The 288,358-nt window shown below is 35.5% G+C and overlaps 1 protein-coding gene and 1 pseudogene across 1 annotated transcript; both read right to left on the minus strand.

Moving 5' to 3' along the window:
* Positions 1 to 24,257: 24,257 nt before the first annotated feature.
* On the minus strand, positions 24,258 to 221,890 carry SGCZ (sarcoglycan zeta). Its single transcript, XM_045587786.1, has 7 exons — positions 221,798 to 221,890; positions 221,334 to 221,528; positions 142,637 to 142,738; positions 99,133 to 99,220; positions 44,868 to 44,940; positions 35,535 to 35,658; positions 24,258 to 30,665 (listed from the first exon to the last, which is right to left on the minus strand). Exons 1-7 carry the CDS (start codon positions 221,888 to 221,890, stop codon positions 30,474 to 30,476), a joined length of 867 nt encoding a protein of 288 aa, XP_045443742.1. The 3' UTR covers positions 24,258 to 30,473.
* LOC118728545 lies at positions 39,592 to 42,311 on the minus strand (annotated as a pseudogene).
* Positions 221,891 to 288,358: the final 66,468 nt, after the last annotated feature.

Below are 288,358 nucleotides of genomic sequence, written 5' to 3' on the forward strand. Positions count from 1 at the left end.
GTTGGATAAAAAACACAAAATTCAAACATCTATACTAATAATAGAGGAATATGCAAATTGTCACAGTAACAGTAATGACCAGCAGGCTGCATGGGATGACAAGACCAGTGGGGGGGGGTTAGTGAGGGACAACCAGATGACTGAACAGCAGGCTGCATGGGGCAACCGGGCTGGCAGGGAGGTTAATGAAGGATGGCCAAACAACTGAATAGGAGGCTGCATGGGGCAACCAGGCTGGTGGGGGTGGGGGAAAGTAAGGGGTGGCTAGGCCAACAAGGTGGGGGCATTTAGGGGCAATCAGACAAGCAGGCAGGTGAGCAGTTAAGAGCCAGCTGTCCTGGATTGTTGGAGGGATGTCTGATTGCCAGTTTAGGCTCAATCAGGCCTAAACCGGCAGTCGGACATCCCTGAAGGGGAGCGGGTGCAGGCCAGGCTCAGGCCTCTAATATATTGTATATATATCAGTAGACTGAGTGACCATTCGACAAATTGCTATGATGAGCATTGAATTGAACACCAGGGGGCAGATGCTCAATGTAGTAGCTGCTTTCTGGTGGTCAGTGCACTACCACGGCGGGAGTGCACAATGTCCCCCACTTTCTACTGTATTTCCTTAGGGCAACTAACGCCTTGTCTGAAATTTATCTTTTGCCAACTACAGCCAAATATTTCATTACAGAATTGATTTTATTTTCTCCTCCGTGGACACATACCATAGATAGTACCCACCCAGCATGACACCTGTTAAATAGTCCTATAAATCATTCTCCTGCTCCGTTGGCTTGCCACCATTCAAGAGAAACCTGGGGTAATTGATCCTGATGCAGTCTTTCCACAAGATCTATTTCACCAACTGAAAGGGACTTTCCAACTGTCCCTCTAAACTCTCTTAACACTTCTCAAGTGATGTATGGTAACATATGCTTTTCCAAGGGGAAAGAGATTGCTGACAGTTTTAACTTCCGAAGAAAGGAATCTGTGACAGCTTAGCCATGGCCTCTTCCATGCTCTTCACATCACTGATTTCTCAATAAGGGCTTTGAAGAGCTTTTCCTATCCCCTGGCTTATTGTAAACCAATCACTGATGATCAGCAGTGCTTTATTAGGCCACTAACTGATTTCCCTTAGGTCTGACTTCCTGAACCTACCCACAGGGGCAAGAACTTTATTTCATGCTTGTCTTAAAAATAATGTTAGGTACATCATCCGCTTTTTGTTTTATTAACTTGGAAGCAAAATTGGTACCATTGACCCAGTCTTTGAGCCTTTTGGAATTCTCAGTAAGCTCTTACAGAGATAACAGCCAGAGTGAAGACAAAGATTATTATTGAAAGATGCTAGGAAAAAAAGTGGGAAAGAGTTTATCAATTCTATCGTCACATCATCTTCTCAGACACTTTGTTGGAAAATCGTAAAGGCACTTAAGATCCAGACCCCCAGAAAAGGTAAATCCTTGTTATTCCACAAACAGCAGCATGACAGGGATGTTTAGTCATCCAGTTTTCCAATGTATTCATTTTTACCTCATTAATTGTGACTGAAACCTAAAATTATTAAGTATTCTTAAAAAAAAAAAATAGCACCACCTACCCCTCTCAGCATGCTATAAGAGAAGCAAATCAGTCAGGTCCTGGGGTTAGGAAAATAGTGTTAAAAGGCTTGTTAAGAATCTCTAATTGCATCGTCGACATCACACTGCTCTTTGAAAACAATCAGTGGAAATTAAGAATAATAAATCTGAAATGTGGGGCATACATTGCATTTTCCCAATAAGAAATATATTTTTAAAAGTAAAGGAAAAGGCTCTGTTAAGAATAGATCTCAAATAGAATGTAATTAAAATTTTCTATGAATGGAATGTAACATCTATTTGGGATTTAAACCCAGTAATCTGAATTGCATAACCTTAAGATTATATGATAATATTATTAGCAATGTATCACTTTGGGGGAATCAAAACTTCTAGATCTTCATAATGGAAAACTGATTAAAGGATTTGAAATGAAGAAACTTTTTGCTTTAGATTATTTCTCTAGGTTAGATTATTTCTCTAGGTCCAGTTCAGCAAATATTTGAGTTATCCTCAGCTTTGAGAGGATTTTCTTCAATCAGCAGCTTATATGTAATTAGATGTCTTTAAATTTTCTTTAAGTTTTTTTTGGAATATTTTACACATTAATAAAAGACTCTTTGCTTTGAGTGCCAGTTTATGGCTCACATGTTTAAATTTTGTGTAACCAATAATGCAGGGGCTTTAAGACATATCTAGCAAATACCATGAAATTATGATTTGACCTCCAAAGTATAGTTCTCTGTGTGTTGAGTAGATGACAGGGCAGAATCAATTGTAAGGAAAGTGTGAACTACACCAAGAAATAGTCCTCTGTGTACAACTGTTAGAAAAATCATAGTGCATTGTAATTTGAAAAACAAAACAAAACAACAACAAGCAAAAACCTGGTCCCCAGCTCCCTTGAGTGCAAATGATTACAAAGCAAACTGCAGCCCATGAGACGAATCAGCGGCTGCCTGTTTCTGTAAGGCGCAGAATGCTTTTTACAGATAAACACTTATAATGGATCTGATGATAAGGAACACTAACTTCAAGCCTTAATTAAATAAAAGTTTATCCTCCTGTGAGAAATGAATTCCATTCTTCTCATAAGAAGACCTGTATTTCCCCAAAAGTTCTCAATTACAGCAATTATATTAAAATTTTTATCAATACCAATGTCTAAAAATTACACAGTTTTTAATCTCTTTTTGTATAAATACTTATACAAGTTTTGATTTTGCCTGTAGGTACCAAGCTTCAAATATTTACTCTCTAGCTTTTCACAGAAACAGTGGGCCCACAAGCTATGTGAGAACATATGAAAATCTACAGAGACGGTAAAGAAAAGTTTGCAAAGTGGTTAAGAACAGCAACTTTACTAGTATATTAAACAGGCTCGATTGAGTTCATGAACTGCCATTTGATGGAATCTATGAGCCTGGAGAAGTCACTTGCACAATTCAGTTAAGTTATATGTGTACGTTAGTTATGACGTTATAATGGGGTTAATGATAATGATAATGATGCTTATTTCATAGGTCCCTACAAAGATTCAGTTGCCAGGCTCATGCAAAGATCGAATTAATTATCTATTGCAGCAAATGAGCATTCAGGTGCTCAATCTGTTTTTTGTTTGTTTGTTTTTATGGAAAACCAATTCTTAGCAACCCTCAGAAACACACAAGCAAAATCCTAATCATTGGAGGCAAGTTTACTTCTAAAATATTTCAAGGAAGAGTTTGAAGAGTGAGGCTTCCCTGTTCAGAGCTTTTGTTTGTTAATTTGATTGTTTTTTGGTAATGACTAGGGCTGAGGTAGAACAGTTTGGTCAGTTATTTTCTGTGATAAGTTGCAAGTCTGTATAGCTGAGAACCTACCAACTAAGAGTTCTTGGAAGGGAGCTTTTGGATCCAGTTCAGAGCACTGGTTCTAGAATATTGTTCTCTTCATGCCCTCACACCTAGGAGGTGACAGGTGGGTTTAACCACTAGAAGAGGGCCAACTTTCCAGTTGCCCTGTGGAATGGATCTATGTCCTTGCTAGAATCCACTAGCTTTTAAGTGCCAAGACTGAGTTCCCCCTCACCTGCAGTCTGGGCGAATCTCCTGTTGATCTCTCAATGTGCAGGAGAAAGGGAAGTTATCCTGCCCCAGCGGACTGCCTAAAGCAGGGTAGCAGGCCCTGTGCTAAGAAGGAATACTAATACCATTAGCAAAACCCTGGTGAGGAATCTTACCCAAAATGCCAAAGGACACTTTTATGCCCAAAGAGGGCTGCTGTTTATGTGAGGGTTGATAAGAAGAAATCCAGTGTTGCTGCCTGGTGTGGGAAGTACCAAATTAAGCTGTTGTAATTTCTGGAACACTTCCTTCTTTGTTCAAAAAGACAAGAGGGAGGATACATAAGTGCTTTCTCTCTGTGTCACATTGTGTATTCTGTAGCCCGGAGAAAGGCTATCAAATCGGCACATGCTTAGTCACAGCATAAAAATGGCATATAAAACACTGGTAAAAGGAAGCATCTTACCTAATAAAAGAGCAATATGCAAATTAACCATCACTCTACTACAAGCCACACCCACCAGCCATGCTCAGCAGTCAATCAGAAAGAGTATGCAAATTAACCCAAACTAAGATGGCTGCAGCCACAGAGAGCAGGAGAGAGAGACAGAGAGAGAGAGAGAGAGAGAGAGAGAGGCTTGGGTTTCCATGGCAACAGAGGAAGTCAAGCATCTGCAGCCCTGGCTGGCCTAGGCCTCCATTCCAGGCTACAAAGTTTTAATTATAGAAAGTTTACAAATCCAAATAGAAATGGTGGCAGCCATGGAGCCAGAAGGGGGCTTGGCTCTGCTCCAAGCTACAAAGTTTTAATTTTAGAAGATAAATAAATTCCAGATACCAGGGCCTCTGCTTGGGTCACCAGGGGGCGTGGCTGGCCTGCAAATCACACAGGTCACCCCACGCCCCAAGCAAACTCCCACCCTGATCCGGGACACCCCTCAGGGCAAACCAGTTGGCCCCCACCTGTGTACCAGGCCTCTATCCTAAGTAATAAAAGAGTAATATACAGATTGATCATCACTCCAATACATAAGATGGCTGCACCCATGTGATAAAGATCCTGCCCCTATTTGGACACAAGAGGGCCACCACAAGATGGCCAGCAGGGGAGGGCAGTTGGGATGGACCAGGCCTGCAAAGGAGGGCAGTTGAGAGAGTCCAGGTCTGCAAGAGAGGGTAGTTGGAGGCAATCAACCCTACAGGGGAGGGCAGTTAGGGGTGACCAGGCCAGCAGAGGAGGGAAATAGGGGGCAAACAGGCTGGCAGGGGAGTGGTTAGGGGGTGATCAGGCTGGCAGGCAAAAGTGTTAGGGTCAATCAGGAAGGCAGGCAGGCAAGCAATTGGGAGCCAGCAGTCCTGGATTGTGAGAGGGATGTCTGATTGCCCATTTAGACCTGACCCACTGGGATCGGGTCTAAATGGGCAGTCAGACATTCCTTGAGGGGTCCCAGATTGGAGAGGGTGCAGGCTGGGTTGAGGGACAACCCACCTACCCCATGCATAAATTTTGTACACTGGGCCTCCAGTTTAAATTACAAATGCTTTAACCATCTGATTTGTCAGCAACTGGGAATTCTTAGTATTCACATGTATTGGGAAAAGGTGTCCATTTGTAATTGACCAAATTTTTGTCTGTGGAAAATGCACCAAGCAGCATAAATGACCCAAAATATTCCACACTGGCATTCCCTACCACCACCAGACACTGTGTCTTCTCAAAGGAAAAAAGATTGATGATATTTGGTGTGCTGCATGGGGCCTGTGCTTTCCTTAGATGAGTAACTTGCTTTTTATGACTGTTCTAAAGGCAAATGAGAGGTCTATTTGCATACCTCATTAATATCCATTTTTAAAGCAAGAGCATGATCCTGAGCCAAAACCAGTTTGGCTCAGTGGATAGAGGATCAGCCTATGAACTGAGGGGTTCCAGGTTCGATTCCATTCAAGGGCATGTACCTTGGTTGTGGACACATCCCCAGTGGGGGGTGTGCAGGAGGCAGCTGATTGATGTTTGTCTTTCATCAGTGTTTCTAACTTTCTGTCCTTTCTCTGTAAAAAAAAAATAAAAATATATATATATATATATATATATATATATATATATATATATATATATATATATTGTTTTTTCAAAAGAGTATTCTCCTGATTTTATATATCCATAAGCATTATCTGAATAAAAAATAATATATTTCCTGCCAGAATTTGTACTCAGGTACCGATGTTAGAAAACATACATTATGCTAAAATTTAGGTGTTTGAGAAGAATAATTACAATAGGGATATTACCTGCAGTGTGTTCATAGAATATTGAATTTGGGTTTTCTTGTCTTGGTCCTCATATTTTCATCTTTTTGATCATTATCCTCTTTTTAGCTTTGCTTTTTATGCATTCTTATGTGAATATGGAAGAAATGAGATGCTAAGAAATAATGTTTACTTTCCAGAGATTTGATAAAACCTATTTATAAATAAAATAATTTATATTCATGGACAAATGTTTGTGCCTATGTATACTTTTTTATGATATAACCTCACAATTGAGGAAAACCAAAATATACTAATTTAATGTCTGAGCTACTAGTTTCAACTCACATACTTCCACTTAGAAAGATTAGACAGTAAATGCAAATATTAGTAAACTTACATGAAATGTATTTTTTTTTCCCAAATAAGACAATATAAATTGCATGAAGGGAATCGATCTGATGTCACTTTTCTCCATACATTCGTTCACAGCATATTCATTGACTGGTTACTGTGTATTAGGAATTCTATGAGGCACGATAAGATATAGAAATGAATAAGGCAGCTAAGCCTTTATGAATTCAAACAAGGTAAGCGCAATAAATGGAGGCATGGTATGTGTCATGAAGGTTTGTATATTGGTGTATGGGAGCAATAAGAGGAGATAATTTTATGATCAAGGAAGAGGTATCATAGGAACTGAGCTTTAACACTAAGTAGGAATTAGCTAGAAGAGAAGTGTCATAGCTTGAGCAGCAGGTGTGGAAATCGACATCACAGGACTATTTTTAAGACGTGAAAAAGGTGAAGAGTTAGTCCCTTCACCTATTTCACCCGCTCATCAAACTGCACACCTCAGGTAACCACAAGTTTGTTTCCTGTATCTGAGTTTGTTTCTGCTTTGCTTTGTTTGCTTGCTTTTTTGTTTTGTTCTTATTGCACATATATATGAGGTTATATGGTATTTGTCTTTCTTTGTCTGATTTGTTTCACTTTGCATAATCTCCTATAATCTCCTCCAGGTCTGCCTATGTTGTAAAAAAGTGGCAAGATTTATGGCTGATAATAATAATAATAATAATAATAATAATAATAATAATTTTATATATATATGTGTGTGTGTGTGTGTGTGTATATATATATATATACATATACAGTATATGTGTATATATCTATTTGTATACATATGCATATATGTATATATACATATATATCACCTTCTTTATCTGTTTATATACAAATAGACACCTGAATTACTTTCATATCTTAGCTATTATAAATGGTGCTCCAAGGAACACAGAGAATATATATTATTGAAAATTCATGTTTGTTTGTTTATTTATTTATTTATTTATTTGTATTGAATAGCCATAGTGGAATTGCTGGAATTTAGGGTAATGTAAATAAGTCATGGGATGTAATGTATAGCATGGAGGATATATTCAATAATATTATAATAACTTTGCATGGGACATATACTAACCAGATTTAATGTGATGATCATTTCATATACATAAATATGGAATCACTTGATGTATACATAAAACAATAGGGTATTAGATGCCAATTATATTTTTTAAACACACCAACTTAATGTATTGAAAGTGAACAATGAGTCTGAAGGTGTACGCTGGAAACCTTCAGTTTTAATTTATCTTGGAATTCTGGATAATTTTAAAGAAGTTTAACCAGAGGATGGCTATAGTGAGACTGGCTTTGGTTTCACATCCTTGGTATTTGTTTATTCATTCTGTGTATGTTTATAGAATTTAACATGTACACATTTGTTTATTCTTGTCTTTTCAAATAAGAGTAACTGGGCATACAGAGTCCTGTGAGTAATCTATAGATTACCATTTTAGGTGGCTAAACAATACTAGAAGCCAGGATTTTTCATTTTTTAGGACAATTTTTCCCTGGAATACCTTTCTTTTCCAATAATAGGTAGTTTAATAAGGTACTTCAATCAACTATCACAGTTTCAAAATGTACAGGTCCAAGTTGGAATGATATTTGGAGTTAATGTGTCTATGCCAAAAGAACATACTATGTTTCAGCTGCTCAGATAAAGCCTGTGACTCATTACAGGTGACCATCAATCAGATGATATGTCTGCTCTAAGCAGCAGCTATTCTTGTCTGTAGTGCAAGAAAATCACCACGAAATTGCTCTAGCTTTCTCATTTGACTGTGCTATTAGGAGACACAGGTGAATTTACTTTATAATCTGTAACTTTTAGATGCTGCTCCATAGTGATACCTTTTTCATCATTACAAATTTAAAAAAATTTTAAGTCAGAGAAATACAATATCATTGAAGGAAAGGATCCTGTATCAATTCAGTTAATTCTAATACACAAAAATGCGTAGGTCCATATTTATTTAGTAACAATTTGTGAAGTGAAATATTAAGCTGATTCTAAAACAGCCCTAGACAGAAGTCTTAGCCCTATATAGAATCCTATATAATGAAAGTCTAATATGCTAAGTGTCTGGCCAACTGGTTGGCTGTTCAACCCATCAAAGCGTAATATGCTAATGATATGCTAAGACTGGTCAACCACTCACTAAGACATGCACTGACCACCAGTGAGCAGACAGTTGGCCAGTCGACCAGTTGCTATGACATACACTGACCACCAGGGGGCAGACACGCCGACCAGTATGTGAGTTTGCTGCTGGGGTCTGGCTGATTGGGACTGAGTGAGACAGGTTAGGCATGCACTGGAGTCCTCCTGCAGTCCCTCCCTAGCTTCCTTCCAGGCCCTGATTGTGCACCAGTGGGGTCTCTCAGCCTAGCCTGTACCTTCTTGCAATCTGGGATCCCTCGGGGCATGTCAGAAAGGTCCTGATCTCACAGATTAGGCTGAAGGACCCCATTGCTGCACAAATTCGTGCACTGAGCCTCTAGTATATTATATTACTTTGAAGAACAGTCCAGAAAAAAATCATACTACTTGACTACTGAGAGGTATTTCAGGGGGATAAATGCAAGCAATATAAATTATACAGTTACTCTTAATGAGAAATTTAGTGACATTGAAGGTAAGAGAAATGAGATTCATCTTCTCATCCTTTCAAAAATGATTCACTTCCATCAAACAATATTTTCCCTTTCCTCCACTCTCTTTATCTCTCACCGTTTCTTTGTGCATTAGACTTTTGCAAACTGAAATGATCTCCCGGACCCCCTATGGCTTTTCCTTCTCTCTCATTACCCACCCCACCATCCTGAAGATGGTGTGTGTTTGTCATGAACTACTAATGTTTAGTGTTATACGCACTGGCACATGTCCCAAATGCCATGTGCATGCACTAATCCCAATACATGTTATTATTGCTATGAATGTTTAAGTTCATTAATGGCATTATACTCTTCCACATTTTTCTCCATTTTTAAAAATTGTTATTGACAATTTTATTTATATGTATACCTACATATAAATATTAGGGGAAACTGCACTTAATCATCCTTTTCCTTACTGATAGACAGTGTGCAGCCTACAATTTTTTGCTATTAGCCATACTGGTACAGTGGCTGGATTGTTGTATATGCCTTCTTATGCACACACATGATGCTTACTCCGGGGAGAGCTGGGGCGAGCTCATGAGACACTTTTGTGGAAATTAATAAGCACCTGTGTAGGGGGTGTGAGCCCCACTTCAGGGTGTGTAATTTGGCATGCACAGCAGGAGATGAGTCTGGCTCTCCAAGGTACCCTTGGCCTTATAAACCCTCTTATTCAGGACACAATTTGTTGGTTTTAGTAGATCCTAGAAATAAGATCACTCGGTACTCGGTCATAGGGAATCAACTCTGCAACTTGGCATTACTAAATTTCTCTTAAGCATGTTTGTCTAAATCACACACTCCTCATTAGGGTTTAGTATCTTGCAATTTCCCATGTCCTTTTGAAACCTTTATATCATCAGAGATGTCCTTTCTTGTCTACTTGATGGATGTGAAGTGGTATATTTTTGTTGCCATGACATATCTGCCCCTAGACTCTGTCCATGTATAAGCCTAAATTTTGCCTTATCTTTCTCTTTTCATTACTCCCCCACCAGCCCCCGCAAAAAAAAAAGTTTTACATTTAAACATACTTGTAAGGCCTTTCATATATGGTTTATCCTTATCCTATAGACTACCTGCCTAGTCACTAGCTGCCTAGAGAATGTAACAATTCTGGAAACTTACTAGGAGAGATGTCCACCTTGGAGTTTCTGACCATGCTATACACCAATTTCCATGCCAATTTTTCATTCCAATTTTATTCAGGTCAAAGGAGCTTTTTAGTGATGATAATACATATGGTGATTTTAGTTCAAGAAAATAGCCTCAGTAGTGATTAAATATCTAGCCAGCTACCTATGGGAAAATAAAACATGCCAGACCAAAGATAAATAATAAATGGATCAAATATTAAATGTCAAGTTTCAATCATAAAGATGGTGGAGGAAAATATAGGTAAATATTTTCACAATCTTTCAGTTTCTGAAATTTTTATCAAGTTTTATAAGTAACTTGGAGGTTATAAATAAATCATGTTTAGATTCAAATTCATAAGCAAAATCTTTCATATGACACAGAACTATAAAAGTGAAAATAAAAACAAATAAAACTAGAAAGAGAATGACAAATTTTTCTGAGATAAATATGCCATACAATGAATTAATGTTTTCATTACCTAAAAATATTTACAAATAGAAAGTTATTATATATTGAAAGAAAATTAATAAAGCATATGAATAAGCTGTTATTAAATAAAATACAAGTTATTAATATTTAATCGCTTAGTGTCTGGAAATTACAAGTAAAAAATTGAAGTATTAATGTGTTGTTTTTTTACCATATTAGAAAAAAAATAAGAACTAACAAGATTAATTATAAGGTATGACAATAAGTTGGTTTTATAAAGCTCTTAATACAATATGTATTATATAGTTAACATTCAATTAATATTAGTCTGTTAATAATGCTGGTTGAGGATAGGGAGAAAAGAGTACTCATATCCAATACTGCTAGAGATGTAAATTGGTATAATTTATGTTTTTGAAAATGTACTCTGACTGCAATATAGAATGGATTGTTAGAATTGAATGCAAGGTTGTGTGTATTAAGGACTTTCATCAAACCAATGTTTATGTTAGCACCAAACTAGAAGGAAATAGCTATGATTAGAGAATGTGGATAAATTAATTGTGTATCAAGACATAGGATACTATGAGTCATTATAAATGACTAGAGGCCTGGTGCATGAAATTTATGCAGTGTAGGGTCCCTAGGCTGGCCTGTGATCAGGGCTGATCTTCTCTGGGTGACAGCAGCCGACCCCACCCCCTACTACCACCGCTGCCAGTAGCCATCTTTGTGTGGGCAACCAGTGGGGCAATCGGGGGCCCAGGCAACACCCACATTCACCGCCACCCATCCCCAGTTCCCTTTTTCCCATTGGGCAACCAGAGCCTGCCAGCCAGGGGGGAGGGACTGAAAGGTTGGCCGCAGGCCCTCATCTGCTGAATGAGGCCTGCAGGCTGGGGGAAGCTCCTGCGTTGACTATCTGCCCCCTGGTGGTCAGTGCACATCATAGCCAACCAGTTATTCAACCATCTGGTCAATTTACATATATATATACTGAATATCAAAGATCTCCCTGATACGTTTTTATTGGGAAACACTGTTCACAAAAGAGTGTGGGTTATAATATACTATTTATAAAATAATGTATTATACTTAAGTAATAATTAAGTATAATGCATTATACTTAAGTAATAAAATGAACATATATTCTGTGTCATATAAAGTGTACATAATTTTAAGCATATGTATTAATTTAAATTATATATATATATATATATATATATATATATATATATATATATATATAATAAAAAGTCTTTATCATCGAACTAGCTTGACATAGTAAAGTGCCAAAAGCAAACTGTTTTGTTTTCATCAGGCCACTATTTCAATCACATTCCCTCACGTAGGTGACGTTTTTGACAGCTCCCATATGCATTCGTCTGGGTCACGTCAGGAAACAGATGGCACACGCAACATTGAAGTAAAGAGGGATTTAACAAGGCCGTGTTACAGACATAATAATCAGAGCCAGGAAACCCAGCAGAAATGGTGACGTGCACAGAGATGCCCTGCAGTGGGTGCCAGTACCTGCTAAATGCCCTCAGAGCTGCAGTGAGGGAACTGGCACCAGAGCCCTTGAAACAGAAAGCCGAACCATAGCCATGGAACTCACAGCATTGTCACCATGGAAAAGTAACCCAGACCTTACCCAGCCAATCCCGGGACAGAAGGTATAAGTGAAATGAATATCTCAAATTCTCTTTCTTCCTCTCTCTGATGTCCCACTGGCACCCTAATTAGATGAACATTATCAGGAGCCAAAGGACATGCGGGCCAGGAAAATGCCAGGGACAGCCTTCTGTGAAGGAACAGGGAAGAAAACAGCAAAGAATGGATCGGAAGGTGCAAGCATAGAGTAACCACCATAATTCAGCTTTTTGGCAAACAATAGGCAATATGATATTCTTCGTCTCCAGTTAAAAAGCCCATCCAGTCTGAATCTCACATTTAGTTGAGGACTATTCCTCTCCAACCCGGGTGCCATCAGTTGATTTTCAGCCTTTTTCTTTTCTCCTTCCCTACCTGTTGTGTTGCCTCTGCTTCATTTTGGGTTGGAGTAGGCCCCAGGGGATATGAATGAAAGAAAAGAAACCCCCCCCCCCCAATTTTTTTTAATCAATTTTATTTCTTGCCCTGGGATTAATGTTCTCTGTCAAGGCAAACATCCAGACTGATCATTGATGGGCTATTTGTGGGATGGGTGGGAACCTTCACATCATGAACTGTGCCCTTTGACATGGCCATGAATTCTTCTGCTGCTGTTCTGAGCTATCCTTCAGCTTTTTGTCCCTTGGTGATACCAGATTATCAGTGGCTTTCCAAGTAGATCAGTCAGCTATCTGAGTTATCGTTTCCTCTATTTTACAACTGTAACAATAGGAAATGGATAGAAATGCAAATGGTTCATGGTCATAGAAATATAAGCTGTTTCTAGTACAACACAATTGATTATTGTCCTGTGGATTGTTACCCATTTTGCATCTATTAAGCAAATAAATTTCATAATATGTCAATTCCTGATGGGCATATGCATCTATTCTTTGGATTCTCTCATTAGCAAGATTAAATCTTTCACTGAAACCGGTTTGGCTCAGTGGATATAGCATCGGTCTGCAGACCGAAAGTTCCCAGGTTTGATAGATTCCTGTCAAGAGCATGTACATTGGTTATGGGCACATCCTGGTAGGAGGTGTGTAGGAGGTAACTGGTTGATATTTCTCTCTCATCGATATTTCTAACTCTCTATCTCCCTTCTCTCTGTAAAAAAATCAATAAAATATATATTTTGTGAAAAGATAAAACCCTTCATATATATTTATATTATGATTTTACCTTCTTTCTTTTTTTAAATAAACATATTTTATTGATTTTTTACAGAGAGGAAGGGAGAGAGATAGAGAGCCAGAAACATCGATGAGAGAGAAACATCGACCAGTTGCCTCTTGCATACCCCCTACCGGGGATGGGGATGTGCCATCAACCAAGGTACATGCCCTTGACCGGAATCGAACCTGGGACCTTTCAGTCCGCAGACCGACGCTCTACCACTCAAATCAAACCGGTTTCAGCATGATTTTACCTTCTTTCTTTAATGTATGTCTATAACATTACTTCCGTGGCATCTATGTGCACCATCAGGAAGCCCTTTGTGTTGAGGTCCTTTGAGATGGCAGACTCAGCCATCTCTGACATCTTTCTTGTGGCCCATGGGAGTTAGACACCCTTGAGCCACCATCAGGCAAATGACACCAGGCCGTTAGTCTGACTGGCTCTTCTCATTCTGCTGTTCAGAACAGCTCCAGACAGGCATGGGCCAGGGAGGAAGCTTTAGCCCCTAAGCTTTTCTTGAAGGCACACACCATTTCCCAGGCTCTGTTTTATATTATTAGAGGCCTGGTGCACAGATTTGTGAGGGGTGGGGGGTGGTCCCTCAGCCTGGCCTGTGCCCTCTCACAATTTGGAACCCCTCGGGGGATGTAGCAGTGCACCAAGTGGCATGTGGCCAGGGAGGAGCCCAAGCCGGGGCCGGGTGCCATGCTGCTGTGCTCATCCAGGCCCACTGTGCCTATCGCTGCCACCCAGTAGCGCTACCGCGGAGTTGGGAGAGGCTCCTGCATCCAGCACCAGGGGGCAGCTCCTCCATTGAGCGTCTGCCCCCTGATGGTCAGTGTGCATCATAGCTACTGGTCGACTGGTCATTCCGATTGTTGGTCATAACAGTAGCTTAGGCTTTTATATATATAGCTCTTTTTATACAAGTTCCTTATCATAGGCCCTTCTTGAAAGGCTTAAAGATATTAGAAAAACAATGCTCTGCCTTCTTTCACAAAGACAAAAACAGACACACTGCAACACTGTTTATAGTTTTGATATTACAACAGTGACCAACCCCTTTCCCCTGCCCCAATTACTGAGTCTTCCCTTTGGTTTTCAGGAATGGTTTGCTAATTGTTGCAGATTGAATTCCCTGAATATCAGGTTTTGGTAGCAAGAGCAGCACCCGTGGATTGTTAGACTTTCCAACATGTGTGGTAAAGGAGGCAGAGAGGGGTTTCACTGTGAAGGCCATTTATAGTTGTTTCAATGTGACACAAGTAAGCTGGCCATTTTATTTTATTTTATTTTATTTTATTATTTTATTTTATTTTATATTTTATTTTATTTTATTTTATTATTTTATTTTATTTTATATTTTATTTTATTTTATTTTATTTTATTTTATTTTTTATTTTGTTAATATTTACCCTAGGCTATTTTTTCCATTGATTTTTAGAGGGAGTGGAATGGAGGTGGAGAGACAGAGAAGCGTTAATGTGTGAGAGAGATACATCCATTGGTTGCCTCCCATACACCTCAACAGGGCCAGGGATCAAGACTTCAACCAAGGTATGTGCACAGAAATCAAATCAGGGACCTTTCAGTCTGCAGGCCAATGCTCTATCCACTGAGCCAAATCAGTTAGGGCAAGGCTGGCCCTTTTAAATCCTTCAACAACCAGTAAAACTTTTTTGTATTATTGGATTGATGTTTCCTCTTTTCTAAATGTAATTTGAGGGAGCATATATTTATAAAACTGTACAGATTACTAAAACGAGGAATATAATTTTATTTATTGCTTTATCAGTGTGTTGGGCTTTTCATAGTCTTTGGAATTATAGCTTTTCTTCTGTATCTTTTGCTTGAAGTAGCACTTGGATATCATAATAATGTAAATAAATGTTGTTTTTTTAAATTAGGAACATTTTTCTAAAATAAAACTTATGTATGTATCCTTTTGCAAGGGCATCAGGCATTCTGATTCATTAGGTATGGTATAGAAGCAATAGAATCGTGTTATTCATGCTTATAAATAATGAAACAGACAGAGATTTGGATCAGTGACTAACAGATTATCTGGCTACTGGCTTTCCTTATCTTCAAAGTTGAGTTTATCTTCATTTACCTTTTAACAGGAGAATATTTTTATCAAAGACTACATTTTTACTCTCATAATTCTTTAACAAAAACCTTTCGAGATCTAAATTAAAGGAAAATAAACTAAAAGATGCTCTGGGAAAGCTAATCCTTTAAATATATAATGTAAGGAACGTATTATGAAATAAGAATGGAATAGTAGCATTGCTAGTTGTATATGTTCTTACTAACTGTAAAAATGTCACACTTTCACCAGATTCTCAAGCCTTAGCCCAGATGCAGTCTGAACCTTTATAATGGGGAAACGATGATCAGTTTTAAAACAATTTTTATGTAATATATCACGTCACAGTGTATACCTGTCATAAATACCATCTGTCAAACACTTATAGGCAGACATAGGAGGCTTGGTAAATGTCAAAAAGGCAGTAAGATGAGGGAATCAGAATTCAAACTGGCAGGGTGGCTACACCACATGGAACATTTTTAGGGTACATTGGGAAGTCTTTTATTTTTTTAAAAATAGGAAGTTATCTGAGTATGCTCCTGACCGGTGGCTTGGGAGCATTTCTTTGCACAATGATGTGGATGATTTATGAGAGCAAAGTCTCCGTAGCATTATACTCTGCTGGAAATCTGCAGCAGCATTTCCCGAGATATTCTTCAGGGTGGTGTTTTCTCCAAGGAGGCGTTTTCCTGGATAAATAACTGAGCATTGCTGCACATGTATCTCGGTTTTGAAGTTATTTAGTATATAGTAAAGGCTTTAGCAAATAAAGAAATGTATATGCCTTTTCTTATATGGTTCTTTCTGTGATTTTGTTATTATTGTTGTGCGGTGTTGTTTTGGTTTTTGTCCGTATGCCCCCCTTTTTTTTTTCACACTCTTGTTTATATTTTGTGGGAATAGTGTTCAAGGAAACATACATTTGGACACATAGATTCACTGTGATATAAATTTGCATTAAGGAACTTATATATCAATCTGGTTACAACAGACACAATTTTATCTTCTTCTGCAGGCTGGTTCCTTACAGAAAATTAACTGAAGAAAATGCATATTTACAGAACACTCTCACTTATGAAAAGCAAAAGGCATATTGTTATGGAAGAAATAAGGATCAGTTCACCTTCTGAGTGACCATTTCAATTTGGCATTCACTTTGGTAGATGTTTTGATGCTTTAAAATATAATTTATTTACCTCTATTTTACCAGGGAATATTTTTCTTTCTATAATAAATTATGTTATTACAATGGCAAAATACTTCTATATGTGACACAAAGTTACCATGTTTGACTATAATTTGTACTAAATATTTTTATTTATTAAAAAATGTCAATTTAATATACATTTTAAAACTTTACAATATTATTACATGCATTTATTTTTCTAATAAATCCAACAAAACATATTTCTAAAAGAATACCATAACACTGTATAGAAACATTAATAGGATAAAATATTTTATTATAACAATAATTTAACTAAAGCGATATTTTAAATTAAACTGTACAATATTATATTTTTGGAACAAATGCTTACACAGCTTAAAATTATATAAGGACATTAACTAAACAGATAAAAATTATAGTCTCAGAAAATGGAATTATGTGGTCAAAATTTATTTTTTCTTGTTATCCAAAATATATGGCAATTAATAAATTTTTATTTATATATAAAACTTCATTTTATACAAGGTACTATGTATGCTGAGAAAGTAAAAATGCATCATGATTAAAGAATTTGTAAGGTTTTGAAATAGGATGTTAAAAACAAAACATAATAAAACTCAATAACCAAGAAAAAATATGGCATGATTCCAGTACACAATATATATATATATATACATATATATATATATATATATATATATGTATATATATATATATATATATATAGGCAATGTGTTTTTCTTCAGACAAGGCTTATAATCATGAAATCCAAAGACTTTCATTCATCTTTGTGAAAGTTAGCATAATGTTTCAAAATTTTCCAAAGCAAACTAAGGGTGTGTGTGTATTAGTTAGCTCACATGTTAATTTTGGGTAAGCATAAATATATTTTCTAGTCACAAAGTAATTTCTGTGAAAAACCATATATTTGAGTACATTTGAGTGGTCCAATTTTCAAATAAAAATAGAGCATGCCTTTATTACCAAAGGATAAAAATAAGATGCAACTAATTGTATTATCTATACTTAAGCAATTACTAAGGGAATTCGACTTAAAATGTATTCCTATAACTATTAAAAAAAAACACACCCAATCTTTTATTTTAGAAAGCATTTTTTGTTTTGTTGCATTTGTTAGTGCTTGCAAGTAGGAAATTTGGGTGTTTTAGGTTAGGACCTTTGTGTTGGATTTCCCTGGGTAAAGAAAGGCATCCTGATAATACTTTAATTTATTTGATAAATGTATTTGAGGACAAGTGCAGAGAATTAAATGAAAACTTCTAGGTACCAGATTATTAGCTTAAATACATCTTCCGATTCAGAAGTGCCAACCCATTTAAACAGCGAGTGATTAAACTCTCAACTACCTTCTTTTCTGTTTATTGATTTTAGAGATGATTCTTCTTTTCTGAGGTTATGAAAAAGCAGATTAATCCAGATACTATGAAACGAGAAGGTAAGCCTGTGGAAATTGTATTACTTTGAAGGATGCCATCTGCCTTTTATATATTATTCAACTTGTGCTTTTTAAATATTAGGCCACATGATTTATTTAGTAGTTTTTAGTTCCCAAATTATAATTTATCTCTACTCGCGAGTCTACAAAAAATTTACAATTGATGTCTCCTCGTAAATCTTCAATTTGTTGAAGACCTTGCATTTACAAATAAAGGCTTTGAATTGAAAGCAAATTATGCATTTTAGTGGAAATGATCACCTTTAATCTTTCATTTCCTTTGAGTTTTCAAAATATAATACTATTTTGTTCCTGTAACTTATTCTAATTTTTAACACAGACTGTTTTATGGACAATGACTGATCGCTTTTCTGAAATCAGTAGTCATTTGTGCTCTCTCTGACTACCCATTTGCACATCATTGAAGAAGTTAAAGGTTCAGTAGGACAAAAGCCAAACCCATTGCCCTGCAATTCAGATCAAGTCTTTGCCAGTGCACAGAATGAATAAAATATATTTCCCCACCCTGGCAAATCAATTTAACATAATGTGGAAGATAAAATGCTGATTTTCTTTACATTTTCATTGCATTTCCTACATTTGAAAGAATGTGGCTAGACTATATAAGAAGAACCATACATTTTAGACAATGTACCCACCACATTCAAATTTTGCAAAGGATAAAAACTTATCTTGCATATCATTTTTCAGAGTTTATTCCAATTACTGTTAAATGCTAGAAAAAAATTTTAATAGATTTTTTTTATAATCACATTATCACTTTAATACAATTAGATCAATTTTCAACTTTTAAGAGTGTGAAAATAGAACACAACCATATATAGTCACCTACTAAATGAAATTAACATTTTGACTATAAATATCACAAAATGAAAACAGAGAAAGATAAAGAGGGGAAGACATGTTAAATTAGTTTTATTTCCATTTCCTGATTTTCAAGTGGATTTTCAACCCTTGTGACCATGAATATGGACAGGTGATTATTTTGGGACCTATTAACAAAATAATTTCTAAAAAAAATTATCAAATAACACTTAAGTATCAGTTCTCAGAAGTAATGTGAATGTTTTTTAGAAGTCTAGAGGATACCTGGTTTTTTGGTTGTACCCATTCAGGTTGTGGTAAAAATACAGTAGGCCAATTTTCCTTAAAGAGGGTGGGAAGTTCTTGGATCAGTCTATTACTGAGGCTTGGAATCTATTTTAAGAATCACCATTGACAGTAAGTATAGCTCTAAGCTGAACTGACCCATCTTGCAAAACCATAGTTCCTGTACCACAAATGGTGGTTATCTCTAAGTTGCTACTATTGAAAACAGGTCTGATTCAATTGTTTCTCTGTTTTAATTGTTTTTATCAATAGGTATCTCCATGCATTTTTGTATGATAGCTATGATAAGGTAATGATGCAACATTATAACAAGATGTAATCAAGGAAATGAGGTGGCTGTGAAAAATTCATAAAATCTAAAGTTCCTGAGTTGGAAAATTTTCTGGCCAAAAATCTCTAATTTTTTGTATGCATGTAAAATTGAATATTGGAACTTGCAAATATTATACCATCTTTAGGGCCAATCAATATGTTTTACCATGAAGATTTGTCATACTATACTCTGAGGGCTTCCAAAAAGAAAATATTAGGATGCTCAATTTTAAAAGAATACTTTATCCAAACTCTTACCCTACTTATATGATTCTACTTTTTCTTAGGGGCACATGCCCAAGGTATAGTCTCATAATTTAGTATGTTCAGTAATAAATGATTTTAAAATGCCTCAGAACAATTCAAGATATTAAGATTGATAATTTTAGTCAATCATTATAGATTTGCCTGATGGAAATAATCTAGTTTAACTAACCAGGACAACCTAGCAAATTTATGTTGAAACTATAAATATAATATTTCAGAGTAATGTAAGTACACTGACAACAAATTTATTCCAGAGAGAAATAACCTGCTTTACTTTTTTGTTTTTTAGATTTTATAAATCCATCATGTAATAATACTTAGGTTGACTTTATAGCAAACTTACTCTAATAGACACATCAAGAGGTAAAGCAACTTACATCATTGGACATAACATGAACAACACTGAGGTCACAAGCATTTTGTAAGGGTAAAAATCCAGAGTAAATATGGCTTCCTGATAGGATATGATTGCACAATGAATTAACAATCTTTTTGCTTTTCATAATATCAAGGCTTATACTTCTTATTAAAATACCATTTGGAGATTTATCTTTAGGAGGGACTCATTCATAGGAAATACATTTTTTTTTTTTAGATGCCGAGTAATGCATCTTATTCACACCCAAAACAACATAATTTCCCACATGCACCCAGGAGGAAAAATCAATAGGAATAAAGGACTGCATTAAAAGAGAGTGTGTCTGAGGCCAAACATGGACCCTTACATGTGGTTATGATTAAAATTGTGATCTCAATTTATGACTTAGAATGCAACTGTAGATTGAATTGCAATGAATGTTTGTTTATTCTTGCTTTACATATCTTCAGGTACACAATTGTTTATATTATTGAAACTCAAGATAATGTTCCTAGTCATTGTTCCCAGGGATATTTTCCTGATTGACTCCTGGTATTCAAGTGGTTGGGTTGACATTCTACCACACCACCTAGAAAATGTAATCATTTTCATGACTTGAAATGGTAAGATTCTCTTCTTAAAGTGCTTATCATAGTGAGGCAGACAAACCCTGTCACTATCTCCTTGCGTATTTTCTTCAGAGAACTTTTCACATTATGTCATTATCTTATTAATGTCTACATTGTCAGTGGTCTGGTCTGCATCCCCCAGCAAGCCCGGAAGTTCTACAAGAGTCCCAGCCTTCTCTGTCTCTCTTTAGCTGATCACTGTTTGTTTACCAGTGGATAGAGTAGTAGAACAGTAGCTGACAGACACAGATACTTGTTACCATTTATTAAATAAATGAGCAAATGAATGCATTAAATTTTAATAAAAAATTATAATAGGTTGATGTGGAACCTATTATAACCTCTCCAAAACACAGCTTTCTGATCTATAAAACAGGGACTAATTAAATGTATCCAAGATAGCTGAGTTTATAATTAAAAAGAATATAAATTAATTATTCTTAATTCAGTATAGAATAAATAATATATAATTCATTTATGTTAGTTCATTTGCTCCTACCTTTGAAAAGTAGATATCACCCAGATAATCCCACTGTGTTTTTTAATTATATAATGGGCCATAATTATTAAATGCACCTCTATTCCTTATTTCCTCATTTCAGTCCATTGCTCTATATGTACTGAGCTGAAAACTCTTGAGGTCAAATCACTGCTAACATGGACCTCATGCATTTCAAGGACTCCGGATCCTTTGCTATTGTTGATGACATGCCACTCTTCCTGAGAGAATGGATTTAGTTCTAGAATCAGACTCAATACAATGTTTTATATTAGTAGCCTTTTCAATTGGCTAGAGTTGGCTTGCAAGGTGAAACCCAGGTACAATCACAGATGAAGTTTCAACCTTTCACATTCAAAGCAACTCAGAAATTAGAATCCGATTTGTTGACTTCTAGTTTGCTGATGCCCCTTTTAAAAAATCAAATCCATTTTACTTATGGGAATTTTATTACTTCAAGATGGATAATGGATCACAGTAAAAATAATTAAAGAGGTCAAATAATGAGATGCAAAAGGAAATGTATATTAATTCTTTTAATATTTTACTTTGAAGTTTCAATTACTATTTAATGAATCTACATTGTTATATTAGTGCTGTTCTTTGAGACTATACCTAAAGTTTATTTTTTCTGGACTGTCAGACTTCCTTTAAACAGTGTCTTCATATAATGTGCCACTCGTTCAAACCATAGTGGAATGCCATTGTCAGTTATAAATTCATGATAGCCCATAATATCTAATTGGGTAATGAGATTGACCCAATTAAAATAATATTATATATTTCTAGATTTTTGGCTAGGTCTTTCTTTGGCTTTATAATTCTTTAGTTAACTTTTAGAACAATAGGTAACTTTCCTCATGATATTGCAAAGCTCTTCATTCTGGAGGCCAGTGAATTCAGAATCTTCTACCAAGTTGTAAACAGAAGGAAAACACGGAGTTCATCATGCTATTAAAATGTCAATGGTGGAGAATTTTGCCAAGATGTTTCATCTACAATACTTTCCCAATGTTTACTCTTCAACATTTCTTGCTGAATTCATCAATAGATACTATTTACTAAAAGGCTAATGTGCAAATCGACCAAACCGAAAAATGACTGCCCATTATGCTGTGCACTGACCACCAGAGGGAAGATGCTCAATGCAGGAGCTGCCCCCTTGTGGTCAGTGCACTCCCACAAGGGGAGCATCACTCAGGCAGAGCCAGGCTCGCTGCTAGGGAGCCTGGTGGCGGCGGTTGGAGCCTCTCCTGCTGCAGCCTAAGGTTGTCCGACTGATGGCTTAGGCCCGCTGCCCCTAGGGAACAGGCCTGAGCCATCACTCGGACATCCCCGAGGGCTCCAAAACTGCAACAGGGTGCAGGCGAGGCTGAAGGACCACCTCCGAGTGCATGAATTTCATAACTGGGCCTCTAGTAGTTATATAAAAGACAGAAGTATTATATAATAAGATAAACTGTATAATTTATATACTAAGTGCACTATATATTTGGAAAATATCTGTCAAAATATCAAATGCTTTAGGTCTATGCCATTTATGTTTGATGTTTTAAACATCTGGCAAAGTTTATAGACATTTGAGTTAATTTATGTATATTTTAATGGTTTATAATTATGGATCAATTGCAATTCTCATATATTGCAACATAGTAAGCAATTCCAACATCTTATATTATATAATTAATAAGTGAATAGAAAAAAAGCATTTTTAAATAAAATAATTCTTTAAGGCACTGTATTTTCTTTACTGATCCATAAATATTTAAGCAACAAATAATTTAGATTTAACATAAAAATATATTCTGAAGTAGTATATATTTTTCCCTATAATAATAATAGCTTATGCCACTTCCCTTTAAATATCTGGCTTTCAGAAAACATAAATGTTTCTTAACATTCAACATATTAACTAGTTTTTGCTTTAGTGACAAAACTTTTGGTCTTTTTTCTTTTCTAAAAAACTTCCTTTAATTTCTTTTTTCTGTTTTAAGGATTACTCTATGCTGTAAAAAATTAATATTCTTTCTGAAAACAGGTGAAATATTAAAAAAAATAAATGATTAGTACATAGAAACACATTAAATCAGCTAAAATCATATCTGCAATGCAATTTAATCTTATATTTAACTATATACAATATAAGATACTAAACATTCTTTTTGAACAAAGTGAATATATTCATTTTATTTTAAAAATTTATATCCACTACTGGAATAAAATGAGTAGATTGTCTGGTTCTGATAAAAAGTTTAGTATATATTTGTAAGGTGCAATTAAATCTTTCCTTTATTGCATAGTGTTTCTTTTTTTTAGTATCAATGGGATTACTTTGACTGGTAAAGAAATCAGGGTCACAATTTATACTTTCAGTAATTTCAAGTGATTCCCTTTTTGAGTTAGAATAATTTTTTACTAGCAGAATACATTTGACTTTTAAAATAACTAGTGAATACTGGAAAGCAAGATTTTTTCATTACTATAAACCTTATTTTTATGGCAAGAATTATTCTTTATTGAGAGAGATAAAAATGTTAGAAAAATGTGACTTCCCTTTAAAATTTGTCATGTGACACAAAGAGGGCAATCTTCTACCTGATAATTAGAAGAAGCTACAGCAACATTTAGAGTTCCCAGAAATGCTATTTTCTGTTCTATCAGCGATAAGCCAAAGTTCTGAAAACACGAAGATAAAGTTACATTGGAATTATCTGACATATCCACCCCAACCTTCACTCTCCAATACCCCACTTCACAAGATAAAAAAGTTTACTAAAAGAAGTCATTATATGGATGGTAAATGGTCTGAGTATCTGCTGGAAATAAGCATGCATGTGTCTGGTTGCTTATTAGAACCATCCCAGACTTTGCTGGAGAATATATAGGGTGTTCCCCAAAATGTGTACACATACTTTGATTCATCATAAAGGCAGTCTTTCTTAAAATATATTTAATTTTCAAAATTGAGCTATCAGCTGTTGAAGTGTATATACATTTTTTGGGGGGGACACCCTGTATATGATTTCTCAAAATAATGCTCTCATTTATTTTCCTCTTAGAATTAAATTTGAAAGATTTTTGTGAGGAGTGTAAATGATTCTGATTTTGTTCCCTCCACCCCCTAATATCTGGACTACAGTATATAGATATTTGGGCTGTAGAGAAAAAAAACAATGATCATGACATAAAAACACACACAACATCTTCCAATGGATACTTTTGCTCTTTTGGAACCTCTGAGAAATAATGTCACTCTCAAAGCATGGAACATATTGGACTGGGAATTCTCTCTCTAAAAGGTAAAGGTGTGCTGGTTCTTGATATTTTGAATGTAACAAAGAAATGAAGAAATACAACATTATCCAAGTAAATTTACAATTAGTATGTGTTTATATTCACTGTTGAATGTGAATGTGTATTTATGTGTGATGATATACATCTATGTGGAGAGGTGTGAATGAGCAAATGGCATCTACCTAGTATTATCCCCAAAAGTCACAAACTATTAGCTAATCATCTCGTTAAGTGTAGTCACTGTTACTTTTAAATCGATTTCAATTCTTTAGATTCATTGATCATACTATGTTTAAGAGGAACATATGTTCAGATTTTCATGAGAAGCATCTTTATCAAGTATAAATTTATAAATTAAATTAAAATTGTTAAAGTATGTATCCTAATCAAATTGATATTTTAAAACACATCATTGAAAAGGTCTCTGTTCCCTACAAATACTCATTTCCCTTCTTTATGAACTTTTCTCAACAAAATAAATGAAATGATAGCATATGAGTATTGATCCTCTTTGTTGACTATCACATTTAATCATGGTTACACAGTAGCACCAAAATTAGGACAAAAATACAAGAATTACAGGAGAGATCTTAAATGATATGAGCTCATTGCATGCATCTAAGGTCTCATTTTCTGAGGAAAAGAAGTTTCCAACTCTCAGACTTTGTGCATTTTCTCCCAAAAGAAATAGAGCCCACTCTGCCCAGAACTAAACAAAAGATACAATAGACTGATTTTTGAATAGATATGTTATCTACAGTTTATGGAACTGATAGTCCATTTAAATAGAAAAAGATAGATTTTTTACATAAAGCAAGATCGAGTACAAAAGCACAGCTTTTGTAATTTTGGTAATATTGCAATTTTACAAACATATTGCATAGTGTGTGTAAGAAAATAGTTCCATTTGTCATATGTACACGAGAAAACATTTACATGAAAATTACAAAACAAAATAAATGAATAGTGGACCTGGTTTAAAGAATCGTATAAAACGAGACACCGAAACACAAAATTACACATCTCCATTGTTAGCGAATGTCCTTGCACATTGTTAACCCTGTTTGGCTCTCATTTATAAATATTCAAACAAATGAGATATTAAGAACGCAAAAACAAAAAGAATCACGGTTCATTATACCTCATTTCCTTTAGTGTTTTTCATTGACTTTCTCAAAGATTGGAATCTCTTCCATCAACATAAAAAATAGCCCTGTGGTTCTGAAAGTATTTCAAATTAATTATATTCTCCAAGGAATTTTTAGCAAGCAAGGAAAGTGTAAACTCAGCTCAGTAAATCCATCTTGGGCCCATGTGGGGATATAGTCTTTACATACTGGTTTTGTGGATAACAAGGATTTTATTACGCATGTATAAAAGATAAGTGGACTACACTAAGAAACACTTCCTTCTAAAACAAAAGCATTAATTTATCATCAACAGCTCCGAATCTGGCAAGGAGAATGTTTACTACCTCACATTCTAATTATAAGCCCTGCTATTAATTTGAATAAATTAGTAGAAGCAGCAGTGTTTTAGAGTTCAATATAATAGAAATCTCAATCTTTGGTCTTTGAGATTGAAACAACTAATGAACTGCAATATTAAACAATATGAATAACAATGTTCAGGGAGGACATTTATTTGTTTATGATTGTTTTAAAAGAATAAAAGGACAATGTTATTTTACTTATGATATTTTGCAATATTCATTACTATAATGTATAAGAGGATAGAAAATAAGTATCTCTAAAAAGGCTCACATGAGCAGTTTTAACTAGACCAAAGCTACTGAAAGAAGGTGACAAGACCTCACTAATATACAACTGAACTGTGCGTTTGCTTTGCTGGCTATATAGAATTTGGCCATTAAATAGCATTAACTACAACAGTTTAGTATTATGATGTTGACATGACCTGCTATAAAATTTAGCCACGTAAATGCATTAAACACTCAAAAAAAGCCCTCTACCTATTGCTGCCTCATTCAGAGATATCATTTTTGCTATGGCATAATTCATTAAAGTTTTATTGTATCAAATGCCAATTTTACAAAATGATTCAGATGTTAGAATTACATAGGAATTTTGAATGGCATATTATAAAAAATTTAGCAATTGACCTTTTTGATCAAATTACCTTTAGAAACACACAATGGTTTTTGGTTTGATTTAATAAATAATAATAGAATGACCGACAGGGTATTAACATTTGGTAAATGTTTCCATTATTTCCCTAAATAGTCATTTTCATAAGATCCAAATACATTCTTTTCCTTTTGAAGGTCAGCCAAATTACTGAAACCTGTCAAAAAAGCATTATTTTTTAAAAGATACATTAATGTTCCAATGGTAAGAGCAAAAAAGAGAGCATAGAAAACAAAGGAATAGGGAGCAGCATGCTGGAAGATTTGCATTTCAACATTTATAAGCAACATGTTAAGTAAGGTACAGAGGAGATGAATGATGCCAGTTTAGACTGTGCTACTGAATTCAAGATTACTGAGTCTCAAGTGAACCAATTAAATTTAGAGTTGAAAATAACAACAACAAAAAATCCTCCTAGTTTGATATACCCCTTTCACAGACAAGTAAGCTCTGGCCAAGATAATTAATTATATTTCTTTAGGTCACATGAGTAGGGGAGCAGAACTAGAATTAGAACTTGTGGCTATATTTTCAAAGGTTTGGGATACCAACTCTAAGATTTTCAGGTTAATGTAAATTTTGGAGCATTTTTAAAAATTCTTTGATAAATACTTTTGTACCAGATTATAAAGCTTATGATTCATAACCTAAAACAAACAAACAAAAACAGGATAAAGCAGTATAGGATAGACATCTTAGTGATATAGAGCAAAAGAAACATGAAATTTGAAAGTGTATTTTTTTTGGAAGTATCTTACTGAAATATTCTGGGGGGGGAAAAGTGTTTGTCGTCTTGCTTCTTTTCCTTTAAATTACTTGAGTTTAGGATGTAAATGCCAAGAGTAGTCCCTTTCCTTCCCTTCTCCTTCCTATTTTACCTGCCTGCCTTCTTCCCTCTCCCTTCCTGCTGTCCATAGCTAAGCTAAATGTAAAATTTAGGGTTCATGTACTATATTTAATCATTGTTTTTCTGAGTTTGATTGAGAAAAGATTAAATTTGCAACAAAATAAACTTGACTCTATTTCCATATGTTGTGATGTAAAAATGGTACTGGAAACAAAGACAATGAATCTGCCTGGGTGGTCTGCAATGGAGGGAGTGCTTTATATTAGGAAGGAATCAAATCTTTGTAAGAAAGTGAAGGACTTTTAAGAGCAGTCTTCCATGTCTTCAACAGAAGCTCGAACTCTGCACCTGAGTCTATACATAGAAACTAAGGAATGTAAAGCAGCCAGTCACCGATTATTTGGTATTGGAGAGGAAAGCCATCTGTATCAACATTTTTTCCTACTACATTGAACAGATATGTTTACATCATCTAGACATATGATGTAAATCTCAATCTCTTAGCTTATATATTTCTTTTTAATTATTTCTATAACATTTTAGAACATATTTGAATTCAAACATTAATAGCCCCTCACTAGATTGGTTTTTTACAGGGTTTTATCTCCTCACTCTTTTCATCTGTTCTCCTCTTATGACATAATCTAACATTTCTGTGGCCCCTTCTACCTCCTGTAATATTTGCTCTTGAAATCAGAACATGTTTGAGGTGGAAGGAATCTCAAGAGACCATGTGATTCAATACTTTTGTTGCAAAGTTGAGTAAACAGAAGCTTGGAGATTTCCCCAGATGCCTAAATCAGCTCATGATCGGTAAAATTCAGTAGAAGACAGAGCTGAGATTTGAAACACAGCTAATTACTAATAAAAGAAAACCTGTTACCTTCTGATTAAGAACCCTTCTAGTTGTTTAATTTAAGGTGTTTTCAACTTAAATATGATTCAAATGAATAAGTAGTGTTTTCTGAAAAAGTCTGTAACAGTAATTAGCATTCATAATTTCTCAAAATTTCTTGTGTTGTACTTTGTATTAGTTTATTGCAGAAAACATAGGAGAATGTCTCATGTTGAATTCTAATATTTTAACTTATATAAATTGAAGTCTTATGTTCTGATATGACTTTTAAACAATAGCAGTAATAGCATATCTTAATCCTTCCTCCAATGTTGACTTAAAGCTTTACTTAAGAAATCCCAAACACAAGTTAAATTCTCTTTTAAAAGTAATAAGACTGCTTCTGCTGAGTATAGAATGTATTGAATGAAATGGAGCTCTCTCAGTTATTTGATATGATGGATCATGCAAAGAAAATGATTCTGGCTAAATCATTCACTCTGTTGCTTACATTACCTGTTTTCCTGCTTCCTCTACCACAATAACCTCAACAAGTCTCACTGTCCCACTTGTCTCTGTGCTGTGGAGGCCTGAACTCCAGTGTCTACAGTCAGGGTTCCTCAGAATGAAGCTCCCATGCACCTGGATCCATGTTCATGGGACAGCCTGGGAAGGTTGGTTGATATATGAAAATTAAGGACTTACCTTATAGTAATCAAGTCATTGTCCCCATAATACAAAATGTTTAATACAATTTGACATTCTTGGATTCTGTAAGGTTCAAAAAATTTGAATTACGGGGTGTTGCGATAAATGAACCTACAGTGTTCCAGTGTGTTTCAGAGGCTAATTTACAAAAAGAAGCAGTGAAGAATGGAAGAAACTATGATTTCTGGTAGGAGGGCAGCGTAAGTGTCTGACAAAAGTCAACGTTAAGGGCGAAAGAACAAATTCCTTAAAATATGGATCTAATGATGCAAACACATTTTCAACATTAGTTAACATTTGTATTTCTTTTACTATTTGAGCAGGGATTTTAAATTTAGTTTCTACTGTCCTTAAATATTGATCTCCAGTGGGAAAAAAAATACATAGATCTACCTCTGAAGATGATATTCCAGTGGAAAGTGAATCCATTCTCAGCACTATGCAGCACATTAGTTTCATTTATTTAGAGGATGTTTGAATTTATCAGTCAGAGTCAAGTGTAAAGTGAATGGTGCAAACAAAAATTGTACCATTAGAACCTCCATGTGACAAATAGTCTGTGGACCCACACCACCTGTATGGCCCTCTTAATCCTACCTTATATCGCAATAAATTAGATGTTTTGCTAAAAGTAAATATGTCACATGCAATAGCCAAGTAAATACTACATAAGGACATTGAGACCTGACAAGTGGCAGCATGGTGACCTATGGTTCATTCTGTAAAATATATTGCTGAGTGCTTTTAAAATGAGCTCATGTACAAAATCCTTGACATAGTAGACAAAGAGTACCAACACATTGAATTGAAAGAAACAAAACTCAGGGTGGGATTCTGTCTTGTTTTGTTAAAAAAACAACAACTATGTATCGAATTTTTAGTTTTTAGTAAAGCAACCATTACATAATGCTTTAACATTTTAAAATTCTTGGGGGGGGGGAGGTGGTAGAGGGGAGCATGTACATCTAAAAAGATGAATGGAAAATTGTGCTTTCAGACCGCAGCGTTAGTTTTCTCACAGGGTTAACCGTTCCCTCTTGCCATCGGACACTGGGCATTGCATCCGTGTAGCGGTCCTATGTGCCGTGGGTATCCAGGTCCTGCAAAAAAAAAATCTAAAACCGTGTGCTTCACTTCATGTAGCAAAGGCACCTATGTTATTCTCCCTTTGAGCCGAAGGTGTGTGATCCAGGTTTCCTGCTGGGGAGTTTCAGCTGTCCTGCCACTCACCCTCCGTGCTGAGCGGTGCAGTCCCTCACAGGAGCAGGTGGCAGCTGGCCTGTGGACCACTCGCAGCAGCTCTGGACCGATCACAAGGGAAACCGAGCAGAACCGTGAAGCAGACAGACGGGAACAAAAGGCTATTCTGGTGTGAGGAGGAGGCATCGGTCCCTTCAGCTCCACAGGCAGACGCTGCTGCTGAACTGGCAGGTGGAGCCCAGGCCGGCCGGGGACAGGTACAGTTTGCCGTTGGGGCAGACGCACAGTTCGTACACGGTCTGCCGGGTGCTGGAAGAGCTGGGGGATGAGGAGAAGGAACCGGTGGGCAGGTTTCCCAGCCGAATGGTGTCCGCGTTCAAAAATATCTATGGGGGAGGAAATTGCATTTTAATTCAGGGTCGCATTCTCCAGTGCTCAGAGCTTTGCAACACGGCCTGGTGAGAAAGACCTGACAACAAGCAACACTTACTGGTCCAGCTGCCCTTGAGAGGGAGGCAACTGTCTATGGAGATCAGGGGACGTGGCCAGCTGTGGGTGGTGCCAGGCCACCAGCCAAGGCAGGTGCCAGCAGGGGCCCCAGATCACTCTGCCCGTTGGTTGCCCCACAGATCAGCCCTGATTGCCAGCCAGGTCTAGAAACCCTACCCTATATTTTGGGAAGTGTCTCTTAGATTAAAAAATTAAAACCTGGCAAGGCTACTCTAACGCTGAAAAAAACAGGATGATGCAGGGATGACATGCATGGACTCTGGCTTGCACATTCTGTGGTCAGCCCTGATTCGGACACTTATAACTGTGTGACAAAGCCAATTATTTAACTTCTCTCTGCTTTAGTTTTCCCACCCATAAGATGGGGAAAATGGTACTACTGCCTCAGAGGGATCATGTTATATGCACTACTTTTTATAACCAGGGCAAAAAATGCAGCTGCCCATACAACAGCAAGATGCCTTTCACTGTATGAAAAATATGATCACTGGTGCATGTAACATCCTGGATTGTGAGAAGGATGTCCAACTGCTGATTTAGGCCTGATACCCCCTGAGAAGTCCCAGAATTTTAGAGAACACAGGCCAGGCTGAGGGACTCCTACAACCCCCATGCATGAATTTTGAGCACTGGGCCTCTAGTTTATTATATTATTTTGTAGTCATATTTATATCTTAAATTCCCTACTAAATTTTGTCCTTGAAGGAAGGACCACATCTGAATATTTTTATAATTCCATCGTGTTTGATCCTGTACCTACAATGTCCACATAATATAGTTGTTGACTAAATGGATTATGAAACAAATGAATGACTGTATTTAACAACATTATTCAAATTAAAAAACAAACAAAAAAACAAACAAAACATCTTTACTCCTAGGTAAAGTGAGAAGAAAGTAGAGAGGGGGAAAAAAGGCCTCTTTTAAATTATTTCCAGATTTGTTTTTACTGATGTAAATGTTAGAAATATAAACCAGCAAAAAAATGCCAATACATTATTAGGTGCAGATGCTGGGCTTCATTTCTTCTTGCTTTTGTTTCCTCCTTGAGGGACATGAATGATGGCAACACATTGTTACACAAGCTGGGCTCTTTCCTGCATTTCTCCACGGGGGAGGAGGCAAAACTGCTCTTCCTGGTTGAGTCTGAGAGAAGAACCGGGATTGCAGAGCTCAACCCACTTCCCTCACATTTACTTTAGGAGCTAGCACACATGCAGACATTCTTAAGTTATTATAGGGGCACGTTCTGGGACGGTGGGGTTTGGGTCTGTATATTTGGAGTTGAGATCTCAGAAGATCTGGTAGGACTGGTGTTTTGCCCAAGAAAACTTGAGACATAGGTGACAAACAGTGGAACATGGGAAGCTAAAGAACATGTGGATAAGGAGGTCATATGGGATCGATCACATGACTATAGATATTGTGAATGGTCCACTTATGAATAAGCACAGACATACTTGTCACTGGTTAGCCCTGGTGATTTGCATTGCCCTTTGACTCTGTGCTGCTACATTGGCTTTCACAGCTGGGAGCTAATTGTCTTTCCACTGGTGCAGCCTGAGGGAATGAATGCAGAGAGTAGCTGCTTTTATATATGAAGGGTACACAGGTGGCAGCCTTCGAAGCAAGAACAGAGGTAGAGACCTCATCAGTGGCCTTAGCCTTGAACCTTATGGTTTGTGGCCCACTTCAGCTTTATAGCACTCCCCGCCAGCTCTCCTATCCATTTAGGGGCTGTTCTCCACAATATTTAGCTCTATGACAATATTTAATTCCATAAACTTCTGAGATCCAAACTCTATCTTCACCCCCATAAGGGAGGTATATCTTATTCATAGATAAATTAAAACGAATAGGGCCTTAAAGAAAAAAAATTATATTTTATTGGCTTAGATAGAAAATAAGTCAAGAGTTAAAAGGGACAATATATATTGATTTTTTCAACTCAACATTTCTCAGCTTCTGCAGGCTCCTGCAGCATGGATGGGCTTGGTCATGGGCTTGCTTGTATCTCTTTCTGTCTGCTGTTCGCTTTCCAACTTCTTAAATTGATATTTCTATTCTATATTGTCCTATAAACCATGGAACCCATTTGTTTGGAAACTCCTTCTGGTACTCAAAATTACACCCCTGAGGTTTTAACTCATGGCCCATTCATTGTGTTCTCGCCACTAAGAATTCATTTGTCCCACCCTTACCTGTTGAAATAAGACCTATCTTGGAGGAAAAACCTTAATCAGTTTGCAAAATAAAAATTGTTTTCTTCTTCCTCTGTGATCTGGTAACATGTAAATACCCCAATTGCTTTGCATATACTATCGATATTATAACATGCCTAGTGTCCTTACAGCTGTGACTCACAGTGTCCTCAGAGCTGAATCTGAAATTCCTTGTAACACTGTGAGAAATAATTGCATCTTTTACAGTGCTGATTTTGTGTATAATTTCATTTTTACACATTTTGTCAATTGTTTTGGAAACCTCAATGCTATGCCTATTCTGATTTTAACTAGTTCAAAAACTATCTAAAGATAGATTTGACATCATTTTATATTGTTTAATAAATGATCAGTCTGCCTTTCTGTGGCATAGTCAGTGAAGCAAAGAGAAAGATTTTTATATCATTTCACATTTCTTTGTAGGAAAATTACATGGTATTTATTCTAATATAAAGTGCTATACCTTTCTACATCTTTGTTTTATTAGTATAAAAATGACTACAACTGAATACCTCTGCCTATGATTTATTTAGAGCATTTTACAAATACCAACCTGTAATTGATTTGAGGAATCTGCTGATATTTTGAATAAAAGAACATCAGTAAAGTGGTGCGTAAGTAAGGAAAGAACAAAGATTAATAACCACCAATATTTCTTATGAATAATTTGAATGAACTATTAACATGATAAAAGCAACTTTTTAAAAAGAATGTGAGATATTTAGAAAGATTTCTGTCTTGCTGTGGACGACAAAGTATTGTAGTATGTAATAGTAGTGGAAGAGCCCTAAAAGGTAATATGAATATGTTTTTAAATATCATAAAGCATATTTTTAGAACACATAAGTAGTAACAAGATGCTAATGTGGTTCTGACAATGACTTTGTTCATAAAAATGAAGCAAAATATATAATTAAAATGTATCTTGAATCAACAACTGAGATAATGGCATAAAAGTAAAAAAAAAAGATTGCCTCCCTTTGAGTCTATTCATTTATGCTCTCATCTTTACATCTGAAGAGGTATAAAATGCTCCAGAACAGCTCTTAAATTAGCCTTCCATTCTTTTTCTTCTCAATTTAAACTTTCTAAACTCATAATACAAAGTAAATAAGCACACAAAGGAAGAAAATATTAAGGGAATTGATTGGCATAAACAACAATACAACAGCTTTAGCCCTTCCAGGGCTTTGGGAGGCACAGGAGAAATGTACAGAATAGAATATGTTTTATATATAAGGCTTTGAAAGAATTAAGGTAGAATTAAAAACAAACAGGCAAACAAAAGAGAAACTACAAAAATGCCCATGCAGATTTGAAAGAACAACAGATGAGAATCCTAGAATTGAATGACATAATTACTAAAATTAAAAGCTCAATGTAGGGATTAAGTATGCGATAAGATACTAAAGAGGAACCCGGGCATGTAGACCTGAATAAATAAACAGAGTGAGGCACAGGGAGACAAAGAAATAGAAAGCAGGAAGGAGAGACTAAGGGATCTTAGAACAAAACAGTGAAAAGTCTTAGCATTTCTTCAGAGTTCCAGAAAAAGTCCACAGAGAAAATGAGGAGAAGTAATATGTGAAGACATTCGGCTGATTAACTTGCAGAATTGACAAAATGTGACTCTACAGACACAGCAATCACAATGTTTAGAGCAAGTAAGGGAAAGGGAATAAATGGTGACTATTGCATTAGAGTGCAAGAGTGGAAGACCTAAGACAAAAGGTTCTTTAGAGCAGACAGTGAAAAAAAGCAGATGGTCTTTAAAGAAAAGACAATAGACTTAAAGGAGATTCTTGGGGTAAAGTGGACAGAAAAAACTATTAAAGAGTATCTCCTTACCCAGGAAATAACAGTATGGTTAAAGAGTAAATTAAACTTTCATTTTGTTTTCCTTTAAAAAAAAAAGTAGGTACTATTTTTTAAAATATATATTTTTACATTGATGTAAGAGAGGACAAGAGAGAGATAGACACATCAATGATGAGAGGGAATCATTGATCGACAGCCTCCTGCTCACCCCCAATCAGGGGTCAGCCAGCAACCTGGGCATCTGCCCTGACCAGAAATTGATGACTTCCTGGTTCATAGGTCCATGCTCAACCACAGTGACATGCCAGCTAGGCTAGGCATTATTTCCACAGAAACAAACATTCAAGATTCTTTTTACAAAAATGTTTTTAAGACCAAAATATAATTTTAAAAAATATTAATCTATTCTTGATAGTATCTTGACATTTATGATGTGTATCTGACAATTTTGAAACTATAAGAATTCAGATGCCCCATTCTTTCTTGGCATATGAATGAATATCTTTCAATATAAAATAAATAGAGCCTTGACTTAAGAAAATAACATTACATTTACCAAATTTCATATTCAAGAAGTATTAATATGGTCATCATTATCACTATCTTATGAAGCAGCTTTCTATATCTCAGCAGGAACCATATGCATATACTTTGGGCAGAAGGACTCTCACCAGCAAAGCGCCACCTGCTACCCTGGGAACTCACCTCGCCTTCTGTAGACTGCAAGTGCAGCTCCTTTCTGCAGGTGGCTTTGAAGTCTCCTGCAGCAGCTCGCACCTGGACCCCTCGAGGAGCCTCCATTATCAAGGATCTGGTTGGTGACTCAAGCCTAAGGGAAAAACAAAAGAATCCTTCAGAGTAAAAATAAAAAAAATTATTATGATGGACTAAAAGATAACATTAGTCAACTAAAAACAGAGAAGGGGGTAGGAATAAATAAAAATATATGCCATTAAAAAAACAAGTGACATTTATAATAATTTTTGATTGCCTTATTTATTTTTTGGCTTTTTATGAAATTATTTGTTGGCTTCAATGATTTACTCTCACTTGTAAACTGATTTGCTTGGTCTCTTATGTTGTTGCCCTTCACAAAAAAGTAGGTTATACATTTACTTGTTTAAATCTTTTATACATTTTTCAATATTAATGATGGAGTTTTAATAAAAACATTTCTACAAACTGAGCATATAAATATCCCTCTATAAAGAGTCCCTATTTTGTGGAGATGAGAGAGCTTTAATGAAAATCATGAATATTGTAAACTGCCAAACACACACAGTAAACATTTGTAAACTTGAACATTTTAAAAATACTCTTTACACTTCAAAGAAATTAATCAAAATGAGGAAATAAGACATTCCCTCCATCGACTGCCTTGTACTGGTCAAGGAAAATGTCCACAGAATAAAAGACATTAATCTAAAGAAAGGAAAATTAAGTAAGGGATGATATACAAGTACAAGATTGACTACATGCATTTTGAGATTGTAGTCATTCAAGATTGACTACATACATTTTGAGAGAAGAAGTGTTTAAGATTGTTGTGTCTGCAGAAGAAAGGTAGCTGGGAGGCAATTTCAAAATTATCTTCAAATATAAAACTAGAGAAAAGAGCCAAAGGAAGGCAGAATACAGAAAATAGGATACAGTTGTAAAAAGCAGCAGTATGAGAAGACACTGACCCCCTGAACTGGCCTTTGGATAAGTGCTCTGCTCTGGGCTGCAGTGGCCTGTGTGCCCTGGGCCATAGGAATTCAGGTCAAGAGTCCCCTCAAGGCTCACATGCACCATCACTCTGAGCAGCTGGTTTAGAGTGAGGCCATAGATCCAGAGCTGTCTGTAGAGAGAACCACATTAAACAGTTTGATCAGCTCTCTCTTCCTAAGTAGTGAAGTTGCAAGTGATATTGAGGGACTCTTGCCAGCACTTATAAAGTGATTAGGGCATGTTCAAGTGGCTTTCCTTCTTTTTTTCCACTAAAAAAACAACTTTGAAACTTTCATCCCCATGGACCTCTTGAACATCTTCATAAAATCCCTGGCAGAGCCCGGCCAGTGTGACTTGGTGATTGAGAATCCACACAGGACCCAAGAGGTCAAAGTCTGATTCTGGTCAGGGCACAGGCCCTGGTTGTGGGCTGGATCCCCAGTGGGGGGTGTGCAGGAGGCAGCCAATAGACGATGATGTTTCTCTCTCACGGATGTGTCTCTCTCTCTATCAGTCTCCCTTCCTCTCTTTCTAAAAAGCAATTAAAGCCTGTGGTTAAAAAAAAAAAAGAAAATCCCTGGCAGGAGTGAGGAGTGATATCAGGTTCTGAATAAGGTAATTTAAAGAAATTTCTGTATGTTGTCTTTTTTTTTTTTTTTTTTTTTTTTTTTTTTTTTAACAAAATCACACATTTTACAGAATAGTTGTAAACTTGAAAAGGAAAAAAAATCACTTGTCATTTTCTATTAATAATTCTTATATTTTGGCACATTATTTAATTTCAAAATCTGAATGTTAAAATGTGTATTTTTAATTAATTTTCCCAGATACACCTCCAAATTTACATCACCTTATACAGTGTATCTGTGACCTCTGCTACAATATTTCCATTTGTTAATGATTTATAATATAAAATGTTATTCTTTTTTAATATCTCCAGAAGAATGATTTTAAGTATTATGTTACATCTAATAAGCACCAATTATTCAAGGAAAAATGATCTTACATATAATATTACATGCAATAACATTCATATTTCATGAGTAAAAGGATTTTAAGTACAATATTACCAAAACTGTACTATCATAGTAGGATATCACAAAAGTTGTAGGAAATATTAAAAATCTGCAAATAAAAGGATTACTTTTATTATATTCTAGAATACTTTTCCCCTCTGGCTCTATTTTTGTTCATCAGTTTATGTTGTTCATTGTATTTAACAAATGAATGAGATCATTATATCCCACAAATGCGTGAGATCATATGTAGAGGGCCCCCTGGGAAGGCACATGGGCATTCTTTAATTATTGTCAGCTGCACACAGTGGCCTCAGCAAAGCCACACCCTGGGAACACGCCTTGCCAAAAAGGCAAGGGTGCTGTCAGCTTGACCTTCATTTCAGCCCACCGTGTGGGGTGGTGGGTTTTGATATCTAAATCCAGCCTACCACTAGGAATGCTCAGGGCCTCCATAAAATGAAAATAATCTCCTTTTGTCTTGACCTTTTGGGGAAACTTCCTGGTATTTGGGGGTATAAAATAAAGACGCTGCATTGGCTCTGGGTCACTGTCTCTCCTTCAGAAGCAGTCCACCGGGTCCCAGCTTTTCTTTCTATCTCTGTGTCTGGGTCTGGTCTCTTTCTTTTATTTCTCAATCCCCAGCTGCCTCGAATCAGGAATTGGACCTGCTCTCTAGCTATGCTGAATGAGGAAAAGAGAGAAAATAGTTACAATCATATGATATTTATCTTTCTCTGGCTGTCTTACTTCCATTAGCATGATGCTAATAATTGGGGGAGAAAAGTATGTGTAATAATTACCAGATTTTAAAAATAAAATAAAGTGGAAGATTTTTTTTAAATTAGAACTTAATTTAAAATTATTTTAATTAAAATGATATTGGAACTAGAAATAGAAATTGGATCATTAGAACATAAGTCGATCTAAAGTAGAAAGTATGAGAAATATCTGATAAATGTGCAATCATCTTGTGTTGGGAAATACTAGGTTGTTTAATAAATGTTAATAAGTGATGCTTAATAAACTGACTAACAAAACTGAAGAAAATAACATTGGATCCTTAACACACTCTGCAGGAATGATTTCCTGTTTCATCTATTCAAAATATAAAAAGTAATAAAGAAATCACAGACTATAAAATTCAACAGAAACTTAGAAGAAAATTCATAACCTAATTTTCCACTTAATGCATTGAAAGGAAAAAACTATAAAATATAAAAGTGTTCATTGTGAAAGTATTAAATTCACAGCAATGAATTTCTGACTATTTTTCAGAGTCTGTACCCAAAGGTTATATAGCAGAGAAGCATTACTGTTGAACTCTAGTCTACCTGTTTTTCCAAGAGATTCTGCTTTTCATGGTTTTTACATGGCAAAAATGCAACAAGATTTTGCTTTGAAGGTTGTGCAGGTCTCAGATTGAAAATGAAAGGCCTAGCTCTTAGGTGAAATCTCTACATTCTGAGAAAAGAATTCAGAATTCTTTTAAAGTTAATCCCAGGATGCAATTACTAAATAGAAACTTAAGTAGGACTTAAGCATCATGTATTTTGGTTTTGCTAAATATTTACAAAGTGCCAAAGAAATAGTAGGCACTCAAGAATTATTTGAGGTTTCGATGATGGCATGAATGGAGAATTGAACAAAAAATTGTTTTAAGAAAAGAATTTAAAAAAAAAATGCCAAAATCGGTTTGGCTCAGTGGATAGAGCTTCAGCCTGCAGACCGAAAGTTTCCAGGTTCGATTCTGGTCAAGGGCATGTACTTTGGTTGCAGACACAACCCCAGTAGGGGGTGTGCAGGAGGCAGCTGGTTGATGTTTCTCTCTCATTGATGTTTCTAGCTCTCTGTCCCTCTCCCTTCCTCTCTATAGAAAATATAAATTAAATGTATAAAAAAATAAAAAAAATTAACGCTAGCTGTGACTTGAATATATAAGAAATTTTACTGTCTGATTATTTCAGGCTACAATGAGCTTTCTTCAGATGCAAATCACATTCTTTTTTTCTTCTCCTCTTTCCCCTTCCCCCCCCTCCAGTCAACAAAAGAGAAACTTTTTGAGGCCTCAGTGTCGCAAGGTTCAGGTAGAAGGCTGCCCTGGGGACCCAAGAAATTGGTGGAGGGGCCTTATTTAACCTTCTTTTTGGGGTGCAGGTTGGTGTGGCCGTGCTTCTTCTTGTGCAGTTGACAGCACCCGAGTGCAGGCTGGCGTAACACTTGGGGCAGATCATCTTGTCTCACTGGTACTTTTGCCAGAGCTGGCGGAGGGAGGGTTCGATGATGTCAGTCCTCAGAGGAAGCACCAAATGCAGGGTGGACTCTTTCTGAATACTGTAGTCTGAGAGAGTGAGACCATCCTCTAGCTATTTGTCCGCAAAAATAAAATACTGCTGGTCAGGCAGGATGCCCTCCTTGCCTTGGATTTTAGCTTTGACATTCTCGGTGGTGTCACTGGGCTCAAACCCAAGGGTGATGGGCTTGCCAGTCAGGGTCTTCACGAAGATCTGTGTCTCTGCATCTGCTGGGGAGGCTGCTCTGCCTCCTGGTTGGCTAGAAAGAGTGCAAATCCCATTCTTTTTGTTTTCTCCTTTTTTCTTGTTTTCTGCTCACTAGCACATGCCATTATGGATTCCTCTTTCACATTATCTCAAGCTCAGTTATCTTTGTTTCCCCATGTTTGCAAACTAAAACAAGCTTCTCATAATGCTCATTTGTTACTAACTCTAGATAAATATATAAATGCAAATGAAAGAATAGAATGAATGAATGAATAAAAGGAAAGAATCAAGAAAGATGGGGGGAAGAAAAGAAGGAAAGGATGGGGAGGAGAGGATAAAAATACTACTCTTTCTTCTTCTCTAATTAATATAACAATACCAGCAAAGTATTTTACCCCTTTATTGACAAAAAAGTCTCAGAGAAAAATACTCATCTACTTAATAAACGGTGGCTTTTCCTTGAACTTAAAAATGATGTAAATTAGAACAATGTGTTTCCAGAGAGTAATATAAAACCTCAATATTTCAGTTTTAAATTATATTCATGCAGGAATAAAAAGGATGAAAAGATGCCTATTACATCATAAAATATTAAACTCATTTACTGATTCCAAGTCAAGATTCTTTTCTTATTTTTGGAACAGTTAATGGAACTTGGATTCAAACAATCTTCGGGCAGTGGGCATTACATAATGGATTTCATCACTTCTCACTGTAGAGTGCAGAAACCCCATTGAACTGTAATGTTTTTCTTATAAATTAGCTTAGAAATGTAAAAGGAAGAGCATTTATACATGAGTTATTCCAGACAAATATGGCATTATCTCCTTACTCACCATTCAGCAAGTTTTTATTTTTTTAGCCTTTTAAAACGCAGGCTCTATTAAAAAACAACTTTACCTGATATAAAAAAAAAAAAAAATCCAACATGTGTAGGTTTAAAATGAACATGGAAACTTAGCACAGAATTTGGCACATATTAAGCATACATCAAACATCTGTTGAATACATAAATTATAGAAATCTACTACATGTCCATACCAAATATTACATATACTCTATAACAAATGTTTTGGGATATTCCTTTCTAAAGCCTTTTATTTTTGACAAAAGCAAAATCAAAGGCAATATGTCTACTTACTCTCCAAATTACCATTTTAATTACCTGCCCAACCATCCCACCTTGTTACTTAAAATTAGGTGTCAACTAGGAGTGCTTCTATTGCCCTGAAAGGAAAATTGTCAGCAAAACTTGTAAAGATCTCAGACACTCTAATTTTAATCTTCAGTACACACATAAATAATTGAATAACCCCATCACTACTTTGCTTTATTTATGTTTCAGTTGTGGAATTTAGATCAGTATCACTCATCTTGGGGGGTGCCAATCTGCTTTTGAAGCAGCAGATAAGCCTAGCTTAAGTCAATCTTTAAATCACTGACGAATAATTAAAAACCAGGCACACTATATACTAATATCATTTCATCCACTTTTCCCCTTGTGGATTTTGAGGCACACCAACAAGGTAATTAAAATACCAGTTGGTTCTTATTCCTCTTTGGGCAACATACATTTCCTAACCACAAAGCATAAACTGAGTACACAATTCCTAAAATGTTAGAAGTAAAATATGTTTCTTTTAGAACTTAGTACTTTAAAATTTCTTTATTGAATGAATCATCAAACTCTGATATTTGGTTTAAAACAGTTCAAAAGCAACTGAAATCAGTGTTTGTTAAATGTGCCTTAGCAATAAGACAACAAATGCTGACACATTCCTTATATGCGTGCATTAAGTAGTCCTCATTATTCAGTTTTGCTAAATTTCAGTGATCCAAGTGAACAAATACTTATCAGACACTATAATGTATGAGATACAGGGCTGGGTGCTACAGAACTAAAGATAAAAAGCAAAGAGGGTGCAGATCTGTTCTAATGGAGCCAGCAATCTTGTTAGGTGGAGAGGGATAACGTTAATAATTACACAAAAATGTTAAATTCCTGAGAAAAGAGTCATATTAATCAAGACTATAATACACTATGAGACACTATTTACACATATTCTTCAATCCTTCTAAAGTCTTGGGGTTTTGGCCTAGCGTAAATAATTATTGTGGTCATCTTATAAACAAACCAGAGGCCTAATGTGTGAAATTCTTATTAGAGCAGACCCTCGCCACCTTGGCTGCTGCCTAGGCCCTTGCAGCCTCCACTTCATTTGGAAGGTCATCTGGACACTTTCCAGTTTGACCATTTGGTCGATTTGCATATTACGCTTTTATTATTATAGATACCTTGATCACAGTAAGAAGGCACCTTCTGTTATTGTTAATTAGTTGTTGTTGTTTTTTTTTCTCACCTGGGTTACTCTACTAGGGAGAAGCTCAGTTCTTCAGGAAATTTTATCATAGAACTATAAGGTCTGCAACTGTTATACTTTTAAAAGCATGTCTATTTTGGCATTAACATTTTTCTACTTTATTTTTCTATTTCCACTTGAGCAGTTTTCCCCACTCATCAAAATGGGAAGGACTAAAACTGATATTTATGAAATAAATATTTTTTCTTACTATTTTCATAGCATTTTTAAGACAAAGACTCCTAGGTAGATACTTTGATTTAGCTTTAAATATGATTATAATATTTGATTTATTTTTGAAATATCAATGTTGTCCTTTTCAAATTAATTAGTTGAGCTGACAGTGGTTACTAGGTTCATATAGATTTCAAGTGTACATTTCTATGATGATGCATGATCTGTATATTACATTGTCTGCCCACCACCCAAAGTCAAATCATCTTCCCTCACCATATATTTGATCCCTTTTAACCTTTTCTAAACCCTCCACCTTCCCTCTAAAAACCACCATAAATTAATCTATATCTATCGATATGAGTTTCAGTTTTATATCCCACACTAGAGGCCTGGTGCACAAATTTGTGCACCCAGTGGGGTCCCTCGTTCTGGCCTGCAGAATCAGGCTGAAACCTGCCCTCCAACATCCCCCTAGGGGTCCTGTATGGTGAGAGGGCACAGGCCAGGCCGATGGACCCCACCAGTGCATGATTGGGGTCAAGGAGGGATGTGCGAGCTTGGCCAACCAGGGAGGGATGTGGGAGGGCTCCAGGACATGTCCGACCTGTCTTGCTCAGTTCCAATTGGCTGCACTCCAGCAGCAAGCTTACTACTGGTTGGAGTGTCTGCCCCCTGGTGGTCAGTGCACAACATAGTGAGTGGTTTAGCAGCTTTAGCATATCATTAACATATCATGCTTTGATTTGTTGAACAGTAGACCAGACACTTAGCATATTATGCTTTTATTATATAGGGTATCAGTAAAATCATATGGTTCTTAGCTTTTCCTGACTTACTTATTTTGCTTAACATGATATTCTCAAGGTCCATCTATATTGTCCCAAATGGCAGTATTTCATGTTGATATTTTATAAAAATACCTTAGCAAATGCATTTTAGAATGTAATTTATTCATCCAAAATTAATTATTTTTTTAAACAACACATAGTATTGTATTAGTGTAAGGTGTGTAATATGATATATTATATGTATACTAGAGGCCTGATGCATGAAAATTCATGCATTGGAGGGGTTCCCTCAGCCCAGCCTGCCTCCTCTCACAGTCCGGGAGCCCTCAGGGGTGGGATGTGACTAGTTATCAGGGGAAGGCAATGGCCCATCACACCTCTGCTGCTGCCACTGCCAGCAGTGAAAGCCGTGGCCAGCCCTGGATACCTGAGCCTTGGGTAGTCCTGGGCAGCCGTACAGCCACTATCTGAGGCTTGCCTGCATCTCAGGCCCACCTTAGGCAGCTGGGAGGCTGAGGGCAGGTCTGGCCGCACTGTGCACCTGCCTCCCTCCCACCCCCTGGCAGGGCTGAAAGGACTGGGGGAGTCTAGCAGGGCAGAGGGGACTGGGCACCACCACCTTGTGGCTGTGGGCACTGCCATCTTTGTGATGATGTGATGGACAATTTGCATAGTCCCTCTTTATTAGATAGGACAGTGTAAAATGATCACCACAATAACTTACATAAAATATATTTTATTCCTAAAGCTTAACTCACTTATTAAATTGAGAGCATCCATGGATCCATTACTGTTTTTTACCATTTTAACTTTAATAAACAGTTGCCATGATTAACCCCAGGGAGAATTTCCTATAATACTGTCTTCTCACAATCTTTTTGGTAGAGAGAGCTTTTACATGTAACTGTACCTTTTAAAAACAGCAGCTTATTCTACTGAAAATATTAGATTGATGAGTCCATCATAGGGCAATTATGTTCTGCCCTTCCCTAATTATTATCCATATTTGTTTTTGTTGTTTCCTTTATATAGCATTCCCTGACCTTTAATAGCTTTCTCCTAATCTCTGCTTCCCTATTCTTTAATTCTATGCACCATAGTATATTTCATCGTCTATCACAGATTTTCCAGCAAGAAAAATCTTTGTCCTCCTCCTAACTATGCTAAAACTGCATTTTCTTTCTTTTTCAAACTCATAATATACATACATATATATATATGTGTGTATATATATATATATATATATATATATATATATATATATATTATTCATTGTATATTTATTTGGAAACACTATACAGATGGTTATTTTTCGAATAAAAGACATATTTTCTTGTCCTTCATCCAATACTTGACTATTTACCATGTAGCAGCACATGTCAATTCTTCATACAAGTATGTAGGATATTTTCTGTTTTAGTTCTTTATATCGAGGATGATCAACAGTGGCGAAAACAATGATACAAGTGTAAGAGCCAGGACTTACCTGAGATCTTGGGAAGGTTCTGCTCTGATGTGAGGTGTCTCGACTGAGTGCCCAAATACTGCTCCTTCGGTGCCTAAGGGCAACATGAATCCCGTGTCAGTACTACAAGCAAGTGGAAAGATGCACTGTTCTTAAGTTCTATTGTAATGGGTCGAATATGCTTCCACACATGGGACGACAGGAAATAGGAATACAGAAATTAAGAGAAAAACTGGAAAAAGAATTCAAGGTAGCACAGGGCTGGGGGACAAAGCTAAATGTGCCAGTATTGACCACTTTTAAGATGATCTTACTTATTTTTAAAGTTCAGTCAGAGTTAGAATTATTACCCTTTGCCAAAGAACAAAGACCCATCTTCTCCTCTTTTATTTCCCAGGTAAGGGAATTTGAAGGAAGAATAAGTCCATAATGAAACCAAAATGTGGAGTTTGAGTCTGAGTTCCTTGTTTTGTGAAATCCAATGAAGTTGAGGGATTCCAAGAGCAGGCTAGTGACCAGAGCTTCCTTTCTATGTTATAGTCAGGAGTATTTTAACATCCAAACTAATTCAAGTCTATTAGTCCATGTGTTGAGGTTCACATGGCCTTAAGCCACCTGTGCCCAGGAATGTGCTTCCCCCACCAGAATTCATTGAGCGTAAGCATGCCCTTTAATTTCAGGGTAGATAGCTATGCTAGCTCCGCATTGGTCTTTTCAAAGAATTTTGCCTTAGCAATATGCCTTGCCTTACTACCTGTGATTGGTTATCTGCAAGTTGTCTGTCTTAGCAACATTCATACATTCATGCCTCTCAGTGTTCCGTGCCCTTCCTTCTCCACCCAGTTGGAGTGCCTCCTTGGGTTCCCAGTCTCACATCCTCCTCCCCTGGTTCTACTCTATCTATCTAACTTCCTTTTGTCTCAATAATATACAGAGCATGGATGAAAATGGGAAGAGCTCCAGTATAGTATATTATTAAATATTTAAAGGTATAGCTAGGACTTATTGGGCCTTGAGCATTTCTCCCACCTTTGATGAGAGTGATCATCAAACTGCAAAGAACTGGCATCTTCCTTTGCCCTTTCTGGAAGCAAGGCTCCATCTAAGACCATGAATTGTCTGAATTTGCTTTATTCAAGTTGACTTTTTGTGGGGTCATATTTATCAATTGAAGCTTTCATTTATTGACTCCACTTGATTTTCCGTGTTCTCAAGAGCTTTTCCATAATTTAACTGAGTTAAATAGAATGGTTTTCCTTTTCAGAAATTAAATGCAGAACACATTTTTAAAAGAAAATGATGAAAAAGAAACCTCTTTTTTTTCTTTTGTAGTTTCACATAAATGTTTTATATAAATTCTTGCTGAATAAAGGTTATCTTCTTTTAGTCTAATATTCTTTATATATCTTGCTGTAAGAATACTATGGCTGCTCCATCAATGGCATCAACACTAGCTTAATAATACAATGCCATTGAAAAATGAAAATTTTAAACCTACAAAATGAAGCTGCTTCTGCTTATTATGAAGAACAATATAAATGTATTGCTTTAATAACCAAAGAAGAAGCTGCCACTAGGAAATTACAGCTAATGTTTAGGTGCCTTGAATGTAAGTGGTTTTATAAGGAACTATACAAAAATCAACAGATGACTCCTTCACATAAAACAGCAATGCAGACCTTGATCTTGAATCACAAAAGGAGAGGAAAGTTTTTTCAAAGACTGAACTATGGTTTTATTATATTATGGTTCTAAGGGTAAATGAATAAGGGTCTACTGTTGTAGATTTCTAAGATTATAGTTTTTCATTTATGTGCTAAAAATCTATTGGCATTTTTTACTTCTTACTGCTTTCAGTGTGCTTTCCCCCCCCCCCCCCAAAAAAAAAGAGGCTCTGTAGGGTGTATACTGTTATATGGGCAACTATTAAAAAATTATTTAAGGAGTTTGCTCTTTTGATATTTTGTAAGATATTTATTTCTGTGAGTGAAAAATTCTTACAGATGGGTCTTTGAAAATAAAGTGAAAATTGTAGATAAAACTTTAATTTTGTGATTGTGGTGGGGGGCGGCATTTAAAACAATATTCCAAGATATACATTTGCATATCTCAAGGGGAGGCTCCTTTGGAATTTAAAAAAATAAAATATAACTTCCAAAAGGATGCAGGAGTAAAGTTCAAATGTTATAAACTTCCAAGATGAGATAGCAGAACTATAACTAAAGAGCAGTAGCCATATTGCTTTTCAGATACAGAATGACACATGTAGTCAGTTGTACAGAATATATCAATGGAAGGGAGAGTACAATGCTACCAAAAGTGTAACTTACAAAGGAGGGTATAAAATGATAGAAGTTTCAATTCCAAGTATCAATATAGAACATTATTAATGATTTTAAAATAATTCTTGAGGAAATAAATGTATAATCATACCACCTACAGGGCTAAATTGAAAAGAGAATAAATTGAAAAATAATTAGGTAAGTTCAGGCCTCCAGATACTGAGGAAATTACTCTCATCTTTTTCATTTTTGTCCCAGAAGGAGCCAAAGGGACCCCAATTAATAAGCAATAATGATAGTCTTACAAGGAAATCAGTGAAGGAGGATAAAAGCCATCTGATCCAGGCACACTACAAACTCAAAAGTAAAAGGATATATATATATATATATATATATATATATATATATATATATATATCACGGATTGGGAAGTGTCTGACTATAAATAAGACACAGGCTTAGAAATGAAAAATATAGGCCACTCAATTAAATTTTAATTTTAGGTAAGCTTTAAATCATTTTTAGAATAAATACACAATCTTTGAAGGGAATATACTTATAGACTGAAATAATTTGTTGCTTATATAAAATTCAAAATTAACTCAATCATTAGTCAACATTCGTTTGGTACAAAGAGTACAGATCTGACTTATTCTCACTTTAGAAAAAGAAAGAAGGTGCGATGAATCCCACATTGTAAACTATAGAAACCATGAAAACAAAGGAAGAGAGAAAGGACAAAAAGAAAAGAGTATAGACATTTACTATTATGTATTTAAACTTATTGACTAATTAAACATTAGATGCTAAAGGATATTTCCATACCTTAAAGTGAAAGTGAGACTTAGGGAAACCCTAGACTTTTAACTGTTGTAATAACAACAGTTAAAAAAAACAAGCTCAGCAAACTTCAGGGTCAAAAAGTCCTGGATCTCATTCATATGAAAATTTTTGGTTTAAACATAAAAGAATAAAGATGGCATAGAATGTTTTGCTAGAAAGGAGAAAGAGTATAAAATGGAATGTGCTTCTACTTTATATTTAAAGACAGTTTAAGGCATAAGCTAGGATGTTACAAGTGCTCATCATAAAATATCACTCCACAGAAAATGAAAACAAATTATTAAAATTAAATGATCCCCCGCGTGATCTCCATCTCCATCCTTTGCAGAAGCTTCCTTATGTGGCTATGTACACTGTAAATGCTATCCTCTAAGCTACTCATTATGAACTTGTTGTCATCCATATATCCTTAGGGAAGTTATTTGCCTCAAAACAGGCAGCATAAGAAATGGGAAATTAAAAAAACACACAAAAACCCATTTGATATTCCCAGGTTCTTCCTTAACTTTACAGTAACTGAAAAAAGTTATGTGAAATGCAGCATCTCTCCATGAATTCTAATGCAATATATTTCAGACACAATTTTATGACATTGGGCTTGTGTGGGAGACTTAGGATCAGTAATACACATAGAAGCCAAGCAAGGATAGCTATATGCTCTTAAATATTAGTTTTATATAAATCATCCCATTTTCTTTTCTCACAGAACTTGTTAATATAAGTAGATAACATGTCTACACCGGAATAATGAGAGAGATCTTGTCAGAGAAATAAAATACCTCATTGACAAGGCTAGAATCCTGGCCTTTATGTTTTCTTTCTTTCTTTCTTTTAAAAAAATATATTTTATTGATTTTTTTTACAGAGAGGAAAAGAGAGGGACAGAGAGTCAGAAACATGGATGAGAGAGAAACATTGATCAGCTAGTCTCCTGCACACCCCCTACTGGAGATGTGCCCACAACCCAAGGTACATGCCCTTGACTGGAATCGAACCTGGGACCCTTCAGTCCACAGGCCAACGCTATATCCACTGAGTCAAACCAGTTTCGGCCTTCATGTTTTCTTATGTGTACTCTGCTCACTTTGACATTAGCAGATGTAGTAAGCAACCCTCGTTTCTTTGTTCCTACTTAAGTGACCTTGAGAAGTTATTTAATATCTCCAAACCTCCATTTCTTCAGAAAAAAATTACAATAGTAATGCCAACCTACAGTTTAAGTTAGATTTTTCTTAAATAGGATATAAATGTACCCCAGTTCATTGTAAGGATGTGGTATTTCTTTATTCCTCCCCCTCCCCCCCCTTTATAAAAGTCAGCCACAGAAAGTCTACACATTGTGTGTGCAGAGGTAATGGCCCAATGTGGGTCACTCTAGTCCCAAAATGTCATAGCCTCATGCTGAATTTTGAAATCTGAAATTTAGGCACTGTAAAGAGATTCTTAAATGTCAAATAGGGAAATGCATTTTATTAAACAAAATGCTCTTCAGTAAATTGAGGCATTCCCTGATGCAGCTGCTCAGGCATTAGATAAGATCAGTCAATGCTCAAATAAGCTCTGAGCACTCAGGGAGGCTTCTTCTAAATAAAATGCAGTATTTGGCACAACCTCACTTCTAATTGAGCTCTACCCTAATGTTGAAAATATTGAGAAAATATGCTCTGACTTTTCTGTGTGTTAGGCTGATTTCATTCTCTGTGTAGATATAATAGAAATGCATCATATCAATAGCTGAAGTAAGTGAAACAGTCCTGAACTCTGCCAAGGTTTTACTTTCCTTTGAAAAAATAAAAGCAAGAGTTAAGGGAAGAGTTGAACAGGACACAATTCCTTGAACTATTTCTCTTTTCAATGTGAAATCTTGATTGAATTGGTAAAAATTCAAACATAGCAATTAGCTCTAAGAACTTAAGGGGAGAAATTTGAGTAATTATTAGTCACACTGCCTCCCACATCCAATCTATAAGATTGTTAGAAGACTTTAAATAATCAAAATTCAATTAACCTCAGATAGCATTTTAAATCCCTACCCTGGAATAGGGCTGAGTCTAGAGCAAATACATCTAGATTGAAGGAGCAAAAAAATTGTTTTTTCTATTTATTCATTCTCTTCAAGTTTGATCCTGTGTTATTGAATGCATACAAATTCTTTAGTACATTAAATTGAAGGTCGCTAAATAAATTATAAATCATTTTTATTATTCTTTTTGATATAAGGGGCCTTTTTCACTCTGCCGTTGCATTTCCTAGGATTTTATCTGGCATAATATAGACATTCATTAATATGTCTATCTGATGTTGCTGAATAAGTGACTGTTTTCATTGTGTATAAGTTAGATGAAGAATACAGTGGTATTATAGAATACTGCCTGGGAAGGGAGCATCTTCAGCCTTCACTAGGGCCTCAGATATGCTGTCACAAAGGGCTTGAAAGGAGAGGTGGAGGCTTGGCACAGAATGCTTGCTGTTCCAGAGTGCTAGAATGAAGAAGAAAAAAGAGACAATCCTAAAAGGCAGGGGACTAAAGAAACCAAGAAAGCCTGGGGTACCTTCCCCTGTGAGAAAGAAAGCTGGAGAGGAGTAGAATTGACACTGCCAGCATACTTCAGTGGTTGAATCTTGACCTATGAACCAGGAGGTTACAGTTCAATTCTTGATCAGGGCACATGCCAGGGTTGCTGGCTGGATCCCCACTAGGAGGCATGCAAAGGCAGCTGAGCAATAATTCTCTCTCTTCATTGATGTTCTTCTCTTTCCCTTTCCTTCCCTCTCTGAAATCAGCTAAATAAAAATCCTATATAATAAAAGGCTAATGTGCAAATCAACTGAACTAATGGCGGAATGACAGAACACTATGATGTGCACTGGCCACGAGGGGAAGACGCTTGATGCAAGAGCTGCCCCCTGGTGGTCAGTGCATTCCCACAGTGGGAGCACCACTGAACCAGAAGCTGGGATCAAGGCCGGTGAGAGCAGCAGCAGCAGTGGCAGGAGTGCTAAAATGTCAGACTGATGGCTCCCAAAGAGGAGCGGGCCTAAGCCATCAGTGGGACATCCCCCAAGGGATCCTGGACTGCAAGAGGGCACAGGCAAGGCTGAGAGAGCCCCGCCCCTCCCCCCCGAATGTACAAATTTCATGCACCAGGCCTTTCATATATTAAAAAAGAGAAATATCTAAATTCTATTTTTAAGTTTTGTGTTTTGATGTTTGCCAAATGAGAACCCCTCCTGACTTCAGGTTTTCAATAAAATCTCCTGTGATCAATTACATTTTTTAGGTGTTTTTATTTGTTTGAAGGGGGACAAAGAAGGGAATAAGCTTTACACACAGATCAATACAGAACAGAAAAGACAACAGGAGAGGAATCCAAAACCAGGAGGTTAAGAGGGTTAACAGGACATGAGTCTTTATGTCCACTGCCCTCTGGCCATGACAGTGGAGTCTTAGGAAGCATTTTAAATTCCTGCTCTAGAGTACATATTAGGTTCAAGGGTAAATCCATCTAGTTCTCAAGGGCCAGGCAGATTCCTATTTATTCCCTATTTTCAAATTTGAACCTTTGTTATTGAGTATTTCAAATGCTTTGGAAGATTTCACACTCTTGTTTTCTTTTTCCTTAATTTGAAATTTCCTTAATTTGCCCCAAATTTAAATTGGTTAAGTTAAAGATTGGACAGGGAACACTTTCATTCTATTCTCAGATCTGCTTCTAGCTTATTCTTTGATCTTTGACAAGTATTTAAAGCCGTCTGGATGTTATTTGTAAAATTAAGCCGTGAATAATGTGATCTGTAAGGTACTTCAATTTCTAACTCAGAGTTATATGATTTTTTTTTCAAACATGTCAAAGCATGTACACTATAACTCTCTCAATTCTCCTTAAATACAAGTGGAAATGAGATTTTCCTTACATATCTATACAAAATTATTTGGAGGAAGGAATGGAGTAATCATATTGGCAAAAGTAAATTATTAACTGTCATTTCTTTTACTCCATTAAAATGAGTTCCTCTGAATTCTGAAAGCCTCTTTATCTTTTAAAAGAAAAGAAGTCTTCTCCTTGTGTCATTTTAATAATCTAAATGGTTTTCTGGCTTCTAGCTAACTTCGCAAAATACAACCTACACATTGCTAGATTGAGCCTCATCTGGACAAAAAGCTATAATTATACCTGGGTCCTGCTTTTGCTCAGCATTCAAGACTTCTGCAATCTGACCCCATCCATCTACTTAGAGTACTTTTCCTCTACTCATCTATGAACTCTCTTTACTAGGTTTGCCACCTGCTAAGGTAACTGTAATCCATTCATTTTCTGAGCTATTCAGGCTTTACTACCTGTAACACTCATTTGGAACCTAACATATCTGTTCTGAAATTTGCAGTTAAAATTATGTGTTACTCCCTAAAAAAGAAAAAAGAAAAATCAAAGGCATATTCCTTGTATTCCACTGAATTCTTGTGAACAACATGGTATCTTACATAGGTGAGATAATTAATAAATATTGATAATGGTCAATATTTTAAGGCCCTTCTCTTTAAAAGCTGTTTTCTCTTGTTTCTGAATTGAGTGTGTTATTTAAGTAATGTTACATTCATGTCCAACACACTCAATTCAGAAACGAGAAGAATACTGAGATGCTCTTTTTTGTTCAACTTCCTTATTAGTTTACCTCTTTCCCCAAATTCAATATCACTTTTATTTTCTTTTAATTATTTCTCCATACCATTGACAGATAATGTTCCAAAACACACCGCTGACTGTGTAATTCTCACTAGAAATACTTCAAGTATCCAATGGTCTATAGAAGTCAAGAACAAATTCCTTGGGAGGACTTAACCCTTAGCAGCTATATGCATGTTATACTTCAGCAACAATACAACTCTTTCAGATTTTGAAATGTTTAAGGATTGTCATAAGTATTACTTCTTCCAAGCATACTCCTCACCCTTCCTTCCTTTGGATGGTAATCTCTGCTCTTTCTTCAGGATCTGATTCTAGATTATTTCCTCTGTGAAACATATTACGTGCCCTTGCTGTCCTTACTCCCTAAGTCCAGCTTCTCCAGCTCCTTGAAAATTACTGGTACAGCATTTATCACAATGTGACATGAGAAAACTTTGCTATATGCTTTAAACACATACTTGGTAAATACGAGTTCCTTGAACTCGAGGATTTTGTCTTAATCAATGTTGTACACTTAGTGCTATTCCTTGATTCTGATACAGAGCTGAGTGAAATAAAAGAACGAGAGTGAAAATATTAATACAAGAAGAATAATTTAGAATCATTCTATTTTATAATTTATATGCAAAACATGTTTGAGTTTCCTAGGATATTTCTTTGTTTCATACTTGAACACAAATTAACTTATAAATATCCTGGGGGATATTGTGAATATTCCTGGGGGGAAAATGTGAATTTATTGAAACTGTTATTGTAAGCCTATCCAGTGTTAATATTTCTAGCAAAATGAGAAAAACAATGTTGTTAAATTGTTCTCTCTGATGGAAAACAAAAACCCACCGTATTGTTCATTTGAGACTGGAGAATAAGCTGCCAAGATTTCCGAAAAGAAAATATTTCAAAATCTGTTTTTACTTTTCAGTCAACATTTTTCATATTATAAAAAACATCCCCAGGAATTTACCCTCAGATGATGCCAATTCATATTGTCTCCTCCACTTGTGAAGGTTTCAGAAGATTAAAAGAGATAATGGGAAAGATACTATTATACTTGGTGATCACATTGAAAATGCATTAGAATAAATCTATTTTCTCCAGAAATGAAGTATATTTCAAAAGTAAATCATTTGTAACTAATAAAGAAAATTAGACTTAAATTGATCAGTATCAGAAATGAAGCAGAGTCCCTCCTTGCTTATATTTTTTAACTTTCAGGTAGCTTGGAATTTATTAACATTTATGTCTCTAATTTTTAGGATAAAAGAAGCTTTTCATTTGTTAATTATTTTCTTTTTTTTTTAGTTAAGAAAAATAAGTGAAAATAGATTGTTTTCAAATAGAATAAATATATGGTTTAATAGAAACTTTCTCTAGGAAAGATACATAAATAATTCTTCTTTTCAATTCCCACCTCCAAAAATAATTATAATGATTACACAGAGCACTTTCACTCCAAGGATATATATTTTCAGGAAATATTAGGTAAACCTAAGGTTTATAATCACTAAGGTTGTTCTTTTCCCCATGACTTTAGTAATTATTAAAGGAATAAGAAGAAATACACATCTGAGGCCTCTAATAAATCCTAAGTGAAAAAGTGCCACCCAGAACATATCTTAGGCAAACATAATCATACAGTTCTACTGTCACAAATTTATTAAAAGGCAGCTATGTTTGAGTTCATTTATCATTACATTATAAACATCCTAACAGAAACTGAAATATAAAAATAAAATAACTGATAAGTAAACTATACGGTTAATTTTTTTATAGACTTCATAAGAGATTAATGCATGATGACATTTAGGAAATTAATAAGACTGGATCCCTAGATGAATTATCTTTTGACCACATTTAAATAGTCTTTTTAAATTCTGATACACTTAAGCTAGTAGCATATTTTATTCTGAGGTTTGGACGTGGCACCTACCGTGTTTTTCTGAAAATAAGACATCCTCCGAAAATAAGACCTAGTGCATGGAAAGATAAGATATCCCCTGAAAATAAGACCTAGCGCAACTTTGGGAGAAAAAATTAATATAAGACACTGTCTTATTTTCGGAGAAACAGGGTAATACATGGATAGAATAGCAGGCACATCTTCTGTGTAACCCTTTCCTTCATTAACATCATCATCAAATGCAATATCAGCTTTTGTGATCCTTGTGGAAATTCAGTTATCTAAAAATCTGGCAGTTGCACATAAACTCAGATTTATTTGGGAAAATTAATTAGTAACTTGATCCAGCCTTTTTAAAAAAAAATTATTTATTTTTTTCTGCAGTTTTTCACCCTTACATCAATTTCTGAAGAGAAGTAAGATGGGCTTTCTACTACTGTTAATCACGGTGGGAGATTGCATTTCCAAGGGGCACACAGTGCTGATACTGCTCATTACCAAGTGGAACGCACAGGAATAAAGCTCATCTCAGCAGCACTTTTATTTCTTAATGGTTTTTTCCCATTAGGACTTTTGATACACTGCCATCAAAATGACTTCTATGGAAATCAAAGTCAGTAGAGAAGAAGCCCAAAGAACTGGTACCTGATTGTCATCAGTAGCTTCTGATATTACATTTGTTTAGTGATTTATCTGAGACTTTCTACAATATGTTTTTCATTGTGAAAAAATAAAAATATTGTAGGTTAAAAAATACTAATTATGTGAGTAGTTTTATAAGTCTAAGCTATATGATTAATCTATATGCATTGCCATGGGAACACAGCTAAGACTTTTAACATGGTATCTCACTAAACACAATTCAGTGAGACTTTTCTTCTCGTTTCCAGATATATAACTGATTCTAAAAGATTTATGGGGTCATCTGTCATGTTTGGAGTATCTTTGAATATGTGGACTGTCAGAAACTGGAATCTTGGTACATTGAACTTACCCTAATATATATTATTTCACTCATTTAGTAATACACTCAGGTAAAAAAATAAGTCTCCTCTGGTAACAGGATAGTGTGGCATTCATAACAGTATCCAAGTGAGAACAGGCAGGTACACAGACTTCAGAAAGCACACGTGTTAATGCTGAAATAAATTCCCTTCATCCTTTTGCTTCTATGAGATACATTCTTTTTACCTCTTGATGTTCTAGATTGTTCCTGTGAATTCCCTGTGTTCTAATAGATAAACAAAGAGAGCTTCATTTATTAATGATTATTTTCTACCCATAAGAGGGTTGGGAACACGACTTTTAATTAATTGAAATAAGTTGCTGGTTTTTACTAGAACTATCCACTGTTTCCTTCTACAATGAAGTTCACCAAGAACACTCATGGCATTTCCAGCCATGATTGTCATGAAAAGCTTCACGTTATGTTTAGAGCCAATATAATGGCCATTAAAATTTGTACAAGTCCAGGAATCTTAAAAACTCTTGTGCTATTATTTCACCCTGTAATTTACGGATGTGGTTGTTTATGCACCACACCCAACTATCTTTAAAGATGGTGGTCCTCTGAGCTACAAAATAATGTTTAGAGTTTCCCTTAACCTTTTGACATAAATGGTTTTGTGTTGGGAAATCATGGGTAATGTACAACAGAATAATCAAGATTATACTTGCACATTTTTGGAATCCCCTGATATACTCTGCAAATATCTTGCCATGACTGGTTAAGCAGATATGCAGTATTTTCAATGTATATTGTTGACTTATTTCCGAGGAAGCATGAGTTGTGACACAAACTTATATATCTGTATGTGTATGTATGTGTGTGTGTGTGTGTGTGTGTGTGTGTGTGTGTGTGCGCGCGCGCGTGCAGATATGATGGTATTTCACTGGGTAGAACTAAATTCAGATTTTTTTGTAAATATCAACAATATTCTCTCCTCCAAATTCCAATCTAATAGAAACTTATCTAGAGAATTATCAAGATTATTTTCATTGCAAATTAGGCAGGGACTGTATAAGATAAGAGTTTAAAGGCTTACATGTATTCATGGGTATGGTACTAAGTCCTAAAGAAATAGTACTATGATTCAGCCAACAATAATTTAAGAAATATTGGGACTATTTGTTTAGGATTTATTATAGGAACATAAATTTGGTTTAACAGTAGAAAATAAATTATCCATAATAATGTATTACTGGAGAATACTACTTAGTCATATAAAAAGATGTAGACAAGTCATTACAGAACTTCAAGATTGTTTCATGATTAACAATAGCAACAATAATTATCACCTTTTAGAAAAGGAGGAATGCAAATAAATTTCTTCCTACCAATACATATTATCTACAACAAAGTCTATAGTATCCTCAAAGTTACTGATGATGTGTTAAAATGTTTCACTTAACAACAGCAATAGTACAAAAGTTCTGTGTGGTTTATCTTGTGATTGGAATTACTACTTCAGTTCAATTCTCAACTATAGTTGTCTTATTATGTAGGAGAAAGGGAAGGAAAAATGTATAGATATGAAAAATTTATTAGGGAAGTAGTAACAAAATCCTCATGCTTTCCATTTTTATATGGTTTTCTTTATAGAGAACCTAAAAGAACTTACAGATAATTTAATAAAATTAATAAAAAAATTGCTTTGACTTAAAATTAACAAGTTATGTGCCCTTTCTAGATTGATATATTAATTACAATTAAGGACATTAAAGAAAATTTAAATATAATGGGAGCATAATGTGATCCTAAATAAGATCTAACCTAAAATAGCTAATTTTCTGAAAATTTAGATTAATGCAATTTCAGGTAGTCAATAACATTTTCATAGAAACTGAAAAGCAGATTATAAATCTATAAAGAGTACTGGACCAAGAATAATAACACAATTTTAAATCCTTCCAAAATTCCAAATGGGAAGATTTCCCCTACCAGATAACAAAACTTATAAAATTCTAGTGTGGCTATGAACTTCAGTTAGTGAAATAGATCAATAGAGTAAAAAAAGACCCCAGAAACAGACCAACGGTCTTACATCCACATGGAACCAGGATTTATGACAGTCACTACTGCATATAAATGGCAAACAATAAATGATGGGAAAAATCAAATTGTATTTACTACTATACAAATGTCAATTTCAGCTGGCTTAAAACTGTGATGGGTAAAATTATAAATAGATGAAAGACAATATAGAAGAATATCTTGTTGACTTCAAATTAGAGTTCTGATATAGTAAAAAAAAATGACAAATTTTATATACAGAAATCAAGAATTTTTGCTCAACAAAGGACAATATAAGTTAGAAGGCAAAAGTTTGACCTTGGAGAAGATATTTGTAGCACATACAACTGACAAAGATTGAATTCCTAATATATAAAGAACTCTTAAAAGTAATAAGAGAAAGATAAACAAAACAAAAAATAATTAAGAACTTCAACAGACACCTCAAAAAGACTATGAGTAGCCAATAACCATCTAAAAAAAACACCTGAATTTATTAGTAATCAAAATAAAGTAAATTAAAACTCATAATGTGATAACAAGTTAAACACTCTGGTTTTACAGAGACTTTAATATCAGAACCATATTTTTTACGAAAAGGTAAGGATAAATTCTAAAGATAAAAATATACAAAGCTTTGAGAAAACAATTGATACATCTTATTATTAATATAACATTTTTATTAACAATTAAAGGTACCATTAGCAAGGTTAAAATCCAAAATTAAATATGTACACATAGTCTACAGCAAACATAACTGACAAACAAATACCACCCATAAAATATAAGAAACTCCTGCCAAATCGATAAGAAAACCACAAACAACTCATTTTTTAAAAAGACCAAAAAGGTGAATAGGCAGTTCACAGAAAAAAGAGACTTGGATAGCCAATACAATAATTAAAAACAAACAGACAAGACAAACAAAAAACACAAGAGCTCTGCATCAGTACAAATTCTGGCATTACAAATAAACAAAACCAAAGGGAAAAAAAAAACAAACAAAAAACATTTATTTTCATTTGAATCTTTTTTAGAGTCCAGGATGTTAGAAAAGACAGCCTGTCATGCTGGTTTGTATCACATTCATGGCTGAGATAAAGTGCTGTTCACCATTTCCCACTTAAGGTGCCATTAGTGAGCGTTTTGAAAACTACTTCAACTTTAAAGCAGTGTGAAATGTATAAAAAGGTCATTTTTCATTGAACAAAAAAACCATTTTTAGAAGTAGTCAACTGTTTAAGATGGCTGTATTAAAATGACATGTATGTTTTACCAAATTTCCATGCTTATTTCAAAATATAAATATTTTGTTTTTTCACTGTTGTTAAGGTGACTAAAATCCTACATAAATAAGAAAATAGAATCCAGGCTCAAAATATGAATATTTAAAGTTCCCTATTTAAATTATTGTGCAGAAATATTTACTTCTTCAGTTCAGTACACAAAGTATCAGAATGACTAGAGTTTTCCTAGTAGAGTAACAGAGAGGACACATGATATCATAGAAAAATTGAGTTCCAGATCAATTTTTTGTCTTACTAACAATGTGGCAAAGAATAAGTCATTTAGATATTTGAAATCTTAATTTTCTCATATGTAAAATTAAAATCTATGTTCTCTTCTCCTCCTAGGATTGTGTAAGATTTAAAAAAAAAATCATATCTATACCTATCATTTCTATCTATCTATCTGATATGAGTAAAGTCAATTTAAAGGTCTAGTGATTTGTGGTGGTTCAGCAACATGGGAATTTTCATTTACTTCTTATAAGAGGGCAAAATAATGAATTTTTTTCTGGGGTCCTTATACTTGGTACAAGTAATTCAATTTCCAGGAAATTATCCTAACAGGGTTGATATTTTTGTGCACAAAAAAATTTAGTAACTACAAAGAAGTTGATGAAAGCTCTGTTTAGGTTTATTAGATATAAACCAAATGTCCCATAATAGAGAATTAATAAACTATTGTGGTTCAACTATACTTTTAGCCATTTAAATATTACTGGACACTTCTAAATGGCATAAATTAAAAATTATTAATATATGCATAAATATCTATGTTGTTAAAGAGCGTCATAAAATATTAGCTGGTCAAAATGCCATTTGGCAGACTTTTTTGCAATTATAGTCACCTTTATTTTTCTCTCCCCTTGTTTTTAGTCTCTTTTTTTTTCTCTTTCATCCCTATTTGGAGAAAATTATTGCTTGAAACATTATCTCATCTTAAAGTTTTCTATTTTAACACATAAAAGAGCTTTTACTAAAAAGTGAGCCAGGTACCTGAACAAAACATACACAATTCTTCTTCAAATGTTGCAGTATCTCAAAGAGATGTCATCTTAAATAAAATATTTTATTATCTACTTTAGAGATAACGTGACTTATTAAGTTAATCTTATCTAAAGATAAAATCAGATTGTCTTTTGAGGTTATGAGATTTCGGTTACTAAGAGTTGAAAGAGAGAATGACTGACCATATTACAAAAATAAAATAAAGATGATGCAAACGTGGTTGAAAAGTGGAGTAATTAACACTGAAGATAGTTTGAAAGCTGAGATTCCAAGATAACTATTTTACCTGTTAAAATAGTAGGGAAAAGTAGGCTTACAGTTTTAATACAAATAAATAGAATAATTCACAAATAATAATACAAGAATAATGTACTCACAACTATAAACCTCCTTTTATTCCATCCCTGAACAGTGAAGGAGTGATGAGTAAGTAGATTGGTTACTGAAAGCTTATTTGTTTTAAGGACCAAACAACCAGAATAATTATCAACAATCACCAAATAATAATTCACTTGATTCTCAATTATAAAATTGTAAAGAGGCCATGCAGTGAAACATAAGTGATTTGCAAAGTTCATATGGGCTTTGTAGTGGTATATGGGGAAAGTAGTGATGTTAAAGGCTTATTGGTTAAATAAGAAACTGATCCTATAAATGAGTATTATGGCTGATATTGAAGTATTGGCACAATTTATCTAAATATATGAAATGCTAAAATACTAAGTGTCCATGCAACTGTCTGACTGGTGACTATGACACACATTGACCACCAGGGGGCATACGCTCAATGCAGGAGCTGCTGTGGTGTGCACTGACCATTTACAAATAAATGGCACTGCAGACCTGGAGCCAATAAAGCAACACTTGGCTTCCCACAAGTGGGACACAGGCCCTGCTACAACCCCAGAGTGACACCCCACCAAATCACAGCCAACACTGCCAAGAGTCCATGGTGCAAAATGCAGCCCACAAGCCAGCCCAGTCTGGAAGCGGTTCACTGTGGGCGCCATGAAATGATGTCACATAGCAATGCCCAGTTTCTTCTCCCTAGTGACTAGCCTTTTTAGAGTTTCTTCAGCCCTGGAACATGACTTGCTTCATAGCCAGGTGCAAACATTTTGCACTTTAACCAAATGTCTGTGAAGCATTTCATGTGCCTCATCTCATTTGATCTTCACAGAAGTCCTGGAGTAAGTAGATAAGAGACTGGGGAGAATCCTATTTTCTTTTCATTAGCAGGAAAATGGAGATTTAGAAAGTTTAGAAACGACCTGATTGAAAAGAAGTAAGAAATGGTGGAACTTGAAAATGATTTCTGGTTTTCTCAACTGTGCAGAATATAGTGAAGCACTGCTGCAGTTAAATATTTTATCCTTTGTTCTCCCTGCGTGATCTACAATAATAATCTGCTTCGCGTTAATATTTACTGCTGTGTTGCCGACAATTACCTGAAAGAGAAGTTAGGGTGCTTCAGTGGGCTGTAAAAAGTTTAGCTAAATCAGAAAGGAGGTGTAATAAAGCAAGTTTATTCTATATCTATAAGAGGCTAAGTTGATTCGCACATGCACAATACATACAAAGCTCTCGGTGCTAATCGCATGCCTGTGTTTCAATCTGTCATTGTTGATCGTGAATTGGGTTGACACTTCTATTATAGAGAAAGAGCAAATAGTGATATTAAAATATTTCTTCTAATTAATTTCCTTACAATGTGCATGAATCTGTGCACTGGGCCTCTAGTATTACAATAACATAATCCTTAAACATCTTTCTTCCCATGTCATTGGATTCATAGCTCATGTCCAGAGCCATGATCAAAATGAATATATTTTATTTTCTTAATAAAATGGGCAAATTTCCTTGCCTCATATCTGGTTTCAGACACAGATGTGGACACCTCAGACTCATATGCACAACATTCCATTTCAAGCATGTGTTGAGCCTTTCTCTGCTTCTCAGAGCCCCAGAAAGCATGCTTAGCACAAGGAGCACCCAAGAATCACCCCCAAAATGCCTTGTCAGGGAGTTGGCACCACTGAGAAAACCTTCAAGCAATGAGGCAGCGAACTAATGAATAAATGCACCAGCCTCATGACTTTCAGTTGGACAATTATGAGAGGCAGTTGGGAAATTCTTTGTGTTGTCCACATTTTGAAAAGGAAAATACTTGGCCCTAATTTCAAGTCATTTGTATAGCCTTATCTCACATATAATATGACTGATTCTTAGATTAAGTTTGTGAGGAGGTCAGAAAACTAACCAAGGAAGAGAGGTATAGCACTATACTTTCTACTCTCCCCTCTTCCTAGAGATAATGATAATCATGGCTGGCATTTTTTGAACAGTTACACTAATTTCAGTATTAAGTACTGAAAAATCATTTCAGAAAGCATAATTTTCACGATAAAACTCTGAAACCAATTTAAAAAATAATGTCCCCATTTTACAGTTGATGAAATGAAAGCACACAGGGCATTGCTAACTTGTCCAAAAGTATTTAGCATTTAGATGACCCAGAGTTAAAAAAAAAAAATGTATAAGCTAATTATGCACTTAGTACAAATGTGCTTATGTCTAGTTTTGTGTGTTTTTTTCTCACTGCCAATTCTGAATTCAAGAAATTAGGAAACCTTTGTTTACTTTTCCAATCTTCCAGGAACTCTCAACTTACTGAGTAAAAAATGTTTGATGAAATTGATCAATCATACTTAGTGTGGCAGCAGAATGATTCTCTTCCTATCCTGGCCCCACCCCAAATTCCACATCCTAATCTCTGGAATCCATGACTATGTTTCCTTAAAAGCAAAGGCAGATTTCCATGACAAATGGAAGATTGCTACTTCCATTACTTTAAAGTAGGGAAATCGTCCTAAGTAATCCAGGAGGGCCCAAAAAATCACAAGGATCATTGGAAATAAAAGAGGGAGGTGAAAATGGAGAATTAGCCACAGGAAAGCATGAAGAAGACTTGGCCTGCTATGGCTGGCTCAAAGCAGAACTCAGCGCCTGGAGCCAAGGAATGCAAAGGGCCTCAAGGAAGGGGAAAGGCAGGACAGTGGATTCTCCTAGGAAAGAGCACAGCCCAGCAGACACTTGCTTTCAGCCCAGTGATAACTTTTTCAGACTTCTAACCTCCAGAACTGAGGATAATAAATTTTTGTTGACTCTAAGCCACTAAGATTATGGTGATTATTATCATAGCAGCAATAAAAATTAATGCAATTAATTAGTAATTAGAAAATGTAGGCAACCCATTCAAACTTGCAATATCTTTTGCCTTTCTTCTTTCCTATCTCTCTTCTTCCCTCTCTACCTTTATAGTGAAACTAGAGGTCTGGTGCACGGAATTCTTGCAAAGGGCTCAGCCCTCACAGCTGTGGAGGTTTGCCTCAGCCCTTGCAGCCCCCGGAAAGGTTGCTCAGCTGTCCAGCCTAATTAGCATATTAGGCTTTTATTATTATAGATTAAAGATTATCATGGTTTTAATTTATATCAAAGGTGGGGAGCATTCAGCCCTCAGACCATAGAAGGCCTGCAAAATCAGTTGGTCTGGTTCATAAGGTGAGTTAATTAAATATCTGACCAAATATAGCAGGCTGATTTTTAAGTTGATAATATTGTACAGCCTGCAAATGTTGTTATAAATATTCAAATGGCCTTTGGCAGTAAAAAGGTTCCCCACCCCTAATTTATAGGAACACAGAATTTATCCACTTATGTAAAGCACACACAGAAAACTCCACAGTGAAATTAGAAATAAAATTCATTTTGACATACTTTAGACAATCCTTTTGAAGATAAAGGTCAGCCTGATGAATGAATACACAGTGGATTGAAAGCTAAAATTTGTTCTTCCTCAAATTTCAATAGGCCTTTAAAATTACAGACCAAGATTATATTACTGTTTCTCCAAAGTGATTATAACATCAATTATTCATCTCAATCTTTTCCCTTGACATTGTTAGGCATATCTTAAGCTTTCAATTTACATAGCTACATGAAGACAGGGAGGTTATTCCGGGAGCTCTCTATGATTTAGTGGAGAAAGTCAGAAAGATAGCATTTAAGTATGCTTGTGCCTCTTCACCTCGAACTTTTCCCAGACTACTAAATAAATCTGCTTGAAATAATGACCTTGATACTAAATAAATCAGATCCCAGGAGCTCCACTTCTTGTTAGAGAAGTTCTTATTCGGGACCTGAATGTATTATAGACACATGCATGTATCAACACAGATAAAGCAGAAATGAGACTTGGCTATTCAGAGCTGGCATTCTGTGCAAAATCACTTAACCTTGAGACTCAGTTTGCAAAATGAAGACAATCGTACACATCCCCTTGAGTCGTGAGGAGTAAACAAATTAATGTAAATGACTGTGGTTTGTCTATATGTTATTAATGTTCCTCTTTTGATAGTTGTGATGTTTTACTTTATTGCTCTAAAATTTAATATATAATAGATTTTCTACATTTAGTTTTAGTTTTAATTTCCCTTCATGTGACCGTTTATCATTTTTTCACTTAAATACCTCTGAGAGACCTACACTGGATTGAATACTATTCAGTATTACATAAAATGTTCCGTATTATATTGTATATTATTATGTGTGTATGCCAGATAAATGATAAACAATTAAATTTAGAAGGACTTTACAGTAAGTGCTACAAGAGGAAGAATGCTGTTTTATTAAAACATAACATTAAAGTCTTTATAATGATTATAATAACAATAATTATTTCCTACATTTATTGACCACTTACTATGTGTCAGATATCAGCTTTTACATGATTCAGTTCAAATTAAAAAAAATTAAATGATATTTCTTATATCCTTGTTTTCTAGATGCACATAATTACTCATCTAGAAAGCAGAATAGTTACAAAGTCAGAGGCAATGCTTACAATCACTACCTCTTGAAGCCCTTCAGTAATTAGTGTCTAGCCTGTTTCTCTTCAAACCATCCTCCTCCTTTCCCATCTGACCCTTCAAAACAGTTAGATTGTGCCCTGGCCAGTGAACTTCAGTGGTGAGAGCATTGGCTGTGTACTGAAGGGCTGCAGGATCAATTCTTGGTCAAGGGCATGTACCTGGGTTGCAGATTGCATCCTCTGCCCTTGTAGGGGCACGTGGGGGAAGCAAACAGTAAATGGGTCTCTCACACAACAATGTTTCTTTCTCTCACTCCTCTCTTCCCCTCCCTCTCTCCCTGCCACTCTCTAAAAATCACTGGAAATTATCCTTGGGTGAGAAAATAACAACAAAACAATAAAAACACACAGATAGATTGTCATAAAACTGAATATATTTATATCTGTATTTATATTCAGTGACAGGTTAACATGGTCCAGAACTTACTATGTTGAATAAATCTCTTATAGCTAGTTTTAGTGGGCCAAAATTAAAAATTTTTTCTTAGCATCTTTCATCATAACAGTCACAAAATATAATCACTAATTAGTCATTACTTTACAAATTGGGGATTGAATCTATAATAAAGTAAAAGTATTGATGTGTATATATATATATATATATATATATATATATATATATATATGTTTGTATATATAATATACCAATACACACACACACACACACAAACACACACACACACACACACATATACACAATTTATTTATTTATTTAGCTTATAACTTCACTCTGTAAATTTTTCTATTATTTTTCAACAATTTTGATGGACACTTGTTATTTAAAGAGTGCCACTTTTATCATGACCTCTGAAATGTGAAACTATTTATGTAACTTTGAAGTGCTAATTAGTACTTTTCCTTGATTGAATTTTTATTTGATTTATGTGCAATATAAAAGTTATTATAGATTCCATATGTTCTGTGGCATGTTCATGGCTTTTGATGGCTTTTATATGTTTATTCCATCACAAAACACATATAAGTAATGCTAAATATCTTTTACAAGAAAACAATGTAAACAATCCTTAATCTTGGTATAGAATGACTAGAACCTCAGAAGATCTGAGCATCTTAGTTTTTTTTTTTAAAATATTTGCTTGAAAAATATCTCTTTTCTCCATTTCACTATTTGTATTCAAATAGTATTGGAATCTGTAGCCACTATCAGAAGGCTTAAAAATATCATCCATCTCTATTTGCATATGACATGATTATTTACATAAGGAATCCCCTATATCTGCACAATTTTCTATAAATATTGAGTTCAATAAAGTCAGATGATATAAGAATATAAGATCAATACATCAAAAAGATCAATCAAATGTTATATGTTAACAATGAACATAGCGAAAATAAAGGAAAAACAAGTATACTAATTACTTGGAAGGAAGTGAAAAGTTATCAAAATATGTACAGAATATGTAAGTTGAAAATGACAAAAATGTTCAGGAAAGAATTTAAAACCAAAAAAAAAAAATTGAGACACATAAAATTTTCATAATTGGAAGACTCAATTATAGAAAAGATGTTAATTCTCCTAAAATTATGTATGGGTTTAATGCAATTGCTATCAAAATCCAATCAAGAACTTATACATAAAAATATACATTATGAAATTTATATGTAAAAGCAAAGACTTTAGAATAGAAATACCAATGTTAAAAATGAGTAAGTTTAAAGCATTCTCTTTACCCAATATTACAACCTACTTTATAGCTGCACTAATTAAGATATTATCTTATTGTCTGACAGTCATCCCAGACAATGTAAAAGAATAGAGAATTTAGAAAGAAACACAGATATGTCTAATTGATTTTTTTTTTTTTACCAAGGTGTAACAGGAATTCAGTCAAGAAAGGGAATAAATGCATTGGAGCAATAAAATATTTATAGGCAACACACATATACACACATACAGAAAAGAAAATTAACCTAAATTTACATCTTACACAAAAATTAATTCAGATGCATCATAGGTTTTAATGTACAATGCAAAATTATAAAACTTTTCAAGAGAAATTAAATAAAATATGTGATATGTAGGGCTTTGTAAAAATATTCTTATATTTGATAACAATAGCATGATTCACAAAACAAAAACAAATGGTACCTCATGAAAATTTAAAATTTGGGGCTAGAAGGGATTAATGGTGGGGAGAAAAGAAGGGGGCATATGTAATATTTTCAGCAGTAAAGATTAAAATAATTAAAAAATTTGCTCGATTAGAGACCATGTTAAGACGATAAAAAGACAAGCTATAGATATGGATTACATATTTGCAAACCATATATCCAACAAATGAATAATTTTTGGAATATATAAAGAACTCTCAAAACAATAGTAAATAAAAAATACACACATTCTAATTGGAAAATGTATAGGTATTCTGTTGAAGTAGGTGAATGGATGGAAAAATAGACCCATGAAATGATTATGTTCAACATCATTAGGCATCAGGCAAGTGCAAATTAACATATAATGAGCCCTGGCCAGTTTGGCTCAGTGGATAGAGCTCAGCCTTTGGACTGAAGGGTCCCAGGTTCAATTCCAGTCCAGGCACATGCCCAGTTTGCAGGCTTGATCCCCAGTGATTGGTGGGGGTGTGTGTGCTTGTGTGTGTAGGAGGTAGCCAATCAATGATTCTCTCTCATCATTGATGTTTTTATCTCTCTCTCCCTCTTCTTTCCTTTCTGAAATCAATAAAAATATATTTAAAAAATGTAAAATGAAATATAACTTCACAGCAATCACCATACTGATACACAGATTTTAGATAAAAACATAATGACAACACCAAAGCAGGAGAGGATCCAGAGAAACTGAGTAACTCACACATTATTAGGAAAATTATAAAATGTCACACTCACTCCAAAAAAACAGTTTGGTAGTTTCTTGTGAAACAAAACATATATATGCCATATCAACCAGTAATTGAACTGTTTGGACACTTATCCTAGATAAGTGAAACTTACATAACACAAAAACTTGTGCACAGATTTTCATAGTAACTTTATTCATAATACCCTAAAATGTAAACAACCCAGATGCTGTTCAATGGGTGGATTATTAAATAAATTGTGGTATATTCACTCTGTGGAATACTACTCAGTAATTAAAAGGATATATATATATCATATATATATATATATATATATATATATATATATATATATATTTTAAGTGAATCTCCAAGGAATTACTCTGAGTGAAAAAAAAAATCTCAGAGGGTCACGAGTAAGTGGTTCTCTAAATAACATTCTTAACACAAGAGATTAAAGTGAGAGAGGGTGTGATTTCAAAATGGCAAGAAGGGACACCTGTGGTGATGAAAGTGTTCTGTATTTTGACTATATCATTGTCAATATCCTGTTTATGGCATTGTTTCGCACACTGTTATCCTTGTGGAGAACCGGCTAAATGTTGCATGTAACCTTTCTGTGTTTGCTCAATCCCGCACATGTAACCCCTGTTACCAACCTGATCCACCTCCACTGCCCCTCTCTGATGCCCTCCTCACTTGAGCCCTCGTCCCTGCCATGCTCCTTTCCCAAGCTCAAGTGCCATTCCCCTATCTTTTCATCTTTCACTTACTTGTTCTTGCTTCCACTGGTCTGTCTTTGCTCTTAACTGTCTTTCAAAGTCAGGAAGAAAGGGAGAGAGAGAGGGAGGGAAGGAGGGAGGGCGGGCAAAATAAGCTATCTGTTTATCTGCAATGAGCTTCTACATCTGTATTATAGGCCTTTGTCTGATAAATGGAGATGTAAATACTCAAGCCTGGTTTCTACCCTCAATACAACACAGCACAATTATCTGTTTTTAACTTAGTTTCACACAAACTGTTATCTATCCATCTCTGAAATATTGTCTCAATCTCCAAATTCACCTCAACCATTAATCTTCTGGGTTTGCAGTTTGCTTGCTATTTCCTGGGTATTTCAATGTCAGAATTCCTCTATTGATTTTGACTTGACTCTTTTCATTCAGCTCTAGACATTCTGAGTTGCCTAAAAGTAATTTTCTACTTTAACTTAAACTCTCTAAAACTCAGTTCTTGATGTCAACCATTTAGAGTTGCAAAGGGATGGAAAAATGAGTTGACTGATCTACCTAGACAGTATAGGTTGAGAGAGATTTTTAAAAAGTGCCATAATAATTTTTTTTATCCTGATACTAGTAGTAAGATTTCAGTTTGATGAAGATGACAATAGGGACTGAATATATTTTCTTGATTTCTTTTTTATTTAAATGTATTGGGGTGACACTGGTTAATAGGATCATGTAAGTTTCAATATACATTTCTATGATACATGATCTGTATGTTGCATTGTGTGCCTACCACCCAAAGTCATGCCATCTTCCATCACCATGTATTTGGCTCCTTTTCCATTGCTTGTATATCATGATAGCAATGGCTTTCAGAAAACAGATATGTCAAAATTAACTGTGTAGGCAAGGTCTGCAATAGGTAAGATAAGGGATATTGCTGTGGATTGAAGAAGAGCACACATTTTAAAGGCTGATATTGTCTAAATGGTAATATAATAAAATGATGCTTTTTTTTTTCTTTCCCTTCAAAGTCATGATTAGGTTTCTATATTATTAAATCACTTCCGGTTGCAGAAGTGGTTCCTTTTCTCAGTTAACCCACTCTTCCTTTGCTAACAGAAGTTCCCATCCCAAGCTTTAGCAAAGAACATAACCTCCAGTTGGCACTAGCCCTTCCAGTTACACATAAGCACACGACTAAATTTTGACCAATATGTGATAGCATCAAGCTGATGGAAAGGGTTGCAGACATGGAAGTTTTAAGGAACTTATCACTAGATGTTGAAGTATCTGCCAATGTCTGAACTCTGATAGGAGAGAAAAATAAAATGTGTACTGTTTGAGTTCCTGTATTTTGGGACAATAACTTGTATTACTTATCCATATTTCATCCTTCCGTTGACATTTTTTCAAGCCCTCTAGTAAAGTGTATAGTTTTCCATTTCTAATACGGAATATACAATTTCCATGCCATGTATTTTCAACTCTCTTATTTTATTTTCTTTCTTCATCTGTTGTGCAAAGTATTTTAATTTCCTTTTCAACTACCTTAAAAACATTAAACAAATCAGGAGAACATTAATGGTATTTAAAAAAATTACGATATGGTGGCTGTTATCAAATAGCAAATTTGTGCTAGGGTTTTTCCTAAGTGATTTTCAATATATCTTTTACCTCCACCCAAATCCTATGTGGTGTTTCCTCCAAATTCTCCCTTAAAGAAGAAAAACAGAGGCTTAGAGAGATTCAGTGATTGGTACAGTACAGAAGACAGACAAACAGCCCCCTCTCCAAAGATGTCCACTCCCCTAAATCCTGCATCGGGTGAATATGCTACGTGACAAAAGGGGTTCACAGATGTAATGACCTTGAAAGAGGGGATCCTCCTGGATTATTCAGGCACCTGGACAATGGAATAGGCAATGTAATCACATGAGCTATTAAAAGCAGCTAACCTTTTTCCAGCGTTGGCAGAAGAGGATATTGGAGGGTTTGAGTCAGGAGAGGAACTCAACCGAGTGCTCCTGGAGGCAGGAGACTCGGAAAACCTGCAAAGGAAGATGTGTGGCCTCCAGGAGGGAACTCCAGCTCCTGGCTGACAGCCAGCAAGCAAGCAGAGAAACAGCACACCATTCCAGGACACCACATTCTAGAAGTATGCATTTTTTAAACTTCATCGTGACATGTAAGAAATCAGACAATTCACTTACGTGGTGGAAGGATACATTATATCTTTGACATATTTGGGGATTTAAGGCCCGTAGCTATAAGACAAATTTTAAACATCACTGGAAAATTTTAAAACCACTACAAAAACATGTTAATTCAACACACCCCAATTATTTTTTAAAGTGACTGTCTTCTTTTTTGAGACGTTTTCCACATTTTTTATTATAAAAGCATATTTTCAAGTTTTGCTTTAACAAAAATAGGAAAGATTCAAATGATAGCTTGGAAAAATAAGTCATGGAGAGGATTGCGAATAAGGCCTAGTTTATTATTTATAAACTTCAAAACCTTCCAAAAGTTTTCCCTGGAGAGTTGGGCATAAGGTAGAGTGGTACTAATCACTAGTGTCTCCAAAACCTTTCTCCTTAGGAGGTTTAAAAGGCAACTGGAAAACTAGGTGAGTGAGTTGGGTGATTTACCCTAGTCTGTGAACCTGAAATGCCACACTGGAGTAAATGAATGCCTGCACAGTGCTTTCCTCAGAACCTGATCTAATCACATTTCTTCAAGTACTATGTGAACCAAGGTGCTCCATCCATCCTGCCGGCTGAGTGGTACACATTCTTGGCATTTGGACAGGTGGGGGGGAGGGGGGGAGAGGGTCCTGCATAACGGCGCGCTTGGTTCCAGAAGTGCCAATTTAACAGACAAGAACAAGGATGTATAATAGCAGACTAACTAATAAAAACAACCCAGAAAATATTGATTTCAACCCAGAAACATGGTGTTTAATTAAAAGACAGCTCTTCAGAAAATCCTTTCTTCAATTGTCACACGGGCATTAGAACATGCCTGTCTCCCCAGGCACTCAGCTAGAACAGAGACAAAGGAGTGGAACTCTTGCTTCTCAAGTCAACACAAGGGCACTGGGTACATGCGTGCTGGGTTTCCTGATTCTTTCAGATTGCCAGTTTTAATTTCTACTCTCTGAAAATAACAGACATACTCTTTCTCCTCAGGTATTTAGCTTCTTGTGTCTCCCCCCCTCCCCTTTTTCATTCAAATAGAAAAAAAGAGATGTCTAAGTCCAACCGACAGCATTTAATTGAATATTAAGGTATTCTATAGGACTAAAAGTCTTTCCCTTTATAAAGCCAGATGAACTTGGTTTCCAAGTGAATATATGGCATGGCATACAAATGAAAGTACAAATTGAAGGTGATAGATTCTGCCTGAAAGCACTAAATTTGAGTCTTCTTAGTGGAAAGGCTTCTATCTTCTATTTATTTATTTGCTCTCAAAAGATAATTGCATTAAGTGATATCATTGGTCAATATTAGGGGAGAAAAAATGCAAATAAGGTTTGCATTCAAGCATGCTTATGTGAGCTAACGTGAAACTGCCAAATATCCAATGACACAGAGAGGGCATGTAAAGGTTAAATAAGTGTATTCAAACTAAGGTTTAAGAAAGATTAATCAAGGAACTTATATGTATATATGCATAACCCATGGGTACAGTCAATAGAGTGGCGTAGGCCTGGGTGGGGACGGGTGCAGGGTGGATGAGGGACAATGGGGAAAAAGAAACACCCAAGGGGCATTTATAATACTTTAAACAATAAGGATATTTTTTAAATGAAAAAAGAAACACAAATTAAGATTTAAGTAAATAATTACTGAGCAAGTCAAGTAATATCAAGAATAAAGTGTTATACATTTCAAGCGTATGATTGCTAATCATGGTGATAGGCGTCTTGAGGGGTGGTTGTGTTCAGGTAACCATTTGCCATTTTCCTTCTTTCCTCCTACACACTAGTGCAGCGTTTTTCAACCGCTGTTCCGTGGCACACTAGTGTGCCGCAAGATGTTGCCTGGTGTGCCGTAGGTGCAGACAAGACAAGAATTTTATATTTTTTCACTATTTTGTTTACTTAATATTTCATAATAAAGTAATTATAAAATACTTTCTTTGTGTTTATTTGATTCCTATTCAAGAGAATTACTTTATATATAGTCAATATAGGCACAGAGTTAAATTTTTTTAACATTTTCTAATGGTGGTGTGCCTCGTGATTTTTTTCATGAAACAAGTGTGCCTTTGCCCAAAAAAGGTTGAAAAACACTGCACTAGTGTATGAGGTAAATTCCTGCTATATTGTAGGAAGGGTAAATGTAAATATCCTGAGCAATACTAGATCAATGAATAACTTTAGTCAGGAATGATTTTGCCTCAGGTGTATAGACACACTAAATAAATGCATATACTTCTGTTGCCCTGAAAGAGAAATATTTGTACAAAATGCGGTTGTTTGCAAAGGATAAAGTTAGGAAGGGCTTCAATTCCTAGGAATCTTCCTTAAGTAGAACATTTTTGTGTCACAAAGTTAAAATTCTAGAATAAACTCCACACAGATCTCTCTTGTCACTTCAACTATGAAGTCTTGTCAGCGCAGCTAACTAATTATATGAAGCGCCCGGGAGCCAGCGTTTCTTTGCAGTGCTGTGTGTTACATGATTCAAGCACTGCTTTAAAGTATATGTGGGCTCGCTAATCAAGTCTCGCTCCCCTAAATTGCATGCTACGCTATGCACGATTTTCTCCTCCAAGCATGTAAAATTCTAAATTATATTTGCCTTTGGTGTATTCCCCCTCTTTATTTGAGAACTTTCACAGGAAGGAACACAGTACTATAAAATTAATATGCAATGATCTATTGTAGTAAAGGAGTATGGACCTTGCAGGGCATGGAGAGGGCACGTGTATGCTTGTGTCTGTGAGAAACAGAAATGTGCCTGGAGACTTGGGGAGGTGGTGGTAGTTCTCTCCATGCATCTGCTAACAATGTGGAGAGGCACGCTCATTCTTTCAGCCAAAGTGCTCTTCTTCAAACCCTTACAAAATTATATTGTGCTCAAAAATGATGGTCTCAGGATTACATTATTTTGTTGTTTGGGATCTTTTAAAATCATATAGTATATAAATCTATTATAAAACTGATTCGTTTTCTGAGATAATTGGGAAATACAAATCAATCAAGGATATATAAAGAATAAACTCAGTTATGTGTATAATTTTGAGATAGAGAAAGAAATAGAAAAAGAGAGCCAGAGTGAGATAAAATTAGTTATCCATTTATACATACATATATATATATATACTATTCACATATACTATATATACATATTTACACATTCACTCGGACACATGGGGGAGAGAGAAAGAATAAAATGACAGGTTAGCAGAGATGACTGCCACAAGGAAGTTAATTAAAAAGCAGAAAAACTTAGATTTCTCACTGGGCACATTCTCACCTGACTTAACGGCTCAAATTATAGTCTGATGATACCGAGAAAAAGAGGAAAATAAAATTGACTATCAAAGAAAAAAGAATTCAAAAACTACTGAATGTGTCTAATTTTGTAAAGAGAGCACTCCACTGCAATTGTTAGGAGACATGTCAAGGTAACATAAAGATCAGAGAAAGTTACAATTCCATGAATCCTAAAAGCTATCAAGAGCTCTAGAACTTTCCTTCATTTATGAATGCAACGTACTCCCTGGGAATATATGAATACTGATTAAATAATTTTGGGGTAATTGGTAATATCCTAAATGCTATCTCAGAATTATGCTGCCATCAAAGCTGATAACCAGTAGGCACTACCAAGGTTGAAAGATTGTTAAATATTGAAATCATATGAGCCCAGTCTTCCTGAGTGCATTTTTAAGCACATCCCCAACTTTTCTACCAACCAGCAACTCACATGTTAGCACAAAGGGCCCTAAAGTCAATGCCCTTAGTGATTTGTCTGTGTTCTACACAAACCATATCTTCATGCTTTTTTAAGCCTCCTTTGCCCCTATCAGAGGACTTAGAAAGGTCAATCTGCTTAATTTTTGCCTCGCATGCATACCTCCTTTCATGACCTTTCCAAGGAATTTTAAGAAAAAATGGAAAATAGGGCAGATGGACAATAATAGGGGCCACAATCAAACACCAACCTGATGTTACAGGCCTCAGCTACTCAGCAGGACACTCTCACAAAAGACAGGAGGGCATGAGGGTGGTAGTGGGTTATGAGCAATCCAAGGGATGCCCAGTGAGGGTCCCCTCCCAACAACCCTTGTTGAATTTCATTGTTATTTAATAGTAGTTCTTTCTTGAAGTCCATGCAGCCATGCCTGGGGCATTGACAGTATTATTTTTCTTCTTATTTGTAAGAGTAAAGAGCTAACTCTTACAATGTCTTTATTATGTGTGGGAAACCTTCTCAACCTACAGATGAACATACAGGCATGCATGTGCACTACATTTAATTGGACACTAAATTTACCATTATCATTTAAGTTAAGAAAAATTGGAGGCATGATAATTTATTTAAAATATTGAATAGTAGAGATAGGATTCAACCCAAAAACTCATGGAGAGCAAAGGTCAATTACTATGCTAACTGCTCTCACACAGCCCAGAGTACTAAACTGGACCTAATTAGATATGATAGATATCCCAGGAGCTGATTCCAAACTCTGATTTGGATAACACTAAGTCAAAGGTATTTCATCATTTTTTTTTCTCCTTAAAACAATGTAGGCCTCTTTGGATAGTTTTAATAAGACATATATTATTGTTGTGAAAGGAAAAATTGAATAGAAATTGTGCTTAAAGTTGTCTTTAAAAATTATTCGCTGTTCCCAATCATCTCTTTAACTTTCTGTTTTTTGGGGTGTGTGTGTGTGTGTGTGTGTGTGTGTGTGTGTGTGTGTGTGTTTGTTTTTGCTTTTTCGATTTCAGTTGTTGATTGACTTATGACCCTAATGTTAGAGCCCTAATTTATTAACTCCTAAATAATATGAGATCAGCACTATTTCTCGGTTTATATACTTTTAAATATAATTATGAGCCCTAAAGAACAATCATTTAGTTTACTTGTACTATAATCTTTCCCCTACTTCATTTTAAAGTTGGTATTTACACTTTAGTTCTCCTTTTACATCTCTTTTATTTTTAAATAATATCTCTAGATTTTATTTGTTTATCACCAATAGAAAGCTTTACTTAATGTTTGACCTACCTTTTATCTCCCACCATTCATACCCACTTTCCTCCACCTATCCCTCCCTGATATTCACGGTTTAATTATACATCAACAAGGCTAATGTTTACATTCCTTTCAGCATCCACAACCAGTTGCCTTCTCTTTGAAGACTGTTAGAAAATCAAACATTGTGATATCATGTGAAACTCAATTTTGGACATGGGGATCACACACCTCATAAAGTAGCTTTTTCCACAGTTATAAATTATAAATTCTTTCAAGAAATAAACAATGTTTCAATACCTTAGTCTACAGTACCTGTAACTTTCAGCTTTTCAGCCCCAATGGTAATCTCATCTTCATCTGCAGAAAACAGCACCCTGCCATCTTCGCTCGCTCTCACTTCAAATCTTTTACACTGCGCTTCCACAGCATCAGCTCCTATAGTTGGAGGGAAGGTTTGCAAATGAAACTGGTAAGCAGGAAATCATCAATATGTACTTTTAGAAAGATAAGAGACAGGCATATATTGTTTAGTTTATCTCTGCAGTATGCTTTACACCCAAATTCCTATTTTTAAGTGTTTACTTTTCAGTAGCCTGTACAATTGGGAAGAATATTGCTGGGCTAGGATGGTGGGGCATACATCTGACATCTAAATGTCTGATGTGATCCTAAAAATGTTTGTGGGGTTAGCTAGTTCAAAACCGTATTATAAACAAGGAGAGACGATGTCTGCTTTGTGCTTGGTTGTAGCCTGGAAATGGGGCATTACACCGGCACCTGCTGCAGGCTCAATAATGCTTATGGACTAAATGACTCATGTTTTCTCTCTACATGCAGAAAATAGTGCCCATAGCTACCACATCACAAGCTACCTATAAAGCATTATTCAGTTGTGAAACTTTAGTTACTTTACACTTCAGAGTCTAATATTAAAATTTGTTCACCCTTTACTATCACTGAATGTAAATCCTTTAATAATCTTGCATACATATACACATTTATGCACTCTCTCTCTGCACAATTTGGTTATCTGTGAGCCAGTCAGAGGCCTCTCACCAGACACTGGATTTGTTGGTACCTTGATGTTGGAATTCCCAGTCTCCAGAACTGTGATGACTTTATTTTTGTTGTTTAAGTCACTCAGCCTGAACTAGGAAAATGTACTGCCATTATTTATTAAATACTGCAGGAATCAGGCCAAAATGGCTCTCCAACATCCCCCAAGGGGTCCGGGATTGAGAGAGGGCATAGGCCAGGCTGAGGGACCACACCGGTGTAATATTGGGGTTGGGGAAGGAGCCTGAGGGAGGGCTCCAGGGTGTGTCCGGCCCTTCTCACCTAGTCCTGATTGGCCAGACCCCAGCAGCAAGCTAACCTACCAGTCAAAGTGTCTACCCTCTGGTGGTCAGTGCACATCATAGCAACTGGTTGAATGGTTGGACACTTAGCATATTAGGCTTTTATTATATAGGATATTACCCTCTGTAATTGAAAATATGAGATCATCTTTGTATTCTAAAATAGCCTCCAATTTTAAAATTGAGTCTGGTTCCTAGTGGATGCTTAGTAGGACAATGTTAGGTAATTAAATTCTACACTTATGCTTACTTTGCTTTCCTTAGTCTTCAGCCCTACACCCAATACTAGCCCACTGGCTTTAATAACTTACACCTCACCATCATCATAGTTTTCTGAGGATTACTGAACAAGAGGAAAAAGTTAATTCCAAACCCTGATAACATGACAGATAACTCTCTGAAAAGAAGATGTATATGTTTTTTACATTCTGTAACTAGGTACTTTTTTTTTTCAGTTCAACACAGAAAATTTGAAAAGCTGCTATGACAACCTCACAGGCTTGTCAAGTTTAAAACAGCATGAATTAGTCAGTTCTTTATCTGTCTTTATAGCCAAGAACTTTCCTTGTGGAATTTAATGACAATATTGAAAAAGCTCTGGAAGACCTATTGTCCTTCATTAGCAGTCATTGTATTTGGTCTTGGGAAAGTTATTTCTGCAGCCTGCATTCAGCTGAGTGTATTTTCTTTTAATTATGGTCTACATTGTTCTTTAAATTTTTGAACGTAATAATAACACTGGGTAATGTTTGAAAAAATGTCTAAGACAGATGTATTGATAAATGTGGATTGTGAATTTTGTGGCCTCTATGTTGTTGCTTTTTTAAAATATATTTTATTGTGTTTTTACAGAAAGGAAGAGAGAGGGATAGAAAGTTAGAAATATAGATGAGAGAGAAACATAGATCAGCTGCCTCTTGCATACCCCTTACTGGGGACATGCCCGCAACCAAGGTACATGCCCTTAACCGGAATCGAACCTGGGACCTTTCAGTCCATAGGCCAATGCTCTATCCACTGAGCCAAACCAGTTTCAGCATGGCCTCTATATTTTAATCTCTCTTCAAAGAACTCAGGCATATATTAAATATTAAATTTCTGAAAGATATTATAGCTCTAATGGACATAAAACCTTAACATATATATTATGTTACTTCCTTCACATATACTTAATTATTGGGTGAATTGGTCTGCACAATGTATCACTGACTTAAATGATATTGAGGTGCATTAGATCACTACACACTACATACTTACATTCATACCTACATATATAAGCAATATATACATATGCTAGCAAAATTTTTCTTGGCATAATAGTTAATGTCATCATATAAGAGATGCTTTAGTAATATAAAAACGAGATATTGTATGTCATAAACTATTAGAACTGTAAGTAAAGTGTCTGGGTATGGCAAAGTGAGTTGAAATCTTAAATCATTAAATTTAAATAAGCAGAGTAACTACACTGTTTCCCCGAAAGTAAGACAGTGTCTTATATTAATTTTTTCTACCAAAGTTGCGCTAGGTCTTATTTTCGGGAAACACGGTAAGTAAATGCACCTGGAATAGAAGAGAAGTATCTAGGTAAAAAATAAATGCATGCAGAATTATTAAAATATATAAATAAATTATTATTGCAGACAACACTTTATTCAACATATTAGTGTAATTACAGAAGACAAAATTGCAAGCAATTAGCAAAGCATTGATAGTAAATAAACATTCACTTCAGAAAATAATTTTTAATATATTGTGCTTCTGTACATTGCTTTTCTCTTCTGCAAATGAAAACCAATAAATATATGTAGTTGATTATAAATTACATTGTTATGAATATTTATGCTTAAATTTAGTATACTAAGCTATATAAAACTAAATTTATTGCATCCTAACATGCATTATGTTGTCTTATTCTGTTTTTTTATTTTTCTGGCATCACAGATTCTCCAGGTTAGGTCCATTTAGGATCTAGTGTACACAGGAGAGGTGATGTCCAGTTCAATTGTATCTCAATCAGTGAGGCCTCCGGTGTTGCCAGAGAGCAATGTGCCTGATGACTCTGGTAAGCAGCTCTGTTTCCTTAAATAAATCATAAGAGGTGGGTTGTTCAGGCAGTTCTATATTTTATTAGTTATCTTAAACCCCAACTTGCTAACTAAATGTTTCCTTGGGTATATCTCTGAGGTAATTTATTCTAGCAACTTCAAAATCAAACAAAAACCAGTCAGGGATAGAAGAAATGAGAATTGTCAAGAAAAAGAGAAAAAGTGTAAGCAAAGAATAGGTTCCATAAGAGGATTGAACAATGCAATCCATCTACATATATAAAAGCCTAAATGACCATAGCAACCAAACTGATGACCAAACAAGCTGTGTGGGGCAACTAGGCCATTAGGGGGGTTAGTGAGGGGTGGCTAAAGGACTGAGCAGCAGGCTGCATGGGGTGACTAGACTGACAGGGAGGTTTGTGAGGGGCAACCAAATGACCGAACAGCATGCTGCATGGGACAACCAGGCCAGCTGAGCAGGACAGTTGGGTGTGACCAGGCCAGCAGGGGCAGAAGTTAGGGGCAATCAGGGAGGCAGGCAGGTGAATAGTTAGAAGTCAGTGGTCTCAGATTTTGAGAGGGATGTCCGACTACTGGTTTAAGCCTGAGCCCCAAGATTGAGCCTAAACTAGCAGTTGGACATCCCCTGAGGGGTCCCAGATTGGAGAGAGTGCAGGCTGGGCTGAGGGGAATCCCCCAACCCCCCATGCATGCATTTCATGCACTGGGCCTCTAGTATTCAAATATTTTCTCTAGTTCATTTAATGTTCTATGTATTCTTCACAAAGAAACAAGCCAAAATAACAACTAAGCTAATTTCTTTGTTACCCTGGGATACTGTCCTGTTGCCTTTTAAAAAATCCACATTTCTTATAGTTGTATTCAGTAGCCAAAGGTATGTTTTGATGGGAAGTAGAGAGGCTCTAATAATTTATCTCTTGTCTTTGAATTTTCTACATTGAATCAGTCAAATACATGAATAGGAAAATTTTCTTCAATAGAAATCTTCAAAGGTGCTAACACAATATATTACCACTAGAGGTCCAGTGCATGGATTCTTGCACCCATGGGGTGCCTCAGCCTGGCCTGTGCCCTGTTGCAATCTGGGACCCTTCAGCGGATGTTGGACTGCTGGTTTCAGCCCTATCCCTGCAGGCCAGGCCAGGCCAAGAGACCCCACTGGGCAGTTTCAGCCAATCCCGCACTGGGCCTCTACTATACATATAAGATCTTTGATTAAGCTCTTCCTGCCCTCTCCCCTCCCTTCTTCCCTCTGAGATTCATCAGTCTGTTCCATGTTTCCATTTATGCATTGATTGCCCCCTGGTGGTCAGTGTGTATCACAGTACTGGTCAAGCTGTCATTTAGGCTTTTATAAATACAGATTGGATCTTATGGTATGATTTAGTACTGATTTAAAGAAAATAAGGCAAAGATCAAAATGAATATGTCTGATCATCTCTACTGTGTTTTCTTCAAGCATATCATAATAAATTTCTTTGTCTATGTAACTGCAATTTTATATGTCTGTCAATACTTTCTAGGTCTTGAAAATGAGTATTATTAAATGATTAGAAATCCCCATAAGAAAAACAAAAACAAGATTCAATATACTCAACTAAATTCAGTGTTCTGAAAGTCCTGATTTAGAATTATCATGGGCCAAACAAAACAAAACAAAGTTGGAAACAAAAAATGAAGCTGCTTTAATGAAATATAGATATAAAGAGGCCCTGTACTTAATTTATTTCACACTATGTGTGTCATTAAAAACTCACATGGGAAATGTACCTGTGTACTTGAGGAGGAGAGGAGAAGCAGAATAAATAACATGTCACCAGGGCAGCCTGGAATCTGCAATTCTCATAGGATCCTGCCAGAGAACAATTTTATCCCACACTCCCCCTGCCTCCCCAACACACACACACACACACACACACACACAGGAACTGTCTTCTGCTTTGGAATCAGAGGAGGAGCCATTCTCCTCCAGGAAGTAAAGTCGCTACAAGAACTCTGAATCCTGCTCGAGACTTCCACTCCATGTCTGGACCACTGCATAACAATTCCTCAATAAAAATTCCTTTTGAACTTTAATGAATTCCAATTCTTCCCATCATTTGTACTTCAGGGCTTTGTTAATCATGGCCTCACCTATCTATACATCCCTACAATCACATATTATTGGTGCCCCTCATCCCTTTTTAAAAGTTATGAAACAATTACACATATAAAGATTATATAAATAGTGTTACAAGTAAATAGTTGTTATTAACAACATAGATAAAATGTTCAATGCAAAATTTCCTTAATCACATGTCCCTTCCTTCCCTGGACAGCTCCAGTGTCAACATTTTGAAATTAGTTTCCATCACTCCCATTTTATAACTGTACTTATGTATGTATTTTTTTAAAAATATATTTTATTGATTTTTTACAGGGAAGAAGAGAGAGGGATAGAGAGTTGGAAATATCAATGAGAGACAAACATCAATCAGCTGCCTCCTGCAAACCCCTCACTGAGGATGTGCCCACAACCAAGGCACATGCCCCTGACTGGAATCAAACCCAGGACCTTTCAGTCTGCAGGCCGACACTCCATCCACTGAGCCAAAAACAGTTTTGGCTATATGTATTCTTAAAACAGTTTTTTAAAATTGACATGTTTTGATTTATATGTGTGTGTGTGTGTGTGTGTGTATTCATACATACCTTTATAGTACTTATATTTTTCAGTGACTAGGTTTTTTGCATACAACATTAAATTTGTTAGATTCATCTATTTCAATACATGTATCTCCAGTTTACTCATATTCACTGTTTTATTCTATTATATGGATAGACCACAGGTCAATGTGATCCATTTTCTACTGATAATCTTTTAGGTTGTTTCTGGGATATCAGAGTTAGTAACAATGATGCTGTAAAACTTTGTACAAGATTGCTTCTATACTCTGGCAAGAATTTTCTAGGGCTTATATTTGGGTGTGAGATAGTAGAAAATGTACTTTAAATTTAGTAGATAACAAATATGAGAGTTCCTGTAGCTCTGCATCTTTGCAAACACTCAGTGTTATCTGACTTCAAAATTTGTGCCAATCTGAGCATGTAAGAGATATGCTACTATGTTTTCCATGTATAATTCCATGGTTACTGTTGAAATAAACATAATTTAAATTACACTTCTCTTCCGTCTTACTGACTATAGATTCCTCACAGTGAATCTGGGGGGCCATTGGAGCTGACTCTCTAGAAGTGGTCCATTTCTTAGAGTGGTATTATTTTGTCTGATCAAAGCAATTAATTCATGCAGAAGCACCTGACTCATACACTCTCCTGATTTTTACACTAATCTTTGAAAGAGGCATATTCTTCTCTTCAGATCACAGACACTGACCATGATATAAACTTAAAGCTTTTAAGTCTAGCTCCCATGTGGAAAAATTCTGCCTGAGAATTCATTCGATCCACAAGAAAGGAACAGAAAGAGAAAGACAAGGACAGAGAGAGACAATCCTGAATAATTGCTTAAACAACTGGGGTTAGTCAGAGACAAACCAAGGTACTGCTGGACTTTCCAATTATATGAATCAATAAATTACTCACCATAACCATGTTGAATAGTGCATACAGCATGATTTGGCTTTCTTTTAGTTGCATTTTTGTTACTCTTTATTTTCTTCTTCTTCCTTTAAATAGAAATCCTTTTGTATTGGGCAAACTAGAGTTCTATTTAGATTTTTCTAAAACCTGACCTTAATGGTATAAGTGTAATCTTTTACACTTGTATTCTTATTGATTTGGTGATTAATAATAATAATAATAATAATACTTATAGACTACCTATCCAACAATTTTCTAAACTACTATTTTTCCTGGGCCTGGTCTCTATGAACTTTGAGCATCAGGTAAAATCTATCTCTTTATTCCACTTCCATTGACCAAGTTGTTTAAGAGACGGGAAAGTGACCTTTTTGATCTATTGTTTTGTTTAAGGGTCCCAATCAAACTACATATGTGCAAAATATTCTGGCTTTTACACAGTATATAAACATAAAATTATAGCATTTCAAAATTGTAGATGGCACAAAGTGTGTGGGTGACTTATTATTCTTCAAAAATTGTTTACATCTTGTATGCATTCATGCTCTTTCAATTCATAAAGGTAAAATGGAAATAAAAAAAGGCATTTACATGCAGTGAATAAATGTTATCTGATAGAATTATTATATCCAAGTGAAATTAATGAAAGCTTAAGTTCATTAAGATTACCTAAAATGGCAATAGAGGAGATAAAATGGGATACTAAAAAACAATCAGCTGATGAGACAGGGCAGGAATAGAAAATACATAAGAGGATCAAAAAATAAAGGAAGAGAAAAGAAACAGCAAGATGGTATATTTAAATGGAAAGATATAAAAAATTACAGTTAAATATAAATGGGTAAGAACTAAACACTACAATAAAAAGTTTACCATCTTGCCCACAGTATATAACAATGTAGATTGCAATCATTAGTAGGAGTGGGGCTCAAAATCATAAGAGAATTGGGAAAACATTTGCCAATGATAGCACTCCTTGGAGAGACCAAGAGGACTGATGTCACCTAATGAAAACCTTATTTAATGTGTTTTTTTTTTCTTTATTGATTAAGGCATTACATATGTGCCATTGTCTCCTCATTGCTCCCCCTCCCTCATGCCCTCACCCCCCTGTTGTCTATATCCATTGGTTAGGCTTATATGCATGCATACAAGTCCTTTGGTTGATCTCTCCCCTATACCCCCTCCCTTCCTACCTTCCCTCTGAGGTTTGATGGTCTGACCGATGCTTCTCTGTCTCTGGATCTGTTTTGCTCATTAGTTAATGTTGTTAATTATATTTCACAAATGAGTGAGATCATGTGGTATTTATCTTTCTCTGACTGGCTTATTTCGCTTAGCATAATGCACTACAGTCCCATCCATGCTGTTGCAAAGGGTAAGAATTCCTTCTTTTTTATAGCAGCATAGTATTCCATTGTGTAAATGTCCCACAGTTTTCTAAACCACTCATCTGCTGATTTGGAAACTTGGGCTGTTTCCAAATCTTAGATATGGTGAATTGTGCTGCTATGAACATAGAGGTACATATATCCTTTCTGATTGGTATTTCTAGTTTCTTGGGATATAATCCTAGAAGTGGGACCACTGGGTCAAATGGGAGTTCCATTTTTTGTTTTTTGAGGAAACTCCATACTGTTCTCCACAGTGGCTGCACCAGTCTGCATTTCCACCAGCAGTGCATGAAGGTTTCTCTCGGATGATTAGTGACTTTGAGCATGTTTTCATATGTCTCTTGGCCTTCCTTCGATTCTCTTTCAAAAAGTATCTATTTAGGTCCGTTGCCCATTTTTTTTTTATTGGGTTGTCTATCTTCCTTTTGTTAAGTTGTATGAGTTCCCTGTAAAGGTTGGAGATTAAACATTGATCGGTGATAACATTGATAAATATGTTCTCCAGTGCAGTGGGCTTTCTTGTTGTTTTGTTGATGGTTTCTTTTGCTGTGCAAAATCTTTTTATTTTGATGTAGTCCCATTTGTTTATTTTCTCTTTAGTTTCCATTGCCCTAGGACCTTTATCGGTGAAGATATTGCTTTGGTATATGTCTGAGATTTTGCTGCCTGTGGATTCCTCTAATATAGACCACCAACTTACACCATACACAAAAATGAACTCAAAGTGGGAAACTTGTTTAGAGAGCGAACTCAAATAAGACGGTAATTTCGTTAATATTTAGATATTAGCATTCTGTTTTGTTTATGGGAGTGTTGATTTTTAGAATTTAAACGTTCATTCATGTAAATCAATTAGTCTTTTCTTTGCAGCCTTTAATGCACAGTATACTCTAGAAGACCTTCTCCACACAAGATCAGATGGCTCTTCTAATATATATATTTTACATTATTTGTTTCCAATGTCAAGTAAAACCATTATGGTTCTCCAAGTTCAACTTATTGTTTCATTGTATAAAGGTGTAGAGATTTAACTCTTGCTGCTAAACTGTTGGACAATTAAGTCAACTTCCTGTGTTTAGTAATTTCCCTTCTTAGGTCCCCAATGAGTTCACAGGATATTTTTAACCTATGTTGAATTACTGATGGTACATGGTAACTTCCTTGGTTTTCCATCTTGTTCTAGTTACTGATTTTGCTCTTTTTAACCCCAAATTGTATTAGTTATTGTGCCTGTAATAGTTGATGTTACACATATTAAAATTATCTTGGCTTTTCATTAAGTTATATTGTTTATAAATATTTTACCAAGTTGTAAAATACCCATTAGTATATTCATCTGAATTGTTTTTCATTTGTCAGTTAACTTTGTGGGAAACTGATAACTTTAATAAAGATTCATATTTTAGAGTTCACTTTTTCATGTATATTTTCAATAACAATGTAAAGTAATATAATTAATATACGGCATTATTCACTACTCATTTTTATGCTCAAATAAAACACTCACATCTAGAATAATTTATTGTTGCCAGAATTAATGAGCTGTTGGAATGTCAGAAAACTAGGAGAGAACAAATATAAAACCTTAATGTCCTGTCAGTGACTGGTTAAAGGGCCAGATGCTATGGGTAATTTAATTGTGCTTATCGCCCAGCAGTAGTCTTGTGAATGTCATGACATGCAAAGGCACCTGCCCATGCCAATAAATCAAGCGATAGCACTCAATAACCTTACGATGCTAGAATTAAATGTTACCTTGAGTGATCATCTTCCAATAAAAATTATGGCACATCTGAATAAATCTTTTCTGGTGGGTCTCTCATTAAGACATACTACTAATACTAGCAGCTAGCACATCAGTAGTACTTAATATGTGCTAAGAATGTCACTTAAATCAACTTATTTAATGACCAAAAAATAACAAGGCAAATATTATCATTATACCTATTATACAGTTAGGAATCTCAGACACAGAGTGGTTAACTTACTTGCCTAAATGGCACAGTTGGTAACTGGATACATGAGAATAAATCCCATAGCCTGTCTCCAGAGTCCCTGCTCTTCCCTCAGACACTGCTTCCTATGGCACTTTGAATTGATGCTGAACTCCCAGCAGCAGTTAAGTCCCTGAGATCCTATTAGTAGGACAAACTGAGGCCTCCATTGCAGGGCATTAAGCTTCAGTTTCTTCCTCTCCACAGTCCTATCCTCATACCTTCTTCATTCTCTTATATGTGTACCTCTCAAAAGCACCCTCCTATGTGCTTTTGCACCCAGCTGGCCATCTTCTCCAGGAATCCCAAAGGAAGATGTGTGAAAGCATCCTTTATCCTCCCAGGGGTCGGCAAACTCACTAGTCAACTGAGCCAAATATCCACAGTACAATGATTGACATTTCTTTTGAGAGCCAAAGTTTTTAAACTTAAACTTCTTCTAACTCCACTTCTTCAAAAAAGACTCGCCCAGGACATGGTATTTTATGGAATAGCCACACTCAAGGGGCCAAAGAGCTGCAGTTTGCAGACCAGGGCTCTAGACTACTTTACCTGCACACATTCATCAGTTTATTTTTAATTTGCATCACAAAGCACATCTTTAATGCCATGGTTACACTCTGAGCTCAAACTTTTAAAGGGACTCTGGATAACAAATAAGGCCCACAGTTTTTGGACCTCTATTGAAAATGATACAACATGGACCCGACTGGTTTTTCAAGTTTAAACCTGTACAAACGACCTATTCTAACAAAGTAGGTAATTTTTAAATCGAATAAATTATATTATTCATTTAATGCATCCAGAAATGTATTTATAAGGGGATAGACATACCAAGAACAAACGAGAACCTTGGTGATAATGCAGCAAATTGCAGAATTCTCCTTATCAGCAGATATCACCAGGGTATCTGATGGGTATAAACCTGGTGGCAGGTGCGAGGGGAAGAGCTCTGGCTATGAAGCTGGGGGAATGTGGAAGTAGTGAAATGGAAAATAATTTAAACTTTCTAAGTGTGCCTTCGATGGCATTGAACCAAAACGCCTGGTCACTATTTAGTATATCACATAGCTTTGTGCTTTTTGACATATACCCCTAAGTGAAAGCTCACTTATGCAAAATAACATCTCTTTATTTTCATTCCTCTAACTGTGTCTGCTCACAGAAAGAAAGAGAAAATAATAAATTCAGATCTATTGATGTTCTGGCATAAAAGAGCTTTTATTATGTTACTATAAAAATTATAAAATGACCCCGGGGGAAAAGAGGCACAATAAAGGAGAGAGTGGAAGGAGGCCAACAAATCCATTTAAGATCATAATCATTATTAAATCATTTCTAATATCACATGACGTTCTTGCTTTGAAACACTTATTAGAATCTCAAAACTGTTTATTCTTGTTACTTACACTGTGAACCTACTAACACTTTCCGTAACCCGTTAAATTTTCTACACGTAAGAAAATTCTTGGTGTTTTTTTGAAAAGGCACTCAGGAGTTCATCATTTTCCAGGCTCAGCCAATGGGCTTGTGCCCTCTGTCTGACAGGAAGCCAGCCTCTCAGCATCTCTTCCTTTTCTTTGAAGCTACTTAATCCTGAGCACCATAAGCTATTCAGTTGAATTTCCTATAGTTTCACATTGTTTGCCTTCATTGCCTTTGTTATCCATGTGATATCAACAAACGAGTTCCAGAGTTTATTTCGACTTTTGCTGAGCTTTGGGGAGGTTATTCAAAAGCAGAGGTGACCTATTTAATGCATTATTGAAACAAGTGCTCTTCTAAGTGATCAGTTGATTATGGGTGAAAACACAGAAACAGGAGCTGTATTTTGAAGGGAAGCTGATTAGCTTCATTGAAATTAACAAACCAACCAACCAACAAACAGAAAGAAAGCCTCAGTTTGACCCTGTTAACTTCACAGGAAACATGCAACCTTGGGCAGAGTGGCCATTGCATTCTGTCCCCAGCAGCAGCAGCTGATGGGACTCATCCCATCCAGCACTTGGTGTTCTCAGTATCATTCATTCTAGTAATTGCAATGACTACAGTTTATGATTTCTCGGGCTTTTAATATAAAAATACATAGAATCGATGTCTTAGTGTATGACATTGAAGGCTTTACTTCTCAGATATAATACTGAAGACTTTATTTCCCACAATTCTCCAGTGCGGCTTTTCTGGATACATTTAATGATTCACTTAAAAGTGAAAATTGAGTGAAAAAGGAGGCCACAGGAGATGAAAAAAGGAGATCCAATCATGAAGACTCAGGAAGACAGACTGTGGGGAAAGTAAGCTTATTTTTTTAGAACCACACACCCCTAATCTCCCAAAATAACTTGTATGGCAACTGGTCTGTAAGTTACTTTCAGTAATCTTTGTGGAATGATACAAAATGTCAAAAGCAATGAAAAATTAGAAATGAGAGATTTCTTTTTCTAAATATTGTGACATGAGAGAAAGGTTTAAAATAGTAGGTGTTAACATGCACTAATTCCTTGGAGGAGTTAAAGGAGGATGTACTAGGAAATTTGCACTGGTCTGATGTGTCTGCCAGCATTTAGAAAAGAAAGGAGCTGACACAGGACCTCAGCTGAAATATTTAAAACTAGCCATGCCACAATTGGACCTATATATGAAAGAAGTATAAGATTTCATATTCTTGATTTTAGGCACATATGTGACAAAATATCTATCGTATATTGTGGGGAAAGGTTGCAAGTAAATTCAGAGCTAGTTAGACACTTTAATTCAGATTAAGGGACCGATAGCAATTTTAAGGCAGTCTTAAGGAGATGTGGTAATACTCTTATGGGGTATATTATGGTAATACTCTTACGGGGCATTATTATCAGGGGTCCAGCAAATACTTGGAAACAAGAATTGCTCTGGTTCATTTTTCCTTTTCCCTATACTCCATTTTCTCTTCCCACTGTGCTTATTTTTCTGATGTATACAGTATCTGACTTGGAATTTCTCTAAAACTACACATAAGAATAGACACATACTACAAAGTGAAATTTGAGAAAAAAAAAAAAAGCTAATGTCCTTAATAGAACTAGACCATCATAAGTAATGGTCCCCGCAGTTTATCTCCCTATATTCCATGGCCAGGCCATTAGCATTGCTTCTTAGTGGTCTGGGATCCACTGCAACCTCATCCAAGCCCCTAAAACTGAGATAAATAATCTTCTGTGTACACATGGACCCCTAAGTATTATTTAGCTTCCTACCACAGATGTTTTCAGATAATTAGTCCCATAACCTTACATTTGTGAACAGTATGCCCCATTAAGCAAATTTCCAAAGACAAGTTTCTTATTGAGGCCAACAAAAATTTGCATGTTCAATAAGTCAATTATATATGAAACTCAAAGCACCTGCAATTCAGAGGTCCCACAAATGGAGCCTCATTAAAAACAAAATTTGGTTCAGTGTATAAACTATAGACTCATTAATTTCAGATAAGTCATACACTTATAGTACTCACTAAACATCTAAATATGAAGAAAACACTCTTGTATTTTGCTTACTTTATTTTATTCATCCTGTAGTAAGCTCTGTAATATATCATTTTTATTTCCTTACAATCTTCTTACTGTTAAAATTTAAACACTGAGCTATAGTTGTGGCACATTTTAAATTATTTAATGTAATCACATAATTAACAAAATAGGTATTCAGCACTTTAGTGCTTTCCTTAGTATTGTGTTATAAATATGTGCTCAATTTTTGCATTACATTTATTGAAAAAACTATATTACTTCCTTTTATCACCACTTAAAGAGATGGACTGGCCTAGGTAGGTAATGCTAAGATAGTGAGTATGACCCTTTCTTTATATTAAGTCCTAATAGAGCCACTTTTCATTTTATTCCATATGTTCATTCCTAAATACTCAAGACTAGACTTATTTGTTTGAGATTTGTTTGACAACTAAAGGCATTATTACCATATTTTGAAATATATATTTTGCTTGAAAAGGAAGACATTCCATGACATTTTCCTATCAGTCAAAACATTAGTATCCCTGATAATTTTAGCGGATTAGCTACCCATGGTCTTGACAAAGAGAGGCCGACACCTTGCAGGGATGGTCTCTAGGACCATAAAAGAGAGTATTATTAAGTGGAACTGGCCTCGAAAAACTACAGTGATGGATCCCAGACTAGGGCATAGGTGCTTGATAAGAGCAGGAATACAGAAGCAGGCAAAGGTTAGAAATGACTGAGCCAAAACATCTATTTCAGAATTCGGTCTAGGTCCTCCAGGAAGAAAATCCTCAGCATTCATCGATCCTGCATGCCTAACTTTACACATATTTAAGAATTTAAACAAGTATTTGAGACAAAGCATTTGTTTTGTCTTTATTGTAATAACAATTTGCAACTAACACCAAAAAGTCAGTGTAATGACTCAGGATGTTATGACAATGACATAAAAATCTCATGTGATATAATTTTTCAAAACATGCACATTATTTTATTTTATTTAAATACTGTAACTTTCATTATAACTGAGTTACACCAAGGGTACTAATTTCTAAGAATGCAATCTTTGTCCTAAAATCATAGGCATCTGCTTCAATATACTACTTTCCCAAACTGATTAATTAATAAACTAATTAATAGTAGTTTAATTAATATGATAGATATTAACAATGAGCCCTTAAAAATCAACAATGTATTTAATAATTTTACATGTATGTGTAAAATTAAACCTAAGTGTTTTGTTGATCTATTCTCCAAGATTTGCAGCCTATTTTACATAAAATATTCATTCTTATTAAGTTGTCCCAGACTACTACAGCATTCTCTAAGTTAAAAAAATGAGTCAATGAAAAAACATAAATTTGGTACATAAGAATAATCTGTAACCTTCTACGTTTTTTATGTTCTACACCATCTGCAGTCAATTAAGCAATTCCCAGGTGTTCACAGTAGTAATTGCTTCAATGCAAGATTACATGTCACTTTAGGGGTCTTTAAATATTTATTATAAAATCCTCATCTACATTTTTCTCCATTTATTTCAGGACAAAACATGCTGATGTTTAGTATTTACAAAAATAAGCTGATTGGGCTTGTTGAATTAATTTGCATATTAAATTTTATTATAAAATTTGCTGAAAGTATACAAACATAATAATGTTGATTTAGTTGTGTCTATTCACATTCTTAATTGTAAATCTAAAATACTTCTAATTTGTGGCTAAGATTTCAAATACTCAAATAGTGTGTCATTTTGCCAGGACTACTGTACAGTGGGGAATTTAATGGATGGAATTACTCATCAACTAATTTCCTTCTCTAAAGGTAAAAAATAGTTTTTCACTTTTAGATGTGGAGCAGGAGAGAAACATGGAGGCAGTGTAACATAATACCCATTTCACAGATGAGCAAAGTAAAATCCAGAGACACCTTAAGTATACAGAATTACTTACACGGAGATCTAACAAAAATTACAATTACTAACATACACATAATGCTTCAGCAAATATTCCCCAAATTTCACATACAATATGTTCATTTATTTAATCCTCACATCTACTTTATGAGATGAATACTGGAGGAGATGTCCAGTGTGACTTGCATAAGGTCACAGAACTAGAGAGTGACAGCTGTTCTAGACCCAATGCTATTAATTATTAAAATGTAATACCTTCCATAAGTTGAATTTTTCGTCCATCCAGTGAGAGATCAACCAAAGGACTTGTATGCATGCATATAAATTTAACCAATGTACACAGACATCAGGGGGAGGGGACATGAGTAGGGAGTGAGGAGGTTTGGGGGGTATAAGGACACATATGTAATTCCTTAATCAATAAAGAAAAAAAAATGCAATACCTTCCAAAAACTAGTTTTCCAGGAAATGATGATTTCTAGGTGAACATGTTTCTTTATATCATTTTGGTGTATAAACCATTATTAAACAAGTCCTCATATCATTTTTTTCCCATACTATGATTATTATTCAAAACCGATATATGCCTATATTTTAAAAACACTTTTCATTGAACTTATGCTCTAATCTTTTGGTTTTCTAGAACAATTCTTAATAATTAGTTATAATCAAACTGCCTCTTTAGCACATGCTTTGTGTCTAATCTTGTAAAATCTTAGGACATAGGGATTAACTTAAATTTGTGGAACATTAAGAAATGTTCAGTGGTTTAAACAACCCAATAAGCATCTTAATTATAACATAGTCACTATTAAAATTTTGTGACTAATGACATGATTGATCCTTAACATTATGTGATTTAATGCACTCCTTGCTTTTCAGAGGTTTTATTTTGTCATGATAGTGGGCTGGTAATTTTTTTTTAAAAAGCTCCTAAGCAAATTAGCTTGGAGCATATTGAACAGAATAAAATGCTTATGTCCTCATCAACCCTGCTGTGTGCAGTGGTAGACTCAGAAATGTCTCTTTGAAGTTGTGCTGCCTTTGCTTTCCTTCTATGGGGATGCCTGTGCGGGGTGTGTGTGTGTGTGTGTGTGTGTGTGTGTGTGTGTGTGTGTGTGTGTATGTGCAAGCGCGTGCGTGAGAGCCATTGACACAGTGCAAAGACATAGGATCTCTAGTTTTTACTCAAATGTATGATTTTATCATCAGGCTACTTGATTTCTGAAATGAAAAGATCCAGCTACAGTCACAGTCACTAAGAATTTTGGGCCCTTTCTTCATCTCATCAACAACAAGTCCAGGTGAAGGTACATATCGCTTAAACAACGGTCTCACACACAATCTCTTGCAGGTAGGTCTAGATCTTTATCCTTGAATTAAGTTGAACCAGTAAACACATTATATTTTGCCACCCACAATTATTGAAATATTTGTATCTAACTGCACTTTGTTGCCTTGTTCTCTGCATTCTTTGAAGCCCTATGACAAAGTATTAGCAGGCCCAATGCTTCTTTGATGTAGAGTTGCTAAAAGCAGTATACACTGTATCATCCAGTTATCTTTTTATTAATCAACTAGAGGCTCAGAGCACGAATTCATGCACTAGTGGGGTCCCTCGACCTGGACTGTAGGATTGGGCCGAAACTGGCCCTCCAACATCCCCTGAGGGGTCCCGGATTGTGAGAGGGCATAGGCCAGGCTAAGGGACCCCACTGGTGCATGATCAGGACCTGGGAGGGATGCAGGAAGTTGGCCAGCCAGGGAGGAGGATTCCAGGGCATGTCTGGCCTGTCTCGCTCAGTCCCAATTAGCTAAACCCCAGCAGCAAGCAAACATACTAGTTGGAAGGTCTGCTCCCTGATGGTCAGTGCATGCCAAAGCAAGCAGTTGAGCAGCCTTAGCACATCATTAGCATATTACATTTTGATTGGTTGAATGAATAACTGGCTGACTAGACACTTAGCATATTAGGCTTTTATATTATATAGGATGTGTATATTTCATTCAGTGTAATTTTTGTTTCCCATAAGAAGCTCATATGTCTTTTCCTTAAATGTAGGGGTAGCACATAATTAGTTACAATTCCCTTGTAACTCTACTACCAGGGAGGTCAATGTAGTTTAGTTAATTACTCTATAGGATACAAATAGCTTATATATAGATAAACTTCACTAACTTCAATGTATTTTTATATATTTATACATTTTTATCTCCTTGTAAACTTACTATATTTTCTGTTTGTTTCACCCTATGAACTGTATTATTTGTGTATATCAACTCAAGGTGAAAAGAAAACAAATCAGAGAAACATATTTTCCTTACACAACTCTAAAAGTGTAATTTTTTTTCTTATCAAGCACATCTACTCTAGTCGTAAATAAAACGAATTTGATGTGTAAGTGTGGAGTGGATTGACAGGCCCTGGAAAAGGCAAAGGGCCAGTGCGGCCACATCTGTTCTGGCCCATCTGCTGCTCACTCATCAACCCAGCTCCCCAAATACCTCCCTCCGATGTCCCTAGGGCAGTGAAGGCAAACAAACCCCTCAGATGCTGAAGAGACCCGGGTACGCTCTCCTGCAGAGCCCTCTGCACTTGTTTGCAGCCTTTTCTGGTGATTAAGCCTGAAAATGTGAAATATTTAAAGGAAACTGGTACTGAATGTAAATGTCAACGTGTTTAGTTTTTTGCCCATGGCATTTTTTACTTACTGCTATATAGCTAGATGTATTTAAGAATTACTTGGAACAAGTTTAAAGCATTGAAGAAATAGAGATTAAAGACAGACAAAAAACAAACAAACAAAATTGAAAACATAAAAGCCCTGGCTGGTGTGGCTCAGTAGGTTGGAGCATTGTCTGCAAAGGTGGCCTGTTGGGTGCATATGGAAAGCAGCCACTCCATGTTATTCTCTCGCTTCAATGTTACTCTCCCCCTCTCTCTCTCTTTGTCTCCACATCCCCTCTCTCCCTCCCTTGCTTCCCTCCTTCTCTAAAACATATACTCTGGTGATTTCTTTAAAAATTTTAAAAAAAGAAAAATGAGGAACTGTAGGTTGTAATTGAGGTTTTTATATAATTTGATATGCCCTGATTCTTGAAAAATTAAAATGACAATGTCAATGATGATTAAATGATTCTGACAATAACAGCTAGCAATTCTAGAAGTTAATTAATTTTCCCAAATTTATTGAGCACTACATAAGAAGAAATATGATGAAATACATGTTCCCATTTGAAGCATAAGATTGTGACTTCAGGACATTTTAAAAGAAAAATTTCAGAACAATGACATTCTAATTATTTAATACCAATTAGTCTTAATGTTTTACTGGGATAACGACATAGATGTGGCAGCATGAAGTTTATTATTTTTTCAACACAGGACCACATAGCAATCATTCTGGGTTTTTAAATCAACATTGTTTGTGACTGCAATTTAAAATAAGGATGCTACTAAACAAAAATAATTAAAACCAAAACTATCTTTTTCTCAGTAATATTATTCCATGTTCAAGTTTTTAATTTACTCTCCTTTTATTTTTATTTTCCTGCTATTGACTGATAACAAGACATATGAAAGTAAAAAAAAAATATATATATATATATTATTTTTTAGCCATTGTTTTATCAAAATTAAATAATACTTTATAATGCAATGTAAGAATAAGCAACATATAATTTAATACCTTACTCAAGTTTGCTAAGAAGTATTGAAGAGCAATTAATTTGGTGAAATTAACATTTATATTTTTAAACTATTTAGAATAGTTTGTCTTTTCTATTATACATCAAAGTACTGTTATTGGGAAATAAAAATAATTATCTCCATGATATTATTGGAAAGGTAATTATATTTTTAGAAAATCCAATTACTATAGAATTAATGATCAGTTTTATGAACAGAGTTTATATCAAAACAACATAATATTACACATGTACGTCCCTAAAAATGATTTATTATTCTGTGTATTACATTAGAGCAGTTTCCTAAGAAAATGTGATGTGTTTCACAAAATGCATACTTTACATTTTACCCATGTTATTTGATGAACATGTCCTGAAATATAGAAACTACTATGTTATAAACATATGTTACATAAAGATATAACATATAAAATCACATACACTTTAAGTTGCATATAAAAGAGGAACACCCTGCTAACATAGACATTTATTGATTAAAAAGTAGAAATTTTGACCTGGTTAATGATTCTGGTACATGTTTAAGGAAATTTCTTTCTTCTTTTTTTTTTTTTGAAGGAATCTGACCTCTTAGGATTTTATATGTTCTTTAATCACTTCTTAAAAACAATTTTAGTCCTCTCTTTCAGCTTTATTCTAAGAAAAATAAATTGTGCAAAGAAATCTTGAATTCACTCATCTCCTTCTATGAAAAACTGAAATCTTACAAGTCATTGGGAGGTGGGAGGCAGTATCCTAGTATTAAAATAAATTTAATACAAAGCCTAGAATTTTATAAGCACACAAAATATATTTCAATTGATTTTTAAACCTCAAATCTAAAAATGTTGACTTATTTAATTTTGACTATGTCTGAGCTGTCATATGTTTAAAATATTTTCTTTGCATCTATTTAGTTAGAAATGATCTGGTTTAATATTCTCAGAAAGAGTCTGGGTTAGAATGAACACAGCAGGTCTGCTCAGGCCTTTTTTCCATTATTCCCGAGCCTAAACTGGCAGTCGGACATCCCTCTCACTATCTGGGTCCGCTGGCTCCTAACTGCTCACCTGCCTGGCTTCCTGATTGCCCATAACTGCCCCCATGCCAGCCTGATCACCCCTAACTTCCTCCCCCACCCCCCGCTGGCCTGGTTGCCCTCAAATGCTTTCCCCACTGGCCTGGTTGCTCCTAATTGCCCCCCTCTGCCAGTCTGGTCACATTTAACTGTCCCTTCTGATGGCCTGATCACCCCTCACTGCCCCTCCTGCCAGCTTGGTTGCCCCAACTGACCCCCTGCTAGCCTGGTTGCCCTCAACTGCTCCCCCACACCACCCGCTCCCCACTGGCCTAGTCGTCCCTAACCATGCCCTCCTACTGGCCTGGTTACTCCCAACTGCCCTTCCCCCATAGCCTGGTTGCCCCCAACTTCCTTCCCTTCTGGTCTGGTCACACCACACAGCCTGCTGTTCAGTCATTTGGTCACTAGACACTACTCCCCACCCCCTGGCCTGGTCGCCCCATGCAGCCTGCTTGTTCAGTCATTTGGTCGTCCCTCATCAATCCCCCTGCCAGCCTGGTCACCCCATGCAGCCTGCTATTCAGCTGTTTGGTAGTACCTTACTAACACCCCTGCTAGCATTATTGTCCCATGCAGCCTATGTGCAGTCATCCATCTGGTTGTTTTGGTTATATATTAGGATTACAATCACCATCATCAAAATAGCTGATTCAAAATTGTCTACCATTTGAGGTACTGAAATTGTCTTGATTCTTATAATAATGATCTTCTTAGTAGGTGTCCTTATCTCTGTTTTAGAGATGAAATAAGTGAGTATCCAAAAGATAAATTATTTTTGGGAGTCTCGATAGTTTGACTTCAAATATGAACACTTAATTCTTTCTATGCTCCCCCTTTTCTACATATTCCTTTGTCCTCTTTAGTTCCATTGAAAAAGACAAAGCAACAAAAAGATGGAGGTCACCAACAGTAGACTCCAATGACCAGGATATTAAACAGTTTTTAGTTTAAGCCTCAATGGATTGAGTATATTTCCATCCACATATATATTAATATCATTAGCTTATTAATTTGCTTCATTTAAAACAAAGCATAACCTTTCTCCCTCCATCCACCCTTTCTCTGCCTTTTCATTCTTCTCTTTTTCCCCTCCACATTGACAAATACTGATACCATAATAAAATCAATTTGAAGCAAAGGTTGAAAATACAATCATGATACTATCTTTCTTTATATTTCCAGTAGGAAAGCATGTAGCAAGTGCAAATGGCATTTGATTTCTCTCTATAATTAAACAGCTGTTTGGCTCTATTAACAATAGTCATATAGCTATTGTATTACAGTGGATACCTGTATATGTCTTTTTATATTTAATACACATTTAGGCATTTCCACCAAGGACCTTTTCTTTTTAAAATCAAGATCAGGACATAAAAGAAAGTTTTATCTATCTAAAGTGTTCTCAACATAAGAAAGTTATGATATGAAAAAATATGCCAGCTTAAGCCTGTTTCTGCAGTTGCAAGATTGTAATAATAATGAGATGAGTTGGCATATCACTTACACTAGTGCCTGGTGCTTTTGGACCAGTTCTGTATCCATAGACATATTTCTTTTATCTAATTTTGAATATATTTACATATGACCCCAATTCCTAATTGATATATTTCTATGTATCACAAAATACTAACCAGTTAGTATTAGTAATTAATAGATACCTACTGACCAATGCTTACACTTTAAAGATCTGTAAAATAATATTTAATTATTATAATCAAAATAAAATTACATATTTTAGAAATATATGTTAAGATATAAGTTCCACTTTTGGTTTCATTAAATAAATAGTGTACCAAGAAGTATTTCATATACCTACAAAGGAACTAGAAGGAATCAAACTCATGTTTATAAATCTCATGTTTAAAATGATATAACTTTGTGTAGTTTAATTAGAAATATTAGAAATATATAAATACAATACATTAAAATGATACTGTACTTATCAAGATAAGAATAACTCAGTCCTCAAAATTGTAATTTACCATTTGTAATATAGTTTCATACATACACACATAACACACACAAAAAATCAATAACTGGTAGGCAATTTTCCCACAGAAAATTGTAATATTCTAAAAAAATATTTTAGCAATTACACATAAATTCAATATTTGTATTATCTTACATAACTATGACTAACTTTTAATTTGCCTTTCCTCTTACAAATTTGACTCAAATAATAATGCCATCCTCTATAATAAAAGGCTAATATGCAAATTATCTCCTTGGGAGTTGGATCCACCATGAGTTCGATGCCCATTATAATGTGTGCTGACCACCAGGGGTGGTGTGGAATGAAGGAAGGCCCTGGCCAACAGCCAGCAGCTGAGGGAAGGAAGGCCTTGATTGGCCCTGATCTCTGTCCAGGCCTAGGGACCCTAGCCATGCACGAATTTTGTGCACCAGCCCTCTCGTGTATTATTAACCTCTATATTAAAATTATGACAATATGATCAAATAGGTATTTTATCATTAATCTATATTACTTCTAAAGCCTACTAGCCTTAAAGTTTAGATGATTCAATATCAAATTTATAAGTAATTCATAAATGTTAGATTTATTACATTCAACTATTATGTCACTTTTAATTTATATAAGTTGATAATAATATTTATTGGAAAATTATTTGCCTAAAATAAAGAATACATAGACCACATAATGTTATATCTTACATGTTTGTTCAAGCCTATACTATAATTGAACACATACTAGGGATATACTTGGTAAGAAAACTGTGCAGTTTATAATTCAAGAGTAATAATAAAAAATATATATAATTCAGCCCCATAATAACACACTGAAAAGAGGAATAACTACCAGACAGAGGAAACCATAGCTAGCTTCATGACAAATCAAATCATGTGCAAGATCATTGGTCTGTATGGGATGTCTAGTAATATATTAGAGAAATAATATACTTTTGCTTTTCCCAATTTCAACAACCACAAAAGTTTTAAATGGAGTAAGATGGTAGAAGCAATTTTACCCCCAAAGACTCACCTACTGTCAGCTGTCCAGTTAACTGCCCCATGTGATTTCTTGCATTCACTGTTACATTCCTGTCAGACTGTAAGACCAGTGGACTATCCTGGGAAACATGTATAAAATAAAGAAATCAAATAAAAAATAGAAATATAGTCATAACTTAATATATAAATTTATACTCTGTTTGGGTATTATCAAAATTCTTTTTTGCTTATATTGGGTAGTAATTTTAACATCCCAAACATTGGTTGAACAATATAAAAAATATGGATGCTTCTTAACTACTGTACAGAATAGGAATGTTTCTACAATGGTATATGGGCACTTAACTATTGGGTGCAAGCATTTTCAACTTTACTGGTTATTGTATGCATCATAGGTATTCTAGTCTCTCTCTTTCTCTCCTCCCAGGGACTTGCTTTTGGAGATATTCTAGATCTTATCCAACTGAGAAAGTCTCTTTTTAAGCTGAATTTACAATTTACAGATCTCAGCTTAAATGTTATCTCCTCTAAATTGCTTTCCCTGAAAACTGTAACTATAGATTCATTCAATTCCCAAACTCCCACTCTTCACTTATTCTGTTCAAAGTACTTATAAGATGAATTTATTTTACTCATTTATGGGTTTACTTGCTTTTTTTTATTTGCTTCTGTCATGAGAGAAACCATCCATGGCACAGAGACCATGGCTACCATGTGTACACAACTATCTCCCCACTACTTAACATACCACTGAAGGAAAGCATTTGCTAAGTGCTTACTGAGTGGATAAATACTTCTTCATGACAAATACTTAACCATCTACCCCATGAACAAATTACTTGTAAATCACAGAATGATTTAAGTAAGGAGGTTTATAGAACATAAGGTGTTTGCCTGTAAATTCTCCTTTAGTATATATAACCTTGGTTGATGTTTCCTTCAATCGCTGGCCTAGTACTTAATAGTAAAATAATTTATGGAAGGACATTATCATTGCCTAAGAAACTATTTAGTATATGAGGCTTTTGCCACCACCTGTCTCAGACAATTAGCTTACAACTGACCACACTATCATTTTTATGATCTAAAATGTAAGTAGGGTGATTACTTACAAACTGTCCATTCATTCATTCAACGAATATTTGCTGTCTCGCTCTGTGTGACAGTGAAAATATCTCTCAACAGATATTTTCTTCACAATCAAGATGGTCTGTCATTCCATGTCAATGTAAATATACACGTACTTTCATACGCAAGCCATATCAAAATTCTTTATAGATTAGGATTTGGAATCTGTGATTTGGATACACATAGGAATACTATAGGCCTTTTTTTCTAAAGCTGTTTTGTGCCCTTTTGGCGAGATACAAAGCACTGAGCAAACACAAGCACACACACAAACTTTTTCTTAAAAGTGTGCTTCGCTAGTATATCTAAACTAAGACTTAATTTTTTAAAATAATTTCCCACATTTTGAAGATAATATGTATTTTGTAAAGTGAGGCATAGTTGTACAAAAACCACCATGATACAATTTCAACCCCCTCCTGTCTCTCATCATAACTTAATTCTTTTTGCAAATCGTGTTATTTTTTGAAATTTAAAAAATCTTATCTTGTTCTAGCCAGTTTGGCCTGTGGACTTAAAGGCCCAGGGTTCCATTCCAGTCAAGATTATGTGCCTTAGTTGCAGAAGGCTTCTCAGGCCCAGGCCCAACCCTAGTCAGGTGTATGCAGGAGGTAACTAATCAATGTGTTTCTTTCACATTGATATTTCTCTCTGTCTTTCCATATGATTTCAGTCTTCTTGAATTTGGGGAGACTTTGCTTGTAACTCAATATGCAGTATATTTTTGAAAATGTCCCATGTGCACTTGAGAAGAATGTATATTCTGTGGCTTTGGGGTGAAATGTTCTGAAGATGTCAATTAAGTCCATTTGATCTAGTGAATCATTTAGGATTGCTATTTCTTTGCTGATTTTTTTGTCTAAAGGGTTTATCCAGTGGTGTATTCAAGTCCCCTACTATGATTGTATGATTGTATTATTGTTGATCTCTTCCTTGATATCTTCCAGGAGGTGTTTTGTGTGTGTGTGTGTGTGTGTGTGTGTGTGTGTGTGTTTTGTGTGTTTTTTTTTTTATGTATTTGGGTGTTCCTGCATTGGGTGCATATATGTTTATCAGTGTTATATTTTCTTGTTGTATCAATCCCTTTAGTATTATGAATATCTGGCCTTCCTTATCTCTTGTTTCCTTATCTCTTCTTATGGCCTTCACTTTGAGGTCTATTTTGTTAGATATAAGTATTGCTAGCCCAGCTTTTTTTTTTTTTTTTTTTTCATTTCCATTTGCCTGAAAGATATTTTTCCATCCCTTCAGTTTCAGTCTGTGTGAGTCTCTTTTAGGCAGCATATATAGGAGTCATGTTTTTATTTATCCATTCAGCCATTCAGTGTCTTTTAATTGGAGCATTTAGTCCATCTATGTTTAAAGTTATTATTGATAGATACTTGTTTATAGCCATTTTTATATTTTGTGCCTATGTTCCTTCTTATTTTTCTATTTCTTCTTTGTACACCAGTTCTTTAGCATTTCTTACATTGCTAGATTGGCAGTGATAAACTCCCATAGCCTATTTTTGTTTCTGAAGCTCCTTATTTCCCCTTCAATTTTGAATGATAGCCCTACTGGATAGATTATTCTTGGATCCAGTTCCTTGCTTTGCATCATTTTGTAAATTTCCTTCCATTCTTTTCTGGCCTGATGTGTTTCTGTTGGGAAATCATTTGACAATCTAATGGGAGATCCCTTGTATGTAACTTTCTGTAACTCTCTTGCAGCCTTTAAAATTCTCTCTTTTCTTGAACATTTGTCATCATAATTATGGTATGTCTTGGTGTGGGTCTTTTTGGTTCATCTTGTTGGATTACCAAAGAGATCAAGGAAGAAATTAAAAACATCCAGGAAACTAATGACAATAAAAATACAACAATCTAAAATCTATGGGACTCAATGAAAGCAGACCTGAGAGGGAAGTTTATAGCTCTACAGGCTTAACTCAAATATAAGAAAAAATATAGTAAATCATCTAACTGTACAATTTAAAGCATTAAAAATAGAGCAATAAGAAAAGCCATAGTGAGCAGAAGGAAGGAGATAATAAAGATCAGAGCAGAAATAAATCACACACACACACACGCACACACACACACATGCAAAAGAACAATGAAACCACAGGCAGCAAAATATCATACATATGCTGAAGCAATTTCTTTCACTGATACTGCTCCTAGGACAATGGAAAATAAACAAATGGGATTACATCAAAATAAAAAGCTTTATCAACAAAACAAGAAAGCCCACCGCATGGGTGAACATATTTGCCAATGTTATCACTGATAAGGGTTTAATCTCAAACATTTACAGGGAACTCATACAAGTTAACAAAAGGAAAATAAACAGTCTAATAAAAAAATGGGCAATGGACCTAATAGATACTTTTCAAAAGAATACAGAAGGAAGGCCAAGAGACATATGAAAACATGCTCAAAGTCACTAATTATCCAAGAGATGCAAATCAAAACAACAATGAGGTACCATCTCACACCTGTCAGAATGGCTATCATCAACAAATCAACAAAGTACAAGTGCTGGGTAGAATGCAGAGAAAAGGGAACCCTCCTGCATTGTTGATGGGAATGCAGACTGGTGCAAACACTGTGGAGAACAGCATGGAGTTTCCTCAAAAAACAAAAAATGGAACTCCCCTTTGACCCAGAGATTCCACTTCTAGGACTATATCACAAGAAACTAGAAAAACAATCAGAAAGGATATACATACCTCTATGTTCATAGCAGCACAATTTACAATAGCTAAGATTTAGAAATAGCCTAATTGCCAATCAGCAGATGAGTGGATTAAAAAACTGTGGTACATCTATGGAATACTATGCTGCTGTAAAAAGGAAGGAACTCCTACCATTTCAATAGCATGGATGGGACTGGAGAGCACTATGCTAAGCGAAATAAGCCAGTCAGAAAAAGATAAATATCACATGATCTCACTCATTTGTGGAATATAATTAACAACATAAACTAATGAACAAAACAGATCCAGAGACAGAGAAGTACCAATCAAACCATCAAACTTCAGAGGAAAGGTAGGGGAGAGTAGGATAAAGGGGAGAGATTAACCAAAGGACTTGCATGCATGCATATAAACCTAACTATGGACACAGGCAACAGGGAGGCGAGGGCATAAGTCGGTGGGGGTGGGGTGGGGGAGAATAAGGACACATATGTAATAGCTTAATTAATAAAAAAATTAAACACACACACACACACACACAGCTATCAGAGGCAATGAACAATCATCTATACTATATTCATGTAGACTTCAATATATTACTGTTACACTGGTATGGTAAAATGTGATTAGGTGAACTGAATCAAAACCAAGTAACTATTTTTGGTAAATGAAATATAAAGCATGTAATAACATCATTTCTTATTGACAAATCACACCATTTCTGCATTATGGATAAGCACAGAAACATTTTTGAGGGGTTAGAACCAAGGCCTATTTATCTTAGGTCCAACTCATAACTTTTTACACAATATTCCCAGTGCCAATTTAAAAATATGTACCGTATTTTTCGGCGTATAAGATGACCTCCTAATTTTTACAGTTAAAACATAGGTTTAGGCCTATATTCACTGTATAAGACTACCCCCAACTTCCAAGGCAACACCAGTTCTTTTTTTAATAGACCGCCTCTCTGACTCTGGCCAATCTGAGCAGGCTTTTTTTTTGTTTCAAAAGTCGTCTTATACGCCGGAAAATACGGTATGTGATACAAATGTTTATGGTAAAAAATAATCTCAACTCTTTCAATCATCTAAAGAAGATATAATTCTAAACTATATATAAATATGATAACAAAGCCATTTTAAGTGAAAATCAGTACAAAGAAACTACCTCTTTCTAAAAAAGATTGACATTTGGGAAGGTTTTATATTGTCTTTGCATTCATTTCTCCCAAGATCTCTACATAGGAAAATCACTTCTACTAACAGATCATATCTTCCCACTCTCTTCTTTATATTCTCTCTTCAAGTTCCTTTATATTGCAATTCTGTGTTCCAACACCTAGAAAGCCAGTCTAGTTTCAGATATTAAAATAGAGATAACAGTACTCCCTTCTAGCTTATTTTTGCTGGGAACATAATGGGGAGAAAATTATTTGGTGGTATTATCTCATGGAGTAGGAATAAACATAGTAAGGATGAACAGGTGACATCTTAGTCTGTACAATACACTAGTATAAATACACTTTCTTTGGAGGAAGAAAATGTCATGCTCTTAGATTCAAGTATCTTTCCATCAAAACTAGGATATCCTCTATTAACAGGTATTTCAGTTCTCTGGAGCTGACCTGCATCTTGGCTATAATTACAGAAAATATATTTATGCTATTTATACTTCTGATGCTACTTTTGAGACAAAGCCCATAGAAGATATAGTATGTCCTTGGATTATGTTGGAGATTCATTCTTATGGCATGACAACATAATTTTTGCAGTAAGTTGAATCATGTACATAAGCACATATGTCACTCACATAGAACACATACACAGCAGTAATGAACTGAAACAGTAAAAAATAAATAAATAAAATAAATAAATAAATAAATAAATAAATAAAAGAAAGATAACAATTCCTGACCTTTACTTGTGGTAAATAAATAATAAAACACATAAAGTACATATGTACATATGCTGAAATGACGAAACTTTTTAAAAATAAACAAATGGGAGATCGCGAAGTACATTGAGTACGATGTATTCCAAGGACTGCCTGTACATGGAGAAAGGCAATGGCACCACTAAATAGGCCTGAGAACCCTGCTTACATTTCCTTCAAGCATGCATTATTTAGCTGAGGATCTGGCTATAATGGTTATCCTATATAATAAAAGCCTAATCCTAAATAATAAAAGCCCAATATGCTAAGTGTCCAGTCGTCTGGTCATCTGTTCAACCACTCAAAGTGTAATATGCTAATGACCAGACAACCGGATAACCGGAAACTTAGCATATGATGTGATCTGACCACCAGGGGGCAGATGCTCTGACTGGTAGTTAGCTTCCTCTGGGGTCTGACCAATCAGGACTGAGTAAGTTGGGCTGGACATGCCCTGGAGCCCTCCTGTAGTCCTTCCCCGGCTGGCCAACCTTCTGTATCCCTCTCTAGCTCCAATTGTGCACCTGTGGGTTCCTTTGGCCTAGCCTGCACCCTCTTGTAATCTGGGACCCCTTAGAGGATGTCAGAGAGCCAGTTTTGGCCTGATCACGCAGGCCAGGCTGAGGGACCCTACTGGTGCAAGAATTCATGCATTAGGCCTCTAGTAGAAAAATAATGCAAAATGTTCTCATTGCAGTGCCTTTGTGACAGTCTGTGCAATTGAGTAAGGGGAAAATGATTATTTTCTTTGTATTTCTATTGAGCTCACCTTTGTTTATCATAAATACTTCCTGAATACCTATGATGTGCTCAGCTCTTGGCTCATCAGTGTGTGTAAAATGGTAACATAAAAAGACACACTTTCTTCTCTTACAGACTTCATAATTTACTAAGGCACACAGTCAATAAGCCAAGTAAATAAAAGGTAGGACAAAACAGAGAATGTTATACTCACAAGCTGCTGTGATAGACATTTCTCTAAAAAAGTATGTTGTGCTGATGAGAAGATATTGTGTATATATGTTTATAAGGTATTGCAGGTATATAGGCACTTCAGATTCCTATATTTATTCTCTCAAGAGTAACTATTAAATTGTAGTAGAAATAGCAGTAGAAATAGCAGCTAGGATGTACTGGTACTTAATCAGTGCTTGATCCTGCTCAAAATACTTTGCATCTATGAGCGTGAAGTAAAATTGCCCATGAAAAAAATTAAGAAAGTGATTGTAAGACAGGCAGTGAACCCTGACTGATTTCAAACAGTGAGTCTACCAAATATTGACTGCTTGACTCAGTAATACACAGAATGTCTCTGTACCATCCTTTCTTTATCTGTAAACAGGGTGATGATACATGATTTGTGGGGTTTCTAAGGAATTAATTATATAATGTACACAAAATGCTCAGATGAGGGCCTCACCTTTGCTAGGGACACTATCAGTGTTTGCTTTAATTATTTATTCCGCACTGCATTCCAGTGCTCTACTAATGACACTGCTAGCTACCATCCGCTGTGTTTTACCATGAAGACACTGTAGCAAAGAGTATGTCAGTTGCTCTAAATCACACAGATAATCAATAACAGAGGCTGTAGTCAAACCCTGTCAAGCACAGTAAGATACTGTCTTACTGGTCAGTGATTAATTTCTAGGCTTTCTAAATGGCAAACCAACTCTGAAAATAAATTCAAAATAATGGGACAAATATAATTTAAATTTGCTTTAAATATCCCATTCTCTGAAATATCTGATACATATCCTGACTGAGAGGTAAGATCTGATCTCCATAGTACCATCATCCAAGATTCAGTAGATCTGGTTCACTGTGTTTGCCCAGGTTGGAGAGGAAGGGGGATACTCCTGGCAATGCTCTCTGCACACACATTTTGGAACACATCACCTATGAGAGCCTCCCTAATTGCTATCCTCAAACATAACTTGAATTAATGATACATATCATTCCATGTAGATGGCATAAATTTGATATGTCATTTCTGGAATTTATCAGATTTTACCTGAGTTTTACCAGATACATTTTCTAATTAATCCTCACTGACAGAAATTACCCAATTTTATAATAACTTACATTATCTCCAAACTTTGTCTCCCTTTTCTCTCAATATCCAATCAGCTATGCCACATATGTTTCTTAAATACACCTTTTCCTGTGACCCCTCCTGTAACAGACTGGTAACTCACATTATGATAACCACTTCTTGCTTAAATTGATTTTTTTCATACCCATTGTTAGATTTAAAAATATCATATCTAATAAAGAGGGAATATGCAAATTGGCCATCACACCATTACAAAGATGGCAGTACTCACAGCCACAAGATGATGGTGCCCATAGCCACATGATGGCAGTGCCTAGTGCCCTTAGCCCTGCTGGAGTCCCCCCGTCCTTTCAGTTCAACTGGGTGGCAGCAGGTGCATGGTGTGGCCAGACCTGCCCTCAGACCCCCATCTGCCCAGGGCCGGCTTGAGGCATAGACAAGCCTCAGATGGTGGCTGCCCAGCTGCGTGGGCTACCTGAGGCTCAGGTAACCAGGGTTGGCCTAAGCTTATGCTGCCAGCAGTGGCAGCAGCAGAGGTGTGATGAAGGAATTTCCTTCCCCTGATTGCCAGGTCACCTCCCACCCCTAAGGACTCCCGGATTGTGAAAGGGGACAGGCCGGGCTGAGGGACCTCTATTCCTGCCCCTGCCCTCCAGTGCATGAATTTTCATGCACTGGGCCACTAGTTTTTAAATAAAACATTGGCATTGTTAAATTAAAGCAAAACAAAATAAAACATGTGTTGATTCCTCATTCCCAGTATGAAAACAATTTTACATTCTTAACATATAAAGTACTTTATGATATGCTCTGATTGTACTTTTGTAGCTCTATTTCATACCCTTCACCATGCAAGAACTACCCACATTTCCATTTTTCTGAAAATATGCCACTACTGTGTATTCTTATCTTCTGTTCCCTATGCCTGAGATTCTCTTATCCACTTCTACAAACTGGCAAAACCGTAGCTATTTTGAAGTCTCAGGTGACAGTTATGTCCTCTGTATGGCTTTCCTGACTCTCCCCAGGTAAAATGCACCTCCCACTCTCCAGCGCCTCAGCTGGAGTTGATGACAGTACTTGTCACAGGACTTTTGGCCTTTGCGTCATGGATCTTTCCTTTCTTTATATCATCCGTTACACTGGAATGTCCCAAAAGCAGACTTTTGAAAGTATAGTTTGCATCATGCTTGGTACCTACTTCCTGTTCAATAAATGCCTGTTGAAGGAATGAACTGGTCCTGACACATTTATGATGCAGTCAGGCTGCATGTCCTCACTTGGGTGTGTGTTCAGATCACACAGACCTTACCTTGCTACTATTTTTTTTTTTAAACCAGAGCAATGTGTGTGTGTGTGTGTGTGTGTGTGTGTGTGTGTGTGTGTGTTTAATATATTTTTATTGATTTTACATAGAGAGGAATTGAGAGGGACAGAGAGTTAGAAACGTCGATGAGAGAGAAACATCGACCAGCTGCCTCTTGCACACCCCCCACTGGGGATGTGCCCGCAACCGAGGTACATGCCCTTGACTGGAATCGAACCCGGGACCTTTCAGTCCGCAGGCCGATGCTCTATCCACTGAGCCAAATTGGTCCCAGCAGCAATGTGTTTTTTTGAAAGACATTTAAGTGGAACAAGTCATATCACATTATGATTTGATTTATATTCATCATCTTTTGCTGCTCAAGGCAGACACCACATTCCTTTCCTTAAGTATTCAAACCACTCAAGAAGGTGCAAAACAGGTAATTTTTAAAATTCTTTGATTAATAAAACAATTAATTGAAACTGTTTCCTACAGAATGCAAATTATTTAATTGCTGAAATACATATGTTAAAGGCATCAGTGTTGATCTTGAAAAGGAATATTATCAATAGCTGTTAGAGTGACTTCCCCAAATTACCGGTGTTCATATGTTAACTGGAATGTGAAGTACTGCAGGAGAAAGAGCATTTATTCATCAGTCAACTTTTCTCTATTTCTATTCCCAACATGTTTTCTGAGAATCTCCTCACTGTGGTTCATTGTCTGTTATGAATTATCTAGTCACGGAAGTCACTGATAGGAAAATATTCTGAGGAGGTTCTGACTCCCGATTCGCCTTTGTCTCTGCCCTGGCTCTTTCAGGCGATGTAGTGAACACAGTGGTCTAGGCACCCTCCTGAGGTCCTCCTCATAGCAATTACTACCCATGAGTGAGCGTGCAGCATAAACCGTAACCAATTCCCTTTCTTTTCCTTTTACTTCCTGAAGTAAAAATTGAAGCAGAAGGATAAAAACCATTTAAGGAGTTTTCTTTCTTTTCTGATTCTGCTCTACTTTTGTTCTAATTTTTTTCAAGTCCAGCCTTCCTTAAGTTATTCTTGCTTATATCTTGCTATATTTTTGTACATTTTTTGTTATTTTAACTATAGTTTCTAGAATAAGTAAAGTGTAAACAGAAACATAATGCATATAAATTAGGCTAATATACATATGCACATATTCAACATGACACAATGATGTTGTGGCCATTTAAAATAACACCAAGAAATGCTGAAAGTCTAAATATCAATACAGATAGATAGTTATAAAGTTATGTAGCTACTCCTACTTAGCAATTTAAGATCAATAAAAGAATAATTTGCTTCAGTATCTTTTAAACAACAAAGTGACAAGAGAATTGGTTAAAATTAGAATTTTACAGACATTTTGGTTGAAGCTATGCTTTTAACTATAAAACAACCAACATAGTAATGTGGTTTTCAAAATTAATACCATCCATTACTTGCACTCTTTAGATTTTTAGAAAGATTATAGCCTACCAGAGAATATAAATATTAAATAATCATTTGCATATCTTAAGATAATTTAAAGAAATATTTTCTCCACATATGAAGATCACAATGGAAATAATTAAAAAGCAGGTGTGTCCTTGTGTGAAAAAAGATATTTTTTTCCCCTTTCAATTCATAGTTTCTCTGGAGACCAAAATTACACTATTAATCACTAGTCTGGAATATTTTATTGAAAATATGGAGCAGTGCATTAGTCCTCTGTACGCATGTCCAATATACCCCTGATCTGGGAATCCTCTGATTATGCATTAGAAAAAAGCAAAAATCACTTATGTCTGAAGAGGTAATTTGGAACCTTAGAGTAACTCTAGAAATTTACTTGACATTTTCAATGAGCCAAGATTGACAGGTTACAGGTTAGCACTAGACTCACAGGTTATGGGTACAGTAAATTAATGGACAGAGTAAACAAATGTAACAGAAGATTTACTTCTCCTAAAAAAATAAGTGCTCACATTATATAAACTAATAAACCTCGTATTCAAAATTCATCTACATGTTGTGATAGTGAGCTCTTAATAGAGTGCACTCAATATAACAGTGATAATCATAAATGTCACTGGGTTAATGTAATAGTCTTAAGATCAGTTTATCTGCAAGTGGGGAAAACAGGCATTAATTACGCAACAGTTTGAATATCTTTAGATATTTTAGAAAAACTTTTATGACCTTCAAGTGTGAGAACTATGTGCAGCTTGGTAGAAATGAATGAGAGGTAGGTCAGTTTATAGAAATCATTGCAACATGGCCTTGCCTTCTTCATGCTATCAACCTAACTTCTAAAAATCAATAGACATCCTAAATAATGTAGCATAATGCAAAGGCAGAGAGCTTTTAGCCTTACAAAATATTCAATAAGCTGCTTAACCATCATCATGACATATACTTGGCTGCCACTTTGTGTTTGATTCCAGAGGATGCTAAAACTACCTCTTATACTTGAGTCATTTATCTTATGAAAATACAATTAACCTATGTAGCTTCCAGGATATGGGTTGGAAATACTATATTTTACAATGCAAATGTAATTATCAATTTGTCATAGCCTGTTATATAAAATATTTACTGGATTTATTAATAAAAAAATTAAAAAAACATGAATAGAAGTGACTCCAGAGAAACATTGAAGAAAAGGGGAAATGATGTTCCTCTTAAAAACAAAAACACATTTTTGCAAGATGAAATTATTTCACTAAATTTTAAGCCATTAGAAATTATGCTCAAGCACAAACTTGCTCCTCTTTAACTTATAGGCAACTGAGGTGTTACCTGAAACTAGCAAAATGAGACAATAATTTTTTTAGAGACAAGCCCTTCTCTAAACACCTAGTTCAATAAAAGCAAATTATTTTTTTATTTTTTAATAAAGATCTATAATAAGTTTACTTTCTTAAGAAGTTTTACGGAACATACTATTTTATTAACCTTTGTAGAACAATGCAAAATTAATTTGCTCATTAGGATCAATGTTAAGTATAAACTGACTAGTTGAGCTAACACAATGTTTGTTATTCTTAAATTTACATGTCAATATATTGACCAAAGTGTAATGCTGAGAATCTACCAATTTATGCTGGAAAAGAAATGATCAAATCATACAATATTAAAGGTGTGTATTCACTTTGGGCTAGAGTAATAGTCTCCAAAAATTGTCTATTAAAATATTGGTTTTTTTGGGGGGGTGTACAAGCTCTCTCTTTAGGGTGAAAAAGAATCTATTAAAAGTCAACTGAAAATTTTAGGAGCATCAGAGGATCTAAACTCAAGAGAAAACTAAAATCAGTATAAAAAATTGCTGATTTTTCAAGATAAAAATATTCCTAAAAGATTTGGTATTGTTAAACATATTTATATATATAAAAGCCTAATATGTAAAGTGTCCCCTTGGGAATTTGACCGACTGGGAGTTCAATATCTTGCTATAATGGGTGCTGACCACCATGGGATGATGCAAAACTAAGGGAGGCCCCAGCCAACATCCAGCAGCGAGGGAAGGGAGGCCCTGGCCAGCAGCTGGCAGCTGCTAGGGACCTTCCCCTTCTGCACAAATTCCATGCACTGGGCCTTTAGTTGAAAAATAATTAGGAATGTGACCTATTTCTGCCCAAAGAAAATTAAACATGACAAATAAGACACTCATAGAAAGGACAGGCTATTGTTTTTGAGATAATTTAATCTGTGACTGCATTAATCCTTGGATGATCATTTGGTTATCAATTAGTAAAAATCTGCACTAAATGCCACCAAATCAACCTTGTATTAAATGAACCTTAATTTTGTTGATAAAATCATTAGTAATTAAAAAAATATAGTGACAGGTTAAAAATTAAAAACATGATGGATAAACTCAAATGTTATAAAATGACATATGATTTAATAGGTAAAGTGTTCTTGGCGTCCTAACTGTTTCTGCTGCCCTACGTCAACAGACCAAGACTGCCCAAGAAAACTATCTGTGATAATGAGAATCACTGGCATTATCCAATAGAGTATCCACCAGTCTCAAGTATCTAATTAGCACCTAAAATTAGAAGCTAATTGTAATTTTTATTTAATATCAATTAATTTAAAATCTAATATCCACATGTGGCTAGTAGATATAGTATTGGAAAATATAAAAATATAGAACTATCCAGTCCCATTAAGTAACCTCTTTAAAGAATTCATTCCATCTAATTTCTGTATTCAATTTTCAGAACATCTATTTTATTTTTTTATATTGCTTAAAGTAATTTATTACATTTAGCCTTTTACTTTTTTTATTGTTTTCAAATTTTAAAGCATCAAAAATGAATAAATAATACATATATCATAGCCATTATCAAAGATACATCATGTTATATGAGGATTAATGTACAATTTTTAAAAACAATGCAAATCTTAAACAAAATAAATTTCAAACAATGCTGCAGAAAAAAATCCGATTTCTAAATTAGAAAGATGAAGATGTGAGAAATAGAATCTGACACCCTTAACTACTCACTATATTACAACAGCTTAATAAACAAAAACAAAATTGAGAAGTCCTTTATCAACTTCTTTTATACCATCACTTATATATTTTTATGTTTTTTAAATGGATTTGTTTTTTTCTTAAATTTTAAAGTAAGTATGCATTTTGTGAAGAATGAGGAGATAATTACTTTGGAATTGCTTCATATTAAAACATGGTTTTTCTTTAGTTTTGATTTCATTGTTTTGTTTTTGTGTGTAATAAAAATAGGGATTTTTCTTAAATACTATTTAGTAAAAAAAAAAAAACAAAAAAAAAAAAACATTTTAAAAACTTTCCTTAAACCAATTGTAGAATGCAAATAAAAGTATAGCAGTTTATGAATGAAAATAACCCAGAAGCGTATGGTACTACCTTTCAAGTCTATGAAAAAACTTAAAAATCATTAAAAATACCATTGTGACGATTTGTATTTTGATAAGTCTGTGTACTATTACTGACATGTTCTTAAGATAAAAAGAGGATCTTCCCTTTTGTGTCAACTTCTAAATGCTAATATTGAAGATAAGTCCAAACAATTCTTTCTTATTTAAAATCATGAAAACTGTCAATTTTAATAATTTAATCTGTATTAAAGAGTCTCATTCCAAATAGCTCTCTTCTTACACAAGACCACTTTCAGCACAGGAAGGGATTCACAGGCCAGCATCAGTCCACTGAGCCTAAATTGGACCAGTATATGTCTATCTAAACCCCAGGCCCCTGCTACCTCAGCTGACTCCTCTTGAGTACCTATCTTGAATACTTAACACAACTCTGAGATCAAAAGGCACTTTATCTAACTCTGAGTATGTTCAGTTCTGACACTCTGTGAGTCATTTGGGTTTATACTATACTTATAGAATTCATAAAGTCAACATTTAATGGATAGAATTCAAGTACCTGCCACATATACTTTTGTAAGGAGGATTAAAAATTAGTTATTTTCTAAAAGTGGCAGAAATCCTAATATGAAATAGTTTTTGTATTTCATGGTCAGTGTTAGTACTATGTCTTTTAAGTTGGTCCAATAATTTTTCTTGGAAGTACTAATAAAAATGCCAAAGTCTGGAATAATACCAGTTCGTGTGAATTAAACCAAGATGTAATGACCCATTAGTATGGAGCAAAGATGAAAGTAATCCTAAACAATAAAAGCCTAATATGCAAAATGACTGAACAGTAGAGCGACCAGTGGAATGACTGGCACTATGATGGACACTGACCACCAGGGGGCAGACGCTCATTGCAGGAGATGCCCCCAGCTGGCAGGCCACAGGCCAGCCAAGGCGGGTGCCAGTGGGGGCTCTCCAATCACCTTGCTGGTCACCCCACAGAGGGAGGTTATTAGCTGTGGCAGGGGGTGGGGGCGGCTGCGGTGGGGGGCTGGGGCTGGCAAGTGGGTGGCATAATGCCAACCAAGGCGGGTACCGGCGGGGGCCTCCTGATCACCCACCAGTTGCCCCACAGATCAGCCCTGATCACTGGCCAGGCCTAGGGACCCTGCCCATGCACAGATGCTGTGCACCAGGCCTCTAGTACAAATGTTATAGGCATGATCCTTGTCTTAAAGTGTCTTCCATTTTGGTGGGTGAGGCATTAATGTAATAGAATGGAAAAATACAATGATATATGTCCTGTAGAGTTCTATAGAAGCACCAAAGGACTCACTGCACAGAGGCATGGTTAGAGGAGGTTTTCTTCAATATTTGAATACTCAATATTGTGTAGCCAGGAGAAGGTAGGGACTCAAAAAGAAATGAAGGGAATGTCTGATAGTGGGAAGAGACCAATCAAACTTGATGGGAAAATGAGGAAAGTAGGGAACTGAATTAAATTTGGCTTCATAGAAATTATTATAAGGGAGATCATGAAACTGTATTAATGCTTCATTTATAATATCAGCCAAAATCATTCATAACCTTTGCTTTGACCTTTATTAGAAGAAGCTACAGTAGAAATCAAATTTACACATGAGTAAGTTATAGGTAACAATTTTTACAACCTAAGGTGATATGTAACAATTTTTGTTACAGAAATCACTTGGATTAGCTCTTAAGTGGAGAGGATGACAACCATCTATTTTCCCTCTCTACATTAGTTTAAATATATGACTGTGAATGACAAATTAAAAATAAATTTTACATTTAAGTAAAATGAGAGTGTTGTAACAAATTCCAATTGTATTTGTGGAATGCTTTTGTTACCTAAGTCTCATAATAAAAAGCTTTCCCCCAGTGACAGTAAATCATTCATGCTGTTATTTTAAATAGGTACAACATATTTGTAAAGAATAAATAATAAAACTAATAGAAAATTTTCTTTTTTCTGTTTTATTCCTCTTAGTTGCTTAGTCCTAGGCTTAGGGTTTATATTTTCATTACAACAACTATACTACACATTGAAAAAAAAGACTTAGTATTTCCTTCCTTTGCATCGCAGTAAATCATCTCTGGTTTTGAAGTGAAGTCCTCTCAATCTTCCTGAAATGATGTGTATATGCTTCACATTTCCTGCACATAGATGCCCTGGGATGGGAATACAATAAAAAACTCCTTGCACTCTCCCAGGGCATTCCAAGAAATCCTAATAAGCCTTCCCAACCCACATAATGACATTTAAATACTGTCAATCATAATGTCCAGCTACACTGCCACACTACTTCCAACCCTTAGGTTTTAAGGTTTAGAATATTGAGAAAAATCTACCTTGAGTCCTCAACCAACGAAATCCAAGGATATGAGCTAACATACATTATAACTTCCCATCATGTATGTTGGTAAACTATTTCAGTATTTGTCCTTAACAAAGAAAAGGAGCACATGCAACCTGAATGCTAAATGTAAGAGCCGATGAGCATTGTAATAACCTCTCAAGGGATAGAGAACAAAACATTATATTTAATATTTTATCTCCGTTCAAAAATGTAGCAAGTTTGTCACCCTCTAATTTAGGAACTTGAAAGTTGTCAAATTCTTTTTGTTATTTTCCAAGGAAGACGGGGTGGTTTTTAACAAACATACCTGCATGTTTGTAACAAGAAAACACTGAGACAGATGGCCTTGCCTCCTGGTACCATTTGTTCTAAGTATGTGTCAAGGGAAGATTCCTCAGAGTCTCTTTCTTTGATCAAATTTCCTTTAAAATATACTCTATTCTTTTCACATTTAGTTGTGTTTTGAGATATATCTGCATACATTGATATAGAATATTAAGCATGCAATTTCTTAAACTATTGTTGTTTTGAATCGTAATAAAGTAAATCTTGTTTCAAAAATTTGACAGGAAAAAGTATTGAAATAAAGTACTGAAAATGACAGAAGTTCACTAGAAATTTTAAGTGAATTCCACACCTTTCGGCATTGTAAAGTTTATGAAAATTCTGCACAAGAGAAACAGTTGGTTCACATAAATACTTTATCTTACCAAATTATGCACAAGATGCTTGTTTTCACTTCTGATGAACTTTAGAAACATTTGATAAGACCAAATAGAATTTGTTTTTAGAGTGCATGTTGAAGTTAACAAAAAAAAAAACCCTAAACCCCATGTACAGTATTCTTCTGTTGTTTTTTTTCTAGTGTTATTACCAAGACTTAATGTAGTCTTCTCTTGGTATCAAAACACACACATATATATAAGCGACCAGCTGACTGACCAACCTGCTGGTAGATATGACTCACACTGACCACCAGCATATGCTCAATGCAGGAGAGGAAACCACAGGCATAGAAATTTGGAATAAACTAATGAATCTCAGAGGGAAGGGAGAAGGGGGGGAGGTTGGGAAGAGATACTAGAGGCTTGGTGCACAGATTCAAGCACAAGTGGGATTGCTCAGCCTGGCCTGCACCCCCCTGTAATCCAGGACCCCTTGGGGGATGTCGGAGAGCCAGTTTCAGCCTGATCCCTACAGGCCAGGCTGAGGGGCTCCATGGGTGCATGAATCCACGCACCAGGACTCTGGTGTTATTATATATGACTCACGCTGACCACCAGGCTGAGGACCTGTCCCTGAGAACCTCCTTAAAATAAGTTCCAAATACACTTATTTTAAATGATGCTCATTTGGAGACCTACTAAAAGTATATTTAAACAACTTCAAAGGTGGCCTTTCTTTATTCCTTTTATTATTTTTTACAAAAATTTACTGTTTGCAGTTTTCTATATATGCTTCTCAGGCAATCACATAAAATATATATTATTGTATAAACTGCAGTGAGGTAACAATAATAATAATAATAATAATAATACTCTGAGCATGTATAAAGTGAAAATTGAGGCCCCAAATTCAATTGCTACCCCACTAGACTTTTGGCAGCTCATTTTCTTATTTCATTAGCATTTTATAAACAAATAAATTATATCAGTCATATTATTCATTTTATGAACTCAAAATTTTAGAACTGAAAGTGAAACATGACAGAGAAAAAAACAGTTTAAATCCTTACTGTACATATGAGAACACAGAGAACATGGGGTGGTGTGATCATGGGCCTACAGTAACTCAGGTCAGAGCTAACCCAGGTCACAGTCAAATTTCAGCAAACTATCCAACATCAGGAGTTTGAACATTTTATTTTTTAAATATATATTTTATTGATTTTTTACAGAGAGGAAGGGAGAGAGATAGAGAGCTAGAAACGTCGATGAGAGAGAAACATCGACCAGCTGCCTCTTGCACACCCCTTACTGGGGATGTACCCGCAACCAATGTACATGCCCTTGACCGGAATCGAACCTAGGACCCCTCAGTCCGCAGACTGACGCTCTACCACTGAGCCAAACCGGCTTTAGCCAGATATTTGAACATTTTAAACTGAAAGGTTTCTAGTCATCATGAATAGCAAGTGCAAACCCACAGAGTAAAATTAGATCTTACCTTGTTTATCCTCATTGTCTATTCTAGCCCATCCCGTTCAACAACCTCTTCCCAGTCCCATTAGATGAAATCTAGTCAAAGTCCAGTGCATTTTCAGGATCCTCTCTGTAATAATTCATGTATTTAACCCACGTACTACCCAAGCCTCAAATCTCCCCTCTAATTCCTCAGCTGGGGCCTGCTGATACTCACTGCCTTCAACTAAAAGGGAAATTAGTTCCTTTCTCTCTCACATCTTAAAACTTCTATTCTTCCTCCTCCTTATTCTCACAAAATGGAGGACAATGACAGGAACAAAGAAAGAGGGGAAAATGTCAATTCGCTAATACTGTTCTGGGCTGGAGTTTGCATGTCAGGCCCATGGCAGGTACTTGGAGGCATCTCCTTGCACTTTTCTGGAATTCTTATTTCTTTGATTTAGTAGTGGGACCTCCAAATGGCTGGGGATCCCTCTCCTGCAGGACCCTTTATGAAGTGGAATGCTTCTTCATCAGCTGGCAATTTGAAAATTTTTTTCTTGCCCTAACCAGTTCGGCTCAGTGGATGGAGCGTGGGCCTGATGACTGAAGGGTCCCAGGTTTGATTCCAGTCAAGGGCATGTACCTTGGTTGAGGGCACATCCCCAGTGGGAGGTGGGCAGGAGGCAACTTATCGATGTTTCTCTCTCATAGATGTTTCTAACTATCCTTCTCTCTTCCTCTGTGTAAAAAAATTGATAAAATATATTTAAGAAAGGAAAAGAAAAGAAAAAAAAAAAACCCCGAAAAGAAACTGTTTTCTTATACCTGGGAATCCTGGGGTCCACCTTGGTACAGGTTACTTTACCCCTATTGATGATATAATGTAACCCTAACCTAGCTCTCATTCACAGAGGATTACCATCTGGCTTAGGGGTGAACCTCAGCATTCTTTGTCTGCCAAACTCTGGGAGTCAAAGCCATTCAAATGTGTCAACCTATCATCTTTAAAATCTCTCAGGCCTGAGTCAAACACTAGTCCTCTATGTGATCCAAGTTCTACAGTCATATATAGCATCCTCCAATGGGAGCAGACCCCTGTGCTAGAGGGACCATGCCTTCCCCTGGGGGAATAGCAGAGGACCTGTCCCTCAGAAGCTCTGTAACTTCTCTTCTTTATACAAAATCCTACGCCTGTGTATCCTCAGTTTGGTGGGTATGGTGAGTAATGTAAATTACTTTCCCATGCTTCTTTGCCAAGTCCTATGGGATAGTCCATTCATTACTTAGGAATGAGTGTGCATTTTCTTGGGGTCTCAACTGAGACTGTGATTAAAACAATTTCATTTAATCATGTTGTCACAGATCCTTAGAAACCATGTAGCATTCATTTGTTTGCATTCCCAGTGCTTATCACAGTGATTGAAACATAGCAGGTATTAAATAACTGTGCTTTAAAAAAATGATCAAAGTGATTGTTAATTTAGATCCTGCACCATGTGTTCTCAGAAAAACAAACATGTAAGCGATTCTTGATTTATTTTCTCCCAATGAGTTCAACAACAAATTTTTCACTGAGTCTTAATTTTGTACCCTTTCTATCACTGAAATATTTGCCTCATTCCACACCTTTTCTTTATCCACCGACTTAGGTTAGGCATTCACCTCTCACTTGGACTGTTGTAACCATTCTTATTTCTTTATAACACTTACTTTTCCTTCTAATCAGTGTTTTATACTGTCTTTAAGGGCATTACTCTAAAAATTAAAATTTGATCCTTTTATTCTATCCCATTACTCTGTTCTCTGTTTAACCCATTTCTGTTTTCCTCTCACCTATTGAAGAGAGTCTGAATTATCCAGAAAGACACTAACAACTTTTACAATGTGAAATCCATCTAAGTCCACATTACTGACTTGTACCATTCACCACTTTTACTCTGTTGAATTTCGATATTATTCAACCACATAAAGATTACAGATTGGACCATGCTCTTTCAGAATTTCTAACTTCTGAAAATATATTTCCTTTTCAAGGAATACCTTCCTTTCTTGTTTATCTGGTCAACTTCAAGTGCCAGTGCAAATGCTATTTTACAACTCCTTTCAGAAATACTCATGTCCTCATTTCTGCTAACTCCAGACCATATGCTATTAATGCACATATTATTCTATATTATTTGTACATATATTTGTCTTTTCAACTTGAGTGAAGAGTAGTTTCTTTATTATAATCAATCAATCAATAAATGATTTAAACAACCAATAAATTAAACATTGTTAAATTGCTAGAGTGTTCGTGGGAGAAAGAAAACATCATAAGCATAGCATCCGGAATATAAATGGAGAGAATGAAATGAGAAGATTAACTGTGTAATTTTTACAATATTTATTAGCTCCATTTATTTTCAAGCAGTTTAATCATCACCAGAATAATACCACATTAAGTGGTCTGATTATCCCTACAGAGACCTGAAAATAGTTTAGTCAAACTAAGGCCACCATGAGCAAAGTGACTTCTATGGTAAAAGTATACACAGAATCAGTATTTTGAATGTGGTAAGAGTCTCCTGATCAACTACTTGTAGTTATTGGGCAATTCGTGTCAAGGTGAAAGGTCTTAAAAGAGAATGAAAGATTGTGAAATAGTGATAACAAACTCATAGAGGTTTCTGTATTTTCTAGATTGCTATTTCCCAAGCAGCACGTATTCTACAAATGAGCTATGCATTTTTTTTTATAAAATCTTCCCAATATGAAGCTAAATCTCCTCCTATAATGTAGGGTTATTAGATTATTAACAGTAGCAAACCCTCAATTAAGGCATCTCAATGAAGAAGCGGGTATTCTCCTGTGATCTCTCTCTACATGAGACTTTGTGTTTGTAACGTACTCAGAATATGCACAAGCCTCCGAGCAATATCCTCAATCAGCCACAAGGTAGTCTTAAATTCTCAGCCCACGAAAATATGGAAATTGCTATCATAAACTCTTAGAATGCATGTCTCTTCCCTGATGAATTGATGTTTTAAGGAAATAGCTCTAATTCTCAGTCTAGACATTTAATGGAGACATGTCTCTTTAAGATGAAATAATAGGAATATATTGCTTCATTTTTGTTCTTGGTGTGCAATTTAATCTTAATTACTTATCTTAGGTTGAATTGCCTAGAAATCAGAGCCTGAATAAAATATTATGTGCTAACGTTTTATTAAGGACTCCAATCAGTCATTGGTGATTAAGAGAGAAGGAGGGAAATGTAGTGAGGCATGGAAAAAGAAAGAACATTTATACTGAGAAGAGAGACCTAGATGGTCACTGATGATCATCCCTCGTCAGAGAAGCCTTATGAATAATGCTATCTGAGGACAGTCATATGCCAGGGGCAGTGCTTATCTGCTTCCCTATCCTTTACCAATCAAAGGCTATGCCATAGTTTATAATTCACCTCTCCTTTTCTGCTCCCTCCCCCACAAGTCTCTCTAGGCAGCTGCTAAGGAAGCCAGAGCTTCAGTGGAACCTGGTCAGTCAAGTTCACAGTGATCTCTGGTCAGTCAATGTCAAGCATGGGGTTTCATTTCAGGATTGGTTGCAGGGGCAGCAGTACAGACTGGGCTGCTTACCTAGAAATGAATTCAACCAGTTGCTAGGGTCTGTCCATCCAGCAAGCAAGGCAATTGCATGGAGCCAAGGTGAAGCTTATACAGAATCCTTTACCTCCTTCTCATGCCTTTTCATGACATCAATATGTAAAGGCAGTGTTGCCTGATATCTAGCTAACTACCTCAGGTAGTTTTCCTACTTACTTATTTACTTACTTATTTATTTTTGTGTACTTGCTTCAGAGGAGACTACAGTATATCATTTTTAGTTGACCACGTAAGAGTAAACAGGAGATTAGCTTCCAGTCTAACAAACAAACGAACCCTCTTGAACTGCTTCAAACAGAGAAAGAAGAAAATCAGTCACTGGAGTGGGAGAGTTTCCGTAAGTGGGTCATCTCATCCTCAGATCCCTGGCCTAGAGTTTTTTTCCTGACTCTGAGTAGGGATGGCCAGGAGACTGTAAACAGTGGGGTGTCAGTAATGGCACAGCTGGAGTGGTGTGAAGGAAGCTGATGGATCCGATGAAGCACTGTTTCCTAACAGCAGAGATTTACGTTCCCTAATGTTTATGGTACTTGTCTGTTATGAGTATTATTTTAGACAAAATCATAATTTTTTTTTTGTTAGTGACAAACGGTTGCTGTCATTGGTAATTGTTCGCTTTGGGGGAAGGGGTCAATGCCAGCATTTGTAGGGTATTGTATTCCATCCTGAGGATTTGGGGGAGAGGATAGTGATGCTGAAGAGCTCACATTAGGGTCACTAATGGAACTGAGACTCCAGTAGAGAAATGTACAGAATTCTGAGGTTTCAGTCTGAAGAGGTGCTTGTCTAGCCCACTAACTAAACAGCAACATAATGTGTTTTTCTTTTAGGTTCTGATCATTTAACCACAGCTACCCAATTCATTTTTAAAAATGCAAATTCAAGAACCTTACTTGGTGTCTGCAGAGACTATAGTTTTAGAGAGAAAAAAAAGAAAGAAAACAGATGTGGGTATGTTTGTTTGTTTCTTTCTTTCTTTCTTTTAAAATGTATTAAAGATAAGTGCTACATTATCCAAACATTTTCTGACTATGTCTAATTTTGAGATGTATTAATTTGAAATTTTATGTTCCACATCCCTTCAAACTCTAAGTACTGTTGAATACTTGTTATACATTAGGAAGAACCTGGTATTCAATGATTTACAGTTCAATGTTTGGCTTCAGATTTAAATGGTCTTCTTTTCCCAATAATACAAAATCTAACATAATAGAAATTTTAGAACAGAGAACAATAGCAAGAAATCTAAAAAGCACCCTAAATAATCCCTTCCCCTGGAAATAAGCACTCACATGATTTTTTTTTATCTCCATATCTCAACATTTTCTAATTCTTCTTTCCTTTTTCAATCATTCCTGATAACTTTTGAAAGACCTTCTTGGTCTGGACTTTTTCCATTTGCCTTGGGGGTCAACCAACTACAGCTCACTTGACAAATTCTGCCAGCTGATTGTTTTACTACATTCACAAGCAAAGAACAGTTTTTACATTTTTAAATAGTTTGTAAAAATCCAGTGAAGAGGACTATTTTATGACACATGAGAAGTAGAGGAAGTTCACGTTTAAGTGTCCTCAGATGAAGTTTTATTGGAACAAAACCATGCTCATTTGATAACTGTATTATCATAGTTTTTCAGTTACAAGATTCATAAACCTGTCTTGACTCTATAATTTCATTTGGTTCAGTTTTCAGATAGAGAATCAATAGCCTGTATTACTTTACCATTGAAATAAAATGTGTACTAAACCTTTAGCTCAAAAATGGCAAATGATTATTGGTACTGACTGAACAAATTCATTGTTTTTGTTAAATTATTCTAGAAACTTTTGAAATTTTTATTATTTAATTATTTATGTATTAAATTGATTGGGGTGACATGGGTCAACATGGACATATAGGTTTCAGGTGTGGTTTTCTATGTGACAAGATCTGTATATTGCACCATGTGCCCATCACCAAATTTTTAAATGTCTACATAAAACCTTAAAGCCATAAAATTAACATCGATGCTTACTATAACAATGTATTTGGAATAAATGGTAAAGTAGCATACCCATGTTAGAAGGGATTTGTAATATTTTAAGTGTAGATATAATAATGACCTAAACTTCACTGAGCATTTGAAAAGGAATTGAAAGACAACTTGGCTTACTTATTAATTCATTAGACTTGTACCTTTTATAAGAATCAAGGTTAATTTATTTGCTTGTCTATCACTATATAATTGTCCCTCAAGTTTAAATAAACTTCATTTTCCAATTCCAGCCCTGGAAATGCACATGTTTGTTATCAAAATAACAGTAACTACTTCTATGGCCACTGCATGGAAATTTCCAGGGCATATTGAGTACAAATGCAAACAAATAATTAAAAAGCTGCAAAGTACAACCTGCTATATTTTGTGGGAATGTTAAAAAACCAGTTAGGTGAGCTCACTTTTGGTTTTCATCAGGAATCCAGAAAAGATCATTATTAAAGCATACGTTAATAAATTTTAAAAAAGCATTAAACAATTTAAGATTCATCTGTATATTGTTATTTTTAAAACCCCTGCTGTAGAAAACAAGCTGTTCAAAAGCTACAGGAAACAACAGTATGTATGAAAATTTTGAAGTATATAATTTTTTTTTTTTAGATTTGAATTCTTTTTTTAACCCATTGTATACTAAAGAGAAAAAAGAGACAACTGGAAGACTCCACCAATCTCTTCAATTTCCTTATAATAAAAATCTGAAACTACTTTATTTACAACAACAAAAAAAGAAATGATACATTAAGAATATTCTTATATATGGCACATGTCATCATACCACAATATTAGAGAATATTATGTTCACTGCATAATTTTTGGCAGGCAAAGTCATATATTATCCAACAAAGAAGACAAAAGGCCACTCTTAGTGTCTGCAGAGGAGATTCACAGCCTAAATAGCATTCGTTGTGATATTTAATAACTGAAATATCAGAAAACTTATTGTTATTTTTAATAGAAATATTCATGCCATATGCAATTTTTTCTATTTTATTCCTCAGAGAAAATAAATAAATAAATAGCAACTAGTCCCATCTGAAAACTCATCCTTTTTTTTTTTAGATATATATTTTAATAATTTCAGAGAGGAAGGGACAGAGATAGATGGAAGTATTAATGATGAGAGAGAATCACTGATTGGCTGTCTCTGTTATAACCCCTTTTGGGAATGAGTCCACAACCTACGCATGTGCTTTGACGGGAGTTGAACAGTGACCTCCTGGTTTATAGGTCAATGCTTTACCACTAAGATACACGAGCTGGGCTGAAAACTCATTCTTTAAATCAATCTAATAAATAAAATATTGAACTTGGTCTAAGTGACCTGAGTCTAAATATAAAAATTAGACAGCTTTGGGGCTTTGCTTAATTCCTTTTACCTTTGCCATGTTTTTTTTTTTTTTTTTTTTTTTTTTTTTAATTATAGAAGTCAGCTTTCTTTCTGTGCCATATTACTTAGGATTTTGTTCAAATGAGATTAAATTTAACTTAGTGAAAGGTCAATCTTATCTACTAGGCAGAAAACTATATACACAAATTTTCCATCATTGTCAATTGTAACTTAACTGGTGTATAAATTCATGCACTGGAGAGGTCCAGTTGGCCCGCCCTGATGGGGGTCAATTAGGGGCTGGGCCAGCCAGGGCAAGAGGCTGCAGTTGTCCTGGTCATTCCAGTCATTCTGCCATTAGGTCACTTAGCTTTTATTATATAGGATGCTATAGATGATAAAAATTTATCAAAAATAAGAATAATTTTACTTGGCTACTTGGCACTAGTTTATTTTATTGAAAATCTGTATCCATTCAATATAGCATCTCTGTCCCCAAATCCATTTTACTACATGTTAGAAAACTAAAACTAAACATTGAGGTAAATAAGTGGAAAGTTTGGGAAAACTTTTGATTTTAATATTTTAAAAAATTTTCATGTTGTACTTTATGCACTGTTTTTAAGTTATACATTTTTTTCATTGTTCATATATATATATATATATATATATTTATTTATATCCTAACTAATAAAAGATTAATATGCAAATTGACTAAACATCTGCTATACTCACAAGCCATGCTCACCAGCCAATCAGGAGCGAGTATGCAAATTAACCCAACCAAGATGGCTGGGGCCACAGAGATAGCAGGAGGCTTGGGTTTCTCTGGCAATGGAGGAAGCCAAGATTTCCACACGCCCTGGCTGGCCCTGGACTCCACTCAAGGTTACAAAGTTTCAATTATATGATAAATAAAGCCCCCCCCCCCCCCAAAAAAAAAAATGGTGGCAATCATGGAGCTGGAGAGAGCAGGAGGCTTGAGTTTTCCCCAGTGATGGAGCAATCCAAGCTTCCACAGCCTTGGCCTGCCTTGGACTCTGCTCAAGGATACAAAGATTCAATGATAGAAGATAAATAGATCTCAACAAAATGGCTGTAGCCAATTATAGGAGATAAATAAATCCCAGATACCAGGGCTTCTGCTTGGGTCACCGGGGGAATGGCCAGCCTGCAAACCACCACAGGCCTCTCACCCAGGCTGCTCCAAGCCCCAAGGGAACCCCCACCTTGATCTTGGACATTCTTCAGGGCAAACCAGCTGGCCCCCACCCATGCACCAGGCCTCTTACTATCTAATAAGAAAGTAATATGCAAACTTACCATCACTACAACATACAAGATGGCTGCCCCTATGTGGACACAAGATGCCCACCACAAGATGGCTAACAGGAAATGGCAGTTGGGAGGGACCAGGTCTGCAAGGGATGGCAGTTGGGGGGTGACCAGGCCTGGAGGGAAGGGAATTTGGGAGGGACTCAGGCCTACAGGGGAGAGCAGTTGTTGTGGGCCAGGCCTGCAGTAGAGGGCAGTTAGGGGCAAACAGGCTGGCAGGGGAGTGGTTAGGAGGTAATCAGGCTGGCAGGCAGAAGCAGTTAGGGGTGTTCAGGAAGGCAGGGAGATGAGCAGATGGGAGCCAGCAGTCCTGGATTGCAAGCAGGATGTCTGACTGTCAGTTTAGGCCTGATCTTACTGGAATCTGGCCTAAATGGGCAGTCAGACATCCCTTGCTGGGAACCCAGATTGAAGAGGGTGCAGGCTGGGCTGAAGGACACACCTTCCCATACATGAATTCTGTGTACCAGGTCTCTAGGATACTAATAATAAAGGAATATACAAATTGTCTGGATGCCATCACAGTAACAGTAACAACCAAACTGCAAGCTGTGTGGGGTGACAAGGCTGGCAGGGGGGTTAGTGAGGGATGGCCAAACAACTGAACAGCAGGCTACATGGATCAACCAGGCTAGCGGGGGGGGGTGGGGGGGAGGGGGCAGCTGGGGGGACCAGGTCAGTGGGGGGGACAGTTAGGGTTGAACGGCTGGCAATGGGGCCAGTGAGGATGATCAGGCCAGCAGGAGGGGCAGTTGGGGATGATCTGGCCAGTGGGGGGGGGGGGCAATAAGGGGAAACCAGGCCAGTGGTGGGGGCAGTTGGGGGTGACCAAGCCAACTGGGGGGTAGTAAGGGGCAACCAGGTTGGCAGGAGGGCAGTTAGTGGTGATCAGTTTGGCAGGCAGAGGCAGTTAGGGGTGATCAGGCTGGCAGGGGGGCATTTAGGGGCGATGAGGCAGGCAGGCAGGTGAGCAGGAGCAGTTAGGATACAGTGGTCCCGGATTGTGAGAGGGGTCCTGTTTTGGAAAGGGTGCAGGCTGGGATGAGGGGACCCCCTCCTTTGCATGAATTTTGTGCACCAGGTCTCTAGAATACACACACACACACACACACACACACACACACACACACACACACATTGCTTCAATGAACAATTAGTCAGTGGATTCATAGAAATGCCAAACTAAACTTATGGGCCACAAATATGCATTTGATTCTAAAAATGATTCTAAAAATTTTTCTAGTGAAGCAAAACACATCAATAATGACATATTGAAACATCAGTGAAAATAATGGACAACTGCTGAAACCGGTTTGGCTCAGTGGTAGAGCATTGGTCTGTGGACTGAAAGGTCCCAAGTTTGATTCCGGTCAAGGGCATGTACATTGGTTGCGGGCACATCCCCAGTGGAGGGTGTGCAAGAGGCAGCTGGTCAATGTTTCTTTCTCATCGACGTTTCTAGATCTCTATCCCTCTCTCCTCCTCTCTGTAAAAAATTAATAAAATATATTTTAAAAAATTAGTGGACAACCCATTAAATAAATATAAGTAGCAATATATTTTTATTCTAAAAATTAAAAAGTATTACATCATGTTCATTTCATTATTGACTCACTCATTTTTAGTAATTATAATGTTAGTGATTTTTAATTACTTTCTCTAGAATAATATTGAAGTTAGAAAGAAATGTTTTCCTCAGTTGGCAAAACAGTTACAGTTTTTCCTGAAATAAAGACATTTCTAAGTCAGCAAAAATCTCATTCTACTATAATTATAATTTTTTTCAATTTATTCTTAGTATTTCTCTGAAACACTATAATGCAACTGAAGATTTATATCGTCAGCTGTAATTGTAAAATGTTTTTACATATTAAAGGAATTATAAAATCATAAGATCACCTAACACTAATGCCATAATCTCATTGTCAAGTGGTACTAATGTAGGTATGTGTATACAAGAAAAAAAAATAAACTGTATATATCGCACATAGCTCTATATTCCATCACTATGGTGATGAATCACCTCTTGTGATTGATTTCACTTCCTGAAAAAATGGCCAAACTATTTAAAGGAATGTTCTCTATGGCAACAATTTTAAACTTTAAGGTTGTTTTAAGTGTGAACACGAACACTATATTTATTCTATTATATTTCTAGAAGAAGCACATCTATTTCACATTAATTATGGATATAACTTTGTTATATTATAGTACTAAAAAATTGCTTGATAGAGAAATTAATAAAAAAAATCTGAGATTTGTAGTATTCCTAAGATTATCAGTTAATAGCAACCTAGAGAAAATAGATCATGGTGATTACATGAAAATCTATAATTCATTTAATCAAATATTGAGACAAAAAGCACTTACAAAGCATTACAGTAATCTAGCTTAAAGTACTTTATTGTATAAAAATTCTAGATAAAGTAGATTGAACACATCTTATTTTCACTGGTATTTCTTTTAAAATAATATAAAGCCAAGCTATAAATCTTCATATGTCAATCAAAATCAACAACTAATCCACCAATATTGCTGTCAGAAGGACAACATAATCACATAAATTCAAAGAGATGAGTAATGTTTAGCATAATAGATGCCTCATAAGTCATAGTAATGCCAAATAAATTACATTTGTTGATTTGGTCACAGCACACAATATTTCTTATATTTACATTGCTTATTTTAAAATTGTGATTCTACAATACTAAAACTTTCAAATAACTCAAAAACCGATCTTTCATATCTTCAAAAAACCATTGTTTTTGAATCACTTAAAACTAAGTTCTGCTATAAACATAAGAGAGCAAAAATCTAGGAATTTTATTTGATTTTAAGTGAAAAAATAATATGGTCTTTCAAGTATAATTAACAAGTATTTACTTTTTTTTTTTTTTTAAACAAAAGCTTTAAATACACAATCTAGGCTTTCATACAAAGTGCTACTGGTAAACTATAAAATAAAAAAGTGCTATAAAATTATTAAGATAAGAAATGATGAAAGCTTTTGTGGTAGGCTGCAAGGTGGCTAAAGATTCTTCCATTGTTCTGGGCCCCTTTGGAAAATGACTTAACTGTTCAGCCATCCCTCCAAAAAAAAGTCCAGCAATGTCTTCAGCAGAGCTAGCTTTAAAGCCACAGCCCAGAATTTCCTCTCCATATTTGCACAGTCCATTCCAATATCAGGCTAAGTTAATTTGTGTTCCCAGACACAGTCAATTGTGTGTGGGGTGTGCATGACTGTGGCTGTGCAGCTTCTAGAGCAACATTGCTATGGAGAGAACATGGGGGAGTACTGCAGGCACTGATCAGCATACCCTGAACAATGAATGAATGATTACTCTGACAAAACATTTGCTGTGAAAGAGAGGGCTAAGGGACTGCCTGGCTAAAGGAACCAGATAGCCTCATTAGGCTTCTGTTGTAACAGCAGTTTGAGATAAAGTTTATCTTTTTGATACAATCAGTGGAATAAGTACTCTTGGAAGGGCACATGTGTTTGCAGTGTCCTTTAAGCAAGGACACTTCAGCAACACAAAGTAAGTTTTAACAGTTCAGAAGATGTATTTGCATATCTTAAAAGCAATGAAAATATCTAAATATAATTTTTTTCTGCTACTACCCACTTTTATAGAATCTGACAAATATCTTTGGTTTTCCCCAGATTTTCTCTCCCTCAGTCCATTCTTTTTCTTATTACTCAAATTATATAGGTCAATCTAAACTTTCTTTGGCAAAAACAAATTTTCCTCTTTGGTATATAAAAAGGAGGACAAAGGGAATTATAAGGTTATCTTGGCCCTGAGGGACAGAGCATTAAAACTAGGGCTCTGAACTGAGTGAAAATTTTTGTCCTCTGACATATACTTGTTGTAATAAAGACACAAAAGTGTCTAAATTAAAACTATCTTCTGTCCTCATGTTTACTTCCATTATCTGAGGTGAATTCTGTTAACAAATTGTTGGGCATTTTTACATTACATTTTCCTCTTTTTATAGAAAAAAAACACAAATGTATATTTTATAATTTTAACTATAACATCAACTTGGCAAGGAAAAAAGAACTTTTTGGTTATTGATATTGAAAAAAAGGGAAAGGGATAAAAGGGAAGAGACAAGAGTGTAAGAATGAGTCCGTGTTGTGATAACATTTCATGACTTTAAAACTTCAGTGGGATATTTACAAAATAAATAAATAAAAAAGCATGCAAGTATATGTGTGCCTTTAAGGGGATAAAAGTGGGAAGTCCAATAAATGATAGATTTCCAAAATTGGGTAGATATCATGAGAAAGAAAACAACTTTTCATATAATGCAGAGGAAAAAGAATCTAACTGTGACAGAAACTTGTGACCAGATGCCCTAAGTCCCTTGGAAATCCATATATATTTTATGGATAAATAGAGTTAAGCATAGGACATGGAATAAGGGTTAAACTATATGTAAAAACTCTTAAAGACTCAACAACAACAAAAATAACTTTTGGAAATTATCAACAAAATCAGTAAAGTTGTAGAATATAAACATCTTAATTTTCTAAAAAGCAGGGTTATAAAAGGCAACCTATGGGTTAATTATATTAAATATATTTTAATTAGCAATAATAAAATTAATACAAACCAAAATTACATCACATTTCTTTCTTAATTATTGGAAATGTCAAGATCTTGATATGTTTTAGTACATTTGTGATACAGATTACTTATTTTGTCACAGATGTGCTCATTTAAAGTAAGTTCTTATTTATAGGAGGCTGATTATTACTTCAAAAGAGATTTCAATAGCTATGAGGATGTAAAGTTAAGAGAAATAAATTATACCTTGTGAAAATGAATAAAGGAAACTTTATTAAAATCAAAGTGGAGCCCTGACAGGTTTGGCTCAGTGGATAGAACATCGTCCTGCAGACTGAAGGGTCAGTCCCAAGTTCGATTCCGGTAAAGGGCATGTACCCTGGTTGCGGGCACATCCCCAGTAGGGGGTGTGCAGGAGGCAGCTGAATCGATGTTTCTCTCTCATTGATATTTCTAACTCCCTATTCCCTCCTTCTCCCTTCCTCTCTGTAAAAAAATCAATAAAATATATATATTTTTAAATCAAAGTGGAGAAGCTCTGAATGTGGAGCTCTCATCACTTCTACCCACTGACACTGCAGACTCCAGCAGGAAGAAGCATACCTTACCCTCCCCACAGCCAAAACCCTACTGGACCACTCCAGCAGGAGGACCATTTTTCTCCTCAGCAGCAACCCAGGCAATGAGAAATTGCTACAAATCAGCCAATGAGAGATTGTCACTACCCTGAATGGTTTACTTTCTTCCAATGGCTTTTCATTAGAAGTCCTCCCTCCCAACGTCCCCTTTTCCTTTATAAAGGAAGTTTTCTTTGTTCTCTGGACATGTCTATGGTTTGCTAGAGTTTGCTCGTGTCCAAAATTGCAATTCCTGTACTGTTTATAAATAAACTATATTTTCCTCCTTAAATAACTAGGTATTTAATTTTTAAGATGGACAACCCTAAAACTCTCAGTTATTTTATTAATGTAAAGGAAAATCACAGAAGCGTGATAGAAATGTATGAAAAGGCAAAATCATGACTACAATATTATGGACCTTTACAGTGAAGAGGAAGATTATGATAAAATATTAATACACATTAGTTATAGTGTTAGTGATTAATTTAATTTTGTACAATTAAAAAAGTTCAGGACAACACTAGAGGTATTGGTCAAAGTCAGTGTTTTTCCACCTATAATGCAAGTATACCAAATGTCCAACAGATTACTGTCATGGATGGGATACATCTTCATGTCCATTTGCTTTACATTGATTTTGTTTTTTACTAAGATTTTATTTGAAGAGCAACTCTCATATCAAAAAGTTATTAATAAACCACCAATAATAATAATTACGAGTAATGCATTTTTTAGTTTTAAGATACTGAATATTTAAAATTTGTCTTTACTTGTTTATTTATTATATCACAATTTTTTACTTTGTAAATGTACTGGGGTGATATTGGTTAATAAAATTATATAGGTTTCAGGTGTACAATTCTATAATACATCATCTGTATATTGTATTGTGTGTTCATTACCTCAAGTTGAGTCTCTTTCCATCAGCATTTATCCCATCATTAGCCTTTTCTACTTTAGCTGTGCTGAGTATAGTGCATTTTACAAAATTTCTATCACTTTATGTCTTAGAAATATTAAAAAGAATGATTATCTAGGACACTAAAATTTAGTTACCAGAAATAATAGGAAAGAATACACAACTTTTTTAGATAATGAAATTTCTGTTTATTATATTTTTAAAAATGCATTTTTATTAACTTGAAATATAATAGACTAGGAATTTTAATATTATAGGTTCTTTAGAGTTTCATTACCTTGAGAACAAATTCTAAGTTCCTTAATATTCTTGCATGTGTGAAGCCCTAAGCTGCTTTTTAAATTAATGTTTCCCTGTTCCTTTATATCTCTGTTCTTTAAGTATATTTGTGCCCACTCATCCCCTAAAATAGTTCTTAGACTATGACTTCTCAAATATTTTAAGCTGATGAATGCAATATTTTGGTTTAAAAAGTTCAATGTTTGTAAGAGATAAAATATCTGATGCTAAATATTGTAAATGTATTTCAAATGTATTATGTGCAACACTATAATATTTTGGAGCTCAAATTGAGCTTAGCCAAATGATAAAACATGTCTGCCATATAACCTAAATCATCAGTACAATGAGCCTTACTTTGCATGGGGAAAATGCCTCAATAAAACCTGAAAAATCTTGGAACATCCTTGGGTTTTAGACACTTGCTTTATAGAATTCCTCAAACCAAACCAAACTGCTCTACTCTATTTTCTAAACAAACAAACAATGGTTTTATAACCTATTTTCTTGCTCATAACTATGATCTAATTTTAAATTCAAATCCCAATCACTCCTCAAAGCCCAGCTGAAATTCTTTCATATGGAGGCATCCTGGGTTTTTTATTTCATGTGGAAGACCCAATCTAAAGTCAAAATACAGTCACTAATATTGTTGCCATGCTCAGTTCCCAGGCCTAACTTCTAAGGACAACAAACATAAATAAGTAAACATAAATTTAAAAAAATGCATTAACTAACAAAAACTACTTTATCAAGCAACATTACAAAGATTAAAAACACACACACACACAAAAACATAAGGTAGACTTTTTGTGGCTCAAGGACCACTCTAGTGTGTCCAGTTTGTGTTACTTTTGGTACGAACTTGGGAACATAGATGATGAATCAGTTATGTTTATATCAGCAAGATCATAATAAATCATAAAGCTCTGATAATTCAAAGATAGACCTTCTGTTCTCTTCAGTTCTTTTTAGGGCATGCAGGTGAGACGTACTATGTCTTTTTGTAAGTATGAAATTAATATGACTACTTTTTCATTATGCAATATAAGCCAATTCTAGGATCTAATATTGGGGAAAAACTGGTGAAACAAATATAAAATATCCGGTGTAATAAGTCACTTATTCTGTTTGTCTAATGTAATAGAGAAACATCTCTTCATGTATTTTAATTTACATTTTTTAATATATCAACCATTCATTCTCTCAATAAAGCAAACACACACTGATATGTATGCAATTATTGATATATTGGATAAAGAGTTTACATTTTTTTTACTGGAAATTTCACTTATCAGGCAGTTATAGGAAATAACATGATTGCTGTTCTCATGAAATTTAAATGTTTCACTCTTTGTTCTTTGAAATTCAAAGAAAGTGTTCCACTGAAAAATCCATTATTTCTATGATACCTGAGAGAAGAGAAAGTATTTGGCCATAAATTTATTGAACATGCTATCTGAGTAATTAATAGCTATTGTTTTTCAAATCAAACATATATTGAGGCCTTTAAATCAATGTAATGGGTTGCAACAATATATACACATAATTTATATACACTATAAATATATAAAACTAGAGGCCTGGTGCACAAAATTCATGCACAGGTGCTGTGCCCTCAGCCTAGCGTGCACCCTCTCCAATCTGGGACCCTGTGAGAGATGTTTGACTGCCCATTTAGGCCCGATCCTACTGGGATCCCTCTTACAGACATCCCTCTTACAATCCAGGACTGCTGGCTCCCAACTGCTTGCCTGACTGCCTTCTGATTCCCCCTAACAACTTCTGCCTTCCAGCCTGATCACCCCCTAACCACTCTCATGCCAGCATGATTGATGTCTAACTGCCCTCCCTTGCAGTCCTAGTCCCTCCCAACCACCCTCCTCTGTTGGCCTGATCCCTCCCAACTGCCCTCCCCTTGTGGCAGCCATCTTTGACCACATGGGGGCAGCCATCTTGCATGTTGGAGTGATGGTCAATTTGTATATTACTCTTTTATTAGATAGGATAGAGGCCTGGTGCACAGATGGGGGCCAGCTGGTTTGCCCTAAAGGGTGTCCTGGATAAAGGTGGGGTTTATCTTGGGGTGAGGGGTGGCCTGGGCAAGGGGAATATGGTGGTTTTCAGGCCAGCTATGTCCCAGCGACCCAAACAGAGGCTCTGGTATCTGGGATTTATTTATCTTCTATAATTGAAACATTGTAGTATTCAGTGGAGTTCAGGCCATCTTTGTTGGGTTAATTTGCATACTCGCCCCTGATTGGCTGGTGGGCAAGGCTTACGTGTGCAGCAGAGGTAGAGTCAATTTGCATATTAATCTTATTAGATAGGATATATATCATATTTTTAACATATATGAAATAAAATAGTACCATCTTACAATAATATATTAGACTAGATAAATCAGAGTGTATCACATGTACAATTTATAATTTGTTTTAGTGTGGTTCATACTAAAAAATGTTGAAAACTCACTGAGCTAATGTATGTGTCACTGCTATATTCACTGTGGTCTGCTCCCAGAGATTTGAATAAAGATGAACCTGTATAGCAATATTAAGTCACAAATTCATGTGGATATGCAAGGGTGGGACAGTGAAGAAATCCACTTTTGGGAGGACAATTTCTTTCAGCTCCATTATAAATAGTGACACTGAAGAATCATTAAAATTCCATTCACTGGAGAAAGATATTCAAAATAATGAGGGCTCATTTTTTTATTTTTATCTCCTACAAGAAAAATTCTTAAAGGGCTTGAGTTCTTATTTAAAAACAAACTCTATAGCATGGCTTTCAAAAAATGTTTTATATAAAGTAAAAATGTTTCATAGAATAAGAATCATAATAGAATCCCCCTTAACCTCTCTGATAAGACTTGGCATATTCCACTCACTGATGTGGAGATTTCATAGAAGCTCAGGGCATGGGTATAAGTCTGACAGACCTGGCTCTCATCCTTGCCCTGTATGCTGATATTTACAGGTAAGTTATATACCTTTTTTGAACCATGATCTTTTCTCATATGTAACATGAATGTGATGATGTCTACTTCATGTAGATTGCTATGAGAATTAGAAGAGCATGCATGCATATTAGGTCCTTAACATAGCAGTTAACATGCAGAAATTACTTAATAATTGGTAGAAAGAGCTATTCAAAATGAATTATAAGGTATTGCAACATGTAATGGTTTGTGATTCTTAAGCATATCATTCTTAAGATTGGATTATATTATTATATCAGGTAATTGTAGGGCATAATATTCTAGCCCTTAAAAATATTAGGGGAAACTATGTACTTGATTTAACAGATGGTAAAGTAAGGCACAGAGAGATTAAACAGGGTAATTAGTAACTGTTAAGTGATAGAGCTAGGATTTAAAAACTATGAATTGGACTCCAGAGATCTAGGGTACAATAAATGTTAGCTAATATTAAATATCATTATTTCTTTGAATAGCCACAAAAATAATTTGAGATATACCAAAACAATAAAACTTCAAGAAAATTGACAGATTACATTTGCAACACCAAAAAAGAACAGCTTTTCTACATAAACACAAATACTGATGAGAAAAATGAATGGAAAACTCATTCTCATAAACAATAAGAATTACAAAATGACTAACAAGAAATATATGATGATTATATGAATAATAATGTTAAAAAATGTTTCTGAACAACACAAAATAAGTTCTCAAAAATATCAAGAGAAGAGCCATGTTCTTGGAATAAATAAATAAATAAATAAATAAATAAATAAATAAATAAATTTATCCTATATAATAAAAGAGTAATATGCAAATTGACCATCACACCAACACACAAGATGGCAGCCCCAATGTGGCCAAAAATGGCTGTCCCCATGAGGACACAAGATGGCCACCACAAGATGACCTGTAGGGAGGGCAGTTGTAGGCTATCAGGCCAGCAAGGGAGGGCAGTTAGGGGTGACTGGGCCAGCAAAGAAGGGCAGTTGGGTGGAACCAGGTCTGCAGGGGAGGAAGTTGGGGGGCAGGCCTTCAGGGGAGGGCAGTTGGGGGGGACCAGGCCGGCAGAGTAAGACAATTATAAGGGATCAGGATATCATAGAAGGGTAGTTTTGGGGGACCAGGCTGGCAGAGCAGAGCAGTTGTAAGTGATCAGGCCAGTAGAATAGGGCAGTTGAGGGAGATCAGGCCTGCGGGAGAGGGCAGTTGGGAGGGACCAGGCCTGCCAGGGAGGGTAGTTGGGGGGACCAGGCCTGCAATAGAGGAAAGTTGGGGGCAACCAGGCCTGCAGAGGAGGGCAGTTAGGGGCAATTGGGCCATCAGGGGAGTAGTTAGGTAACAGTCAGGCTGGTAGGGAAGTGGTTAGAGGGTGATCAGGCTGGCAGGCAGAGGTATTTAGGGGCAATCAGGTAGGCGAGTGGTTGGCAGCTAGCAGCTCTGGATTGTGAGAGGGTTGTCAACTGCCTGTTTAAATGGGTAGTAAGACATCTCTCAAGGGGTCCCAGATTGGATAGGGAGTAGGCTGGGCTGAAGGACACCCTCCACACACACCATGCACAAATTTTGTGCACCAGACCATATATATATATATATATATATATATATATATATATATATACACACACACACACACACACACTAATTCTTCACATCATAAATTAAATATAACTACAATTAACTACTAACAGGAATTTTTATGAAACTTGACATGTGATCATTGTTTATTTATAAAATAAAACACACAATAGGCAAAAGATCTTTAAAAAGAACAATAAAATAATTTGCTCTAAAGGGTATTAAAACCATTCCTTAAAGTTTGTTTTTTTGCCCAAGTATATCAATAGAACAGAGACAGCAGAAATAAATTTATGTACATTTAAGAATGTAGTATACTACAAAAGGTGTATGTCAAACAATTGAGGTAAAAAATGGACTATTCAAATTATGGTATTGTGTACTATTGGCCATAAAAAAGAGGAGTAAATGAAGAAGAGAAGAAGGAAAGGAAGGAAGAAAAGAACAGAAAGAGAGGAGGAGGGAAGGAAGGATGAAGGAAGTGGCCCTATCTGATACTATACTTCAAAATAGAAAAGTTTTCAAAAACTTGTCTCTCTTATTACTTAACAAAGTAAACTACAATGATTTTTATTTAAAAATCGAATTTTTTAGAACAACCCACAATTTCTTGATACAAGTTTATGCTATAAACCTGAAACAGTGGAAGGCAAGAAAAGAGGGTATCTCATACCAGCATGTAACATGTGTCCATATACTACTTCCACCCAAACCTTGGAAAGAAAAACAAAAAAGATTGTTATCATATGATAAACCTAATGCAAATAAACTAACCAAGAGAGAGGAAAGATGATGGTAGACACTGCTAGGAAAATCTACCGAGAATGAAGGACTGTCTATACCACTGGAAATATTCTACAGAGGCAGAAAGGGCCACCAAGACCCATAGACTTAAAATGGCCCATGTCTGCTTGTCAGAAATCACTTTGTAGCACCTCAGCTGGGAAAAAGGTAGTCATAGTCTGTCTTCCCCTTCTCACCAACTATCTTTATAAAATAAACGAAGTGGCTAGCCCTGAATTCCTCTACCTCAAATTGTGACTCATCATGGATAATTCAAGGTAGGTAAGGCAAGTGCTTTAAGTTTTAGAATTAAAATAAGTAAATCAAATAAAAACCATCGCTTAAAATCACCAAATATAAGAAGATTTAAAAGGAGACTGTGGACCTAACGGAAATGCTGAGGATTAAAACAGCATCATTGTGTATAAAAGAGATGAATGAGGGAAAGCAAGGGCAGAATTCATATTTTCAAAATTTTAAGTAAGTGAATGCTTTTGAAGTAAAGACTCTAGATAATGGCAGCTACTGTAATCAGAGGAAAATAACAGAGTTTAAAATAATTGGATACATTATGATAGCTGTGAAGGACAAAGATGATCCAACATACAAATTACTGCTTTCTCAGAAGTGAAGACTCAACAAAAGAATCTGAAAGATATTGAATAACATAATAGAAAAAAGTATCCCTGAGGTGAAAAAGTGAAAGTGCAAAAAATGTATTAGATCAGATAGAATAAAAGCAAAGTATCAGGCTGCCGTCAGAGATTTTATGCCAATGTTCAGTGCTAGAATGTCATAGGTAGTGAGTTAACAGTAAAAGAAGTGACGAGCCCTTACTAATATTCCCAGAAAGAAAAGAAAAAAAGAAAACAGACATATTCAGCATGGAATATTTCAAGGGTTAACAAGCAAACAAGCAAACACACAAACAAAACTAATTAGCAGTAAAATACACGTAAGGAGGATGACTTAAATATTGAACTCAGTTATAGAGAAGCCATAATGGAATACAGGTTTTGAATACTGCAGCCGCCTATATATAGAATTAAGATCAAAGTGCCAAGGCAATTAATGTTGCAGAACAGAATGCAATTACTATGAACTCTGGCAAAGTTAAAATAATATAATTGTCCAGAAAACGGAAAATGAAAAAGGGTGAGGACAAATTGGAGAGGAGCTAATCACCTCAAATTGCACTGCGGGGAGTTAATGAACATTGACACGTGGGGCTGAGGCAGCCAGCTTCTAAATGGTACTCATAAACTTTTATTCTGGACATAAAGACAAGCTTTAAAAAATTCTTGTTGTGGAGAAAAATTAAAGTTCAGTAATTCTTCTTAATTTATTTCAGATTATATTTCTTCTACTAAATGACTGTTAATTGTAAGAAGCATGCCCATGTCTCTCTCTGCAGATTTATCTTTTGTGAAGATGTGTAAACGTATAACTGTGAAGATATTCAATGTATTTTAACAGGGTTGTTTTTTGTTTTGTTTTTTTCTGAGTGTAAAGATTTGGGGATGATTTGTAGTTTTTTTTTTCTTTTAACTGAATGAAGACATTATAGTAAAATAATCACTTTCACCTGAATTATACATCTAAATGCAATATGATAATGACAATGAGGGCATGACTATAGTTGCCTGCCCATGTCTCTTTGCATGAATCGGTTTGTGTGGGAGAAAGAAACCAGCAAAGAGATTTATAGGGGAGCAAAGGTACCTAGAAAAAGACAGGGTCCAGAGATTAGCATGCTACGTAACCAGGATTGAGTTTTGCTGGGCTTGCCTGACCCCATGGCTCTGTGTCTGAACTCTATATAAAAAAGTGTTGATTACCCAAGGTAAGAAACTGGTTGTCACCAAGAACGGAGTTAGCGCCTGAGTGCTGAGGCCAGGTGAAATGAGTGGGCATGGAGCGGGGAGCAGAGCCTCATCCACAGCTCCGCTCACACAGGAACCATAAAGAAAACAAACATGTTTGCTTTGCTGGGTGTTATTGAAAACTGGAATGATCTGGCATGGCGCCCAGCACAAGTATCAATCTCGTATGCAAGTTGCTGGGATCCCAGGGCTGTGGTGAGGAAACAACTTCACTAAAAAAGTAAACAAGAAAGTGTTTAGCTCATTTCAAATGAAGTTGTGTAATGCTTGAAGAAGTCCCTGAGACCTGCATGATGCCAAATTTCTGGGAAGAATCAGTGAAATGCAGTTAGTACTGTGGACTCGTGAAATCTTGGGTAACATGCTTCAGTCACGTGAAATACAAACAGCCTGGTGATTGCATGTCCCGATTTCCTGCTATTGCAAAACTTTTGACCGAATGTTAGAACATGTGCATTGAAGATTGATTCAGAATGTAATCATTTATTTGAGGTGGCCCCAAATTACATATCCTTCACTATTCCTTCTCATTGAAGAAAACTATATATTTAATTTCCCAAATGTTTAACGAGTTCTAACTCTCTAAAAACAATGTGTTAATTTTGAAAGGTTCATTGAATTCTAAGATATTTCAAGCAGATATGATTTTCTGTGCACTGATATAACGGACCATAGAAAAGGTTGATTTCCCCCCCCCCCCAAAGCATAAAGAAGAGAGTAAGCTGTGATAGATAATTATAGAATTCCAAATATCTATAGACATTTAGAGGTGGAAAAAGGAGGCCAGTTAACATGGAGACAGTAGGAACAGCTCTTGGTTTGTAGACTGAGAGACTAGAAGTGTGTGGGGAACAGTATTTTCTGACAAATAGAAACATACATGCTGAGAGGGAATCATTGATCGGCTGCCTCCAGCATGCCCTCTGCTAGGGATGGAGCCCACAACACAGGCATGTGCCCTGATCAGGAATCAAACCTGGACCTTCAGGTTCATGGCTCGTTTCTTAACCACTGAGCCACACCATCTGGCTTTTTCTTTATTAATAAAACAAAAACAAAAAATGGTAGTGTATGTGTAGAGAAATTTTTAGGAAGCAAATGGGTCTCCTTCTTCTGTTCCCAAACCACACCCAGGCCCTGACTGCAGACGGACCTTGCCTCCAGCCTGGGCAGCCCCTTTTACCTGGCAGTCCCCTAGAGGCAGGTTAGGTCTAGAGGACACACAGGAAGGACAAGCAGCAGGAGTGGAGATGGGACGGGCAGCATCTAGATGTCGGTCACCACAGTGGACTTTGGAAATGCTGGTGAGCTGAGGTTGCAAACTTTCCAGGGACAAAGTTCAGGAGGCCTGACTGCCACCAGCTCACACTTTGATATTAGAATCAGTGGGCTATTTCTTATTAGGTCAATAGATGGCGTGAACATTCATCCAACTGTCCTAGAGAATCCATAGCTCTGAAAACTGTTCCAGCTGAGAGGGTAAATTCTGTCTTTCTCTATATTGCTTTCCCAGCAGCCACTATAATTTGGTCTAAAATGGATGAATTTTTAAAGAAGTTCCTGCCTATGATGACTCTCACCTTCTTCCCACATTAAGTAATTTCTTGATTTCCATGTACAAGTTTTCATTTCTTCAAAGATTAAATTGTTTAATCCAAATACAACACTAACTTCCAGTTGGAAGAAAAACACTAATCTGTATAAGCATGATATTGTTCAGTTTTTATGAAAATAAAACATCAATAAGTTTTTAATTTTAATTTTAATTACTTTTATAGTTAATCACATACTAGTAAGGTTAGGTAGTCATACATGTGCCTACTGTGTATGACCAAAATGCAGAAAGTAATCTCAGTATAATTTTTCTAGTACCCAAAGTCAATATAGTATATTAGTGAAACTCTGTAGGTTTACATATAACAAAATAAAATTTAAAGTTAAGCCTGCCTGGTGTTGCTCAGTGGTTGAGCATCAACCTATGAACCAGGAGGTCATATTTCAAAGCCCAGTTAGGGCTCATACCGGGTTGTGGTCTCGATCCCAGAGTGGGGTGTGAAAGAGGCAACTAATCAACGATTCTCTCTCATCATTGATGTTTATAGCTCTCTCTCCTTCTCCCTTCCTCTCCGAAATTAATAAAAAATATTAATAAAATAAAAAACAACAATTATCCTCATTAAAGATTTTATATAAAAGGAATGCTCTCTTCTATTGTCACTGACATTTAAGTGAAAAAATGGCTTTGAAACAAATTATCAAATTATGTCTTACTATGTACCCAATTTCCTAAGATATTATATCAGTAATATTTAAACATAATTCTAGTTTTAAAAATATTTTCATATTTATGAAATAAGTAACAATCTTTCCAAATTTTATGTCACAGGCTTTTAATTTTTTTTCAGTCTTAATAAATGTATTTCCACACCTACATATATATCCCAGGGAATGCCTTTTAGATTGAAAGATTCTAGTTGGATTTTGAGGTAACCAAGAATACTTACTGCCTTTGGAGAAATAACACGCACACCAACATGAACAATGTCTCATTTATAACCCTTTGAGTTTTAACATGCTGCTAGGTGATAAAACACACAGAGCACACACGCAGGTGAAAGGATAGTATCTTTACTTGCTTTAAATAAATTCCAAAATAAATTTAATTTCTATACTAAGATTCTTCGTCATATCTTAGAAAATGCAGCTGCATTAACAAATCTATAATATATTAAAATAAAATCACTTATTCAAGTCAATGCTTCCAGCAAAAATTGCTCAAGATTTACCAAATGCCCCCTTTGGAATTCCTACAAGTGTGTATGTTTAACTTCCATTGAAAATAGTGGGGCATATTATATAGACTAACAGACACAATACTACAGTTTAATTCTAAATGGTTCTCTCATGTGTTACTTTGAAACTACCCTTCACTAGTTTTTCAGCTTTTTAATTGTTTGATTTATTTAAATAAGTCTTTAGCTTAAGGAAACTTAATTACACACTGAAGAGATAAGGGGATTCTAGCTTCTTATTTCAAGCTAAAACATAACCTCTACATTATCTTTCACAGTAAGCCAAAGCCAGTATCACATACCTTTCGGGAATGAATTTCTTTCACATACAATGGAAGTAGAAACTCAGATATACCTTCAAGTCGGATTCCCTTCTTGGTGACTCTCAGATTTCCCATACCATCCTACAAGCAATGAAATATAGTTCACTTTTAGGTTCATGAGAGATTGAATAACTGGCCATAATTTTATTAGGCCTAAATTGAGAAAACAGTAAGCTCAAGTCAGTGATGATTTAAGGAAAATGAGAGATTGAATCTATTTAATGAATGACTGCAGCATTTCGCATGCATATAGAGGGCTCTGTTTGACATAAGCAGGATGACAGGAATATAAAGGACCAGGTATCTTCTCTCAGCTCGATCAGAGACTAGAATGTATCTATGAATGAATCCTGTACTTTCTTCATGCATCAATCAGTTCAACGATTTGTTAGGTATAAAGATACTTGCTACCTGATTATTGGGAAAAACTTTATTTGCAGAAATCTAATAATATTTTCACATTACAGTTATACACATATTTTTATAATATTCAAATAGTCACACTCAAATAATTCCAACAAGTAATTAATAATTGATAGTATAAGTAAGCATAGTGTTTTAGTATTCAAATAATAAATAAAGCATATGTCCTATCCTTTAGAAAATAATATTATAAGAGGAGGCCCAAACAAGTACTCAAATAATGTTTATGGGGTAGAGTAAAATAAATAAGACCAGAACAACGCTACTGGGAATTTAAAAAGAAGATTTCAAACCTGACAAGTGAGTATGCCATATCTCATGGATGAGGTTGACTATGATAAAGGCCTTAAGAATATGGAATTTCTACCTGAGATGTCCTTGGAGAGAGGAGCAAAATGAACATCTGGTGACACACAGGACATAACAATGCCATCCAATCTGGATAGTATATGAAATATATTGAGAGAATACAACCGAGAGTATGCTTTGAGGCCAGAGAAAGGAAAGCCCTGAATATAAAGCTAAGAAGTCTGTGTTTATTTCAGTCTCCAAGAGAAGAAACAGAAGTTTGTGAAGAGCTCAAATGATCAGTGTTTAAGCTTTAAGACAATGCTGGTATACTATATGGGCCTAATTGACAGAGTATCAGTTAATAATGCACAACTTGGCATATGTGTGAGGGGTGTGGTGGAAGAACAACTTATAAGACCTCGTGACTAACTTTATCTGGAGATACTATAAAGGGAACATTTACAATTTATCCAAGATTTCATCTCTATGACTAAATAAGGGAACATAGTGGGCTTTGGACTTTATAAATTTGAGGTAACATTGACAATTTCAGAATTTTATAAACCATTGCATCTGTATAAAGTGGGTTAGGGAATGCCAATCACTTAAGGCATGCTTGAGTCAATCATGGTGGGTGAGCAAATTTTACTCTAAAACTTTTAGATAATGACTTAGGTTTGTGAATTGGAAAACAGTTATTTCATACATTCTGGGAGACTGTGACCAGTGATATTAGAGGAAAGCTAAGACATCCTGATGGCCCAGTCTCTACCCCTTCACCCTCCACAAAGGAAGTCATCGAAGTAGTATAAATACAATTTTGAGTAAGAATGAAAAGACTTTTAAGTTAGACAAGGAAAATGACTATTAAGAGAGAATTTTTTTATGTGGTGAGGTTTAAATCTTCTCAGCAAAGCAGAAAGTAATAGATTTTGGTTGAATTAAACTGGGGATAGGGAAGAAGAAATTCATTTCTTGAGGCCTTGACTTAAGGCAGACACTGGAACTGGCAACAAAACAAAACAAAACAAAACAACAGAGGGAGAGAATTTTAGGACCATTCAAGGCTAATTCCTTTGAGAAAATGGTCTACCTGCTTAGAGATGATGACACACCCTGGTTTCTCTGAGATAGCTGTTTATAGCAGTTTTATAACAGGCACTTCCACTCTCAAAGTGAAACGTGACTCTGATTTAGAAATTAATTATATGGCCACAGATATACTAGCTCAATTAGTATAGTTTCACAACATTCTAGCTATGTAGGAACAGACAGAGGCAGAAGTCAGTTAGAGACTCATAACTGAGGATGTGCCAGGCAGGAATGGCAGAGTCATAAGGATGCGGCATTCTAAAGTAGCAAAACTTATGCCCTTCAAATATCTGGCCATTATCTTTCTTATTGGGTAGGAACAAGTGAAGCCAAATAGCACTGTTGGGTTGTAAAATAGCACAAGGTCAAAGAATGATAATTTATAATGAATTAATGACCAAGATCAATAGGGGTTTAGAAAGATGAGAGAGGGGAAGTCAGATTTATCACCAGAAAATGGAGCTTCTTATATTGATATGTTGACAGTGAGAGAATTTTCAGATATGAAAAGGCCTAAAGAATACTTGGGCAGTGGTGGGAGAAGTGGAGACAGAACTCTCTATAATCCAGAAAGCCAATAATATTAGAACATGTGAAATGACACATGGCTTAAAGTATTACATTTCCTCAGAGGGATTTCCTTTACTAAATCTCACACTGTGACTGTCCATATATATGGTCAAATCCTATCTGAAGGAAATTTTCTGAAGTGTTCCCCATGGAGTTGCTCTGAACACATCTAATGTGGAACTATCTTAGGGAAGTAAAAAAATTCTATCACAAACATAATTCCTGTTTCAATAGTAATCTTTTTATAGTTCTTTTTTAAAGAAACATATTTTTATTGACTTCAGAGAGGAAAGAAGAGGGAGAAAGATAGAAGCATCAATGATGAGAATTATTGATTGGCTGCCTCCTGCAGACTCTCTACTGAGGATCTAGATCACAACCCTGGCTTGTGCCCTTGACCAGACTGGAACCTGGAACCTTTCAGTCCACAGACAGACTCTCTATCCATTGAGCCAAACCAGCTAGGGCATTCTTTATTTTTTAATGTACCTTAAATAAAGGGAAAATATATAATTTCCAACTCTTAAAGAGAACAATATCTTAAAAAAAAAAGTGTGTGTGTGTGTGTGTGTGTGTGTGTATATACACATGTGTGTATATATATATATATATATATATATATATATATATATATATTTTTTTTTTTTAACTCTTTTTAGGCTGTTACTTATAATTTAGTAGAGGCCCAGTGCACAAAACTTTGTGCACTGGGAGGTGGGGGGGTAGGGGTTCCCTCATTCTAGCCTGCGCCCTCTCGCAGTTTGGAATCCCTTGGGGAATGTCCACCTGCCGACTTTGGCCCCTGGGGATCGGGCCTAAGCTGGCAGTCAGACATCCCTTTGGTAGTCCAGAAGACCTCAGGAAATGTCTGACTAACAGCTTAGGCCCCCTCTCTGGGCTTAAGCTGTTATTTGGACATCCTTAGCCCTGCCGCATAGGCGGGAGAGGATCCTGCCATCACTTCTGCATGGCTAGCCATGGGCTGGCTTCTGAATGAGCTGTGCTCCCACTGAGGAAGCACTCTAACCACCAGGGGGCAGCTCCTGCATTGAGTGTCTGCCCACTGGTGGTCAGTGCACATCATAGAGACCAGTCGTTCCAGGTCATTCCAGGTGATTTCACTGTTAGGGTCAATTTGCATATGATGCTTTTATTATATAGTATAATATACTGTTTTTTCTTAAGCATAAGAGGAAGAACAAATAAAAACAAGCCTTGACAGCCTGCTTTAAATGTGTTTTTACTATGTTGTTTGCTGTTAGCCTGTAAGTTATTTTCATTTCAATTGGCCTTCTTTATTCCTGCCTATTATTAGAAAATAAATATTACAGTGATAATAATTGATAGACCTATAAATTTTACTTCTAATTCAACTTTTATAGCAATATCTTTATAGGTTATTGTTAGTATAATATATTTTATCATCTGGAGCATGATATATTGCCTTTGTTCTTAGCCAATATTTAAAGTTTCAAATAATTTATATACCACCAATTGTCAGTGCTATGAAAAGGTTTGAACTGTTTCAATATATTGAATAAGACAATAAACATTGCACTTGGTATGTTTTATTTGTATTAGTATCTTTTTTTAAATAATAATATATTTTATTGATCTTCCACAGAGAGGAAGGGAGAGGGATAGAGAGCTAGAAATGTCGATGAGAGAGAAATACAGACCAACTGCCTCCTGTGCACCCCCTACCAGGGATGTGCCCGCAACCAAGGTACATGCCCTTGACCAGAATCGAACCTGGGACCTTTTAGTCTGCAGACCGACCCTCTATCTACTGAGTCAAACCAGTTTCGGCAGTATTGGCATCCTTTTAACCATATGAATGATTTCTAAAAAGCATAATAAAATAAAATTCAATTTTTCTAAATTTTCTCTTGCTAACATATAATTTCTTGACAAATATTTTCTCCTTTTTCTAACAACCCACATATCATTCACTTCTTGGAACATACGCAAATGCTTAGTAACAAAATAATCAGAATGAAAATGTGCTGAAACAAATTAAACTATAAACAATAGTATACTTAATGACATGGTAGATATGATCATAATCATACAGTAAATGGAGAAAAAGTGGATGCAATCAATAAATCTGATTAGACTATGTATAAGGGATTAGCAAAGATGTAAACCTTATAGTAATGATATTATATATAAGAGACCAGCAAATGTTTATTTTAAGTAGATGGAGAATAGATCATAGCTGTTCAATCCAGTAGGGACATTTGTAATACACATGAATTTTATGTTCAGTACTCTTGAAAACAAATGGTTTCCCTCAGGAATTGCTGCAAGGAAAAAATTATTCCTGTGACCATGCCTACTAATCTAATATTAATTGCATAGCACAACTTTAAATGTGCAGGGAAATCCCTGTAATGTGCAGCTTTAACTTGAAATTCAAGTTCACCTCTTAAGAACGTGATCAGCCGAAACTGGTTTGGCTCAATGGATAGAGTGTCAGCCTGTGGACTCAAGGGTCCCAGGTTCTATTCTGGTCAAGGGCATGTACGTTGGTTGCGGGCACATCCCCAGTGGGGGTTGTGCAGGAGGCAGCTGATCGATGTTCCTCTCTCATTGATGTTTCTAACTTTCTATCCCTCTCCCTTACTCTCTGTAAAAAAAAAAAATCAATAAAATGTAATAAAAAAAAAAAAAAAAGAATGTGATAAAACCTTGGCAGAAGACAGGCTTATGAATCAACAATGCTCTAGAAAAACTGAGAGTGCTATTAAAACACATCACATTTCTTGATGGTAAATGTGACAATTAAAAAAACAAAACAAAAAAACAAACAAAAAAAAACAAAAAAACAACCTCAGGGATTTGACTTAAGAAAAATATTAAATAATTAATTAATAATGCTAGGCACCCTAAAGACTACCATTCATAAGTAGGTGTTTGAGAAACATCCACATTTCAATCTTTGCAACATGAATATAAAGCCTAAATGTTTACTATTAGCACTCCTCTTTTAAACTTCTATATATATAAAAGCTTAAGGGACTGAATGACCAATCACTATAACATACACTGACCACCAGGCAGGGGGAAGACCCTCAATGCAGGAGCTGCTTCCTGGTGGTCAGTGCGCTCCCACAGCCAACCCCCCACAGCCAGGCCAACCTCCCCAGTCCTCCCCCAGGCCAGCTGGGCCTGATTGGCCCGGATCAGGACTGGGTGAGAGAGTCCCTGATTGGCCCCAATTGCTGGCCAGGCTAAGGGACCCCAGATGTGCAAGAATTTGTGCACTTGGCCTCTAGTGTTTAATAGAATACCAGAATTATAATAAACCTAGTGGGGGAAAAATGCTCAGTTTACAAGTAAATTTAGAAAACTATTGCATGCTATATTCCCTTTGAGATTCCTAATGCATCTTAGTATCCTAAATAGTCTAGATGTCTACAATAAAGAAACCTAACTACTTTGTTCAGCACAGAGTTCCCCAAACATTTCCCCCAATGGGTCCCCACCTTACTCACCTATATTTTAGGACAGGTAGAATAATGTCCTCTGAATACTAGTTTAATCACCTGTATTTTACAAACACTGTAGAGATACTTATTGAAAAGGAGGTGCATTGTATAGCAAAGAGGTTAAAAAAGAGTTAAATATTATGTCTCCACAAATATTTTTTTTATAGCCTATAAATAGTGCCACTAAATTCTGTTTATAATTTGATTTCCCAGCTGTCTTTGAATACTGGAGAGAATATGCTGAACACTGCCGGGAACTTGATCTGCTTCATGGATGCAACTTCTTATTGTCTATAAGAAGGGAGAAAGAGAGGTAATGCTGATCATAGCTCTGGTTTTGCACATGATAGTTATCAGTGGTTATGAGCATAATTTAGTTCCTAAAAGAAGGATCCCTTCTTGCCTTGAGCAAATCCAAATTTCTGGATCTGCAAATTAAAGACAAGAACTGAAGGTATGGTCACTCTACATAAGTAGCCTACATGGTAAGGTCTTGTCTAAGAAGTCCTTCCAGACTCTCAAGACAGTATCTTCCATTTCCGCCCTGTTATGAAATTAGGCATACCAGCTTAATTCAGAGAGTGCTTTAGCAAATTATGAGCCAATAGCCTATCAAAACATCCTTGGGAAATAGGCACATTGTTGTCTTTATTTTAATTAAATCACCAAAAGAAAGGGAGTTAAGTAGATTTGATGCAGCTAGGAAGTTAGCCTCAAATCTAGTAAACCTTGGCAACTATGGAAATAGAAAATGTAAGTTAAATTTATTTTCTTAGGTAATCCCAGTAAGAAATCCTAAAATTTTTATGATTATTTCTGAGTTCACTTGTGTCTCTTCTTTATTAAAATCATTGCATTCTTTTGTTTTTAAAATTTTGTTCTCTGACTTCATTTACCAGCATATATTTCTCTTTGGGCTCAGATCTGTATCACAGTATTCTGAAGAAAGTTTTCCAGTGAGATAAAAACTCTAGTTCCAAATGATTATAAAATTCACCTCGGAAATGAAGCCCCCAGGACAAATTATTGATATTTGTATAGTCAAATACCATTTTAAAGAAATCTCACAAGATATTTTGTAAAGAAAAAAAAAATAGCATTTCGCAATCTTTTTATGAATTGTTTTGTAATTAGCCTCATCTTATAACTAAGTTGTGTATGTGTGTGTGTGTGTGTGTGTGTGTGTGTGTGCGCGCGCTTCAATGCATGTGTGCATGCATGCGTGTATTTAGAAGTGGTGAGTTGCACAGGAGGGGTAGGTAAAATGAACTTGAACTTAAAATGGTAAGTATCCTGCTAACTAGAAAGTGAGGGATATGAGGTAAATGTCATTCGTAACAGGACAGACACACCATGAAGACACAGATGAGCAAGCTGATTCTCCCTGTGGAACTAGGCAATGAGACTATAGATAAGAGTTTTCTGACTTTGGGTCATTTTATGGTTCACAGACTTTCTAATCTCCACAGTGTTTTGCCATGTACAGTATTGAGTTTATATAGCTGTAGTATGAGGCCTCTTAAACTATTGTAGTCCCAGAGGCTCTGTTAAAACATCTGAAGATCCTTCTCATCATGAAGGAGAACCTTTCATGTGGAAATGCAATGGCTCATCTCTCAGCCAGATCTTAAGAGATTCTGTAAGTTCCTTGAAGGGTAATATTGATTTCCATCAATTTCATCTTGGAATTTTAATAATAGACTTCTTTTTTCTAAAACATGTAGTCTAGTGTCTCTTCTTTAATATACATTCCATAGTAGGTAGTGGTAACAACCATTAGATGCATATTTAAGATGATGTGCTTTTCTACATTTTAGCTATTATACTTTATGATAGTGCCGAACGGCATCCTTTCTATGCTTTTTCTGTTTGTCATGTTAAACACAGACCTCAGCCCATAATGGAATCCTTCTTGTGGGAATTGCCACCTTGACAACCTCTTCTCAGCAACATGCTTCCCACAGAAAATGACATTAGCTGACAAGAGTTCATCATTACATCTAGGTCAATCAGACACTTTTATGAACATATCTTGAACTCAAAATTAAGTACAACCAATTAAACAATGTCTCTTTGAATGTAGAACTGAAGTTAACTTTGACAATCTTTAAGTTATTTAGAGAAAGCCAAAATAGGCCTAGGACAGGAGAGCAAAGAGGATAAAGGAGGCTACTTCCACATACCACCTGTATCCTTGTTTCTAGTTCTTTCTAAAGCACACATGCTTAGCTATTTCCCCCGAATCATGGCGTGTTATTTCTTTCCAACACATCCTTCAGGGTTATGATCCTGCAAATTATGTCATCCTACTTAAGATAACCATTAAATCAATTTAACAGAGACTCTGCTTTATATTCACACTCCAATTTGGTAACCACATCCACTTCCATGGCTTAATTCTTTAGTTAAGTCAAGCTCCTTGACCCTTCACTATCCTCTCTCTAACCATTCCCACTCCTCCTTCATTTGGTTACCTTTGTCTCATTCTTTGCATAGCAATTAAAGGATATCTTTATGAAGGCATCTTCCCATACAAGTTCAGAATGCTCCTCTTTATGAGGTAGTGTTCTAACACACTGATATTATAATATTTATAGCATGTCACGTACTAAGAAGACATACGCATACTACAGGAGTCAATCAGAGAGGACAAAACATAAATAAGTAAAACACGATAGTATATCATCTATGTAGTATAAAATTCCTAAACATGTGAGTGCCCTTATTAAATATATATAATTTATGTATCTCAATGTATAGCACATAATATACAGGGTAGAGCAAAAGTAGATTTCCAATTATTGCTATGGAAAATAATAAATAATTAATACATAATAATGCAATAATAAACTGCTTCATGTACTTACAACTGTAAACCTGGTTTTGTCCACCCTATATATTCATAAATTGCTTTTTAAAATTTCTAAAAATTTGCAAAGTAATTCTGAAACTAAAGAACCTTGAATTCTCACTTAACTTCTATTTATTATCCAATTCTTAGCAGTTACATATTCAAATATTTTGTAAGGGAAACAACATAAACGTTATATCCAAATGATAAAACTTCTTTTTTTCAAGAGCAGGCCTAATTGAACTGTAAGCATCTGGATTTATTCCCAAGCAATTTTCCATAGTACAACATTAGTAACAAAAATATTTGATGGATATTTTAAAAAATTATAGGTATGTTTCTATTTCAATTGGCAAGCTAACATTCTACTATTACAAATAAGACATTTGTGATAACACTGTCCTTAAATCAAAATATGTTGTTATTATATATATCAATAATTTATTATGTAAATTCCTTCCATTTTTATTGCACATTTTATTCATTCCAACGTGTTTGTGTAATCTGTTGGTGTATAAGGTACAAGCAGATGTTTTGCTATAAACATGTCAGGATGTAGATTATTTATATATTTGATCAGCAGTAAAACAAGAACAAATTTTTACGTGCTACAAAACTCAAAGTCTATATTCTTTGTTTTCTTCATTCCAAATCAATTCATAATTTAATTGCTAAGAATAGTAACTAGTTGCTATCATTATTAGATATAGTAACTAGATTGATTGCCAAAAATAGTAGCTAGCCATTCTATTTATGAAAGTAAAGTTCACAAACCTTACAAGACAGAAATTTATTCTTCAGCAAGAAATTGATATATTTATTTTATTCAGAATCTTTAGTTGCATCATTTTAATATCTTGGTAAAGTCATCTCATGTAAGATTTTAATTTAATAATTTATAAAATGTAATAATCATGTATGTCCATTCTTCTCGATCAATTTGTTAAAAAGATAAAATTGTATATTATTATCAAATATTTTCATAAACTATTGAACACTGTAAAAGCTTATGAAAATAATACAGTCCTTAAAAAGAACTATTAAGTAAATACTCTTTGGAAGTTCTGGGCCAATCAGCCACTATCTTGTATATTTTGCATACTGAGTGGAGCAAGTTGAGGGAGGAGCACAGAAAGATATATATTATATCTAAGAGTAAATTGCCTGATTCCAGTGTCAGATCTTCTCTATTTTGATACTTTAAAAAATCTGAGGGAAGCCATTAATTTATACATGTAACACATATGTAACATGCACAACATATAAAATATTTTAATATATAATATACATGTTAATTGAATTCCTTCACCAGCAATTGCTATTTGTCAATAGAGTAATATATCTTAAAATATGAACAAGCTATCAAAACTTTCTAGGTACTGAAAGAAAATTAACAGAGTAAAGATAAAGAGAAATTGAAATATTGTGTATTAAGAAAAAGGAAATAATATTAGAAAGAGTTAATATTAGAGGGTTAACTTGAATGTATTTGAGAGGAAAAAAAATTCATTTAACAAAATATATAATATAAAAAATCTGGATATTTCTGTTGATGAGATATAATGAAACTATTTAGTTTTTTTGTGTGTGTTTTTCCCACAATAATAAAGATAAACTACAAAGACATATTTGTACACATGAAGCAAATTAACTTATGGCAAGATTTTGAGCATTTGCTAGAGTTTGTGAAAGTAAAACTTCTTTACTTATAATGTTTTAAATACTGCCGCTTTAATGGCAATATTAATAACAGCATTGTTAATGCTACTCAAAAACCACTTGATTTTGAATAAAAATGATCTATATAAGTATAATATTTTCTTCTATATTACACCCGAATTTTTAGATTTGATCTAAAGACAATATTAACAAAATGTAATTGTTATAAATCCTGACAATAAATAATGTAATACTCAACAAAAGTATACAATTTTAAGTTATGAGGGTGAGTCCTAGAATTTAAAAAATAAATGTCTAAAGTAGAAATGTTAGGTAGTAGAGTAAAAGGAGACAGAGGTGGTATTGATAAATTAAATTCCTCATCTTTCACAGTCAATATAGTCAATATACTTCTGATAACCCAGAAAATACTTATGATGATAATTAATCTTAAAAACTAAGAAGAGCCCAAACCGGTTTGGCTTAGTGGATAGAGTGTCAGCCTGAAGACTGAAGGGTCCCGGGTTCGATTCCGGTCAAGGACACGTACATTGGTTGCGGGCACATCTCCAGTGGGAGGTGTGCAGGAGGCAGCTGGTTGATGTTTCTCCCTCAGTGATGTTTCTAGCTCTCTATCCCTCTCCCTTCCTCTCTGTAAAAAAAAAAAATCAATAAAATATATTAAAATAAAAATCACTAAGAATAAAAACACAAGCATTTAAAAGTGGTGAACTCTGGGGCCTGGAACTGGGGCATTGGTGGGAAGGGAAGGGACCATTTTTATTTCACTGATCCTCTAACTGTTATCAGGAGCTCCAGGACACTGGTGGGATGGTTTATGATGTTGGTTTCAATTTTTTTTCATAAATTAAACTTAAGGTGTCTTAAAAACCATCTCTATGCTAAAAAACACACAGAGACAATAGAATTATTTTTGATATATTCACAAAATTGTGCTTGCTTTTGAATTTTATTAAGATACAGTACACGATTTGGAAGAATCCATTATAATCCTAATATTTACCACATATAAAATTAATATGCTCGGTTTTCAGATTTGTTTTAAATTCCATGTACCACTATTTTTGAATTTAAATAGTTATGATTGCTACCACTTACACAGTAGATTAAGGACAAAATAAGAGTTGATGGTTCCTCTACTGAATTTTAGCATTAGTTTGAAATATAACAGTGAAGATAATTCATGTAAATAACCTGTTTTATAATTTACTGATGTCTGTAACATAGCATTCATGCTAGTAATGTCTCTTTTTAAAATAATATATTGTGACTATATTGCCCTTTTTAGTGACCTATGGCCTTCTCACTTGTAAAGAATACAGGAGAAATTTCCAAATGAGGGCCATAATATACATTTATATTAGTTATTATCAGACTGGTAGTCTCAGTAGAGCCTCAGAATGATGATTCAACTTCATTTTAATCCCTATCTTAGTTCTAGAAATTATAGGTCACTGCCTGTACAGATATATTTTTAATTTCTCTGTTCATGTATTAAGTGAGATTATTTCATTTAAGGAAGAAGATATCACTTGAGCTTATTTAATAATTAACCTTCTTCAAATGACATATAGGTTTGTGATATCAGTACTAAAGGAGAAAATACATGTTACTTAAAGCAGCAAACAAATTAATACTTTCCTCGGAGCGTGATTTGAGTTTACAAGAGGATGAAAGTCATTTAAGGTTTACAATGTCCTTCATTATATCTTTGTGTAATCACTGAGATAACGTAACTGACCCAGTTTTCTCAAATCACTGAAGACTGCATTTCTCCCATAAGCACAAACTGTTTTTCAAGTGGCTACGTTAAATTTTAAGACACAGTAAGTGGCTTTTGTTACAAGTGTTACAGTGCTAGACTAGAGAATATATCACTTCCCATACAACACTAATGACTTTGAAAGTAATCTTGGTAACTTTATCGCTTGGCTAAGTTGAGCAGCTATACTAGCAATGACATTTAATACATTTAGTCAAATCATTTCTATACTTTCAAAAATAAATATTCCCAATTAAAATGAACATAACTGCAACAGCATAAGTCTTGATATTAGCAGCTTGATCACTACTTTTTTCCCCCTCCTTATTCTAAGAGGAATTCTACAGAAAATAATAATAATAAAAATAGATGCTTCATTCAATTCAAAGGAATCAAGGCCCTGTTATAAACTGTATTAGTACCGGTATGTACCATACTGTTTAATACTTTAAAGAACATAAAGGTTAAACTCAAAACATGTAAATAATAAAGTTAATCATTACGAATAATATGTGTGTTGAAATATGGTTTAAATCCAAAGTCTGTGCAATTAATTAGATGCTGTATAACAAGAAGAAGATAATAATAACAATAGCACATATTAAATTCACAAGATATGAAACTATTCTTAAATCAAACTAATCAATATCTCACTATTTCTTAAATGTTTTGGGTTAGATCGTCCATAGTAGGCATTTGAGAATTAAAGGAGGAATTTACATACAGACATACTCATAAATGCAGAATTATACACATAAATTGATATTATTTACCTAATATGAAAAGTAACATGAATAAGAAAGAGTTGGATGATAGATGATGGCTTTTGTATCTCTAGGGGATATAATGCTCTGGTGAAACTTCACCACTAAAAACCAATTTCTAACAAATTGACAAAACAGTTCCTTACAAAGGATCACCATGATAGGTATGTTCTGGTACTATACTAATTTGAGCAGCCTAACCCAGGAATCTTCTAGAAACTCGCTGACCGAAATGTATGGTTTTCCAGAGCCTGTAGGTTACACTGCAACAAGAATTCTATCCACTATGCCGAAACCGGTTTGGCTCAGTGGTAGAGTGTCGGTCTGCAGACTGAAAGGTCCCGGGTTCGATTCCAGTCAAGGGCATGTACCTTGGTTTTGGGCACATTCCCGGTAGGGGGTGTGCAAGAGGCAGCTGGTCGATGTTTCTCTCTCATCGACGTTTCTAGCTCTCTATCCCTATCTCCTCCTCTCTGTAAAAAATCAATAAAATATATTAAAAAAAAAAAATTCTATCCACTAGAGGTAACTGGTCCTGAAACATGTAGAGAAGCTGAGGGAGAAGTGGATAAAGAAGGAGAAAAAGGAAGAGAAGAGGAGTAAGGAAGAATAAAGAAGGGGGACAGAAACAATCATTATTGATAAGTCAAAATGTATCTCCCACTAAACCTACTTTAACCCACAAAAAAAAAAAAGACTTAGAACTCTACAATCCTATAAAACCCCACCAAAAATGAGAAGTCATGAAGCGAACATTCACAGATACACAGAAAAAAAAATGACCTATGTACATTAAAAACAAGTTTAGTGTCAGTAGGAATTTCAGACAATTAAATTGAAATGCTATGCCTAAGGTTAAAAGCTTGTTAATAGAAACTAGTTACAAAAATACAGTAATGATAACCTGTTTGGAAAAGTAACCTGTCAAGAAAGCAACAGGGGACCACATAAATTTGTTTTTAAAAATTGTTTCTAACAATATTTGGAAATAGATATAAATTGATCTATAGGAAACGAGCTGGATGAAATCTAATAGAGTTTTTTTTTTTTAATATGTTTTTATTGATTTGAGAGAAGAAGGGAGAGGGAGAGAGAGAATCATTAATCGGCTGCCTCCTGCTCATCCCCTACTGGGGATCAAGCCCACAACCCAGGCATGTAATATTGACTGGAATCAAAGCAGGAACCCTTCAGTCCACAGGCTGACATTCTATCCCTTGTGCCAAACCAGCTAGGGCTAGATGGAATCTATATCTACATGTTATAAAATCTGCTTTTAATTTTTGATTACCTTATTCTCAGAATTTCTGAATTTTAAAAAATTATAATTTTCCAACTATATAAGTGGGAAAAGATAGCACGCCTTTTCTTAAACTCAAAATAGGTGGGTAAAGTACATTCACATTTACTGAGAAGACAAATATGCTTGGTTTCAAATCTGCATTACAATCTGTTTTTAATTAAACTTTTAATTTGAGATGGTTGCAGTCACATGTGATCATTAATTCTTTGTACCCTTTCCCCAGACTATCTCAGTATTAACATCTTACAAAAGTATGGTACAATACTACCACCAGCACATTGACATTTATACAGTCCACTGATATTACTCACATTACCTCAGTTTTACTTGTACTTTTTATTTTACTTTACCCATTCTGATATCTGTATAGTCATAGCTCATTGTGACTCTAATTTACATCAATCTAGTACCTAATGATGTTGAACATTTTCTTCATGTGCTGTTTTCCATTGACATATCTTCTTTGATACAATGTCTCTTCATTTATTATGTCCATTTCCTAACTGAATTATTTAATTGTTTTGAGAATTCTTTATATATCATTTTGACTAGTCTTTAAACAAATGTAACTTGAATACATTTTAAGTCATTCTTTTGATTGTCTTATAACAGGGCAAAAGTTTCTAATTTTGATAAAATTCAATTTAGCCTTTTTTCTTTTCTTTTCTTTCTTTCTTCCTTCCTTCCTTCCTTCCTTCCTTTCTTTCTTTCTTTCTTTCTTTCTTTCTTTCTTTCTTTCTTTCTTTCTTTCTTTATGTATTAAATATATTTTATTGACTTTTTTTTTACAGAGAGGAAGGGTGAGAAAGTTAGAAACATGGATAAGAGAGAAACATCAATCAGCTGCCTCCTGCACACCCCCTAATGGGGATGTGCCCGCAACCAAGGTACATGCCCTTGATCAGAAATGATCCTGGGACCTTTCAGTCCGTAGGTCAACACTCTATCCACTGGGCTAAACAGTTATGGCTACCCTTTTTTTCTTTTATAGATCATGTGTTTAATGCCAAGTCTAGTGCCATAGTCCAAAGGTATTATTTTTTATTCTAATGATTTGTAATTGTACAAATTTAACATCTAAGTTTATGACATATATATACTAGGGGCCCGGAGCATGAAATTTGTGTAGAGGTAGGGTCCTTAAGCCTGACCAGCTAGATCAGGGCTGATTGGAATCTTCCTTCCACTGGCTGCTGAGTGCTGGCCAGGGCCTTCCTTCTGTCTGTGCCACCTCCTGGTGGTCAGCACATGTCATAGTGAGCAGTCAAACTCCCAGTAGGTCAAACTCCCTAGGGGACAATTTGCATATTAGCCTTTTATTAAATAGGATATATATAGACTGAGTGGCCAGATTACTAAGATCACCTGAAGTTTGTAGGCAAATTAATTGTATACATATGAGATATGGAAGCTGAAGGCCTGGTTGAATACATTTGCTGTCTGCAGTTACCAAGATAAAACATCTCCAATTCGCACAGGAACACAAAAATTGGACAGTTGAGCATTGGGAAAAAGTCACATGGTCCTATGAATCATGTTTCCAGTTGCATCATGCAGATGGCAGAGTGAGAATTTGGCAGAAACAGCATAAAAGCATGCACCCAGTATCCATGAGTACATCCCTTCAAGTTTATGGGGGCAGTGTTATGGTTTGAGGCATGTTTTCCTAGAATGATTTGGGCCTTTTAATTCTTGTGGAACAACTCTGAATAGCACAACATACCTAAGTATCGTTGCTGATCAAGTTCATCCTATCATGTTGATGGATACGCCAATGAACATGGCTTCTTCCAACAAGACAACGTGCCATGACACGGTGCTCGTATTGTGCAGGAGTGGTTTCAAGAACATGAGGGAGACTTTACCTTGCTTAGGTGCCCTCCCAATCATCAGATCTCAATCCAACTGAGCATTTGCATTTGTGGGACAAAGTTAAAAGATCCATCAGGCAGCTGGTTCCACACGATCCAATCGCACAGAACTGGACAGTGCTATTCATCAGGGATGGTGTCAGATTCCTCTCATCACCTTTCAACATCTCATGGAGTTAATGCCAAGAAGAATCGCTGCAATATTGAAGGCAAAAGGTGGCCCAACAAATTACTGATAGGGTGGTCATAATAATCTGGCCACTAGTATAATTTGAGACTTAGAAGTTTGTTTCTATTCTTATGAATGTTTAATTGCTCTGGCACAATTATTGAATAGGCTATCCTTTCTCCATTGAATTACTTTTGTAGCTTTGTCAAAATCAGTTGAGTATATTTATGTGGGTCTATGTAGATTTCTCTATTCTGTTCCATTGTTCTCTGCTTCTCTCTGGATTACTGTAGTTAGAATGTAATACTTAGTATATCAAGTAGGGTGTTCTCTCCCACTGTATTCATTAAGACTGCTTTAGCTATTCCAAGGCCCATGCACTTCTATATGAATTTTAGGATAAGCTAGTCTATATCTGCAAAGAATCTTGCTGGGGTTGTGATTGGAAAATATTCATAGACTGTTTTCTGATGTTCCATGGTTGTCAAGGGAGCATCTTTGTTCCTGCAGAGTCTCCATGAGAGCCCTTGTGTTCTGCTACTTCTCAGAGCTGGTTCAAAGGCCAAACAAAAACCTCCAGTCTACATCCTCTAATCTTTGTAACTAAAGAAACAGCATATGGACAGAACTTCATTTCATAAAATCATTCTTTCAGAGTAGGAATGAACTTCTGGGTCTATTGAATTTATTTCCTAGCTTTATTATTTTGAGTATCCTTGTTCTGAGCTTGTACCTCATTTAGCTGAACAAATGTTTATTTTGCTAAATTGTTGTTTTATTTCTTTAGTTTATGTTCCTTTGTAGTTAGTCTTTTAGAAATCAAACTCTGCTCCCACTGACTATTTACAGTTTATTATTTTAAATAAAAACTTAAGAGATATACACAACTCATTACGCATGCAAATTTTATCAATATATGTATACAAATATAGTACTATATATTAAGAAAATGTATTTTTCAAGTATTTTGGTATAATTTATTATAAGTTATTCAACATGATACAATGTGAATTTTTAAAATAATTTTACAGGTTCTCAATTTGTGGATGTCAATTTTGCATGTTATCTTCAAGGCTTCTTTCAAAATGACAGTCTGGAGAAAGTAGGAAATTTGATAAATTGTTCCCAATCTGGAGTTTAAATGGGAAAGTATTTCTTTATTTTCTTTTTAGCTCCGTGAGACTGAAGACATCTGAAGACATCAATGTGACTGTCAGTTGACATGTTTTCCCTTTGAGGTGGAATTATTCTATAATGACAACATGAAGTATAGGAGACCTTGCATCCATACTAGTTTTCTCCCATTCTTTACTTACTGGCAGTCTATACACTGTAAATGGCCAGATCCAGGTATAATACTAAGAGAAACATACTGACTTTCAGGCTGAGACTTAACTCCTATAATTATAATCTAGAGGTTGCACTTTTCATATCAAGAAGCTACAGAAGGCACCTTTTAATTCTGGAGCAGTTGCAAGCAGCACTTGGGCATTTTGCTTTACTATATATCCATAGGTAGCTATCACAGAGGTGCAGTTAGAACAGGAGGGTATTTGTGGTCTGAGAGCATCGTTCTTCGTTCTTTTTCTTCTTGCCCTGTCCCCAAGCAACAATTTACTTTTTAACAATAAAGATCTGATAATTTGGTGCTTTAAGGAATTTTTCCTTACCAACTGGCTAGCAAAAAGTAAAAAGCATTCAGTCATTTACTCATTTCAACTCTTTGGTGGCAGCTGCTGCACCAGGTATTAAGGGTACAGAAAATTCATTTACAAATAGTCCTGCAGGCTTTGCTTCTTCTCCTTTATGAACATCTCCCGTCTGGATTTCATACATTTGTAAACCCAGAAACACTCTGGGGGAGGCAAGTGACAGTTTTCAAAATTTACTGGCTTGATTGAATTAATCTGTTGTTTGTTTATTAAGTTCAGATCTGCATGAGTATGGGCAAAATTTATGATATGAGTAGTCTATTAAACTAAATATTTCTAAATATTTTATAACTTCTACATTATAAGAAAAAAGTTTACTTTCATACTCAGGAATTTCTGATCTGTTCCAAATATGTCATGATATTTGAAATTAATAAAAAAGACAACTAAAAATTAAAAAACAAAACAAAAAACAAAAAAAAAAAGCCAAGTTCAGAAAATGATCTAGGTCAGGTTTCAAACCTAAATTACTGACATAGCTTTGTCTTCATACACAATTAAGGAACATTGCAGAGTAATTCAGGGTAGGGTACAGCTCCCACAGTTTTGGCCAAAAATCCCCATTTCAGAGCTCTGCGGGGAGTTAAAAAGACCTTTAGTTCTAATGAGCTGACAAGTTTGACACAAGAGCTAGCACAAAGGAGGAGAAAGGAGAGTTTTAAATGGCAAAGAGTAAACTGGCATAGAAACACACTTCTCAGTTCTCTGTAAGTCAAAGGATTCTAGAGATGAGTAGATAAGGGCACTCTTGATCAAGTGGTTATGAAGTTGTCAGGTCAGTCATCCCATATTCCTTGATTAAATAGCCTGCAGTATATTGCTTTAACAGGCTTTATTAAATTTTCACAAATATAGTGGCTTTCAAAACTCAGATATTCTGACAAGCACAACCCAAAAAGCCATTAAGCTATGTAAAGTTACTAAAGCAAAATATTTTATATTATTGACAAAATTCTAAATATAAAACATAAACTTCTGAGAATTTATATAATTCAATGAAGATAACAGCGAGTAAACAGATTTACATCTGGATACTTTTACTGGTTTTCTTTTTATTGTTAATGTAAAATATCCTCTATGTGTATATTAAAAATGAGAATTTATTAATTAATACTGATACAATTAATTAACAATGAATATCTTGGAAACTCAATTGGAATAACAGTTATATAAGCAGACTTCTTGATTTTTTTCTGCTTTGAAGTAATAAATTCCTAGCTCAAAGGTTAGCATATATTAGCCACTTAATAAGTATATATATATAACTACTAGAGGCCTAGTGCACAAATTCATGCACTGGTGGGGTCCAGCCAGCCTGGCCCAATCAGGACAGATTGGAGATGACAGGAGGTTGGCCAGCTCGGGGGAGGGACTGCAGGCAATTGGCCAGCTGGCCACAACCATGAATGGGTGGGGGGCAATCAGAGGTCAACAGCTGGGGGAGGGGCCATAGGAGGTTGGCCAGCTTGCCCTGCCCCTGATCAGAGTGGGGGGGACAATTGGGTGTGGAGTTTCAGGCTAATCAGGGTGGAGTGGGCCAAATGGGGGCAGGGCTGACCAGGGGGAAGGGCCTTGGGCTGGTTAGCCAGCTGTCCTGCCCTTGATCAGGGTTGGGGAGTCCAATCAGGGGCACAATGGCCAGAAGAGGGGTGCCAAGGGAGGTTGGCCAGCCAACCCTATGCCCCTGATCCTGTTGGTTCCCTGGCCACAGTGGGCATCATAGCTACCAGTTGTTTTGGTCATTATGGCATTCCAGTCACTGGCTTTTTATATACATAGATATTAATGAATAAAGCTCATATTAATAGATAGATACTTGAAATTTGAAATTATCTAATACAAATATAGTTTGCATTTGTCATACCAGACATGTGATACAAACATCATATGGAAGCCCCATAGAATGAGGCACTGCAGAGTACATGTCTATGCTTTTTCGCTACCCACATCCATTAATACATCCTTCCAAAGAGGTTACAAATGAAACACACAAATAGATAACTTAACATTTAAAAGGAGATGTACTTTTACATTGGGGATCCAATGAATATTCTCTTCTTACTCTTTTGTTCCATATGAAATTGTTTAAAATAGTCAAATAAGTAACAAGATTCCTCCCAGATGGTAGGCGCCTTCAGGAACTCTTTGGCATTTATCAAATTTGAATTAAAAGTTAATTCTCCCTTCAAAGAATCCAGATGTCTACAAAAGAGTATAATTTACTATAACATATTCATGGGACAATTAGCAACCAAGACTCCTGAATAAGAGATCATAAAAATTATCATTAGAATCATTAAGGCTTTTTGTAACTAAGTCACTTCAGTTGAGTGATAAGATATTCTGATTTTAGAAAAGAATTTCTGCTATAAAATCTATTTAAAATCTGTGTTTTATAAATATATTCATTAAAATTAGATATTTAAATTTCTACATTGCCAGCTATCATGATAATGATAATGTAATAGATAAAAATTAGGAAATGCTGTCTTTACCATTATATTATTTTTTGTGCATCTTGTTAATTAAACTTACCTATAAAAATAAATGAAAATCTAAATTTATAAGATAATCTTCATATGGCATGAGTGATATTTTAAAGGGATCAGAGAGAGGGATCAATACGTGCTGAAATAATATGGGGAAAACTCATGGAGGAGACATTGAAAAACCTTGCAGGAATTTTGGGCTACATCACAAGATAGGAAATGAGATCCAAAGAACAGTTTATAGATCCCCAAGAAAATATTTGTAGCATCTCCAAAAGTAAACAGTTCCAGGATGACTATTGAGAATTATAAGAAAACTAAAATTATGCAAAGGGGTTCATAATTAGGTTCAACCTGTGTCCCAGGTTGAAGATTTTATGGGGAATATATATTTCTTATTTTTTTATTTTTAAAGAAATATCAGAAAATTAATTTCTTTATTCATTCTTGAATTTACTGTCTATTCTGTATTAGATCATTTATGTCCTATGAACAGAGGAATAAACAAGAAAGAAAACCTATGGTTCGACAGAGTTTACACTGGGTTAAGGGACAGGAAACTCATAAAACAAGTTGTATATCACATGGGCTGGTGAAAAGTGCTATGGAGAAACATAAAGCATAGACAGAGGATAGGAAGCACAGCTGGTGGGTGCAATTTTCAGCAGGTTGGGAGGAATAGCTTCATTGAATAGGTAGCATTTTGTGCAAGTTCTAACTGAAGGAGATGATGGTATGGATCTTCTAGGGAAATTTTGGAGATAAATGGAGGAAATAAAAACATTAAGGCAGCCTGGCCAGTGTGGCTCAGTGGCTGAGCATGGACCCTTGAACCCAGGGTCACAGTTCCATTCCTGGTCAGGGCATATGTCTAGGTTGCAAGTTTGATCCTCCGTAGGGAACGTGCAGGAGGCAACCGATCAATGATTCTCTCTCATCATGGATGTTTCTATCCCTGTCTCTTCATCTCTCTGATAAAAACATTTGTATATAAAAATAACAATAAACATTAAGGCAGAGAAACAGGGAATACAAAGCCCAGGATGCAGGAGCCTGTTTAGAGTATCAGAGGCACATCCAGGGGCATGTGGGGATTGAATCAAAAACACCGGGGAAATGAGCAGAAAATGAGGCCAGTGAGATAATGAAGTAGGCTGCAGAGGCAGTTCGTAAGAGACCTAATAGTTAATTGCAAACATTGTTACTTCCATTCTAATTAGGCAGAGAGCCACAATAAGATTTTGAGCGGAAGAGTAACAACATGGTACTATCTGATTTACTATAAAATAGAGGGTGGCACTCACTGAAGAGTTGAGAATAACCTTTGGATGGCAAAGAATGGGAACATCAAGATCAGTCAAGAGGCTATTGCAATAATCTAGAGTAGGGGTGTCGAACTCAATCAGAGAAGGGGCCAAAATCTAAAATCCAGCCTAAATCGCGGGCCAAATGGTTTACTGAACAGTCATAAACTGTCATTGTGATGGAAACGCAGCGGAGTGCAGTGATGACAGCTTGGTGCGGGCCACATTGCAAGGCCTGGCGGGACGGATTTGGCCCGCGGGCCTTGTGTTTGACACATGTGATCTAGAGGACAGAAAATGATTGCCTGAAAAAGGATGGTAGTAGTAGTTTGGGTAAGAAATCACATTCTACTATTTAGTATTTGCTGATCTTGTATGAGGTTAAACAAGAAAGGGAGGGATGATATCCAGAATTCAGCTTAAACAAGTGACAGACAGTACTGGCATTTACTGAGATAGTATGTAGTGGAACATGAAAGGAAAATTATGAGTTCTGCCTGGCTGATGTGGCTCAGTGGTTGACCCATGAACCAGGAAGTCCCTGTTTCCATTCCCAGTGAGGGCACAGGCAGGGGTTGTGGGCTTAACCCCCAGTTAGAGTGTGTGCATAAGGCAGCCACGTGATGTTTCTCTCTCTTTGGTGTTTCTATCTCTCTATCCCTCTCCCTGCCTCTCTCTCTAAAAATCAATAAAAACATATTTAAATTAAAAAGACTACGAGTCCCATTTTGCACATGTTAAATCTGAAATTTGTGTATGGCTACTATGTGGTTGAGTATAACTCTGATATACAATTCTAGAATTCCTGCAGGGATTCTGGGTTAGAGATATTAATTTGTGAGCACTAAGCACATTCATAACATTTTGAGCAATGAAACACATGACATTCAGAGAAGATAGAAAAACAGTGAAGCCTCAAGACTCTGCCCCAGGACCAAACATTATTTGGCTGGAGGAGGAAAACCCAGCTATAGAAGTGTCTTATTTTGGAAATCAAAGTAAAAAACACACATTTGGAGCAAGGAATGAGTAAGAAGAATTAAAAGTGACTATTGGATTTTACATAACTCCTTAATTATTTGAAAAGACCAATTTTAGTGGATTTGTGGGGTGGGGGGTATAATAAACAGATTAAGAGAGAATGAGATGAGAGGAATTATAAACTGTAGAAAAAACTTTCAAGGAAAAAAAAGCACGGTTATTTTACAAAAAGACAAAATAAGAGATAAGAAGGAAAAATAACTATTGAAACCACCACAAACTTATAAACCCATTATTTTGAATATGTCTATCTAAACAAGTTTGAAAAGTTATAATTTCCTCAAAAAGTACAGTTTCTGCCAAAACTGGTTTGGCTCAATGAATAGAGCATTGGTCTGCGGACTGAAAGGTTCAGGTCTGATTCTGGTCAAGGCCACATACCTTGGTTGTGGGCACATCCCCAGTAGGGGGTGTGCAGGAGGCAGCTGATTGATGTTTCTCTCTCATCAATGTTTTTAACTCTCTATCCCTCTCCCTTCCTCTCTGTAAAAAAGTCAATGAAATATATTTAATTTAAAAAAGCACAATTTCTAAAAATGAACTCAATTGATTTATAGAAAAACTTAGATCAATTTCCACAGAATAAGGAAAGTTCAAATGGCCCAGGCCCATATTGTTTTACAAGGGAATCTTCCCAGACTTCAAAAACAGATAGTTTGCCCCTGATGATACACACCTTGTTGCAAGCATGGAAACGGAAAGACTATTTCCAAACTCTTTTTAGCAAAACATGTAATATGAGTACCCAACTCAGAAAAAATAAAGAAAACCAGAAACAATATTACCTGTGAACAGCAGGTAAATATTTTAATGACATTTTAGCAAGCAGAATTCAGTATTACATTGAGAAAATTAACAGGCATAAGATTTATTTAAGGAATGCAATGTGGGTTAAATGCATTGACAGAACATATTAATAGATTTAAGAAACACGATTATTTTTATAGATTTTAAAAGCCTGTGACAAACCCATTTATTTAAAATCAGTTAAAAATAAACACTGATGGATGTTTTTATTAAAAGATATAATCTCTTTACCATAATTCTTAGCCCAGCATGTAGTTAATGGACAATAAATCAAGATATCCCATTAATACAAGGGAAAAGGAAAGCATACGCACATTTCCATTACCATTTATAATTCATCTGAAACCATCAACAAATGCAAGCAGAAAAAAATCAACTACAATCATAAGAATTGGAAAATAGATATTGAACCTATTTCTCTTCGCCATCAAAATGATCATATACTTAGGGAATCTTGCAGAATCAATGAAAAAACTTACCATTTTAAGTTCATAATAAAATAATTTGATAAGATAGCACAAGATAAAATTAACTTATAGACATCAATAGTCTTCATAGGTTACATAAACAATAACTAGATATAGGATACAATGGTATAGAAAACCCATTTGCAATAACACCTATCAGATACTTAAAAAGAAACTTAAAAATTGCAAAGCCTACATCATGAAAACTGAAATGTACTCCTTTGAGTTACAAGCATATCTTAAGCACATGGAAAACCATGCTCTGCTTTCAGATAAGATAATAATAATATCAGAAAGATGACAAATGATCTTAAGATAATTTATAAAATTTAAATAAAAATACAGTATTTGGGTCCTAATCAATTTGATGCCACATCTATATGAATAAGTACGCATGCATGATTAGCCAGTCAAATGCTGATAGAGAAAAGCTGTAAGGGGAGAGTTGTCTTGCCCAATCAGATCTTAAAATATTAGAACAACTCCAAAAATATTGAGTATTTCTGCCGAAACCAGTTTGGCTCAATGGTAGAGCATCGGTCTGCGGACTGAAAGGTCCCAGGTTCGATTCTGGTCAGGCACATGTATGTTGGTTGCAGGCACATCCCCTGTAGGGGGTGTGCAGGAGACAGCTGGTCGGTGTTTCTCTCTCATCGACGTTTCTAGCTCTCAATCTCTCTCCCTTCCTCTCTGTAAAAAATCAATAAAATATATTTAAAAAATATATATTGAGTATTTCTAATCTTATCAGCCATTTGTATTTTCTCTTCCATAAGTCTGCCACATTCTATAATTGGCACATGATAATTTTCTCTTATTAATATATGCAATATTTATATATTACATTAACATTGTGTGTGCCAATTTATTGTGAATATTTTCCAGTCTGTGGTTTACAGTTATGATGTCACTGGCACTGTCAAATTGCCTTTGCTTTCTCCCATTCTTTCATGTTTTGTTAAAGGGTTTTCTTTAATCAATACTAGATAATCATGTATATTTTCTACAACATTTGGATGTCATTAATTTAACTTTAATTCATCCAGAATTTATTTTTGAAGTATAATATGATGAACTGTTATCAAAATATATTTTCCAAAAAGCTAGTCAATTTTTCCAATTCAATATATTAAATAATTTATCAAGTCTTTACTGATTTTGTTTGCATTTTTCTTTATTTGGAGAAAAACAGTCATGAAAATCAAACAAAGAACTGTATAATGTAAAATGTAAAACCATCTATCATGCTCTCAATTCCAATTCCAAGAGATTTCTATTTTAAACTTTTAGTGAGTATTCTCAATGATTCTTGACACGTTTTTCTATACATACATTTTTTTATTCTCATAACTAGTCAGTTTCTGAACCACTTTTTTTTTTCATCTGACCTGATGATCCTCAACAGAGGTAAAAATACATCTTGGAACATGTGATAAAACTTGAATCAGATTCATAGGATTTAGATATATGGATGGTTGTGTTAATTATAATGGTTGACTCTGAACTCTAACATTTTTAGCTGAACTCATTGCAAAACTTAGAATATATATATATATATATATATATATATATATATATATATTCTAAGAAGTTTTGTAAGAAAAGGAACTAGAAAGGTTCAATAGAGTAGAGTTAGAAAGAAGTTCTGAGTGTAAAAATAGATAATTTTCTAGAAATTTCTCAGGCCTAGCCACCCTGATAGCTCTGAGAGGGTCACATTATAAATAATAACCTACATTATACCATGTCTTCATCTATTGGTCCTACATGATTCATGACCTCCAACAGACCCCTCCCCCAAACATATTGAAATCGCAGAGTTTACCCACACACACAAACATGGTTTCGCTAGTCTGTATTCCCTGAAAATGCTTCTACCTCTCCACCAAGCATTCCAGTTTCTGCTGATACCTCACTAAGCCTTCTCACTTCTGGGAGAATTGTTCCTTCCTGGTCACATGAGCTCACTGAATAGCTTTACCATTTCCTGGGCTTTCCTGTGAGGACTCCTGGAGAAGTGATCATACAGACTATTGAGTAAAAGTGACAGGAAGGATAAACACTCCCTCCAGCTTTCCTTCCTACACACTGACAAAAGGGACCACAGGCGTGCCTTGTTTGCAAAACAGATTGTGCCTGCCAAACCCAGGCTAGGTTTCTGCTAAATTGACAGTGGATTAGATTTCACTACCTCTTGAGGCCTTGGGTGTAGTAGAAGCAGAAGTATTTAAGAATACTTACTGCCCTGGCAGTGTGGCTCAGCTGGCTGAGCATCTACCCTTACACCAAAAAGTGGCTGTTTCAATTCCAGGTCAGGGAACATGCCTGGGTTGCAGGTTGGATGCAAAAGGAAGTAGGTGGCATGCAAGATGAAGGCCTATCAATGTTTCTCTCCCCCCTCCCCCGCCTCACCCCTTCTTCTCTTTCTAAAAAAATCTTTAAAAAATGAATACTTACAGAACTTATTTACATCCAAGAGTTTTCTGTCTGTATAAATATCAAGTGTTTTGAATGAGGATCAAGACCTATAAAAAAGAACTTAGATCCAAGACACAGAGCTCAGAGACTGCCACCAACAAAAGAAAAATAGAATACGATCACAGTACTTAGACCTTTGTCTGGCATAGAGCAGGTTCATGCTGAATGTGAGATAATCATGTATTAGCTATTCTTCCCTCTGGGACTCCTCTGCACATAAGTTCCTTAAAGTGAAGAGAGATAGGTGCCACAGACATCATTATTAGGGATGTAAAGAACATGTTGGGAGGAGGTTCCAAAAATACATATAAATAAATTTTTTTCTGAATGAAAAGATATGTGCTCAGAGCACTACAATGTAGAAATGTCATAAATTAGTACACACCAGTAGGCAAAGTATCGAAAACATAAGTGAGCTTAATTAAGCAGTTGTGCCCTGTTTACTTATGGCCCTCTCTTTCCTTAGGACACACAGGGATGTCCACTGCTCTTTCCCAGACACCAAACTCAAACAGCTAGAGTCCTGTATTAAGATGGATTACTGTCCTCTATGGACTCAATTTCCGATACTGGCTATAACTCATCATGTCAGGTTCTGTCTTCTCTCAAGATCACTTCCCTCCGAGAAAGCTGTTCCGTATCCTGAAAGAAAAATTATGTGGAATCATCCCGCCATTTCATATACCTGCATACAGCCCAGCAGAGATGCAGCAATGTTTAGTTCCCAGAATTTCCCCCAACTTTAGAAAAATGATATCTGTCGGATCTGGCTCAACCACCCTCCAAATAGAAAGCGGCAGTAGGTGTCAGTAGGCTGTAAATCAAGATGAAATCTCTGTTATGTCTAAGCCATATCAAATTAGCTATAAAATTGATTAATTAAACTGACAAAATAAAAAGCTCTAATTCTGAAGAAAATTGATGTAATATGTATTAAATATCTCCTCTCTGATTTTATCACTGTTGGAAGAAGATTATGATTATGAGAAAGAGACCTGAAGATAAATGATAATATGCCCCAATGTACCCTGAATATTTCCTGGTAATACAGTATGTTCTAACCTCATTTGTTGGAGTACTCCATTTCACTCACAAGTCCCCAATTCTAGATCTTCCCAGATAAAGGACATGTGCACTGATAATATTAGCAATGATAGATGTTAAATACCAAAAAGAAAGTGAGGACCATCTGTTAAGGAAGGTCCTAAGGGAAAAATACTTTTATGGTAACACCTTCTCACTGAAACAAATGTTGAGAGGTAAAATGGGGTAAAAAGCATTACAGGTAAAGTGGCTGGTAAGAACAAGTACTTGATTGGGAAAGAGAAAGGCAAGAAATATTTCCTAATTGTCTGGAAAAGAGAAATGTCTCTACCCATCCAGTAGCTTTAACTTAAAAAATAAATATTCACATACACACATACTGAGGAATAAAAAAACACTAGCCTCGATGATGAATGAGCAAAAGATCTGATTTTCTATAGAAAAAAATATTAAATTGAAAAATGAACATAAAAACTAGTCTAAGAGATTAAAGGCACTCGATTTCAGAAAGCATACACTTCAATTTCAACCTTCCAAACTTGGGGTGTAGGGTAGACTGTGACAAATCTTTACTGAAAATGGACTTATGATAAAGAAGTTACAAACTACACAAGATGAAGGAAAATGAAAGAGAATGGGTTGATGTGACAAATAGAAGATGGTATCCAAAGTATTTCAAATAATAGAAATAATTTTTAAATTATCCAAATGACATTATATATGCTTATTTCATAGGTAAAAATTAATACAAGCATATTAAAATTTTAGAACTATTCAAATAATAATGCAGAATCCAATTTCCAAACCACCAAAAATAAATCAGAAGAATAAAGTTAACACATTCAAATCAGAAGGAAGAAAAGATAGGGGAAACCTGCAATGAATAGTTATGACAAGTATTATAAACTTCTGACCTACTTCCAGATGCACAGAACTAAATAAAATATGTATCTCCATTTCCAATACTACCCAATAACAAATCTTTAGATCTAAGCAACCCAAGTATATATGACTCTACTTGAGGTTCAAGGAATAATTTAGAAATTGATTGATAAAATGCCTAGTTTGCGACTGGAAACAATAAGACTGACCAAGCAAAATAATTTGTCATCATCTTTGAAAACATTTCTTCCCTAATATAGTCAGTCTCAAGAAAGAAAAGTAAAAGAAAAAAAAAATCTAATTTAAAAATTGCTCCCTTTGCATACAACATAGCATATAATTATTGTAGATATTAAAAAAACAAAAAAAGAAAAACCATGCTTAACCCTAAAGTGTAGAAAGTCATTGTCAAGACTTTGAATCATGTCCTACATTATATACTAGGAGATTTCATATGTATCTCAAAATGTCAGATTTGTATGATAGCATATGGGAAACTACTGATGTTGTTCAAGCAAGGAGTACTATGCTCAGTGACAGTACTGAGAAGGGTTCATAGGAAAACAATGAACCCTTCACTGCTGGGAACCAGTCAGGAGACCACTCCAGTACCGCAAAGAGGTGGTGTGAAGAATTGATCCTCAACTCTAGTAAGATTCTCTACAGACCAACTAGTCATTCTAACTGAATTGAGGAAGTAGAGGGTGATAAAAATGATGTGGAAAGTTTAAAACCTATTATCACAATTGGATAAGAGTGGTAATAAAATGTTTGCTGATTTAGAAAATTGGAGTGAGAAGAGTTCCCAAAGCAAATTGTACTGTATTTATTTTAGATCCAAGAGTAGTATATGAGGCACTGAACCTTAGATAATCCTGGTTTACTCACTGATATCAGGTCTATTTTTATAAGTTTAATAACATAGGTAGATAGAGTACAATTACTTAAATTATAATAAAAATAATAATATTTTAAGCACATATATGAGCAAGTACAATTATTTTGAATTTAGGAAACTATTATAAAATTACATGAAACTTAATACCATGCATATAAATAATGCATTATTTTTTAGATACTTAATAACTTTAATCTTAAAAGATCAAACTCTACAATAAAAATTAGTTGAGACTTACACATGGGCTCTACCTTTGTGAATTATCATGTTTAATTGAAAGATTATACTTATTACTAGAGGCCTGGTGTATGAAATTCATGCATGTGTGTGTCCCTCAGCCCAGCACACAGCCTCTCCAATCTGGGAGCCCTAAAGGGATGTCCAACTGCCCATTTAGGCTCGATCCAGGGAGGATTGGGCCTAAATGGTTAGTCGGAGATCCCTCTCTCAATCCAGGACTGCTGGCTCCCAACTGCTCTCCTGCCTGCCTTCCTACTTGCCCTTAATTGCTTCTGCCTGCCAGCCTGATTGCCCTCCTAACCATTCTCCTGCAAGCCTGATTGATGACTGATTGCCCCTAACTGCCCTCCCCTGCTGGCTTTATCACTTTCAACTGCTCTCCCTGTGAGCCTGGTCACCCCTAACTGCACTCTCCTACAGACCTGCTCCCTCTTAACTGCTCTCCCTTGCAGGCCTGAGTCCCTCCCAACTGCCCTTCCCTGCAGGACCAGTTGCCTCCAACTTCCCTCCTCTGCCAGACTGGTCACCCTTAACTGCCCTCCCTTCAGGCTTGATCACCCACAACTGCCCTTCTTTATAGGCCTGGTCCCTCCCAATTGCCCTCCCCTGCTGGCCATCTTGTGGAACCCAACTTGTGTCCACATGGGGGCAACCATCTTTGACTACATAGGGGCAGCCATCTTGTGTATTGGAGTGATGGTCAATTTGCATGTTACTATTTTATTAGATAGAAAGTGTATCTTTTAACTTAGAAAAATTATACTTAATTTACTTTTTATTATAGTTTATACTTTGTATTTTATTAGGAGTAATACATTTAAGAACAAAACTCAAACAATATTTGTAATAATATCAAAATAATTCTAGGTAGATATTTCTGTGGGGGGCCCAAATGGACAAGAGGGATGGAGAAATGCTGTTGCATTATTTTGACTTGGTTGCCTTTCTAAATGTTAGTATCTTTGTTTTCTAGAGTCTAATGTAAATGTCTCCTGTGTATAAGTGATAAAGTAGTGCTATATCCTATATTTATAAACCAGAAGGGCAAATATCTCTTATGCCTTTAGATGCTTCCAGGAATTACTCCAATAGTGCATTGATGTACAGATCTTAATGAACTCGGAACATTGTACAAACCATTAAATTTTAGGAGAAAAAAATTTAATACCTCCTCTGTATGAATTAACTTTCACATCTTGCAATCCTTTTATGTGCAAAGTTTTTTGGTCTCATGCTTTAATTAATGTGTGAACTTTAGAAGTGCCTTCTCTTTAAGGCAAATATTAATGTATTCTTAATTGCTGTGTTCTTTTAAAACATTTTACATGTTTAGTATAAAAAGGAAAGTAAAATATAACTGAACAGTAATACCCTAAACTCTTTTATGCACTTCCTAACTTCCAATATCCTCAAAATACATACTGATATTAAAAACAACAACAAAAAGCTTTTTAAGATGACACAGATAACACGAGTCACACTCAAATACTTGAGGTCATGTCTGGCTTATGTGGCTTAAAGAGTGCGATCCATTCATTTACTCACGTGGATTTCAGTCTTCTCATAAAACTGTAGGTAAAATGGCCAACACCTAAATGAACCCTGTGGTCATATAAACACAGTGGAGGGGGAAAAACAAACCAAAAAACAAACAAACAAACAAACAAAAAAACCAGCTCAGGGCTTTCGTTTTGGTGATTGGGTAGAGATATCAATTAAATTCAGAAAAAAAAGAAAGGAGTCTAAATAAACACATTAGAGCTGCCCATGTGTCCAGTTGCTCAGTCAGTGTACGGATAGTATTGTGCAGGTATCAAGAACAAAATCACCAGATTTCTTGGGTTTTTATATTTTCCACTATTCCCCAGCTGATGACACGAACAAGTTGCTCTACCACTTGGTGCTTTAAATGTTTAACTTGTAAAATTGATGTAATAGAAGTATTTACCTCAGAGAATTCTGAGGATTAAATCAAATTACATAGGAAAAGTACTTGGAAAAAAATGTAAGGGGTTTAGAACATGTCCCTATGTTCAATAAAAGACAGCTGTAATTATTCTGTCCTTAGACATTCTGTCACAGTCCGCATGCTCTCTCAAGGTCATTTTTCTACTATAATAGTTTCCAATGGCACTTGATGACTCAAAAGTCTCTTATCAAATACAGACATTGCCTTGTGGTTCAGAATTATGCATTCAACTAAAAGCGTCATGAGAATAGCAAAAGAAAGAAAGCAAAAACATGGAATAGTAGGATTCTCACAGAAAGAGGATGCAGGGTTTATCAGTCAGGGTAGCGGAAGAAAACAGATGATTTTGCTCAGAATCAGATGTTTGGGGACAATTTAAAACAGAGACTATTGCAAAGGGAGGGCATTTTACTATAAGACGAGGAATAGTGCAGCATACTAGTGCTAATAAATGTGGAGCCTTCAGGGGACAAGGGGAGGGGGGTGGTAACCCTAATTCAGAAGGAGAGCATTGACTAGAAAGGGGAATGCTGAGAGGATCATTAATCTTCAGCACAGGACACAGCCAGTCAGTGACGAGGAGAGAGTCAGGGGAATAAATATTGCAAAGCATCCTGACCTCAATTTCCTCACTACCTCTGTGATCCCAACAGAGGTACCTGTTTGGTGAATACAACCAGATAGCAGAGGGCAAGGGGCCCAAAGCAAATATCAGGGAGAAGGGTGGAGAGCAAATATGCAAGGACAGATGCATGATATCTGGCACATAATGTTCAAAGGAGGGGCTATCCGAACAAGTAGATATGCTAGTATCAAATAAGACAATTAGAAAATATAACCATAGGCTTCTCACTACATTCTGGTTGGACACCTTTGTACTGGATGACCCTTCCATTTTCAAAGGTACAAAATAAGAGTTCAAATAGACTTAGGATTTACATTTATTATGTCTTTATTTTATGTATATTTAAGATGTGGGAGAGGATAAGTACAAAAGAAAGGTACTTTTTTTTAAAGGTAATACCAGAAGGGAGGTATTATTTGCTTGCCTTTCCTGGCAATTATTACCCTTGCCATTCTAGGTGCCTATACCTTGCAGATAGTCGGTCTATTATTCTTGAGGTTTAGCTGGAAAGATTACCTGAACCATCCTGGGATAACTTCACTCTCTGCTTCTTTGAGTTTCTGGGCAACAAATTTGCAATTTAGTGTAAAGTGGGAACTTCACATGAATATATTTTCTAAACAAGAAAATTAGGTGTTTTTATCATGTTCAACTCAATTGCTCTGACTTCCTATTGCTATTTCCAACTTTTGACAACCCGCAAGTCAATGGGAGTGATAACTGGGCAATTAAGTCAATGGAATCCCTATCTGATAGCAAATCATAGGTAAGGATGAGAACTAGACCAGTGAGATTTGGAGGACTTGGAGATATCCAGAATATCACTTCTGTCTCATGGCAAAGTCATATGTATTCATTCACTCAATATTTCATGTGCACCTATTGAGAAATTCCTCCTTACTGGGCTCTTTTCTTGGTGCTAAGGATAATGAAATGGACAGTCTCACTAGATATTTCATTGAGAGTAGCTGATAGCTAAGATAACAACTGATTAATACACCTCCCTTTCACATTGCCCAGGGTTTTCCTAACAGCAAGTTTCATTGACAGGCTACCTAGAGGCTTATTTCTGAGCTCACATGAGTGGAATTACAAGATGGGAGCTTTGGGATGACATCCTATCTCTTACCTTCTGCACAGGGTAAAGCACAGCCCCTGGGGAACATTTGGAAGGGGTTAAACAGCAATGTAGTGCTATTTGAAGGAAGCCACAGGAGCAGACTGGTGTATTGGAGAGAGCTCCAATTTTAACCAAGGAAATTTGTTTAATCCCTTTGAGGAGCAGTTCTCTTACTGGTAACATTCATCCTTCATAACAAGATTGTTGGAAATTAATGATAACATATGAATGAGGCCCAAGAGGTTACTGGTAAGTATTAACAATGTTATTTAAACTGTTTAAGAGTCAATTTTCTCATCTTTAAAAATGAGAATAATGTTTCCTATCTTTATTCAGATTAAATCTATGGGCTTTGGTGTATTCTACTAACAGGAGGCACAAAATTTTGACTGACTTATTTCTCCCTGAGAGATGTTTACTAGTATTCCTCACTTCCTATTAAGATATGTCATACATATGAAAGGCTATCATATTTTTAAAGCTAATAGAAGCTATTAATATTCAAATATCATAACATTTCTGGTGCAACAGAAAGCATGAAAACTGAAATTAGATAATTTATAAGTAGGACAAACTCCATAAATCACTTTTAATTTTGAGTGTATTTATTCCCAATTAAAATAGTCATTACTGCTTCTAATAGGCATTCACCACTGAAAATAGTGTAAGTAATTACCTCACAGGAATATTTTTTTTCTTTTCTCCTTCTTTGTCAATATGCATTGACATAATATTTCTAATCAAGGTATGATATTACCTATTTAGTTTAATGTAAAGAATGAAAATAACTACCTGTTTCATGATATTGGAAGCCTGCATTATTATGTATAATATATATTGCAGCAATTTTTTATTTTAACTTTTTTTTTCAAATTTAGGTAGTTGAGATGAGCATAATTTCATTTTTTAATAAAAATGTTCATAATTTCTCCTTGAGATTAAATATGAAGAATGCACAATAGTATTTTTTTAAAATATATTTTATTGATTTTTTTACAGAGAGGAAGGGAGAGAAATAGAGAGCCAGAAACGTCGATGAGAGAGAAACATCCACCAGCTGCCTCTTGCACACCCCCTACCGGGGATGTGCCCGCAACCAAGGTACATGCCCTTGACCGGAATCGAACCCGGGACCCTTCAGTCCGCAGACCGACGCTCCACCACTGAGCCAAACCTGTTTCGGCTAGTATTTTGTATCCAAAGAAATCCTTCACATATCACAGAAGCTACCCTTCCCTGTCATGAGCATCTTCCAATGAATTTCTGGATCATCAAAGAGCTTTTAGAGGAACATTTCCTTTAGGGTTGCTCACCTCGAGCGAGCTTTGGTCTCTCCTCCTCTTCATCAAAGCACCTTCACGCTATATTTCAATCCCCTGAGCCCTGCTTTCTGACTACTGGCAGATAATCAGATACATTCCTTTGATATCAGAAATCACCTTTTATAAGGATGCCTGTGTTAGTTAATGCTTCCTACCACCAATTTAAGTGAGCGATTTTTTGTAACCCTCAATTGACATCACAAGTTCAGTGAAAGGACAAGTGTTGTAGGCAGACAGACCTTTAGCTGCGTAAAGGGATGCAAGATATCTGAGTGTTCCAAGACCTAATTTCCTCAGCTTTTAAATGGGATTAGCATTCGTTATCCTTTAGAACTGCTTTTAATAACATAAAGTTATACCTTTCAAATGTCCCAATTATTGATTAGGTCTCTGTCATCCACACATTTTCCTCTCCTAGATGGGAACCTCGTTCTTTTCACTTTTATTACCAAAGATCTAGGTTAGGGCCATTTAGTATAGTCTAGTCTTCAGCCATCAATTATGGAGCCTCACTTCAACAAGCATAAGTGCTAACTGAAATAAATAACAGACTTATATGGTAAATTTCAATATTTATTTTGATAGAACTTGAAGTGTTTACTTGTGACTATTAACTACTTCCAAAAGAACATTTATTTTTCTAGCTTCAGTCTCCTGGGCCTGTTGGATTCAGAAACTGGACTTGAACATTATTGTTTTGAGATATGAGAACAATGTGGCACTACCATTGGGTTTTTTTTCAGAAAAATAGAATTTCAAAATTTAAAATTGTGTTGACTGTAAATGTTTCATTTATTACTTACTAGTTATGTTTCAGCCTTCTTTGGATGTCCTTTTTGTTGAAATGTTTATGTAATAATTATTGTTCATTACAAAAAAATATGTGATTATAACTATTCAGGTCAATCAGAATTTGCTTCTTACCAATATTTTATTTCACTGGTAGAATGACATAGGCCTTGGCAGTCACCTGATTCCAAATAGTGCTTACCATATATTAGTTCAATGATGATACATTGAATGTGACAGGCTATAACATCTTTCTCATGGGTTGATGCTTTGAACACATATATTCTTTCCCACAAAACAGAGGCTCTACTAGTATGAAAAAAAATTCTTAGTCTTTCTAGCTGGAAGCTAGAATGACCTTTTAGAGAGACATTTTGCAGTAAGTTTTTCAGAACTTTGCAACTTCAAAATTACACATCCTGTATAATGAGCTACTTGTATATAAAAGCTTATCTTATTAGTTGCTTTTCCTATCCCAGACATTTCCTATAAATAATAACATATAATATGGGGTATTTTGTGACTAGATCCTTTCACTGAGTATAATGTTTTTAAGATATCATATCCATGTAATAGCATGTATCAGCATTTCATTAATTTTAATTGTAAAATAACATTCCATTTTATGAATACACCACATTTTATATATCAGTCATCAATTAATGAACATTTCAGTTGTTTCCATATTTTGGCTAGTATAAGTAATTCTGCTGTGAACATGCATGTACAAGTTTTATATAGATACGTTTGCATTTATCTTTTTAGGATAAATACAAGTGAAATTAATAGTTCTTATTGGATCTTCCATTCCAATTTTTTTAAATCTATAATGTGTCATAAACATTATTTAAATTACCATATTAAATTTTGTATATCATGACTGTTATATTATTATGTGACCAGAACATGTTTGATTGACATGAAACTTGCAAGTCTTAATCAAAATGTCATGCTTGTGCTATCTTGTGTGTAATTATTTATGAATGCCCAATCTCACATCCATATTTTTTTTGTTATAAAGCTACAACTTCCTAATCAATAGCTTATTTGCCAGAAAGTAAATTATATGCAGAGAGATGAATAAAGGACTGCACTCATGGAATCAGTGAGTTAGCCTGGCTGCACAAGTGAATTTGTTTGTAGATCTTCAAAGAGTTCATAATGATTTATGTAGCAAAATATATGTGGTGATTGTACTTCTGTTTTGCTATATTAAATATATTTCTAACAATGAAGACCTAACTACATATTGCATATATAGGAAGTCTTGGTGATGAGCAGAACATGATTTGAAAACCAGTGATTCACCGCAAGCAAGCCAGTCCCACCCTACACTCTGATTTCTCTCTATTGTTAATGGCCCTTACATAGTCTTCCTTTTACTCTACAGACCCTAGTCACTCAAAGACTGCTCATTTCACACCTACAATTAGATTTCCCACATTGATTTTGCCCATAGTAATTGCAACAACATGTACTATTTTTAAATTTCTTTGCATTATTTATATAATCAATGAAACACCTGTCCATAGTAGGTAATAATTCTAAAAAAAATCACATTAATTTTTCTTTTGCTATTGTCTTATTCATTTCAACAGATTGAAAGCAACATGTATCACAAATGCAGGTCTTACAAAAAAGTGTTCTTATATTTAAGTGCAGGACATATTCTGATAGTGATGGGGAAGAGAGAGAGACACAGTATTTGGAGCTGGAAAACATGTTCTTTGGAGTTCTAGAATTTCTGTAAATTTGTTTATTAATTTTACCAGCTGGCAATAATTATCTCAAAAAGAGATTCACTGTTATAAAGTAAAATTATATTTGCAGTGATAAACCATAATTGTAAATTATTTATCTAAATTTCTATAGGAAAATTTAGTTGGTTAATATTTAGCCAATATTTTTCCAACTGCTATTCTTTCCCCCTCCAAAGGAGGTATGTGCATTACTGAAGTTTAAGAAAAAGACGTATATGTATAATATTTATATAAAATGCATGTTTAATGGCTGTTTTACTTGGAGTTGTGCCTGTTAATTATATGATTTTTAATCCTCAGAGCTTTAAAAATCATAGAGCACATCAAGAAAGTCTAGGTTTTTGTTGGGAGAAGGATTCTGATAAGGAATTCAAAGGAAGAGGAATGAGTATTCTGGCAACTGGGTATGTGCCTTGCATAAAGCTCAAAGACAAAGACACATAGAGAGACTTGAGAAGATGGATGGGGAAACTAATAAATGGTATACTTGAGTACCATGAAGGAGAGAGAATAAACTACTTGAGGTCAGAGGAGGGATGATGCCAGAGGAGGAGATGCATTACTTGTAATTCAATTTAAAATTTCATCTCATGTTATAACAATCATACTCTTACAGTTAGCTGTAAACACCCCATCTATCTGCATTTATCTATGCAATTTTTTTTAGTAATGTAAAACTTCCTCAGTGCTCAGCGTGTGTATACTGTGCTATAAAATCTTTAACATTATGTTGTTCTAAATAAATTATCTTGTAAATGCTAAGAAAGCATCCATTTTATGAAATATGAGCATTCATGTAACAGCAACACATCCTCCTAAAAGAAGACCGTATTTCAGAGTATGCAGGCATTTATGGACATGGGGAGAGAAAGGAGAAAGTCAGAAGGAAATTCAAATAATTTTAGAAGTTCTTTTCACACTGAGAAGTAATAATAAGTGATTACAATGACATTTAGATTTTCAAATTAGGTGAGAAAACTCAGACCTCAGGTTGTCATTTCAAATTAGATGGTGTGCTATTTTTTCTTAATCATTAGCAAAGACCTTTCTTTTTTGGCACACTGAGGATTTAGGAGGATATTTGACTTACTCATGAAAGGAAGTATATTTCCTGGCTGGCCCTTTCTCCAACCCTGCGCTTATGGTGTGATAATTAACATAGCACCCATCATTTTCTTGTTTGCTCTCAGGACCATGCCTGGCTTTCACCTCGCTCCGCTCATTTCTCAAGGATCTGAAACCTGGAAATGACACTGTTTAGGTTTCTTTGCCTGCAGTATCTTGAGCTAGCTTTGACCAGTTCAGAGGCACGGGGAACGGGAAGTTCATTGGCTCCGTTTTCCTAGGTGCATTATGAAAAATCTGACAGTGGCTATAATCCTTGGGACTACAGCCCGGCCGGTGTTGCTCAGTAGTTGAGTGTTGACCTATGAACCAGGAGGTCAAGGTTCGATTCCTGGTCAGGGCACATGCCTGGGTTGTGGGCTGGGTCCCCACAGTGAGGCATGCAGGAGGCAGCTGATCAATAATTATCTCTCACCAGTGTTGTTTCTATCTCTCTTTCCCTCTCCCTTCTCCTCTGAAATCAATAAAAAAAATATATTTTAAAAAAAAATCTTGGGATTACAGATCTGGCCAGGTGCTTTAAGGTCCATGCTTTAAGGTCCAGGCTGGTGGACCCAGCGACTAAAATCCTCAAGTGTCCTCTTCCTTCGTTCTTTTTCTGAAGGGCACTGGTTCCTGAACATGGTATACCATCTGATTGCCTCCTGCCCAGCCTTGGGTTTGATATGGGTTGCCTGTGAGTATCAACTCTTGAGTTTTCATCTACACCTAACTCCTATTATTAATTCCCCATGCTAAATTCCCTCCCTTGAAATACATGAATTCAATTTTTCTGACTGGACACTGACAGATAAAATGAAGTGTGGCTGAATATGTAAGCATTATAAATTACTTCACTATTTTAAGGCTATAATGTGAGTTGTTACATATCCTCCCCAGGAAATTGTTTTTTCTCAAACATTGCATTAAGATCCGAGCTAAAATGCACATGGAAAATTCAATGAAATCGGATAAGAAAAAGAATGTTTTAACTTGGGAACTGTTTTTATCTACTTCAGTGTGCACATTATTGGTTATTTAATCAATTTATATTCCTCAGTCATACCAAAGCCTTGTGTTCTCTGTCCAATGTGTTGGCAGAAGTTGGAGAACAATGAAATGAAATGACATTATTAGAATTATATAAAACGTGTTTAATGTTAGGATATATTCTTTTTTTTATTGAAATGTCTCACTTTTCTTTGTCCACTTAAAAAATGTTTCTAGCATTAGAGGTTAATATGTTTTTTCTCCTTTATATAGTTAAATAATGATTAAAGTTGTCCTATTTTTGTCTGTTCAGAACTCAACGGCAAGTTTTAGTTTTTCCTTTGAATTATGAATGGACATCATATTTTCCAGATTTTTAAGTTTTTATCATAGATTCAAAATTTTCCATCAAACATTTGATATTGATGGTTATAAAAATGTATTTTTCCTCCTAGTCCTGCCGATGTCTTCCCTGCCCCTGATCTTTTGTTCCAGTTGTCTGGCAGGCTCTGTCTACCACATGCTGCAAATTTTGCCAGGTGGTCAGATGTAAGAGTGAGTAATAACAGAAATATCTCCTCCTGACTTTGAGGGGCTATTAGTTTAATAAGCTATTTTACCTCATTTATGAATCTAATCAGCATAAAAATAGCACTTTCAATTATTTGGACCCTTGCTTGCTTCAGTGATAGAGAGATTGCACATTTAAATAATGTCTTAATATAATGGAAACTATAGTGATGATAGAACAAAATCTCATCCACCCATTTCTGTACTCCCTCAGTTTACAACAAGAAGTTAAGCTTTCTTTGGTATAATTTGTGTTCAATTCCCCTATATGTCCAACTTCCAATTACTATGTGACATTATAAACGTATTAGAATCAAGAATAATGAATGCTGAATTTATTGAATTCAAAGTGTACTGTTATCCTGAAATGACTACCATTTGTTTCCATAAAGATACAAACAATGTGTACCTTTCTCATCATCAATATAATTACAAACAATGTTTCATCTTTTGCTTCAAAATTCATAGGACAGGAGAAGCAAATGTGATCTGCTGGAAGTACAGTTTCTTAATTTGATGTTAACAACTATTCCAGTATTACTACTATAGAAATCATATTAATGTCATTGTATTTATTGCACTCAAATTCTATATTATAATCCAGTCTGTTTAACTGTACAGAAGGGCTTATAGAACCTGTAATAATTTACCTTTTATATAATTCTGTATTATTCACTATTGGCTCTAATTTTTACAATCTTCTTTCATTTTGTTTTCAGAATTCTCTCAAAGATGTCTAAAATAGGACAAAAAAAGAAATCTTTATAATCATATTATATTATATCTTAGCACAAAAACGATGAGTAACAGGTACTAATTATTGCTATTCACAATTACCCGATTGGTATTCATAACAAAATCTTTGCTTACTACATCTCCTCACATATTTTCTCAGCTTTGCCTGTTAGTCTATATCCATTTTTTTTCTTTACTTGGGCTTTAGCATATTTAATTTTAAGCTCTAATGTTTTCTCTAGCATTTTTCTTATCTTCTTGAATGTTTTCCTTTCCTTTTTTAGTTGCTGGACAGATACCAAAATGATTGACAGCCCTGAAGTTCTGACCCCAGAATCCTGTTTGCCCAACACAAAGAGATCAAGGCCACTTAGCAGAACCATAGAAAACACCTGTGATTGGCATGCCAACACTAACAAGTGCACACTTCCTCCCAAGGCCCTCGCAGGACAATGTTTGCACAACAATATTAAAGTTTCATTCTTTCCTGTAGTGAATTTGTTTCTTTTATTCTCCTTTTCTTGTTAAAATGGTCTGAGAATATTTTGTAAGTCTATATAGAAAGGACTAGTGGTTTTATATTTGTATGTGATTTTTTTTTAAACTTAATAAAATGACTTGTAGATCCTCCAGATAATTTTACCACTTTATAATATGACTTAGAAATGGATCATGCTACTTCAAAAGATATATGTATAGTACTTTGAAGTTTTTGATGGCTTTATTCTAAATAATTCTGAATTGTGATTTCCTCCCATTCTTTCATTAAATTAATCAAAAATATATCTTGAAAAATGTCAGGTAATTTTGCTAGAGCACTTTCATGGGGACAGACTAACGTTCTCTTATTTGAAATAGTATCATAAATACTAATCACACTCTTCCTTTCCTGCTTTTGTCAGAATACCACAGGTCAGCATCACTTCACAGTGTCTTTTTAAATGACATTGTTCTTTGTTCTGTCTTTCAACCACTTACATATAGAACAATATCAAGTAATTTGTAAAGTTTTCTAAAAATTTTCCTAGAATTACAGTGATGCAGAAAAGTCACCTTTTAAAATATATATATATTTTATTATTTTTTACAGAGAGGAAGAGAGAGGGATAGAGAGTTAGAAACATCAATGAGAGAGAATCATCAACCTCTTGCACACCTCCTACTGGGGATGTGCCTGCAACTAAAGTATTTGCCCCTGACCAGAATCGAACCTGAGACCCTTCAGTCCACAGGCTGATGCTCTATCCACTGAGCCAAACCGGTTTCTGCACCTTCTTTTCTAATAGTGTTACCACTGTAATTAGCTAGTTATTAATGTTAATAATAGGAAAGGAGCAAAAGGGAGGCCAGACATTATAAGCATGGTCACCTGGGCAGGTTCACCTGGAAGCTGCAACTTTACATTCTCCGGGGACCACTGGTCCATTGCCACAAATCACTGCAGGAAGGGAGATGGGTGTATGTGCAGTGCAGTCAGGATGGTGACTAGATGGTATTTGCCTGTCAGTCTGACCTGGGAACAAAGATCATTGGCTAGGGGGCAGAGGCACTATACACATATGAACTCCTGAAGGCTTCATTGGATAAACTCCCAGTTATAAGCCCAAGACAAATAACTCTCTCTCTCTTGTACCTCTTGCTCTCCCTTGCCCTGTGGCCCATGCTAGCCTGAAACATGGCCCGAGAAGCTGCATGACTCATGGCCATGCAGACCCCCATGCAATGGACTGCAGCTGGAACACAGCTGACCTAGGCTGATGTTGGACTGAACTGTGCTGTAACATGGCACGAAGATGGGACCGTGGCCTTGATCTTAGCTCTGCTGAGGACACAATGGGGCTTTTTCCATGGCTGAACGGAGGGAGATGGGACCTTGGAGGGAACTCCCTTATCAGCAATAAGGCTTTCTGCAATGTCTCATCCTCCCATCGGGGCCTCAGGAAATTCTTATTTCTGTGGCACCCCAGGAAGTATATGGCCTCCAGTAATGGTGGGGCACAGAGGACACCTCACCAATAAAAAAAAAAAAAAGTACAATTTATTCACTGGCTCAAATTATGCAGATACCTGGTCTGGGGATCCCAGAACAAATATAAATATGGAATGTCAGTACATCTTTAAGACATTTTTATTCCAGTAACCAGATTTATAATTCCTGAACATGTCATCTCAAGCTAAGTAACCTGCATGTTATAAAATAAAATACTTAATTTATGGTAGAATGCTCAGATAAATATAAATTTTGGTCAGAGAGAACAACTGATTTGTTTCACTAGTTTCAAACTTTAAAATAAAGATACAGAGAGGAATTCTGGTCCAAGAAGGTAACAAAGGAAGATCCCGAATTCACCTTCTCCCATGGATACAGTGGGCATATAGCTACATAAAAGCAATTGTTTCCGAAAAACAAAAACAAACAAACAAACAAAAACCTTAAAACTATTGAGCAACTCCTACATAGGGCAAATGAGAAAATCCCAACAAAAAAATTGATAGAAAAAGCTAAGATATGGTGTGTCCATAAATCCCACTCCGGTTATAGCAACATACAATCAAAAGTGACCTCAACAATCCCCAGCTACTTCCTGAGGGGAAAAGAATTTGGACTTAATATCTAGTAACCTAACTTTTAAGACTTCTATGTGAAGAATGGGCCCCAAAATATCCCGCACTGAAAGGCAACAGGGCTTGAATACAGAAGACCTATCAGACTATAGCAAATAAAAAACTCATTTTTAAATTTTTAATTAAACTAATTGGGGTGACCTTGGTTAATAAGATTATATAGGTGTTAAGTTATACCAACTATGATACATCATTTGTATATTGTATTGTGTGCCCACCACCCAAAGTCTAATCTTCTACTACCATATATTTGGTCTCCTTTACCATTTAGCACCCCTCACCCCCTTCTCTCTGGTAAACACCATAATATTGTCCATGTTTGTTGTTTGCTTTTCCTGGCAAGAGAAATTATGCAGGGAAAAAAAGTTATACCAAATTTGAAAGAAAAGGATAAAACTATCTCTATTTCCAGATTGATATTATATATAAAAAGCCTTAAAGACTCCAAAAAGAACCTTTAAATTTGATAAATAAACCAATAAAGTTGAGGACACACAATCAACATACAAAATTTAGTTGTGTTTCTATACACTAATCATGAACTATTAGGAAAAGAATTAAGAAAATAATACTGTTTACATTTTCATCAAAATGTATAAAATACCAATGAGGTAAAAACAGGAAGTACATTGAAACCTTTAAGATATTGGTTAAAAAAATTGAAGATAAAAATAAATGGAAAGATATCTCATGCTCATGCACTGCAAGAATTAATATTGTTAAATGTTCATACTACCCAAGGTGATATACAGATTTAATAAAATCCCTATAAAAATATTAATGGACTTTTTCACAGAAATAGGACAATCCCAAAATTTTATGGAGTCACAAAGACTCACAATAGCTAAAATAATCTGGAAAAGAAAAAGAAAGAAGGATGCATTGCACTTCCTAATTTCAAACAGTTCTACAAAGCTTGATGTATGCATAATATTGGCATAAAACAGACACATAGATCAATGGAACAGAACAGACAGACCAAAAATAAATTTATGCATATGTGGCCAATTAATTTATGACAAAGGAGCTAAGACTATATAATGGGAAAATAACAGTCTCTTCAAAAAATTGTACTGGGAAAACTAAAAAGCCACATGCAAAACAATGATACTAGGCTCTATCTTACTCAATACTGGAAAATGAATTAAAATGGATTAAAGACATGAGTATGAGAACAGAAACCGTTAAATTTCTAGAAGAAAACAACAATCAGGAAGCTCCCTGACATTGGTGACTTTTTTTTGGACTTGACACCAAAACACTGACAACAAAGGTAAAGATAAAACAGTGGGACTGTATACAAATACAAGGTTTCTGCATAGCAAAGGAGAACGTTAACATGAAAAGACAACCTATGGAATGAGAGAAAATATTAGCATGCTCCATATCTGATTAAGAGCTGATATGCAAAATACATAAAATCTCATACAACTCAATAGCAAAACCCAGGAAACCCAATTAAATAATGGCCTAAGGAACTAAACAGACATTTTGCCTTCAAAGAAAACATACTCATGGCTAACAGATAAATAAAAAAGTGCTTAACATCACTTTTATTCATCAGGAAAATGCACATCACAATGAGATAGGATCTCACATCTAATAGAATGACTTGCATAAAAAGACAAGAGATTACAAGTGTTGGCAAGAATGTAGTGAGGATGCAAATCAATGTAGCTACAACAAAATAGAACATGGAAGTTCCCTAAGAAATTAAGCAACAAAGCAACCTACCAAATGATCCACAATCCCACTTACCAAATGATCCACAATCACACTTTCTATATATTTAAAGGAAATACCTGCATTTCATGGTCACTGAAGCATTATTTACAACAACCAAGACATGGGAAGAACCTAAGTATTCATCAATAGGTATATGGATAAAGAAAAAAATATTATGTAGTAGAATGTCATTAGTCATAAGGAAGGAAACCCTGCCATTTGTGACCACATGGATGAATCTCCTGGGCATTATACTAAGTGAAATAAGTCAGAGGAAGACAAATAGTATATAATCTCACAGGTGGCATCTAAAAAAACTACTAAACAATAGAGTAAGACTGGTGATTGACAAAGGTTGGCATAGGAGAAAAAGGAAAAATAGTTATCAAAATGTACAAACTTTCAACATAAGACAAATAAGCTCTGAAATCTAATGTACAGCATGGTGACTACAGTTAACAATAATGCATTTATGTTTGAAATTTACCAATATAATGAATACTACTACATGATCTTAAATGTTCTTAGCACACACACAAAACACACACACAGATAAGTATGTGAGATGATATATCTATTGACTACATTTATTTTGATAATCATTACACAGTATATGAGTATATAAAATAATCACACTGAAAATGTATACAATTTTATTTTCCAACTAGAGGCCTGGTACATGAAATTCATGCATGGGGGGGGGGGTGTCCCTCAGCCTAGCCTAAACCAGCTCCAATCTGGGACATCCCTCTCTAATCAGTGATTGCTGGCTCCAAACTACTCTGCCTGCCAGCCTGATTGCCCCCTAACAGCTCCCCTGCTGGCCTGACTGACACCTAACTGCTCCCCTGCCTGCATAATTGACCCCAACTACCCTCTCCTATCTGCCTGATTGCCCCACAACTACCTTCTCATGCGGGGCTGAGGGGATTGGGCACCACCATCTTGTGGCTGTGGGTGCCACCATCTTATGAGGTCATGGCAGTCAATTAGTATATTCCTTCATTGTTTAAAAATAAAAATAAAAATATTTTTTTATTTAATTTTTTACAGAGAGGAAGGAAGAAGGATAGATAGTTAGAAACATTATGAGAGAGAAACATAGATCAACTCCCTCCTGCACACCCACTACTGGGGATGTGTCCACAACCAAGGTATATGCTCTTGACCAGAATCGAACCTGGGGCCCTTCAGTCTGCAGGCCAAAGCTCTATCCACTGAGCCAACCTGGTTAGGGCAGCATATTCCCTCCTTATTATTTTTGCAAATATGCAAACACATCATGGGATTCACCAATAAGTGTGAGTCAACTTTATTGGTTGTAGGCATCACCATCTTGTGAGGGCATAATGGTAAATTAGCATATTCCCACTTTATTATATAAAAGTATACTTCAGTGAAACTGGAAAATATAAATCATCAGATATTTAAAGAATCTGAAGCAATATTTTTCAGCAGTAATTAATTCCATAAAAACGAAAGAAATCTGTCTCAGAAATAGCCTAAAATACTGCAATAATACTAAGATAATTCATGATTAGAAAACCATAACTCTAATGATATTTTAACACTAAAATTCCTCATCGCAAAATTCTTAGCCTATCATTTGTTAGATAACATTTTTTATGCCAGAGATGGTATTATAATGAACGTCCAAAGAGGCATTTTCTTTTCAATTTTTTTTTTAGCACATTTATAATCCAAAAGAATTTTATAAATCTCAGAAGACAAGAGATAATTAAGACAGAGGACCTTTCACAAAGCATCCTCTGCAGAGGTTTCTAGCTGCAAAGGATTATCTGGCCTAGTGGCATGATGAGCAGCTCGCTCAGAGACATCAAGGGGTAGGGGATGTGTATTCCCTTTAGGCTCTGCCTCTAACCAGTATACATTTGTTAAAGGGAACGGTTCTTTTTAATAAGTAACTGAGTTTGAAACATACTGATTTTAAAAACCACCAAAGTGCAAAACAAACAAACAAAACGCGCGCGCGCGCACACACACACACACACACACACACACACACACACACACAAAAAAAAACCCACACCAAACAAACAAACAAAAAACTGGCACTAAATAGGCTGCAAAAGGAACATTCATTTACAATATGAGAACTGAAACAGGAATGCCAAGTCCCTGTTGCACCTCAGTTTGCAATGTGCACGGGGGGTGACTCAAATTCTTCCCCTCTCTGCACATGTCCCTGAATGACTGACAGCAAACACACTAAAGAATAATGATTTGGGAGTTACAAATTATTTTTGCAAATAGGCAAATTCACCATGGGATTCACCAATAAATGTGAATAACTTCAATATGTGACAGAAAAAATAATGGACGACCTTTTACTTTAATGGCCCTACACTTTCTTAAAGGACCTACAATGATTCAGACTGAGCTAAGCAAAGTGATCTTTTGCAATCTGTGATAGCATGTGATAACAAGATATAAGTGGGTTTATTTTATTACTGAATAAAACATGAATTAAGATATTTCTTTACTAAAAATAGTTTAATGTAAAATAAATTTAATTCCTTTACAATATAAACTTCTTGAAAAGAGGAAGTGCCATACATCTTACTTTCAATAAACCTAAACAATAACTTCTTTGGACATGATCTTAATTTTATATGACATAATGAAAACACAGCATAACAACTTATATTTAATTTTAAATGTATTATGGCTTATATTTAATTATAATACATTATTCAATCTACAATTCTAGGCATCTGTAACTTTCAAGAAATCATATTATCTTAGTGAAATGTACCTTAATAAAACTTTTATTATAGTCAATTATTGGTGCTAGTCTAATTCTAAGTAAAATGGTATGGGTTTTACCAATACCAGAAAATATATATACTGAAAAAGAACAAACTAAAATAATCTATCAGATCAAAATATCAGTGTTAAAGTGTTCCTCTATTTTCTATATAGTTTTTACATATTTTAGGCTATCATTGCATTACTAGAGGCCTAGTGCATGAAATTCATGTACAGGAAGGGCCCTAGCAGCTGCCAGTGGCCAGCTGAGGCATTCCTTCATTCCATGCTGCCCCTGGTGGTCAGCGCACATCATAGCGAGCAATCAAACTCCCAGTTGGTCGAACATCTAAGGGGACACTTTGTATATTATATATATATAATATATATTCTAATATATATATTTGAAGCCCAGTGCATGGGATTCGTGCATGGTGGGTGTTCCTCAGCCCGGCCTGTATCCTCTCCAATCTGGGACACCCCTCTCACAATCCAAGACCACTGACTCTTAACTGCTCACTTGTCTGCCTGACTGATTGCCCCTAACCACTCCCCTACTGGCCTAATTGTTGCCTATCTGTTGCCCTGGGGGCCTGATCGCTCCAAACTGCCCTCCCTTGCTGTGATCTGCCTCCTCCACCAGACCCCACCTCCACTATGTACGTGGCCATTTTGTGATGGCAATCTTGTGACAAACATCTTGTGACGGCCATATTGTGACGGCCATCTTGTGACAGCCATCATGTAATGATGTTAGGTCATGATGCATGAGGGCATGATGACCACCCAGGTTATTATTAGTATAGATAAGAAAACTCATTTATAATGTATCAGAATGTGGCAATACATGTTTCTTCTTGTTAAAAGAATCCTCTTATAATGACTTCACAAGGTACAGTATAATTCTGATTGAACTAAAAAAATAAATATATCAATATTTAAATATTATACCAAAACAAATAAAAATGTTCTTCTTATACTATGTAAATATGTGTACATGGGTGTATTATGTTTTAAACGTAACACTTTTTTCTGCAAATAATGCTATCGTTAAAATTTCTATTTCTCACAAAACAAGGTGATGGCATCAATGCTAAATAATAATAACCTTCCCCCCAAAATTTAGCAAAGGTCTCCCGCATGCTACACCACAATAGCAGCTCATCTTTTTATGTTTTGTAAGAACTGCAAGACCCTGTTTAGGTAACTGGTTGTGAAGTAATAGTCAATGTGTTTGCAAAAATTAATAGACATATTTTATAGGTTTTTCTCTAATTTCAAATGATAGAAATTAGATGATTTATTAAGATGATTTATTAAGATGAATGCTCAATAAAAATAAATCAGTCTTGGTCACTTAATACTACATGGGTAATTTAGAATGAATTAAAATCTATAATAAAATCTACACCTGCTCTCATACATTTTTAAATACATTACAATGTTTTATGTACTATCTTTATCTTTATGTCTAATTACAGAAATAACGTTATATTTAACAAAGATAATAGGTTATAGATAACTAACTTCAAATAATATTTTAAGGTGTAAGATAATTAAGAATGAATAAAGGTTCTCCTGCATCCACTATTGCCCTCATCTGAAAACAAAACTATTTATTTTTATTATAAATTATACATATGCGATAACCTGATAAAACATCACTAATTTTCTACTCTTAACCCTGGAACAAATAAATATCAGGCAAGAAAATATATATAATATATTAAAAATAATGAATTTATTACATGAACAAATGATTCTACAAAAATATTTCCACAAATATTTTCAACTACATACGTATTAGTGAAAACATTTGATAAAAATCCTATGTAATAAAAGACTAATAAACAAACAGACTGAACAGTGGAAAAACAAAAATGATTGAACAACAGGTCAACCAGTACCTATGATGTTTACTGACCATTAGGGGGTATGCACCAAACACTGTGAGCATTGGCCACAGTTGAATGTTGAAGCAGGTGAACAGGGCCACCAGAGCAAGGCAGGGTGCTGGTTGCTGTCATCTGGGTGAGCTTCTGGTGGTTACTGAAAATTCTTTGCTGTCATGCACCATGGTCCTGCCTGGCACTTGTATCTGCTGCTGGCGCCAGCCCCGCTCGCACCCTCTGTTGGTGCTGGAGCTGCCACTTGTACCCACTGCCAGTGCAGGCACCGCTCGCAACCACAACCTGTATCCAGTGTCAGTCCTGATTGCTCCGCGCAGCCAGAGGGTGCAAGAGGAGGCTACCTTCCCTGATCACCCTTCAGGGCTTTTCCACCTCCCACTGCTCCTGAGGGGCGATTGGAGCAGCAGCCATCGCTCACACCCACTGATGCACTGAGTGATCAGGGCCAGCATCCGGTGCGGGCTGCATGTGTGAGCAGTGGCTCCAGCACTGGCTGTGGGTATGAGCAGGGCTGGCACCAGTGACAGCAGGATCAATGCATGGGAGCAGTGACAGCAGGAGCAGGGCTGTAGGCAGAGAGGGGATGGAGGACTGTGGCAGGAGGGGCCAGGCAGGGGCACAGAGGATGGGCCACAGCCTTGCAGCCCACAGTTCTTTTCAAGGTGCACAAATTCATACACTGGGTCCCTAGTACATAAATAAGTAGAATTGACCAATCATACTAAATTTAAACAGAAGAAAAAAACTTCCGTAAAACTAATGCTTTAAAATGATTTTTCTATCTGTAGTAGTATTCATTGCCAAATTTTGATTAATTCATTGTGTGGGGGAAATATTACAGATGAAATAACATATCCTTTATTGAATAGAATAGAATGTTTACATTGATAAAGGGAATGTGCTACTAGAAAGAGATACTTGCACATAATTTAGCATTTTCTGAAAAAAAAAAGTTTATTTTGCACTCAAAACTGAAATATTAAAGATACTCTGTAAAACACATGGGTTAGATAACCATATTGTTTCAATTTGGACTATAATAACTTCTTGCACATGTAAATATCCAAACTTATGAATTATTTTTCAGGTCTCTCAAATTTAGTGTAGATTATTAAAATGCTTTTTTTTTATAACAAGTATATGTGCTTTTAAGTAAAAAACAGTGATATAGATGAATACATGTATAAACTCATGTTCATACAGAAAGGCTAGAAATTAGTTCTTAAATCCATTTCTAATATCAGAAAACATTTTGCAGTATTAGTCATCATAATTCTCTTTTAATGTTAGCACGTTTTTACTTCATAAGACAATATATGAGTTAATTTCAAGAATGGAAAAAATAAATCATAGTAGGTAACCCTTTCACAAAATTAAAATAAATCTGTCCATTTGAAAGAAAAAAATACTTTCCTTAATTATATATTGCAGACAGTCTCCTCCAAAGAACTTTGAAACTATACTCAGAAGCTAAAATACTTAAATTTACTGTTATATTTTGAATCACACTGAAAAATCAATTACTTGTCCTTCACAAAACCTTTTATTATATCCAAATGAATTTAGCCACTAAAGAGATACTGAAAATTTTAAGTCACTGACAGCTTTAATCTTATAAGTGCATTATTCCAAAATGTGTGAGATTTGAAAAGGTCAAATCTGCTATAATTATAGCTATTATTTGAATCTCTTTACAGTGGAAGCTGCCAAAAATCTACGTTGAATGCCCAACGAATTGCATACTCAGAAATATATTATTTTCTCACTTATCAGACATCATAATGTGGACTTATTTATAAGTTATTATGTTGTTACTTTAGATAATGAATATTTCAGATCATGCAAGAACAACAAGGTAGAGTTGTATATCTAATATAACAACCTGAACCAACTTATACTTAACTAGGGGCCCAGCACGTAAAATCACACGACACTTCTGTGTCCGCTGTGTCGGCATGAGGAGGGGGACCTAGAAAAAGTTCCACAACTGCCTTTGCAGCTACTGCTGCCACTGCCGCTGTGGAAGGCAGGACCTACACACCTGTCTATGCCTCTGGCCAAGTCTTCCAGAGTCAAATCGCCACCCACTCTCACGCCAGCCTCCTACTGATTGGTCATTACAGCGTGATGGCATGACAACCACAGGCTTTTTATATAATAGATTATGTGGCACTAAACAACAAAAGAATCTTATTTTAACATGATGCTAATGCAAAATATTTTATTTTATACTTATTCCAAATGCATATCAATGTCTAAGTATTATCCCTTTGTATAACTGGTGTGTTTTCTAATTCATAGTGACAGAATTGTGGGAATAGTGCCAGACTACAATAAAAACAACTTGTAAGTAATTACAAAAGTAATGCAAATGAGCAATAAAGTAAAAATATTACCATTATTAAATTAGTAATGTTTATAAAGAAATTCCCTTCTTGTTATTTAAATTGACATCCCCATAAATGGTTCATTTTAATTATAGTAATTGTTTTTAAAACAGAAGAAAATACATTTAATGAATATTTATTAATATTAAATTTTCATTGACAGTAGCTAATATTTTAATTTGTTTCATATTCTCTGGTTGGTATCTATTTACTAGAATACTTTGTACTAGAATTTATTGGAAGTTCAATAAAACCAAAACCCTTATCCCAGGCTTTGCAGATATTATGAACAGGATAGTACAGCCGGTGTAAAAATTAATCAGAAATAATTCCAGGTAAGGAAGTGTATGACATGTTCCATGTGTGTGACATACATACAACAAAATTGTATATACATGTATATGTATGTGAACGTATAATTTATTTAAAGGTAAAAACTTAAAAAATATCTTAATATCTTAAATTAATAATTAAAACAAAGCCCACAAATAGCAAATCTTTCTAACTTTTGAGAGAACTAATTATCAATGGCTTGTCAGAGCTGAATAAGTATATTGTGCCTCCATTTATTGAGTATTTCTATATTCTAAACTTTGAACCGGTAGCATTATGAATGCTAATGCACCAATTCTTACAACAGCTCAGTGACACATTCATTAATGGTCCTACTTTCAGATGAGAAGATGGAATTGTAACTAGCCAAGTTACTTGCCAGGGTTTTATATAGTTCAATGGCCAAGCAAGAAATAAACTCCAGTCTTTTTGACTACTGCAATCAGACGTTCAGCATCCTGCCTCACTCTCCTCAAGACTCAATCCCCAAACTCCTCTATGTTTTTCCAAAGAGGCAGACATTCATCTTTTCTGTAATAACTATTATTTCCCTAATTGGGCTTTTCAAAATATATCTATAAACAGACTGTGATCCTGAGCCACAGCACACACATACCATGTTCCTTTTGGGAAATCTCTAAAGAATTGTGACCAGTAACACGCTCATCCCCTAATTTATAATTTGGGTATATTCATTCTTTCTACTTTACATAATATGTACTTCCATTAAGTTCACCTCTTATTTCTTTTCACTTCTGTAAATAATTTACAGTAATAATTATAAACTTATTAATATTCAACTTCATAAAATATCTCTCCATAAAATTACATGAATTTCTACTGACATACTATTTTTGCATATCATTAATAAGAAAAAGCCCAAACCTGCTGGCAAAGCCTTTACAACAAACTTTTTGATAATCAAGTACTTTGGTTTTAAGCATTTGCTTTTATGAGCTCATTAATGGATGTTAATATTCTTCATCGACATTTACTACCTATATTTTTATGCTTTTTACCATCGTGAGTTGTTTTATATACTAGGTATTTTCATTACCCTATTGGTATTCAAAATTGAGTCTGGGTAGTAGAAATGACACAATTATCTTTTTTTTTATTAGATACCTCCTCATAGTAGTTTTATACTATATTATTCTACTTCAGTAGTTTATTATCTATTAAACCTGTCTAAAACAATATCTAATAAATGCTTCTGTTTAGCTAAATCTTAAATAACAAAAAAAAAATGTTAGGCCTAAATTTTTAAACATAGGAGCAATTTTTTAGCTGCTTTGATTTTCATCACAGCACACATTTTAGACTATCTTATGTTTAAAATCTTTAAAACAGAAGAACATGTAGAAAATATATTTTGAAATATCATCCCTCTTCTTCATCTATTGGAATACATCCAGCTTATAAGGTTGCACATCATTATGAATTTAGTATCATTCATTTACTCTAAAGTGTATAGCTCTTAACATGTGGTTATTAATATGTTTTCCTTTTTTTGTCTTTTATTCCTAGAACTTTTTTACATTTCAAGGAACTCAAAGTTGTCCATAAAAGGATAGGGGATGAGTTGAAGACAAAAAACATTTGCTTTAGGAATATATGCATAAATGCAATTGACATGGAACCTGATGAAAATGAATGTCAGGTAACACCAAATGTTGGTGAAGTTATGGAACAACAGAAACCCTAGTCAGCACTTATCCCACACCATACACAAAAATAAAAATTTCCTGAAGATTAAAAACATACGTAAATAAAAACTAAAATTTTAACAGTTGTTGAAATATAGAAATAAATATATCTTTGACTTTCATGCAAATAATATTATATAAAAATGCAAAAAGAGTTAATGATAAATCTTAAGAAAATGTTTGCTAAGCTTAAAATCTCTATTTCTCAAGAGATACTGCCAGGAAAATAAAAAGATTATTCATAAACTGGAAGAAAAATGTAAAGTATAATGTACAAATAAACAGCAAAGTGTTAATAGCCAGAATATGTGGATAATAATAAAACAATCTAATAGAATAATGGACAATATATAGAATATGAAAACATGAATAAACAATGGGTATATGATGTTTAATCTCAGTAATCAGGGAGGTGCTATTCAAATATAGAACAAGATGACATTATACTTTAATCATGTTGACAGGATAAGTTTCAATCACAACCCTCAGTGAGGATATGGAATAGGGAGATTCATACATGGCTTGTTAGTAATGAAGGAGTAAGTAATGAAGAAGTTAGTGATCATGTCTCATGATCAATTGGGGCATACTCAATTTATTGTTTGGTCAGTAATGCTAAGTATAAGTTCTACAATAATTAATTTCTGTGACAGTACTAGTGTTTTTCTGTGACAGTACTAGTCTAAAAGAAAAAAAAATATTTGTTTTCAATCTCACAATCAATGTGATCCAACACTGTATTATTGAAATTTTTGACCATGCAATCACATCATTCCTTAGTTCATTGTGTTTTATATTATAATTACATGTAATATCTCTAGTAGAATAAATAATGATCTTGTAGTATTAGTTGCCTCTGGCAAATTAGGAGGAATTTTTTTTTCATTATACATTATTTAACTTTTGAATTTTATACTGGGGGAATTCATTACTATTCAGAATATTATTAAAATATAAAATTAAAAACTATGACAGGTTGGTAAATAAGTAGTTCCACTTCAGATAAAAATATAATAACTGATTCTGGACTTGTGCTGAGATTATAAAATAAAAATAAAAACCTTTAAAAAAATAGACAAAATATATGAGGCAATTGTTTTAAAACACTTGACAACAGGGTGTTAAAGATTGTTTGTCTCTAAATGAGACAGGAAACAACATGAGACCACAACTGTCTCAGATTTCTGTCTGGAAACAACTGAAAAATACCACAGGAAGGAGAACCCAGATGGTTTCATTCTGAAATCAGAATCATTTGCTTGCACTCTACAAATATTTTGTTTTATTTGTAATTTTAAAGAGCTGGAAATCACTAGTTAAAGCATGAAAGCAGAAAAGCCAGTTATGTCACTACATCAGAGACTAGTAATTTATTCAGGAACTACTACCACTTTCTTGTTCTTTAATTGAGGTTTAGCTGGCTACCATTTTTATTTTTATTTTTATTTTAAACTATCATTATTAGAGGCTGGTGCACAGAAAGTGTGCGTTCAGGGGAAGGGGGGGTGTATGTCCACCTGCCAGCTTAGGCCCGCTGGGGTCAGGCCTAAGCTGGCAGTCAGACATCTCTCTGGCAGTCCAGGAGTCCTCAACTGATATTCAACTGAGGATTTAGGCAGGCCTACGCCATCAGTCAGACATCCTAACATCCTAGTGCTACTGAGGGGGGGGGGGGGGGGAAGGCTCCCACCAATACCTCTGTGCTCACAGCCATCATCCCAGCTTGTGGCTGAGCGGTGCTCCCCCTGTGGGAGCACACTGACCACCAGGGGCAGCTCCAGCATTGAGTGTCTGCCCCCTGGCTGTCAGTGTGCATCTTAGCAACCAGTCATTCCTGGTTTTTCTTCCCTCAGGGTCAATTTGCGTATAACCCTCTTATTATGTAGGATAGTTAAAGTAGGCCCTGAGTACTAATGATGGACCTCCACTTTGTGCTTTCAGCTTCTTCCTCAGTGTCATTTCTCCTGTGTAGGACTCCTGTGAGGGTACAATGACTAAAGCTCTTACTTCAACATAAACTTATATCTTAAAGATGAACAGTAAGATAATCTGTCTCTTTATCCACAATGTTTCTGGGTGCAAATCAACCAACACCTTCCTATCTTAGATATCAGGCCCATGAACATAACTTATATTTAAAAATATATAAAGTAATTTATATTTTATTTTATTTTTTAATATATTTTATTGATTTTTTACAGAGAGGAAGGGAGAGAGGGATAGAGAGCTAGAAACATTGATGAGAGAGAAATATCGACCAGCTGCCTCTTGTACACTCCCTACCGGGGATGGGCCCACAACCAATGTACATACCCTTGACCGGAATCAAACCTGGGACCTTTCAGTCCGCAGACCGACATTCTATCCACTGAGCCAAACCAGTTTTAGCTTCTTTTTTTTTTTAAATTGATTTTTTACAGAGAGGAAGAGAGAGGGATAGAGAGTTAGAAACATCGATGAGAGAGAATCATCAATCAGCTACCTCCTGCACACCCCCTATTGGGGATGTGCCTGCAACCAAGGTACATGCCCTTGACTGGAATCGAACCTGGGACCTTTCAGTCTGCAGGCCGATGCTCTATCCATTGAGCCAAAGCGGTTTCGGCTAAAGTAATTTATATTTTAAATAAAACTATTTTTCAGATCTATGAGGATAAAACTTATTTGTCAGGTAATAAATATTTTCAAAAGTATATAAGTAGGTTAACACCCCTTTTATTCTAAAATTGTCCAGGTAGGGACAATGAATTATTCATTCACATTGCTTTTAAGTAATTATTTTAGAGAATGAACTTTCCCTACTCTTCCTCTCCCCCTTGAATTGCCTGGAACATGGCACTCTTGTAGTCCCTTTGGAACCCAGAGGGAGGATGTTTGCTAAGTATGGTGCTAAGGACCAGCCAATCTGGGTTTCTGGGAGAACATATGGAGAAGAGCCTCCCACAGGCCCTCATCCTTCCAGGAGTGGCTTTCCAATCTCCCAGGGGGAAAATCAGCCATTAACCAGGATGATGAGGGAGAGATGAAATGATAAAGGGGCCCTAGCTAGTTTGGCTCAGTGGATAGAGTATCAGCCTGCAGACTGAAGGGACCTGGGTTCCATTTTGGTTAAGGGCAGATTCCTAAGTTGTGGGTTAAATCCCAAGTAGGGGGTGGGCAGGAGGCAGCCCATCAATGATTCTCATCATTGATCTCTCTCTCTCTCTCTCTCTCTCTCTCTCTCTCTCTCTCTCTCTCTCTCTCTCTCTCTCTCTCTCTCTCTCTCTCTCTCTCTCTCTCTCTCTCTCTCTCTTCCTCTTCCTTTCTATCTGAAATCAATAAGAATATATTTTTAAAAAGCACACAAAACAAAACAATAAAGGGGAATTTCCTCTGTTGGGCACATGTGCAGTAGGAGCCAAGATAGTGATCAAAAAGGGGAGCTGCCCAGCTTGGGAGAAGGATTAGGAAAAAGATTGGTTAGTTTAAAAGCAAAGCCTCTCTCTGCCAAGCCCAGGTAATATAATCAAAGCTTAACAAAAGCTTTCTCAGTAGGATGCATTCATCCATTCTAGGGCGTTCTCTTCAGAGCTTCTTGATTTATGACAAAGGCAGCATTAAAGTTCTCCCTCAGCCTGACTAAACTTTAGAAAGTTTCTCTGACTCCAAGCCTTCCTTTTCTTAGAGCATTTAGTTTTCAAAACTTGCAATTGTAAATTCTTTCCCTACCCCTGTGGGACATAAATCTTCTGGAAGTCCTCTGCCACTTTTACAACCCAGGGAGGTCTTACTTAAGGAACTGGGAGCCACCCCTTTCTAATGCAGTTATAAGAAAGACAGGCCTCATTTCCATCAGCACCAATTAGGGGACACCTCTAGTCTCATCAAATTTGACCAACCTCCTTCTTAATTCTCCTTATTGGATTCCACTAATTCATCACAAAGCATAAAATTTCTCGCACCTTTTGCTTTGAAGACAGTTGAGTTCAGTCTCTCTCCTTTATTTCAATAATCTTGACCCTTATCACAGTAGTGTTGAATAAAGTTTTCCTGACCTGCTTAACATCTAGTGTATTTTTTTTTTACATATAACTCAAAATTAATTACTTTCTAGAGATTTACTCTTTGTTATTCATGGACACAGTGGCATCTTTTACATGAAAATTTGTCACCAACTAGTTATGCATTTTTAATGTAAAGATAAACTAGTATAAGACAATGAAACTAAATATGAAGTAATTCAATTTTGCAGAACTCATGGTTCTTTCAGGCTCATCGTTTTATTAAACATGAAAAAGCAATTTAAATTTCTGCAGAATTACCATTTTATATAAATATTCATTAGCAGTAAATTAGATTAAACAAGACAATTTTGTAGGGGGCTGTGGATGCATTAAAAGTTAGAATGAGAACAATGGCTTGTGAAAATTCAACATTTTAAACTATTACTTATAATATTCATTATGCCTATGGGTAGATAAATTTATTTCAGTAGCCACAAATTATGAAAAGGATACAAAAGAGTGACTCCAAAATTAAACAAGCTCTTTCTTATTAAGAGTTTTACAAATATAATTCAAACAAGCTTGGCACTTTAAAAAAATCTAAATTAACTCTCTCCCCCAAAGACCCCATTTGACCATCTGAATTAATTTTGGTTAGTGTGTGTGTGTGTGTGTGTGTGTGTGTGTGTGTGTGTGTAAATGGCAATAAGAAAAGATGGAAAGTAGAAAGAAGGGAGTGGGTTGAATTTGCTGCATTTTTATTATATACAAAACATATGTACTAAGAAACAATGGTATGGTAAAAACAAAGTATTACAAACTAGACAAAATACTTGAAATTAGAATTTATGAGTCTTTAAAATGTGGCAAATACATTTGATTGGATCTCACAGCCACATCCACTTGATCATTGACCTTTGATAAACATTGTTTACAAAACTTAATCTACATTTTACATAAATAGAATGGTTTGTACATTTATTTCATAATGCTATTTATTACAGTATGGAAAGGTAGAATATCAATAGCCTTCTATATTCTGCTTAGGACAGGCAATGTTTTTGTTTGTTTGTTTTTAGCCTGATACTAAATGCTTCAAAGCATAAGTTTTACTTCACTCAGAAATGGAGCTCAGTGACAGTAGGAAATACACTGGAAAATGAAGCCTGCTGGTTCTCATCCTCTTCCCTCAATCTCTTCCCTCCTCCTTCTTCCTAACCTTCCTTTTTTCTTTCACTTCCTTTTCCCATTTTCTCTCCCACCTACCTCTGATGAATACATTAACTCAATATTTTACAGGTGAAATTAAAATTTATAGACTCAAAGTGTTAATTTGACCATTGAACAACCATTTATTGAGTGACTATTACAGCCAGGCTGTTTTCTATTGTAGAAAACAGCTCAGGAAATCAATAGATTGTTTTATTCAACCATTTACTAACATAAGTAACACTTTAAAAGAAACCAGACCTCTTATTTCAATGCTCCAGATTATAACATAAGCTCTCTTCAGGTATTTTGATATCAGCATCAAAAAGAAATAATAATATTCATTTAAAAAAATTCATTTCTGAGACAGAATTGTGGACTTAGGAGATAATGCAGGCCTGTTCTACTAGCACAAAACTTATATACTGTTTTTAATCAATTGACAACTTTATAATTCCTATTTTTATATCACAATTCTAAGATATTAAAATTTTTAAAAATATTCCTGATTCATTTTACTCATCACTTTTTAAACATATCTCATTTCTTCGGTTATATTTCTTCATTTAACTTCACCTTGAAGACTTCTGTTCACCATTAACATTAATGATCAATTTCAATTACTTGTCTTAATATTTTATGGCCACTTTGAGTATACTTCTTATTGGAAGCATGTAGGAACGTTCACAGTTTTACACACACACACACACACACACACACACACACACACACACTCATGCACACTGAGATGCACAGACATAAGTACATACACTCCAGTGGATCAAAAGACAAGGTACATAGGTACATTTAAGGGAAAAGAAACCATGCATTTCTTAGTGCACTGCACACTCCTTTAAATTGTTACGAGTATTCAACTGAGGGTGTATATGGAGATTTCCAATGTTATTTGAGCTGAGATCTCTAACAAATGGCAGGATCCATTTTAATAATGTACTAAGAGGTGCTCTTGGGCCTTAAATGAATTTATGTACTTTCCCATGAAAAAAGGAGTTATAAGAGCCACACAAAAAATATGTTGGTTATATTCTGTGATAGATAAAGCAAAACTGATATCAATATGATTACATTTTAACTATATCTATTTTTGTTCTTTTTATTTTGCTTCAAATATACTTTTATTTTTTTATTTTAGATTACTGCCAGTAAGAAACATTTTAGGGAAAAGAAGCCATGGAAAAAAATACTTACCCTTTTCCCTGTGCTTCAGTCTAATAATCTTTACTATAATACGGATTATAAATTGCTGTTTTGGTAAGCCTCGTGGGCATTTCATTTTAGCAGCTAATCTTGAAGAATGCATTTGAGTGTCATGTGTCAGGGGCATTTAAATTCTGGCCCACATAGAATTGAATTTTCATAATATGCCTGAAGTGTGGTTATTGTGAATTCTTTATTATCATATAATAACTAGATGCCCGATGCATGAATTGGTGCATGGGTGGGGTCCTTGGCCTGGCCAGAGATTGGGCCGATTGGGGCCGTCTTGTCCAGTACCAATCAGGGGAGGGACTGTGGGAAGCTGGCTGGCCTTGGGAGATTAGCTGTGGGAGCACAATGACCACCAAGAGGGCAGTTCCTGCATTGAGCACCTGCCTCCTGATGGTCAGTGCATGTCATAGCGGTCAGTCAACCAGTCATTTGGTCGCCTGGTCATAAAGATCTCTTAGGCTTTTATAAATACAGATAAAACTCAAGCCATTAGTGACTTAGGAAATGCTCAATAAATCTAAACAATATGGACATAAATGGTCATGAGTGAGTATAGCTCATCATTATAATTTTTAAAATTTAGTAAAATAATTTATGGTTGAGAAAAATATAGACATGAGCTTACTTTAATAGAGATAAATAGAATGAACTGAGACCAAGCAAACCAAAACCATCTGCACCTCAAATGCCTTGTAACATTAATTGAATTAGTTGTCATCAACATAATTTTCTATTTTTATTGATATATTTTTATAAATAATACTACAAATTTAGACTTTAAAAGAAACATTAAAATTAAGATAAACATTAAAATTAAGATATATGTTTAGTCCAACATATATATTCTTGATATTCAACATGTATAAAGGCCTAACTAGTTGCATTATTTATATTGAATTATTTGAGCATTAGCTTCTCCCCATCAGATTCTATGGCCATATGTTGAAGGGCAAGTAAGACACACATGGGAAAAGCCCACACCTAACTCATTTCAGCACACCTGCTTGGCTCCTTCCACTCATATACCCTGTATTCCTGCTGACTACGATTTGACTAATCTTCTGACCTCATAAAGACTGCCAGGAGCTGGCATGTGTGAGCAGCATGAAATCAAATGTGCCATATTGTTCAGCATCTGTTCCTAACTCTCCATGAAGTTTTCTTTGTAAATAGCACAGGCCTGTCAGTTTCAATCAGCTCAGTTGAGAACTTCACTAAGATGCATGAGCCTTCATCTAGGAGTGCTCTTTATACCATCAGACCTACACAAGGCACTTAGGTACACAATGGAGAGGTGTAATATTCATATGCACACATTACCAAGAAGGAAACTTCCTAGCTTTTGCCCAATATTTCTATGTGTTTTATGAGATCAGAATAGCAAGCATATTTTCTTTTAGTAACCATTGCATATCTGTCTTTCTTATAGAAATGCATCTCTGTAGGTTTTACTAAACACTTTTGACTTCAACTCCTTGAGCATTCCTTTTACCTCATCTTCATTGCAGACAATAATACAATTTACATCCATTAGTGTCCCTCTGTAGAAACACATTTCAGAAATGTGTAGTGCACTTTGAAATGGGATCTATGCCTTTCCTATTAGGAATGGTAATTAAAGAAGAATTATTTTATAAATTAAGAAGCAGAACTGCTGTGTTATAGGCAATGTCTGATTTTAGGCTTGCTATAGATAAATGTATTTAAATATTTAAACATCTTTAATCTGCCAAAGGCTTAATCTGAAAGATACTAAATATGAATATCCCCACATATCCCAGTATGCAAAAACATTAATTTGCATATTGTGCTATTATAGCTATTTGAAGTCATAAAATTACATGTCTGTCCTTAAAATATCTAAGAAAACATAATTGTGAAGATAAAATAAGTTATTAACCTCAAAATACAGTATGCCTTTTCTTCTTCCAATCAGTTCCCAAAAAAAAGTAATCTAATATGTAATCTAATACACATTCATTAATTCTCCTTCTTGTAAAGAAGAAATACCTGATTCTGTTTGACCATGTTTTTGTTTATTAACATCTAAGTTAATTGATCAAATATATTCTGATCATCTTGGCCTGAAAATGCACATTTCAGGGCATTTATAAATGCCTGGCATTTAAGAGATATTATTTTAAAAATATATATTTATTGATTTCAGAGAGGAAGGAAGAGAGAGAGAGAGACAGAGAGAGAGAGAGCAAGAGCAAGAGCGAGAGCAAGAGCGAGAGAGAGAGAGAGAAAGAAAGAGAGAGAGAGAGAGAGAGAGAGAGAAACATCAATGATGAGAGAGAATCATTGATTGGCTGCCTCCTGCATCGTCCCTTCTGTGGATGGACCCCACAACCTTGGCAAGTGCTGTTGACCAGAATCAAACCTGGGACCCTTCAGTCCACAGGCTGACACTCTACCCACTGGGCCAAAACAGCTAGCGCTACAAGATATCATTTAATGTCTCAAATACAAAAAGTGCTCTTGTTAATTCTTTGAAGGGACAAGGAGATTGGCAAAAAATATAATATTGCATGGTTTACTATTGAATATTTAATACTAAAATGAGTTGTTCAAGGTAATTAAATTACTTTAAAGTTCTGTAAGGTAAATATTTTTATCAGGTATGATTTTTAATATTTATTGCATGGTAAAAATATTATCAAGAAAATTCAATTATGTAGGAAAATTCATTTCTTGATCATAAAGAGTAAGTGAAGTTCTACTCTAGGTGTATGGATGAAACCTGAGATTCCAGAGTAGCTGGTAGTCTAAAGGCTCCTAACAATACAAGAACCTTGAAATAACCCTAGTAGTTTTTAAGAGGATGAAAAGAATAGGCACAAAGATAATAAAAAGGAATCTAATGTATGCCAATTAATAGATTGCTTCTTTTTATATATATATATATATATATATATATATATATATATAATTGATTTTTTACAGATAGGAAGAGAGAAGGATAGAGAGCTAGAAACATTAATGAGAGAGAATCATTGACCAGCTGCCTCCTGCACACCCCCTACCAGGTATGTGCCCGCAACCAAGGTACATGCCCTTGACCAGAATCAAACCTGGGACCTTTCAGTCTGCAGGCTGAAGCTCTATCTACTGAGCCAAACCGGTTTCGGCTAGATTGATTCTTTTACTTCTATTTCTCATTTCCAACTATTGTCTCCTTTCCCGCTAGTTTATTTCCTCCTCTACTTATAGACTAATCATATCCAATCTTCTAAGCACTATAATATATAGTTACTAGATTGAAATTTCATTAATTCATTTAAAACCATCATACTAGTATGTGAAATAGCTAAAAGTTAAATAATCTAAGAAGGTACATAGATTCCTAAAGAAAAAATGCCAGCCTTAATAAAATAGATGTTGCAATTAACATTTCAGCTATAAAACTTGATTTAAAATGGCTAATTTTATCACACAAATGAACAATTATAAAAGTAATTAATACTTTCATTGGATAACCATTTTAGTTAAAATTTTAGAAATACAATATATATTGAAAACATTATTGAAATACCTTTATGTCATTCTATAAGGACCATACAGAAATGTCTATATTCCAATGTACAGCACCAAAAATCACAGAGGTGTCCTGATGATGGAGAATAGAATTATTTGTGTCCCAGAATCTAAAAAAAAACTAACATTTACTTTTAAGCAACAGAAAATTGCTGGAGTGAACCTTTAAGTTGAGCTAACTAGAATATTAGCAACTTTTAGTAGATAGTTTAGTAGAAAATGGATACCAGCAGAATAATCACTTGTAACCTCCATAATAATGCTACATGTATCTCTATTTGGGTGAATGAGATAGATGGACTTTGAATTGGCTTAGAATTTTAAAATTGTACCATTTTGTAAGAAGAATCTGAGCTAAGACCAGGAGAGCTAAGAGCTATTAAACCTTATGAGAGCCAGTAGAAAAGCATCCTTTTCTCAGAGAAAATGGGAATGTAGAAAAATATTAAGAGGAAACCAGCCCTGAGCTGACTTACAGTGCAAATGTGTTTTGCAAGTGTGTGTGCATGTGTGTGTGTGTGTGTGTGTGTGTGTGTGTGTGTGTGTGTTTGAATCCATGAGCACTGCAGCAGTTCACTGAATAGCATAGTCGGGCAAACATGAGCTGGTCTAAACAGATCCTAATGCATGCTGGCATCTGGCCACGCAGTTGGAAACTGCGGTGTAGATGTTGAGACCAGAGGAGCCTTGAAGTGCCGGATGAAAGCTGAAGTTGCAAGGTAGCCTTGTTGTAAAGATGCAGACAGCGCTTGTTTGTAGAGAGGGCAGGATGAAGCAGGTGCATAGAGAGAGGCAGGGATAATTAGATGCCCATGAAAAAGGTGGGAGAGAAGCTGTTTATTAGAGATAATAGGCCCTGTGCACTCAGGAGGGGGGTCCCTTAGCTCAGCCTGCACCCTCTCACAGTCTGAGAGCCCTGGGGGGATGTCTGACTACCAGCTTAGGCCTGCTCAACCCCCTCCCCGCCCCTGGCAGTTGGACATCCTTAGTGCTGCTGCAGAGGTAGGAGAGACTCCTGCCACCTCCGCTGCACTTGCTAGCCATGAGTCCCACTTCTGGCTGAGTGGAGTTCCCCCTCTGAGAGTGCACTGACTACCAGGGGGCAGCTCCTGCATTGAGCATCTGCCGACTGGTGGTCAGTGCTCATCATAGAAACTGATCATTCTGCATTTTTGGTCTATTTTCATATTAGCCCTTTATAACATGGGTTCTTTCACTCAGACTGTGGAACTGCTCTTGAATGTTTCATATTTGAGATAAGCTGAGTGGCTTTCCTCATACTTAAAAGTTATTCAGCTGAACAACCATGCATTCCATTTTTTAGAGTTGCCATCTTATTTATTTGCCTTCCTTCCTTTATTTTTTTCTTTCATTCAATCAATAGCTAAGTTTGGGCCACTTTGCAGTGATGGGGAAACAAACATGGAGTTTTATTTCTGAGGCGCTCACTCTTGTAGTGTAGGAGATTTGTAAGCAAAGAGCGAATTACCACACAAAAGGGAGCAGTACCTTGAGGTAAGATTGACCAATTGTCTTGGTGGGAGGGAAAAGGGTATTAAGGGTCAATATATGCAATTCTGCCATCTACAAACAGGGGACAAACTCACTGAAGGAAAATACAACTTGTATGTTTTTTGTTTTTTGTTTCCCAATACCCATATCACAGAATAGCGAATGTTTTAGGCTGATATAACTGAGAGCCTAATTGCAATTTTAAAATGATTTTTTTCAGGTCATTTATTTCTGAACCCTCTTATGAATAAACACAGGGAAAGAACATAGCTGCTAGGATCAGCATACTCTTCTTAGTTATTTATATTTAAAGTTGAATTAATAAAGTAAGGATAACCATTCAGTAAAGCCTTTGTGACTCTTTAGGTCTATTCAGCAATATTCTGTGATCTGGGTTAGAGTTTGGCATGTAAACTTCATTCAGTAATTTGTACCTATTCACTAATCTGGCTGGTGGTGCCTAAGCTGAAATAATCAATTCACCTACAGCAGTATAAAACAGTTTATTTGGGGCTCAAATTACATTAAAATACTTAAATTTGATTATTTAGATTTTATAATGATACATTTCTTTTTTAAAATATAGTTTTTATTGATTTCAGAGAGGAAGGGAGAGGGAGAGAGATAAAAACATCAATGATGAGCCAGAACCGGTTTGGCTCAGTGGATAGAGCATCGACCTGCAGACTAAAAGGTCCCAAGTTCAATTCCGGTTAAGGGCATGTACTTTGGTTGTGGGCACATACCCAGTAGCTGGTGTTCAGGAGGCAGCTGATTGATGTTTCTCTCTCATCAATGTTTCTAAGTCTATCTCTCTCCTTTCCTCTCTATAAAAAATCAATAATATATATTTTTTTTTTTCAAAAGAAAACATTAATGATGAGAATCATTGTCTGGCTGCCTTCTGCATGCCTTGGACTGGGGATCAAGCCTGCAGCCTGGGCATATGCCCTGACCAGGAATCAAACTGTGACCTCCTGGTTCATAGGGTGATGCTCAACCACTGAGCCATGCCAGCTGGGCTTATTATAATATATTTCAATGTTCTGTTTGAACAAAAGCAAAATAATGCTTTAATTTAAAAAAATTTAGGCAATCTCAGTGAGTTGAATAAAGTGTTATATGAGTAAGAAAATTTTAATGAATAAGGAAATATTCCTTTTTTCTTTCTTAAAAACTACTCTGAAATTAAGTTAGCATGTACCTAATAATAATTTTCGTTATGCTGATGCAGTGGCTTATAATAAAAAAAGACTATATCTGGTACAAGAATGAATCATGGTTATCACTTGATTAGCCTACTATCTTCTCTATCCACAGGAACTGTAATTAAAATTTTTCAATCTACCAAAAAGTATTACTTAAACATGAAGACAAGTAATCTTACTATGACTAAACTGATTTTGCAATGTTAAGTCATAATGATTTTACTGAAAAGGGAAATGTAATTTATTAAAATTATATAAGTTTTTCATGTTGTTTTTTTTTTCATTTAGAACTATCATTAGATCATTCAGTGCTTTCAGGACTTCTCCAAATTACTTTAAGAAGAGTCTACAATAACACTGGAATTTCAACATACTTCTTGGGATATTTCGGTTATGGGATAGGGAAATAAAGAAATTTAATGTGATAGATCAGATAACATTGCAATAATTGAGGGGAGATATATATTTATGAACCAAAGTTAAGTAGTAAGATGATTATGAAAATCTTATTGTTGGGGGAAGTCATGTGGTAGGTACATGGGGATTTTATAATATTTTAAAAAATTCTTTTTTAAGTTTTAAACTATTTCAAAATAAAAATTTATAATAAACAAAATTATATTTTGATAAACATCAGTTAAAATTAATGAAAAAAAAACTGATTAAGTACAGGTAGACTTCATATTTTCTCATTACCTTAAAAATAAATAGTAAGAGCCCTGCTTCATGACGGATGTCAGTAGGAAAATATGCACACAGACTAAATGTAAACATTATTAAATTATCTTCAAAACTGCAAAACAATCAAAACAAAATACCTGAAAGTATAGTATTTTTTGTGAAGAGTTCTTCTTTATCAAAACATAAACACATAATATAAAAATGAAACACTGTTTAAATTTGATCTAAAAGTAATAACCTGCTATTTAAAGATAAGATCTACTTCTAATTCTCCAGGGTCCCAGTTGAACACAACTGGCTCCCTGGCATATAGAAGTCATTAACCAAAGTTTTTAAAGAAAAACAATGAAACTCTCACAAATATTTGAACAGATATATATTGTTTTCTTTGGGTAAAATACTGTTATGGGGACTAGAAGCACTTAAACATCATGTTTTTTTGTTTGTTTGTTTGTTTTTAAAATATATTTTTATTGATTTTTTTTTACAGAGAGAAAGAGAAAGGATAGAGAGTTAGAAACATCGATGAGAGAGAATCATTGATCAGCTGCCTCTTGCACATCCCCTACTGGGGATGTGCCCACAACCAAGGTACCTGCCCTTGACGGGAATCGAACCTGGGACCTTCCAGTCCTCAGGCCGACACTCTATCCACTGAGCCAAACCGGTTTCGGCTAAACATCGTTTTTTGAGCCTAATAAATGCTCAAAACAAGCTTTAGGGAGGAACAAGGCTGCTTTCCAGGAGCAATACTGCATTTCCAGGTCAGGCTAGTCTAATCCCAAAATGATGACTGTCATTTAAATCCTAAGTGATTTTAATGACAATTTAAATTACTTAGTTCTAAGTTGCTTTGACACATATTCTAATGATATACATTTTTTTAAATTAAAGGTTGTGTATGATATCAGCAAAATCTGAAATAACTGAAACCATTATCATAAGCTCAATGTGATGGTTTTGTGATCTGTCAAGTTGGGTAAGCTGAACTGTATTCCTCATAATTTAGGGAGCCTGGATAAATATGCTCTGAGACAGTTGGAGAGAAAAATAGAGGCAGTGACCATTTCTCTCAGTTAAGCAAACACCGATCTAGGGGCTTTGGTTGTAATTAGCCTCTCTAAACATCTGGCTTAAAGCTAATCAAAAGGAAGATTATCCTTATTGTGCATGACTTAACCAGTCAGAAGCCCTGTAAAGAGGGTTTATACACACGCTGAGGTAGGAGACTTCACATGTGTGTGTGTGTGTGTGTGTGTGTGTGTAAATAAATAAATAAATAAATATATATATATTTATGTATTTATGTATTTATGTATTTATGTATTTATATATTTATATATAAATATATTTATATATTTATATATTTATATATTTATATATTTATATATTTATATATTTATATATTTATATATTTATATATAAATATATTTATATATTTATATATTTATACATTTATATATTTATATTTATATATATATTCATATATATATATATACACACATATGTATATAATGGCAATTAGGTATGCTACATGTGATTGCTTCCCCAGGGTTTTCTTAAAACCACAGTGTGGTTATGTCTTCACCCCAAGTCTTCTAACCCATGGACTCTCCCTGCACTCCAGACTGAGTGCTTCCTGGTATCAGTACTCCCTGCAGAGTCTCTGGGACCTCCACTGTAATTTCCAATGTTCAATATTCAAGTTGCAGAGATATTTTGGCTTAATTACACAGACAGCTTTGACTACATTTCTATGGCTTCTCTCGTTTCTTATTTACCATTGCTTAAAAGTGGGTGTTTGAATGACAACACCCTCTAAAATTTCATCATCTTATGAAAATTTTCCACAGAGGTGGTTGGATAAACCTCACTGGATTTAAGTGGAGCCTGTGGGTAATTTCAGCTCATAGGTTGTAATGAAGATTATTCATCTCTCAATCATTACTCTAAGGCTCTTTCTTCTTTCCCTTTTAGTTATTGGCTTAATTTTTAAATTTTGCAACAAAATGTGTCACTCTGAGGCTTTGCTCACTGGAATTAAAACACCAACAGACACTGAAAGAAAAGGAAGAATTAAATGGAGAAGCTAAGAGAATGAACAGGAGACCGCCTCTCTTCCTTTCTTCCTCCCTCCCTCCTTTCCTTCCTTCCTTCCTTCCTTCCTCCCTCCCTCCCTCCCTTCCTTCCTTCCTTCCTTCCTCCCTCCCTCCCTCCCTTCCTTCCTTCCTCCCTCCCTTCCTTTCTTCCTCCCTCCCTTCCTTTCTTCCACAAATATTCAAGCCTCTACTATAATCAGTCTAAATAAAACCAATGTAGGCAATAGCAATTCAAATCCACTCTCATGGATTATTAAAAATAAAGGTGCTTTAATTTATACACTCAATCAAGAACAGAACATTTATTTACATTAAAAAGGGAATGAAACCCATGTAACCATGAAGCAGAAAGATGCACAAACACCTGCAAAACAGTACCATCTTTACCATAATGTATGTGACTAGATACAAAATATTTAAATGATCTATATATAATACAGAAGTTGAAAACTTCTATCCATTTGCTATTTATTGTAAATTAGTTTATTGAGAATAACATTCTATGTTTTGCCAAATTTTAATTTATTTTTAAGTTCATTAATGTTTATTATTTGTCATCAAAATAATCTTTTTCTATGATATTTTTAGATACTTGACATAATATTACATATATTGTTTTAAATATAAATTTTCACTTGCTGTTTTACCCTAAACACTTAACCAAAATCATTATTATTTGAAAAATTAAGTTTAATGATTAAAACTACAGGCACATTTATTATTATAGTTTTAATTTTTTTGGATCTTTGTGGTGTTCATATAAGCATAATATGCACTTCTTTAGAAACAAATTTTCTCCTAATTTCTAATCATTTTTAGGATACATACCAAAGGATTTTTATGGCAATTAAATGCCTATGCATGATACTATAATGGTGGGTATATCTAAGCTCTTCCTTGTAACTTCTAATCTGCTTAAATTTGGTTTGTGTACTCAGAGTGAAAGACATGCTGTGGTAACTCTAGCCAACAGTCAAATTACTGTCAAGTCTGGAAATAAATCAGACAGCTACAAGATGACTGGACAGCTGACTGCAAATCCATGAGCAAGTCCTGCCAACATTAGATGAGGGGAGTGCACAGTCAATCCACAGATACCTAAATTAATAGAATAGTTATTGTTTTCAATTATGGCATTTTGTGTCTGAATAACATTATTGTGGCAATTGATCCCTGGTATGTTGTACCTGTTTAAAACGCCTGCTTATATCTAAAAGTTAAGCATTGCTATAGTTTCTTATAAAGTTAAAACAATGCTCAGATAAGAGATTACACTGCATTTGTACAAATCACAGGAAAAGTTAGAGAAAGTATTGTAATTCTGTAGTTTTGTTACAATTAATATGCTCTAAGTGTGATAATGAATCAAAAGAAAAATACAGCCGAAACCGGTTTGGCTCAGTGGATAGAGCGTCGGTCTGCGGACTGAAAGGCCCCAGGTTCAATTCCGGTCAAGGGCATGTACATTGGTTGCGGGCACATCCCTGGTAGGGGGTGTGCAAGAGGCAGTTGGTCGATGTTTCTCTCTCATCAACTTTTCTAGCTCTCTATCTCTCTCCCTTTCTCTCTGTTAAAAATCAATAAAATATATTAAGAAAAAAAAAAGAAAAATACAGCAACAGTATAAGTTAATATTAACAGAGATTAAACTAATAACCTCACCATCATTCCAAAATTAAGTAGAAAATATTCAATGTCATGTCCCTATTGAAAATACGAGATAAAATTGAAGGTTAGCAACAATAAGAATTAAAATATTATTATTGAAATTAATAAATTCATATAAATTCCTGTCCAATAAGATTATTCTTAGTAAATAACTTAGAAACAACACATATGACATTTCAACTGTTTTTTTAAAAAGCAAATGGTTATCTTATTTTTATAAAATAGCAAAATAGTAATCCCTCTTAAGATAATAATAATTATTTGGTTTTAAAACTTGAACTACTGCCAAAGTGCTTACTAAAATAGACAAATTATGTAAGACATACCAAATGCTATTATTTTTATGTAAGACATACCAAATGCAATTATTTGTGAGAATTAGCACACATGCACATACTACCTTAAGTTCAATGTGACCTAACATAATATTTTATGTTTACCTATGAGTCACCAACATGTGCTTTTATCTTTCTGGACTTTCATCTTTACTATATAAAATGAGGCCACTGAATTAGTCAATAAATGAACAAACAAAACTCCTAGTTACGGAGAACGTTTTGATGGGTGCCAGATGGGAGAACGGATGCGAAGGTGGGGTGATTAAGCAGTACTAACTGGAAGTTATAGACTAGTCATGAGGATGTAAAGTGCAACACAGAGAATAGCCAATGGCATTGTAATAACTAGGCATGGTGTCAGATGATACTAGATTGATTACTTAGGGTGATCTCTTCATAAATGTCTAATCACCGCCTTGTACACCTGAAACTAAAATAATATTATTATGGCAACTCATTGAAAAATTAAAAAAAATATTTACAAACATATGAACTAACAAATCTGTGCTTTTTAGAACCTATTATTCAATGGTAATTTCCTTAATCCTGTGTTATTTTCCTGCAGAATATTTGGTATTACGGTGTACTTCATTTTGCATGGGCTGTCTATCATTTGTGATTGATCTTATGCCACTATATTTGTAGTTTATTTCAATAACACACACTACCACTTGGTACTGGTTTGAACTTGGATAAAAATGACTAAATTTTTCTTTATAAACTCAAGGAAAGAAAATGTACTACTGCTGGGCTAAGACTAAGCATGAAAGATTTCATCCGAGAGGAACAATTTGTCAGAAAATTATGAGGAGGTACAAACAGAGAGTTATAATGGAAGTGGTCTTGCAACATTAACTATATCATTCACTCTCATACATTCTGCCATAAATCCACACACAGCACACTGAGGGGCGGCACAGGCCTGATGGCTCTCCAGCAGGCAGGCTCCATGGCTGGCACCCGCCTGCAGGATGCTCCTGGCCTCCGAAGGTACTGGCCCACCTTGGCCTGGGCTGGGCATCAAGAGTCATGTACTGAGGGGCACGCTGGGAAAAGGAAAGTGACAGCCCGGGAAAGTGGACAAAAGCTATGATCCTAAATCACCCTCAGATCAGTCTGTTATCATGGCCAATTCGTTACTCCTCAGCAAAATGCTGCTTAACCAGGGCAATACATGGATGGGAATCAAAGGAAAAGTCGCCATTATGAAAATCACTCTCTGCTTTATAAAGGTGACACTAATAAATTTCATTGCTCCATCCAGAAATTTTAAAAAATATACAATTTATTGATTTTTTTACAGAGAGGAAGAGAGAGGGATAGAGAGTTAGAAACATCCAGGAGAGAGAATCATTGATCAGCTGCCTCTTGCATACCCCCCACTGGGGATGTGCCTGCAACCAAGGCACATGCCCCTAACCGGAATCGAACCTGGGACCTTTCAGTCTGCAGGCCGACACTCTATCCACTGAGCCAAACCGATTTGGCTCCATCCAGAAATTAAAGTCTAATGTCCATTCTGCCAAACTCAAAGGTAAAGTCATGCTTGGGACTTACTGAGGGAATTTTCACTGTTCTAATTACTAACTGACTATGGGAGATAGGGTAGACTCCTCCATAACATTAATAACACCTGAGAGGAATGAGAGATCTTTGGCCCAACAAATTCAAAACATAATTAAAAATCAGTGATGTCATAGGTAGATATTTAATGGTGGCGTTTAAATGCCCTGAGCTATACAGGGAAGCAAGCCATTTAGGAAAAGTATTAAACTAATTTGATTTTACTAATATTAACATTATAAAATGTGGTGGGAAAAGTGTAAGGTTTAAAATCGTACAGCCCTTGCATCTAACTTTGCTCACCAGGTGACCAGGGGAAGTTTATCTGATTTCCCTAAGCCTCTGTGCCTTCAATTGTTGAAGGGGATATAACATTTACTTGGAAGTGTTGTTGTGAAAGTCAAGGTCTGATCTTCAAAGCACGCAATCTTGCTAAATAAAAGTGGGGTCCCAGACATCGTAAGTTGCAATCTCATAACTGAAGAGTTATAGCCAAAAGTTAGGATGCTATAAACATAATTCAGGTTACAATATCTCAATCCAGTAATAATTTAAAACTCTGGACATTAATGATATTGAAAAATTTAAGCTCAAGATTGGAAATCCCATTATATCATTCCTTTTTAAAATACTACATTTTTTGAATGGTTTAAGAAGACATTAATGAGCACTTTCTGGCTAATGAGCTTCTCATTCAGACAGGCTAGGAGGTTCACATTCAGGCAGTACATATCCTGAAAATAAATAGCTTAGGTCATCAAAATAAAAAAAGATTTGACAGCTGAACTGTTCCTCTTAGAAGTTTTTAGGTGAACTGTGTTGTACCTCAGCATTAAATTAGAATTTCAAAAGAAATCTTAATGATCCTTTCATCATGCCAAAGAAATAATACATCTCCTGTGATAAAATACACTACATAAAATAACTTTAATTATTAACAGCTAATAATTGATGGAAATCATATATGTCAATACACATAACTGACACCAATTGAGGGCTTACTCTGTGGCTCAATTTTACACATTTTACAAATATTCAGGTACTTAATACTTCTCATATCTCTGTGGATCAGTGCCTTTAACCATTTTACAGATGAAGAAAGGAGTGGAGTTAGAGAGCTTAAGTAACTCACAGGAGGTCATATTGCTACTTGTCATCACTGAGCCATAATGCCCTCTGGCTACCTATTTCTAACACTCATTCTTTAAAAAAAAAACAAAACCAAAAACAAAAAACATATATATATATATATTATTGATTTTTTTACAGAGAGGAAGGGAGAGGGATAGAGAGCTAGAAACATTGATAAGAGAGAATATGTATGCACACAAGTCCTTTGGTTGATTTCTTCCCCTTACCCCCATCCTCCCTTACTTTTCCTCTGAGGTTTGAGAGTCTGATTGCTGGTTCTCTTTCTCTGGGTCTGTTTATGTTGTTCATTATTTCCTCTAGATGTGTGAGATCATGTGATCCACGAAATACCCTTGTAAGAACCAAAACTGCAACAAGCTATAATGTTTATGCTGAGAGGCAAATGAATCAGTCTATAGTGAGTTCCTTTCTGGGCCAACAGTTCTTTTAAGTCCCAATTTCAATGCCAGATAGTTCCTTATATGTACATACCAGCCATGATATTTCATTCATATATATATATATATATATATATATATATATATATATATATATATATGATATTGATTTTTTTTTTTTACAGAGAGAAAAGGAGAGAGATAGAAAGCTATTGTAGAAACATTGATGAGAGACAAACATCTATCTGCTTCCTCCTGCACACTTCCCACTGGGGATGTGCCTGCAAACAATGTACGTACCCTTGACCAAATCGAACCTGGGACCTTTCAGTCAGCAGGCTGACGCTCTATCCTCTGAGCCAAACTGGTTTTGGCAACACACTCATTCTTTTAACCTTTAGGCATGTCATTAGAATGAACATGATTACAAACACTAGTCTAATTATAATCTTTTGCTTAATACACCTCCTTTGTGTCTAGGATGATTTATGCTCAATAGAAAATTCAAGTTAGATCACATGATGTCTGGGATAATTGTGAAGTAAAATGAGTAAGAGTAATAGTAACAACTCTTACATAGCTGTTTGGACATGCCAGACACATCTTAGGAATTTTTACTACTTTAATTTTGATTTCTACAACAATCTAATGAAGTAAATAATAACATTGCACCCATTCTACAGAATGGCAAACAGCCACAGTTAAAATAACTTGCCCAGGTAACATAGCTAGTAAACTATAAAAGCTGGATGTAGACCCAATGGTCAGGTGCCAGAATCCATACTTTAATTAATTATTTATTTATTTATTTATTTATTTATTTATTTATTTATTTTTTACTGATTTCAGAGAGAAAGGGAGAGGGAGAGAAAGATAGAAACATCAATGATGAGAGTGAATTCTGGATCTACTGCCACTTGCATGCCGCCCTCCAGATATTGAGCCTGCAACCTGGGTATGTGCCCTGACCAGTAATCAAATCATGAGCTCTGGTTCATAGGTCAATGCTCAAACACTGAGCCACACTGGCCTGGTGTTTATATCCATGTCTTTCACTCTATAGTATAAACTAATTTCCTTTTTCTTCATTCTGTGCAGTTGAATATCTCAATAGCAGAGTGATTTTATTTCCCACAAAATGAAAAACAGAAAAATAAATCACATCAACCACACAGATCATGTATAATACTGGCCATAAGGATAGACTTCATGAGGTATTGTAAAACAGGTTGGCAGCTACCTTTGCTGTGCTGAAAACACAATATTTTGATAACAATAACATGCCTAGTTTTTTCAAATAAAAGCTGTTCACAGCCACATATTTTTTTTTTTATCTGTTGGATGGCAAAACAGTTAAAATAAGAAAGATAAACATTTTGTGCAGATCAATAATAATCTCCAGACAACTTACACATCATTTACTACTTCTTACTATATTGTGGCAAGTGGTTTTGCTATTCACTCTAGAGACAGATACAATCCTAATGTACCAAGGAAAAGATAAAATTGATTTTTTTTACTGCTCTAATATAAGAAGATTACACATTACTTCACACTTTTCAAATACATACAACTTAATCTGATATGTAGTATTTAGGACCACTAAATTTTGCAACTACAATACTTAAGTAATTTGGAATTTCTATGAATTATGAATTACTGCAGTGAGACAGGGAATATGTTACCTTACAAAGATAAATTTGATGGAGTAGTTACAAGTTTATCTTTTCTTTTATTTTAGCTGCATACAATTAGCTTATATGGCTGAAGGAAGGATAGTCTTCTATTTTGGGTATAGAACAGTACAATTTTAATTTCAAAATAAGTGAGATATGCCCCAAATTAAAAATCATATATACAAATATCAAGTCTCCTATGGAAATAGACTCCTTTTCATTATCCCCAGGAATATGATGGCATTTACTATTCTGCCAGCTGAGGTTCAAATTAGATCGCTCCATATGTGACAGACACCCTGAGGCCTGCGTGGATCCTGAGGACAAAGGTGATTGTTTCAATTATTTTCCTTGAATGGCTTATCTAGCCTTGGCCTCAGCATGGGGCTAGACACTGGGAGCCTGATGTATGCAGCCATGTAATTATGCATTTAAGTCTATTTTCCTAATTAATTTAAATATGCTTGAGAAGCTTACATGGCTTGACTCTAAAAAATCCTGTGGCCTGGGCCCTGAGTGGGATCAAAGCCCCTGAAGTGAGAGTTGATCATATCTTTCATGAGGTTTTGAAAGATGCTTCTTGGTAGAGGAAATCAAAGACTCAAAATTTGAAAACCTGGAGAAAAAACTACTCTTATTTTTATTAATTACTTTTTTTTCGGGGGGGGGGATTAAGATAATGACTTTGAGAAAACTGTTTTCAGTCATTGCAAGTTTGACTGATGGTTACCACAGCATAGAAGAATCTTCAGAAATATACACATTGCCCCTACTAATGTGATAGATGATTCATTAATGAAACCTAGACAACTAGTAAGAGAAGATAGGCCCAGAGCTAAGAAGAAGAGACGGTCTAGGAGTAGAATTAGTAACATCTGTGCCAAAATATCTCCAAGCCTGTATAGGGGGAGAGGACAGAACAGGACTAACTGAGCCAACTCTTGAAATGAAGGAATGGCTCAGATGTTTCACCGGAGTCTTAGAAAGCAACATCTAGCCTAGTAACCCTCACATCCACATACTCAAGCCTGGATCAATGATCCTGAACATGTACCCATGTCTAGGACACTGGTAATTTCTCAAATCCTAGAACATACTAATTCCTGCCCATCCTGTTTTTCTCTTCCATTTCATTTTTAGTGAAAAACCTTCCAAATTTGCACTGATTTGAATAAAATGGAGCCCTTGCTCAGCTTCTTTTCCTCTATGAGCATAAGCTGTTATATCATGATTTGCACAGGCGTGGCTGTTTTCTCTCTGGAAGGGTGGGCCACCTGCCCTCGCCAGAGCCTTCTGCATGCAACCGCAGTGCCCTGCACTATGGACCGATGCTGGCTCATTTTGCCCTTTGAGATTCTGTTTCGACTTTACAGTTAGCTGTTAGTGAAGTTAGAAAGAAATTACTCTAGCTAAATCAATACACAGCAGAGGTTTTTTTTGTGTGTGTGTGTCTTTTCTTTTCTTTCATTTAAAAAGAAAAATGATATCCAATATAGGAAGATCAGTGAAATTAAATACCCGCTTTCCTTTTGCCCTGAGCATGCAGAGTTTTAAAAAACAGCAGTCTGGTCAGCAAGTGAAAGATCCCTGCCTGGCTGTGAAGGTATCTGCAGTCTCTAAATAAAAGCCAAAAGGTTGAAAGGCAGAATAGAAAACTAAGAATCTAGCCAGAAAATATAAATTGAACTAACCTATACTTTGCTGATGCAGAGAACTTTTTTCCAGAAAAGTCATGCTAACAGGTCTATTGTACATGTTCTAAATTCATCAATGAGTTATAAAATTATTTTATTTTAGGTTATTAATCTTCATAAAATTGATTTAATTTCTAGTTTGTCTTTTATTTATCATACCTATACTAAAAAAATGAAGTTACCATCTGATAACAAGTATAGACATTGGTTCATGCAGCCCAGCAAAATTCCAAAGATTAGGTTTGAGCATGCAGTATATACAGAGAAGCAAATACTCTATATGAAGAATTTCAAAGATACTTGTGATTTCTGATGTATATTGTGAAATATCATCTAATATTATCATGAAATACCAGACTCATTTCATAGATGCCCAGGTAGAGCAAGCAATAGTTCCTGTGTATTGGTTAAACGTTTTCTAAATTTCTATTGAACCTATGTGCTGTACTGTCTGGTTACATAAATTTCCCACACTTAAAAGGTAGGTAGTAACGTCAGATGTATTTAATGAATATACATATTGAATGTAGTCTTAAGACTACATATGGCAGCCTTTGGAATTTAATTTCAAGATAAATACATGTAAAGATGAAAATGAATAACTTTCAATTAAAAAATAGCAGTTGGATGGCCTTTGAACCAAAAGCAATAGATGTAAAATAAAATCATGGTGGTACTTACCACAGTGAAATTCATAACTTTCAATATCCAAATTGTCATGGCTAAGTTAACTATCATGGTAACCAACAGCAGAAGGACAAAGAAGTATAAGCACCTCTTTCGCCATCCATAAATGCCCACAGGGTACAGTTGTGCATTCTCAACCTTTGGCAGATTATTCTGCTGTGTTGCTAGTATGTATTGTTCTCGTGTCATCTGGAGAGCAAAAAGGAAAAGAAAAGCATTCAAAATCAAAGCCACTGTTTTGTTTTCTTAATCAAAAGACACAAAATACCTAAAAATAATAGGTAGTGAGCACTCACATCATTATTGCTCTGTAATCAAACTAGGTTAATTCATTTAATTAAATGTGGTTCAGATATTAAAAATCCCCTCAACTCATTATCAACAATACTGCCCTTTAGAGCTATTTAATTATTCTATATGTCTAAGATATGTAGTATTTTCAGTCAGCTTTGTCTAACTCTAACAGTAGCCTTCTCTCTCAGGAGTCTCCGAAGATTCTCAATTCTACTTCCAGTTGTCCAAAATCCAACAACTCTATGAACATTCAACATATCCTTGGAATAAAATAAAAATAAAAATGTTATTTAGGGTAGACAAAGACCATGGTATGACAAGGTATTGATATGCCTTTATCTAAAAATGCAGTACACAAGTAGCTCGGTGTATGTGATTTAAGAAACCAACAGTGCTTTTGCTAGAACTTATGAAAATAAAATATGATTTTATTTGGAATTATACAGTATAATTATTTAATGAAAACTTTTCTTTACAACTTTGTGGGTAATTTATTTTAGTTGTATTTCAATGAGCTATCAGAATGAAACTGAACTTTGAAAGAATGAAACAATATGCTATATTATCCTAAAATGCAGCAGTTTTCAAATGGTGCTAAAAGAATTTTTAAAACATGCAATACATGACTATTTAGTCAGGGCACTGACCTCTATACTCTGAGATGGTCAAATAAAAAAAGAACATCCAATACAACAATAGCCAACTAGTGTGAATGAATAAAAATTATGTCAATTATTTTTGTCTGATTTGCAAAAACTAGTTTTTTTGGTGTGCTGCAGCATTTTAGTAATCAATTTATGTATGCCATGAGATAAAAAAAAAAAGGGGTGATAACTGCGGCTACAATATAATATAATGATATTAGCAAAAATCAGTTTTGGAAAAGGAATAATATATCAACTTTGGACATAAATTATTTCTTTCACAAAGAAAATACACTTGTTTATTGTTTGATACAATAAAAAAATATGAAAAAAGTAAATATATACCGTATTTTTCGGACCATAAGACGCACTTTTTTTCCCCCAGAAGTGGGGGGGGAAAAGTCCCTGCGTCTTATGGTCCAAATATAGCCTACACATATACTTTTAAAAAAAAAAGTTTTTTTACTTGCCCGGCTCTGTGTGGTCTCTGTGTGCTTGCCCGGCTCTAAAATGGTTCTAAATGCTGCTGTTTACTTTACAGGGTTGATTACATGTGTTTATGACTGTGATGTTGGGTTTTAATGCACATAAAATATTTTAGGACACTATTTGTTTCAGAATCTTTTTTTCTTCATTTCCCTTCTCTAAAAACTGGTGCGTCTTATGGTCCGGATCATCTTATGGTCCGAAAAATACGGTGTGTGTGTGTGTGTGTGTGTGTGTGTATATATATATATATATATATATATATATATATATATATATATATATATAATTCAGAATAACATATTTATTACCTAAAGGATGAAAACTTTAGTTTGAATAAAATGATTTTTTTATAGAAGGATAAATTTTGCTTTCTTTTCTCTAGGTTTTTCTCAGATATCTTTTTTGTGTGCATGTCAACTAAGTAATATACCAACAAAATAATAACAAATATATTTTATCAAATAAAACAATAAAGAATTAAAATGCCCTGACCAGTAACATAAAATATATACAATAAAATTATTATGTTATGATGTTTATTTATGCAATCCTACTTTAGATAAAATTTTGAACTCTATATTGAAAAATGCAAAGAACAGAAGTTCTTATTTGGCTTTTCCCATTTTAAAAGTTTTAGAACTGTAACTCCAAATTATATTAATGTAATATTAAATATTGTTTTCAATATTTTATAATTAAATTATATAATAAAAATAGTTATATACATTAAATCATAATTTAAAACCAATTAGAGGTGCTAATAATAATTTTAGGTGATGAAGGACAAATTTTTTCATAATATGACGAATGGACTTTTTTATTATCATTCCTACTATTCAAGTTAACATTTAATGTTTCCTTGAAACTAAACCAAACAGGTTTAGTTCTTAATTAGATCAAATTTGGAGGAGAGACGAGTAACATATGAACTGCTATGTAACATAAGTGGTATAGTAGGTAACAACCTGCCCCTGGGATTTTCTTTGCCTGAAGATTTTTATTGAAAATTTCATAGTTCTGGCAGTGACTGTGATTACAGAATAGACAATAGATTATATGAAGAGGAAATGAGTCACTCTCAGGATCATCAAAATGAAAATGAAGAACAAGGAACATAGGTACAGGAGAGTAGAAACCTGCATGTACCTGACTAGCAGGGAGAACTTCCCTTCTGGAGTTGTTCTCTGAAAAATGACACATCAAATGGGAGTTACATCAATCACGCATTGCCTCTAATCCCATAGTAAAGTACACTTCCTTCCTACAATCCTCTATTTCTCCCATTTATATTTAGACATAAAGTGGCGATTATTGTGAACTTCAAGAGAAATAAAAAATGCATTAGGTCTCTGAAATAAAACAAACACAAATTACAAAGAAAAGGATCTTTCAGCAATAGGTTTTTATTTTCAATTTTGATTGAAAACCAAGAGATCCGGAAAAACATAGCAATGCCTCTAACAATTATAAAGAGTCAATTGGATAACAAAAGGCCAAGAGAAAAGGTTGTCTAGAAAACATGACATATTTTGTTAATTAATGAAAGATATTTTATTACTTCAGCTTAAAGAAAACTTAGCATTATACTTTATATACCTTCTTCAGCACAAAATACTTTAGAGCATGTACATTGCAAAATGTTTTCTTTAAAAGGTTCTTCATTTCTTAAATCTCACAGATGGTTTTTCAAGATCACAAAAGGTTGTAGTTGCTGGTACAGTGCAGTGATATTACCAGCAAAGAATAACAACATACACCTCTAACAGATTAAGGAAACAATCCTAAAATCCTAAATTTGAAACTTTTACAACCTTTGCCTAAGATATAAAATGTTGATCCATTTTCAAGTATTGAACATATTCTAAAATATCTTGGTGCTTGACATTATGAGACTTTATAAATAATATAGAGCATTGTTTCACCAAGTGCTATTGTCATTCTAAAAAAAAAATATCTGTAATTGCAGAGATACGAATTTTCTCAGAACAGCTAAGCAGGTCTCCTGAAAGGAGAGGGAGTGATGGTCACAATTCCCTGAGAGAAAATACCTTGTACTGAGATAGCTCTCTGGCTCAGTCCTCTCTATCTCAATTGCAATATGAATTCAATATCCTTAAAAACCTTTCTTTGAAATTCCTTTGGTGTTCAAGGTTGTGTACACTCCTTCTGGGTACTTAAAGTAATTACTACCTTCTGCATCTTACTTTTGCAATTCTATTTCATACCATATTTCATACTGACAGAGCATTCATTATACTCAAATGACTTCTAAAATAGAGTTTTTCTTACTTAATAGCAACAAAGTCTTCACCTCCTTGGATCAAGATGAGTATTATTCACAATAGGGCAAATAGACTTACTTATAACCCATTGTAAATTAGATAAAGTCAGATTTAAATTTGGACTTTGCAGATTCTTTATGAAGAAATATATTTTCAAAATATTGATAATGTGAATAAAATTTCCAACATGTTACATGGTTATATGAGAGTTGCCTGGTCAAATAGAATTAGACCTTGTAAATTCATTTTTCTGTAAAGATATGAGAAATCTGGTTTTCAGGAAGGGCTATTTTGTTCAGTAAATTTAATAGTATTGCAAATAAAGACTAGGAGAGAATGAAATGTTCTGGAATGACCTTAAGAAATTCTGGTGAAGTCTACTGAGCTGGAGGGAATGTCAGAGATATTAACTAGAGTAGCAGAGCTCATTGGCTATTTCCCCCTTGCCTCACAAGAGGAGGCAATAGTACGAAATACTAAGACCAAAGGAACATACTAATGATTCCAATGTAACAAGTGTCATTTATGTTATATAAATATTCAGAGAAGGGCAAAGTAATTGAGAGTCTAGGCAGAAGTGGGTCTTCCCTTGGCAAAATATGTATTTAGTGACAACTATGTGCAGGTAGAGTTCAATATTGTTTCACTCATGAATTTCACATATTTGGAGAAAACACAATAAAGAAATAGAAAATATATCAAATTTTAACATACTCTGGAAATGATAATAAATATAATAATATACAAATAAAATAAATATAACAGATAAATTATACAAATCATATATACTATTACATTGTGATAGATTCTATGAAGATAATAGACAAGGTAATATAATGGGAAGACTACTTTAATTGTAGTAAAAAGGGAATACCTCCTAGAAGAAGGGGTACCTGAGATGAGACTGAACTAATGGAAGTCTTCTAAGATGAAAGGTAAAACAGATCTTTAAGTATTGAAAGCCTAATTAGAGTGGTCTAACTAAATTTTTAAAATAAAGAAGTGAAGAATGTGGACCATTTGTTGAAGGGGAAAGAAGAGCAAAAATGGGATTTCACATGAGAGTATGGAGTCAGGTGTTGGAGTATTAAATCAGGGGCCAGTGCAAGTCTATATAAAGGGAGGTAGAATGAAAAGGAAATAAGGACACTTAGTAGGGAGCCAATTTTAGGTGACAAAGCTGAAACCAAGAGTTGAGTTATGCATTCTTGGAGGTGTGGTGGTGGAGGAACTGGAGACAATGATGAATTACCCACCAGCTGGGGTAATACCCAAAAAGACTAGTTCTCCAGCTCATAAACTAGAATCCTGACATGGAGAATTCACAGGGGCATAGGCAAAAACTAACTGTGCTGTGGTTCAAGTTTGCAGGTGCCTGAAGAGGGGACAGGTGGTGCTGAGACATCTTTTTAGATAGACAGGAAAGGCTAAAGATGATTCAACCTCTGCGACTATTTGGGGGGAAGAAAATAAGAGGTCAAGGGCGATAATAAAGCATAAGATAAATGTTTCAGATTGCTGCTGGTTAAGGATAGAAATTGAGTGATTAAAGGAATGCCCTGTTTTCTGTTTTGTTAGGGGGAAATATCGGAAAGGATGACCAAGTGACCCTGCCACAGATTTGTATCTTCATGACTGGAAAAGAAAGGATTCAAACAACCTTAAAACAGCAGTGAGCTGCCAAAACCAGTTTGGCTCAGTGGATAGAGTGTCAGCTTGCGGACTGAAAGGTCGCAGGTTCGATTCCGGTCAAGGGCATGCACATTGGTTGCGGGCACATCCCCAGTAGGAGGTGTGCAGGAGGCAGCTGGTCGATGTTTCTCTCTCATCGATGTTTCTAGCTCTCTGTCCTTCTCCTTTCCTTTCTGTAAAAAATGAAATATATTAAACACACACACACACACACACACACACAAAAAAAAAAAAAAAAAAAAAAAAAAAAGCAAAAACCAGCAGTGAGCTGAGAAGTCTGGGGCTGAGTTTTTCCACAATCTGAGTTTTACCAAGAATAGACTCTCCAATTTTGCACAAAAAACATTGGACATTAAAAAGTTAGTACAAGTGCCTGGCCTGAGTGGCTCAGTGATTGAGCATTCACCTCTGATCCAGGAGGTCAGAGTTCTATTCCCCATGAATGCAAATGCCTAGGTTGCAGGCTTGATTCCCCAGAGTAGGGTGTGCAGGAAGCAGCCAATCAATAAGTCCCTCTCATCATTGATGTTTCTTTCTCTCTCTCCCTTCCCTTTCCCTCTGAAATCAATAAAAATGTATTTTAAAAAAGGAAGTTAGTACAAGCTCCAAGTATTGAGGACCTATTATGTAAAGTTCAGATTTTACCACTAAATTGCCAATCTGATGTTAAAGCTGTAAAGAGAACCCGATTTTATATTGGAAGTGATATAATTTATACAATTGTGTGTGTGTTTTTTTAAATCTCACATTAACCATTTTACAATATTACTCACAGGAACACTGGGTATAATGCAGAGATGTAAGCACAAAGACTAGAAGGAAACAGCAAAGTATTTATCTCACTCACTCATTTGATTTCTACATATTAAACTATAAATCGAGTATCTAATTTCTGCTTAGACTTGTTCCTTGTGTCCCCTGTTATGGGGAATAAGAACATAAAAGAGAAGCATGTGTCTCCTAGAAAATAAGCTCAACCATTTGCAAAACTGATTTTAATTTCTGGTCAGGGAGCTGGCACTTGGCACATTTAAGTAGCACTAGGCAACATCCCTATGACCATAAAAACGGAACCTTCAGCTCCGAAACCTCTTACCCTCCTGAGAGTAGCTGTTCTCCAGAAGAAGTGGTAAATGTCACGTTGGTGTCACCGTTCATTAAGTGCTGATCATGTAGATTTAGCACTACGACTGTCAGTTATTTGTTCAGACAGGGATGGAGCACGCTAGACTAAATGCAGTCTCAGATTTATGTGCCCAACTGCAATCCCAGCCTGGCCATTCTGCTCTGTGCTCCTAGGGCAACTCACTTAGCTTTTCTCGCCCCAGTTTTCTCTGCTCTCAAATGAATATTGCATTGACTTATACAAGAGCAGCCCAGGAGTAGAAAAGTAAGATGCTCAAGTGTCCTTCTCGTTTTAAATGGTAAAAATGCTTTAAAATGTATCATCCACTCCTTAGCTAATGGTTTCCTACTTAAGTGCTGTGTATAAGTATTTGCATTGGAATTGGTTTAAGTGAATGAACCATGACTTTAAAAAAACAAAATGCTTAGTGTCCAAATTATAGGGTATGAACTTTACACAGCAGAAAGGATTTTTTTTTTTCTGTTCCCAGAAAATGAGTCTCCAAACCCAGAAAATGAGTCTCCAAACCTCCTAAAGTTGAGGGAGACTGAAACTAAGTCGGTCAAGTCCACTGACCATGGTGATATAAACTTCCCCCTATCTATGATACTTAATTCTCAAAGGCACATTCCAGAATGACCATAAAGTTAGCTATTAAAAAAAAAAAAAAGTCTATTGGGAATGGATCTTTTTTCCTGTTGGTTTATGGAAAATGCTGTCCTTAGGTTTTACAGCCCAGAAAAGAGGCAGCCTAACCACTGAATTTCAAGAGGATGAAAGATATTATCTGAGTCTGAAGGGCTGCCTCCTGAGATAGGAAGTAGAGAGGAGTGACAGGAGAAAGAAACCTGAACAGGCATTGAAAGGGAAACATACTCTCAGGTGAATAAACGTTTTGTAAAAACGCGGACATTGAAAGAGAGCTTCTTCAGTGACCCTGCAGCCATTCTTAGCTTATTCTACATACCGGTACTTCATGCTCTCTCTAATTGGGTGCTTTTATATAGGAAGTAATGCCTCAGTATTTATTGAATAAAACTCAATCACCATTGTTGGCCTTTATTAAGGCACTGACTTAGATTTAGGTTCCTAATATGGAAGTAACTCAATTCTCAGATCCTCTCTTGTATTATTAATAGAAAAAACTTAGCCATTAAAGCAATTTTGGAGGCTGGCGAGTCTTTGTCCACTCAGGTGTATCAGCTCTGAGAGCTAAAGCGACAGAGACAGCTGTGAGGACCCTGACACACTAAGACTGCAGGCAGGAGGAGCAGGCTGGCAAGTGAGGCCACATACACACAGCAGGGGGAAAGGAAAAATCTTTAAGGAAGAAACAAATTTGCCAGAAACACAGCTGGAAAGCTCATCTGGGCCAGTGGAAATCCCACACTGTTTAAAGTAATGAAGAGTAACAGCAAAAACGTGTTTAAAGAACAATGGTAACGAAGAGAATCAGAGAAAAGACAAAAGTTTATTGGCTCTTAACAGTTAGAAAAACTCAGTGAAACAAAGATAAGAGTATGGCTTCTAGCCCTGAGGATTCACGAGAAAGTGTCCCCGTGTATAAAACATTCTGCAAACTAATTTCAAAATAGTCTCTTGAAAGTCATTTTCCTCCCAACTTTGACAACCTTAGTTACATTTTGCCAGATTACTTTAAATGATATATAGTGTAGTCAAATTTGCCTTGGTGCACAGTTTTCTAGTAAGTTCTGTTTTTGGTTTATTTTATTTTTTGAGGAAAGAGAAGATTCATAAAGAATGTGTTTTAATTTAGAATTTTCTGCTTTAACTTGATTAAACAAAAGATGACATTATCAAGAACAACATAATCCAGCCAAATTAAGCTTTGACTCTTAGCATTACTACATGTTGACTACCTGGGTGAAGACAGAGCATTTGGGCCAAAAATGAGCCTTCAACTCTCTTGAATTATTTAGGTTTTAAATGAATAATGAAAAAAAAAGAATAAGGCCCAGTTTTTTTAAATGATTTTACTAATTTTTTAGAGAGAGAGAAAGGGAGACGGATAGAAATACTGATGAGAAAGAAACATCAACTGGCTACCTCCTGCAAGCTCCCTACTGGGAATTGAGCTCATATTTTGGCATGTGCCCTGACCAGGAATTGAACCAGTGACCTCTTGCTTCATGTGTCAATGCTCGACCACTGAACCATCCAGCCTGGCAAGGCCCAGTTTTGATATAACAGGTTAGAAGCAAAGAAGAAATGCAGACCAGTCCAGCAACCAGTAGCAAGAAGGATGTAAAAAAGAAGAATGAACAGTCGCCATGAAGGGCCCTGTCCCTTCCATGCTCCCCCTGATGTACATGAGGACAGGCGCCAGCAGGCAACATGGATGACACACCTGTCATCACTCACACTGGCCTTGGCTGAGCTCACCTGCATCAGGAGTATTCGCTGCCTTTCCACCAGAGATGGAAAACAAGCCACAAAGCAGCGTCTTCTCACTATCTACATGTGTTAAGAAACTAAAGATAAACTGACTGGTTTTGTTAGCTGAGGAGTTTTGTTGGAGGATGTATATGTTATCCTCTTCCTTCTATTATTTTCTGTTGTATATGGTTGTTTCTTGTCTTAGCTTATGAAAGTAGCAGAATATGCCAGCCCAAAATATACCACTTCAGTGTGTAGATTAGCTTGATCTGTAGGCACTTGAGAAACAGCAAATGCCAGGAAAGGATTTCTCTGAGCTCCCTTATCTGCTTAAAGCCAGTTCTCCCAGAGGAACTAGGTTGTCACAGATCCCTCCCCAGGAGTGTCATCAACCAGGGAGGCCTGACTCCTGTCAGGAGAAGAGACTGGAATCTGACTTCACACCCAGACACACCTGCCACAGAGGATCATACCTCCCATCTGTTCTGCTAAGGGCCCACTCATCTCCCCTAAGAATCTTTACTCTTCAATAAGAGGCCTACATCACCCCTTCCTTTTCCCTTTCAAACAGGCATTTATGCCTGAATGTTAAGCCACTTCTGGGAGTTACTCATTTTTCTTTGGGTATTTCCCACTCATACATAGGATTTTTACATATTAATAAATATTTCTTTGGTTTTCTCTGGTAACCTGTACTTTATTACAGGGCCCTCAGCCAAGAACTCAAGAGTAGACAAAATTATTTTTCTCCCTGAACTCTCAACATCCCTCCACAGGGCAGAGGACCAGCTGGCTGCACAGAGCTTGCTCTCCTGTCTCCATCTGACCATCCCCATCCCTCCTCTGTGTGGTGAGCAAAGTGCTCTCTCCAAAGCCTGCGTAGTATTGTTTGCAGATTTTCCCAGTGTATAAATTGTTTTCTGATTGCATTTTTACAAAATATTTATTTATTTTTAAAAAATGCATTCTCTCCAGAGTTCTGGAAAGCTACAATATATTCCAAGTCACAATACTTAATTTAAGCTTTTATAGGGTGATCTGAAAAGGCCTTGATCATCTTTGTAAATTCCATTTAGTTGGTTTAAAAGTACTTTGTTCACAATCAAGAAAAAGCACAGATAGGGAGTTTATCTAAATGAATATAAAACAAATGTCTAAAAATATGTCAACTGTTAGTTCTAAGAATAACTTTGTCATGAGTAGCCAAGATTATTCTTCACATATATACATTTTCTTTATTTACTTACATATTGCACATAGTACTTTTGAAAAAAATAGGTTGGGATGAATAGAAAAAGAAACAAAAATTAAAACCATCCAATTGTTTAAAACACTTGAAACTCTGCTTTGAATAAGCAAAACTTCACATATTAAAATTAATTTGAAACATTATCTGATTGAATGATAAACTACACAGTACTTACTAGCTAAATTGTTTCCACGATACAGTATTGATCTGCAGAATTTTGCATTTTAACAACATTTTAGTGTTTCCTACTAGATAGATATGTTTATGACCATTCGTGTTTGGTTATATTCCTAAACTAAAACGCTAAGTGTTCCTATTTAATCTGAAAATGAAAAATGATGTAATTCATTTTTATTCATAGCTGCTCAAATTATGTTCTACGACACAATGAGAGGGAATTATTTTCAGTTAAAAAGGAATAGCATATTTAACACTGATTGATCCTCATTCAAGGGGAAAAGCGGGAATTGTTAGAAATGACAATAATAACAGCAAAATGATTGCATAGAAATTTCATGTGCCAGACACAAATGCCCCAGTAAGCATTAACTCATTTAATCTTAGCCACGACCCAGAGAGGGAAGCTGTTATTATTTTCCTTTTTTTTTTTTATAAGATAAAGAGAATAAGCCTGGGGAGGTTAGAAATTTCTCCAAGAGCTACTAGGCAAAAGAGTTAGTGAGGGCAAGAAATGTAAGAGGCACCGTACAATCCCTGGACTCACTTGCTCAGCTAGATCCTACACTGTCTATGGGCTAAACACAGAGCCAGTCCTTCTCATAGGTTATCATGTTTATTCATCTATACCACTCTGTAAAAGTGAGTCTTCAAAGTCCCATTTCAGTAATTAAACATTCAAAACTCCAAAAGTCAACACACTTACAAATGAGCAGATAATTAATTTTTAGATTCAGGTCTGAAGATAAATGTGGGAGTTGTTGCTGATGTTTTCACTTTCTTAACTATGTCAAACTACTTTCCAAACACGTATTTACTAAATATCTAGTACATAGGACTTTAATAGATTTAAATATATACAACACTGCCTCCAAAATCATAAACCAACAGGTAAATGAATATAAGCTGTGCTTTCCTTAATTTGAGATTTGTATTACTGGTGGTAGGACAATTGTTTTAAGTAACAAGGGTAGTCATGGCATTAAACATCTTTGACTCATATAAAGAGAAATATACCTATATATATATGAAAGGCTAAGTGATCAACCATCCATCCATCCTTCCAACCATCCAACCAACCTGCAGGTACATATGATACACACTGGCAATTTAAAAATAAGTGTTGGCCTGCACATGCACAATACATACAAAGCTCTCGCTGGCACCAATCACACGTGTATTTTAATTTTATGATATTATTAGAGGCCCTTTGCACAAAATTCATGCAAGGATAGGCCTCTCAGCCACAGCCACCTCTGCTGCTTCCTAGCAGCCCTGGCCACCTTGGCTGCAGCCCCACCCCCCACCCACTGGTCTTTCTGGAAGGTTGTTCCGCTGTTCGGTCTAATTAGCATATTAGATCTTTATTATATAGGATATTATATATATTATTTTGACAAATAATTTTTTGCAGTAACGTAATTACCGCATGAATGTTTCTTCTAATTAGTTTCTTTTCAATAAGCACAAATTCGTGCACTCGGCCACTAGTTCTTTTATATGTTTCCAAGTCTTTTTAGCATGTCACATAGAAAGTCATTTTTATGCTAGTAAGCACATTCCTAATTTCCAGCCACCTTTGCACACACCCCAAAAAATCTATTGGAAAAGTTCTCAGCTATATATCACCTCTCTAATTGGATGATAACTTTGTTCGTTGTCTTGCGGCAGGTGAAAGTGGCACATCCTCCCTTTTATCCTTTGGCAGATAGAACTGGTTCCAATTCACTATGTCCATCTAAAATGTCCTTTAAATGTAGGTTTATTGAGGTAGAGGTAGTAAGTTGATTTAAGGAATAATATTGAAGAAATAGCATGCTTGCTATATAAATGTGGGGGGACATTGTGTAACTTGTAGGAAGTGGTTAACATTTGGAAGATACCAGAGATACCAAAAGGAATAGTTTTCTAACTAGGCTATCTGAAAATTAAATGGGCTAAATCCATGATAGTGAGGTCACTTGAGTTTATAGGAGCTGAGTAGAAATTGGATGTTTGAATAGAAATCAACACAGAGGACTCAAGAATAAACAGTAGGGAGGACTAGGGAGGTGACTAGTTCTTAAAGGCCCCTCTATGAGTCTTTTGATAAATTCCATGTAAGAGATGCTCTAGAAATTCGAAGGAGTAAATATTCACTCTTTGGATATGGTATCAGGTGGCTTACCAGAAGTATCTGAAGCTAGCTTATAACCTTTAACATTTGAGTAAATATAGACTATGCTTGGGTGGTAGCATTTTGAGCAAAGAAAAAGCAAGAGAACAGAAATGCAAAACTTGTGAAGCATATTGGAAGAAACTTAAGCTGCATGAGAAAGAAAATATGACAGTGACTTCTTGATAATCAACATATAAAACACATGAATAATTCAAAATAAGAGAGGATGGTTTACAGTTATATTTATAAAAATTAATTTTGTTTTCTCAGAATAAGATTGCACCCATATCTGTCCACTGAATTATTTTTCTAATATTGAATTATAGTAAACTAATTTTCTACTTCAAAATGGAAATGAATTCATATCGATGAATGAAAGATAGGGGAAATTTTTTGAAAGAGTGAAAACAGTGTTTTCCGTACCTGATATCAAGATTTTTTATAAATTTATTTTCAACCAGTGTGCTACTGATTCAGAAGTAGTAAGATAAACCACTGGAATATAATAGAAATTTCAAAAATGGGCCCAGAGATACAGTTAATTTGAAGTTACTAAAATTACCAAGTGCTGGGAAAAATATGGTGAAATAGAAATTCTCAAAAACACTAGTAGGAGAATGAATTGGTATCTCACTTTAGAGAGCATTTTTAAAAAATCTGTTAAGTTGAAGATGTATCATCCTATATCCTAGAATTTCCCTGTATGCATACTACAGGAACCCTAGTATTACAAAACTTGCTCAAATAATGTTTTGCAACACTAAAATATTGAAAAACTCTCACAAATTTCCTTTGATAAGGGAATGCATATATAAAACTATCATTGTTTAGAACAGAATAACATAATTAAAATGAATTGAATTAGGTCTTCATGCATTAACATCCATAGATGACAAAAAATATCTTGCTTTGATTACACATTTCAGGGTCTGTTTCCTTTATAAATAAATGTGTGTGTGTGTGTGTGTGTGTTTATACCCACACAAAATTTATGTTCATATGCATAATTAGTAAGAATATCAAAGCATATTGAAGAAGGATATAAACCTATACCAGGATAGTTATTAGCTTCTGTCTGCTCTCTTCATAAACACGGACATGAGATGGTGCTCTATCTCCTTTTTCTACTGTATAAAATAAACTGATTGACAAAATAGATCCAAAGACACAAAAGCATGAAACAGACCATGGAACCTCAGAGGGAAGGTGTGGGTGGGAATATATCAACCAAAGAACTTGTATACATACATGCATAACCCAAAAACACAGACAATAGTGTGGTAAAGGCATGAGGCAGGGGGCGGCAGTGGACTAAAAGGGGTCAAATGCCAAAACAGGAGACATATGTAATACTGTCAATGATAAAGATTGTTAAACAAAATAAAATAAAATAAGATTGATGAAATTATGCCTTGGGCTTGTTTTGAGCCATTTATGACTGTATATTGAAACTGTATAGACAAATTTCAAGTGTGTGTGTGTAAGAGGAAAATAATTAGAGGTCAAATCTGTGTATCATTGCTCCATGAAGAAAATGTGTCCTGAGGTGAGTCTTCTTAAAGGAAACAGACCCTGAAATGTGTAATCAAAGCAAGAAGAAGGAGAACCCAGGTACTGAATAACAAGGGAAACCGTGTCGTCTAATGAGGGACCAACTAATGGGAATGAGGATAAATATAAGGTGGTTGAGGTACATTTTAGAAATAGAACATTTGTTATTTATCTACACATAGAAAAATTGGCAAAACTAAACTAGAATTGTATTCGTCCAGGAACTTACTTTTCCTCCCTGAGATGGACTCCAGCAGACCATCTCCTAGAAACAGTGACCTGAATACAATAGCTTAAATGCCTAGGCATGCTTTCATACATCTGTTCTCTACAATCTTTTTAAAAATATATATTTTATTGATTTTTACAGAGAGGAAGGGAGAGGGATAGAGAGCTAGAAACATCGATGAGAGAGAAACATCGACCAGCTGCCTCCTGCACACTCCCTACTGGGGATGTGCCCACAACTAAGGTACATGTCCATGATTGGAATCAAACCTGGGACCCTTCAGTCCACTGGCCGATGCTCTATCCACTGAGCCAAACCGGTTTTGGATACAATCTTTTTATTTTAACAGGTTAGCAAATGACCAGGCATAGGCAAGTGCAATATTCTTGAATGGAATTTAACTTCCGTGGAAGAAGTGTTGTGTTCTAAACATGAGCAGAAGCACAGAGCAAGAACATGGTGGCTGCTCAATACAATTCATTGTTCTCTAATTTTGAATGAGACACAAATAAGAGAGCATCGCCATTCTGTCAGGATAAGAAGGAGATGTAAAGGAGGGAAAAGGATGCATAGTCCATGCTTATTAGGTTACCTACCTAGGTGTTCATTTAAAGCAGGGGTGGGGAATGTCTGACCCAGGGGCCACATTAGCCCCCAGAAATCAAGGCATTAAAGGTGAGTTAGTTGAATATTTGACCTAATTCAGCAGGCTAACTTTTAAGTTGTCCATTGGGGGACAAGTAGGCCAGCGGGGGGCAAGCAGACTGGCAGGCAGAGTGATTAGGGACAATCAGGCAGGCAGACAGGCAGGTGAGTGGTTAGGTGGCAGCAGTCCTGGATTGTGAGAGGGATGTTTGATTGCTGGTCTAGGCCTGATCCCTGTAAACTGCCAGTAGGACATTCTTTGAGGGGTCCCAGATTGAAGAGGGTGCAGGCTGGGCTGAGGGACACTCCCCACCTCCCCATGCACAAATGTACATGAATTTCGTGCACCAGGCCACTAATATATAATATTAAAAAATAAAACCATATGTTATCATTGGAATCAGACCAAATCAGACAAGAAAAAAATAATGAAGGAATTCAAAAGAAAGCAATTGCTACTGTTTTTGGAAATTCATGAAGGAATTCCCAAACAATGTAAAGAATAAATTTTAATTTGCCAAGAAACATTGTTTTCTATATTCCATTTTATGCACAGTACTATTATGTGTATGATAAAGATTAATTAAAATTAAGACATTATGATTTTACTCACATTTATCTTTTAAAAATCACAATTTTTTTCTTTTATAGTTTATTCCATTATTTACTTTTAAAATTATATTCTACATTCCAATAGTGGACCAGCATTTGCTTTAAAGTTTAATTTATGTAAAATGGAACACATGGCCAGGCCAATACACATCTTTATTGAACTGTGTGTTCTCTTTATACTTACACATACACACACACACACACACACACACAAACACACACACACACACACACACACAATTGCTTTATATAGCATTTATTTTATACAGATATTGTGTCATCATTATTTCAGACTGAGATTCCAAAGTTATGCAACAGTAAATGAGAAAAAGGGACCACAGGCCAAAGTCATCTGATAAGTTTCCTGTATTATTTCATTGCTTTATATTTTCTTTTTTTATAAATTATGGCTAAATAATTGAGAGGAATATCACTATTTAATAATATCAAATAAGTTATCTATTAAACGGGAATTCTATAGTCTTTTTTATTTTAGTTTTAGCTGTTACTCACACTCCTCTGAAGATTACTAAGCAGGTCTAGTTACAACTAAACATTATATTTTATAGAAATTCCTATATTTAATAATCCAGGCCCCTTTTAACTAAACCACTGATATGTTTTCTTACATTTCATTTAATAATGCTGATTTCAAGAGCTTTGATATAGTTCAGCCTATTAATTGATGTATATAAACTTAATTCAAAAAGTACAAGAAATAGAAATGTATAGAATATATTTTCAGAATAGAGAAAAGATGTATTATTCCTCAAAGGAAAATAATATACAAATGGAATCAGAATCTGTAATGCAAACATTTCCATAATTATTTTTTATCCTTGAATTTCTATTTTATGGATCTTGTTAGCATAAGTGGATATTGATAAAGTCCATTAACATTTTTCTAAATCATGGAAGTTCAGCAGTGAGTAAGAAAACTCAAAACACTGAGTTTCCTGCATAATTTTAATGTTTGAAGCTCAGTAATTTACAGAAAGCAAACTTTAGCCATTATAAAAGAGTACTTTTGACATTCACGTCAACAGGGCTTAAGTCAGCATGTCTCTTCTGATAGTGCAATTTGCTTGGCTTTATATTGTCCATTATAATTCCACTTTCTTGCTAAGTCGATACAATTATATTACTACAGGGACTTCATTACGGGCTCAGGGAGGCAGCAGCTGAGGTACACAATTTCCTTCCTGTGATGCAGCGCCACGAAATCGTTATTGGAATGATGGTCTGCAAGGGACAATAAAAGTTGTTGTCTTAAATATTGTTATGCAATTATATCATCTGACAAAAGATAATCAAAACTTAAAAAAAATGTTTATGCAGTGGAAATTTTGCTTTTAGCAGCATTCTGATTTTGGAAGGGTACTATATAGGGGTTGTTTCTCATTTATTCATTTAAACATAATTCAGAATACACATTATCTCTAGACCATAGAGTCCTGGTGTGAAATTTGAGAGACCTAGAATTTATGGGTATCTGATATGCCTCCAAATAAATGTGTAACAATGAAGAATGAAATTTTTTTTCTTGATTAGATTGCTGTTTACTCACAATACCAATTTTAGAACTAAAGCTGACTTTTTAGGTGGATGTAGCCCAGTATTTTTTCTTACCACCATAGCTTTAAACTATATGTTAGGAATAGTATACATAATTCTACTTTCAACTAGCATACTAATTGATTCCTTTCTTAATCATAGGAGGTTTAGCTCTTCTGAGCTTTATGCATTATTTTCTACCACCTGCCCTGATATATCTCATATACATTATTAAGTCTTAAAAACCTGACATTGTTTACTACTTTTATTCTCAAAAAAAAAGAACTATAAAAAATATACTTTGTAACAGACATGTCAAACATTAATAGTAATAACATTTCTCTAACAAGGTCATTTTCTACAAATTTTCATTTTAAGTTACATTGACATTTGCCTAAGTCTTACTGTTGACTATGTGTCAGGAACTGAGCTGGGCTCAGAGATCTCAAATTTCTGAAAGAAACAGGATTGTCCCTGAAAGGTGCTCAGAGTTTAGCTAGACAGACCAGTAGAGATATAATGACAGCATCACCCTCAGAGTTTGGGGTAAGAATCCAAGAAAGTGCTTTTAACAAGTTCCTGGATGATGTTCATTTTGCTGGCCCAAAAGACCAGAACTTATGAAACCCTAATGTAGTGAAAAGTATGAAACACAGAAGATATAGGTTCATATATTTGTTACTTTCTAGCTATGAAACTGCTTAACTCCAGTAACTTTCAGCTTCCTTTTTTGTCCAAACAATCTCACAGGTCTGTTGGGATAATAAAACAATAAATTATTCGTAGAAATGTAAGTAAGACTGTAAGGTCATAGGAAACATAATAACTTTAGTTAATGAAAGTCAACCATTTATGCCTATGATAACGTTATGTAATTCTCTGGATGGTTTTCTGGGATAAATGTAGTAAGTATTTACTTGCCATTTTTCACGCTCTCAGTACATACATGTGTTACTTTTGAAAATAAAAATAGCATGTGTGCATGAATATATGTGTGTATGCACTGTGTGTGTGTGTGTGTGTGTGTATATATATATATATATATATATATATATATATATATATATATATATATATATGTTTGTGTAGAAATTATACTAATTAGATGGACTGAAATAATGGTTTCCTGATTTGAGAATTAAATCTTCAATGTTCTCATTTAAGCTCTATTTTCTTTAAAAATATTTTTGCATTCCTACTCTTACAATGACACCACTATATCTACATTGTTATCGTTTATTGCTGAAAACACAATAGATACTCAGTATAAAGAAGAATTTATCCTAATTAGTAAAACAGTAGTTTACTTACTTTAGATCTTTTCTATAATAAATTATTATATAATGATCTCATTTTTAACTTTTTATATCATATAAATGGCTTTATTGTGTGTGCTTTGCTTTCTAATTTATTATCACCTTAACATTTTATTCACATCAATAATGAAGATGAATGCAAGTGGGATTATTTCTACTCTCAAATTTCCCATTAGGCTTTTTTTTCTCCCTAAGAACTGCTGTCATTCATTACCCTTTGTTTAAAGCCCTTTAGGCAAAATGAAATACAAATCTTTTGAAAAGAGCAGATTTTGTTATTTCTTTGGAAAACATACTAAACAGTCCCTTAAAGTCAAGGTATATCTATACCTGGCAAGTTTTTAAACAAGTACATACAAGGCAACTATACGTGCCTTTATGTATGCTGTGTGTGTGTGTCTACTTACATACATTTCTATAATAATAAAAGCCTAACTGACATCGCAACTGAATGGAAGACCGAACAGGCTATGTGGGGTGACTAGACCAGCATGGGGGTTAGTGAGGGGCAACCAAACGACTGAGCAGCAGGCTATGTGGGGCAACCAGGTTGGCAAGGGGGTTAGTGAGGGGCAACCAGGCTGGTGGGGGCAGTTGGGGGTAACCAGTCTGGCAGAGGGGGCAGAAAGGGGAGACCAGGCCAGCAGAAGGGGCAGTTGGGGTGATCAGGCTGGCAGAAGGGTAGTAAGGGGTGACTAGACCAGGCAGGGGCAGTTGGGGGTGACTAGGCCAGTGGGGGGCAATTAGGGACGATCAGGCAGGCAGGCAGGTAAGCAGTTAAGAGCCAGTGGTCCTGGATTGTGAGAGGAATGTCCGATTGCCAGGTTAGGCCCAATCTCTAGGATCAGGCCTAAAGCAGTTGGACATCCCCGAGGGGTCTCAGATTGGGAAGGGTGCAAGCTGGGCTGAGGGTATCCCCACATGCACAAATTTTGTGCACCGGGCCTCTAGTAAATATATAACATGCACACACACACACACACACACACACTCTCACTCACACACACATTGACAGGCAGCTGACAGGAAAAGGAACTGGTGCATAGTTAAAATGATAATGACACCGCATGATTTAATGACAACAGTGGTGGATTCTGAGAGCAGATGCTCTCAGATCCAACAGAGCCCCCCTCATCCCCTTCCCACCCAATGAGCAGCTGACTGGCCTTGAGCAAACCCCACCTGTCTGCAACCTCTTATCGCTTCTGTAACCATGAAGGTATCCAATTGCTCAACATCTCTAGCCCCTCCACCTCAAAGATCCTGTGAAGCCTTGGTAAAATGCTTATAGGAGAACATCATGCAACAGCTGACAGAGAAAGCAAGAGCGGAGCCTCCCTCAGTGAGCCGTAATGAAATTGTTTTGATCACTTTCACATTTTAAAAAACGCAAGCCTGCCCCGTGAACGTAGGGGATGTCCTGCACGCTATTGTCCATTTGACCAAAGAGAAACTTTTAGGAAAAATAACAGACCTACTCAAAATGAATGAAAACTGTGCGTTCAGGAAGACACCACGAGTGGTCAGCCCTCGGCCCTCCGGCACATCTGTCTACAGTGTTAACTAATGAGAGGAAGAACACCTGCCACTGTCAGACAGATGGACTGTGAATCCTCAGGACAGGCTGTGGTCTTTATCTTATTTAGTATCTGTCAGGATGATGGGTGAAAATATACTCCGCAGAGTTTGTAGGCCTTTCATCTGAATGAATTGATAGCCCCAGATGTGGCCCTTTATGACTGGCTTCCAGCAAAATATTTCACAGAGCCTCCCCAATTAGACCACGAATTCTTGGCAGAGGTAGGAACTTTGCATTGACCTATTTCTACCCAGCACATGGGATAACACTTCTGTAAAAACTGTTTCAGAGCAAGTCTGGTTAAATGGTAAATTCATTTGTATGTAAGCAGATTTAATAAAATATAATTTTATCACTCAATCATAAAAATAGTTTGACCCAGTATTAGCATTTTGATATAGCCACCAGATACTTTATTAGAATTTTCCATAGAAGAATTCCCACATGGCTTCAGAAGCAATGAAGGTTAAGGGATATTTTTGGAATATTGTTTATTTTTTATTCTTTGCAAACTGAGAGAGACAAGTACCATATGATTTCACTCATATGTGGAATCTAATCAACAAACTGAACTAACAAGCAGAATAGAGACAGACTCAGCAATAGAGAGTAGCCTGCGGCTCTGGAGGCAGGGGAGGGGACTGGAGGGACTGAACAAAAGTAAAAAAAGAGAAATAACTCATGGACAGGGATAATAGGTGACTAGTGGGTGGATGGAGGAAGATATGGTGGGGATAAATGGCGATAGACAAAAATAAAATAAAAAAGAGGGGAAGAATAAATACCACAAGAATACATTTCATTTCAGTTAGGATGACTGAGAACCTGATAAATTGTGTCATTTGAGCAGTCACTTGAGCAGTCACTTGGCAAATTCAAATTCCAAGGAATGGCTGTCATCTATGTAAATGTTATAGTGATGTTCATTCAAAAAGAACTTTTTACTTTATTAAAAATACTACTGAAAAAGGTTAAGCATACAAACTCTAAAAGAAATAGGTTCTACCTCCTAGTAGCTTTAAAGTAACAGCATTTATAAAATAGTGAGGTTTTAAATAAGGTTATAATGAAGAGTGTAGGTTGTTTATTTCAGTTAAAAATTAAATCTATACTTAAGTTTGTTTTGTGAGATAGAAAGATCCACACATGGAATTCAGATAGTAATTGATACTTTCTCTTGCCACTGACATGAACTTGGGTTCTGTTCTCTCTAAGGTACACATGTCACCTTTTTTCCATGACAGCGGGTTTTAATTTGTCACCAAATTTCAAATACAACGATGCTGCTTTCTTCTGAGAAATCCCATGCTTTCTGATGACTAAGCTGCTTGAGGTCAGATCCCAGTCTTATCTTTGATTTGTGCTTTCAGAATACTATGAATTTTTTTTATTACATTGTAATTGTTCAAAAAACTATATGATGAAAGTCTTTAGTTATTCATGACCTGGTGATTGCTTTATCAAAGTAAGATTGCCTAAGGGCATATCTCACATTGTTAAAATAATTCCTAGCAATTACTCAATTTTCTATACAATGCTTCCAGATGTCCCACTAAAGCTCAGAAGCCACACTGTTTATTCCCAGAGAAATAATTGTTTGCTTAAAATATACCACTCTGATTTGTTTTGATTTTTAAAAATATATTTGTATTGATTTCAGAAAAGAAGGGACAGGGAGAGAGAAACATCAATAATGAGAGTCATTGATCATCTGCTTCCTGTGAGACCCTTGCTGTAGATTGAGCCAGCAACTGGGGCATGTGCCCCTGACTGGGAATCAAACTGTGACCTCTTGGTTCAGAGATCAATGCTCAACCACTAAGCCACACTGGCAAGGCTGTTACTATGTTTTTGTTTTGTTTTGTTTTGCTTTTTGTTTTTTGTGTTTTTTTTTTAACCTATGAAACATATCAAATGTAATGTTAGGATGTCATTTTCCATATCAAGTAAGATACAAAGTGAAGAAGGATGACAAATGACTTTCACTCCATTGCCAGACTCAATCGATTCCAAGTGGCTGCCTGGAGTGTGTATTTTTCAGAGGAACCCGGATCCCAGTGTAGACTCAGCAGGAAAGCATGGGAAGATCAATCATTGATGTCTGTCATGGGCACAAGGGAGATAAGTGACAATGCATAAGCCATAGACTTTCTGATCTGTGCAGGGAGAGCTTAAAATATGCAGTCATTTTAATGGAGAGATGGGCATATCTTTGCCAGAGGACTGCCTTGACAAGTGCAATAAACTCCAAGAAGGCCACCCAACTATGGGGAACCTTGTTTACCACATATTCCAATGAGGTGATAACAGACCTCTAAAAGGATGGCCATTCCCCAGAATACTATTGTCAAAGTAACAGAATGTCATTGTCCATACTATTGTGTCCAGGATTGAATCTTTCTGAGCACAGACTGTTATAACATTTTTAAAAAAATAGCCAAGAGAGAATTATTAGTTACTTTTACTTAAATGCATTCTGATGCATTCCTAGATGTCAAAAAGGGAATCTCCATCTTACATAGTGAAAAACAAAAATTCAAAAAGTTCATGTTTGATTCCACAGCCTTCTGATGCCCCCTTATTTTAGAATATGATCTCCAAATACCAATATGGGGATCACACTGACTACCAGTAAATGTCAAAGTGCCGTGTTTGTACCAAACAAATATTACTTAATGATTTTATGATTACTTGCTGTCTGCTTTTATAATAACCTCAATCTTGTTTTCAGAGTTTGAAGCAATTTTAGTAAACTGGGTGCAATTACCATTTCTAACTTTGATAGAGGCCTTATTTTCAATATCTTGATTTTGGACTATATTCTGGCTCCAATTAACTCGCCAAAAAGATTCAATAGGACACTGATCATTTTGCCCAGATAAATCTTTCCTTGAAATGTAACAATCCATAAGTAACAATCAAATCCTATCTCCATCAGAAACAAAAATATTTGGTATAATCTAGAATTTTACTTATTTATGATTGGTATCAAAGAGAAACAGTCATAAAGATAATTTAATTTCTTAATTGCAGATATAGGCAATGTTCCATTAGTAATTGTGAAATATCATTTTGAGGAATAGAATTAACATGCTTAAGTTAGAAAATATCCTGGAATTGTATGTAACACTTAAAAACGAATATATGAGTACGATGGGTTTTTGCTAAAATTCATAGATAAAGTAAGCATTACCTTCTAATTCTGTTATTTTATTCACTTTACAATTAAATAAATAATCACAGTTTCTATAAAACATTCTTATAATATGCCATAAAAGTGAGAATCATTTTTTATCCCTCCCTCTACATCAGGATTACATTGAATTTATCAGCAAGTTTTGACAATTGCACTTTAAAAATATATCATTGACAAATCTATTTTTCTCCAACTTTTCTACTGCCATGTAGACATAAGATAAAATCAACCCATACAAACATTGCTAAAATAACCCCTTTATTTTGACCCCATTTATACATTGTCCCATCACTTCCAATTCATTCTTATGACTTGGTTTCAACATGTATGATGATGCTATGTTCTTGCCTCATATGCACCAATGGTTTCCTGTTGTATTCCTTACTTAGTTCTACACCCTCAATTGAGGCCACCTCCTTTCTATATAAGTTCTAGCTATTAGGGTCTTCTAGTTCCTCAATACCACAAAGAGCTTTAGATCCTTGAAGGCTTAGTTTGTGCGGTTCCCACTACCTGTTATGTCCTTGCCCTCACTTCACAGCATTCTGGCTCCTTCTCATCTTCCTGTGTCTTCAGGTATTGTGTTATACGAGTATATCACTTGAATTACCCCATTTTTATCTCCTAGCAGTCCAATTCGTCATAGGTCTTCAAGGGAAACACACACACACACACACACACAAAAACAAACAAACAAACAAAAAACACTAACACAATTGTTTGTTTACTATTTCCTTCTACTAGATTAAAATTCTAAATGGAACGGTGCAGAGATATTTTATTTACCATAGTACATACAGTATCCATCAAAATATCTGGCATGTATTAAGGGATAAATACATATTTGTGGGAAGGCGAGTAAGAAGGAATCCTATGGGGTGGCTTGTTGTTACTGTTTTTGTGGTTGGTAGTGTTCTGTCATGTGATGGTGATGAGTTGTTTGCTTATTTTTGGAAAGTTTTTACAGTTGAGGCTATTAAGTATTAGATTATTAAGTATGGAGTAAATTACCAGTAAGTAGAGAAGCCAGGATATAATTCACTATATAAGGCCATATTGTGGCTTCTAATAGTACCTGGTACTGTTTTCATATTCATCATATAGAACCAAGGCAAACCATTGGTTCCATTGTGCATTGACTGTGCTTTGTCCTCAATTTTATCATCTGTAAACTAGCTCTACTGACTTCCACCTATGGACCTATTTTGGATATTGATGAAAGCTGTAAATATATACATACATATAAAGCAATGGGCATATAACAAAATCAAATAAAATCAAATTTTGTCTCTTTCCTAATCATTATCAACATAAATTAGTTGCTTTTGGTCATCAAAGAGTTAACTGTTTTCCATATAGCAATTTCTAGCATTGAAAATTATCTCTGTACCAAGATTACTTAAACATAACTTGTATTTAGTGTCTTTATCTTTCAAAGCCTATAATAGATTTTGTCTCATATTAATTCATTTGATTTGATAATTCAATATATCTAGTAATGTCCTAATTTAAAACAATCCATTTTCAAACATTACCCTACCAATAGGGTACATCAATTCTTTATAACATATAACATTTATGCAAAACAAAAAAACAAAAAACAACAACCCACAAACAAACAACAAAACTTGGCAGCAGTTTAATATACATGAACTCTTGAATGCCACCCAAATTGACAATTTCAATTCACTGTCCAAACTCTGAGGCCCAGCAAAATGAAATAAAGTGACAATTACCAAATAGCTAGAAAAAACTTTGAGCTCAGTTTGTGGGATTTACATGATCAAGTAAAGAGAGGTGGGAAATGAAAAGTTTCCTATTGAACAAGCATTTAGGATTTTCTCGGCCATTGTGTTAACACTGACAGATGGAAGCACATATACAAACTATACACTTGTGCCCTGTGTAAACTTAGTAATATATTTTCAGAGTATTGCTCTAGAACATTTTTTTAATCATAGTTGAAATCTCTGATTGGGCCACTTGTAAAGAAATAATTGACTATTTCTGCTGAAAGGGACAAAAAAATAACAACAAACAAACAAACAAAAACAAAACAGATTTCTGAAAGTTTCCAATGACTGATAAGATGGTTATATAATACTAAAAATGAAGACTAAGATTGTACTGTGCTCAGTTATTGTCAACAGGAAAAGTATGTCCAACTCCTTTGTCACTTGATTTTTGTGAACACAACAAAATGATAATTATAATATAAAGATTCTAAAAAGCTACTTTTCAAAAGTGAAGTGCCCAAACTCTTCTTAAAGTATGTATAATGAAAATAACCTCTAACACAGCTTTCTACAAATTCATTTCAAATTATGTGCTTCATTTGAGGTTTTTAAAGTGCGGTAAATACCAGCATGTCATTTTAAAGTTTTGGACTTGAAAAAAAATGTGAAAAAGAAGATCCAACTTCTCCAACATCATGAATACAAGAAAAACAGGGTTTTTGTACAATTTAGATGCAACTAGACTCATGTGACTGTATAATAGAAAAAAAATTTGAATTAAATAATTCCACATTTAAAATTCCTTACAGATGAAGTATGGATTTTTTACTGGTGGTGTTTCATAATTTTGTATGATAAAATGGTCAAATGTTTCTATTAAAACTACTTTTAGACATTTTAAGTAATTATTTATAATTTTATTTTTTGGAAAAAATTTAAATATTTCAACATTTGCCTTTAGCTAAATATAAATTCCATTTGAGATTGTAATAATACAGAACTGAAATGATTATTTAAGAATAAGTAGGTTTTTACCTGTGTTAATATTTAGTCTATTAACTTATTTATTCTCTTATTTCAGTATTATATAATAATAATAATAATAACAATAATTCTGGAATTATAATAAAATGAGTTCATTGATTAGAGGAAAATTGTAACAATACCAAATTATGTCAACAGAAGTTTTCAAGTGACAATTTCTGCCACCAGATGTCTATAAATTATTTTGAGATCCCTGGAAGGAAGATGTTAGGTAAATAATACCATAAGTTTCTTTGAAAAAGTTATCTCAGGAAAAAAATAAAATTTAATTGAATATATTGAGGTAAATTTCATCCAGTGATCAAGACTACACAAAGTTTAGATATGAGAATGTCACCCTGCTATTCAGCACTTTAAAACCCAGCATTTCTGATATGACATTTTTAAATCTGGCACTCAGAATTGAAGCTAAATTTGTTTCCTAAGAAATAATAAAGGTGCTTTCACAAGGAACAGTGGCTCATATATACTGACATCTCTTTTCAGGTAGTACAATAAAGAAAATAATCAGAAGGAGGAGAAGAGTCAGCGGGAACATGGTGAAGAAGAATTTTTCATTTATACACAATCTGATTCCATTATACATCATCAGTCTGATAGATCTGAGCACCCTGATTTAGTGAATCAGCAAATGAACTCAAGATACATAAGAAAATATTAGATTGGGAACTTGTAAGTCTGCTCAGTGTGGAGATTTCAACTGCTATAATTTTAATTCAGTTGATATTTTGGAGGATCTATAAGGTTGTAGGCATGGATTCAGGCCCAGCTGAAAATCCACAATGAGTAGGATACATTTATGAATGCCAGGTCACAGCCATTCCTTTAAGAGGGGATACAGAGTTCATGGAGAACTCAGATATGTTTTTTAGTTCTTGGTACATTGTTACTCTAGGACAAAGCATAATTCCTTCAAGAAAAGGAATAAGCCATTAAAAACAACAAACAGTATTCAGCTCTTTTCCAAGCTAGGATTTCAGGAAGCATTAGCTCTGAACATTTGTGTTTTCATATACAAGAGCAAGGTTTTTCTGTCCTTGTTCTTGTTTTTATATGATAGGAAAAGAGGATTTAAGGTTTACAGCTATAAAGCTTGGATTAGTCAGAACCTGGAGTTTTTGTTGTTTATCTTTTCCCAAAAAAAGCCATAGATTGGAAGAGCGCCGAAATTTTATGAGGATAGTGTTAGGACAACAAAGAGAAGAAAACAAACAAACAGAAAAAGGCTTCCTGACATGGGGAGAGGAGTCCATTCCAGAGGCAGGTGCGTGCATGGAGAGAGGGCCTGAGCCTTCCCCTCTTGCCCAGGAGTGACCCTGCTGTAGGTACACGATGGATAGATGCAATCCACAGAGCCCTGCAGGACTCTCCTGGGAAGTCCCACAGCAGCTTTAACTAGAATCTACATTTAGAATTTACATTGTTACTTCCCTCTACATATTTATTTTCATAACATAATCTGACCTTGCTAGTGTATTGCATTGAATGAAACTACTAAATTCATAAGTTTGTGATTGAAACCATATTTAGGTGGGACATTACCAGAAGAAATGGTAAAATATTGTGTCAACATAGAGTTTCTTTGAGTAAAGTTTATAAAGCCCGCTCATTTGGAATAATAAAATTCAGATAGCCTAAATGTAAATGTATTGAGTAACAAATTTAAGATGATATACTCTTTCAAATAGTAATTTGTTTGCCATCTGTATGATTTATTTCTTATAACATAAGTGCATGAAATTTATTTACTGGGGTAAGGGTGTCCCTCAGTCCAGCCTGCACCATCTCCAATCTGGAACCTCTCAGGAGATGTCCACAGGGATCAGGACTAAACAGGCAATCAGACATCCTTCTCACAATCTGAGACTGCTGGCTCCCAAACACTCACCTGCCTGCCTGCCTGATTGCCCCTAACTGATTCTGTCTGCCAGCCTGATCACCCCCTCACCACTCTCCTGCCAGCCTGATTGGCACTTAACTGCTCTCCTGCTCTCCTCTGCTAGCCTGGTAACCCCCAACTGCCCTCCCCTACTAGACTGGGGGCCCCCAACCGCCCTTCTCTGCTGGCCTGGTTGCCCCTAACTGCCCTACCTTGCAGGTCAGGCCACACCCAACTGCCCTCCCCTGTCGCCTAGTTGGTTTCCACCCCCCCCCCCAACTACCCTTCCTGGCAGGCCTGGTCACCCCTAACTACCCTTCATTGCTGGCCTGATCACCCACAACTACCCTCCCCTGCCAGCCATCATGTGGTGGCCATTTTTGACCACATGGGGGTGGCCATCTTATGCAACAGCATGAGGGTCAATTTGCATATTATCTCTTTATTATATAGGCTCATTCGTGCATGAAGAATTTGCAAAGGTGATACTCCATTAGGTTGCAAAAATAATATACAAAGCATGCTTAAAACAATTACATTCCAAGGCAAAGATAAATTGTAACTGTGTAAGAGTAAATAACAAAAAGGAATGCAACAACTTTTTAAAAATGTTTTTATTGATTTTTTTTTTTAAGAGAGAGAGGAAGGGAGATGGGATAGATAGATAGATAGAAACATCGATGAGAGAGGAACATCATCAATATGCTGCTTCCTTCAAGTACCCCCACCTAGGATGGAGCCCACAACCTGGCACATGTCCTGACTGGATCTTTTGGTTCCTGGATTGACACTCAACCACTTTGCTACACAGGCCAGGCAAGAATGTAACAACTTTTAAAACATTTAAATTACTCATTTAAACCATAATTAGAATTTTGAAACTTAGCTTAGGGAAAAACAAACATAGCTATTACCCCCTAATTACAAAGAAATAAAAGAGTTAATATTAAGCTAAACAGAAAGCCAGCTTTCTACAAAAAAGGCCAATCATAAAGAGAGAGAGAGAGTAGGAAGATGAAAGTAAAGTTATTTTACTGTACAACTGACGCTAGAAAACAATAGTGATCAGATAGCGATGAAAAATATCAGAACCGAGCCTACCTGAATCACTTTGCAATTTACAAAGATCCGAAGGCATACATTTTAGAAAGTTTTGGGATAAGATGTGAAGGGTTAGGAGAAGTGTAATGAAGATGGTCATCCATAGCTTGGAAGAAAAAATCCAAATAAGAATCACAGTCAGTTTACATTAAGTAATTAGATTATATGGATTGATGCTATAAAGAAAAGTAGAAAGAGAAGAATATCAACATCAAGCAAATGTTCTCTTGCCATCATACAACTAACTGGCTGATTTATTAATGAAACTGACAGATTCATGTCTAGCTAAAGTCTTTGACAGGTCAGTTGAGGTGCTTCCTTCAATGAGTACAAGTCCTTCCCTGTCACTGAACCTCATTAGAAAAACACATTGCAAGTTACATGACTAGAAATAGATTGGATCCTTCAGATTAAATCACACTAAAGTATGTCTGCCCGTACAGTTTTCCTCACTTGTGTGTAGGTGAGATATGTTGTCAAGAAACTGATAAAATAGCCGTAACCCATTCGGTTCAGTGGATAGAACTTTCGCATCCAAGGTTTGATTCTGGTCAAGGGCATGTACCTTAGTTGCAGGTACATCCCCAGTGGGGGGTGTGCAGGAGGCAACTGATCAATGTTTCTCTCTCATCAATGTTTCTAAGTTTCTAATCCCTCTCATTTCTCATGCCTTTTAGTAATAAGAAAAGGGCAATCCAGATAGTTAATAAAAGAAAGGATTGAAAGATGGAACAAAGTTGTAGGGAAAATAGGATAATTTTGATAAATAGAAAATCGTAAGGAAAAGAAGGCATTGGTTTTAACTCTTGATGGCTATTATTGGTTTGATTCCTCAAAGCTTTTCTGAATCCTAAGAAAGCGAAAGAAGTATTTTATTTTAGCAGATGTGTTTATGCTTACCATATATGTTTTATAATTGATTCATGATACAAGAAAGCTATATTCATATGTGATATTTATAATTGTAAATAGAATGAGTAGACCTTGGAAAAATCAGTATGTACCCTGTTTTATAGCATTGGTATAGAACTGGTATATTTAGAGTCATTTTACTGTTCTAAATTATCATGTCTCTTCTATATGGACTTTTAGGATGTCTCATTAGTCATAGTTGTGATTTATTTATGATCTTGATCTGAAAATCGTATCTTTAGAGCACTGTGCTTTAAAATGATGAACAGTATGCGGCAATTTCAAGAAATGTATTTTGGAAAACAGCCAGGGATACTTGTTTTTCAGCTTTTCAGTCTTAACTATAAATGCACCTAAAGTTCAGAGAACACAGAAATAAATGTGAAGGGGATTATTTGGGGAAAACTTCCATCATATAAATGGCTTTTCTGAGCCTTTGAGGAAAGGTAGTATTTAGTTAGGTTGACAATCAAAGTGTCATGGGACAAGAAAGAAGACAGAGTGATAGAAGAAGAAAAAGGAAAAAAATGTTATAATTTCCTTTCTGATTAGAAGAGAGAATTCATATTGAAGAATATGGGACAGTACTTCTGTGTAATTCCTTTTGCATGTGTAGGACTTTAAAATGTAAGTATACTTCTATAAATGTGCACTTATTTCATCATCACAAAAGTGTAGGAGGTAGAGACAGATACCATCCCTTTTGCAAATAACAAGGGTGCAGTCCAGAGATATTATTGAGTTTTAATTTTTCTCAGTAAAATGAAAATAATCTATTAGAATTTTGATCATAAATTAACTTCATGTCCTTTCAGGTACCCAACAAATATTTACAAAGCAGCTATTATGAACCACACACTGTTCAAGGTACCTAAGAAGATTTAGCAATAGAACAGATAAAAAAATATCAACCCTTGCAAACCTTACATTTGATAATGGAAGACAGTAATAAACATAATAAAAAGTAAATTATATGGTGGGTTATACAAGTGTTTTAGAGGAAAGAGAGCATTGATTTGAAAGACAGGTTGAATAGAACCCATTGTATTTTTATTAATTAATTTTTAAAAATATTTTAATTTATTTCAGATAGGCAGGGAGAGGAGGGAGTGAGGAACAGAGAGAGAGAGAGATGAGAGAGAGAGAGAGAGAGAGAGAGAGAGAGAGAGAGAGAGAGAGAGAGAGAGAGAGAGAGAGAGAGAGATGGTGAGAGATAATCATTGATTGGCTACTTCCAGCATGTGCCCTATTGGGTAGGGATTGAGCCTGCAATCTAGGCATGTTCCCTGATCTGGAATCAAACCTTGACCACCAGGTTCATAGGCCAAAGCTCAACCACTGAGACACACTGTCTGGGTGAATCCATTGTACTTTTAAATAAGTTCATTAGGGTGAGCTTTTTTGAGAAAAGCTCATATAGATATTTGGTGGAAGGTAATACCAGCAGAGAGAAAGGCCTGTGTGTGGTCCCTAAGTCATAAATCCCCCTGCCATAATGAAAGGAGAACAAGAAGAACAGGGTGACTAGTAGAAGCCTGGGTGGCAATATTAGAGGAAAACAGAAAGCTAACAAGGGGAGGAAGATGGAGCAGGCAGCTCATGCAATCAAAAGACTATCATTTAGTCAAAAGAGGAACCATTGCAGAAATTTGAACAGGGGGATAATGAGATCTGACTTAGGGAGACTTATTAACTAAGGCAAGAGATGATGGCAGCTTCTCAGAGTCATAGCCAGAGGGGTCATGAGAAGTGAATAGATTATGATAGACCATAATTTTAAGTATATGCCCCAAAATATTATTTAACCAATTGGATGGGGGCTATGAGTAAAACTCAAAGTCAAATATGATGCCAAAATTTGGCCTGGGTAACTGTCATAATGGAGTAAGGATGACGTGAGGTGTAGAAAAGTAGATTTGAACATGTTTGTGGAAAGTAGTAAAAATTCATACTTATTTTTCTGATTTCTTAGTGGGTATAGAGCAATACGGTCTGCAGATACAAATTTTGAATTATAAATCATCATATACATGGTGGTTGGAGGGCCAAGAGGATATGAGGTTTATCTAAGGAGTTTGTATAGAGAGCGAAAAGGCCCGAAGGCCCACCCTGAAGGCCTCCAAAGAAAAGAGTTTGAGGAGAAAAAAAGTCTGCAAAGTGAATTGAAAGGGATTCAGTATTGAATTTGGAGAAAACTCAGAATATGTGTTGTCCCGACAACAACAACAACAACAACAACAACAATAAAAGGATCACATAAGGGCTGTGAGCAACCATCGAATGCAGCTGATGTCTACTGAGTATTGAACACTGGATTTGACTACATAAGACTCTTATCCGAGCTTCCTGAGGGCAGGGCTATGTTCTCTATGAGGCTGCAGAGTTTGAAACAGTCCAAGTACAGGACCCTTTCCATCACAAAAAAACAACAGTCTGTAGATAAAGTGCTATCACAAAACTTAGACAATGCATATCTATAATAATAAAAGCAAAGTATGCTAATTAGATTGGACATCCTTCTGGATGACCTTCTGGACGAAGCCAGAGCTGTAAGGGAAGCCTGGGTCCTGGGTGCCAAAGGGAAGCCAGTGCCGGCAGCCAGGGGAAGGAAGGCCTAATCTTGCATGAATTTTGTGCATTGGGCCTCTAGTTTTAAATAAATGCTAATAATAAATAGCTATTGCCTGAAAAGTGTGATAATTATGTTCATTTGCTTTTTTCTTGTTCTTTTTAAATAAATCATTTAGTTATTAAAAATAAACCAAAAGTCAATAAAAACATAATGGGAGAAAAGCTTAGGTGATTGTTCAGAATACGCAAGTGCCTGCGGTGACACTTTGATGAAGACATAATGATGTTATGTGATAATAGTATAAAGCATTAGGAAACCAGAAGACTAATGGTGCCAGTAATAAATTAGAGTCACTTATACTGATGTAATTAATGCCTTCAAGATAATATTAAATTTTAAATGAAGTTAGTTAAATAAAATGAGACATTTCATTTTTTACCTTGGTTAGCTCACTGGAGAACTGAAATACAGCTTTCTCCTCCATTCTGATTAAACCTCCAATCTGATTACCAGAGATGAAAGAATGTGCATGCACTAAAATGGGTCCTGACTTTTTTGATGCCTCAGAGGACAGAATTATCCCCTGGAACACAGCAAAACAAGAACCACCCTCATGGGCCTTATCAGAACTCTATACAGTTTGTTTGAATTTAGCAATGCTTACCAAAAAGTATTATTTAAAATAAAAATATATATGCTGAAACCAGTGTGGCTCAGTGGATAGGGCATCAGTCTGCAGACTGAAAGGTCCTGGGTTCGATTCCAGTCAAGGGCATGTACCTTGGTGGCGGGCACATCCCCAGTGGGGAGTGTGCTGGAGACAGCCGATTGATGTTTCTCTCTCATGGATATTTCTGGCTATCTATCCCTCTCCCTTCCTCTCTGTAAAAAATCAATAAAATATATTTTTTAATTAAAAAATAATAATAAAATAAAAATATATGACACAAGGAGACAAAAAGGAAACAAACAAACAAAACAAAACAAAACAAAAACAACCCAACAATAAAGAATATGACATTAATGTAAAAGAAAAATTAGAAATTCAAATCAAGCTTGAAAAAAACAAACTAAGTAGTTGGAAAGCAAAATTCTTACCAATTGGTTTGTACCAAAACATCCTATCTAATAAAGAGGGAATATGCTAATTGACCTTCATGCTGTTGCAAAGATGGTGGCACCCACAGACAAAAAGGAGGGGATATGCTAATTGAATGCCACACCCTCAAAGATGGTGGTGCCCACAGCCATAAGATGGCGGAACCCAGTCCCCTCAGCCCTGCCTTGGCACCTGCCTCTGGAGTCTCCCAGTCCTTGCATCCCTCCAGCTGCCCAGGGTCAGCTCAAGGCACAGGCAAGCCTCAGATGGTGGCTGCTCAATCGCACAGGGCCACCCAAGGATCAGGTAACCAGGGCCGGCCAAGGCCGCTCACTGGTCAACTGGTCACTATGACAATGCACTGACCACCAGGGATCAGATGCTCAACATAGGAACTGCCCCCTGGTCCTCAGTGCACTCCCACAGCCTACTTCCCATAATTCCTCTCCCCAGCCAGCCGGCCCCAATCATCCCCGACTGACCTGAACCCCAGGGACCCACCTGTGCACCAATTCCTGCACCTGTCCTCTAGTAATTGATAAAGAAAACTCACAGGCATGATACTTGAATATTTTTGTAATTAAAAGAAACATTTATTCACATGATGCAACACATCCTGAGAAGTATACAACCATCCCACTTTGAATAAATAACAGGCTAAGGAGGAAGATTCCTCTGGCCTGGTGCCTCTCAGGACAGTAGGAATACTTAATATGCCTTATGATGACCACAGGAGGAACATCATCACCTCATGTGTCTTTAGGGATTTTAAAATTTTATCCAAGATACACACTTCTCTTTTTCCTCCTAATAGAATTTCAGACAGAGATTACATTTCCAGGCTTCTCACCCCTTCCTACGCCCAATGGATTATGAAAGGCTGTGACACTTACAACTTTTCATGCTTTTCTGTGAAGAAGCTGATGGCCTTCCACTCTCTTTGCCCTCCCCTGAGGTTGGCTGTGGTCACGGGCTGAGAGTTGGCTTTCACATACAGAATGTGTCAATAATTTAGAGGATGGCAGTGACCAGACAAAGACTTAAGTTCTTAAAGGTCCCATGGAAGAGAACTGTTTCCCCACCCTGGATGGCTCACAACACCCACTTTTGCTCTTTTTTTTTTTTGTGGGAGAAATTACATGTTATATTTGGCTAACGCCATTTTTAATGTCTTTGAAACTGGTACTTAGCATAAACCTTAACCAATTTACATATAGGCCCTAGCATAGTTTCCCACCTGAAAAGTGCACACCTTTTCTATTTTATTCAGGATATATTCAACAAATATTTACTCTGTATCTGATCATTAAGTACCTTTACCAGTCCTTAAACTTTTTAGCAATTTTTACATGTGCATATTTAATTTCAATAAGGGTCAATGAAGAAACATGAATAACATTATTTTCTTAATGTTTAACAAAGGAAGTAAATCAACCTTAACAGAAAGTTCATCTTTTTGGAAAGCCTTGGGAATTCCCAATTACAAATGTTTTTCATGGCAAAAAGAAAAGTGATTTTTTAGGGTTTTCATGTCTGTTGTGTCAAATTCATTGCAAACACATCAACTTATTTGTCAGTAGGAAATATAAAATTATGAATTTGCAAATAACATTTGTAATAGGTGAATTGACTGAAGATAAATGTGTTCAATAGAAACACATATCAATGATGCCAGTTTTTCTTATGCTGATTCATAAGATAAAAGGAATTATAAGAAAACATTAATGCCATCACCATGACCGAATACCTGTTATCAATTCTTGTAAAAATGGAGTTTTATAAAAGACACAGCCTCCTTCATAACTGAAACTCTTCCACAGGCAATTTCCTTCATTTTACATGTGTCTTCTATGTAAATGTATTTAAATGTATAAACTATTTGTTTTATACTATTGTCTAGTAGAGTGTTTCCCAACCTTCTCTCATGATGAGAATCACCTGGTGGAGTTGTTAAAACACAGATTCCTGAATCCCAACTAAGAAGTGCTAAACTAGAATTTTTGAGAACATATAGGTAAAATTGCATACCTAACTTAGTGCTCTGTATATAAAATCTGTCTTAGAGCACTAGTTAAGTATACAATTTTACCTATATGTTCCCAAAAATTCTAGTTTAGCACTTCTTAGTTGGGATTCAGGAATCTGTGTTTTAACAACTCCACCAGGTGATTCTCATCATGAGAGAAGGTTGGGAAACACTGGTCTAGTAAACATACAAATTTTGTCACCTTATCTGACAAGCTGATAATAATGTTGTGGCAATATAATGTATTGCTATTTAAATCTGTTCTCTTTGTTTAGTGCTCAGTAATGTAAGAATATTGCTCTTTCAGTAAAATTGAAATGGTTTTGAACATACTACAATATGCTTTGATTACACTGCATGTTTTGAAATCTCTGTAATTGATTGCTGCCTTCCTCTCATGGATCATCTAGTGACATTTTACAGTAGCAGCTTCTGCTGATGCATGGCCACTTGGAGCAGAAGATAGGTTTTTCCAAAGAGAAACAGACTATCTGCTCTATTGCCACTTATGCTCAGGCCTGAAGAGCATACACAGCGTGATGCTTTACTGCATAGTATTTTTATGGCCTACAAACAATACATGGGCAGACTGAATGTGGGGGAAAAATCTGGTTGGGACTTCATACCCAGAGGATTCTTTACCAATAACTGACCATTACTGGAAGGTAAACGTATAATAGTTTCCCAAGTTTCAATACTGGAGCTCATAATACTTAGCCTCTGCATTAATGACATAGATCAGCGATTTTCCATCAGTGAGTCCCCGTACACTGATGCACAACTAGGGTTTTGAAAATGTGCAACATCTAACTCTTTTGTCAGGGGCACTAAGTTCTTTTCCCTTACATTGTCAAATTGAAAAATGACAACAGCCATTTGATGTGAGTGAATCAAAATTGTACCTATTTTCCCGGATTGGAGAGGGTGCAGGCTGGGCTGAGGGAACCCCTACCCCTCTGTGCATGAATTTCATGCACCAGGCCACTAGTCTAATAATATTTAAAAAATAATTAATGCACATTAAAACACAAGTTACTAATATGCCTTGCTACCAAGGTCTCTGTTATTTGAAAATTACTTTCCAATTACTTGGAACATGGAAGCTAAACAAACTCTTTACTCTTGTCCTTCTTCTGAAAGACTCACTAACACTTCACTTAGTACATTTTCTGGAGTAAAATTAAAAGAATCTGCCTAACTATGCCTTCAATTCAGAGGGATCACCCATTGCCCAAACCCATTTATAGAATGCAGGTTAAGAACATATAACTCTTAAATTTCAAGACTGGAACATTTTAATTCATTCTCTCTTTCCATCCAATGTTTTGTTGCACTTCGGCATATTTCCCTTTTGTTAGTTCAAGAAAATCTGATTTGCTTTTGAGATCTAATAGAGTATCTCTATATTTAATCAAAATAAAAATAAATGGGTAATTTTAATAATGAGAGTTATACAGCACTCTACATAGAGAAAATGGAGATGCAGTGAATAAGTAAATTTAATTCTTTAGTCTTTATAAAAAGGACCAATATGTAAGCAAATATTAATTCAATAGAAAGAAGATATAAAAACAACATTTGCATTTGCTTGGAATGGTCAATAAATGTATTATATATAATACTATTTAAAAATGTATTTTTGGATTTGGTTCCAAAAATGGCAAGAATACTCTGGTTTCTCTTCAGACCGCATAAATCTTTCGCCTTTTACAAAAATGGCCAAGAAGTAGTCAATAGCATGGATTCCCTCCTGTACCTGTCTTGTAACTGTCATAACAATGATATTTGCAATACAATGGATGTCTGTTGTATTGCATTGCATTAATGTTTTATAAATAAATGCATCCTTTAACATTTCTTATCTGCATTATCTATTTTGGATTATTCTCCTTCTCTTGCTACCCTCTTTCCTGTTCCTTGGAGAACTTATCTTTTGAAATGAGATACACTGAATTTTTTATTCTTGTGCTCTCTACATTAGCTATGTGACTTTGAGCAAGACACCTGTTTTGTACAATGTTCCATGCTTTATAAACATTTTTTTCTCATCTAAAACAGACATGATGACTCACGAGATGTTTTGATTAAATACAATATTGACACAGCAAACATGAAATAAAAGCTATTACAACAAAATAAATACATTTGTGAGCAAAAGCATTTATTATTTATAGTTCCTATTCCCTAACTAGGAAAAAAAAAATGCTGGCAAATGATTTTAGGAAGGAAGTTGCACAGGTTTGTCTGGATATAAAAAAAAAAAATGCATGGGCCACTATGAGAGCTGCTTTTGTATATTTAGGGCAACTGTAACAAATTTTACGACTTACTCATTTAATTTTTGGTTTACTCTAATTTTTGGTCTGTGAATTCAGCAAAAAGAAAATTAACACAATGTGAAGTAGAGCTAGCAAAAATGCAGAACTTTGTATTTTTTAAAAGTTCCAATGCAGCCGAAACCGGTTTGGCTCAGTGGATAGAGTATCGGCCTGCAGGCTGAAAGGTCCAGGGTTTGATTCCGGTCAAGGGCATGTACCTTGGTTGCGGGCATATCCCCAGATGGTCCATGTTTCTCTCTCATCGATGTTTCTAACTCTCTATCCCTCTCTCCTCCTCTCTGTAAAAAACCAATAAAATATATTAAAAAAAATAAAATAAAAATTTAAACGTTCCAATGCTAAAGTTAAATATGAAAGTTGAATTCATAGGTCACTTTAACATTCATTGAACTTCACAAAGAAACATTCCCTGTGTTCTGATTATTTTAGCATTCAACTAAATAATTTTTAATTACAAGTGTCAACTTTGGCAGTCCAAAAATGAATACGAATAGTGCAAAGACTATTGGCATAAATAATTTTAATGCGTTTTTCAGAAATTTTGCCAAAATGGACATCATTTAAGTTAGACAAGGTGATATATAGTTTGACACGTTCAATTTAGAAAAGCAGCTATTTGACTGAGACATTCCTTTGCAGGAAGCATTCTGAAAGCCCTGAATACATTTTTATTTCTCGTACTCAATATCTATCAGGCTGGCACAGGCATATTTCAATGAGTTACAAGGAACAGATTTGTGTCCAGAGTATCAAACTAAATGATGAAATGAGAATAGGGTTTATGTTGTTTATTTAAGAAAACAAAATGAAAGACATTTTAAAAAGGATATTTTTTTATGTTTGTTTTTGAAACATTTAATTACAAATTAAAATTTACCTAAAGCCATGGTCTAGCAATTATTGCAAAAAACAAAAACAAACAAACAAATAAAAAAAACTAAAACATTTTTCCTCTATGGTATTTGTGGAAATATTTTAAACAAATCAGATTGAACCCTTAGCTTAGTAGTTAAGAAGAACCAGGTAATTTCAATAAGAAATGACTATGAACAAAAGCTACCTTGAAGGAGTAAAAACCAGTGAGGTTTTCAATTTCCCTGGAATTCCCTATGAGTATTAATCAAAATGAGCCAGTCAGAGAAAGATAAGTATCACATGATGTCACTCACATGTGAACCTAATGAACTAAATACACTGATGATCAAAGATAAACTCAGTCATAGAAGCATGAACAGACTGTGGAGCCTCAGAGGGAAGGCAGGGGAGGGTGGGTGGGAAGAGATCAATCAATGAACTCGTATGCATAATCACTGGACACAGACAATGCGGGGGTGAGGGCCTAGAGGGCGGGGAGGACAGGAGCAGGCTGGAAGATGTTAATGGGGAAAAAGAAGGACCTATGTTTTTCAACAATAAAGATTTTATTAAAAACAAAAAGAACCAAAAAGAGAAGAACCTAACAGGAATGAATGACTCAGATACATGTGGAAAAATAAAATTTCGTAAACTTATGGTAACACTGAGAACATGAAATAAATACAGACGCCTAAATCAAGAAGAATTGCTGAGTTAATAATTCAGAAAAAATAAATGTTGATAAATTACATCAATAAATATATTTCCATTATGGATATTACTATGATACATTTCATTTAATTAAAAATTTACATAAAGCAATACTATTTTAATTAAGAATTTGACTAAAGCATCATGTATTTAAATGACTCTAATTAGAAGGAAAATTAAATTTTACACTTGAATTTTATTAGTATTGTTATATATAAATATTACATTTAATTAATTAAAAAAGTATAATTTTTATTATAAAAAATTAGGTAGGCATTTTATAGTTAAGGCTGAAACTTTACATATCAATATATATTTTTCTTTTTTCCTTTCTATTTTATTTATTTTTCTAAAGGGCTGGAGAGTGCTTACAGGTTTGGAACCATCTTCCTAAGCAAGACTGGTTGGCAAAGGAAGACTTGACTTGAAAGAATTGTTAAGGCAAAGCCCACTTGCTTTACATGTATTTTCACATTAACTTTTCACACAGTAAGCTATCCTACAGCTGTCAGGAAAGCCTATGAAGTAAAACTGATATTTTTTATAAATCAACTTAAACCATCTCATTCCACGCCAGAAACTAAATATTCTATTTCAATTTATTTGCTCAATTTTTCTCTTTTCTTAATTAAAGGCAACTTCTCCAACCTTTACAAATACTTTTCACTACACTTAAAGTCACTCTCATTTTGCCCATGGTCTTGCTTAATCTCTTATTCTTCAATTTAGAACATAAAAAAACATCTCTCTCATTTACTTAATATATTCATAAAATATGTATAGAGCAATTATTATTTACCAACCACTGTAATGGATTCTGGGGCTAAAACAGAGGGGAAATGAGCACATTTCCTGCCTTACAGAAATTATATTTTACATGGTTACACAGTGTATAAGAAAACATGGAATTGCAATACTGGTGATGTGCCAAGACAGCAAAGACACCATCAGATAAGTTAGAGAAGGCTTGCAGAGGAAAAGATGCCTGAGAAGATATGAATCAAGTGAAAGAATTAGAATATTAAGTAACTAGAACATCATATACAAAGATCTAGAGGAGAGTAAAAGTTTGAGATGTCTGAGAACCTAACAGAAATTCAGTGTGGTTAGATAGTAGAAGCTTAGATGAAATATCTATTTATCTTCTATATATATAAAACCCTAATTTGCCAATAGACAAAACGGTAGAACAACTGAACAATTGAACAACCGGTCACTAAGATGTGTGCTGACCACCAGGAGGCATGCATGGAACATGGTGGGCAGTGGCCAGGGTAGGATGGCAGAGCAGGTGAGTGGGAGCACCAGATTAAGGCAAGGCACTGGTCACTGTCATCGGGCGAGCTTCTAGTGATTAATGAAAATCCTTTGCTCCCACATGTAGTGGTCCCGCCAGGAGCTTGCACCTGCCACTGGCACCAGCCCCATCCACACCCACAGCCGGCGCTGAAGCCGACACTTGCACACCTTTGCCGACCATGATCTTCGGCATCATCAGTGGGTGCGAACGGTGGCTGCTGGCCTTGTTCCTGAGTGATGATTAGAGCAGTAGTTGCCACTCTCACCCACTGATGGCAAGGGCCATACTCACACCGCTACTGGCATTGGACCCAATCACTTTGTACCATCAGCTGGTGAGAGGGGTGTGTGGGAGTGGTGATGGCAGACAGGGGCCTGGAGGCTGTGGTGGGAGGGGCCAGGCAGGGGCACGAAGGATGGATCAAGACCTGCCCCTGTGCCCACCGCAGCATTGGGCTCACAGTTTCTTTCAATGTGCATGCATTTATGCACTGGGCCCCTAGTAATGACAAATAAAGCTGGAGAGACAAACAGAATCTGACTCACTCTATGAGAATGTATTCTCAATAAGTCACCCAGTATAAATCATTTTCCTTCCTCCAACTCATCTTTTAGGAAGACAAAGTTATTTTTATAAGTTTAAATTTAGTTAGTTCAGTCACTTCCTTAAAATGAATTAATATCTCCCCACCTACTTCAATACAAATTTAAATTCCTGAGCATGCTAATTCTTAGCTTTACCTCCTTGGACAAACTCACTTACTGCTACCCCCAAACATCCTCTTAACCTCTTTTGGAATGAGCATCTCCTTTTCATAGTCTGGTGAACTCTTCTCCTCAGACTCAGCTCAGGTGTCACCTCCCCGAAATGATCTCGTAGCCCTTCTATGCACCCTAAATATTGTTTTTGTGATTTTCGAGATTTAGTACTTAGTTAACCTGTGAGTCTCTGCCATTCACATTGTGAATTTTATGCAAATATTATTTTAAAATTTATTTGTCTATCTTTCACATTGAGAACAGTTACAAATTCATACTATGCACTCAACATGATGACATATTAATATATATATATATATATATTTATCAGGTTCACTTGCACAAACAATAATATACCAAAAGTAAGGCAATAATATTAGAATATAGGATAAGTATCTTTAGGAATACTGCTTCAAAAAAGGGAGACTGATTTTAATGAGAGCCTCTATAAATAATCAGAAGAGCCAAGCCAGTGGCTCAGTGGCTGAGTGTCAACCTGCGAACCAGGGTTCGATTGCTGGTCAAGGCACATGCCTGGTTTGTAAGCTCAATCTTCAGTGTGAGGAGTGTAGCTGATCAATGATTCTCTCTCATCATTGATATTTCTATCTTTCTCTCCCTCTCCTCTCCTCTCCGAAATTAATAATATATATATATTTTTTTTTTAAAAAGAAGAATTCTGTTGAAAGTCAGCATAGCAACCCACTGGTGATAGGCTCACTGCTAATATATCCTTTCTAAAAGCCATCAGAGTCTGCCATTAAGAATGACTTTTCCTCAGGCTTCGTCCATTAGTAATGAGCTCATAAAGTCAAAGAGCCAAAGCTTTTATAGGCCATATTCTTTAACAAGGGAATAAAGTCCTTCATAAAGATATTAGGAATTACCAAGAGGATAAATCACTATTACTGTACTTCATTTTTCAGGAAAATTATCAGATTTCACAATTTAACACTGAAAGCTAAGGTTTCAGCAGTATTAGTTGGTAATACAGCATGGGATAATTTTAAGACATATTTAATATAAATATATTCACCTATGCAGTACTTATACATCTCTTAAAATTAAACAGAGATAGAAAATCAACGTCATGTAAAAGGCTGTTTTCTTAGCTGAGGTAGGGGAAATTCCAAGAAAATTGGTTTCATGTGATTCTGGGATTCTGGCGGAATAAGTTGGTACAATTATTCATGGAGATTCTGTACTAGCAATTCAGATGCTGTCAAAAGACGGCAGTGGATACTTAACTTAGAACAGAAAAATAAATGTCCAAGGTCTGCTCAAGTCTCTACTCCCACTGAGAATAAACACATGCACTCATGTATTACATTGACATTGTTTCTTAATAAAAGCCCAATATTAAAAAGTTAATATAACTTTTTAACACATATTACTTACATTTACTATGTGACTTTTAGGGAAGATTTGATTCAAATCAAGATGTTAAGAAACAAGATTTGGGCAGAATCATAAAAGCAATTAAATAGCTTTGCACTTAAGTTTAAACTTTTACTTAGAGAATTTTTGGAATTCGAGGACATCCTGCAGCTTCCAGTCTGAGAAGCCCTCACACAGCCCATTTTCCATAGAGAAAGGCAAGTACACTCATCACTGCTCATCCTAGGAGTCCCTGCAATTTTTGTGTCCTTTGGATATGGTGGACTGAGTCCATGGCACTAGCCAAGTGGAACAAATGTCATATCTAAGAGAAGAGCTGGACACATGTGGCTAGGAGTCACAGAGCTAATATTTCTTAAACCATTTCATTGTTTCTATATTTTTTATATTTTAATTATTTTTTTAAATTTTTCAATTAAAATTCACCTTCATCATTATTTTGTATTGGTTTCAGGTGTACAGCATAGTGACTAGAGTGTCAGTGAATTAACAAAGTGTTCCCCCTGATATTTCTGTACCCACCAGTCACATGCATAGTTATTGGAATACTATTGTATATATTCCCGATGCTATATTTTATATCCCATGACTATTCTGTAACTACAATTTGTACTTCTTTCTCACTTCACCTCTTTCACCCAGTCCCCAGACACCTCTCCCTTCTGGCAATCACCAGTCCAGTTTCTGTCTATGAGTCTCTTTCAATTTTTGGGTATTATATATTAGTTCTGCAGGGATAATATTGATGTGAAATCTTGCTCTATGCAATGCAAACAATATCACATTCAAACATCTATTAGGAAATTATGTCCAGACTACCAATTATGTGTTGGCTCAAGTCTTACACTATTACAGCATTACTTCCAAACAGTTAATGACAACGGAATCCCCAAAACACACAAACACGTCCATATAATACACATGTATAACACACACAGCACATATTCAAACCACACACATGTATCTTAAGATATCAATGCAGTACCATTATTCATGCTGCCTTTCATTTATATTATATTTTTAAAGAACTTAAAACATTAATTTGTAAAAAAAAAAAAAAAAAAAAAAAAGGAACACTTAAAATAGCAGAATTTTAGGAAACGTTTGAGGTAATATCCTCAGAAGCAATTCTAGGACCCTGCACAACTTCTAAATGCCAGTCCCATTGTATTAGAGTTTCCACGTCAGCTGTCTTTCATCCCATTTTTGTCCTCTGTTCAGAGACACAAGAAAAACAATGTATTGTGTCTGAGGATTAATATATGAGCATTATTCAGAACTAATTTAATCACAATTTTTAAAACACAATATATTTATTTGAAAAATACATATTTTAGTAAGTGTAAATCTGGAGTTCTTTCTCCAATTCTAGAATACTTACCCCTTTGGGAATAAAAAGAATAAGGAAATCAGTTCAAGTGTAATTCTGCCTACAGTTGTTGGTAGCAGAAATCAGAAAAGTCACACAGGCTGACAAAAATAATAACAGACAAAATTACTTTGCAACAAAAACTAACTTCTTCCACTAAAACTGGTTTGGCTCAGTGGATAGAGCATCAGCCTGTGGACTGAAAGGTCCCGGGTTCGATTCTGGTCAAGGGCATGTACCTTGGTTGAGGGCACATCCTCAGTAATGGGTGTGCAAGAGGCAGCTGATCGATGTTCCTCTCTCATCAATGTTTCTAACTCTCTATCCCTCTCTCTTCCTCTTTGCAAAAAAAATCAATAATATATATTGATTTTATCCCATGAAATTTTTTTTTCTTTATATTCTCATACTATCAGAGATGAAGGGAACATTCACATTTGAGCATTCTCATTGCCCATGACATAGATGATTGACTGAGCTGAAATGCCTTACTCTGATTGCCAGTGCTTTTATATACAAAAAACTACTTTCTTCCTAAAGGTGCATTATTCAAGGGATAATCTCAGATTTCTTCTATTTTACTACTGTGCAATAAGTCTATTTATATATAATTCTTTTCTACTTACAATATGAATAAAGTTTTGTGTTTTGTTTGCTTGTTTTTGTCTAATCTGCCTGGTAGTTTTTTTAGCAATGGAAAAGCACTGGCAGTCAGAGTAAGGCATTTCAGCTCAGTTCAATATCTATGTCATGGGCAACGAGAATGCTCAAAGGTAAATGTTCCCTTCATCTCTGATAGTATGAGAATGTAATGGAAAAAAAATTCTATGGGATAAAATCATTTAAAAAGGGATAAGAGAAATGCAACAACATCACTATTATTTGACTTGTGTTTTTTTGTTTTGTTTTTTAAATATATTTTATTGATTTTTTTTTACAGAGAGGAAGGGAGAGAGATAGAGAGCTAGAAACGTTGATGAGAAAGAAACATCGACCAGCTCCTGCACACTCCCTACTGAGGATGTGCCCACAACCAATATACATGCCTTTGACCGGAATGGAACCTGGGACCCTTCAGTCCGCAGACTGACGCTCTACCACTGAGCCAAACCGGCTTCAGCTCTTGACTTGTGTTTATATAACTGGTATAAAATTATAGAGGAGGCATAGCATGTACTTGACAAATCAGAATAAGTTGCCACTCCTTCATTCCTGTTCAAGAGATATGAGCCTAAAAGAAGTCATATCCATTTTTGTTTAGATATAACCCTTTGCTTTTGATGATTAGAAAGAATCTGTCCTCAAGAAACTGTCATAGAGCCTTACTAGTTATGTCACGTATATGTTTCTTCTAACATCTTGGTTTAAAGCTCAACTAGATGAAAACAATATTTGTTATTTTCAGTCTCCATGGTAAATATTTTTATTCCAACTGTTATGCAAGTATTCAGAAATAGCTTGCTTCTTTATTTGCAATGCTGTTCCTATTTAAATTCAATGCAGGCATCAGAGAACAGGTCTATTTTTTTAAAAAAAAGTATAATTTCTTGACCAGATTTAGAAATTTATCAGTTTTAAGAAAGTAAGTAACTCGGCATATATAAGAAAACAGAGCATGATTTTCCAATATAACAAGGAGGATTTATATTGCTTTCTAAAATGTAGAGCAATAAATTACTTAGATTTATGTTATTTAGTATACATTAGGTGTAAGCCTGGAAGTGTAAGATTTCTATTTCATTCACTGATATATTCCAAGTTCCTCGGGGAAAATGACTTAAAAATAGAAGGTGCTCAATATTATTTGCTAACTAAATATATTCGGACTTTGATATTGTTTTCTATTAAAGCAAAGATGCTATATTAATGCACTCATTTGAATTTTTCTCCTTTTTCCATATACACTTCTAAAAGAATAATTTAAAAAAAACACACAAAAAACAAGTAGCAAATAGACTATGGAAAAACAGTGGAAGTAAGAAAGCTGTTCCCTATTGGCATAACTGAACATTGAAAGGCACTCCACTATTAGGCTGGTGGGCCTCAGAGGTGGCAATATTTCCACAAATTTAATGCAGGTTATTTTTTTTTCCACTTTATTTTGTCACTGTACTTGAAATGTTGGCTTATAGAGATTTGTTTAGATACATGGATTTCATTGTTATAAATGCAAATAGCTCCAAAGGTTATGGGGTCAGTAATAAAGTAGCTCAATTAGATCATTTAGAACACAAAATTTATTTGCAATCACTTTAATGAAATGGGCTTTCTTCCAAGAGACATAGAAGTGATTTGGGAAAACATACTGGTTAGGAAGCCGGTTAGGAAAATACAAGGTTCATTGCAATCTTGAGATTGTGGGGAATAGAATAGAGGTGTAAAGGGACAGAAAAAGTCATGAGCATTCCATTTCAGATATTCCCTATGCCTTACTAGGTAGTTCAGTTGGTTAGAGCATTGTCCCAACATACGAAGGTTATAGGTTTCATCCCTGGTCAGGGTATATAAAGAATAAACCATGAATTCATGGATGGATGGATGGATGGATGGATGGATGGATGGAACAACAAATCAAGGTCTCTCTCTCTTTCTCTTTCTCTCTCTTTCCTCATCTCTCTCTCAAATAAATAAATATATTTTTAAAAATTCCTATAACAGCCCCATACCAAAAAAATGTGGAGAAAGGACTGTCCTATCATTTTCCATGAACAGGTATTTTGCCTATTTAGTTAAATGTAACCATATTTCATTATTTTTTTTATGCTAGTAGAAATGAGATAATTTCCTTCATTTCCTTTTCAAATAGCTCCTTATTAGAGTAGAGAAACATCATTGATTTCTGCATGTTAATGTATCTTGCAACTTTACTGGATTCATTTATTTTTTCCTAACAAGATTCATATAACTCAATAGTGAAACAACCCTCTCACCCAAACAAAACAAAATAAAACATTAACCCAATTAAAAAAATGAGCAAAGAAAATGAATGGATATTTTTCCAAAGCAGACTTAGAAATGACCAACAAGTGCTCAATCAGATGAATGCAACTTAAAACCATAATAATATATTACCTCATACCTGTTAGGATAAACTAAAAAATAACAAGTGGTGGTGAGAGTGTGAAAAAAGTAAACCCTTATATATTGTTTGAGGGGGATATAATTTAGTACTGCCATTAGAGAAAACAGAATGTAGGTTCCAAAAAAAAAAAAAATAGCACTACCATATGATGTATTGTATATGCCTCTTCTGAGTACATATTCAAAGAAAATGAAATCAGTAACCTCAAAGAAATATCTGCATTCTGGTATTCATTGGAACATTATTGACAACATCAAAGATATGGAGATATGGAAACAACCTAAGTTTCTATCAACAGATAAAAAAAAATTAGCTCCTCACCACCTATATATAGCCCTTAAGATTTTGGAAGAGGGAGCTTTAAAACTGATTAGTTGAAATTTGAATAGGAGGGTCTATTTGAAGATAATTGTCAGAGTTCTATGAAATTTTCTAGCTGCTAAGTGCTTCCTCATTACCTATATTTGTGTGTAGAATGGGAGGCAAGCATTGGTATTCCAAATGAGATAGTCAACAAACTTGTCTGTGGCTGGTCTGGTACAAAACTGGTTGACTTCAACCTAGCCAATGTGGCTCAATGGTTGAGTACTGACCTAAGAACCAGGAAGTCTCAGTTCAATTCCAGGTCAGAGCACATGCCCAGATTGCACACCTAATTGGGCGAGTGCAGGAGGCAGCCCATCAATGATCTTTCTCATCACTGATGTTTATATCTCTCTTCCCTCTCCCTACTCTCTGAATTCAATAAAAAATATCATTAAAGGGGGAAAAAGCTTGCTGGCTCTGGAATGGTAAAAGGTGAAAGGCTGGCTAGTATGGCTAATGACAGAGCCAAGAAAGATGACCCAAGGTAAGAGGTGCATTTTGCCATAACTCAAGGAAAATGTAAGTGGTATGAGACTGAACCAGTTATGCGCATCATAGTTGAAGGGAAGAAAATGGGAACTGATCTCAGAGAACTAGCTGCCTGGGCACCAATTCCCAAAGCATACTCTTTCTGATTCTGCTGTGTCAGAGCAACAGAGCCTTAATGTAATCAAAGCCTGCTCCAATTACATTATCTCAAGACTTAAATTATAAAATTTCATAATTACATATAAATGAGGGATGAAAGGAAAAATGATTTCAAGGTACTTTCACAAATCCTGCAAATCTACACTCATTTCTGTTTTTATGCTATAAAAGACAATGTATTACATGCTATTTGAACACAGCCCTAGGCCCTTTGCCTTTTCACAGAACACAAAAGGCTGACTCGGTGAATGAATCTGGAGGGAGCAATGCATGCCTGCCTCACTGAGTCAGCTACAATCCTTGGCTACTGCAGCTGGGGTCAGAATCTCTAACTATCAGCATAATAGATTGCTTGAAGATAAAGCCCATATTTGTTTTCTCATCAGTTTTCCTGTGCTTGGAAGAGTGTCTGAAAAGGAAAGTAATGCCAATATTGTTTAATTAAATTGCATGGATCTAAATGTTGTTTAGCAGAATAGATAAGAGTAAAATTAAAAACAGGGGGATTCAAGTAGGGAATCAGGATTTGAATAGAGAAACAAACATACCATTTATATTATCATTCCTTGAAAGAGGACAACTCAGATGTTTTCATTAAAACCAGGATGAGACCAACTAGTGGTATTATATTTTTAAAATGACTTGTTTTCATGTATCTCAATTAGTATATGATTTACCTTTATGTCTCATTAAATTGCTAATTTTAACAACTTTAGATCAACCATTGATATCACTTGCACTAAGAATTTGGATTCTATGAGAAACGTGTTCAAAGAAAAGTCGGTAGCATCTGCTGTTAAATATCTTGTGCTTTTCTATAGCTGTATGATATGGATTGTGTTTGGAGGAACTAGCTCTATAAGCAAGTCACCTAGTTTTGAATTTGAAGCCCAACCTTGCAACTATGTGGTCCTGGTCAAGTTATCTGTAAAATGCCATTTACATTTTTAGGAGGAAATGAAAGAAGATATGGCCTGTAAAGCTCTTAGCATATTATCAGCCATACAATAAATATTCTATAAATGACGAAGTTATTTGCATGACTATTTTTGAAAAAGCAATGCTGTCTTTGTAGTTTTACTCAAACATCTTAAATTTGGAAATCTGCATATCACAATCATCTTTATAGTATTGAATACAACTAACCAAAGCAAGAAGAAGTTACTTGTATACTTATATTTTCCTCTTCAATTGTTTTAATATCTATATCCAACTCTTTACCAGGTGCCAGTACAAGTTGACAAAAGTCCTATATTAATTCTGGAATTAAGTAAAAGGAATTCATAAATTAATATTTTGTGTAAATAATATGAATTGAACAAATTAAGTCTGTCTATCTATCTATCATCTATCTATCTATCTATCTATCTATCTATCTATCTATCTATCTATCTCTATCTCTCCCAGTGTATCTAAGCTCACCCAATACAAATAATCCTAAAGAAAAAGCTTTGAGAGAAAGACATGGACAGCAGCCCCACCTCCTGGGTAGCATGTGATACTGGCAACATTAGGCATAAGCATGGGCAGGGCCCTGATCCTGCAAAGGGAGTGAACATGGGCTCCATCTCAGGTTAAACATTAGCCTCTGTGTGTCTTCCATACATAGCATATAGCTCCTGATATTTCTGACTCCTGTCCACCAGCTGTTTAGATGTTCTAACAAAGGTTTCCAAATCTGATGAAGCATTCCATTGCTCACATGTTTGTAAGGCATAAAAGAGATAGTGGCAGTGTGTAAAGTAATAAATGCAGCCTCAATGTTATTGGTAATGTTCACTTTACTATTTTCAACAGTTACTCACAATGAGGGGCTTGGGGATGGTAGAACTCACAGGCAAGGTCTTTGAAAACCTGTCTTACATATGAATTAATGTTTTTTATTTAGGATGGTAATTGGTGACTAGCTGCAGAGAATCAGGAAAATGTTAGTGCCTCTTCAAAGTCACAGGCTTTTGTCTGCTTAACAAACAGTGGGATAAAGATTGTAAAAGCAAATGAGAAATAATATGACCATTATATTCTATCAGCACACAGGCATTTTCTTTTCTTTTTGGTAGATAAACCAAATTTATCAGAGTTTGGAACTGAGAAGAAAAAAACAACAACACATAAATTACTTTTGTGACAGAAAGACAATGACATATATTTTGATTCTACGTTTTGCAAAAAAATAATTGTAGCATATGTTTCTAAGAAAAAAGATAAAAGCAGGGTCCATTTAATCATTGTTTTATTATGTGGAGAGGAATATTATCTGTCATCACTTTGCTTATAACTACAGGTTTGGGGGACTAGGATAGTAACTCTTCTGTCTTATTTAAATGCAGCTATTTTAATTTTAATCTAAGTATATAACAAGGTATTATATAAAAATAAACTCTACAAAGATGGGCGAGAGAGAGAGAGAGAGAGACAGAGGGACAGGGAGAGGGAGAGGGAGGGAGGGAGAGGGAGGGAGGGAGAGAGAGAGAGAGGGAGAGAGAGAGAGAGAGAGAGAGAGAGAGAGAGAGAGAGAATTATCTTTAATACTCAATTTGCCTGAAAGTAGAGATGATGTAAATGGAAACTTTAAAGCTCCCAAGAATCACTTTGAAATGATATTTCTTATGGTGGAAGAGCCAAAAGTCATTCAAAATATTTGTAGGGTGTACTAGTTCCTTAACTAATCTTGCACGATCCCTCTGGCAAGTTTGATTCAAGAATAAGTCTCTATTAGAAAATTAGAAAACATTATATGGACACTAGGAGTGAGGATTGACAAGTTAAATTCATAAGCCTTTCAGAATAAATTTTCAAAGTATCACCTCCTGATGCATCACCGGACAAGTTGGGAATCGTGTATAAACAATGTGAGAGATTGCACCCACCGCCTCACCTACCCAGCTTTATGTTATATGAAAGCTCTCTCCACCTGACTACTCGTACATAAGCTTCCAGAGAACTGTATCGAAACCACTCTTTTTAAAGACAGATATTAATAATGTTGCCTTATTATACTTTTGATGTGGTGCTGTATTGAATACTGTGCATTTACATGCAGTTTAGACCACAAAGATACACAAAAATTACGATCATTTTAGAATAATAAAATCACAATTTTGAGAATTATCATTAAATATTTGATGTTTATAACCTTAGGGCATTTTGTTTTGTTATCATTTCTGAATGAATAAAACACGGTCCTTAGAATCAAAGAGCTAGCAATTGAGGCAGGGCATATAAATTGGAAAAAATGGATGATAGTGAAAAATAATGAACAAATAATTATTAAAATAAATATTTTTGAACATCTGAGGTGCTCAGATCTCTTGAGGATACCTAAAAACAGAGTTTACATAGACCTCTTCAAGGAAATTCAAACTGTGACCCACTAAGCAGCCTAGAATTATTTTAAATAAATTCAATACATGCTCATAGGCAGGAATTTTTGTTATGATCATATCCAGCACATATATATATATATATATATATATATATATATATATATATATTCTAATTATACACTTGACTTTATATTATACTTTGTTTGATTGCTTTAAAAAAATAAGCCCTCAGGTTGTTTCAAACTCTAAAGTGGTTTTGTTTATTTGTTTGTTTGTTTGTTTATTTGTTTTAAGGCATAATAAATTGAGCTGTTGCCTTTCTAGACAAAATTGAAATCTACTGGATTTATAATCAGGACACTCCTAGCTCTGTTTTGAACTTCATAATCTATTTTAAAATCTAAATTTTTACTACTCTTTTCTCTATTTGTCTAATGAAAAATAGCCTTTGTCCTAAAGCAATCAATTCTATCACCATAGATTGAAGTTATGAGAAAATATGGAGGCACTATTTTGTCACAGAACAGCGATGATAGTAACCAGGAAAATTTTATATGAGGGTTGTGATTCAAAATGCCAATATCATGCAGTTTCATTAGCACTGTATTCTTTCTTAATCTACAGAGAAATCCAGACAAAGAATAGAAGATCCAGGTACGGAGGCAGGCTTTTCCCCCTGGTGCTCATAAAGTGACACACAGACACTATGACATTTTGGAATCAAAAACAAACCTACTTTTGTTAGCTAACCTAGTTTGTCACTGGTCAAATGCATTCTTAGATACATTAACTTCACTAGGAATTTTAAAGTGTTTGTCTTTGGCAGTTTTGGAACTCACAAGTATCGTCGAGAATTGCTCCAGCCTATATTTCATGTTTTAGACTTAGAAAAATGAGAAGCTGGTGTTTTTTTCAAATATACTGCAAGTATAACGTTTTCTAATGTAGCTATAATGTGTTCATTAGTTTGGTGATTTAAATATATTAAATTTTAGAATAATTATTTACAATTCCCCACAAAACAAGAGTAAACAGTTTGCACTTGAATTTATATTTAACATTGTCTTAGTTGTATTGCATATTACTAGAAGTTATCACTAGTCCCTCAAATTGGTACTTTTGATATATATATATAAGCCAAGCAACCAGAGTGCCAGAATGACTAGTCATTATGATGTGCACTGCAGCAGGCCAACTGGCTCAACAGGGGTCATGCTCTCCACCCAAAAAAACTGGTTCTAATGCCATGCACAAATTTGTGCACCAGGCCTCTAGCTGGTAATAACAGTTAAAGTATTTTCACATATCATTTAGTCTTTTAATATGCTACCAACCTCCAACAAGAATAGCAATGCCCAATTAGATTAAATTTGAGACCAACAAAATATCCAATAATAAACCATTAAAAATTATCATACTTGAGGAAAATAATCCAACTCATATCAGAATTGAGATACCTTCTGTAATAATAAGAGCGAACACAAGAAAAAGATGGGTGCTCTCAACATTCCCAGCCCTGTTCTAAATTCTGGGCTGTAGTTTGACTCATTTATTCTTTAAGTGGCTCATGTGGTAGGTGCTATTCTTGCCCCTCATTTTAAAGTAGAGGAAACTGATGTCCAAAAGAATTCAATAACTTGCTACAGTTTACACAGCTAGTCATCGGTAGAGTTAACATTCAAACCCAAGCAATCTAGCTGTACAACCACACATTTAATGCAGCTGCTATAGTGCCCAGGATACAGCTAGGAGTGAGAAAGCTGCAGAGAAAGAACTGGTTGGTTTTTATGTATGTGAAGCAGCCACGTGCCTAGCCCTAAGACCTCCTCCAAGCCCGGCAAGGATGGAGAGAAGCACTAGTCTCTTTCTTTCCTCCAGTTCTTCTGGGTTTTTGATACAAGTCACTGGTTCTCTGCAATTCAGATTCAGACACCAGAGGAGCCATCTGCCTATAAACAAATTTCTTCTGTGCTCTCTCAAAATATTTAAAAATGTGTAGGTAAAAGCATCGGGCTGCACACACCATGGTATCTTGCATGACCTCTTCTGCCCATCTCTGCTTTGACATTGTGTAATTGGGCTTTAACTTCAGGGACCTAGCTTACTTAATAAGACTACTTTATGAATTGTTAAGGTAAAATGCTTTTAATGAAGAGATGGGAGGACATCAATTGATTTAAATTTTTTATCCAGGAAAGAAAAAGGCCAATTTGAAAGCTTTTATGAATTTAGTGCTGCCTATTTTAACTGATGTTCATGCAATTCTTTGGAAGTGCATAATTATAGGCTAGCACAAACACAATTAAATTTCCTCAAGAAGGAATTATTGCATAACTTCCTATTACAATCTTCACTTCAGAGTGTCCAGCTGAGGTAAGGGCAAGGATGAGAAAGACAATGATTAAGAAAGTAGGGGGGCGGGGGGGAGAAAGAAAAACAGGGGTGGAAAAATCTAATGAATTAAGCCTGAGCAGTTTATATTTTTAATATTAAGGTCCTATATTTTTACTTGTAATCCATATTTCTACTTATCAAAATCTTTTTTTAAAATACTGATTTCAGAGGGGGAGGGAGAGGGAGAGAGAGAGAGAAACATCAATGATGAGAGGGAATTGTTGCCTACTGCATGCACCCTACTGGGGACTGAGCCCATGACCCAGGCATGTGCCCCTGACTGGAATCCAACCTGGGACCCTATCCTCTGAGCCAAACCAGCCAGGACTATAAATGTGTTTATAAACAATGGGGATAATAATATGAGTAACTTCAAAACCACAAACAAAAGAAAACACACACAAATACATGCTTTATTTCTCTACTAATTATAAAAGAGACTGGAGGCCTTTCCCACAGAAAGCCTAGATCTAGAACACATATTTTCCAGTATACATATACTAACAGATTATAATTATTCTAATATCTTTTACCAGTCATCTTTTTAATCTCATAAGACAGAATTTCTAAAACCTGAAGATCTAGATACATTAAAAAATAAAGACCCTTTTCTTATTTTGCAATAAATATCACCAATGTTACCTATAGACTCCTAAATTATTTTGACTCCTTTCTGTTTGAAAACAGGGAAATAATACTAAGAACAGAAAATGCTATGCAAATTTTAAAAGGCTCAAAAGTTCTCTGTGCCTTATAAGTCCACTGAAGAGGTATTGTGCTAACTATACTACCTATTTGGCAGTTACTTATAACTTCATTTTTGAACATTATTTATTGAACTACTTAAAATATCTTTCAGTCAGTAGGTTACTAGTAATATGTGATTGATTTCCTAATTAAGCATCTAAGGCCCTATGTCTATACTCTACAATATATAGGTCAGCTATAAACATTTGTTGATTAACTTGATGTATTTAAAGAATAATCTTGCAAGAAACATCACAAGGCATTCAAATTAAAAGGTGGTGGTTAAAGTTTTCATTCATCTATGGATATATTTAACAATCATTATCAAAGAGCTCCTATATGACATTACTATACTATTAAAATGATTCAGGGGCTATGAATCATACCTTAAATTTTTAAAGAATATGAAATTATGTTAGCAAAATGGTAAATTAGGAATTTCCAGCACTCATTCCCTCCCAAAAATATCAATATGAACCATTATGCATGCACAAAAATACCTTAAAAAGAGCTAAATTTTTCATGAGAGGGATTATATTCTGGATTAATTTTGAAATTACAGGCATTTTTGTTGCTTAGTAAGTTTATCTGTAAATGTCATGTTTATAATAAGTATGAAACTTATTATAATGTGAAATTAGATTTTCTTAAAGAGGACATTTTTTGGAATTGTGATTGGCCATTAAAACAAAGTGACTCAGCCTAGCCAGCATGGCTCAGTGGTTTAGAGTCCATGTATGAACCAGGAGGTCATCATTTGATCCATGATCGGGACACATACCTGGGTTGCAGGCTCAATCCCCAGGGAGTGGAGGGTATGCAGGAGGCAGCCATTCAATGATTCTCTCTTATCCTTAATGTTTGTATCTATCTCCCTCTCTTTAACTCTCTGAAATCAATACAAACACATTTTTTAATTTTTTTTAAATATAATTTATTGATTTATTACAGAGGAAGGGGAAGGGATTGAGAGTTAGGAATAATGATGAGAGAGAAACATCGATCAGCTGCCACCTACACACGCCCTACTTGGGATGTGCCACAACCAAGATACATGCCCTTGATCAGAATTGAACCTGGAACCTTTCAGTCTACAGGCCAACACTCTATCCACTGAGCCTGATTAGTTAGGGCAGCAGTTTGCCATTCTGTTGACTAATGAGTTTGCCAACCACTGACCTAGACTCTTGATTCTAATAATTATAGTGTGTTGTTGTTCCTTGTGATTAAGACCCTGTCCCAGTGATCTGCAAACTCATTAGCAACAGAGCAGCAAAACACAGCTCACAAGCAGCATGTGGCATGCGAGCCAGTTTGCCGACCACTGGGTAAGGGCAACACATTTTTTAAAAAGGTTGGAGTGCATCCTCTGGTGTACTGAAGGGCCATGTGTTCAATTTCCAATCAGAGTACACACCATGGTTGCAGTTTCTATTCCTGGTCAGAGTGGGTACAGGAGGCAACCATCAATGTTTCCCTCTCACATCAATGATTTTCTTTTGCTCTCCCTTTCCCTTGATCCCTCCCTAAAATGAGAAAAAGCAAAAGCAACAAGATTATATCTTGGGGTAAGAATTAAAACAAACAAACAAACAAACAAACAACAACAACAAAAAAACACCCATAAAGTTTAGGACTCATCACATGAGTATCTGAAGATGGTCTTTTGCAAACAATTAATGTAATAGTAACAACAAATAAATTACCTTCTTTTATTTTTATTAGAGGCCCAGTGCACAAAATTCGTGCATAGAGGGTGTGTGTGTCCCTCAGCCCAGATTGCACCCTCTCCAATCTGGGACCACTCCATGGCTTCCTCCATCCCTAAGCCTCCTGCTCTCTCCAGCTCCATGGCTGCCACTATTTTGGGGGGATTTATTTATCTTCTATAATTGAAACTTCATAGCCTTGATGGGAGGCCAGAGTATGCCAGGGCTGGCAGGAATCTTGGCTTCCTCCATTGCTGTGGGCAATCCAAGCATCCTCCGGATCCATGGCTGCTGCCATATTTGTTGGATTAATTTGCATACTTGCTCCTGATGGGCTGGTGAGAGTAATGGAGGTATGGTCAATTTGCATGTTTCTCTTTTATTGGAGAGTATTAACACACGAATTTAAGAGTGCCTTATTAAATAATTATAGTTATTCAAATTTGTATTTGCATCTATTATTTTCATGACTCATTAATTGATTTATTGAATTAGATTTCTTAGTTAAAAGCATATATTTTGTTTTATTTTTTCTGGTGGATCAAAAAATATCTATGAAACAATCTAATGAATAAAAAGGTAAAAATACAAAGTACTTTTTAATATGTAATGTAACCAATGTTGGTTAAATTGTCAGGTTAAATTTTTTTAGACACCCCCCTCCAAAAAAACCCAAAAAACCCACAAATGAAAACAGTTTAACAGAAACCATAATATGTATGAAATTATTTCAAAGTATTTCTTTTTTTTTAAATTATATAATCTTTCAGTCTTGGCAGCTGGTCCTTGTCAATTCAATAGACACCAGATCCTTCAGTGAATCACATGTGTGGGGGAGGTAATTCTGTTATCCGTGCAGACTGTAATGCCTGGTCATCAGTTTAAATATGCAGTGGCATTTTCAATGTAATTAAATGTCTAATTGTGCATCCAAAATTTGTCTATGTATTGGCATGCATAATAAATTATAATTTATAATTGTTGGAATCCACTAATTTGAAATCTGCAGGGCAAGTCTTTGACATCTTGACTGTACCATAGGACTCATTATTTGAAATTATTTAAACCATGTTAATTGAACTGAAGTTTAAATATTTTAAAGTTGATACTGTTGGAGAAGGAGATTGAAATTTTGAAATTATATTTATGTTGGGCTATTTTTATATTACCACCTAAAAAAAACCTATTTATACCAAGAACAATTAAAATAATAAATGCATATGAGTGAAATGAAATATTGTGTTATATGTTGTGTTGGGAAGATATTTATTATACATTGAGGAGAATAAAAACATTTATGAATTACTATGGAGAATTGGCCAGAGCTAAAAGTTTATTTTCAGTTACTAAGTCATGTTAAAATAGCATCTAAAAATGAAAATACAGATACATCCTCTAAATTAGGGGTGTCGAACTCAATCAGAGAAGGGGCCAAAATCTAAAATCCAGCCTAAATCGCGGGCCAAATGGTTTACTGAACAGTCATAAACTGTCATTGTGATGGAAACGCAGGGGAGTGCAGTGATGACAGTGCGGTGCGGGCCACATTGCAAGGCCTGGCGGGACGGATTTGGCCCGCGGGCCTTGTGTTTGACACATGTGCTCTAAATGAACAATTTTTAACCTTTTCAGTGCCACAGTTAACTGTATTGGCAGAAATTCTGTTTATGAATTACTTCCTTTGGGCAACCTATATCTATTGCTGGTGCTGCTATCCTACCTAATAAAAGAGTAATATGCAAATTAACCATTATTCTGCTATACCCACCAGCCACACCCACCAGCCAATCAGAGTGAGTATATAAATAAACCCAATCAAAATGGCTACAGCAGGAGGGAGGCTTGGGTTTCCCAGGCAACAGAGGAAGCCAAGCTTTCTGCCTGCCCTTGCTGGCCTAAGCCTCCACTCAAGGTTACAAAGTTTCAATTATAGAAGGTAAACAAATCCAAACAGAAATTACTTCAGGCCACAGAGGGAGCAGAAGGCTTGGCTCCCCTCTAGAATACAAAGTTTCAATTGTAGAAGGTAAATAAATTCCAGATACCAGGTCCTTCTCTTGGGTCACCAGGGGATATGACTGGCCTGCAAACTACTACAGGCCCCTTGCTCAGGCCACCCCACACCCCAAGGGAAATTTCACCCTGATCCAGGACACCCTTCAGGGTAAACCAGCTGCCCCACTCATGTACCAGGCCTCTATCCTATCTAATACAAGAGTAATATGCAGATTTACCATCATTCCAACACACAAGATGGCTGCCCCATGTGGTTAAAGATCCTGCCCCCATGTGAACACAAGATGGCCACCACAAGAGGGCCAGCAAGGGAGGGCAGTTGAGAGGGACCAGGTCTGTAAGGGATGGCAGTTGGTGGCGATCAACCCTGCAGGGGAGGGCAATTAGGGATGACCAGGCCCACAGAGGAGGGAAGTTGGGGGCAAACAGGCTGGCAGGGGAGCAGTTAGACATCAATCAGGCTGGCATGGGAGTGGTTAGGGGGTGATCAGGCTGGCAGGCAAAAGCGGTTAGGGACAATCGGGAAGGCAGGCAGGCAAGCAGTTGGGAGCCAGCAGTCCTGGATTGTGAGAGGGATGTCCCACCGGGATTGGGCCTAAATGGTCAGAGGGACATCCCTTAAGGGGTCCCAGGAGAGGGTGCAGGCTAGGTTGAGGGACACCCCCCCCCCCGCACGAATTTTGTGCACCAGGACTGTAGTCATAATAATAAAGAGCTAATATATTAAATGTTGGGATGCTGTGACTTTATTTATTTATTTACTTATTTTAAATATATATTTTATTGATTTTTTTCAGAGAGGAAGGGAGAGAGATAGAGAGTTAGAAACATCAATGAGAGAGAAACATTGATCAGCTGCCTCCTGCACACCCCCTACTGGGGATGTGCCCGCAACCAAGGTACATGTCCTTGACCGGAATCGAACCTGGGACCTTTCAGTCCACAGGCCGACGCTCTATCCACTGAGCCAAATCGGTTTTGGCGGGATGCTGTGACTTTAATAACTGATCTCAGGAGGCTACCTGTGAGTGTGTGACAGGGCATTGCTCTGAAGACAGGAGACAGGGCGGAAGTGGGGAGGCACCTGGAGGAAGAGGAACCATACCGTGCCTGGGTAGGCAGTAGTGAAAGCCCGTAGCGCCCACCCCACCAATCCTTCATTTATTTGAATATAGGATTAGTGTCACACTTAAAAACAAAATGACCCCCAAATATGTTCTACTTTTGCAAATATTTGTCTACATCAAAGATTTATACATTTTATTTTGAAATGACAACAGATATAATTTTAAAACTTTACCTAAATTTGGTTATAAGACTTGGTCTTGAAATATAGTGTATTATTTCTTAAAGCTTTTTTATACTTTAAAGAAAAATCTATTTTATAATTTTTAAACATCAAGCAGAGTCAATTTTCTTATTTGGATTGTTAAAATTATTACAAGAGTTAATTTTAATGCTGACATATTACTGAGGAATTAATCAATATAAGTTTTGTAATGGGTATCATAAGAAAAATTAGGCATATATTTTCATCTATTAATTCTATTATTAGTTTACTAAAATTATCTACAAAGATATTTCTGGAAGAATAAGTTTTTTTAAAACAAATTTGTAACAGTGGTCAAATGGCTATAAGAGGAGATGGAAAAACAAAATTAAAACTTCGTTTTCCTCTCTAGTTTACTGCTCTAAAAATAAATTGTGATTCAAATATCTTATAATTGAGAGTAAAAAGATTTCTACTTAATCAAAATTGATTTTTAAAACTATAAAACCATAAATTGAAAGATGACTTTTTAAAATTCAACATATTTTACTCCTCATAGATATTGAAAGATCTTAAAAAACATTTTAAGATTCTTGAAAACTTAAGATTCTCAAAAATCTCCAAATGTTTTACTTTATTTAGGAACTTTAGTATATATAATTAAGGGCAGCATTGAAAAAATTATAAATTACATGTTACTATTAAAATCATTATTTTTATTTCTCATTCCATTAGCACTAATTAGTATACATGACCCCCAGAAGTAGGACCATTAAAGGTAATTTATGCTTCTGCTTCACCAGGAGCATTCCTAGTAACAATTTTTATTTTATTTTACAGTAGTTATTTGGATAGAGGGCCAGTGTGTCTGGAACATTTTGATCACACCAAGGACTTTGTTATTGCTAGCATAATTAAATTCTAGATTTAGTGAATTATATTATGTTCAAAAGCATACCTCCTTACCAGTGGGAGTAATTTGCCCTACAGAAATCTGCTATAATACTTAAATAAAATTGTTAATCAGGGACCTTTGCAGCTGCACCTGCTCATATTTTTAGCAGGAAACTGTGTAATCACCGTCAGTTCTTCCAGACTTGGGCAGAGGATAGCCATTCATACAGCAGAAGCACAGTTCAAGAGAATCCCTATCTGCTGCGTTATCCTGGCTCTGCTAAAGCGTGAGTGGTATGGGGGCAGAGGGCACCCACAGGGAGGAAACACACACACTCACACACACACACACACACACACACACACACACACGCACAGGCACATGCACACGCACAAGCACATGCACATGCATGCACACACACACCAAACAACAACAACGATAAAGGAATTACCAGAGAAAGTTACAAGTGACTTTCTTGACTAAAGTTAGAAAAAAGTGTAATGAATCAGACTATGGTAAATCTTCTTATTTTTAAAGAAAGACTTTAGAATACAAAATCAGTTTGAGAATTCAGCAAGAGCCCCACAGACATCTCTAAGTCAACCTTGTCATCTTACATTTTTTTTAAAAAAAACATCTGTGGGTTTCCACAGGGTCATGGTGGAGCACCTATTGACCCTGTTGTAAGATGCAACAGCAAGTGAATTAAATGCTTTCAGAGACAGAGCTATACTATGGTCTAAACATTATTCATAAATTTTACCCTGAAGTAATTTTTCTTCCTTATTTGAGTAATTCCATAATTCTAAAATCCACCCCAATGAATATTACACATTTTGAATATGGATTTGGGCATATATGATCAAATATGCATGACGTACAAGACCCTACGTTGGTGTTACAAGATTTAAAGTTATTCTTATTATGCCAACTGATAGAATGGCTATTATCAGTAAGACAGTTCGTGGTAAGTGTTGGAGAGGTTGTGGGGGAGAAGGGACTTCCATTCACTGCTGGTGGGAATGTAAACTTGACAGCCACTATGGAAAACGGTATGGAGGCTTCTCCAAAATTACAAAATAAAGTTATCACATAACCCACCAATCCCTCTCCTGGGGATCTACCTGAAAAATGGGTAAACATTTACTTGAAAAGATGTATGCACTGCAGTATTATTCACGATGGCCAAGACATAGAAACAACGAAAGTGTACTTCCATAGAGGAGTGGATAAAGAAGATACGGTAAATATATACAAAGGAATCCTACTCAGCCAGAAGATGAAATACTGCCATTGGTAACAATATGGGTGGATCTTGGGAATATGCTAAGTACGTGAAATAAGTCAAACAGAAAAGGTGAAGAACAATATGATTTCACTCATAGGTGAGATATAAAACTCAAAGCAACAAATGAACAAATAGTAACACACAAAAAATCCCTCATAGACACAGACACAATTATAGAGGTTACCAGGAGGAGTGGAGTGAGGATACAAAGAAAAGAAGGTCAGTTATATGGTGACAGAAGGTGATTTGACCTGGGCAGTGAGCACATGATGCAATGCACAAACCATGTGTCATAGAAATGTCCAATGAAACCTGTGGGGAAGCATGGGACCTGGTTGGCATGTCAGGAAGGAGGAATCTCTGAAAGGTGGGAGCCTCTGAGAGGACCTTGCGGAAGGCGGTCGCCCTTGCCTTGACTTTTCCAAACAAGTCGGGGTGTTTTGCTAGAATCTCTATGTTTAGTCTTTAAAGCCTTGTAGAAGCATATGCTTTCTCTGGGATGCTCACCCTGCTAATTGCATCTAGAGGTGAATTTTAGTTCAAGCTGCTGTGACAGTAAAAGCCTGAGGAGGCAGGTGAACAGGGTTGCGTAGTAAGTAGTGCCTTAGCCCTCTCTTTCACAGAAACGTGTTGTTAGAGTCATCATTCATCCAGTCAGCCCCGGGGTCTGCCAGTCAGCCCCGGCAAAGTGGTACCCAACCCCCTACTCCCAGGTGTGACGACAAAGGAATGCAACAAAAGCCTTCAAAAATTAAGAGTAAGAAAATGAAAGTTTAGTCATTGGAGCCCACTTGAGATTTCTAATTTCAAGGAAAATGTTTCTCAGCTAAGGAATTCACTATTTCTGTTTTGCTTCTTAAGAATGACAGTATGTTTTCCACTAGAAAATTAAGCCTATTTCTGAAAGTAAGGGGGAAAAAAGGTTTGTCCTGTATTTGCCTAGGAAGCAAAGGTTTTATATATATATTATTAAAACAATTATATTATGTTAATTATGTTAAATGAATAGAATACTTAATACTGTTTAATGATAATAATAATAATATATATCTGACTACCTTCCCAGGGTTTGAAATTTAAGATTTGCTTTTTCTCCTTATGAAGGAAATTTTATACTTAGGATATATGGGAAGCTATGTTAAGTAAGGAAATAATAATTATATTATTTTTATATATCTGTATTAAGTAGATTCTAATATACTTTTATTTATAACTGTTATAATATTGTGAAATATCGTGTTTTACAAAAGGACAATATCCCATGTCATTTATATTATTCTATAAAGTATCTAGATTTATAGACATACTGGCAAGAAAAATCAGGAGAAACAGAATTTGACTATAGGACTGAATAAACTAAAAATAATAATAGTTTTAATAATTATTGTTCTCATAGTAATATGTTTGTTTACATAAATCCAATAAGAATCCTCCTTACAGACATTCCAACCTAGTCCCATGCTTGCCCACAGAAACCTGCATAATTTTATTAAACATTAGAGGCACAGTGTACAAAATTCCCGTACTGGGGAGGGTGGTCCCTCAGCCTGGCCTGCACCCTCTCACAGTCTGGGAACCCTCACTCCTTACCGCCCACCTGCATGCTGCTCCTTACTGCTTGGCTCACTGCTCCTTAGTGCTGCCACTGAGGTAGGAGAGGCTCACGCCACAGCTGCTCCGCTGGTCAGTCTTGAGCCCAGCTTTTGGCTGAGCAGCACTCCCCCTGTGGAAGCACACTGATCACCACAGGGCAGCTCCTGCATTGAGCGTCTGCCCCCTGGTGGTCAGTGTGCATCATAGCAACTGGTTGTTCTACTGTTAATGGTCACTTAGGCTTTTATTATATAGACTAGAGGCCTGATACACAAAATCTACGCAAGGGGCACCTGACGCTGTGATGGCCAGGGGCCTCTGCCCCCTCTGCCTCAGGCTCCCTCCCCCTCCCCCCTGAGGCTTCATCCAGAAAGTCATCCGGAAGGATGTCCTGAAGGACATCCGGTCTAATTAGTATATTATTCTTTTATTATTATAAATTATCACCTCAATAAATTTAACAGAAAAATAATGAAAAAGTTATTCATGTGAAGTAATCACTGCACTCAAAGAATTTCATATTTTGGAATTCAATATACATTCTATGAGAAAAATATGAGAAAAAAATCAAGAGACTACTATAAGCCATATTATAATATTATATGTATCATCTTAAATATACTATGTAAATTAATCCAATTATTATTTTAATTGTCTGTCTCTGCACTAAAACTTAAGCTTCTACACACAGGATATTTTTCCCCGTCAGCGATGAATGAGCTCTATCTAAATAAATACACAGTACTTGGGAAAGACATGTAGTATTTGTTTAATGAATGCATGGCCTTGATTTGAACAATACAGAAGAAACAAATACCCGTGTGGCTGTTTACACTTTAAATGTAATGCTGTCTAATTTATCTTAGTTTCTAAAAAGCCAAAAAAAATCTTTATAAATACATTTAGATGGCAGAGAGTCTATAAAATACATGTCAGCTAATAACTGACTAAGGGCCCCTTGGAAAGAAAGGATAAGCTAATTCTAAATATCACAGGTATGAATAATATCACCTAAAAAAGGATATGTTTACTCCTTATAATTCACATATTTGGGAGGTAATGACAATTATACTGTAAATGCTGACTGGCTGATAGCAAATGTACAGTGCCATTGATTACAAAACACAGAACAAACCTACAGATATTAACGTTTGGAGAAAGTGTGTCATAAAACTGATGACATATGATAAATAGAAAAACAGGCGGAGAGTAAATATAAGCCTAAGTGCATATTCAGCACAGGGAGGGCAGAGAAGCTTTTGTCCCATAAAGGGCCTTGGTTCCACAGGAAAGGTTATCTTGAAGAAACTGTTTTAACTGCAAAACGTATAAAACAGTATAAATTAAGTTTTTATTCTATTCTTACAAAAGTGCTCTTTGAAATGGTGACTGCCCTTCATTACTGGGAGAGAATCTATTGATCTGGGATATTTGCATATTTGGATTCTTGTCGCAATTAATTCTAATTGCAGATTCATTAGCATTCAAGAATTTATTTCCATTTCCGTCCATTATAAGGACATGAATCAGTCTCCTAGGGGCTCGAGTGCCCTTTAAAGCTAGGAGTAGTTGTGTTGGGGTCTTCAGGGAAAAAAATGAGATTCTAGAACTTAAGAACCAAGTTGAAGATTTGCCAACCTCCAGCTTCCCTGATAGATTCAAATGTTCACAGGAGCAGGAGCTGTGATTTCCTTGTTCACACTGAACACCTCAGCACTTAGCAACGTGTCTGGCTTATCCATTTTAGCTGAATAAACCTTATTGGCATTTTAATATAGACTTTTTTAAGGAGCCATAGTTACTGAAATCAAAATCTTAAACTGATTCTGATAAAAATGTTGTTTTGTTACCTACAATATCATTAAACATATTGCCAGGTTAGCAATATATCTGTTCAATACTTTCCAGGAAAAAAAAAATCAGATGGCCTCCGCTACAAAGTTCCATTCCAAATTTAGATTAAAAATTCAACATTTAATATAAAGAGAAAATAAAATGATTTCAAAAAAGTTACTTCACAGAAAGACCTTCATTATATACAACCATATAACCAAGACAAAAAATAAAAAGGAAAGCACTTTCAGTGCTCTGGAAGACAAATCACTTAGCTGAAAAAGCAAAGTGGCTCATGGCCAAGGACAGAGATGTCCACTACTAGTTTCAAGAAAGGGGATGCCCAATAGGAGCCGGTTTGAGAGTTAACACCAGGTAACAGCCGTAGACTAGAGATGATTTTCCTGGTGGAAATCATGATAGTAATGGTATTTTGCCTTTAGTGAGCATGCGCAGAACTCTCTTAGGGATCACTGTCTTTTTCCAGAGCAATAATGGAAGTTAGAAAATAAACCCTTAAAAGAACACAGAATTTTACTTGTCACAGCAAAGTAAAACAGCAGAACAAATAATAGCAAATGCTCATGGAATAAGAACCACTAGCAATATTCCAAAGAAATGCATCTCATGTATAAAAGTTGCATGTAAGAGGACACATACTATGACATCTGCTGTGACATCACAACAAGAGGGATGCAATGCAAAGTTGAAGGGTTGCTATGCCGAGACCAGATGTGATGGTCTTAACTTACAAATAGGCAGATATTGGGATTCTAGTTCACATATAAAAGTAAGGGAACGTCTGCAATCCATATAACACAGTTGTTTATACAAATTAGAGGCACCCTTACACAAATAGATGCTAGTTTTCAAAGATGCCTCCACATGTAAGGACATATATTCATTGACACAGTAACCTACAAAGGTGAATGGAGTGGGAGGAGACCTAGAAATGACGGCCTTCTCTACAAAGTTCATTCCAAATTTAGATTAAAAATTCAACATTTTAATATAAAGAGAAAATAAAATGATTTCAAAAAAGTTACTTCACAAAAAGACCTTCATTATATACAACCATAACCTAAGACAAGACAAAGGCATTACCAGTTCAATAAAGAAAATAGTTAATGAACTGAGGAACATGAATTCTTCTAATCTGGGCAACCAAGATAAAATAAATATTAAAAATAAAAACACCCCAAATTGCCTATGCCAGCTATACCATATCAGGGGAATTATATACCAGTTTCCTTATTCCTTTCACCTTCACTCTCCAAAGAGTTTGTACGACAATTAATCACATTTTTATGAAAACAGTTGATTTATACCATTCTGTTTTGGTTGCTTTTTTTAGGTTATAGAAAATTGCCCTTCCCTAACATGCATATTCCATTAGTGCTTTCATTGTATATGGGGTGACATTGTGTCACATTTATAAAAGTGAACCAGACATTTAATATTCCTTTCATCTAAACCCCCCCTCTAAACTGTGTGATTTAATTAACAGATAATTAAATTCCAAATATGAGAACTTTAGGGACTAAGGCGCCGAGGCAGTATCAG

This window comes from Pipistrellus kuhlii, unplaced genomic scaffold (genome assembly GCF_014108245.1).
Source record: "Pipistrellus kuhlii isolate mPipKuh1 unplaced genomic scaffold, mPipKuh1.p scaffold_m20_p_3, whole genome shotgun sequence".
NCBI classification, from domain to species: domain Eukaryota; kingdom Metazoa; phylum Chordata; class Mammalia; order Chiroptera; family Vespertilionidae; genus Pipistrellus; species Pipistrellus kuhlii.

Coding starts and splice junctions, on each gene's coding strand:
- SGCZ (XM_045587786.1), bottom strand. CDS start 221,890: ATGTTGAATGTTCATAGAGTTGTTGGATTTTGGACAACTGGAAGTAGA. Junction 142,739..221,333: donor AAGTTATGAATTTCACTGTG/GTAAGTACCACC, acceptor CATTGCTTGTAG/GATGGTATGGGAAATCTGAG. Junction 44,941..99,132: donor AACTGGACAGCTGACAGTAG/GTGAGTCTTTGG, acceptor TGTTGCCCTTAG/GCACCGAAGGAGCAGTATTT.